At 42.5% G+C, this 288,358-nt stretch overlaps 3 protein-coding genes across 7 annotated transcripts; 2 read left to right on the forward strand and 1 right to left on the reverse strand.

The window, feature by feature from the left end:
* The first annotated feature begins 7,006 nt into the window (after positions 1–7,006).
* FOXJ3 (forkhead box J3) lies at positions 7,007–134,585 on the forward strand. Of its 5 annotated transcripts, none has more exons than XM_036255771.1 (13): positions 7,145–7,162; positions 30,787–30,847; positions 56,351–56,675; positions 70,137–70,211; positions 91,041–91,124; positions 103,684–103,785; positions 115,168–115,296; positions 119,064–119,238; positions 123,022–123,438; positions 126,833–126,934; positions 127,331–127,522; positions 130,814–130,921; positions 133,109–133,570. In XM_036255771.1, the coding sequence occupies exons 2-13, from the start codon at positions 30,804–30,806 to the stop codon at positions 133,222–133,224; spliced, it is 1,869 nt and encodes a 622-aa protein (XP_036111664.1). In that variant the 5' UTR covers positions 7,145–7,162; positions 30,787–30,803; the 3' UTR covers positions 133,225–133,570. The 5 variants fall into 5 exon arrangements, with proteins under 5 accessions (XP_036111667.1, XP_036111664.1, XP_036111662.1 ...); XM_036255769.1 differs by lacking the exon at positions 7,145–7,162 and adding an exon at positions 50,868–50,967 and having other exon boundaries at positions 30,782–30,847; positions 133,109–134,580; XM_036255774.1 differs by lacking the exon at positions 103,684–103,785 and having other exon boundaries at positions 7,007–7,162; positions 133,109–134,582.
* An 11,750-nt stretch (positions 134,586–146,335) lies between these two features.
* Positions 146,336–149,058, forward strand: GUCA2A (guanylate cyclase activator 2A). Its single transcript, XM_036257508.1, has 3 exons — positions 146,336–146,410; positions 148,329–148,524; positions 148,994–149,058. The coding sequence occupies exons 1-3, from the start codon at positions 146,336–146,338 to the stop codon at positions 149,056–149,058; spliced, it is 336 nt and encodes a 111-aa protein (XP_036113401.1).
* A 4,235-nt stretch (positions 149,059–153,293) lies between these two features.
* Positions 153,294–155,741, reverse strand: GUCA2B (guanylate cyclase activator 2B). The gene is made up of 3 exons (XM_036257568.1): positions 155,622–155,741; positions 154,113–154,299; positions 153,294–153,355 (listed from the first exon to the last, which is right to left on the reverse strand). The coding sequence occupies exons 1-3, from the start codon at positions 155,739–155,741 to the stop codon at positions 153,294–153,296; spliced, it is 369 nt and encodes a 122-aa protein (XP_036113461.1).
* Positions 155,742–288,358: the final 132,617 nt, after the last annotated feature.

Here is a 288,358-nt window from a genome sequence, read left to right on the forward strand (position 1 = left end):
CGTCGTCTTCACCCTGGGACTGAAGTAGATGGATTGACTTCTCTCTCGAATGTTGCTGGTCATCAGGGCAGCAGGAAAGGAAAACATTGTGAAGCACATTGGCTCTTAAGGCTTCCACCACCTGGAAGCGGTTCCTAGGGCCACTCACATTTCATCTGTAAGTCACATAACCAAGCCTGCTGTTGATGGAGTGGAGAAGTACAATCTGCCCCTGAGAGGCATAGTAAACGTTTGGAAATAATAGTATGGTCTACCACAGGGTTTCTCCCCGCTCCGTTTTTTTTTTGTTTTGTTTTTGTGGCAAAACAAAAAGATTTTCTGCCTCCTTCCCCCTCACACAGCAAAGACTATTTGGACTGTTTGTGTCGATAGAAACAATGAAGAGAATTCTTTGGGACTTTGTGTGTAGGTCCCATCCTCAGCTGTGTCTCTAACAAGGTTTGAAAGGTCTCCTGAAGTGGTACTTGGATGTAAATACATCCACTTGCCGTGACTAGCACCCAGTAAGTTGCAATTCTTGTATCAATGTAAACTGATGGTGGTAGGTCTTTGAAGGTGAGCTTAGAGCCACATAGTTCTGGGTTCAAATACTGCCTCAACCATGCTCAAACTACCGAGCCTATTTCCTCTTCTTTAAAATGGGGATGATCACCTCAAAGTTTGGCTCTAAGGATTAAATTAAAATGCATGTGAAGGGTCTATTATGTGTCCGTTCACACAAGGAACACTCAATAAATATTAGCCATTCCCCACCATTCTCCCCACAGCACTGGGGCGACTCGGTCATTTTTATTCAGCTCATTAGGCTTGAAGTAGGTCAATAACTTCACAACTTTAAATCAAACAACCAACTGAGCCACACTTGCCAGGGGTATGGGTGAAACTTTCTTTGGTGCCCCATCCCTATCCAATCTGACAGAATATAGCTTTGCTTTTTCTCTGTTCCCAAGGCACAAGTATAAACAAGTTTCTTAACTGCCATGTTTGGCCCAGAGTTTCAGGCTCCTTTGGGCTACAAACCTTAGTTGCTCTTTTCCTGGTTTTTTTCATTCTATCATTGCAAAAGATACTAACTGGAAGACAGATTTCCTCTGATACCACTCTATTTGAACATCCTTTGACTCACTCTTCCTAGCACCACTCAAGTTTCAGCTACACCATCGCTTGCACATAATGTAAATATTTTATTTAATCTGCACATTTGTTAATGTTTGTTCAGCTGTCTTGGTGCCCTTGTGTCTTTCATTACGCTTTTAATGAGCTCAATTGATTCTGAGAGTGGAGGTAAGCCAAAGTGTGAGCCAGGTGGTTACAGGAAAGATGGATGGGGGTTGGGGATGGGGAAGGTAGGTGGTACAACTGTACTAGTGCAAATTCATTGCCAGAACTAGGGGGAAACATTTTAGTCTACTGCCTTCCATGGGAAATATTCTAAGTTACTCCTTTTTACTGAAAATGATTAAGCAGTAGGGTGTTTGGGAAGGATCACACTTTGCCTTAGTGATAAAATCTGAAGATAACACCAAGCTCCTAGAGAGCAGGAACTAAATTTGTGGATGGTTTATATAGAGAGATATGGTCTAGCTTCATGAGTTAGTTATTCCCACCAGCCACTCGTGTTTATAGATCACTTATAAGACTGTAATTTCCATGGCTTCTACTTTTTTAAAAAATCACTTCACTTTGCACAAGCTGTCCTCCTCTATTCCAGATTTTCTTTCTCTAATTCCAGCCTTGCTTGTCTTTACATGGCAGCTCCTACTCATATATTCAGACTTAGCCTTTATCTTAAAGGGTGAAACTAACTTTCTTTTTTGAGAGAGAGAGATATCCATCGACTGCCTTCCATCCAGACCCTGGATGGAACCTGCAACCTGAGTATATGCCCTGACTGGAATCAAACCTGTGACCCTTCAGTGTACAGAACGATGCTCCAACCAATTGAGCCACACTTGCCAGGGCTAAGGGTGAAACTTTCTCTGGTGCCCCATCCCTATCCAATCTGACAGAATACAGCTTTGCTTTTTCTCTGTTCCCAAGGCACAAGTATAAATCTCTATAAATTGCATTGAGATTGTCTTCCTCTCTAGAAGACTACGAGCCCATTGAAGGTAGAGAATTTATTTATTCCCTTTTGACTCCCTAGTATTTAGCCCAATGTCTGGTATAGAGTGGGTATCTGATAGATGCTTATTGAATGCTGTTTAAGTATACCCAAGTATTTTTATTAAATAGTAATTAGTGGTCCTGAGAGCATCCCAGTAGCCTCTGTATAGCTTCCTCTCAACTAATGGATGAAATATAAAGTATTATATAAAGATATCCAGGGAATCTGGAAGGCTTCTCCAGGGCTGGGAATAATAGGAGGTGCCCTCTCATGTGTTTCTCTCTCCCTCTTGCAAGCCTTGGCTTATTTAAAATTCATTTTTTAAAAAATAAATATTTAAAAAATGTTTTTATTGTTTTTTATTTTGTTGTTTGTTTGTTTGTTTTAGTGAGAGAGATAGAAACATTGATGTGAGCCCTGCCGGTTTGTCTCAGTGGTTAGAGCATTAGCCTGCAGTCCGGAGAGACCCGGGTTCCTTTCCCGCTAAATGCACGTATCTCGGTTGCGGTTTGTCCCCAGCCCTGGTTGGGTTGTGCGGGTGGCAGCCACTCGGTGTGTACCTTTCGTTTCGATATTTCTCTCTCTCTCTCTCTTCCTCTCTCTCCCTGCAACTCTATCTGAACAAAAAATGGAAAAGTGTCCTCGGGTGAGGATTAAAAAAAAGAAAGAAACTTTGATGTGAGAGAGAAACATCAATCAGTTGCCTCCTGCACTCCCCCCACTGGAGATCAAGCATGTGCCCTGACCGGGAATCAAACAAGGACCTCTCAGTCTATGGGACAACGCTCAATTCACTGAGCCACACTGGCTGTGCTTAAAATTCATTTCTTTTTCTGCTTTCCCCTTACAATAAAGGATCAGGTAAGGCCTCGTTTGTCTAAGTGGCTGTGGGTCATGTGAAAATTTGAACACCGTGCTGCTGATGCTCCACCAGTGCCGAATCAAGAGTTTTGTAGGATTGTTGCAGCCCAGCTCAGGGCAGTGTTTCTTTCAGGGAATTTATAATTCAGATGAGGCTGGTAAAAGATTGCAAACAACACAAAACAATAAAACCTCTATCTCATTGCTTTGAGCAAGCAATTTCCCTTAAGGAGCTGTCCCCTGAGTTAGATACCATCTTCTCTTTGAAGGCTCTCCTGCCCCTACACTATCCCTCCCAGCCTACTCCCATCTCCCAAGACTGTGAACTACTCTTTTCTGAACTACTCTTATCTACACTCGAACTTGTGCAAAATAATAACTGTCTTTAAGGGCCTTTATTTTATGACAGCTTGTGTATGATTTCTTTTGCCAGGTAGCTATGATTATTGTTCCCATTTAATAGGCAAGGAAACAAAGACTAAGAGAAACTACGTCTCTTGATGTAGATACATACACAGGAAGTAAGCTATGGAATATCAGATTGAACTCAGCTCTGCCTTCCTAATCTGGGCTTTAAACTCTCCCTCTCACCCCTTCTCAGAACCCTCTCTACTGCTATTGCCATTACAACTACTTTTGGGGGTGATAGGAGGTGTGTTCCTCTACTCTTTGACATGCTGGAGCCCTTGCTTCTTTCCTTCCCAAGGGCTTCTGATCCCCAACCCCATTCTGGCAGCTATGTAATCTTGTTCTCTACTCAACCCTATCCCCCAGATAGGAAAAAGCACTTTAGAAAAAGCACCTCAGAATTCCAAACAGGTGAGAGGTAAGGAGCTGCCCAACATTTGTAAGAGGTTATGGTGAATGGGAACCAAAAATCTCCAAACTTGGAACGAAGTCCAAACATGAGTCTTCCTACTCTTTTACTCCATCATCCGGCTGACTCCATCCACTCAAGTGGCTCAGAGGGATTCCTGGTTTGAGACTTTGAGGACCTTGACCCCAATCTGAGGTTAAAGCCTAGTGACTATTGGCCTCTTTTTCCTCTGACAAATATGGATAATCTCAGCTTTGCCCATGTCCTTAGATACATGATGCAGACTGTTTTTGTTATTGTTTTTTAAGTACCCTTCTGCCTATAGCCCCACTCAGATCATGATGGATTTTGAGAACTGAAGGGTTGGGAAGAGAATGAGTATTAACTGTTATCAAGAATACCCAATGGCCCAACAAAAACCCAGCAACTTCTAATTCCTTTGGCAACTTGGAAGTGGGAGCTTCTGCCCTCTCTCAGAGAAGCTGGCAAAGATGGCCTCTTTTTTCGGGACACTATATTCCTTATCACAGTGTATTGTAATTATTTAATCTATTTGCCTCCCATTAGAATGTGAGTCCTTAAAGTATAGAGATTGTATCTTATTTATCCAACTCACTGTTACCAGCTGGTCTGAGCCATCATCCTGCACCTGGATACTGGAGTCTTTGGCTTCTACCATTGTCCACTCACTGTCTACTCTTGGCACAGAAGCCAGAGTGATTTTTTTGAAAGCATGACTCAGATCATATTACTCCTCTGTTAAAAGCTCTGTAGTGGCTCCATTTTAGCCAAGATCCTTAAAATGGCCCCACTTTGACCTTCTCTCTCCATTCCTTTCTCATTTACTCACCCTGCTCTAGTTGTCCTGGCCTTCTCACTATTTCTAATACTCCCAGGAATGCATTTGCCTCAGGGTCTTTCCACTAGCTGTTCCTTCTGCCTGGGACACTTTCCCAGACAATGGCATGGCTCACTCCCTCACCTCTTTCAAGTTTTTCATTAAAGTCACCTTATGAATTGGGCGCTCTCTCATGGCTCTATTTAAACTCCATTCTGTAAAATTGGAATTGGAATAAGGTGTTATGAATCGACCTTAATTTCTCTTCCACTAAATTTTCTCTGCTACCCCTATTACTTTGCTCCACATACTCCCCTCTCCACTACATATTTTCCCCTCACCCTTCCTTTTGCCCCAGTACAGGCCTAAGGCCATTCACCTAGATTAATGCATCAAGAAACAAAAATATGACATCTCCACTAAGGTAAAGCTGGAAAGGGAGTTGGATTTGGAAAACACTGGGTTTGAATCCTAGCTCAAAATTTTGACTCTTCTGAGCCTCACTTTCATCAGCTGTAAAGATGAGCATAGGAAGTCCTATCTCAGGGACTTGGTGAAGGCACTTTGTTTTTTTTTTTTTGCCCCTAGCAGGAACTGAACCTGAGACTCTCTGGTCCGCAGGCCGAGGCTCCAACCGCTGAGGCAAACCGGCCAGGGCTGAAGGTACTTTATGAGAAGACTCGTGAAAACACCAGGCAGGTCCTCTCCCCTAGCTGGTGAGTCCACCAGATCAGAACTTTAGCACCTAACACATGGTCTAGGCTGAAGTATTTGTTGAACAAATATACTTATTATTGATGAATAAATGGTAGATGTTAAAAAATATCTGTGTCCCCTCCAGTTTTCTTCATACTCCCTTACCCTGTCAGGTCTCCTTTTTTCGATATTTTTCCATTGATTTCTTTCTTCTTCTTCTTTTTTTTTTTTTTTGAGAGAGTGGGAGAGAGGGAGGGAGATACAGAGAGACATGGATTGGTTGCCTCCCCCAGGAAGGACCCTGACCTGGTGGATGGAACCTGCAACCCAGTTAAGTGCCCTTGACCAGAACTGAACCTGTGATCCCTTGGTCTGCAGGCAGGTGCTCTAACCGCTGAGACAACCCCGCCAGGGTACAATTTTCTTGTCATGTTTATTATCTTTCTCTCCATACTAGATGATCGCTCCCAAACACTAAAGTAGTGTCTGACAACCTTAGCAGTGATTGGCAAATGTCTGTTGGATGAATGAGTGAATGAATGTTTTTATCGTCAGAATCTTGCTAGTCTTATACAGAAAGGAACACAGCAGTACTTGGAATCCCCAGGGCCTAGAAATGCTTGGTGAGTAGCAGGTGTTCAATGTTTGCCGAAGCAGTTGGTTTAGTCAGCTCTTTAACCACCCGAGACTACGTCAAAAAGGTTACCAGGGCGAATTCACTCAGGTTTCTCCTTTTCCTATCCTCCGATCAACCTACTATTCAAAATCTACTAACAAAATCTGAGAATCCAAACACTGAGCCCCTCCTGTGAGTTCAAAAGTATGCGTGGTGCTGCACACGCGACAACACGAACAAAGCAACAGCAAACACGTCTGAATGTAATTACGTGTGAAATTACAGGGCAGATGACCAGCGCTAATAGCTCAGAGAAAGGATCAGTGGAGACTGACGTAGAAGTAAATTCCAAAGTCCACAAGCCGCCCGCACTACCCTTCTGAACACTCCGCCTATAGATAGCAAGGGCCATAAGCGGGGCAGCTGCTTTAGAATCAGAAGGCCTTGCGAGTCCCACCCCTTGGGAGAAGGACACGAAGGCTAGGCATGGAAAAGGCCTCGGCAGAGATGGGTCTGGAACCCCGGACTTGCTAAATTCTGAAAGGGTGTCCCGAAGCTCCAAGGTGCCTTTGGAATCCGCGGTGAGCCAAGCTGGAAAAGGGGTCCGGTTTCCCGGAGAGGCTAAGGTGCCTGCCGTTACGGTGAGGTGGCAAAACTGGAGGTGGGGTGGGGGCGGGGGCAAGGTCATGAGGCGCCATTCCCTGGGATCCTGGGGCCCTTGGACTCCAGGGGCAGGGTGCAAGGCCGCAAGTCCTTGCTGTCCTCAGCTACAGAGCCGCCTCGGCCGCTCCCACTTCCCAGTCGCCGCTCTGAGGAGCAAAGCCCCGAGTGGCTCGGAGATGGTGACCCCTCCACGACACTGGCGGTGCAAAGACAGAGCTCCTGGAGGCTCAGGGCACTACTTGTCCCCGCGGAGGGATCCCGCGCGCGTCACCTCCACCACGACCGCGGAGGAGCCGCGACGCCGCCGACGCCGGACCGGTGGCGCAGCGACGTCGCGGGAGGCGGAGGCGGGGGTAGGAGCGGGGGCGGGAGGGGGAGCGGGTCGGGAAGTAGTTCCGGGTGCGCGGCCCCGGATGTTGGCTGCTCCCGCTGCCGCCACCGCTCTGGGCGCTGCTTGGGGCCTCGGCCACTCGCACCAGGCGCCGTAGGGACCTTTCCCGGGGGGCGGAGACGCACGCAGCGGCCGGGGGCTCGGCCGGGCCGTCCCGGCCTGCGCAGCCTGAGGTGAGCGCCCACCGCCGAGACGGCCGGGCCGGGGCGGCGGGCGAGGAGGCGGGGCTGGGGCATCTCCCGGGAGGGAGGCAGGGGCTACCCTCCGCGAGACCCACTCTCCCTTCTCTCAGCCTCGGACGCGCAGCGGGGTGGGCGGCGGGCGGAGCAGGGCGCCCGGGCCGGAGCTGGGGCCTTGGCGGTCGGCGAGGGCCGGGTTCCTCCCTCCCCCGCGGCGCTTCTCAGCTGCTGCTGCCCCTCAGCCGGGAAGCGGCGGCTCTGCGCCTCCCGCCCCTCCCCCAGGCGGGGCTCGGGGGAGCCCGACGGGGTTCCCGGGGGCGCCGAGTTCGAGGACAGCGGCCGGCTCCGTGTCTTCGTGACCTGCCCCTGGCCTGGGCTGGCTCCCTACCCCGGCACGATGCAGCCTCTTCCCTTCTACCTTGGGGGTGCTTTTCGGCGGGCGAGGCGAGCCTCGGGGGTGCCCTTTGGGGTGGGGAGGCCCATGCGAGGGGCCTGCGTTCCCACCCATCCTGTCGCCGAGTCCTTTGCCGGCCAGAGGACAGAGGCAGCCGTTCCATGCGGACGTGTTGCTGTCCTGTGTGTGTTGCATCCTGCCCACGTGGTAGGGTGTCCCCCCACCCCCTCCATTTTTGCAGCTGGTGAGGGAGGTTAACAGGGTGGTTTTTCCTCTGTGATTTCCTCCTGGTGGCGTGGAAGGTGTTAGGGTCAGTTTTCTTTGCCGAGGCCTACAGTTGGTTAGCTGGAAAAAGCAGGAGCTGTACTCTGGAATTGAGACCAGCAGGGGACAACGGGGCTGAGTTTCGTTGACATCTTTCCTCGTTCCCTTTAGCTGCTCTTGTTCGTTTGTCTATTGCTTAAAACTAAGGAGAGAATAAACTCTAGCTCTTAATGCATTGAGGTGTATAGTTTTCACTTCTCCGATCTACTTTTTGTGTTTATGGTTGGCGAAGGATTTTCTTTTCTCTGTTGTGCAATTTACGTCTCTTGGTCCTTGTTGGATTCCTGGATGAGCTGTGTTGGTCTGGCCAGGGAGTTAGTGGGCATCTTTTTTGCCTCCTGACATTTACTTAATTTTTTCCTTCAACTTTGTTTCCCAATGAGACAAGCGTGTGTGTCAGTCATGGAAGCTGTGTGTATAGCTCTTTGCTTGCAAGGCAGCGCTAGATAGTTTCACTGAGTTACTTATTTCTTGGGAGCTCTTTTATTTAACTTTTTTCCTGTCTACTGAGTATCATTGTGGTTTGTTTTTGGAAACTTTTTTTTTTTTTTTTGGTAGAGAGAGAGGAAGGGAGAGGGGGAGAGACATAGAGACATGGATGAGAGAGAACATGCCTCCAGCATGCCCCTCACTGGGGATCTGGCCCACAACTTGGGATGTGCCCTGACCAGGAATGGACCTCTTGGTGCATGGGTTGATTTCAGCCAGGCTGAAATGTGTTTTGAGTAGTTTCTTTCCTTAATGTCTCTTCCAGGTTAAGGTTTCCACCCTTCTGTATTTTGCTCTTTTGTGACCACACATTGCCCTCTTAACGGAACAGGCCACAGTAGCAGTGAGAAGAGCTTTTTATTCCACCCAGGCCTTAGCAGGTATTTGTAGAAAACTAGTAACTCCTTTCCATTTTTCTGTTTGGATGGCATATAGAGATGTGATTGCATTTTTAAAGTTGTTGTTTTTTTTTAAGATAAACCTGAGGATTTCTGTTTTCTTTTTGTGTCTCTTGGAGTTGAGGTGAATCGTGTTCTTGGTTTTGTGCTGCTGAAGATACTGGGACTTTGTCATGCCTTTATTAGGTATTTTTGGATGGGGTCAGGACATGTTTATTTTGCTCTTTTTGGTTCATTAGTTTGGATGAAATATAAAGTCTTAATACTTTTAAGTCATTTTTTAGATTCCAAAATGCCAGCATTCTCACTTTTCTTGGCTTGTTTTTTGTGTTGTGGCTTATCTTTGAGTATATTATTTTTTCCTTTTATCTGGTACAGATGTTAGTATATTCTCCTATGTAAATAAAAACATTTAAATATAGATTCTATCTGCTTTCATCACGCTAAGTATGGGTGGGGCAGTGGAAAATAGAGAATGATGTTGTGATCCATTCTGAGGCATATTTTTTTAGTAAGTCAGTCGGCATTTGTGTACTGCGAAATACTGTGCTGTGTGTGAAGTAGTCTCTGTGAAGGAGACACAAGAGATAAAATATGTGGTGTCTTCAAATGCTTCAACTTCTGTTGGGAAAACAAGACATAATGTCCATTATTCATAATTACCAAGTAACACCAAACTTGTAGGATAACAATGCAACCAAAGTCAAAGACATAAGTGATATTTGAAAAAATGTTCATAGGGGAAGAGATACATTCCAGGAGAGTGAACTGGTATTTTCAAAGACAGAACTAACTGGCAATATACAAAGATACCAAGCAGTTTGGCACAGAGAATGTATATTGGTGAATAATAATAAATGAGTTTAGGGTTGGTATTGGTGGAGAATCTATCAAGGATATAGGGTTTAGTTTGATGGGGTATCACAATGGGTTCTAAAGAATGGGAGTAAGATGATGCATATTGTTTTTGAGGGAGGTATTTGTATTAGCTGAGTGTCCTGAGGGGAGACTACCTAGAATGCTCTTGGAGAATTTTTGGAGTAAGATCATGAGGGTTTGACATAAGATATTAATTATGGGTATAAAACAGTAGCTAACATTTATTGAGTACTTATAGTATGCCAGGCATTATTCTATGTTCTTTACATGTATTCAGCTCATTAAATCTTCATCATAAGATCTTATGGAGAAACATAGTTACAGAGAGGTTAAGTGACTTGCCAGAACTCCAACAGAGTAAGCAGTAGAGCCTGTTAGCATTTGAACCCAGGCAATCTGGCCTTTGAGTTTATGCATTTAATTATAAATTATACTGTCCTAAGAAAGTGTATAGAATATATAAGAAGGTGTATGTGTGAGTAAAAATTAATTTGAACCCAGTGATGATTGAATGTGGGCAAAGGGAAGAGAGCAAATAAAATATTAAAAGATTAAAGCCTAGAATCCTGAGAGGATGGCTGATTATAGTGAGGAAATTAGGGAAGTATCACTGTTCAGGAAAATGAGCTAAGATTGGTTATGGGCAACACTAGATTGTGTTCGGTCAAAATTTTTTTTTTTTTAATCCTCACCCGAGGACATTTTTCCATTTTTTGTTCAGATAGAGTGGGAGGGAGAGAGAGGAAGAGAGAGAGAGAAACATAGACGTGAAAGGGACACATCGAGTGACTGCCACCCGCACGACCCAACCAGGGCCAGGGACAAACAGCAACCAAGATACGTTCCCTTAGCGGGAACCGAACCCGGGTCTCTCCAGACTGCAGGCTGAGCCAAACCGGCCAGGGTATGTTTGGTCAATTTTTTAATAGCAGTCTAATATCCTACCACTCTTGATAGCCTTCTCTTCTTGCTGGTTTGGCTCTGGAAATGCAGACTTAATTTAGTATTAACCTAAGGAAAAATAATTAGGAAAAAAGATCTATTCAAAAGAAGGATGGATAGATATATATATATATATATATATATATATATATATATATACCACATTGTGAAGTCACACAGAAATAGCGTAGGAATTACTATTTTGGTTGAGCCACACCATTGCTTCCTACTCTTAGTGAAGATCATCAAGAACTGACTAGAGTAGAAGTATCTGTACTACATTGCTGTAGAGATGCAGTGTAGATTGTGCACTGACCAGGGCTATAGATAGTAGTAAAAAACATCTGAGTAGATGAGTGTTGGGAGGTCAGTAGTATGATGGTGAAAGAGCTTTGAGGTTTGGAACTTCGGAAGACATTATAGGCTAATAGGTAAAGCATTCTGAGAAGAGCCAGGAAGTACATCAGTACTACAGAAGCCAAGGAAAGGAAGGGTAGTATGGTTGACATTATCAAATATAGTCTTAAAGTTCTAAAACAATGATCATGATGAAAAGCCTATTGAAGTAGGACCAGGAGGTAATTTGTAACCTTAGAGAGAATTTTGAAAGGAAGGATAAGAATAGATGCCAGATTTGTTTTCCATAAAAGGATTTATAGAGACATTATGGTCTGGTGTGGTAAATTGTAGAATTTTCTCCTATTGCTTCCTCCGGTCTCATTCTTGTCCACTTATCAGAGCTAATCAAATATCAGAAAACTTGTCTTTTTTCCCCTTTAAAAAAGAAAACTTGTGTTCTAAAGCCAGTGATTTTTATACTTTAACTGTTCTCTCAAACATTTATTTTTTTAGACCAGTTTTACTGATATATAGTTCACATACTATACAATTCACTTATTTAAAGTATGCAGTTTAATGGTGTTTAGTATATTTAGTACCGCCATTACCAAATAATCTTTAGATATTTCATTATCCCCAGAAAGAATGTTTGTACCCATTAGCAGTCACTCTTCATTCCAGGTCCTAGGCAACCACTAATGTACTTAACAATCTCTATAGTTTTGCCTGTTCTGGACATTTCATATAAATGGATCATACAATATATGGCCTTGTGTCTGGCTTCTTTCACAGAGCATAATGTTTTAGGGGTTATCCATCTTGTATATATCAGTATCTCATATATTTATTTATTTTTTTGGTGAGTAGTAGTCCAACATATGGCTATACCACCTTTCTTTCTTTCTTTCATTCATTCATTCATTCATTCATTCATTCATCCCTTGATGGACATTTGAGTTTTTTACTCTTTTAAAAAACCCTTTCCTGCCCTGGCCGGTTTGGTTCAGCAGTTAGAGTGTCGGCCTGCGGTCCAGAGAGACCTGGGTTCAGTTCCTGCTAAGGGCGCATACCTCGTACCTTGGCTGTGGTTTGTCCCCAGCCCTGGTTGGTTGTGCGGGTGGCAGCCACTCTGTGTGTCCCTTTCACGTCAATGTTTCTCTCTCTCTTCCTCTCTCTCCCTCCCACTCTATCTGAACAAAAAATGGAAAAATGTCCTTGGGTGAGGATTAAAAACAACAACACAACAAAAACCTTTTCTATATTTTAATCCTCCTACCAACTTCACCCCTTCTATGGCATTTCTTTTAGATCATAACCTCTGCTATGCATTTTGCTAGGTATTGGAAATACAAAGATGAGTAAAACATGGCCCTTGATACATTTAATTAGTGTGTTTATGGTTTACATATTTTGTTTTCATACATTATCTCATTTGATTCCACAACACTGATGTAGGCAAAGCATTTGTGTGTGTGTGTGTTAATCCTCACCCTAGGATATTTTTCTATAGATTCTTTTTTTTTAAATCCTCACCCGAGGACATTTTTCTATTTTTTTGTTCAGGTAGAGTGGAAGGGAGAGAGAGGAAGAGAGAGAGAGAGAGAAACATCAACGTGAAAGGGACACATCGAGTGGCTGCCACCCGCACGACCAACCAGGGCCGGGGACAAACTGCAACCGAGGTATGTGCCCTTAGCGGGAACCGAACCCCGGTCTCTCGGGACTGCAGGCCGACGCTCTAACCGCTGAGCCAAACCGGCCAGGGCAATTCTTTAGATAGAGTGGGAGGGAGGGAGGGAGGGAGGGAGGGAGGGAGGGAGGGAAGGAGGGAGGGAGGGAGGGAAGGAGGGAAGGAGACAGAGAAAGAAAGAGAAAGAGAGAAACATGGATGTGAGAGAGACACCAGTAGGCCACTTCCTGCACTACCCTGACCAGGGCTGGGGATCGAACCTGCAACCCAGGTCCGTGTCCTTGACTGAATCGAACCTGAGACCCTTTGGTCCTCGGCTGACACACTAACCTCTGAGCCAAACTGGCCAGGGCAGGCAAAGCACTTTTTTCAAAGATATTTTTTTATTGTGAGAGAAAGAGAGGAAGGGGGAAGAGAGCGAACGAGCATTGATGAGAGAAACATCAAACCCAGCGTTTGAGCCCACAAGATTGGGGATTGAACCAGCAACCTCTCAGTGCACAGGACAACAACAAACTGAGCCACACCAGCCAGGGCTAGGCAAAGCATTTTTTACTTTTATTTTATTTTTGTTTAATTCTCACCCGAGGACATTTTTGCATTTATCTTCAGATAGAGCAGGAGGGAGAGAGGGAGGAAGAGAGAGAGAGAAACATCGACGTGAGAGAGACACATTGACTAGTTGCCACCCGCACGACCCCAACCGGGATAGGACACACTGCAACTGAGGTACGTGCTCTTAGCGGGAACCGAACCCGGTACTCTCTTGTCCGCAAGCCGACGCTCTAACTGCTGAGCCAAACTGGCCAGGGTGGCAGAGAATTTTTTAAGATGAGCAATTTGAAGTTTAGATTTGGTGACTTACCCAAGATTGCACACTTAAGTCAGTGATGGAGCAATTAGATCATCTTAGTCCATGTCCATTGATATTTCCACTGTGTGCTATTTTAACTTAAAGGATCCCCATATGAATTCCTGGAGAATTAGAGGGGCTGGGAAATCACTTACTTAGGCAATCAGTAATTTTTAATGTTTAATTTTCAGGACTTGAGAGGTTTTTTGTATTTTGTTTTTACCAGATTCTATCACTTGTTTGCTATCACTATTTGACTAATAGTAGATAAGTCATTTACTATCCCCCCCCAAATTTAGTAGGGATTAGTGTGATGATAGTGGTAGTGGTAATAATAATAGCTAACTTTTTTGAGGCTTATTCTATTTATTTCTCATATAATCTTCATAACAACTCCAAAAAGTAGATTTTATTATCAAAATTTTACAGAGGAGGAAACAGGCATAGAGTGATTAAGTAACTTGCTAGTCTGTTTTCAGAACTCAATGGCTGTTAATCATACACTGTACTGTTTACTGTGTTCTAAATTAATAGAGGGTAATATTTCAAGTAAAGCTATGGCTAGAATAGGTTTTGAATATAGTTGGGGAAGCAAACAGCAAATTTTAGTTGTCATTGCATACACATTTTTTTTAAATAGGAACCTAACACTATAGTGTACATGTTTAGGCATTCTGGTACATTTTTTCTATGTTCCTGTTAATAGCCTCTCAGCTCAGAAATTGTATTATTTTCAGTGCACTTTCTTCACTGTTGGCTTTGTTAGTCACTTAGCTTTCCACATTGCTACTATTCAGAAACCTTGGCTTGAGACAGCTAACTCTCACTTTACCTCTCCTCAGCCTTCCTTTCACTGTGAATTTTTGTTTTCCATTTTGAACAGTTAGCCTTTCAGTCTTAGATGGAGGTACTCTTTATTTCCTCTATCCCAAAACTCAGTAAACACCACAGTGGCATTTTATAACAACTGTCAAAAACTTCGACCATTTAAATCGGCATAACTGGATTTTAGTGCACAAATAACAAGAACCAAAGCACAATGTTTTGGTTAAAGAGATTGACTTATACTGAAATTGAAAAAGGCATCTGCTATACAGGATTTTGGATTTAATAGAATTTGTTATAACCAGATCAGCAAAGCATTATTACTGTGGGCCATCTGTTGGGATATGGAAATAGCTTTGTTATATGTAACCAGATGTTGTATTTATATTTATAACAATGGCATTGTACTTATTTTAAGTAACCTTTTTGTAGTTAGGTACCTTCAGCTCCTATACTACTTGACATATCATTTGATAACCTGAGAATGCAGTGTCTTTCAGAGTGGATATTACTTTCCTATAGAGACAAAACAACTGAAACAGTGTCAAACTTCGGTACTATAACAGTAAAATATAAGATAATTATGAATATAAGATAATTAGGACCATATTCAATAAGAACTCTTACTTTGACATCATTAATTAGCTTAGTTTCTAATAATTACTAAACCATTCTGGTTGCTCTAAGAATTTTACCAGAGATCTAAAGCGATTTCATTTGGTATAATCAGACCTAAATTAATTACACTGTGCTGTTTGATGTATTTTCCATCATCAGTGGGTGAAGTAGTCTCTAATGGACTCAAACTTTTGGAATGCAGTAAGTGGAACTGATGTTAGAAGAGACTTAGAGAACTCTCTTCCGAGTTCAATGCTATCAGTTTGGGGGCGAGGAACATTCTTGGGTGAGAGATTTTAGACAGTCTCTCTAGAATTTCAGCATGCTGGCTGTCTTAGTCCCTTTGGGCTGCTATAACAAAATACCATAGACTGGGTAGTTTATAAACAACAGAAATTTATTATTCACAGTTCTGGAGGCTGGAAAGTCAAACAAGATGCCAGCATGATTTTTTGGGTACGGCCCTCTTCTTGGTTCATAGCTGGCACTTTTTCACTGTGTCCTCACATGATGAAAGGGATAAGGGATCCCTCTGGAGCCTCTTTTTTATAAGACACTAATTCCATTCATGAAGCTTCTACCCAGATGACCTACCTCTACCCAGATGACCTAAGCCCTTTCCAAAGACCTCACCTAATACCATCATCTTTGGGGGTTAGCATTTCAACACATGAATGTTTTTTTGGAGGGCCTACAATCATTGAAATCATAGTATTGGCTATTTTTTCATTGTCTTCAAATCATATGTAGGGAGGGTCATGGATTCCATTTATGAGTTGACCGGTTATTCCAAGATGACCCTGTGTTGGAAGGATACTTTACCTAATAAACTGACTTTTACTTAAGATTTCACCTGGAATACATAACTGAAAGCTGTGACTGAAATCTACTTAGAGTTCTGCCCAGTGGTATAGTGCTATCAAGGAAATAAGATTGATCTTCTGATTGATTGTTAGGGTACAGTGCTGATGTGACCTTATTAAAGATCATCTTGGAAGTTGGAATCAACTTTTCCCCTAAGGTTGAGACCTGACCTTACCTGTATGTTGAAACAGATTTGTGAGAGGAATAGATGATAGGGAAGACTGCTAGAACTTAATAATTTCAAGTTCTTTTTGCTTACAGAAAGATGGGATTGGGAAGTGAGTCCACTATGGTAGAAATATGTTGTTATTAAGATCCTAGATTTTGGCTGGTGGTTACATGCGTGCTTATTAAATTATAAAACAGCTAAAAAGTTTCTGTGGTTTGGCTGTAGAACTTAGGGAAATCTGTTACTGACACAACAGCCAAATAATGTAGTCAGGAGCAGATTTAATCTTCTGAATGAAGATAGAGCAGACTGTCATGACTGAAGATAAACAATATGTGGCATCAGTTTTTGCTGCTGTGGCTGTGTGCGTCTGTGACATGCTTTATCTGTCTACTCTGTATAAGGAGGTATTGATGGTATTGTTCTACCATGTGTATACATAGTAGTCACCATCAGAAATGGCATCTTTGCCAATCAGGGGAAATCATATTTTATATTGCTTATTATTGGGCATGTGTGTTTTATAAAGATTTTCACCTTAAATTTGAATAATACTTTTTGAAAAGCATTTTCTCTGATCTGTTGTATTTTGGAGCCTCACAACAACCCTGTATTATAGGTAGGACAAGTAATATTCCTGTTGACAAATGGAGAAAATAAGATACAAGTTAAGACTTAGTGTCACAATCATTTAGTAATAGAGCAGAGACAGGAACCCAGATCCTGCATTCTCTAGTCTTGTACTCTTTAGTAGAAAACTGATAAAGTTTTTATGAAGAACATACTTTGGATTTTTGAGGTAGAAATGAAAGGTTATGGACCTCAAAGGACCTCAGTTCCTTAGAACAGCCCTTATCTTGTGATAATATCAGACTTGGGGACATACAACTATTGGGAGCAACTTCTTCCCTTGTTAAATTTGGGTCCATTTCCAGTTGTTGAATGTATTTTTACTTGAGCCTGCGTTTTTTGTAGAATTCTAGAGGTAAAGAGAAGATGGAACCAGTACACCTATAAAATTTAGACACTGAGAAATTGTACCTGGAACATGATTCTACTGAGGGTGCTTGGGTTACTGCCATAGGGTATTGTCTCTTGCTCTGTGGGTAGGAAGAATGACAGTATATAAAGAAGTCGTAACTACAAAGAAGAAAAGACTGGGAAAGAAAGCATCACAATGGATAGTCTTTATTGTCTCCCTTGAACCTGTTTATATATTCTAAGTTCTCTACAATGAGCATACATTGTTTTTATAGTCAGAAAAAATAAATGTGTATGATATTTTCTTTTTTTTTTAATCCTCACCTGAGGACATTTTCCCATTTATCTTCAGATAGAGTGGGAGGGAAAGAGAAACATCGACGTGAAAGGGACACATCGAGTGGTTGCCACCTGCACGACCCAACCAGGGCCGGGGACAAACTGCAACTGAGGTACGTGCCCTTAGTGGGAACCAAACCCGGCTCTTTCTGGACCGCAGGCCGATGCTCTAACTGCTGAGCCAAACCGGCTGGGGCTAAACATGTATGATTTTTATGGTTCGTATGAGAATTTGGGAAAGTATAAATGATAGCACTTTTGAAGAGCAGTTTAACACTAGGTGCTAGGTCAAAGTATTTTGCTTTCTAGGCAGTTATGTTAATAAGCTTGATACATTATTTGATTATAATCATATGGGTTGAATTGTGGGTGTATTAAGTGATTTGGGTTTTTCTTTGTATTATAAGTTAGTCATTTAGCTCAGCTGATTCAAGAAATTAATTTTAGTCCCCCAGAGGCAACCAAGACCTTGAGTTTACATACGTAATTACTTATCAGTAAATAACTTAAAAATAGCATACTGCTTTATAATGAAAATTAGGCTTGTGATCTACTCATGTTTCCATTTTTTTGTCAGGTTTTTCTAATAAGAAAAACCAAATTGTTAGTGCTTTTTTTTTTTTAATTCACACCTGAGGATGTTTTCTCATTTATATTAAGATAGAGTGGGAGGGAGAAATAGAGAGAGAGACAGAGAGACAGAGAGAGAGAGAAACATCGACACCAGAGGGACACATGGACTGGTTGCCTCCTGCATGACCCCGACCAGGACTGGGGACCAAACCGCAACCGAGGTATGTGCCCTTGACTGGAATGAAACCTGTGACTCTTTGGTTCACAGGCCGATGCTCTAACCCCTGAGCCAAACTGGCCAGGGCTGTTAGTGCTTTTTTTGAGATACTGTTTTCACCCAGTGACATAGGACTTAGTAATTTCTCTCACTCATGTATTCATTTGTTCATCATTTGCTATGTCCTGGGCAATGTAGTAAATGCTGGGGATCGAGTCCTTGCCAGCAAAGACACTATCTTTTAGTTTGGGAGAGACATCACGAAGGTATTCTTGGCATATGGAGGTATCCTGGGGTATCTTTTGTTTTCTAGTTTTTATTTTATTTATTTATTTATTTATTTATTTATTTTTTTATCCTCACCTGAGGACATTTTTCTACTTTTTTGTTCAGATAGAGCGGGAGGGAGAGAGAGGAAGAGAGAGAGAAACATTGACGTGAAAGGGACACATTGAGTGGCTGCCACCCGCACGACCAACCAGGGCCGGGGACAAAGTGCAACTGAGGTACATGCCCTTAGTGGGAACTGAACCTGGGTCTCTCTGGACCGCAGGCTGACGCTCTAACCGCTGAGCCAAACCGGCCAGGGCTGTTTTCTAGTTTTTAACTAGAAAGGCAGAATGATTAGTTTGCTTGTTTGAAGAACAATGCATTTAGTGGTGTGGCTAGATGGTTTTAAGAGGAGCTGATGGCTTCATAGTTATTTCTCTGACTGCAACATATTAAAAATCATTGACCTAAAAAATTTCCTTATCTAAGGAGCATTTCTTCCTGAGGCAGATAACGCATTTAGATTTATATCAGATTTACTTTGGGAGCATTGTTAAGAAACCTTGTATTGAATCTTCTAGGATGGAGACTGTCTTTTTTGTCTTTATCCTCTATACTTATCATTGTACATGATGCGTAATAGGCATCATTAAATACTGTACCAAAAGTTAATTTATGTCTAATATAATGAGATATATAGTAGTAGTTCCCAGACTCTTAAGAGTTAATCATTTACTCAGGCTAGTGAGATATCCCACTAAAACATTTGACATATAATAATTTGGCTGCTCCTAAAACAATTGTAGTGACTAATAGCCGTAAGTAGTCTGCTGAGGCAAAATTTGCTTCAAACTTCATGTCTTTTTCCTAATCCTTCTCTATAGAATAGTAGAGATCTAGTTTGCCTTTAACAAGATCACCCTTCAAGTATTTGAATGTTATTACTCATTCAGCAAAATTTCTTGCACCTACACAAGCAAGACACTGTCCTGGGCATTGTGAAAGATCCAAAGGTAATTAAGAGGCATAGGATGTTCGCAAAGAACTGATACAAAGAAAGAGCCATGGTTTGTTGAAAAGAGAGTCTACTTGCTTATGATAATCAGGAAAGCTTCATGGAGGAGTAATGTTTGAATTAAGTTTACTGATGGGGCATTCTAGGCTGAGAGCATAATAAAAAACCTAGAGATGAGGAAGCCCAATCTATGTTAGAGGAGTAGCAAGAGCTCCAGGTTGGCTGTTTCACAAACTATCCTCCAGGATATCAAAAATGTTCATTGTTGTATCCTCAGCCCCTGGAGGAGTATATAGCAGATAATTGGGACTCAGTAACTATTTGTTGAAGGAATGAATAAATGATCACATTTGGGAAATACTGAATATCCTTTTCTTGAAGAATCACAAAGCACTTTAGGATATTGAACACTTTGGTAAGTCCTTTAGAGAAAAATACTGGCTTACCTCAAACTTATTTGACTGTGGAATGCCTATTAATTTTTGAAATCCTCTGGAAAATGTTATACTGAGGTCTTTATGGTAGAGGTAGCAGGAAGGCTGCAAAATGTTTTCTTCTCCAAACTGAACACACATAGTTTCTTCAGTCATTCTACACTTGACATTTGCCTTCTAAACTTACTAGTCTGATATCCCTCCCTGCAATCATTCTAGCTTGTAAGTGTTCTTAAAATGAGGTACTCCATACAGAACACAGTAGTTCATTTGTGAACTAAGCAGTGAAGAGTGCATGGGACTGTTACCTTCCTTGGATCTGGATACTATTCTTCTAATGAAGCCTAAGATTGTATTTTGTTTCTTATTAGCAGCTGAGTCACTTTCTTGGCTCATAATTCAGTTCTCATATTAATTTACAAGAAGTTCTTTGAGTAGATTCAGAGAAATTTTCTATTAGTAGAACAATAAATGAATGCCCGTTTTCTTCTGATTGAGTGTAGGCTGTTTTCTGAGAAGTACTAGTCGTTCTTAAACTTCCTGAAATCTGAAAAAGAAAAGAAAAAGAGTTAATTGTACAATACTGGATTTGACCAAGTAACATGAAAGTCCAACTGCTTTGCTGGGTATACTCAAAAGTAGATAAAATACAGTGATTCGCGATATATCCACCATAGATTCAACCATTATTAAACTGTTTGCCACATATGTCTCACCTGTCTGCTGCTTAAGTATGTATGTATGTATTTATTTATGTTTATCCTCACCCAAGGTCATTTTTGCATTTATCTTCAGATAGAGCGGGAAGGGGGGGAAGGAGACATCGATGTTGAGAGAGATACATCGACTGATTGCCACCCACACAACCCCAACCGGGGCTGGGGACAAAGTGGAAATCGAACCTGGGACTCTCTGGTCCGCAGGCTGACGCTCTAACCGCTGAGCCAAACCAGCCAGGGCATGTTGCTTAAGTATTTTAAAGAAAATCATAGACATTGTCTTTTCACCCTTACAAATTTCAGTATGCATCTCCAACAAATACAGACATATTTGTACATAACCACATGCCATCATTGTATCTAACAAAATTGACATAGTCTTTCCCTACGTGTCATCTAATATAGTTTTATAATAAAATGCCTTCAGTTGTTTAAGCATGTCTTTTTACAGTTCGCTTTTTATTTAATCAATATCCAGACAAGGCATACACATTATATTTGGTAATATTTCTTGTCTCTTTTAACCTAACACAGTTTACCCTTACTTTTTGGCATAATTTTACTCCATCCACTTCTTTGACTCTTCATGTCTCTGTACCAAGTTCTTTTACTGTTCCTTTTGACCATATATTTATATTCCTTCCACAGTAATTCAGCAAACATTTTGAAATATTTATTATATACAAAATGTGGTAGGTGCCCTGGCTGGTTTGGCTCAGCGGTTGGAGCGTCGGCCTGCGCCCCAGAGAATCCCAGGTTTAGTTCCTGCTAGGGGCACGTACCAAAAAACAAAACCAAAAAAAACAAATGTGCTAGGCATTGTGGGAGATAGAAAGGTTAATTTGATATGTACCTGGCACACTAGGAGCAAGCGATCCAATGGTAGAGACAAATGCATACAAAAACAACATGAAGCAGATTATTTACCTTCCCATGGGTCAGGCTTTATTATATAGCCTCCATCTCTCCCCCACCCCATAAATGTTGTCAGTGGATTCTTCTTCTTTTTTTTTTTTTTGTTAATCTTCACCTGAGGATATTTTTCTATTGATTTTTAGATAGAGTGGGAAGGGGGGGGAGAGCGAGCGAGAGTGAGAGAGACACATCAATTGGTTGTCTCCCACACTTCTACCAGGGCCACGGAATGCACCTGCAGCCCCGGGTACATGCCCTAGACCGGCAATAGAAACCAAGACCCTTTGGTCAGTGGGCCCATGCTCTGATTGCTGAGCCAAACTGGCCATGGCTGGATTCTTCTTCATGCATTACTTTAATCGTGTCCTTATCAGGAACCCTCTTGAATCAATCCAAACTACAGTATACAGTTTTTGGCCTGTTACTCAATGCTTCCATTAAGCTTCCACCTTTACTTAAAGTGGAACTCCTCAAAGTGCAAACATCCTCTTTATTTATTTTTAAAACCAAGTTTATATTATTGTGTAGAATTTTTATTTCTCAATATTATGGACATTTTGGGCACAGAAATCTTGTTTTATTTTTCTGTACAGTACTAGGAAGCGTAATACGTGCTCTTGGAGAGTCCTGGTACATATGCCAATTGGCTGTTCTTGCTGCCTAGTACCCTCCCAGTGTCAGCAAGAGCTTCTGCCAGTTAAACGTGAATAATCCAGGTCTGGGTCTGTTCTCTTACTTAAAAGTCTCCTTTTAAAAAGCTCATTCAATAGCCTGAAATACAGATGATAGATACATGGTTCACATGTTGCCACTTCCCCATCACCTACTAATGCAGCAAACTACTAATTGCTGGTTGTATTTAGACATGGCCTTCTCAGTGTAGCACTTTAGGCAGCCGCTACCTATCAAGCATGATTGGCAAAATGATATGAAACCTTTTTGCTATTCTTGTTCTAAGCCAATAGTTCCCAAATAAGTTGTGCATCAGCATCACCTGAGATGCTTTTAATTAATAGATTCCGTAGGTTTCATCCTAGAATCTTGAATCAGGATTTCTAGGAATAGGATAAAAATCGATTCTTATGAAGTTGACAGTGGTTTGTAGACTGGCTCTGGGCATCAGAGCCAGTAATTTTATTTTAATAACGTAATTTTATTTTGTTAAATAGCACTAGCAGTGAAGACTACAGCCTTCCATCTTTCAGTTGCAGTACAATATGTCATTTCTCTGACAATCAGTATGTTCTGATATGTTCAATTTACTTTTCAGGGATGTAGTAGGATCTCTTGCTTTGAATTACACCAGGCAAACCATATGAATCAAATGCCCAAGATAAGGATACAGGATACAGAGAGGTGGTTTTCTAAATATAACTGAGCTTAAATTTAAAGCCTCAAAACCCTTCAGCCCTTTGAAAGCTTCTTCTCCCTGTTGTGTGAATACTTTTAAAAGTTTAAAATAGAAGAGCTGAGCATTTTTGTACCGAAAAATTATTTTGAAATATTCACATTTTATGTATATTTAATAAAGGTGATTTAAACATATAATGTGATTTCATTTCATATACCTTTGTCAGATTTTCCATGAAAATAAATCTACAGATTGGAAAAAAGTTCTTTATTAGTTCACATGATTTGATTTTGGGACCAGAAATTATGGTTAAGTTATTGAGCAAAGTACAGAGACTGAAGCTTCAGGATTATCCAGTGAGTTAATGAGAGACCCAGAAATAGAATCCAGTGTTATTTGCTTGGGTTATGATTTGGTTTGAAAAGGATGGCCTGTGATCTGTTTACATAAATTGCAGGAAGTAAGGTTTGGGGTTTGGAAGAAGTTACAGTTCGGTGATGTTTGGGCCAAGAATCTCCCCTCCCCCACATTTACCACCTGTTTTATTGACACCAGCTCTAAACTGTGGAGGGTAAAGAGGCAGTAGTTCAGAGTTTTACTTCTGATTCATAAAACAATCTGAAAAGCTCAATTAGACTGTTGGTCGGCATGCTTTTGTTCCCCCCCCCCCCCCCATCTTTTGTTATTAGAGAGGAAGTGCTGGCCCTGGTCTTATTTTGAAGGTATAGCCTAAGTAGTTGATTTGTAGGCAGTAGTAGAGGGGTTTCCTGTAGAATTTTTTCAAGGTGTATAAAACGTTCTTTTTTGTGAACCATAAGTGTATCTTCATTAAACATGTTTAAGTAATACACAGTAGGTCTGGAAATGGTGGAGCCCACCAGAAAACAAACTTTCCTGAACCACTAATGGTTCAAGGGGTTATAGATTTGAAAACAGTAGCTACAGTAGAGTTGCTTACTGGTGAAGTCATTACTTTTACTCTCTGCTCCCTGTTCCATTTTGGAAGATGGGTTGGTTCCTCTGTGAATAGTGAGGGAAGAAGCAGGAACTTAACAGAACGAGAACATTTGTGTGTTATGGTTCTAAACTTGCTCTTAAATAAACAAAACATTTTTGAGATATTCATATACCTTATAATTCACCTAGTTAAAGTGTAAAATTCAGTTTTTTAGTATATTCATAGGGTTGTATAACCATTACTGGACTCTAATTTTAGAACATTTTCTCTCCCTTTGAAAAAGACTCTACACCTATTAGCAGTCAGTCCCCTTTACCACTCTCTCCTTCCCAGGCCCCAAGAAACTGCTGACCTAATTTAACCTAACTACAATCCACAGTCTAACTACTTATATAAATTTGCCTATTGTGGACATTTAATATAAATGGAATCATAATTTGTACTCTTGTGGCTGGCTTCTTTAACTTAGCAAGTTTCAGGTGTCATACATGTTGTAGCATATATCATTCCTTTTTATTGCAAAATATTCCATTTATCCCCCATTTATCCCTTCATCAGTTAATGGGCATTTGGACTGTTTCCACTTTTTTGCTCTTACGATTTAATGCTGCTATGAACATTTGTGTACATATTTTTCTGTGGATGTATGTTTTTATTTTTTTGGGTATATATCCTAGGAGTAGAATGGCTGTGTCATATGGTAACTGTTGAACTTTTTGACAAACTGCTAAATTGTTTTCCCAAGTGGCAGCACTATTTTACATTTTCACTGGCAATGTATGAGAGTTTCAATTTCTCTACATCTTTGTAACACTTGTTATCTGTCTTTTTGATTATGGCCATCCTAGTGGATGTGAAGTAGTACCTCATTGTGGTTTTGATTTGTATTTGCCTAATGACTAATGATGTTGAACATCTTTTCATGTGCTTATTGGACATTTGCATATCTTTGGAAAAATATCTGTTGGAATCTTTGCCCATTTTTTTCCTATTCAAATGCTTTACCCTTGAGCTGTATTTCCAGATCTTTACTTGTTTCTTTTTTTTAATGGTGTTGTCTTTTTAATATTATTGTGTTATACAAGTTCTTTATATATTCTGGATATCTAAACTGCCTTTTTAACTGCTGGTTGGTCCTAAATTACTTGCTTGGAGGCAGAGAGAAGTAACGGAGACAAAGACCATATTAAAAAGACCTGATCAGTTTTTAGACCTTAGTTTTTATTTATTTTTTTATCCTCACCCAAGGACATTTTCCCATTTTTTTGTTCAGATAGAGTGGGAGGGAGAGAGAGAGAGAGAGAGAAACATTGACGTGAAAGGGACACATCAAGTGGTTGCCACCCGCACGACCCAACCAGGGCTGGGGACAAACTGCAACCGAGGTATGTGCCCTTAGCGGGGAACCGAACCCGGGTCTCTTCGGACCACAGGCTGATGCTCCAACCACTGAGCAAAACCGGCAATTTTAAGTTTACTCTCTTTTCCTAACTCTTGAGATACCTGGTTTATTCACTCATTGAACAAAAATGACTGCTGACTATATACCAGGTTTGGGGGATGTAACAGAGAACAAAACAGACAAAAATTCCCGCTCAAATGGAGCTTGCATTCTAGTGGGAGAGAAACAGGCAGTTAAAAAGTCATATCAGATGGTGACAAAAGCTATGAAGCGTAAAAAGGAATATAGTGTGATGAAGGTTCTAACATATACTTCACCTTTTCTGATTACTTAACTGTTCTCTCTGCTCTGTTTGACCTTATTGCCCTTTCCATTTATTTTCATCCTATACATTTTTTAGCTAAACTTTTATTTCCTCTCATTCTTAATTTTTAACCCTCCCTGAAGTCTAATTTTTGATCTCACTGGTCCACAAAAAACCACCTTCTATAGTATTGATCTTCTTTTAAAGGCCAATATTTTCTTCCCAGTTTATGATCTACATGTAACACTATTACATTTCTTCCCATTAAATCTCTTATTTCCAGTATAATTTTATCAAGTTCTTTAAAAACTAGTTCCTTTTCTCTTAATTATGTGTTAGAATTTCCAAAGTTAAGGCTCTTGTCTCTCTTTGACTCCTGTGGTGAATTTTGATCATTCTCACATGATTTTAATTGCTTTCTGAGAGCACATGACTCCCAAGTTCTCACTTAGCTCAAGCAGTACCACAGCTCTCAGGCTTAGCTAGTGGAGCTGAGGTAACAGTGGATTGCTACTCATATAGCAGGATTCTTTTTTCTTTTCTCCTTCCTCTGGTGGATTTCTCCTGTTCAGGCTGATTAAGACACAGGTTATTTCCATGACTGCTTTAATGTTTACCTGTGACTGACAGTTCACAAATGCTTAGTCAAGTAACCTGAATCAAAGGGGTTAGTCCTTCATGGATGCTAGTGAATTTTATACTTTTAAGTCTTTTGAAAGATAAGGCTGAGTTCAGAACTTGAAAAAGAACAAATAGTCTTTTGACCTCTAATGCTATAGCATTTACTTTCAACAAACTTTTTAAAAAAATATTTTTTTATTGATTTCAGAGAGAGGAAGGGAGAGGAAGAGAGTTAGAAACATTGATGAGATAGACAGACATCATTGGTTACCTCCTGCACACCACCACCTGGGAATTGAGCCCAAAACCTGGGCATGTGCCCTGACCAGGAATCGAACCTGCAAACTCCTAGTGCATGGGATGACGCTCAACCAACTGAACCATACCTGCTGGGCTCAACAAACTTTTTTTTTTTTTTAATCGTCACCTGAGGATATTTTTCCATTTATCTTCGGATAGAGTGGGAGGGAGGCAGGGGGAGGGGTGGAGAGAGAGAGAAACAAACATTGATGTGAGAGAGAGACATCAACTGGTTGCCTCCTGCATGACCCTGACCAGGGCCAGGAACAGAACAGTAACTGAGGTGTGTGCCCTTGACTGGAATTGAACCTGAGACTCTTCGGTCCACGGGCCGATGTTCTAACCGCTGAGCAAGACTGGCCAGGGCAACAAACTTTTAATTCTTACTTTGGTCTGGTGTTATGCTGGTGCTTTCATTCAAGCTACTGTCACAGTGAGGCATAAATTTTTCCATTTGAATAGAGGGCGAAATTAAACCTTGGATAAATTAACAATATATAGTCATGGTCACAATCTAGGTCTCGACTCAAACTCATGAATGCTCTAAGTTCTTTGTAAACTGTAAAGCATTATGTCTCTGTGGGTGGGAGAGAGAGAAGGGTTCATAAGGATTACTTGGGAGCTTTTTCAAAATACTCAGTCCCATTTCACCACCTGCTCCCAAATAATGCATTATTTTACAACTGTTTGTTAAATATCTGCTTCCTAAATGTGATAGTGTGTAACTCAGTTTAATATACACTTGGAGACTGCTTATATTAAAAGGGATATATGTTGATGGGATATAATACATTAGCTTCTATTAGAGCATACCCATCAGTGAGTGACTAGTGTTACTACTCATATTCTGGTTGTGTCATTCAACATAAACTTTCTTGCATGTTGATATTCAGAGGATTTGGAGAAAAAGGTAGTAGGTGCTGTTGGCATCAACTTAAACTGGATACATTATGTATGTAATTGAATGAGTTAATATAATTGTTCAACTGTAGTTGGCTCCAGATATGTGAGTTTGTAATTTGGAGGACACTGAGGTTTTCCTGACTTCACTGAACCTTAGCCTTCTCTTGTGAGATTTTCATGTTGCTGGTCATTTGCCTGGTCAGGAGAAGATTGGCATATGTTTGTTCTTTTAGTTAACCAACCTGGGGTTCAGGACACCATTTAGGAGCAGCAATGTAGCTTAAAATGAAGAAAGTGGAAACTAAGGCATTGAGACTACAGCATATTGGAAAAATATTTAGAAACTAAAGCTGGTAGTGAATGGTAGTTAATTGGGGGTCCTAAAGGTATTGCTGTTTGGAGGACTCACTGTATAAGCTCCTTTTCCCTTGCCTGAATTCTGAATTAACTGAGGAATAAAACAACCAACAGATGAAAAATGAAATATTACTGTTTGTAAAATAGTTTCTTTATTGAAATAAAATTCATGTACCATAAAGTTTACCATTTTAAAGTGTATAGTTTGGTTATTTTATGCTAAAAGTTTTTATTCGCAAGTTTGTGCAGCTGTCACCACTATCTTAATTACAGAACATTTTCATCATGCTCAAAAGAAACCTATTAGCACACACACCCCCATCCCACATCCCCCTTCCCTCATCTCCTGGCAACCACTAATCTACTTTCTATCTCTAGGATTTTCCTACTGTGAATACTTTTTATAAATGGAATCATACAATATGTAGCCTTTTGTGTATGACTTCTTTTACTTAGCATAAGGTTCTCTAGGTTCATCAATGTTGTAGCATGTAACAGTATTTCATTCCTTCTTATGGCTGAATAATATTCCATTGTATATTATGGATATTGTGTACATATACCACAGTCTGTTTATCCATTTATCAGTTGATGGATATTTGGTTTATTTCCACCTTTTAGCTATTATGAATAATGGTGTTATGAACATTGTGTGCAAGTTTTTTTGTGAACATATGTTTAAATTCTCTTGGGGATACACACACACACACACGCACGCACGCACGCACGCACACACGCCTGGGAATAGAATTGCTGGGTCATATGGTAACTTTTAGAAGAATTACCTTTGTTTCTGATAAGGGTGATAGAGAATATTATAGAATGTGGCTTAGGTTTAAAAGCCAAATAGGTTAATTCTCCACATTCTTTATTCTCACCCAACAACCCAGTTTAGACCATGGAACAGTCCACTTGATGTCTACATTGTTAGGCTCAGCAGAGAAGACACACCCAGATTACTGCTGTATGGAGCTCTAGATATAGAGTTCTGGAGTTATCTCTACTTGCTAACCAAGTTACTTCTTTGGTGAGGAGTGGGCTAAGAGCCCAGGAGTGTTTAGAGAAGTCATTCCTCATAGAAACCAAGAGTTGGAAAGAAGTGTGCTACTCTAACAGAGGAAATGAAAGGAGTTTGGCTAGAAACTTGAAAGTCATTTTATCAAGTTAGGAAATATATTAAAGAAAGATAGTGAATTCATTTTTGGACAGGGTATATTTTGGATTTCTAGGAGGGAATGTTAGATACTTATGTTTGGAGATCATTTAATTGATACCAGCTACAGATACAGATTTGGGTTCATCTGCATTCAATTGAAATAACAGGAGTGACTAAATCACACATAAAGTATAACAGTACAGAAAAGTGTCTGGTAATTCCCATATCTGAAGTCTTTGAGGTTTTAATTCTTCCAACTGATGTTTCAGCTGTATCTTTCTCTGAGTTACTTGTTTCTGAGTTTTGTGATTTTTGATTGTGAATTTATTAATTTTGGAACCTTATCTGTAGAATTCTTCCAGGCCGAGATCAAAGGCAGATTCCTCAGAGAGGATTTGCATTTGCTTCTATCAAGATTGGGTTGGGGACACTACCAATCTAGAACTACCCTAAACAAAATTATAATATAAAGCTTTTAAAACCATAATCTAGGTGAGGGTGAGCTTATTGTAAATATCTGGGGAGATACTACTGCATGCTATCATGTCCCCTCATCCCTTCACCAGCACTCAGTGCCAAGGGTGAGAAGCACTTTTCCTTGTGAACTTTGCTTCTGTACCTTGGGCCCCAATAGGCTTTAGAATTGCAAGCTGATATTCATAGGGTTTGGCAAAATGCCCTGAAGGTGAATGAAAGTTGTTTTTCTTTTCCCCTCTGCATACTTTTCTAATTTCCCTTTTTACTTAGATTTTGGTCTTGATCATGCCTTATTTTCTTTTATGCTATTATAAAGATTTAAAAATATTTTATCCAGTATTTGTTATTTTCAGTGGCATGTTGATCAAGCTCTCTAGTCTGTCATTCTGGCAGAAATAGAAATATCTGTTTCCCTTCAGGGCATGCAGGGACAGTTGGATGTAGGGAATTCAGTAAGCCTCTAAATCAAAGGTTATAAACTTGGGACACAATGCAATGTTTTGTTTGGCCCTTATAGCATTTAGAAAATAAAAATCAGGAGATTTAATATAAAAATGTGGATATCATGTTTCTCTTGGGGAAAAAAAAAAAGAGAAGATCTTGGAATACTGGGCCTGCAATCCTGTTGAGCAACAATTGGCTAGAATTAGGAATAGCAGCTGATTTCTTCAGAGTGAACATGTTTTCTTAAGTTGCTCACAATCTTCATCACTTGTGTAACGTGTGTGTGTGTGTGTGTGTGTATACATATACATATACATATATATACATACCTATTCCAACTTCTTTCATTCATGTTACCTGTAGACATTTGTAGATCATCCTTGTGCCAGGTGGTAGTGTTAACAAAGACAATTTCACATTTGTTCGTTGATTTATTTAATTATTACATCAAACTTGCAATTTATTCCTGATGAATAAAGTTATATAGGTGGTATTATTGTTAAGTTAAAGATGAAGAAATTGAAGTTCAATGAGGTTTTTTATAAATTCTTCAAGGTCTTATAGTACCACAGCCAAAATTTTACCCTAGAACTGCCTTATTCAAAGCTCCTCTTGTTTCAGTGCTATTCTTACCTTTTTTTTTTTAAGCAGTGGAATTGTTTCAGATTAAGTCTTCGTGAAGTCCAGGATATAAAACCAATAAGGATAGCACTGCTTAGGTTGAAGAGTAGATGGGGTAGGTGACAATTATGTGGGAATGAGAACCTGCATTCTCAATTCTTTGGTAGCCTTTAGGCATCTCTTGGAATCCCTAGGATTCTACTAAACAGTTTGGACACACTCTCTGTCTAGCATAAGCATAACAATTTGTTAAATTTTAAGTTTTTAGCTCCTTTGCATGTTATAGTATGCCTGTTTCTCTTATGTTGTATGCCTGTCTTCCTTAGTATAATCCCTCATTGCATTTTTGATTCATGTGGGTATGTGTTCAGAAAATATGAATCTTTTAGCCTTCTATTTTTTTCTTTTTAGTGTTTTAATTAGAATTGCAGTATTTTCTTCTGAGCATCTGATAAATAACTCTTCTCTATTTTTCAGATTCTCTTTGTGGCCAGATGGGTTTGTATGGACAGGCTTGTCCATCTGTAACTTCATTAAGGTGAGTGCTCATTTTTCTTTATTGGAACATACAACGTTTTAAAAATTATGTTGGTCAAGTCACATTAGAATGAATTTCAAGGTGAGGTTCAGAATAAACTGTTGTAGTTTATTTTGTCAAACTACAAAATAGTGTGGGTTGGGAGGTATTTGTGCTTACAGAGATATTTCTGGTAATGGGATTTGGATCATTAATCTCTACTTGTTGAGTTTACATATGTTCTTATACATGAAATAACATAATTATAATAGAATTATATACTTTTTTGTCATTTCATTTTTTAAAAAACTAATCTCTACTTGTTTTTGTTAGAAAATACTGATTGCCTTTGTAGCAGATTATTAAATAAGATTAGATGCTAATTTTAATTTTAACCTCTTTTTAAGGATGATGTAAACATGATACCTAGGTTATCCTCATTAATAATAAGTAAAATGTAAAATATAACTTAGGAAATAAGTTATATACAACACAGTGGTTTTAGATTTTTTAAAGTTGCTAAATCCTTTACAAATTAAATTTTATGTGAAATCCAATGAATAAAACAGATAAATGTGGGACTTTTCTGCTAGCTTAGGCTTTCATTTTCTACACTCACACAGATTTATCTCTGAGGGATTGCTGCAGTTCCCAGAACACAGTTTGATAAAATAATCTAAATTTAGTCTGTTTATTGGAATCTTTCAAACTAGAATATGAAGTGTTGATGGCAGCACCTACCAGTTATATGTGGTGTTGCAGGTAGCTGTATCATTTATGCACTCATCATATTGAGCACCAAATATGTTGTCAGGCTCTATTCTAAATGCTGGGTCTACAGCAGCAAATGTAGCAGATAAAAATCCAGTAATCATGGAGCTTACATTCTGGTGAAGGGACAATTAGCGAACAAGATAAGAAGTATCTGTTAGTAACTAAGGGCAAAGGCGAAAAATAAAATAGAGAAAGGGACTAGGACATATAGGTTTTTTTTTTTAAAGACAGGATAGCCATGGAAAGCTTTACTGAAAATGTGACATTTGAAAGAAGACTTGAAAGAGTGATGGAATGAGCCATACTTGGATATATGGAATATGTGCATTCCAGGTAGAGGGAATCCAGAAGTGCCAAGGCAGGAGACTTACTTGTCTTGTATGTTGGAGGAATGATGAGGTCAGTGTGGCTGGAACAGTGATAAAGAGAGTTGGAATTCCCTAGCTCTGGACGGCAAAAGGAAAGAGAGGAGGAAATGGTTAGAGCTATGAATATGAAGCCAAGGAATCTTTAGACTGGAAAGAAATTCTGGTTGTATAGAAGGCCACAAAAGAAAAATGAAGTTGCCTTTTTAGTGTTTATACACTTGAGTTTTCAGCAGACCAAGGCTGACTATTCTTTTTCCTCAATAGAAAACTTTGCTCCATGCCATAATGGCATTTCTTTCCCTAAAAATGCATCTTCAAGCTTATAATGGAAATAGATGGAGAGATTGCTTTCTACTTTGTTAGAGTTTGTGACCCCTGCCACACGCATACCCCCCCCCCCAATACCACCAAACAAGGAACACCTGTGTAGTTCTGAAAAGAGCTTTTTAAAAAGCGTATCATCTTTTATTTTATTTATTTTTGTATTTTTATTTTTTTTTGGTATGTGCCCCTAGTGGGAACTGAACCCAGGACTCTCTGGTCCACAGGCCGACGCTCCAACCTCTGAGCCAAACCGGTCGGGGCAAGAGTATCATCTTTTAAAAAAATTTCCAAAGTTGCTGTAGAACTAATTTGACTTAACAATGATATCTAATTAGTATGATGGGAGGAGTAATTTTACCCTTTTTTGGGGACTGTTTAAAATTTGGATATGGTCATATCAGGATATTTTGCAGACTTTGATCTTCCACTGATTAGACTTCCTTAAAAATATTTTAGTTGTGGGATATGCTGAAACAATCATGTGTTAAAGTCACTGACTGACATTGTAAAGTCTTTTATTTGAATATTTAGATTAAGCTATATGACATTGGATATATGCTTAACTTTTTTTTTGCTTGATAGAATTATAGAATTGGAAGGGATGATGAAAAAGAAGAGTTATTTTATAATTTACTCACTGCAATAATTCTTTTGACAATATTCTAGAATTAATTTTTTTTGGTGGATTTAGCTACAAAATTAGTATTTAATAAACTGAGAAGCTCTGTGGCATCTGAGTTGGGTTATTTAAGATTCTTATATATACCTTTCATTTCTCTAATATTCTATATGGTCCATTTATGAAGCAGAGAAAACCATTGTTTGTCATTGATTTTTCTAACTGGAAGCCAGCTTTGGTTTAATGTATGGAAAAGAAGAAAAGAATGACAATTTTTTGGTAGTGGTGTGGGGGAAACTGGATTACTTAAAACCACAATCAGTTTTAGTCTACCTTCCCATATAGTCTTCCTCAAATCAGAAACATCTTCCTAGGAACTCTTAAAGTAGTTAAATCCATTGACAAACACTGCTTGTTTGCCACACCTCTCTCACATATACTACCAGTATATCTAGAAAGTGGCTAACCTGAAGAAGAAAAGCATTTGAGTTGGTGGAGAAGAACTGGACATGTGGCTGAGAAAAAGAAAATGGGAAGACAGGAGTTTGTAGGCATAGATAAGAATGGGAGTGGACAATTTATGCGTAGTGAAGGTAGGGGGTGGAATGAACATATGTGACATTTAAAAAATTTGTTGGGTAGGAAAATATAGTAAATGGATTAAACTCTTCCTCTACCCTCTTTAAACATTTAGGGTAAACAAGTTAAATATTTCCTGTGAATGATATTGGACCCTTGTTTAATTTTAATGTTAGCATTATTTTTAAAGTTGTGCTTATTTTGCTTTTATGATGAAACGATGTATAATGGAATATTACACAACTGTAAAAAAGAACAAAATGTTACCATTTGTGACAGAATGGATAGACCTAGAGGGTATTAGGCTAAGTGAAATAGTAAGTCAGTCAGAGAAAGACAAAGAGAGATTTCACTTACATGTGAAATCTAAAGAACAATATAAATGAACAAATAAAACAGAAACAATCTCATAGATACAGAGAACAGACTGATGGTTGCCAGAGGGGAGGGTGATTGGGGGACTGGGTGAAAAAGGTGAAGGGATTGAGAAGTACATATTAATAGTTACAGAATAGTCATAGAGATGTAAAGTATGGCATAGGAAATATAGTCAGTAATACTGTAATAACTATGTATGGTGTCAGGTGGGATACGGGAAATATTGGGGGGAACATTTTATAAAGTATGTGATTGTCTAACTATGCTCTCTATACCTGAAACTAATACAAAATATTATTGAATGTAAACTGTAATTGAAACATTTTTTTTAATTAAAAAAAAAGAGAAAGGGATCAATGAGATACTCTTGGCACAGAGCCTGACACACATAAAAAAAAAAAAAGATGTAATATATGTTTATTGTAGATAATTTAGCTCTCCACAGATACTTCTTGTTAATATCTTCTTATCATGTAATTTCTACTAATAGATATAATGTGTGAATTAGAAAAAGGCCCACTAAATTTCTTTTAGAAGAATGATTGCAAAAGATTTTGTACCAATAGCTAAGTATATACTTTAATTTAAACCAAATTCCTGTGCCCAGAGGGGCCACTAATGATGGACTGCAAGCCTGGAAAAGGAAAGAGATATTTGTGCCTTCTTGTCTATTCTTTGGGTTTCATAAGAACAACTTGTAAAGTAACAATTATATTAAAGTAATAACTCCAGCAAAGGCTTCTCATCCCTCCAACAGAGCCTTATGGGAACCAGAGGCAAATCATAGACATGTGGTGTACAGATTCCCAGTTCCAGCATCATTAAAGCAGATTGGGAAGAAGGGATGGGGGTTTGGACCTGAGAGCCAATAACTTAATAACTTGTTCCAGCAAACTACTAAGAAATATGGTATAAAAAGATATTTTTCTCACATTTATTTTGCTGCCAGTGTTTATGTAGAATATTTGCATATTGCTTAAAAAACCCTAATTTTATAAATCATGTGAAATTATATTAAAAATTTATATAGGATTCACAGGTAAGCAATATGAATTACTACATTCATATCCTGAGTTTGAATAAAGTCTGGATAGTGAATATTGGGTCATCTATATCTATTCATTTCTTGAGTTTTGGATACAAGGGTGAGAGTCCAGATAATGATGGATACAGTTTTTATCAAACAATAGAATCTTAAAAAATTTAGCAGAATCTGTTTGGTTCCTGAGTTTGCATAAGAATCCTGAGGCATAGTTGTATTTTATCTCCAAGTACAGATTCAGTAAGAGCAAAAGCTTACTAAAAAAGCAAAGGCTTCCCTTGAACATTTGCTTTATTTAGACAAGTAAACATATATCTATATAATACTTCTTTCACATGTAGCAATGGACTCTTTTTTGTAATTTGGTTTGATCAGAGCAAAATAAAATTTGATTTTTTTTTGGACTTGTTAAAATGGGGCCTTTCCTGCATTTGTAAATCAGCTAACTGTATTAGAGAATTTATGTTATTGTTTATATGTGTATACAGCCTCCAGTAGCACTTTAAGTCGTTTCTGGTGACATATACTACCTTCTACATAAGATCTCTTCCTTTTTTTCTCTTTTTCTATTTTCACCCCTTTTTCGCTCTCATTTTTTCTTTTTTGTTATGCTTCTTCCTTAAAGATGCCTTTTATTACTGATCCAGTGTATCTGTTTAGCATATGCTAGGGAACACAGGGATATTTTAGCACCAGCGCAGCTCACGTTCTAGTGTCCCACATGAATTTCCTGTTCATCTGTTTCCTCATTTTCCTCCTTTGATGACCCTGCTATTTAGAATGGCCAGAGGAGGGTAGATTTATTTTAAAACTTCTTGCTGCTTTGTTACTAGTAGCAGGCTTGGTATTGATAAGGCAGCTTTGGTATATAGCCTTACAATCAGGTAGATGCAGGTTCATATCTCTGCCACATATTACCCATATGATCTACAAGTTATTTCACTTTTACTAATTTTGCTGTAATAGGATTGTAATGCTTATTACCAAACGGGTCTGTTGGGATTTATGGGATTAAATAGATAATAAGGCATCTAGCATATTTTTTTTGTTTTCCATTTTCAATAGTAGAAAGTAAAAAGAATAATCATTATTAGAATAAAAGAGGACAGATTTTGTATTCTTTGCTGTCAACTCAAGAACATGGGGGCAGAAGAAGATTTCTTTTCCCCCTTTTTTCTATTTTTCTTTTACCCTAAATTCTTAGATTCTGGAGTAGTTATTAGTAATGTTCAGGTTTGTAACTGGCCTTCAGGCTAAGGATGATGCTGACATTTAATATTGTGTATTTATTTTTATAATATAATTTTATGCGTTTGGGTCTGCCCCACACAGTGGCAGAGATAGCTTTTGCATTATTGTTGTAATAGTTTATCTTTATCAAACTTTTTTGGAATTGATACATATTTAGTTATGGCATGTTCCAGTGAAATAAAGGATAATGAGAAACCCTCTTAATTTTGACCACTATAGAAACTTTTTCTAAAGTATATTTCTAATTTTTTTGGCTTATCTTCTAAGCTTTAAGCTTTACTATCTAACGTGGTAGCCACTAGCCTCATGTGGCTATTTAAATATGAATTAATTTAAAAAAATAAAATTTTAAGTCAGTTCCTCAGTCACACTAGCTACATTTTAAGTGCTTGGTAGCCACACCTGCTAGTGACTATCAGATTGAATTGCACACAAACATTTCAGTTATCGCAGAAGGTTCTGTTGGATAGTGCTGGTCTAGATCATACTAAATGTAATATAATCTTTGATCTAAGATGACCTAATGCCTGAGCACTTCCATTTCTGAATATCAGGTAATGAAGAGTACCATTAAAAAAAATTTTTTTTTTCTTTATTGATTTGAGAGAGAGAGAGAGAGAGAGAGAGAGAGAGAGAAGCATCGATGAGAGGAGAACATCGATTGGCTGCCTCCTGCATGCCCCCCACTGGGGATTTGGCCCACAACCTGGGCATGTACCCTGACCGGGAATTAAACTGGCGACCTCTTGGTACATGGGTTGACACTCAACCACTGAGCAACACTGGCTGGGCTGAAGAGTACTATGAACTATTCTTTGACAGGAGGTCATTATAAAAGTTACTTTTGTGACTAAATACTGGCTTTGATACCTAGTATTTTTTTTTAAATTTTTTATTTATTTTTTTGTTACAGAAATTTCTCTTTTTTTACCCCATTGGCACCCCCCTCCCTACCCCACCCCCGCCCCGTCCCCGGCTTAGTTGTCCATGTCCATTGGTCATGCATACATGCATATAAGTTCTGTGGTTTATCTCTTCCCACCCCACCCCCCACCCCCTCTTCTGAGGGATGTCAGTCTGTGCCCTACTTCCGTGTTTCTGGGTCTACCCTATTCCTCAGACTGTTAAGTTCATTATATTCCCTATATAAGTGAGATCATGTGGTATTTGTCTTTTTCTGCTTGGCTTCTTTCACTTAGGATAATACTTTCCAGGTCCCTCCATGTCATCTCAAAGGATACGATATATGTACCACAGCTTTTTTATCCATTTGTCTACTGATGGACACTTGGGCTGTTTCCAGATCTTAGCTATTGTAAATAGTGCTGCTATGAACATGGGGGTACATATATTCTTCCTGATTGGTATTTCAGGCTTCTTAGGGTATATTCCTAGAAGTGGGATCACTGGGTCAAATGGAAGTTCAATTTTTAATTTTTTGAGGTAACACCATATTGTTTTCCATAGTGGCTGCACCAGTCTGCATTCCCACCAGCAGTGTATTAGAGTTCCCTTTTCTCCACACCCTCACCAACAGTTGTTGTTTGATGATTTGTTGATGGCGGCCATTCTGACAGGTGTGAGGTGATACCTCATTGTTGTTTTAATTTGCATCTCTCTGATGATTAGTGATGTTGAGCATTTCTTCATATGTCTCTTGGCCATTTGTATGTCCTGTTTGGAGAGGTGTCTATTTAGCTCCTCTGCCCATTTTTTAATTGGGTTCTTTGTCTTCCTTTTCGTTGAGTTGTATGAGCACTCTATATATATTAGAAATTAACCCCTTATCTGATACATCATTGGCAATGATGTTCTCCCATACAGTGGTTGCCTTTCCATTTTGATGATTGTTTCTTTTGCTGTGCAGAAGCTTTTTAGTTTGATGTAGTCCCATGTGATCATTTTTTCCTTTGTTTCTGTTGCCTTAGGTGATGTGATACCTAGCATTTATGGTACACTTATTACTAGACCAAGAATTACTTATTTATTTATTTTTGGTACGTGCCCCTAGCGGGAACCAAACCCAGGACTCTGGTCTGCAGGCAGACGCTCCAACTGCTGAGCCATACCGGCCAGGACTAGACCAGGAATTATTTAAACATTATAAAGTATATTAATTAAATTCCACCAGCAACTCTTTGAGGTCAGTACAATTACTATTCTCATTTCACAAAGTAGGAAACTGAGGTCAAGTTAAGCAATTCAAGGCCATGCAGTATATAAGGGACAGAACTAGGATTTATACATATATCTTATTCTAATGCCCATGCTTTTAATCACTAAATTCTGCCTCTTGGTTGTTGTCAGTACTTATCATAATTTGAGGCTTTTTCTTAAATGAGGGATACCAAAAAACATTCCATTTAATTGAGGATACTATAAAAAAAAAGTGCAAAAGGAAAGATGAATGCAGGAGACTGGGAAAAAAATGATATAAAACTAGTGATTTAATTTTGAAATACACTGTGTAAAATTGAAAAAATACCTTGTTATGAAAGGCAGGTTTTTTTCTTGTTTTTGTTTTTCTTTAACTCCTCACTGAGGATATTTTTTGTCCATTTATCTTCAGATAGAGTGGGAGGTAGAGAGAGAGAAAGAGAAACAACGATGTGAGAGATACATGTCGACTGGTTGCCTGCTGTAAGACCTTGACCAGGGTACGTGCCCTTGACTGGAATCAAACCCATGACTCTGGTCCTCTGGCCGACGTGCTAACTGCTGAGCCAAACCGACCAGGACTTTTTTTTTTTTTTTTTTAATGGGATATAGTGGAGAAATTTGAGTTGTTATGAATTCATATATGTGGGGGAAAATAATATCAGTTAATAGGCCATAAAAGCATCATTGAATATACTGGCAAAGTAAGAGAGGAATTAAGTATAAAATCTGTGCTTACTGATAGTGCACATGGTATAAAATAATAATACTGAAAAATAAGAAGGAAGAAGTTATATGATTTGATTTAGTAAGTTTATTTTAGTTAAGCTTTGGTTGCAAGTAAAGGAAAATAGCACTAAAAACAATATATCAAATGAAAAAGAAGTATGAACAATTTATTTGGTAAATATTGGGGTTTCATAGAACTCAGTGATAGCTGGATCTCTTGAGGGAACAGAACTTAGATTCTTAGGAATCTAGGTAGTGTACTCTCTTCTGTGTTGCTTTTTGCTGAATGTAATTTATTTCTTCGTTTCTACAAACCAGCTTTCTTAGCCTTTCTGGCCCATGGCCATCCTGTACCTCTCAATTTCATAGCTTCTTCATTCAGACAAGACCAGTTTCAGTCCTAATTCTAAATTGCTGATTGAGGAAATTCAGCTGAACAACTTGGGTCAAGTATCAGCCCTGGTTCAGATCCCCTAATTTGTTATAGTAATGGTGCAGAGATGATGGATGCACATTTCAGGACCCTAGGGACGGAGACAACTCTGAGAAAGGGCATGAAACTAGGCGAAATACTACAAAAAGTGTCTGATATAAGGTAGCATGTGTCTAGTGTTGGGTAAGAAGAGTTAGGATTTTAAGAGAGGATATTTTTAGAGTTTAAACCCTTTCCTTATAGTCATGTGGATAGTGAATGGGAGACTTGATTCTCACCTTCAAAACAAAACAGTATGCTTAGAATTGTGGATTTGAAATTGTTCTCCTGCTTTAATTTTATTCAGTTTGACCAATTCATATTGAATACTTATATGCTTACTAGTATTCAAGAGTCTCATAAAAGCAACAAAAGAAAAGGAAAATCAAAAGATTATTCTGCCCTATACTATCTTAAGTGCATACCTGAGACCTGAAGGATAGGTGCTATGGACAGGTCTTTGTTGAAGATCTGTGGTGCTGGATAGAGATTTAAGCATAGAAACACACTTTCTCACGGTTATGTTAATGTTATTGCTCCCCACCCTGCCACATATTTATGGAGCTTGCAAAGTGATGTATGTTAGCAATTTTAAAAAGTACAACTCAAGGAGGTTATGGAAAAGATGAGACTATTTGAGTAAATAGAAGCTGAAAAAAAAGATAATGCTTCTTAATATATTTTAGGTAGGTCTGTAGATCAAAAAATAGAAAACCAAAGAGAAGCCCACATAGGTTAGATAATGAGGAGCACTGGATTGGAAGCCATATAAAATGGGGATAATTATTCATGCTTTAACTTGACAGCACAAATGTAGTTATTATTTATTTAATTTTTGTTACAGATGTTTCTCCTTTTCCCCCCATTGACATCTTTGGCTTATCTCTTCTCTTCCTCCCATTCCCCTCTTCTGTGGTTTGTCAGTCTGTACCCTACTACTATGTCTCTGGTTCTATTTTATTCATCAGCTTATTTTGTTCATTATATTCCACAAATAAGTGAGATCATGTGATAAATGTTCTTCTCTGATTGGCTTATTTCACTTAGCATAATACTTTCCAGGTCCCTCCATGTCATCTCAAAGGATAAGAGATCTTTCTTTCTTACAGTTGCGTAGTATTCCATTATGTACATGCACCACAGCTTTTTTATCTATTGTTGGACACTTGGGCTGTTTCCAGATCTTAGCCATTGTAATTAGTGCTGCTATGAACACGGGGGTACATATATTCTTTCTGATTGGTGTTTCAGGTTTCTTAGGATATATTCCTAGAAGTGGTATCGCTGGGTCAAATGGCAGTTCAATTTTTAATTTCTTGAGGAAACACCATATTGTTTTCCATAGTGGCCGCACAAGTCTGCATTCCCATCAGCAATGTACTAGAGTCCCCTTTTCTCCACACCCTCACCAGCACTTATTGTTTGATGATTTGTTGATGGCAGCCATACTGGCAGGTGTGAGGTGATACATCATAGTCGTTTTAATTTTTATCTCTCTGATAATTAGTGATGAGCATTTTTTCATATGTCTCTTGGCCATTTGTATGTCCTGTTTGGAGAAGTGTCAGTTCAGGTTCTCTGTCCATTTTATTTGGATTATTTGTCTTTCTTTTGCTGGGTTCAGTCTTACTTTCCTGGGTAGATTTGCAAGCCATGCAAAAGTTCAGTTATCCTCTGGGTTTTTGCCTGGAGCCTATTAGTCTGTTACTTGATGAGTCTCTATTTGTAGTCCTCAGCTGAATGAAAAATCCCTCAGGTGTAAGAGGATTTCCAGCAAGTGAGGCACTTGTTTGCTATCAGACTGATGTTAAATGAGCCTCAAATTGCATTTCCCTGGCCTGGCCTGGCCTGGCCTGGCCTGGCAGTGTTGAATTCCTGCAGGAGGGGCCGTTGCTTCTCCTGGGGGCTCTGGGAAGGGGTTCTTTGAGTAAGGTGGCTACTGTTCTGTTAGGGAGTGATTCAGCACAAAAGTCCCTGTGTCCTCTTGTCCAGCTCTCTCCTGAGCCAGGAGCCCCGGTCTCTCCACACAATGCCAGTCTAGTCTGCCTTCCCTCTGCCAGAGCCCAAGGTGAGTGGCTCTAGCTGATTTGGTGCTTTTTAAAATCCCTGCTTTCTCACTGGGAAGCACACTGCGCTAATATAGCTCTCTGCTGCTGTCCGCGGGCTCCCAGCCCACCCTCATGCACCTCTGTGGTTCCTACCAGGCTTGATTTGGCGTCCTGTTTCTATCCCTGGTTGTACGGGTTCTTTCCAGTTGTTTTTTTCCCCGATAATTTGTCTTTATTTTAGTTGTAATTCCAGTTTGGTCCTGGGAGACAGTCTGTGTCTCCCATTCACTCTGCCACCATTTTCTACTCTCTCCAAATGTAGTTAGTTATTTTTGTTATTGATATTAAGAAACAGCCTGTGTAGCTTAAACCAAATTCATGAAGAAAGATATTACTGCTTTTCAAATTGATTTTTAGACATTCTAATGGGTATGGAGTGATATTCTTATTATGATTTTAATTTGCATTTCCCTGATGACCAGTGATGTTGAACATCTTTTCATTTGCTTATTGGGTATACGGCCATACCACCCCGAATGCACCCGATCTCATCATTTGCTTATTGGCTACTTGTATGTCTCTTCATATCTTTTGCACATTTTAAAACTGGGTACTTTGTTTTCTTACTATTGCATTGTAAGAGTTTTTTAGATATTTTGGATGCAGGTTTTTTGTTAGAGCAAAATAGTTTTCAGTTTTGATAATATCTAACTTACCAGTTTTTTCTTTTAGGGCTTTTTCTTTTTATGTCTTAGCTGACTAATACTTACCAAACCTCAAGTATTTTTTTCTTTTTTCTTTTAGAAACACTTTATTGAGATATAATTGACATAGTATAATTTGAGAAGTCTGACACATATATACACTAATGAAATCATTACCACAACATATCTATCACTTCCCAAAGTTTTCTAGTGTTATGGGTGACTCTTCTCGTCCCTCTCTCTGCAAGATATCAGTGGATCTCCTTTTTTGTTTGTATGTTTGTTTGCATTTTTTACTGTTTTATAGAATACAGTATATATTCTTTTGGTCTGCTTCTTTCATTCCGCATAATTATTTTGAGAGTCATCTATGTTGCTGCATACATCAGTAGTTCATTTTTTTTGTTCTGTTGGATGTATGTACAACAGTGTGTGTATTCATTTACCTGGTGGATATTTGGATTATTTCCAGTTTTGACCATTACAAATAAAAATGATATAAACATTTGTGTACGTATCTTTGTGTGGACATGTGGTTTATTTTGGGTAAACACCTAGGAGTGAAACGACTGGATCATATGGTATGTGTGTGTTTAACTTTTTAAGATACTGTCAAACTCTTTTTGAAAGTGGTAGTACCATTTTACATTCCCACCAGCAATGTATGAGAATTCCAGTTGCTCCATATCTTTGTTTACACTTGATATGCTCACTCTTAATTTTAGCCATTCTAGTAGGTGTGTAGTGATACCTCATTGTAGTTTTAATTTGCAGTTCCTTAATGATGAATGATGTTGAGCATCATTTCATGTGCTGCTTTGCCATCACATATGTTCTTTGTTGGAGTGTCTGTTCAAATCTTTTGTCCATTTTTTAAAATTTGGTTTATTATTGAATTTTGAGAGTTCTTAATATATCGTGGAGAAAAGTTTTTAAGCTCTATGCTTGGAAAATATTTTCTTTTAATCTGTGGCCTTTTATTCTCCTAACAGTGTCTTTCGAAGAACAGACATTTTTAATTTAGAAAAAGTCCAACTTATCTGTTGTTTTCTTTTATAAACAGTGATTTTTCACGTCACATCTCAGAAATATTTTTTTTTTTTATCCTCACCCGAGGACATTTTTCCATTTTTTGTTCAGGGAGAGTGGGAGGGAGAGAGAGGAACAGAGAGAGAGAGAGAAACATCGATGTGAAAGGGGCACATCGAGTGGCTGCCACCCGCACAACCGACCAGGGCCGGGGACAAACTGCAACCGAGGTACGCGCCCTTAGCGGGAACCGAACCCGGGTCTCTCAGGACCGCAGGCCGATGCTCTAACCGCTGAGCCAAACCGGCCAGGGCACATCTCAGAAATATTTGCCTAACCAAATTTATAAAGATTTTTCTCTTGTGATTTCTTCTAAAGTTTTATAGTTTTAGTTTTCACATTTAATTCTGTGATTCATTTTTCAAGTTTTTGTGTGTGATGTGAAATGTAATGGTCATTGTTAACTTTTTTTCATACAGATATCAATTGTTTCAGCATGATTTTTGGAAAAGTATTTCTTCTCACTAACTTGTCACCTTTATAAAAAAGCAATTGACCATATGTGTGTAGGTCTATTTTTTTCATTCTTTTGGTTCATAGGTCTATTCCTTCACTGAAACCACTTGTCTTTATTGTTGTAGTTTTATAGTTAATCTTGAAATCTGGTAGCTTTAAGTACTCCATGTTTTTCTAATTGAGAAAAGAACCTGCTAATCTCATATTTCTGATAAAAATGAAAGTCTATTGTATAATAGACTCAGTTCAGTTTCATTTTTCTTTTAACTTAGCCATACTTGAAATTATGACAAAGAATATAAAAGTAGCTATAAGTATGCATCTATGATACTCTGAAAACAACTCTAACTCAAGTAATCTATGTATACTGTAGCTATTCTGTAATGTTAAACAGCTGTATGTCAGATTGCCAATCTAAGAAGATTTATAAGTAATTTAGAGATTGGTTTTTGGCCTTTTCAGGTTCTCTGCATCTTGTGAAAAGCCGGATATTATCTGCTTGTCGTGGACAGGAAAGCTTGTTATGATGCCAAATATTTTTTTTTTTTTTATCCTCACCCGAGGACATTTTTTCCATTTTTTTGTTCAGGTAGAGTGGGAGGGAGAGAGAGTAAGAGAGAGAGAGAGAGAAACATCGATGTGAAAGGGACACATCGAGTGGCTGCCACCCGCACGACCAACCAGGGCCAGGAACAAACTGCAACCGAGGTACATGCCCTTAGTGGGAACCGAACCCAGGTCTCTTGGGACCTCAGGCCGATGCTCTAACCGCTGAGCCAAACCGGCCAGGGCTGATGCCAAATATTTTTGTAGAATGTAGAACTGGATTCAACTATATTTGTTGTATGCTATGTACTGTGGAGACTTTATTGACAATGGAGAAAACAAGCATTCATGTCTCTTTTTTTAAAGGGTTTCGAATAGTTGTCAATTGTTGAATACTTCCAATGTGCCAAGCATTAACTGTGTACTAAGTTGTTCCACATACATTTTGTCATTTACTCCTCAGAGCAATTCTGTGAGGCTTAGAGGTTTGACTTGTCCAAGGGTGCAGTTAATAAGTGGAAGAGTAAGAATTCAAGCTCTTTTGAGCAACTGCAAAACCCTTATTCTTTCCATTACATTATGCTACATAAGAAACAGTGATTTTCAGTCTTTGAGATGATGACTTAGTATAACATGATTCTTAAACTTTTATGGTCTCACAAACATTATTTAATACTCAGAGAGCTTTGGTTTATGTGTTATATCTATAATATTTTTTTTGTATTAGAACTTAAAACTAAAAAAAAGTTGAAATATTGATAGCATATTTTATGAGAAATAATTATTTTCCCAAAAAAATTTAGCGAGAAGATTGGTATTGTTCACATTTTTGCAAAAATTTAAAATATCTGGATTAATAGAGACAGCTGCATTCTCATCTCAGCCTCTGCATTCAATCTGTGTGATATCACCCATCACACAGCATCTGAAACGCTCCACTGTACACTTATGAGAGGATGAGGGTGAAAAAGGCAACTAACATCTCATTATGAAAATTATTTTGACCCTTCAGGTCCCCTGAAACGGTCTTTGGGTCATACTTTGAAAACTGCTGAACTATAGACATCACATGTAACAGTGATGTCTATAAGTAGTTTCTTTAGCTTTTTTTGGTGACTCATACTTAACACTAAAAGATAAGAAGGGATCACCTTCCACAGTGTTATTTCTTTGCTAGCATTGATGCCATACTACTGGTATAACGCTATGGTCGCAGAGTATGGAGATGTACGATATCCAGTAAATGTAGGGTGCGTTGAAGCAGTATGGTTGCAAACATAGAGGTCAGGATAAATACTTTAATGGGATAGAATGAACCAGTAGACACATGTTACTCAGAGGACTTTTATTTTGTGTGTGTGTGTGTGTGTGTGTGTGTGTGTATGTATGTATTTTTTTTAACTAAGTATAAGTAGTATTAATAGCAGATTCTGTCTGGGTTTTTAAATAGCAGCAGCAAAGATGGCTTTGAGTGTTCTTGTGTCAAAGGGACTGGTGTTCATCCGTCTTTTCAACCACTCAGAAATAGAGATTTCAGTACCTAAAGTGAGCTTTAAATGCAAAATATACTATTTATTTAATGATAGAATGTAACTTAGTGGTTAATGCCTCCACATATTTATTTTCTCTCCCTAAATTGTTGAGTAAAATATTTTTAAGCTGAGAATTACACCTATAATATAAAAATATCTTTTAACCATATGATTCCCTAAGTTTGTACCCTGAATGGAGTTCTAACTATGAATATAGCTTGTATGAATTTAGAATACAGTTTTATGAATCTAAGATTACATATTTGTGGAATAATTTGGAGAAAATCTAGAGAAGAGCAATAGGTATATTGTAATTCTTGAATTATATCCAGTTGAAGAAATTCTGGACTTTAAACTTAGAGAAGAAAGAACCCAAATGGTATTAGTACTGTAAAACATATGAAGCATCATTATGGCAAGAACTCTGACCAATCCTTATTGTCTATGATGGAATTTAAAGAAATTCTCTTCTCTGTAGCAAGGGAGATATAGATTAGCCTGTTGAAATCTTTTTTTTTTTTTTTTAACCATAGTGAATTATAGACCTTACAGTAGATTTGAATAAGTTGTAAATTTTCCTCTCTTGGGGATCTTAAAGAATATTGTTGGGCCCTGGCCGGTTTGGCTCAGTGGTTAGAGCGTCGGCCTGCGGTCCGGAGAGACCCGGGTTCGGTTCCCGCTAAGGGCATGTACCTCCGTTGCAGTTTGTCCCCGGCCCTGGTTGGTCGTGCGGGTGGCAGCCACTCGATGTGTCCCTTTCACATCGATGTTTCTCTCTCTCTCTCTCTCCCTCCTGCTCTATCTGAACAAAGAACGAAAAAATGTCCTCGGGTGAGGATAAAAAAAAAAAAAAAGAATATTGTTTGTCTCCAAAATAAGTAATAACAGGAATTTTAAAAATGAGCTAATGAGGTTCTTTTTTTATCTCTGATTTTATGATAAATAGCTCTGAAGTCACAATTGTGTTTACAAATGAAGTTGTGTCCCTAGGTCCCCTAATTTTTGTGTAAGTTGTATTGTGAATATTTTTGAAACTTTTGGGGTGAAAGGAAAGTTGAGTTTTAAAGAATGACCTTCTACTATATGTGTATTGTATTTCTTATTTTAAATTGTGATTTTTTCATCTGTATTTTCATTGCATTGAGGATTTTTTTCAGTTTATCTTTAAAAAAGATCATTGCTCATAGGAAATTTAAAGGCTCAGTCAGTTATTCATACCTTAGTAGAGATTAGTTTGATGCTGTCTACTTCTAAATGGAGCAGAGATCAACTGCTTTGAAAAAGTGGGAGTTTTTACTAGAGAAGAGCAAGTAATTAATTTTAGAGTTTATAACAACATTGGGGGCCAGTATTAGAGTCTTAGGGCACTATGAGATGGCAGATGCAAGGATAAAAGGTAGTTAGAAGTATGGCAAATATACACTATATTTAATTTTGTCAGGAATAAGCTGTCCTGCACCAGGAAAATGAAAAAAAAATTACACTTTTGTCTTTCTGCTATAAGATATCCAACTGGGGGCGTTTATACTCTTAAAATAGTAGAATTAGAACTGCATTATAGAATAAATACGTTTTTGTGGGCTGCTTCAGGAATTATCATCATGTAATCTTATTTCTGTAGGAAAAGTATGTTCTCAATTCTCATGTAATCTGAAGACAAAATTTTAAAACATCTTTTCTGGATCACTTCTTTAGAGTAAATAATTGAATGAGGGGCTCAGTTCCATTAAAGTTGCTAAATGATTATTGAGGGACTTAGGGCATGTTAATCTAAACCCACTAAGTAAGAGTGACAACCATTTAAAACTTACAAAATTCTGAAGAGTATGAATTTGATAATATTAATAGCTAACATTTATTGAGTGCTTATTTACTGTGTACTAGAAACTATTCTTAGGGTTCTGTATGTATTAACTCATTTAATCTCACAACAGTTTTTGGGAGGTGGGTACTGTTTTTATCCTCATTTTATAAATGAGGAAACTAAAGCATAAAGAAGTTAATTTACTTAAGGTCACATAGCTAAAAGTGGAAGAGCTTAGATTCCAATCCAGGCAGTCTTGCTTTGGAGCCTATGTTCTTAATTGCTAAATCATATCTTTTCCAATGTAGGACATTCACTGTGTTATTTGTTGAAATTAAAAGGTGAATATATACTTTGATTTGGCTGGTATATGATAACTAATTTTGAAAAAAGTAATATCAGCTACTTTTTCTTGAAAATAGCTTCATTTATTACTGTGTAAATTTTTAAAATTGTCTTTTTTACATCATATGGTTACAAAATGTAAAGTCAGTCTGTTAATAGATAATTTTATTTATCTTTAAGTTTCTACCACTATTTGCCCCATTGGGTACCCAAATATCCACATGTACTCTTCTTCTTTTTTTGTTACTTGTCACCAAGGATGTTTTTCCATTGATTTTTTTTTTTTTTAAGATGGGGGGGGTGGGGATGACACATCGATTGATTGCCTCCCACATGACTCTGACCAGGGCCAGGAATTGAACCTGCAACCCAGGTATGTGCCGTAGACCTGAAATTGAACCCACTACCCTTCGGTCTGCGGGCTGGTGCTCTAACTGTTGTACCAAACCTGCCAGGCCACGTGTATACTCTTCGTACATATAGAACTCATTTGCTCTTTTCCCAAGGAAGACAACCCAGAGTTTCATCCAGTTATTATATCTAACTGAAAAGCCTGGCTCTCTGGATGTAGTCCCTTTAATCAGATCCCAGAGTGGCTTCTTCTTGTTCAAAGACCCACAAACCAAATCTGTACTTTACATACCTAATGTATAGTGGTGGAGAAGGAATAGCTAACAGCAGTAAAAGTAGAAAAGGGGATAATGGGAAACACTCAGTAAGTCACTAGTCCATATCCATTATAAAATCCTGCTGGGTAGGAGTGGCAGAAACTCCTTGACAGTATTAAAAAATGCCTTGATTCTGCTCTTTGGTGGGGCCTCCATTGTTCCTGCTGCCTTTTAAAAGGTTTTACTTTGTATAGTATCCTCCATGGCCACACCTGAGATGGATATTTGCGAAGATGCCCTTTCTGGGAAATGCACAGCTTTTATAGCCCAGTTTTGTTTTTTGTTTGCCTTTATTGATTTTTAGGGAGAGAGGAAGGGAGAGAGAGATAGAAACATCTATGAGAGAGAACATCGATGGGCTGCCTCCTGCATGCCCCCCACTGGGGATTTGTCCCACAACCTGGGCATGTGCCCTGACCGGGAATCAAATCAGCGACCTCTTGGTGCATAGGTCGATGCTCAACCACAGAGCCACACTGGCTGGGCCACAGTCCAGTTCTTGTTGATGAGCTTGTTGATGGGTTTTTTTTTTTTTTAGAAACTTAAGAGGCTTTTGCAGTCTAGACACTTTGTTTCCCATCCTCTATACAATTATCTTTAAAAACTTAGTCTGTAGACTTTTTGCTGCTTTGAGCCAAAGGACCTACTCAAACAGAATGTGAAGAAGGTACCTTTTGTGCTCTGCTTATCCCAGGGATTTCTAACCTTGTTTTGCTACCCCTTCAGTAGTCTGGTGAAACCTGTGGACCCGTCTCAGAATAATGCCTCAAAATTCATAAAACAAAATATTTAAGATTACAAAGGAAACCAGTTATTTATATTGAAATACGGTTAGCAAAATATTAACTTTGTAACATAGAAATAGATGTGCCTTTAAAGTAACATGTTAAATAAAAAGATCTAGGGACAAGTCTAATACACTCATAAGTCTGAAGTAGTTGGTGAGTTTGAATACAAATTTGAGCTTCTGTGACGTTTGCCATTTGATATAAATGTTTTTGTGATTTTTTTAAATCCTCACCTGAGGCTATTTTTCCATTTATTTTCGTGCATAGTAGGAGAAAGAAAGGGAGGGTGGGAGGGGAGAGGGAGAGGGAGAGAGAAACATGGATGTGAGAGAGACACACTGACTGGTTGGTTGCCTTCTGCAACCCCGACCAGGGCCAGGGATGGAACCACAACCGAGGTATGTGCCCTTGACTGGAATTGAACCCACGACCCTTTGATCTGAGGGCTGATGCTCTGACCACTGAGCCAAACAGGCTAGGGCTGTTTCTGTGATTTTTATTGATAGCAAAGTCAGGTACTTTTAAGGCTACCGTTAATGATTTGGTGTCTACTTTCATAATGAAAGGAAATACTAAATTTCAGTTATACATTAGTGGAAATAAAGAATATATTTTCTCCATCCAAGTTCATTGACCTTTCAGTTCCTGAGAGAATGATGGCTCTGGTGAGGCCATTTGAAACAACAGTTTTTGGGTAGAAAGTCAACACCCTTATAATTGCTTTTGTGTGGCAAACCACCAGTCTTCTTTACTGCTAAGTCTGCAGTTTTGCAGCTAGTACTCAATTACTTCATTTTGCTACTTCAGAAGCAATTGGTCTTTCTTCAACCACGCAAGGCTTTAAATTATAGGACTCTTAGCCTAAATTGCAGACCATAGGTAGGGAGTACCTTACTTGGCAAATCTGCATTTTATTCATCTCTGCTTGCAACTCTAATTGAAGTTTATTTCTCTGTTAGGACTTTAAGTGGCAAGAAGGAGCCAACACATGCCAACATTCTAGATTTTCCCTTACACTTCTCTTGTTGTAGCCTCACTTGGCATGTGGTTTGCTTGCCAACTTCTGTAGATGACAGTTTGACCAAATTTTTTCATGACTGTTTAGTAAGTGTCTTCAGTTTTCCAACCTGTGATATCAGAAGTTTTAATGTTTGCCTCATCAACTCTTTTAAGAGAGTGTCTTTATATTAGGTTCTATTGTATCACTCGTGTCCCAAATCTAGTGTTTGTTAGGAATTGCATTTATCCACCTGTAGAGATTTATAGTAGCTCCACATATAAAAGGTCTGGAAGGCAGGCAGTTCAGGGCTAGGATGATGGTTTCGTAACTGCTTCAGGGATAAAGATTCCTTCTCTCTGCTTCCATAGCTTCCACATCCTCCATGTGTGGCTTCCATTCTCAAAGCCAAGATAACTGCTGGAGCAACAGCTATTGTGTCCACATTCCACAGAGCAGGAAGGGCAAAAGGTACAGTGTCATTTAGAATAAAATTGGGGTTGTGTTCCTAAGGAAGAGGTAAAAACACATATTGGGTGTTTTAAAAACAGATTAGGCAATTAGTGGTCTCTACCACAGACCTTACTTCTGGTTGCCTTGAGTGCTGAGATGCTGTAATAAAAGTAATATTATATATATATATCTCCCCTGAGATACATGTGACCAGAATTCCTGCTGTGGTAATTACAAGGGTTTCCTTTGAGTTCTCCTTTGCTCAATTTCTCACATGCTGCCAAGTCTTAAGATGAAATGCCAAGTGCCTGGAATTGAGTGGGAGGATTCAGGAATATCTAGGTCAATAACATCATTACTCTCATTATTCTTATTTCTTTTATTTTCCTTGATGCCTTCCTCTTAACTCCATCTAGGGAGCTAATCATATTTTTACCCATTTCTGCACTTGGGAAAACTTTCTTAATAAGTAATAAGCTTTGGCTACTCCTTGGGAGTCAGGGAAGTTGCAGGGGAGGCCAAGCAATGTGCTAAATCAGCTAAAAATTGTATTTGGGGTCATATCAGTGGCATTGTTTCATATAGTAGAATTAGAACCTTCTTCTCCCTGTGTCTTGACTTAATGTTGAGTTTTAACTTTAGATGCTCTTTACCTTTTCATTTTATGCAGAAAAGTAATCCTCATGGAGCTTCTTTTAAGCAGCAGATACCATCATAGATTTAAGAACTTCAGATATAAGTTCTCCATGTTTGCTTTCTCCCACAAGTAATGTTATCTCTTTATCTTTGCTTCCATCTTCCCGTTTTTCTCTGCTATTTAAGTAGAATTGTCTCCGCTCCTATGTAGTGCTATTTATCACTCTGTGCCCTGAGTCATACTTTTTTTCCAATTCATAAAGGATTTTGATCCTGTGCTTATCCTTATTTCATGCTAATGAGTTCTCCTATCTTTCACCTCTTTCTTTTTGCTTTTATGTGCATGGTGTCACTTGTTTGGGGAGGAGCATACCCACACATTAATTGGATAGTCACTGTTTTAATCATTGAACCACCATTTATTGACCCTTTACCGTCTATGTTACTAGGCATTGGGGAGGCAGAAAATAATAAGAAAGTATCTTCCCAGGAGCTCATGTTCTCATGGGAGAAAGATAGGTAAAGATAAATATAATTCTTTTTAAGTCCTGTGATAGAGGTATTTATATTTTACTATGGGAGCAGGATCTAGTTCAGTTTAGGAGATAGAAGATGGGAAGAGTGGATTGACCAGTTTTCTGGATGGGGAGATGTTTGGGCTGAGTTTTGAAGGAAAAACAGAAGCCAGCCAGGCAGAGTAAGAGGAAAATGGCATTTTAGAAAGGAAGAATCTTATTCCTCATCAAATGTTTTTTTAGATAATGTGTACCTGCTGTGGTGTTAGGTAGTACCTGAAGTACTAGTGTATATGGTCACTATCCTTAATGGGGAAGATGTGGGAAGGGGGAACGAAAGTAGAAAGCTTAAGCATATAATGCAATTATACATGTAAAACAGTATGGTAAATGCCAAATTGAGGTTATAGTGCTCTAGGAATTTAGAGAAGGATTAATAAAATCTAAGGTAATTGAAAATGAAGAGGTTAGACCACCCAATTTGGAATGTATAATAGGAGAAAGAGAACCATTGAAAGTTTTTGGACACAATGACATGAAAAACAGTGCTGACAGATTCTCTTGGAGTGTATGCGTGGACTCTGGAGATGACTAGTAGGGAGGAGGGGTGAGAAATCATTGTCCAGGAGGCTAGCTAGGAAGCTTTTGGAATGAGGTGAAGTAATGGGGACATTTCTTAACCAGATTTTCATAACCAGATTCTTCAGAACTCCCTATGCTCTTTTAAAATTTACTACCATCTGTTCTTTTATACAAATGGACTTCTGCATCCCCATTTCACTGAAAGGTTTCTTTCTAAAGTTACTGATCTAGCCAAATCTCATGATTGTTTTTTGTTCTCAGCACTTAACGGAGAACCACTGCAGCGACTACCTAAGCACCAACAGTGGAGGCATTTTTTTAACTTTTCTACCAAAAATATATAAAGTTTAATGAATTGCAAACAAAACAGAAGCCCTACTTTTTCAGAGTTTAAGTTAAGAGATTTTAGTGTACTTTGGATCTGTTCTAGTAGAACTGATGAAAATAAGCACAACAATGGAATAATTCTTACTCATGATATCTTAACTTTAAGTTTTAGCTGAACTTCCTTCTATACCGTTTTCTCTACCTCTTAAGGCTTCAGTCCATATTCTCTCCCTTTTCTGAACCATTATAACACAAAATGCTCAGACTTGTACTTTTATTTTTTATTTTTTAAGCTCTTGTGTTTGACCTTCCTGAATGGACTATGGGTTCCTGGAGGGCAGGAATTTTACCATAGTGTGTGTGTGTGTGTGTGTGTGTGTGTGTGTGTGTGTGTATAAAAAATCTTACTGTAGCATAACCCTGTACATGTGTAAATATAAATTCTTGTTAAATGTTATAACACGTATTAATTACCTGTTATATTGTATGTTTCATTATAATTGACTCATAAAGTCTCAATTAGTGGTGTTGGAGGAAGGAAACAAATTAAAGATGGTTCTCAATAGGGGACATCTGTAATATCAATTATATTCCAATTTGGAATGTACTTTTATATTAATTTTGAAAATGTATGTGACTGGCTGCTTTGGGAATTTGAACAAAATAAAGCTACTCAGTGGACACTTAATTGAGGCAAATAGGATGACAGCATGGTATAATAATAGCCAATGTTTATAGAATGACATGTGAATAATAACAGTAGTAACTACCCTGGCCAGTTCGGCTCAGCGGTTAGAGCGTTGGCCTGTGGACCAGAGAGTCCCAGGTTCGGTTCCCGCTAAGGGCATGTACCTCGGTTGTAGTTTGTCTTTGCCCGGGTTGGCGTCATGTGGGTGGCAGCTGGTCGATGTCTCTCTCTCACATCGATGTTTCTCTCTCACTCTTCCTCCCTCTCTCCCTCCTCTATCTGAAGATAAACGCAAAAAAATAAAAAATAAAAAAAAATTATAGCAGTAACTACTATTATCACCAGCACCACTAGTAGCTAACATTTACTATTTGCCATTCACTGTTTCGAGTGCTTTGTATCAGTGAGGTTATAATTATGCTCATTTTACAAATGAGATATGGTAGAAAAACTACTAGATTGGGCATCAGGGGATCTGGGCTGTTTTTAGTTGTACTGTTAACTACTATGTGAATTTGGGTAAGTCTTTAAACTTAAGTAGATCTTAGTTTTTCATTTTTAGATCAAAGGGATTCATTTCTAATCTCTAGGTTATTTTGCCCACTCTCTTGACATTCTGTGATCTCTAAATTATCTTGTCTTGCTGTTCCACAATTTCTTTTAACTTATTTTATGCTGGGAGCAAGCATTTCTGGCTGAGATGATAGAGCAGGTTGGGTTAAAAAAAATTTTTTTTTAGGTCTCTGCAGGTGCTGTATAGAGAAATTTAAAGTTTAGATTCCAGAGGCATGCATATAATAAAAATGAAGGCAATTTGCGAAAATGAGAAAGGCAAAACTGGATTTAAATATCTGAAAAACAGTACATAACAGTACTCTACTGACAGTGCAGATAGAATCCTCATGGTTGTTTCTTGATATATAATAGCTAGTGCTTAATCTGGTTTACTTTTATAGTGCGTTAGTATCCTCCCAAGGTACACCTAGAGTAACTAACACATATTAAATGTTTCTTCTGTACATATCAAAAAGTAATATGTGATTATTCTCAATGTAAGTACTTTTTTCATTTTATAGACGAGAAAGCTGGAGTTTAGAAATACTAATATTTTCACGGTCCCACAGTGAGTAGCTGGTTGAGTAACTGGTAGAAGCAGTACTTGAATTCTGGTCTGCCTGATTCAAGAGCCTGTGTTCTTTATCAATTCTGTATGTTTCCCAGAAATTCATATCCTAAGCATATACCCCAAGTTGCTTTTTATCTCCACCATTTGGGATGAGGGACCCATATGGGATTTTCTTAGCCACACATTTTTTTTTTCTTTTGACTGAGGTACTTTAAGTTTCTTATTTTGTTCTCTTTTTTTCTTTTTTTAAATATCATTTAGAAGCCTTTTACTCTTTTATACTTTATAGTCAGGTCACTATTCCTGCTTCTTTGATCCCAGGATAGAAAGGTTTGTACCTTCTGCTGAAAGTTAGCAATTCCATTGTGAAGTGCCATGCTTTGTTTCTGTATTTTTAATTCTTAGAAGAGCTTCCTCCCTTCTATAGAATGTGTTAACCTGGCAGAATTTGTTTTTCTTTTTTCTTTCTTTGGTTAGTAATGATCTGAATTTTTCAGCCTTGGAATGAAATACATTACAGAATCCAGATCATTGGATGTTTGCATTAAGCCTGTCCTCGAGCTTTTAGTGCTTCCATTCTTTCTTCTGTCCGTGTATGTGATTCAGTGTTTTATATCCAACGCTCTCAGATCTTTAGTTAGTTTTCTTAAACTTGTTCCTTTGAAAAGAAACTGCCTGATCCTGCCTATCCTCCTTTTCTCTTGTTCATCAGTGTACTTGAGTTTTCATTCTTTACTCTCAACTCCCCCAGCTAGTTTGTTTCCTTGATATTCCTGTCTACCCTTTACTCTTCTTAACCTTTTACCTGCTTGGCTCTACCTTATTTTCTCTGTGCAAATTCCAGTGTATATTTCTCAAGTACTTTTCTGATCTCTTGCCTCCACTTTTGGTATTCTTTTGTTTGTATGACTCCCCTAAAATTTGTGTAAAAGAAATACTAGAGCCCTGGCCGGTTTGGCTCAGCGGTTAGAGCGTCCGCCTGCGGTCCGGAGAGGCCTGGGTTCGGTTCCCGCTAAGGGCATGTACCTCGGTTGCAGTTTGCCCCCGGCCCTGGTTGGTCGTGCGGGTGGCAGCCACTCGATGTGTCCCTTTCACATCGATGTTTCCCTCTCTCTCTCTTCCTCTCTCTCCCTCCCACTCTGTCTGTACAAAAAATGGAAAAATGTCCTCGGATGAGGATTAAAAAAAAAAGAAATGCTAGATGTACAGTGTTACGTTTTTAATGAGCCCTTGGTGTTGGTGAGTAAAGGTCGTCATCAGAATTACTTTGTGTGTATGTATTGTACTGTATCTTAAACATTTTAAAACCAAATTTGCTATGTTTTAGAGAGGATTAAAATAAGAAAAAAGATTGGAAATGTTGATCTCTTAAATATTTGGTTTGGTCATTAACATACTCAATCTTTTTCCTCCAGATTTAACTCAGGCTTTCCCTCACTTTGGAACGCCTAGATTTGTGAATATTGGATATTTTGAGAAGCAGGGGTTCTTTCCTTGATACTGACTAAGGAGTCTATTTACCTTCAGGATGACATCTGAATTGGAGAGCAGCCTAACATCTATGGACTGGTTACCACAGCTCACCATGAGAGCAGCCATCCAAAAATCTGATGCTACACAAAATGCACATGGAACAGGAATTTCCAAGAAGAATGCACTTCTTGACCCAAATACAACCCTGGACCAGGAAGAAGTCCAACAGCACAAAGATGGGAAGCCTCCATACAGTTATGCCAGCCTCATTACATTTGCAATTAATAGCTCACCCAAAAAGAAAATGACACTAAGTGAGATTTACCAGTGGATTTGTGATAACTTCCCATATTATAGAGAGGCTGGCAGTGGTTGGAAGGTAAGGAGTTTCTTTAAATTACTATATTTATGCTGTAAGCAATGAAAATATTAGCTTCGATTGAAGATAAAGCTCTGTGGAGATTTATATTTATGATTGAAGGTGAAATTCTAACTACTAGTCATTTTTAGGGTGTCAAAGGAAATTAAGTGTTTTTAATTAGGTGAATAACTTTTTGGTAGAATATTGGTTTGTTAGAGCTTTATTATATGACTGACCCAGCATAAAGTAAGAACAGAGGTAATGTAGTGTTCATTGGAAAACAACACCTACATTTCAGGTAAGTTGGTAATGTGCCTATGGTAACAAAAAAAAACAATGTAGTATTGCAATTAGTGCTGTTTTTATTATCCAAGATTTGTCAGAAGCTTTCTATTTTGAAAGAATTTTAGCTTTATAGAGAAGTTACATAATTGTTACAAAGGGATCTGGATTTCCTTCATCCTCTTTCTCTATACTAACATCTTATACCACTATAATACAGTGATCAAAATTAGAAATGTTGGTACATTACTTTTGACTGAAAGAGTACTGTTAACTACTAAATAAAATACAGACTTTATTCAGATTTCATTAGTTTTTCCACTAATGTCCTTTTATGTTCCAGGATCCAATCCAGAATCCCACATTGCATTTAGTTGTTATGTCTCGTTTGTCTTCTCTAATCTGTAACGATTCACCAATCTTTTCTTGTCTTTATGACTACGACACTTTTGAAGAGTACTTATCAGGTACTTTGGAGAATGATCCTCAGTTTGGAAATGTCTGATGTTTTCTCATGATTAGAGTGAGATAATGTATGTTTTGAGAGAATAATGCAGAGGTGATGTGCCCTTTTCTGTATATCTTATCAGGGGGTACTTGATGTCACCGTGTCTTATTAACCTTGGTTCTTTGGTTAATGTGGTATGTGCCAGTTTCTCCACTATAAAATTACTACTTGTCATTCTGTAAATTTTAAAATGTTTTGGGGAGATATTTTGAGGGTATTCAAGTACTCTGTTTCTTCTTAAACCTTTGCTCATTAATTTTAGCATTTATTGGTGATCATAACAATAGCAGTTTTTACTGTTTTCTAGTGGTGATTTTTTCTTTTTTCTTCATTCCTTATACATTTATTAATTGGATTCTAAGACTATCCCTTCTTCTCATTTTGTTTATTCAATCACTTATTTCTGTGTTTGTTTTTTGTTTTTGGTACGTGCCCCTAGTGGGAACCGAACCTGGGACTCTGGTCCGCAGGCCGATGCTCCTAACTGTCCACTTATTTCTAATACTATGCACTGATAGATATTTTATTCGTTGTGCTGTCGTCGTTTGTTGCTCAAATTGTTACAGTTTTGGCCATTAGTAGCTCTTATAGTTTGGCTCCTGTGCCCTTTTGACATGACCCCATTTTTGTGTTGGTTTAGCACCTTTTAACTTTCTGGCATCACAAGATGTTCCAGGCCCATCTTATACCTTCCCTTCTGCAGCCCTAGAATCAACTACTACTTTTTAAGAATCTCAAATTCCTTACCTAGGCTTTTTGATGTTCCATCAAATTAGTTTATGTCATACAACAAAAAATTAAACTTTCCTTTGTATCTGCACATGTTATGTTTACATTCTTATATAAGAATTAGCCAGTTGTGTGCTTGGGGGTGTGAGTGTGCGTACGTGTGCACGTGCACATGGAAGAAGGGGTTTATAGAGCTTTACGTCTGCCATCAGATGATAGTTGTGTTTCTCTTACGCCTTCCTATCTCAACAGCGTTGTCCTTTTTATTTGACTATATTTATTAAAGACATTTACTGATGTATTGTGCACCAATGATGTGCTGTGCACCATGCCAGAAAATCAGTTATTTTAAGGGAAGGGATTTTTTTATATCTCTTACTTTATTCCATGCCCTAGCACAGTGCTTCCATTTAGTAAGCCTCAGTAAATGGGGTTTGAATGAAAGCCTTAATTCTGGTCCCAGACTTTTTCCCAAGCTTTATTTTTTCACTAGTTCCCTCTTAATGTATTCTGCCTTCTTCTGTCTATTCCAGCTTTCTAACTGTCCCTGGAAATAAATACTTTAATTTCTTTCTTTTGTTTTTCTCTTATTTGTCCTTAGACTTTCTCTCTTTGGGCCCTTTTTCAGTTGGCATTATCCTGTTTATTCTTTCAGCGCAGATGTTACCTTTCTTCTCTCTATATAATGATCTCTTTTGTATTTCAGTATGCTTTATTGATAATATTATTGTAGAACTTAACAGAGTTTGTTCAGAGATCTTGTTTAATTAGTTTTGGTTTTTGTACTCATACTCAATGATAGCTGGTCTTATTACTTTCCATGTGCCAGACACTATATACTAAAGTACCTTGTATCGTTGTCTGCTTAAGCCACACAACAGTCTTTTGAAGCAAGACTGTCCAAATTTTAAAGGTAAGGAAACTGAGGCTTAGAGAAGTAACGTTCCAGAGTTTCTCAACTAGAGAATGGAGAGACAAGATTTGGTGCTATACATGGTAGATTTGGAATTTCAAAGCTCAATTTTTAAAATATTTATTTATTTTTCAGTAACAGTGACACAATATTATATTAGTTTTAGATGTACAACACAGTGATTAGACATTTATATACCTTATGAAGTGATCACCCAATACATCTAGTACCCATCTGACACCATACATAGTTGTTACAATATTATTGACTTTATTCCTCATGTCAAAGCTCATTTCTTAACCATTACATAGGTCCCATAATTTTTCAAACACTATATAAATATTTATTGAATTTGATTTTCCAAGATAAACGCTTAACTAACTCAGTATAATCATTAACAGTATACTTTGAATAAAAGTCTGCTCTAACAATATTTCAGTGGAGGAAATATATAATAAAATTTGACCCATAAATCAAAAAACATCATTCTAGCCCTGGCCGGTTTGGCTCAGCGGTTAAAGCATTGGCCTGCGGTCCAGAGAGACTAGGTTCGGTTCCCGCTAAGGGCACATACCTCGGTTGCAGTTTGTCCCCGGCCCTGGATGAGTCGTGTGGGTGGCAGCCACTCGATGTGTCCCTTTCACGTTGATGTTTCTCTCTCTCTCTCCCTCCCACTCTATCTGAACAAAAAATGAAAACGTCCTCTGGTGAGGATAAAAAAACAAAAACAACATCATTCTAAGCAAGTAGTAGTGATCCATCTAAGCTGTGTTTTTTGGCTTTACCACTAGGCACTAATATTCAGAAGACTTCTTTTGTCAAGATTTGGGTTGAGGAAAGGCTAGGAGATTTTGATAAACCTGTTTGGGAGTATAAATACTTTGAACTTTTTCACACATTCCCCCAACCCCCCTCCCATCTGGCAACCAACAAAATGTTCTCTGTATCTATGAGAATGTTTCTGTTCTGCCTGTTCATTTTGTTTGTAGATTCAATTGTCGATAGATATGTATTCATTGCCATTTTGTTTGTTCATATATTTTATCTTTTTCTTCAAAAAGACCCTTCAACATTTCATATAACGGTTTGGTGGTGATGAACTCCTTTAACTTTTTCTTGTCTGGGAAACTCTTTATATGGCCATTGATTCTAAATGACAGCTTTGCAGGATAGAGTAATCTTGGTTGTAGGTCCTTGCTTTTCATCACTCTGAATATTTCTTTTCACTCCCTTCTGGCCTGCAAAATTTCTTTTGCGAAATCAGCTGACAGCCTTATGGGAACTCCCTTGTAGGTAACTAACTGCTTTTCTCTTGCTGCTTTTAAGATTCTCTCTTTATCTTGAACCTTTTGCATTTTGATGATGTGTCTTGGTGTGGGCCTCTTGGGGTTCATCTTGTTTGGGACTCTCTGTGCTTCTTGGACTTGTATGTCTGTTTCCTTCACCAAGTTAGGAAAGTTTTCTGCCATTATTGTTTCAAACAGGTTTTCAATTTCTTGTTCTGTCTCTTCTCCTTCTGGCACCCCCAAGATGCGCATGTTGGCATGCTTGAAGATGTCCCAGAGGCTCCTTACACTCTCCTCATTTTTTTGGATTCTTTTTCTTTTTGCTGTTCTGATTGGGTTTTTTTTGCTCCCTTATATCCCAAATCAATGGTTTGCTTCTTGGATTTACATACTCTACTATTGAATCTGTGTAAATTATTCTTTATTTTAGTTAATGCCTCCTTCATTTCTGACTGTGCCTCCATCATTTCTGACTGGTCCTTTTTTATGCTCTTGAGGCCCTCACTAGGTTCACTGAGGTTCTTACTTAAGTTCATTGAGCATCCTTATAAGCAGTATTTTGAACTCAGTATCTGTTAGGTTGCTTATCTCTATTTCACTTAGTTCTTTTCTTGGGGTTTTGTTCTGTTCTTTCATTTGGGACCTGTTTCTTTGTCTCCTCATTTTGGCTGCCTCCCTGGGTTTGTTTCTGTGTATTACATAACGAGAGGTATGGGGCTATCTGAGACCAGATGCTGATTGAAAGAATTTAGGAAAAACGTGAAGCAGGATCCAAGACAGGTCAATCCTATGGTTAAGCAACTGGCAACAGCTTGGGTGGGCCTGAAAGTTGGGTGGGGCGGGGCCTCAGGGAATTACCAGTGTGGGCCAGGTTGCTGGAGTCCCAGATATGCCTGCTGTCTGCCGCCCCAGGGAAGGGTTCAACAAAGGAACAATGGCCTCTGATGTGCTGTCTGTCCAGGAGAAAGCTGCCTCTCCAGCCCTCCAAACATATTCCCTGTATATCTCTGGTGCCTTTCAAGCTGCCTCCCCCACGCTGGAGCCTGGAGGGAGCAAGTTCGATAGATAAGTTCGTGTGGGGCCCTTTACGAATAGCTGCCTGGGGCTCCAGACGCCTCAGCCTTCCTGAGCCTCAGTTCCCTCTAGTTTATCCAGCCAGAAGTTATGGGGACTTCTCTTCCTGGCACTGGAACTCTGAGCGGGGCATCAGGTGTGGGACGGGACCCCTCAGTCCTCAGGGAGGACCTTCCCAGCCGAGGTGTCCTCCTGATTTTTATCCGCCACGCATGGGTGTTGGACTAGCCTGTCTCGCCTCCGCCCCTCCTACCAGTCTCGATGTGGCTGCTGCTTTAATTACATAGTTGTAGGACTCCATTCAGCTTGATTTCAGGCGGTTTTGAATGATGGTTGTTCTGTAGTTTAGTTGTAACTTTGATGTGGTTGTGGGTGGACGCGATACCGCGTTTACCTACCCTCCATCTTGACCGGAAGTCCCTACTTTTAATTTTTTGAGGAACCTCCATACTGTTTTCCATTGTGGCTACACAAATCTGCGTTTTTACCAGCAGTGCACGAGAATCCCCTTTTCACTACATCCTTGCCAACACTTGTTTGTTGAGGAAGTTTGTAGTTTTTATTAGATGAGGGGGATACTTATAAACAAGTAATTATAATGCTATGTAAAAGCTCTGTAATAGAGAAATATAGAATGAAGAGTTGAATAATTGAGCACACCTACTGTGTGTAAGCCATAAAAATTTTATTTATAAACATGCCTCGTAAAAAGTATTAAATGAAGGGTGTAGTTAATAATTGCTGTGAGAGTTTAGAAGAGCTTATGGAAAGTGTAATGAGGTTATCGAGTGGAACAAAGACTAAGTGCTACAAGAATACAAGGAAGGGAGAGGCATTAGAAAACCATTGAGAAAGTAGAATTTAGTTGTATTTTGAAGAAGAGTAAAGTTCGGGGACGTCTTTTTAATAGCTTACAGAAAACGGTTATAGGTGTTCTTAGTAGAGAACAGAAGAGTTGGTGTGGAGCCAGAATGTCTAGATCCCATGAATATATGAATGATATATTCATAGAGCTTGGTCCATATTTGGTAGGGAATAGTACATAGAGTTCAATTATATATCTCATTTACCTGTGTGACCTTATCTTCTGCTGAAGTGTAAGTCTACCTGAGAGTGTCAGATCCAGTTTGCTGAATTTTTTTGCTGCTAGCCAGCTCAAGTCATGGTTTGAAGAAGTAGTGATACAATTTTAACTGGAAGATACATGATAGATACAATGAAGGAAGACAGGTTAAAGAGGAGAAATGGGAGTAGGCGGAGAAGGATGATGTTGCTTTTAGAACTGAAAGCCACACTGAGGAGATTATCTGGTCTATTCTGTTGCTTTAGGCAGACCTTTAATATATTTCAGAGATAGCTGCTTCATAATTCTTCTTACTCTTGCTCTCGCTCTCGCTCTCGCTCTCGCTCTCGCTCTCACTCTCCTGAGGATATTTTTCAGGGCCGGGGACCAAGCTTCAACCAGTATATGTGCCCTTGCCCGGAATTGAACTCGAGACTCCTTGTTCTGCAGGCCGATGCTCTAACCACTGAGCTAACATGGTCAGGCCCATAATTATTCTTTCAAAAAAGTTTCTTCCACCCAGTTTTAGGTACCTAGAACTTGCCATGATCAGTTTTAATTTTATTTTTGTAAACAATTTTTTTGAGCCTTTCAAATGTGGACAAATGGAAACTGGCTTTTCTCCTTTTTCAGGTCCTGTCTCACTTTTTAGGTTTTGCATTCACTGTCCTTAGATTGTTTAGCACACTTCTGCAACCTGCTACTCACTGTATCTTTAGCTATGAAGGAGATGGATAATGGAAAATGGAAGATCAAATAGAGCTTGTGAAGTTAGTTTGTATTGGTTGAAGTAGAGTGGAAGAAAGATCCTAAAGCAGTTGTCAGCCACCTTTCCAGAAAGGTAGAGCCAACTGAAGTCACCCAGAGGAGGAAATGTAACCATGGTCACTCAAAAGGATTCAAATAGAATTTTAATATTTAGGTAAAACTTCTTTTCATTTCGTGCCAGGGCATTGAATGGAGATTATGTATTTAAAATAACTCTGAATTTTTCATAAGAGTTTAAAAAATACTCTGAATTTTCCATAATTGAATGATTTTGTGTTCACCACTAAAGAAAATTAACATATGTTATTGGAGTATAGGGTAATAAAAGAAAAACAAAAGAGTGTTATGTGTATTTGGAGTATATTCTACTTTTTATGTGGGAGAAAAAGAAATAAAATTTATTATATATTTGCTTATTGTTGCAAAAATAAACTTAAGAATAATAAAGTAGAAACATAATAAACATGGTTACCTATAGGGGATGGATGGAACTGAGATAGAAGGGATATAGAAGAGAATAATATTTTGAGCATACCTTTTTATATAGTTTTGAACCACGTGTTTTACATATTAAAAATAACTCAAAAGTATATAGGGAGAAAAAAGGAGGATGGGAAAAGGAAACCTTAAAACTGAATATAAGCAGAAACAAGCCTTGCATCATATCAAATGGGTAATGTAATCACAGGGGAAAAAAATTTGAGACACTTTTGAAAAGCACTTTCTAACTACATAATTTCATAGGATTTATACTAAGGTTGAAAAGAATCACAAAGAAATCATAAAATTTACATAGTAGATTTGTCTTTGGTAATGATACTGTGCTAGAGTTAGTTTTTACCTCCAATAATTCCAAGAAAAGTTGGGAAGTTGGAAAAAGTTCTGAAGCTGTTTTATGTGCTTGGTAGGGTAGAACAAATGAGTACACGTCTTGAGGTTTTGGGGAACCAGGACTCTCACAATACAAAAACAGAAATACAGGAAGGAATATGGTTGTTGATGTGAATTGGAGGTGCCAGTTTCAACTCAAGTTTAAAATAAAAGTCACTTAAGAGTGCCTTTAAAATTTAGATTCCTGGGTTACAACTCCAGAGATTTTGAATTAGTCATTTTGGATGGAGTCTAAGAATCTGCATTAAAATACATCTCAAGTGATTCTAGTGAAAGTAGACTGTGCTTTTGAGAAATTAATTTTGGGCTGCAATATGCCTTGATCAGTTATTTAACCCAGGACATTTTTCTCCAGGTTATTCTGGACCATCCTAAATATTTCTCTCTCTCTGTTCTCCCAACTTCTTTTCTTGGGGTTGTTAGAGGTAGTGTCTGCCCAAGTTGTGAGATCCGAAGTAATCTCTTTTCTTCATTGTGTGTATGTATATACATGTCTTGGCTTTCGTATCTCTCTGGGTATTTTTACTTTCTAAATATAGTTTTGCTGTTTTTAAAAACAGATTTGTGATTACCATATGAAAAGCATTATAAAAAAAGGTCCTTATCCTCATGGAACCTACTTACATTGCAGTATACAATGCAATACAGAGGAAGAAGACCATTACACAAATCATTGCAAGTGTAATGAGAAATCCAGGGTGATAAAGAAGTTTATTAGAGTGAGACCTAACATAATAGTATCTGAAAGTCAGAAAGGATTTCTGTAAAGAACTGGTGTTTAAGTCATAAACAAATTGAAAGTTGAGTAGACTCCATCAGATGAAGGGATGGAGTAAGACTGAGGGCAGTCTTTGCAGAGGGAGCAACAAAGGAAAGCCTAGAGATGAGAGAGAACATGGGAGGGGATGAGTATAGACAGTAAGGTAGAGTCAGATCATGAAGAGCCTTTGTTAAGGATTTTGGATTTTATCCTAAGTGCAATGGGAAGTCACTGAAAGATTTTTTTTTTAAATCTATTTTATTGATATTTTTAGAGAGAGAGGAAGGGAGAGAGAGAGAAACATTGATGTGAGAGAGAAACATCGATGGGGCTGCCTCCTGCACACACTGCACTGGGAATAGAGCCTGCAACCCGGGCATGTGCCCTGACTGGGAATTGAACCTCTCAGTCCATGGGACAATGCTCAATCCACTGAGCTACACAGGCTGGGCATGAAAGTCATTGAAAGGTTTTAAGTGAAAGGGGTAGCATCAAATTTGTCTTGTGAAGAGATAACTGCCTGCACGCAAGGTGGAAAATGGTAGAGGGGCACCAGTTAGGTAGCTATTGTGCTACTTTTGGTGAGACTGATGTCCTGGACTGGGATAGTAACAGAAGAGATGGAATAAAATAGGTAGATCAAAGGTCGGTTTAATAAGATTTGGTGACAGATTTGTTTTAGATGGTGAGAAGGAAGGAGGATGTTAAGGATATCTTAGAGGTTTCTGATTGGAACCATTATGTGAATAATTGTCTATAAACTGAGAAGTGAAAACTGGAAGAGGCTCACACTGGAAATAAAGATTGGTTTAGTTTTAAACATACTGAGTTTGAGGTGTTTCTGTAGATGTATAGTTTGTGGTTGAAAATACATTAGGAACTTGGGAGAAAGGTCTACTTTGGAGATTTAGATAGATTTAAGTGCCATAGGTGGTCATTGAGGCCATGGCTGTAGATGAGATTGCCTAGGCAGTAAATGTAGAGATGAAAAACGGGCATAGGGCACAGCCTTGAAGAGTTACAATATTTCAGTTTTTAGAGATGTGTTCTTCCCCAGAAACCACTTAGACAATAGGACTGTCTTGATTTCTTCTGACCATCTCAATTTTTACCCCCATCTTTAACTTTTAAGATGAGTGGATGAGCTTCAGTTTGTCTGATTAGTTTTTTTTTTCCTTGTCTCCTTTTCAGCCTACACTATTTTTTATGATTCCATTTTATCTCCACTATTATTTTATTAGTTATACCTCTTCCTAAATTTTGTAATAGTGATTACTGTAGGGTTTTCCACACATACCTTTAACTTATCACATGCTACCTTCAACTATAGCATTTTGTGTATAGTGGAATAACTTTATAAACCTTATCATTTTAATTCTTCTGACCCATCCTTTGTATTACAATGTCATACATTTTACTTCTACATGTTGTAAACCCCATAATAAATTATGTTTCTGTAGACAGTTATCTTTTAAAGGCATTATAAATAAGAAAAACTTTTTAAAAATATACCTCCATTTTTATAATTTCTGGAGCTCTTTATTTTTATTTTTTGTAAATCCAAGTTTTCATTTGGTATCATACTTCACCTGAAGAACTTTCTTTATAACATTGCCTGCTAACTGGTACTACGAGAAATGAATTCTTTTCAGCTTTTGTCTGTGTTTTGCTTTCATTTTGGGGAAGTATTTTCACTGGGTGTAAAATTGACAGTATTTTTTTAAATTTTAGTATTTTTAAAATGTCATTCTGTTCTATCTTGCATAGTTTTTGAGATGTCTGCTATAATCCTTATCTTTATTTCTCTGTACGTAATCTTTCTTTTTTGTCTCTTGTTGCCTTTAAGATACTTTCTTCAGTTTGATTTTCAGCATTTTGACTAATGAATATAGGTGTGTGGCTTTTTTATCTATTTTGCTTGGTGTTCTCAAATTCTTGCATCTGTGATTTGATATCTTCCATTATTTTTGGAAGATTCTTGGTTGTTACTTCAAAAATGTTTCTGCTTCATTGCTTTCTTTTCTCTCATTTTGGGACTCAAATTACTTGTATTGTTCCATAGTCTTGGATGATGATGTTGATGATGATGATGTGTATGTATGTGTCAATTTGGATGATTTCTATGGATCCTCAAGATATCTGAACCTTTCCATAGTTGTGTCCAGTCTGCTGATGAACCCAGTTTATCTAGGGAGTTCTTTATTTTTGATCATGTGTTCTATTTCTGTCATTCACATTTGACTGTTTCTTAAGTTTCTACTTCTCTGTTGAAATTCCTCATCTCTTCATGCTAGTTGCTACTTTTTTCTACTTGGTATTTTAACATATTGGTCATAGTTACTTTAAAATTCTTGTCTGATAGTTCTAAATCCTGAATCATCTCTCAGTTGGGTTTCGTTGATTATTTCTTGACAATGCTTTTTTCCTCTTGCAATTTTTGATTGAGTGCCAGATAGATGTGTAGGAGAATGGTAGAGACTGAGGTGAATAGTATTTATACCATTTACAGGTCTCTTGTGGGAAGTTGAATCAGGCTATCAATACTTGAACTGGATTTGGGTTTTGTTGTTGATATTTTTGTTTTCAGTATATTGCAGATTTACATTTCTCTAGTAATAAGCCCGTTACCTTGTGCTTGGAATGGAGGGTTTGGGTGCTTGTAGGGTTTTCTCAGTTTTCCTGCTTTCTTTTTAGATTTTAGTTGTCTCTGTCCACTTTGCTACAGATGAGGGTCTCTCTCCATGTTTCTACCCTCTCTCTTTCAGACTGTTACTGCTTGTTCACTCTTAGGCTTTTTGGTGGGGGCTGAGGGTTTTATCTATTTTCATAATTCAGCCTTAGTCTTATTTGGGCCCTTGGACTTGGGGGTGGGGCTTTTTCACTGTTTCTTTAGCCAGACTAGCCTTACATCTGTAGTTGCTTTTGTAGGGGTAATTTCCTGCCCCTCCCTCAGCTAAGGTAGTTAGTTATCTGTCCCAGAGGTAGAAGGATTTTTCTTCTGCCCTTCCTCCATCAGCAGTAGAGCCTTGCCTGTGTCCTAGGCAGGGGTTTCCTATTCCTCCCTACAGGCAGCTTTCTTTTTCCTGTTCTTTCTCAGAAGCAGTCTTTGCCAGAGTCTTATGAGTGAGAGATTTTGCTGCCCCTACCTCAGATTTAAGTTTTTTTGTTTTGTAATATTTATAGAATGTGGTGGGGCTTTGTCTCCCTCTTTGTGGTTGTCAGTTACCTCTTTCTTGCCTGTGCTACAAAGGAAACTTTCTCCTTCACCCCCCTCTATCCCCATCTTTCTTGTAAGCATATGGTAAAGGTCCATGGAGAAGATTTTGAGAGTGAGTGGAAACTTCTGTGTCTGCTCTAAACTGACAGACTAGCCCATGCTCGGCCTTTCACATTTTAGCTAATTTCTTGGATGGTGGCCACTTCTTTCTCTCATACTCTGCCACAGAAGAGACAGTTTGTCCCCTTTCTCATTGAATGGGCTTATCTCTCTCAGAAATTTCATTTTTTGGGCTGTCTTGCAACCTCAACTCTGTGATGCAGCTCAGATAGGTGTGATTTGAAGGGAGTGGGCTAACCTATTGTTTTCTCATTGTTTGGGAGAGATTGTCATTCTTTGTAGCTGTCTACATCCCAAGCAGAAGTGGAACTCCCATTCATAAGTTTTAAATTGATGTTTTGGTGATTAGATAGGCTTGATTTATAGTCATCTTTAAAAAAACTTCTTCAATACCAATATTGTCCCATGAGGGAATTTTAATATAGGCATTGTTAAGAGTTTTGAATTTTGTATTAAAAAATAAACATTATACCAAAAAAGACCTCCCAAAATTCTAACTAAGGCTAAATATAGTTGGAGCCCCTCTCCATCTGGTCATTTAAAATAAACACAATTAAAAAATAAAATAAAATAAAAATAAACACAATTATGGAATGGATCTTGGAGAATTTCATTAAGACGTAATGGCCTTTGGTATTTTCTATAAAAATTGTGGCACAGTTCTACTTATTAGTGAAAGATTTGTTTAACAGATTTTTCCAGGTCTTCAAGTGCATAATCCTGCTATCTAAGTTGGGTTATATTTTCCTGCTACATTGAGGAACCTAGATGTTCTTGCTAGCCCTCTCTAGCTAGTGTCTTTTTTCTGGTTTTCTTTCTTATAATTGCAGTGAGAACCTGATTGGTGTCTATATGCTCTTGTAATGAAACAGTGGAATTTTTTTATTGAGAATTTTTAACTAATTAAAAAGTGATAATACATGTGCTTTATAGATCATTTGAACTGCAGAAAAATAAAAAGAGGAAAGTAATCATCACCTATAGTTTCATGTAAAAAAAACTCTTAGCATTTTGGCTTATTTCTGAGAATAAAGGAATGAACCAGTCAATCAAGCAATCACAATCACCCTGCATCATTAAAAGGTTTTTTTTTTTTTGCATTTATTTTCAGATAGAGCAGGAGAGAGAGAGAGAGAGAGGGAGGGAGGGAGGGAGGGAGAGAGACATCTACGTGAGATAGACACATCAACTGGTTGCCACCTACACGACCCCAACCGGGGCCTGGGACAAACTGCAACCGAGGTACATGCCCCTAGCGGGAACCGAACCCGGGTCTCTCTGGTCTGCGGGCCAGTGCTCTAATCGCTGAGCCAAACAGGCCAGGGCCATTAAAAGGTTTTAATAAACATTTAAAATGGGATGTATATTTCATTATTTGGAATTTTGTAACATTCACCAGAAACTTTCAGTAACTGCTTCCCTTTGTAGCATTCATAATTTGAAAATCAAAAGGTTTAAATTTGAAGCTCATTTAAAAACTTATTCCACATGATGAACAAAATAAGCTGACAAACAAAATATATCCAAAGACATGGAAGTAGGGAACAGGCTGACAAACCTCAGAGGGAAGTTGAGGGGGTGGGTGGGGAGAGATAAACCAATGAATTTACATGCATATGTGCATAACCAGTGGTCACAGACAACAGTGTAGTGAAGGCAGGGGAGGACTGGAGCAGGGAGGAGGGTTTTAGTGGGGGTGAAAAGGAGGAAATCTGTAATACTCAAAACAATAAAGATGAAAATAATAAAAGCTTATTTCATTTGTAATTGTATTTCAGTGCATAGGATATTTAGATTTCTGGTTCTGTTTTTAAAGGTGGATTTTATTTATAGATTCCATTGACTGTATGCCTTTTCTTCAATTTCAGAATTCCATACGACATAATCTGTCTCTGAACAAGTGTTTCCTTAAAGTGCCTCGATCCAAGGATGACCCCGGAAAGGTAGGATTTATTTTCTTAAAATAATTGGATTCTTCGTTATATCTGTTGTCATATTTGTACCTAAGCTATATCTATTTTATAAAGAAAAATAATTGGACAGAGCATTCAGGTTCATTGATCAGGAATATATGTGAAAATAGCAAGTCCTTCTTCAGCCCACTGGGCCCTACCCTGCCCCTCCTCACCCCCCATTTTAGTTGGTATGCGTCAAGGACCAGCCAGGCAGGGAGAGCTTCCTTTTTAAGCATTGGGAAGCTAGCTAGTATAAAGCTGGTCCTCCGTTATAGTTTGCTGTTTCTAATCTAGTTTTTGTTTGGTTATTTTCTTAAGTGTGTATTAAATTAAATTTGGTTTTTGAACTGCTTGTTAGGAACCACACTTTATTAATTATTACATATAAGAGATGGATTTGTGTTTACTTGGCAAGTGGAAGTAATTCTTACCTTGAAATAAAATTGTTTTGTTATTTTCTTTTTTTCTTAGTTGCTGTTTTATCCTCTTCATTCCATTTATCTCCTGCCACCATTATTACATTTTTGGTATTTTTTTCACAGAGACTTTTTTTGTTTGTTTCAACAGCTATGTCAACTGCAGTGCGGCCTGAATTTGGTTCTAGTTGCTTGGTTTCTAAGCTCAGAGTATTTCCTTGGACCATATTTGGTTGTTATGAAAAATTATTAGATTAGGACTTTGAGACAGTTTATCTGTTGGCAAGCATGCATTCTTGTTTGGATATTTACACTTCTTGTATTCTTTAGGCTAAATGTCTCTGGAAAAATTTTTCTAAAATGTAAGCCTGGTCATGTTATCACCCTGCTTAAAAATACTCCCCAGTGTTCTGGAGATGTTTCTTTTATAAAATGTACTTTATTATATTTTTCTTGATCTGTGTTTCTAGCTATGCTTCACCCCATTCAAGACCCACTGTGAGGAACTACTTGAAGTTTCCAAACATGCTCTTCATATGGTCTTCTCTTAATGCACAAGCTCCCTTCCTCTATTTGTCTGGCCTACTCGTTGTCTTTAAGATTGAGCTGTAACATTACTTCTCTGAGCCGCACCCCCACACACACACACCCCACACACACACACCCCAAATGAGTTTGTTGTTCCCTCTTTTGAGTTCCTGTTTACTTTGTCATCATTGTAGTAGCTCCTAACAGGTCTCTCTCTATCCATGGTCTTACTATTCCTAATTTATAGTAACTTAAACATAGTTGCCAGAGATCTTTAAAAAATGTTAACCTAATCATGTGTACTCTGTGTTTAAAATTTTGATTGATTATCTACTATCCTTAGATTAAAGTCTCAGTTATGAGGGTAGGGATCATGTGTATATTGTTTACTTGTTAGTACCAATTACTTGCGCAGTGGCTGATAGCACTGAGGAGAAACTTGTTGAATGAATGCATATATTGTGTCCTCTGCTAGCTGGTTAACTTCTTAAGGTTAGAAATGGAGAGTTATGCATTTCCTTTTTTTTTTTTTTTTTTATCCTCACCCGAGGATATTTTTCCATTTTTTTGTACAGATAGAGTGGGAGGGAGAGAGAGGAAGGAGAGAGAGAGGGAAACATCGACGTGAAGGGACACATCGAGTGGCTGCCACCCGCACGACCAACCAGGGCCGGGGACAAACTGCAACCGAAGTACGTGCCCTTAGCGGGAATTGAACCCGGGTCTCTCCGGACCGCAGGCCGACGCTCTAACCGCTGAGCCAAACTGGCCAGGGCGAGAGTTATGCATTTCTATTGTAAAAGCAGGCACTCCTAAAAAATGAATTTGTATAGCATATACTATGATCTGCCCCATGAAGTTGGTTCTTAATAAGATTGAATAGATTATTATAATAGTTTTCTTATTCTACCCAATGTATTATTTGCTTATGTTCATAACTCTCCAAATCTGTGACTAGGAATTGGTGAAATTTTTCTTTCCTTTAAAGCAGGATTATTATAAAAAAGGAATTATAAATTTTTATATTTGCTTAATTGCAATTTCCTATTGGCAGTGAGTGTATATGAATCTGACTGAAAGGGTTCTTAAAAGTTTAGCAATTATATATTTTATTAGAGTTTATGAAGCAACTAATTGGATTCTGTAAACATGCGGTTCAGATTTAATTTTTAAATGAGGTTTAAGTCATTAAAAAAACCCCACACATGAATGTATAACTATATTATGTACTAAATTTTTTTATTGTTTAAAATTTTATTTATTTATTTTTATTTTTTTGTTAATCCTCACCTGGGGATATTTTTCCATTAATTTTTGATAGAGTGGAAGGGAGAGGTTTGGGGAAGGGGGAGAAAAACACATCGATTGGTTGCCTCCTGCATGACCCCAACCAGGGCCATGGATTGAACCTGAAACCCAGGTACATGCTCTTGACGAGGAATCGAACCCATGACCTTTCAGTTCGCAGGTCAACACTAACTGCTGAGCCAAACTGGCCAGGGCTAAAGATTTTTTAAATTGATTTTTTAGAGAGAGAAAGGGAGAAGGGAGGGAGAGAGAAAAACATCGATGTGAGAGGAAAACATTGGTGGGCTGCCTCCTGCGTGCCCCCTACCTGGTATCGAGCCCACAACTGGGGTATGTGCCCTGACTGAGAATTGAACCCTGCACTCTTTTGGTGCACGGTTTGGTGCTCAACCAGCTGATCCACACCAGCTAGGACTATATATTGTTGACAGTATTATAGATGTTCCTCCCTCTCCCTCTTCCTTCCACCCAGATCCACCCCACCACAAGCCTTTCCCAAACTATTGTCTGTTTCCATAGGTTATGTATATTATGCATATATGTTCTTTGGTTAATCTCTTTCTGTCCCCTCCATTATGTACTAACTTTTAACCAATTGGAGACCTGTTTTAGAAAAACTTCTGTCAGGTTATCTTTTGTGCAGAACTTAGAACTTTTTCCACCTTAGTTAACTAGTATCATGGTGTAAGGGAGATGTAGAAAACATATTACTCTTTAAAAGTATTCTTTTTGAATTGGGATTGTCTCACTAATATGCAACCAAAACAAAATACAGAAATAAATAGGATCCTGTGAGGTAGATGAAAGCTTTCAGTTTGTACCATTAGTCTTCCATTTTAAACTTGTTTTTATCAGAACATGTCATTGTTCTCATTGATTTTGGTCATAAAAGGAAATATTGTATATTTGATCTTATAAAGTACCTTTATACTGAGTCATTTTTATTTTCACTCTTCAAGATGAGGTTTAAATATCCATTGCCCTTAAGATTTTGGTTGGAAGTAAATGTAAATCTGATCTTATAAAATGAATAAAATCATTTTAATTTTTGATATCAAAGTAAAATTTTTGTTTTAAAAAGTTCCATTGCTTAAAAAAAGTTTTGAAAGCCCCAGATTTAGCCCATTTTATAGAAGAGGAAACAAAAGCCAATAAATGAGGAATGACTTGGGTTCAGTGTAGAATTAGAACCCAAGTGCATTGGCCAGACCTATTTGCAAGTCACAGAAACCCATTACCAACCAACTTAAGAAAGAAAATATCTGCAGTAAAAACTGGAGCCTGGTTCTTGAATTTTTTCACCAGGAATGTCTCTACATCCCTTAGCTTTTCTAATGGCTGCATTTCAGCCCATTTACTGGCAGAGATGGCCATCAGAAGCTTCTGGCTTATATTGTGCTAGTTTAGTAATAACCCTTAGCTGAAAGAGTATTTGGTGTCCTCTCCCCAAGTCACCTGGAGAATAGCAAATGTCTTAAAATGAATGCTGACCAAACGGAAAACACTTGATTTCTTGGTTCCTAGACTAGTGCTTTTTCCACTATACCAATCTTCCTTGAGAGGGAGGCCAAAATGTTAGTTAAATTTTGGTACTTATGAATTGTTCTTTCTTTTTGTATTACAGTGTTTCCTGGCATTTGAGGAGCTTTTCCAAAACCACCCTCACCACAGTGGGAGAAAACCATTGAGCCAAGGTGGGGTGGGAGTAGTTTTGGTCTTTGGGTATGGGGTGGACTTTTACCCCTTAGGATTTTGCTAGCTAGCTGCTGCCATGACCCAGACGTGTCCAAGAGGTAGTGGTAGAAGTAGCTTATGCAACATCTTCTTTCTGTATTTTTGTGGTATAGCTTCCTGTTCAGTGTATTACCAGAGATGTATAAAGGCCAGCCTAAGCTTGAAGAGTATTGTTGAATTACAGATATTTTTATATGGCTGTTTATTTTTGACTCAATCCTTCATTTCCTAGAAGCTGTTGTCATACAAGCCCTTAATATTTGATACACTCCCATGTACACTGATGTTCTGAAATCCATTTTCCTCTGTTCCCTGAAACTAGTTTCAAACAGCATGTTACTGTTTTCTTTAAAAAAGAAACACAGCCCTGGCCGGTTTGGCTCAGCGGTTAGAGCGTCGACCTGCGGTCCTGAGAGACCCGGGTTCGGTTCCCGCTAAGGGCATGTACCTCGGTTGCAGTTTGTCCCCGGCCCTGGTCGGTCGTGCGGGTGGCAGCCACTCGATGTGTTCCTTTCACATCGATGTTTCTCTCTCTCTCTCTGTTCCTCTCTCTCCCTACCACTCTACCTGAACAAAAAAATGGGAAAATGTCTTCGGGTGAGGATTAAAAAAAATAAAAAATAAATAAAAATAAAAAAGAAACACAAAATGAAGTTTGCATCGATAATTGCTGCTTTTTGGGGGGACAGATTTCTATTTTCTTTTCTTAATTACAATCCTGTTTCTTCATACTGCAGTCTGTCCATTTTTTTTTTTTTTACTATGATTTTTGTCTCCTTTTTTCCTCATTAGCTTTACTTCCTGTATTTTTATCTGTTTTTTTTTTTTAATCTAATGTTTTTGTAAAAGTCTTCGTCTACAACTCACACGTCTGTTACTTTAATCTTAAAGAAATGTAAATATTTTACTCACATGGAAAAACAACTTCTACCAGCTAAATTTAGTTTTAAAATTAGAGTTCTTTTTTTTTTGCTTTCCACTTAATCTTTTCTCAGCCTTGTTCCCTCTTCCTCAGCTCAGAAAAATTATACTTTGACTTTAAAGGACATAAAAGATCATAGGAAATGGTTTCGACAATTAATTAGCAGCAATGGGCTCTAATAAAAGTGATCCCTAATAAGTTTGAGACACTATGAAGGCCACCTGCCTGTCCTAGGAGAGAGAACTACAGTGAATTCATAGTAAAAAGAGCTTTTTTGGGGAGGGGGGTAACTTTTTCTTGCCTGGAGATGGGAAGATTGTAAAGACTCAGTGGCCGTGAAGATTGAGGTCTCCCATATGTGAGGAAACAACAAAGTCACTGCTTGAGAATTAACTTTTGGAGGTCCTGAGATCGTGATTTTTTTTCTATTCCTGTCCTCTCTCACAATAAAGGGATCATAACAATAGTTGACTGATATCTTTTTCAAAGGGTGTTTTAGTATTGTGTTGTATTTATTTGTAAATTGACTATAATTTGTTGCTTTTCTGTTTTGTTCACTTTATTTGTGAAAAGATTTAGAAAAACTGGAGAGGTTTGAGAAAACATAAGATGTAACATTAAATGATAAATAGTGTGGCAGGAATCATAAGTATGTACCCAGAAGAAGGAAGAGTGCAACTCTAATACTAATCCAATGAAAAGCATGGTTTTTGTGAGGAAGAAGTTGGCTTTTTTTTTTTTTTTTGGTGGTATGTGCCCCTAGTGGGAACTAAACCCCAGACTCTCTGGTCCGCAGACAGACGCTCAAATGCTGAGCCAAACTGGCCAGGGCAGAAGTTGGCTTCTTATATGTGTCTTTATATAAGATCAAACATGAAGTAGAAGTTAAAGATAAGAGTTTGGTTGGACAGAAATAAGGGCATTATATTTATTGAAGTGAAGAAAAACACTGTTTGGGTTCCTAAGGGAGGCTTCAGAGTTTGCCATTTCTGAAGCACTTCAAGGACAGTTGAAATTACTAACTTTTATGGTTTTTAACTTAAAGTAGGTAAGAACCCCAATTGAAGGCCGAGAAGAGGACATGATCAAGTTTAGCTGAGGGACCAGTGAGAATAAAATTGAGATAGAATGAGGAATTAAGGGAATAATGTAAATACTAACATGAGATCCAAGAGTGAAGAAAGGATTGGTGCCAGTGAGTGCATATTAAGGCAAAGGTGGATTACGAGTGTGAGACAGTCCATTAGAGTCTTGTGGTTCTCAACCTTCCTAATGCCGCAACCCTTTAATACAGTTCCTCATGTTGTATGTGGGCGTATCTGCCTGGAGACAGACAGAGGAGCGGTGTCTTGGTTCCTAAGACCATCGGAAATATGGGTTTTCCAGTGGTCTTAGGTGACCTCTGTGAAAGGGTCGTTGGACACCCAAAGGGGCCGCGACCCACAGGTTGAGAATCTCTGCATTAGACAAACCAAGGTTAGAAAGCCCAGAGTAAGCTAAGCATTCAGAGAGGGTTTGAAAGATTGAGTTCCATAGAGATGAGGGTCTAATTCAGAGAGAACACTGCAGAAACAGAAAGAAGTGCTAACCTAGAGTCCTGACAATACACACTGTTAGGCAAAGAAGTTTAGTTAGAGCTGCCTTTTATTCCCACATGCTGTATGCTTTGTTTTCTTCCTAACAGTGGGAGATAACATTTTGTGATTGGCCACTTTTTTCTTTTCCTGATCTAAACTACCTTTAAAAAATAATATTTTACTCCAAAATTAATTTTTAAAACATACATATGGTAAAATTCACTCTTTGGTGTATAATTCTAGTAATTTTTACAAATCCATACGATATAACCAACACTATGATCAGGATATAGGACAGTATTGTCCCTTGGTAATCAGCCCCTTTCCCTGCCCCCAGGCCCTGGCAACTAGTACTGGTATGTTTTTTGTCCCTATAATTTTGCCTTTTTCAAAAATTCATATAAGTGGGACTCATACGGTAGGTGGCCTTTTGAGTCTGGCTTCTTTTACTTAGCATAATGCATTTGAGATCCATCCATGTTGTGAGTATAAGCAGTTCCATTTTATTTTATATATTCCATTATATGGATTTACCACAACAATAACCATTTAAAGAATACCTGGGTTGTTGAAGTCAAAAGTTCATTTGACCAACACATCCTTTTCTTTTAAGCGTAGACTGAGTAATTAATTTGACATATACTGAGTTACAAGACAGTGCTGAATTAGCCGAAACTAATAACATAATGGTCATACTAAATTGTTTTGTGAGTTATGTTAAATATAGGTGAGCTCTTGGAAATCAGTTATGATATCATAAAACATTTTTTATCTCCAGCTTAAAAAGTAATTTCTGAAAGGATTCAGTTAAGGCAGTGATGATTTAAAAACAAGATAGGCCAACTGTTAATCACTTATTAGAGCATACTGTTTTTAACATTTAAAGGAAACATTTACTATACTATAATCAATATGCTGATTATATAGTTTTAATCGATTAAGAATAAATTCCTTATCCCTCTGGCCATACTTAGTTTCATTTGATAATCAATATATTTAGAAGTAATAAAAACCAGTAATGTTCTGGGGACCTTGAGCTAGCATTGGAATAGTTTTTGTCCATACAGTTAGCCAGCTAGCCAGCCAGCTATTTGACTATTCATAGACTATTTTTGTGGTCTCAGTAGAGCTATGACTATTTAACTTTCTGTCCCAACCAGAAACTTCTGGGAATAAAAAATGGTGTTATTCTTAATTAAGCTTAGGCAACAGGTATAAACCAAGACTGAAACTGGAAAGTATGTTTACTCTATCTGTGGTGCATGCAAATGCTGTGTCTTGGACCTATGGGCATTTACCAGGAACAGCATCCTAAGATGTTGGAGGGTAAAACAAAACAAAACACACACACACAAAACTTTAAAACTGGATTGCCAAATCTAAACTGGGGAAGTAAAAAAACATTGAGACATGGCCTGAAACCAAAGGAATCGGGACAAAAGGGATCCAGCACTATGTCTGAGGCTTCTGAAATGGTATGTATTGAGAGCTAAGGAAGAGCAGAGAATAGTCTGATGATTCACTTTACCAGTGAACGCACATACTTGGCAGTAGGGTTAGTTAAAATATAAAATGTATGGATTTAGCCATTTGGAATGGTAAGCTACTTATGATAGGGACTGCTTTCCTTAGGAATATGAAGTTAATATTAGCTTCTTGGGTTTACTTATATTTAATCAGATAATGACATTTTTACTAGGCAATTTTTAATCTGGGGGCTGTTAAAAATCACAGTGTGTGATAGAGCAGAATATTTTGTGTTCACAAAATTTCTATCAAATAAATTATTTGAATAATTAAAATACTTTATTTGAAATAATAAATATTTTGTAATAATGAAAACAAAGGCATTTAAGACCATTGGTGGTTTTTGACACACCTGTAATTTTGATGCATTTTCTGTGTTTTGATTACCTTAATTTTCTTGAAGCTTTTGAATTATCTATATTATGTAATCACTTCTATTTAAGAATGCTGTCTAGTTTTCAGTTGGGTGCCACCCTTTTTCTTCTCTAGAACTAATCTTTGTTTTAGAATATCTTTAAGTTGGCAGTTGATTTGTTTTGGAATATGTGTTCAAAGCTGTACTATTCTAGTTGTGATTTTTCTTTGTGATTTTACAGACTTAAGACATTGTAGTTGTTTTCCTCAGGAGGACATTAGCTGGCTGTACCAGAATTGTTGATATGAATTAATAATAATATCTACAGTTGTATATAGCTTTATAGATTAGTTATTTTACATGCATTGTCTCGATCCTTCAAACAAATATATAGTTGGGCCCCAGTTTTAGATAGTGATCTTTATTTAAGTCCATAGTCAATTGTTTCCATAGTAGATTAATTCATATAAACCCCACATTATTGAACTTTTCACCTTAGTGGGAATCATTTGGTATATGATTTATTTATATCTGGCTTGTTTCACTCAGTATAATGTCTGTGATGCTATTATTACATATGTCAGTTATTTGTTTCTTGTTATTGCTAAGTAGTATTCCATTGTATGAATATACTACAATTTTTTTATTCATGTGTTTGTTGGTAGACATTTGGATTATTTTTGGTTTGGGGCTATTATGAACAAGCTACCGGGAAATTCTTGTACAAGTTTTCTATGGACATGTGCTTTCATTTCTCTTCAATAATATAATAATTGCTTTGTCAAGGATAGACAGAAGATTAAAAGGAACTGCCAAACCTTTTTCCAATGTGGCTGTGCATTTTACATTCCCAGTAGCAGTGCATGAGAGTTTCATTTGTTCCACATTCTCACCAACAGTTGGTATTACCTGTCTTTTTCATTTCAGGCATTTTAGTGGGTATGAAGTAGTTATTTTGTTATGGTTTTATTTTGAATTTTCCTGATGACCATTGATGTTGGGCATTTTTCTTATGCTTACTGGTCATTTGTATATCGTCTCTTCTGAAGGTTCTTTAAAGTCTTTGCTTTTCTTTTTCTTTTTCCTTTTTACTGAGTTGTAAGGTTTTTAAAAATTAATTATTTTTCTATAAAGACAGTGCTTAGTCTGGGCCAGCCACTGAGATTTTAAATATGTTTTTATTGATTTTTTTTTTTTTAGAGAGGAAGGGAGAGAGAGATAGAAACATCGATGTGAGAGAGAGACATCAGTCGGCTGCCTCCTGCGTGCCCCCAACTACCCAGGTATGTACCCTGACCAGAAATCCAATTGGTACCTCTCAGTCCATGGGACGACGCTCAATCCACTAAGCCACACCGGCTGGGCCTGAGTTCTAAGGTTTTTAAAATAATATTCCGGATATGTCTTTTTTTGAATTTATATTGTGTAAATATTTTTCAGACTTCTTTGTTTTCATAATAGTATCTTAAAAAGAGTAGACCTTTTGAAGTTTAATTATTGATGAGTGATTTTTGTGTCCTGTCTGGGAAATCAACCAAAGTCAAAGATTTTTCTCCTCTGTTCTCTTCTCTAGGTTTTTATGATTTTATTTTACATTTAGATTGGTGATCCATTTCAAATTAATGTTAATGGATAGTGTTTAATCTTTCTGTTGAATTGTTCTTTTACCTTTATAGAATGTTCTTAATTTCTTAAGATACTCTTTGTTTTGAAGCTTTCTTTGGTGTTAATATAGCCACCACAGCTTTCTTATGCAACTTCATGATACTTTTTTTTCTAGTATTTTGCTTTTAGTTTATAAAAGTCTTTGTATTTAAAGTGTGTCTCTTATAAACAACAGATAGCCATTGGCTCATGTTTTTTAAATTCAGTCTAACAATCTTTGCAATCTAATTGGAGTTCTTAGGCTATATTTAATTTGATAATTGGTATATCTCTAATTTTCTTTTGTTTCTTGTGTTGCTTCATTTCTGCAACCTTTGGGGTTAATCAAATAGTATATAGTTTTCTATTTTATTTCATCTAGTGACTTCTTGCTATGCTCCTTTTATTAATTTTTTAGTAGTCATTCTATAGCTTAACAATATGTACTACTAACTTATTAAAGTCTATTTAGAGGTAATATTATACCACCTTTCACTTCACAACCACATACTTCCTTCCACTTACTACTTATTTCTTCCATCCATTTCCATGCACTGACCTTACAACAGTATAATTCCACTTATCTACCCATCCCTTTCTTTGTGCTATTGTCATATCTGTACTACTTACACCATAAATCCCACTTTAGGATTTATTTGCTTTAAACAGTAGTGTTTTAAGGAAATTTTGTTGAAGAAAATATTTTCCTAATTATTTACCTTTCTGATGTTTTTTTCTGTAAATCCAGGTTTCAGTCTGATATCTTGTAGACTTTAATTTATCTGGAAAGGTCTTTACTTCATCCTCACAATACATTTTTTTGGATGAGGAATCTTGAGTTTGCAGGGTTTCCTCCACTTCTCAGAACTTTGAAGATTTTCCTTGGCCTCCACTATTTCTGGTGAAAAGTCACCTGTCATATTTTTATTTCCCTCTATATAATGTTCCCTCCCCAGATCCCGTCCCTTCTTTGGCAACTATCAAGAATTTTCTCTTTATCTTTAGATTTAAGCAGTTTGACTATGCTATGATATGCCTCAGTGTAGTTTTCTTGTATATTTTCTGTTTGGGTCTTCTTTTAGGATCAATAAGAGGAGGTTTTCATCCAAACTTGGAATATTTTTAGTCATCGATTTATTTATTTATTTATTATTTTTCAATCCTCACTCGAGAACATTTTTGCATGTTTCTTCAGATAGAGCAGGAGGGAGAGAAGGAAGAAGAGAGAGAGAGAGAAACGTCAATGTGAGAGAGACACATCGAGTGGTTGCCACCCACACAACCTCAAACGGGTCCCGGGACAAACTGCAACCGAGGTACGTGCCCTTATCGGGAACTGAACCTGGGACTCTCCAGTCCATAGGCAGATGCTCTAACCTCTGAGCCAAACCGGCCAGGGCTAGTCATTGTTAGTTTTAAAAATTAGGGTCCCATTTTGTCCTCTTTCCTTTTAGTACCCAATTAAAATATGATAGACTCCGACATTGTTTTGTAGATCATTGAGGCTTTCTTTATTCATTTTCCCTTTTTTCTTTTTTTCCTTAAATTGGATGTTTTTACTGATCTATCTTCAAGGTCTCTGGCTCTTTGTCCTATCTGGTGAACTTTTATTTCAATCATTGGACTTTTTAAATTCTGGAGTTTCCATTTCATCTTTTTTTGTGTGTGTTCAGAGATAATTGGTTAAATGTGTTCAACCAATTGCTTTGATGCTGGAACATTAGGGCTTCTGTGTTGTCCCCAGATAGTTCCTGGACATAAGATATGCAACAGTAAGCCACTGCTTCACTGTGGGTTTTTATAATAAGAAGGTACTGTCCTGATCTATATAGGGTTTAGGAACCCCATGAAGCGAATTGTCTTTCATCTAATTCCTTACATTATTGCTGATGTTTTGAGATCCTGAGTTTTTATGTGAAAACAAAGTAATTAGAAAAAATGAGATTTTTAAAATTAAAATTATTTTATGATAAATAACTTGGATTACTTTGTCCCCTCCAACTGGTCTCCTTTCTCTAATCTCTGCTTCCCTTTGCTCCATTTTCTACATTGTTGTCTGATACACAAGTAAAAACTGCATTTTCAACTCCAGCCCTAAACTTCGTGCCCCTAAACTTTATATTCAAGCTATATTGTACTGTTTGTCTTGCATTTCTTTACCTTACCCAAGGATATTTTTTCATTGATTTTTAGACAGATTGGAAGGGTGGTGGGAAGGGGCAGGGGCAGACATCGACATCTATGTGGGAGAGACACATAGACTGGTTGCTTCCCACACCACCCTGACCAGGTCCAGGGATGGAACCTGCAACCTAGGTAGGTGCCCTTGACTGGGAATCGAACCTGCGACCCTTCGGTCCACAGGCTGATGTTCTAACTGGTGAGCCAAACTGGCCAGGGTTATGTTGCCTTTATGATGCAGTTTTTGTTTTTTATTCTCACCTGAGGACATTTTTCCATTTTTTGTTCAGATAGAGTGGGAGGGAGAGAGAGGAAGAGAGAGAGTGAAACATTGACATGAAAGGGACACATCAAGTGGCTGCCACCTGCACGACCAACCAGGGCCGGGGACAAACTGCAACTGAGGTACGTGCCCTTAGCAGGAACTGTACCCAGGTCTCTCTGGACCGCAGGCTGACGCTCTAATCTCTGAGCCAAACCGGCCAGGGCTATGATGCAGTTTTATGTCTTCATATTTTTGCCCATACTCTTCATTGTGTCTAACAGAGTCTAACTTTCCATCTTACTCATCCTTTAATGCCTAGCTCAAAGGTCAGCATTAATCTGAAAGGAGATAGCCTTCCTTTTTTTTCTCCTCTTATCCTTTTCTTTCTCTCTATTTTTACCTCTCTTCTTTTTATTACCATAGTTCTTTGAACATACCACCGTTAATGCCCCTGAATGATTTACTATCTGTATTTCGATCTATTTCACTCAATCCTGAGTTTTTTGGGTTTTTGACTTTTTTTTTTTGTTTTGTTTTGTTTTTTAATCCTCAACCGAGGACATTTTTCCATTTTTTGTACAGATAGAGTGGGAGGGAGAGAGAGGAAGGGAGAGAGAGCGAGAAACATCGGCGTGAAGGGACACATCGAGTGGCTGCCACCCCCACGACCAACCAGGGCCGGGGACAAACTGCAACCGAAGTACGTGCCCTTAGCGGGAACCGAACCCGGGTCTCTCCGGACCGCAGGCTGACGCTCTAACCGCTGAGCCAAACTGGCCAGGGCTGACTTTTTTTTTAATAGTATCTAAGACACACAGTAGATGATTCATGTTTATCACAAAAATGATATTTCCTAGTTAACTAAGTAGTTGTTCAGTTCTTAAAGAAACATTTCTAATTGTACATTAATTCTCACACTGTTTTAAATTTTGTACATTAATTCTCACACTATTTTAAATTAAAGCTGGTCTTAGGTGTACTAGAAATTGTCACTTTGCTTCTTTTTACTCATACCTTTTCTTTTGATTTTTAAGGCAGGGATCAAGAATTTATTTTACTTCTTAATATTAACTCACTTTAAATCTGAGAGAATCTTTGGAATTCTTATTCTTCAATTAGGTGAATTGCTTAAATTTCTGTGACATTAATGACTATTTAGAACTTTGATTCAAGACTGATATGGTCCAAAATTAAGCCAGGAAACAACTAGGAATCAAGAGGCTTGAGTTCTTTCTGGACATTACCGCTGATTTTGCTTTGTGACAAGTGACTTTTGACTGTGTTGGGCCTATCACTGCATTAGGGTAGAGCTCCTGGATTCCTTTTTTTCTTAATGAAGACAGTATTTTTATTGAGATATAATTCACATACTGTAACATTTAATAATTCAGTGGTTTTTATTATATTTTCAGAGTTGTGTAGTCATAACTACAGTATCTAATTCCAGGACATTTCATTTTATTACCTCAGAAAGAACTCTGTGCTTAACAGTCACCCTCCACCCCTCAAGCTTCTGGCAACTACTAATTGACTTTCCATCTCTATGGATTTGCTTATTTTGGACATTTTATATTCATTGAACCATATGATATATGGCCTTTTGTGTCTGGCTTCTTTCATTTAGTTTAAGGTTTTCAGAGTCATCTGTGTTGTAGCATGTAGCAGTATGACTGGATGATATTCCATTGTATGAATATATCACAACTATATCTGTTCATGAGTTGATGGCCATTTGGGTTGCTTTCACTTTTGGCTATTATGAAAAATGCTACTTATTATCATTTGTGTACAAGTTTTGTGTGAACATAAATTTTTTTATTTCTCTTAGATATGTTTTCATTTCTCTGAGTGGAATTGCTGGGTCATATGTTTAGTATTTTGAGTAACTGCAGACTGTTTTCCAAAGTGGCAGCACCATTTTACATTCTCATAATTGCGAGGCTTCCAGTTTTTCACATTCTTGCCAACACTTTTTAGTCTTTTTGATTATAGCCATCCTAGTGGATGGGAAGTGTTATCTTATTGTATTATGATTTTGATTTGCATTGCCCTGATGTACTTATTGGCCATTCATGGATCTCCTATGGAGAAATGTCTATTCAGATCCTTTGTGTATTTTTTAACCAGGTTGTCTTTTTATTAATGAGTTTTATACCAGTTCCTTAATCATATATATGACTTGCAAATTTTTCTTTAATTGTATGAGTTTTCACTTTTTTGACAGTGTCTGTTGACAAAATGAAAGTTTTAAGAGTTGATGAATTTATCAGTTTTCTTTTGATTGCTTGTGTTTTTGGTGTCATATTTAAGAAACCATTGCCTAATCCAAGTTCACTAAGATTTATACTTATTTTTCTTCGTCTAAGAGTTTTAGTCCTTACAGTTAGGGCTTTGATCCCTTTTCAGTTAATTTTGATGTTTATATGTAGTACGAGGGGGCCCAGTTTCATTCTTTTGCATGTGGTTATTCAGTTTTCCCAGCACCATTTCCTGAAAAGACTATTCTTTCCTCGTTTGTATTATCTTGGTAACCTGTAGAAAATCAGTTAACCCCAAATATACAGTTTTATTTTTATACTCTTAATTCAAATTACTATTACTTTGTAGTAAGTTTTAAAATCAGGAACTGTGAATCTTCTAAGTTTGTTCTTTTTAAAGATTGTTTTGACTATTCTAGGTCAAATACATGTGTATTTTAGAATCAGTTTGTCAGTTCCTACAAATAAGCTGACTGGGATTTTGATAGGAAGTGTCATTGGATCTATAGATTAATTTGGGGCATACTGCTAGCTTAAATCTTCTAAGCCAGGAACCAAGGTTGTCTTTCCATCCTTTATTCCTTTTAACATAAGGAATAAAATATGGTGTTTATATAAAAAGACATAGAGCTATAGTATCTGTAGGCCCATGTAGCTCAGGATGTTCTGAATATTTTAAATTATTTTAATAATTTCACTGTGTCTTCAAATAAGAAATTCATTAGAATTAAGTTTAGCAAACATTTATTGTTATAACTTTATATAGTAGGTACTAAGCTTGGCTGTGGAGATGGAAGGATGAATAAGATATCACTGCCATTAAAACTTCTGGTCTAGTAAGGACATCTATATATAAATAAATTTCATATGATATACTAGATTCAGAGATCATGATTTCTTGAAAGTTGTTGGCCCACTCTTCATTTTGTAAAGCTTCTACATAAAAAAATGATTATAAATTGTGTATTAACACAACTGCTTTCACTGTTGCCTAGATGTGATAGCTTGTAGAGAAGTTAAAAAATAAGTGCTGTGCCCTGACTGGTTTGGCTCAGCAGTTAAGAGTGTCGGCCCGCAGACCAAAGGGGTGCGGGTTTTATTCCTGGTCAAGGGCACATACCCGGGTTGCAAATTTGATCCCCAGCCCAGTCAGAGTCATGTGGGAGGCAACCAAATGTATCCCTCTCACATCAATGTTTCTCTCTCTCTCCCTCCATTCCACTCTATCTAAAAATCAATAGAAAAATATCCTTAAGTGAGGATTAACCAAATACATAAATAAATAAATGCTGGCTCTTAAGATTTGAATTTTGGATTGTTTGGTATCAGTAATACATTTTTATCGAAATTACAGGATTTATGAATTAATTACAAAAAACTTAGACTCAGCATGCCACCTAAAGTATTGAAGAAAATAAATAATATTTATCTAAAGAAGAAAAAGAATTTTTTTTTTATCCTCACTGAGGACTTTTTTTTTTTTTGATATTTTGTTCAGATAGAGTGGGGGGGGGGAGAGAGAAACATCAATGTGAAGGGGACACATCGAGTGGCTGCCACCCACACACCAACCAGGGCCGGGGACAAACTGCAACCGAGGTACGTGCCCTTAGCGGGAACCGAACCCGGGTGTCTCGGGACCGCAGGCCGACGCTCTAACCGCTGAGCCAAACTGGCCAGGGCAAGAAAAAAAATTTTTTTTTTAATTTTCTCTCTCTTTTTTTAATCTAGTCAGATAAATAGTTTTCTTACTGTCTTACTCTCTTTCATACGTCTGTGACTTTAGCAACAGAATCTTAATACTTGTTTATGTCATGGCTTCATTTGACAGTTCTGTTGATGCCTGTGAACCCCTTCTAAGAATAATAATATTTTTAAAGGCATAAACCAGAATATATAGGTTAAAAAGTTAAGCAGTTACATTAAAATAGATATAAAAATACTATAACAAGTTTGTGATACAGTAATTTATGCTTCCTTGGTAACATTAAATCATAAAATTGAACAAAATTTAATATAACATATTAAATAACATAAGTAGAAATAAGTAATAAGTGACATTTTGAAACAAAAACTATTAATGTGATAGGAAAGAAAGTGGTTTTTAGGTAATGCTAAACTGTGGTTTGCTCTTACATTCATAATGGAAGGAAATGCTGAATTTCATCATTTTCTTCTTACCAGAGTTTATGGAGCCCCTGAATCCTGTCCACAGACACCCTGGGAGTCCATGAATGCCATATTAAAAATGCTTATTGAGTACAAACTATTTTCCTCTGCCTAAAAATCCTTTTTCTTCTACCACATCTGGCATGATCATCCTCGAAGATTCAGCTTACTTGTCTTAGCACTTTATGGTGATAACTTGCTTGCCTCTTAGGTGCTAGTCACTATTCTAGGCATTTGGAATGCATCAGCAAACAGAACAGAAAAAAAATTGTGCCTTCAGGAAATTACAGTCAAATGGGAGAATGATAAATAGAATAGGATAAAGTGGATTGAGGTGTAGATTGCAATTTTCAAAAGATAAGGTAAATTTATTGAGAAAATGAATTTTGAGCAAAGACATGAAGGTGGTGAGACTTAACCACGCAGATATCTTTTCTGTCTCTCTCACCACACTTCAGACTGAGGCTTCCTTTTTATTTCTGTTCCTAGTGCTAGCATTGTGACTAGCATATACATGCTCAACCCTTGATGAATTGTCCCTTAAGAGAAGGTTTGTTACCTTTCTGGTATCTGCGCAAAGTTTGAGAAGTTTAGCCAGTTTGGATGATTCAGCATGTCATTTTTTCAGTTGTTGGGTTAGATAATTAGGTTATGTTCTGCTATAGCTTGTTTTTGCATTTTATTTTAATAATAAGTTTTATTTAAAATATTTTAGCTGCCTGGCCTTGTGTAGCTCAGTGGTTGAGTGTTGACCCATGCAGTAAGAGGTCACCAGTTCGATTCCTGGTCAGGGTGCATGCCCAGGTTGTGGGCCAAATCCCAGGGGGGGAGGGGGACATGCAAGAGGTGGCCAGTTGATGTTCTCTCGCAATGATGTTTCTCTCCTCTCTCCCTCTCCCTTCCTTTCTCAAATCAATAAAGAAAAAATTTATTTTAGCTATTGTTATTTAATTTTTATTTGCCTTGTGCAGAGTAGAAATCCAACAAATGTTAAGTGAAAGCATACATCTTTAGAGTTACCCAAATTATTTATCTTTTATAGACACAACTCTTCAATAATTAAATAAAAGCTGTGCTAGATTTAAATTTTTCAGCCCTTAAAATTTCAGATTTGCCAAAGATTTGTGTTTGCACTTTGATAGATATTGTAGGAGGTGAGAAAGAATAAGATTATTACAAAACAGTATGTGATCAAATTTTGGAGGAAGGAAAACTTATAAAAATGATTATTTTATGACACTAACCACTGAGCAAAACCAGCCAGGGCAAAAATCATCACTTTTTTTCTAGAAAATTATATGAACAATATTTTTCATCTTTTATGTTTGTGTACCAAAAGTCACTTGATAAAATTCATAAGTGGACAAATCTTGAAGTCTTGTGTGTATATACATGTGCTTGCAAGGAAATAGATGCTATAGAAATGAAAAAGTTAATTAAATTAATCGTTCTATTTGGTGTTTATGAACCAGATATAAAAATGCTTTTTGCAATTATGTAGCAGTGATGGCCATACTTCAAGAAAATAGACTCCAAAAATTTCAAAAGTATTGCATTTTGAAAATGGAAGTACAAGAACCAGGAGTATTAAAATGCTAGAATCTATTAGATATATACTTGAAATCTGGAATCAGTATTGCCTTTTGATAGTAATATGTAAGAAAAGAACCAGAAGTAGTAATAAAGTAGAACATTTTGGAAATTGGAAACCCAGGATCAGTCATTTGTTTTAGTTTCATGCATGACAGTTGATAAGAAATTAGTTGCATTAAAAAATTGTTGACCATTTTGGTATATGTACCTTCAAAATCAGAAAAATTTGAATATACTAAATATATGTATTATATCTAAGATATAGCAAATTTAGGTTTGCTATCATTTTTGTGAATAGTGGTTTTTAAACTATTGTCAGTTGAGTTTTGGTATTTCTCTTTATGCTTTATTTTCAACTTTTTTGAAAACCAAGTATAAAACTTATCCCTACTTTATTTTAAAATTGCCAGCTGAATCTACTCCAGATCATTGTTTTCATTTTTAGTGCTTAATTTCTGTAGTGCTTAATTACATTGTTCTTGGCAAGTTTGCATCCAACTGGTAGACTCATCAGCTGACATGCAGTGACTACTTTGAAAAGATAACATGGAAGAATGCCTCAGTAGTGGCTGGGTGCTAAAGTTCAAGTACCTGAATAGACTAGGATCTGGGAAGGCTGGGCATCATACTCTGATACTCTTGGCACAATTTGTTCAACAATTTTTTCCTTTCCATTTCAACAAATATTTATTGATTACTTACTTGGTATGTGTCTGACATTGTGCCTGTCACAATGAACATAGAAATGAGTTTCTATCCTTAAGGTAAGGAAGTCATAGCCTAGAAGAGATACAGATATCTATAAATAAAGTTAAGTGAAATCCGTGGTCTAAAATAAATGTATAAGAACCAGAGAGATCTTGCAGGAGAGAGTGATGGATTCCTTTAGATAACATCTGAGCTAAATTTTGAAGGTAGAATGACTTTGTCAGGGTGGATATTATAGGCCATGAGATTAGCGTGTAGGGCAGGCACAGATGCATAAAAGAGCATGGTATATTCAAGGAATAATAATAAGCAGATAAATCACATTAGGCACAAAGTGTGAGGATTGGTAGATGAGAGTTGTATTTTCCCTCATTGACAAATATTGCCTGAAAGAGTAGCCTAGGAAGATTAATGAAATAATATAGGCAAAGAATAAACTTTAATACTGTCACTGAGATTTTTGTAAAACCAGGGCATGCACTGTATTTCTGTTTCTGAAATGCCTGTCTCCCTCACCACCTTCTTTCATTCCTTACTCTCTCCTTCCCTTTTTAGTGTGTGTGTGTGTGTGTGTGTGTGTGTGTGTGTGTGTGTGTAGACAGGATAACTGAGGAAGAAAGAAACTAAGACCTTGATTCAGGTCCTGGCTCTCATGTCCTTGGACGAGCAAACCACTTTTATCTCTCTGAGCTTTGGTTTTCTCATCTGTATATGTGTAATCTTTATGATCTATGCTTTTCAAATTATATTTTTAAGGGAGTCACAATTTCTGAGTGCCTAGAACATAGTAGGTGCTCATATTTACTTTTGAGTGAGTGATTTGAGAACTTGTATCAAAAAGTAAGGCTAGATGGTTACAATAAATTGTGACAGAATAAGCAATAAGATTTATGTACAGACCATTGCTTCCCAGGATGCACTTATTTCATAAAATGTGTTTAAGCAGTTTGTCTTTATAAATTGTTTTACTTACCATTTAGATAGATTTATGAGGTCCCAAGGTGTAGAAACTATAGTATCTTTTTTTTATATATATATATTTTGTTCAGATAGAGTGGGAGGGGGAGAGAGAGAGAGAGAGAAACATCGATGTGAAAGGGACACATTGAGTGGTTGCCACCCACTCAACCGAACCAGGGCCAGGGACACACTGCAACCGAGGCACGTGCCCTTAGCGGGAACCGAACCCCAGTCTCTCCAGACTGCAGGCCAATGCTCTAACCGCTGAGCAAACTGGCCAGGGCGAAACTACAGTATCTTTATACATAAAATTCTTTTAGATTTGAATGTCATATGCTGTTGTAATTATCATATGTGTTCAATTAAGAATTAGCATATATTTTTAAATGTGTTCAGTTGATCATTTCTCTTTTCAATTTTGCTGTGGCAGAAGTTCTTGGATTTGGCTTCTTCAGATTGTGATTTTTTTTTTCCTCATTAATACTTTAGTTATAAATGGACTCTTTTCCATAAATTTGACTTTTCTCAGTTCAAAATTAGTTGCTCCTCTCATGCTACTTTTGTTGTATCTGCAAAATGTTTGCTTTTGGAGCATAGGATTGTAACAATTCATTTTAATGTTATAGAGTTGCTGTGACGTACTGTTGATATAATTTCTTTCTTTACTTTTAGGGGTCCTATTGGGCAATAGACACCAATCCGAAGGAAGATGCGCTGCCTACTCGGCCAAAGAAGAGAGCACGATCTGTAGAACGGGTAAACGCCCTTTTTTAGTTTGTGACAGCATTATTATGTGAGAAATACAGATTTTAAGAGTTAATTTTCAATACAGCAAGTATAACCAAATGAAGGTAATATTTTACCTGTATAATTTTTCTATTTTTTCATAGCACTTTCAGAGTCATTATTTTATTTGATCTTTACAACTCTTTGAGTGAGGTGGATAGTTTAGGAATTAAGTAAAAGATATTTTTTGTAATTAGGGCACAGCTGTTAAATAGTCTGAGATTTGAATCCAGGTGTCTTGAGTATTAATTTTGGACTGTTTCCTCCGGCATCTGCAACATTGAGGACTGGTTTTAGTTAACAAAACTATGCCTTTTCACCTCATACAATCTAATACATTGTATTTTTTTGATTGTCTTCAAAATGCTTTTTCCTTCTTCCCACAATGTAATAATTATTTTATACACAAAATCTCTTAAATGCGTGTGTTATTTGTAAAATAATTCTTTTTTTTTTTTTTATCCTCACCCGAGGATATTTTCCTTTTTTTTTTGTACAGATAGAGTGGGAGGGAGAGAGAGAGGAAGGGAGAGAGAGAGAGAAACATTGATGTGAAGGGACACATCGAGTGGCTGCCACCCGCACGACCAACCAGGGCCGGGGACAAACTGCAACCGAAGTACGTGCCCTTAGCGGGAACCGAACCCGGGTCTCTCCGGACCGCAGGCCGACGCTCTAACCGCTGAGCCAAACCGGCCAGGGCTGTAAAATAATTCTTATAAATTAATGGTTAAACATTATTTTGCAAGAATGAAGGAGAAAAAGGAGCTCTAATTGGTATCCTAAGTTGTTTATTGTAACATAATTTTAGTAAACACTTCAGTTGTCACCAGACATCAACTTTACCTTTCACCTTTCTCACTATACATTTCCAGCATCTCAGCAAACACACACACACACACACACACACACACACACTCACTCACTCACTCACTCTACCCTACTGTTCTTCAAGACCCATTTCAAATGTTAACTACATTGTGAAGTTTTTCCTCATTTATTTATTTGCATTCTTGTAGAATTCTTACTATATTTTTTTATAGGATTTCTCACACTTTGTAGAAATTGTTTCTGTATTTGTCTCCTTTGCTGGGTTGTGATCCTCTAACAACAGAGAAAATATGTATCTCCAGTGTTAGTGATTTTAGGTATCAGTAAATGTAGAATAAATCAGGTCAGAGAGAATAAGATAAGATGAAGGAAACAGTAAACATTTGGTCAAATAAATTTATTCTAGACCCATTGTAATAAAAGACAGTTAATAGGAGGAAACAAATTTAATTAGGTGTGTACATATGGGAGCACCACAAAAATGTGAGACTTACAGAAAGCCAGGCAGTTGATACTAAGGAGAGGGATAGGGGTCTGGGGTTCCAAAAGGGAGGAAGACAATTCACAGGAAGGCAAGAAGAGCAAATGTTCGGTAAACAAATGTTTTTGCTCTGCCATACAGATCATTCTCTCAGATATAAAGTTGTCTCTGATTATAATTATCTTACTGGTACAGGCCACCTTTCTAATTTCCTTTATAGACAGTTATGAGGAGGTAAAAAGCTTTTTCTGACTCTGCTGGGTCTTTACTGCCTTCAGCTCAAAATAATACATAAACCAATTTGGCACATTCTACAGTGACTTGTTCTGAACCTCCTCAATGCTGAGTAGATGGAGTTGCAGTAGTCTAATTTGTGAAATGGTAATGGCTTGGGCTAGGGATGTATACATAAATGAGAAAGTTCTGTAGAAAATTAGCATGGTATCAGGTTTCTAAATATACACCTGTAATTGTAATACTGCCATTTTACCAGTTTAATTTGACAGATATTTGTTCTTGTAGATATTGTGTCAGGCATTATGCTTGGATGTTGTTGGGTATACTAAAAAAATGAGACATGATCAAAGACACAGTTCTAGCAAAAGGGCAAAGTATGTGTAGAAAGTATTATAAGAAAGATATAAAATATCATTGTGTGCAGAGGAAGGAGAGATTGTGTTTTACTGGAACTGTTTGGGAAAGTTTCATGGGTTATGTGGCTTGGCTTTCCGATATTGACAGGCAGGACAAGGTAGAACTGCATTCATTGAACACATACTATTTATTTAGTATTGAGTGCCTACCATGAGCAGGCACAATTCTGGGTGCTGGGGAAATAGCAAACAGACATTCTCTGCTCTCGTGAAGTTTATATTCTGATGAGGGGTGGGCGTGGGTAGTGAGACATGAGATAAGAAGCCTTGGTCAAAAATATGATATAGAGCCCTGGCCGGTTTTGTTCAGTAGTTAGAGTGTTGGCCCGCGGACCAGTGAGTCGTGGGTTCGATTCCATTTAAGGGCATGTACCTTGGTTGCAGTTCGTCCCCAGCCCTGATTGGGGTTGAGTGGGAGGCAACCAGTCGATGTATTCTCTTTCTCTCTCTCTTCCCCTCCCCCCCTTCCTCTCGCTCTCTTCCTCTCTCCCTTCCTCACTATCTGAACAAAAATGGAAAAGTATTCTCAGGTGAGGATTAAAAAAAATAATATAGAAGTGGAAAAGTATCAGGATTGGGTAGTTCATTTTGTCTACTTTGAGTTTTCCCTTTTTCACATTAATTTGCATTATTCATGCCATTCATTGAGAGAGAGTAAGAGCACACCTCTTACTTTGCAAGCATAGAGCTAAGTGTTGGAGGAATAGAGACAGACCCATAGTCTCTCCTTATGAAGCTCTTACTTAAGCAAGAAAGATAAACTGTTAAGGTAGGGTGACTATAATGTTGCTTGTTGTCTCAGTGTAATTAGTAGTTCCCCATTCATTCTCAAAATAGCATTTGGATGATAAATTATGTGGTTATCCTAACGATAAGGGTCTATTAGTTTCTGTTTTTATATTAATTAATGAATAAATGCTCTGTTTGACCTTTTGGACTTTTAAATTTATATTTTAAATAATTTTTTATTTTTCAGTTACAGTTAACATACAACATTATATTAGTTCTCAGGTATATAACCCAGCGATTAGACATTTATATAGTAACTTATGAAATGATCACCCTGATAAATCTATTATCTATCTATCTGACACCATACATGGTTATTACAGTATTATTGACTATATTCCCTATGCTGTACTTTACATCCCCATGACTGTTCTGTAACTACCAATTTGTACTTCTTTAAAAAAAAAATTTATTGTTGAAAGGACTACAGATGTTCCCCCACTTTTTCCCCATTGATCCCCCTCCTCCTTGCTCCCACCCTCCTCCTGCCTTTCCCCCACTATTGTATGTGTCCATTGGTTATGCATATATGCATATAGGTTGTTTGGTTTATCTCTTCCCACTCTTCCTCCCTTCCCTTTGAGGTTCCTCACTCTAACAACCAATTTGTACTTCTTAATCCCTTCACCTTTTTTCACCCATCTTCCCAGTCCCCCTCTCATCTGGCAACCATCAAAATGTTCTCCATGTCTATGAATGTGTTTCTGTTCTGCTTATTTTGTTTTGTTTTTTAGATTCCACATATAAGTGAAATCACATGGCATTTGTATTTCTCTGACGTGTTTCACTCAGTACTATACCCTCTAGGTTAATCCATGTTGTAGAAGGCAAGATTTCATTCCTTTTTGTGGCTGAGTCATATTCCATTGTATATATGCACTACTACTACTTTATCCACCCATCTATTGATAGACACTTATGTTGCTTTCATATATTGGGTATTGTAAATAATGCTGCATTGAACATATGGATGTATATGTCTTTTCAATTTAGTGTTTTGGGTTTTTTGGATAAATACCCCAAAGTGGAATTGCTGGTTTCTTTTTTAACTTTGTTTTAAAGTTTATTTTGTCCGGTATAAGTATTGCTACCACAGCTTTTTTTTTTTTTTTTTTTTTTTTTACTTTAATTTTTATGAAATAATTTTTTTTTAATCCCTTTATTTTCAGTTTGTGTGTCTTTTCATCTGAAATGAGTCTTTTGTCGATAGCATATGTAAGGGTCTTATTTTGTTATCCATTCAGCCACTGTATGTCTTTTGATTGGAACATTTAATTCATTTGCATTTAAAGTAATTTTTGATAAAAATACATTTGTTTCCATTTTATTATTTATTTTCGCCTTTTATTTTTCTTCTTAAAGAAGACCCTCTAACATTTTTTTTTTTTTTTTTTATCATACTGATTTGGTAGTAATGAACTCCTTTAGCTTTTTCTTGTCAGAGAAACTCTTTATCTGTCATTCAATTCTAAATGATAGCTTTCCTAGTTAGAGCATTCTTGGTTGTAGGTCCTTGCTTTTCATCACTTTGAATTTTTTTTTCTTTTCCTTTTTCACTTTGAAATTTCTTGATATTTCCTTCTGAAGTTTCTGTTGAAAAATCACCTGAGATTCTTATGGGAGGGCCTTTGTAGGTAACTAACTGCTTTTCTCTTGCTGCTTTTACAATTCTTTATCTTTAACTCTTGGCACTTTAATTATGATGTGTCGTCGTGTGGGCCTCTTTGGGTTTATCTTGTTTGAAGCTCACTGCCCTTCCTGAACTTATATGTCTGTTTCCTTCACCAGGTTAGGGGAGTTTTTATGTCATTTTTTCAAATAGGTTTTCAATTCCTTGCTCTCCCTCTTCTCCTTCTGGCACCCCTATGATCCGAATATTGGTACACTTGAAGTTGATCCAGAGGCTCCTTAAACTACCCTCATTTTTTTGTATCCTTTTTCTAGTTCTGATTGGGTGTTTTTTGTTTCTGTGTCTTTTCATTTCACTGATTTGATCATCTGCTTCCTCTACTCTACTGTTGATTCCCAGTAAAGTATTCATTTCAAGTTATTTTATTCTTCATTTCTGACTGGTTCTTTTTTATCCTTTTTTTTTTTTATCTTCATTTTTATGTTTTTTATCTCTTTGTTGAAATTTTTACTAAGTTCATCTACTCTTCCCCTAATTTCATTGAGCATCCTTAAATCAATGTTTTGAACTCTGAATCTGGTAGGTTGCTTGTCTCCCAGTCTTGTGTAGTAGGTGTCCTGTAGGGCCCAGTGGTGCAGCCTCTCCAGTCACTCGAGCTGGGCATGCCAGGTGTGCCTTCCGTGTGGGCTGTGTGCACACTCCTGTTGTCGTTGAGCCTTGATTGTTGTTTGCACATCAGTGGGAGGGATTTACCCTCAGGTTGATCTGCTGTGCAGGGGCCTAGACCACAGAACTGGACTTGATTCAGTAGGGCTCTATGCCTGATAAGTCCTCCCCTTGAGTGTGTCGCTAGTAGAGATGGTTGGCTGGTGCTCTGGTGTGGCCTGAAGCTGTCTACCAGGTGTGCTAGCTCTGGGGCCTCCTGGGAAGTGCAGACCAAGATTAGCTGCCTCCTGTGCCCTGTCTGGGGCCACCCATCATGAGCTACAGAGCAAGTCTGCAGATGGCTGCAACTTTTGCTGGGCTTGGAGGTACCCAGGAGAGACCAACCTGTAGATAGACTGGTACTGCTAGTGCCAGGCCTAGGGCTACTTAGCAAGAGGTATAGGGCACGCTGTGGCCAGATGCTGCTTGTTGAAGGTTTGAGAGATTTTAGGAAAATCTGCAGCATGAGCCAAGACAGGCTGTTTGTATGGATAAGCCCTGGAAAGGGCTTGGGAGGACCTGCAAGTTGGGTGGGGGTGGGGGGGTCTCAGAATCACCATGGTGGGGTAAACAATTTGAGCCAGGTTCATGGAGACTCAGATATGGGGCTCACCTACTGTCTAGGGGTGGGGGTGGGGTTCAGCAAAGGAACAGTGGCCTCTGCCAGCACTTTGTCTGGGAGGAAGGTGCCCCTCCAGCCTTTGCCCTGATGCTAGACAATTCAGTTCCTCCCTGTATGTGCCTGGTGCCTTTCATGCTGCTGCCCCAGCTCTGGAGCACAGTGAGTAGGTGAGTTTGAAGAGTAAGTTCATGTATGGGCCCTTTAAGAGGAACACCTGGGACTCCAGCAGCCTTTATCTGACTCAACCTCAATTCCTACTGGTTTTTACAGCCATAACTTATGGGGACTTCTCAGCACTGAAATCCTGGTTGCTGGGGGTGGCTCGTATGGGGCTGGAACCCTTTGCTCCACAGGGCGGACCTCTGTAGACACGTGTGGGTGTGGGTCCAACCTGTTTCAGGTCTCCATGCCTCCTATAAATCTTTTTTTATTTTTTTATTTTATTAATTTGTTGTTCCACTTATTTCTGCATTCACTGGTTGAATCTTCTATGTGCCCTAACCAGGGTATTGAACCCACAACCTTGACATATCAGGACAATGCTCTAACCAACTGATCTACCTGACCAGGGCCCCTCCTACCAGTCTTTATATAGCTTCTTTATATCCTTAGTTATAAGACTTCTGCTCAGCTAGGTTTGAGGTAGTTAAGAATGATACTTGTTCTGTAGTTTAATTGTAATTTTAATGTGGTTGTGAGAAGATGCGAGTACCATATTTACCTGGTTGACCATCTTGACTCAAAGCTCCATCAGTTTAAAAAAAAAAAAAATTTTTAAGCTCTACCTTTTGTATTTTGCTTTTTAATTTGGCTTTGTCTGTTTAGTTCAACCAGAGGATATATGGACTATTTTTTAATGAAGAGTATGCTATCTACTGGAAGCTACTTAGGATAGAAAAAAGCAAAATTAGCTCCATATTGCCTATGGTGGTTTTTTTTTTTTAAGATTGGCAAGCATTTATGCTATTCCAAGGGAACTAGTATCAAGGTATAGAAGAGGGAACTTGGGTCTTAGGCAATTCTTAGTTAAATATTTTGAGAGAATGAGTGCTCCAAATTAGTGCAGTTTATCTCTTTTATCATGTTGATAATCACAAAAACATATTCTTTGTTCATTCTTCTATTACCCTTACCCCCTTTTTAAAACTTAAATCATGTGTCTTGGTTATTTTGTAATGTTATTCATTGCTTGGAGGAACCTGTTATGCTAGAGTAGCGATTCTCAGTGTGTGAGGCCATTTTGGTCAAAACTATGTTCATAATAATACCATCATATCCCTTGCCTTTTTTACTCATTAGTTTTCCAGAGATTACCTGACCTATGATTTTGTTACAGATTGAATGCAGAGTAAGATATGAGAATCTAATGGTTTTCTATTAAACCAAGTATTCAAGCAATTTTTTTAAAACTGTAAAATAATCCCATTCTTCTCACTAAGATTTTTGTTTTGGAGACTGTATTTTTCATACAGAACAATATTTATATTAACATGCAGTTTATTTGTTATTGTAAATTTAAGATGAGCTAATAAATTTTGTGTCTTGGTTTTAATTTCTAATAGGTAAATATTAATAGGTTTATCTCACACAAACAAAAGCTATTTGGGATCCTCAATTACTTTTTAGGGTAAAGGGTCCTGCAACCAAAAAGTTTGAGAGCTATTATGTTAAAGGAAGATTTCATGTCTATCCCAGGAGATATTTCTTTTGAGAAAGGAAAAGATAACTGTCATGATTTGAGTTCCCCCAGAGGTAGATAAGGATTGATCACAGGTAGTTTGAGGGGTGATCCTAGGAAAGGGGAACAATTATCAAGTGAATTACCACTGTGAGCACTGGAGCTCAGCCCCACTGGAAACTCTCGGAGGCAGTTTAGAACTGTGGGGCAATGAGCTGGTATATTTATCAACTCTTACTTATTATTAAGCGAGTGATGCTGCTAGGGACATTAGCTTTTCTGTACTTTTGGCCTGCCCTGCACAGAGCCAATGCAAAGACACCTTTTGTCTTTTCAAGGTGTGTATGGGCATTGCTGTTCTTAAATTAGTAGACTGAAGGTACATTTTTTGGAGTATATCATTTCTTGTAATTCAAAGACCTCTTTTTGGTCACTGCTTAGTGTTTGCCTAAGTGCCTCATTTAAAGTGTGCCCCCCCCCCCTTTTTGCCTCATTAAAGTTTTAAAATAACAATTGGACAAATTTATTACTGTTAAGGAAGTAGTTGAAAAGGCTGTATGTAACTGCTGCTTATGGGTTTCAAAGTCTCATATTTACTGTTTCTGTTGTATGTTCATCACAGGTAAAGTGCTTTGAAAGAATTGTAAATAGAAAATAATGCCCCTGCTAGAAATGTAAAATTTCTGAACAGTGGTGAGGATGGGGTGGTAGGAAAAGAAAATTCTAAAAAAAAACACCCCAAAACAAAAACCCAACTCTTTAGATAGTATTATATTTTACCAGCATTTAATGATCTGAAGTTCCTCTGTTAGTTTAAGAACATAGTCAAATTATGAGGAAAACCAAGTCATGTTACAAAGTCATAAGGTATCACTTTTAAGTACAAGATTTAGAGGAACTACTAATAGCCTGGAAGTTAGGAGACCTAGTTTTAAAGTTATTTGTTATAACTTAGATGTTTAATTTTTCTGGCCATAGTTCTATTATGAGGTCATAGTTTATATATAAATATAAGTGGATTGTCAGCTGTATAGGCCTGGGAGAGGATCTCCCTTCTGAAATCCCACAAGTACAAAGACCCTGAGGTAGAAACTTACTTGGCATGAGGAATAGCAGGAGGCCACTATGGATAGACTAGTGTGTGTGAGGAGGGAAGAGTAGTAGGACTTGATGTTAGAGAAGTAAGTGGTAAGAGCAGGAAGATTGTGTAGGGTCTTGTATGCCTTTGTAAAGACTTGGGTTTTATTTTGAGGGAGGTGGAAAGCCATTGGAGGGATATAAACAAAGCAGTGACATAATGTGATTTATGTATATATATACACACACACACACATTTATATATATATATATATATATATGTATGTATATATATATTTAATCTTCACTCGAGGATATTTTTCTATCTTCAGGTAGAGAGAGAGGGAAAGACAGGGAGAGAGAGAGAAACATCGACATGAGAGGGACACACTGACTGGTTGACTCCTGCATGACCTTGACCAGGGCCGGGGACAAACCACAACTGAAGTCCATGCCCTTGGCTAGAATCGAACCCGGTACTCATTGGTCCACAGGCCGATGCTCTACTGCTGAGCAAAACCAGCCAGGGCATGACTTACATTTTAACAAGATTACTTTAGCTGCTGTGTGGAGTGTAAGCTGTAAAAAGGCAGAAGCAGGGAGATGAAGAGGAAATTGCTGTGGATAGTTTTGCTTAAATCTTCTAATGAATTGTGCAGAAATTATTTGATGGAGTAAAGGCCAGATAGCTCTATAAACTCATTATCCTAAATATACTGGCCTCTGCAAAAAACACATATTCTGCAATTATCCAGCTTTTATTTGGAACAAAGATGGCAGAATACACATTATTTTTTCTTTTAGTTAAGAGCTAAATTGTGCATTATAGTTCAGAGATGATTACAAGTTTAATCAGGAAGATAACTGGAGGGTGAATGGGTAAATAGAAAAGAAGACATTCTTCTAGGAAGGATACTCTGCAGATTGTTGTCTTTGTGCTATTTGTGTCTCAGTTTCTTCCACTGTTACACAGAGTGGTTTTGTGGAGTAAGTGATGGCCCCACTATGTGCCTTCCTTCTCTGAGGCTGAGTGATAAAGGTGTGAGTGAGCAAAGGAAGGAATGCAGTCTACATTCCTACTCTTAGAACTCAGAGTTGAAAAAGCATTTACTTCAGTTTGGCAAACATATACTGGGTGTACATTATGTGGGAAGCACTACATGTTGCCTCTGAGAGATATGTGTAAATAGAATTTTCTGGGAATTTTAAAGTTGAACAAATCCTATTTAATTAGAGAGGTAGATCAGGAAGTATTTCATGAGGGGTGAATGGGTAGGATATAGTTTTTTTTCTTTTGTAACAGTACTTGAGAGATAGTTTATGTACAGTTAATTGAATATTTAAAGTTTATAATTTGAAGAGTTTTTGACATGTGAAATTATCACCAGTGTCACATAAACATCTCCATCACTCCCTTATGTTTCCTCACGTCCCTTTGTAATTCATGCTTCCTTCCATTCTCATCCCCAGGCAACCCTCATCTGAGGAGAACTGGTATCTTAACAATATTGATTATTCCAAGCTATGAAAACATACTCTTTCTCTATTCATTAAGTCTTTGATTCCTCTTGGGAATATATATTTTTTAAGTTTTCAGTGTAGAGGACTTGGATGTTTCCAGTTAAATTTAATCCTGAATATTTTGTTTTTGGATGCTATATACTCTTTCTAAAATCCATTTTCCAGTTGTTTGCTGCTAGTATATAAAAATATAATTAATGTTTGTTTATTAACCTTGTATCCTATAATCTTGTTAGTTCTAAATTGTTTTGAAGATACCTTGGGATTTTTTTGTATAAACAATGATGTCATCTGCAAATAGACAGTTTTCCTGTTCCTTCCCCTCCTCTGCCCTGGCCTCCTACTTTATTGCAGTGACTAGAATCTCCAGTACAGGGTTGAATAGGAGTGGTGAAGTAGGCATCTTTGTCTGTTTTCATTCTTTTGTTTTTGTTTTTGTTTTTCTCACCCGAGGATATTTTTCCATTTTTTGTACAGATAGAGTGGGAGGGAGAGAGAGGAAGGGAGAGAGAGAGAGAAACATCGATGTGAAGGGACACATCGAGTGGCTGCCACCCGCACGACCAACCAGGGCCGGGGACAAACTGCAACCAAAGTACGTGCCCTTAGCGGGAACCGAACCCGGGTCTCTCCGGACCGCAGGCCGACGCTCTAACCGCTGAGCCAAACTGGCCAGGGCTCTTTTTTCATTCTTAAGGAGAAAGTGTTTAGTCTTTCACCCCTAAGTATGACATAAGCTGTAGAGCTTTTGTAGATGCCTTTTTTCAGATTGAGCACATTCTCAAGTAAACCTAGTTTGTGGTATACCTAAAAAGCCAATAGGTAATTTAGAATACTAAAATATATCTAATCTAAAAGAGTGGAATAAAGGAACTAAAAAAATAGAGGTAAAACAAAACAATTTAGATCTAAATCTAACAGTACCAACAGTTGAACTAATATTATGGTCTAAACACGCCAATAAAAAGGCAGAGATTGTCAGAGACACAGAAAAAGCAAGATTTAGCTAAATGTGGTCTAAAAGAGTCATGGCTTCAAATACACAGACACAGATGAGTTGAAAGTAATGCATGGAAATATATATGCCATGCTAACAGTAAGCGTAAGGGTGCAATGACTATATTAATATAAGATAAAACAGACTTTTAAGACAGTATATCAGAAATTTTAAAAACATTTGATAAAGGAATAATTGAAGAAATACCAAATATAAATGTGAATGTGACTAACAGAGCTTCAAATACATGAAGCAAAAGCTGATAAAAATCAGTAAAGAACATTGGAATACATTATGAAATGCCTTGATCTAATTGATATTAGAGAACACTACTAAAAAACTATAGAATGCCTATTCTTTTCAAGTGCACACAGTCACCAAGATATAGCACATGTTGAGCTACAAAACGAGTCTCAGTAAATACTAAAGGTTGAGTAATTTGCATGAAATCACACAACACAGGTTGGCCTCTTCTTACCAGTAGGAATTAGTGAGAATGAAATAGTGAAACAGTAGTCTGTACTGCGATGACTGAGTTGAAGTAGAGGAACATGAGATTTGTAGCTTTCTAAAGTAATCTTGTGTTACTTTAGCTATACCAAATTGAAGCACAGACTCTGTAGTTCTTCCACTTGTATTTCTGAAGTCCTTTTGTATTTTCACCTCATTCTCAATGTGTACCCAGCACCCAAGTGCTAGATTCTACCTTCTAGGGATGACCCTTGTCTTTTCCGTTTTTTATTTCAATCAAGATGCCTGTTCCCTATCCTTGTAGATTACCAGATTAAAAAAAAAACTTAGGTTGAAGAATTAAGTGATAAATAGATTAATCTTAGAAATGTGTCTCAGTGAAATTGCTCTTTCTCATTCAATATGATCCTTAAAAATAAATGTTCAGTTGGGATCATGTGTGGGACAAATATTTTTTGCCAGAGAGGGAATGTACACAGCTAACATCATAGCCATATATTGTTTATATCTGCCCATCTTTAACTTTCAGCATTGAAGTTAAACTTTCTTGAAGACTCACCAAAGCAGTAAAAATGGTCTCTTATGAGAGAGAGAGAGAGGGAGGGAGGGAGGGAGGGAGGGAGAGAGAGAGAGAGAGAGAGAAATTGTCACAATATCCAAATTCTAAATGTACAAAACCATCTATATTGATTTTCACATCTATGCTGGCTTTATAAATAGTGCATTATTACACTGTTTATAACGTTGCATTATTTAGTATATCGTTCAGTTGCACTAATAGACAGAGGAAGAAAAAAACAACTGAGAGGCCTAAACTAGAGAGATTTATTTTTCTCAGATAAAAGTTCGAGCTCATAATGGATGGGATGGATAACCAGCTCTGTTCCACAAGGTCATTCAGATGTCCATGTTCCTTCTAATGTTGTCTTTCCAGTGTTCCCAGTGATTTAAGTTCATTTTCAGAAACAAAGTGCAAAATTAAATGATGGGGAATTTGATGAAATACCTTCAAATTGTGTTAAAAGTTGCTGGATATATGAGCTAATAATTATTTATTTTGTTCTTATATTTTAGGCCTCAACTCCATATAGCATAGATTCAGATTCTTTGGGAATGGAGTGTATTATTTCGGGAAGTGCCTCTCCAACTCTGGCAATCAACACTGTGACTAACAAAGTAATTACATTTTTTAAAACACTTGAAATGTCATTGAGTAATACATTTAATTTGCCTTTATAATAACAATAGAGTTCTATATGGTTGAATTTAAAGATTATATAAATTTGGCTAGCCCATATATGGCAGCTTGAAAGCTAAATCTACAGTGTTCTGAGGTATACACAAACTAGAAAAAAATACTTCTCTGGAGAAATTGAAGAAGCTTATTGGGAAGTTCTATATTAAATTCTTGACCCACCAGTTCTCATTGATAGACTTTTGGAGTCAGCATTTTATTGTATCAATTTGTTTCAAAATCATTCCTCTAAATATATGGGAAAAAAATTATCAAATTTCCAGAGAGTCAACAGAATCAAACTCAATAATTTGGGAAAACTCATAGAGTTCATTGAACAGTAGTCAACTTGTTTTAAGATGTTCAAGTCTAGTGACATACCCAGAAATAGTATGTGGCAGTTTGCTGCATTTTTCTTTTTTTGAAACAAGTCAAAACTTTGTGCCAACTATTTAGCTGCCTAGTGGGATACATACGTCTCTTCTTTTCTTTACAAGGTAATTTTTTTTTTTTTTTTTGCATTTATCTTCAGATAGAGTGGGAGGGAGAGAAGGAGGAAGTGAGAGAGAGAGAGACATATCGATGTGAGAGAGACACATCGAGTGGTTGCCACCCACACGATCCCAACCGGGGCCGGAGACAAACTGCAACCGAGGTATGTGCCCTTAGTGGAAACCGAACCCGGGATTCTCCGGTCCACAGGCTGAATCTCTAACCGCCGAGTCAAACCGGCCAGGGCACAAGGTAATTTCTTAAATCTTGTGTCTCAAAACCCTAAAAAGGCTCCGGGAGGTTCATAAAATCACTCAGTCCTATGTATACAACTATTTCCTCCCTTACTAGACCATAAGCACCTTGCAGCTATACATTTCTCACACTCATGCTCATACTCTCTTTTTTCCTTGCTTTTACCCTCTCCTTCTGTCTTTGTTGCTTTCACTTGCTCTTGCTTTATCTTTGTCTCTCACTGTTCTACTTGCTTATGACACACACAAACGCAAACATATACACAATTGCACTAATATAGTATACATAGGAATTTTTGTTTACAGGAAGATAATGAATAAACAGAAGATATTATAATCAGAGTGACTAATCAGATTTCCAATTTAGAAAGGAAACTGGTAGCTGACATGTAATGATTTTTTTCCAAATACAATCTGTGGAATGATTTAATCAGAATCGTGTGTGTGTGTGTGTAAGGGATGTAATTCCCAGATTCCATTATAGACCTATCAAATAAGTTACTTTATCCTTGGGGATAAGGCCCAGGAATCTGTACTTTAAAACATCATCACTAATGATGCCCAGCTAGACTTGAGAATGTCTGGTAAAGCAAGTGGGTTGGAATCAGAAATATCCAATACTAGTCTTTGCAGTAGTCCAAGTAGGGCATAGTGAGGCCTGTCAATAGATGGGTTTAACAGATTAGACACATTAGATGAGAGATTAGTGAACTGCAAGATAGATCAATGGAAAATACACAGATCGAAACACAAATATAGAAAAAAGAACAATGGAAAATTCAGAAAAGCTTAAGAGAGAAATGGGATGTGGGGGAAGGTCTAACAAATTTGGCAGTAAAAAGGAATAGAGGAGAAGCAATGCTTTAATTTTGGTGTTGTTGTTAATCCTTACCTGAGGATATTCTTCCATTGATTTTTAGATAGAGTGGAAGGGAGAAAGAGAGAAACATCGATTGGCTGCCTCCCACATGACCCCTACCAGGACTGGGGATCATACTTAACCCAGGCATGTGCCCTTGACCGGAAATTGAACCCATGACCCTTTGGTCTGTGGGCTGATGCTCTAAGTGCAGAGCTAAACCGGCCAGGGCACAATGTTTAAAAAAATTATTTGTATCCTCACCTGAGGATATGTTTCCACTTATCTTTAGACAGATTAGGAGGGAGGGGGAGAGAGACAGAGAGACAGAGAGATAGAGAGACAGAGAGAAACATTAATGTGAGAGAGAGACATCGACTGGTTGCCTTCCGCATGACCCCAACCAGGGCCGGGGAAGAACCGCAACTGAGGTACATGCCCTTGGCCAGAATCAAACCCAGGTCTCATTGGTCCGTGGGCCAACATTGTAACTGCTGAGCCAAACTGGCCAGGGCACAATGTTGTTCTTTTTTTTTACATGAGGAATTTTATTTTTTTTTATTTTACCAGGGCACAATGTTTTAATTTTTTTAAACTGAAATACAGATTCAAGAAAGTTCTGAGAACCCCAAGCAGGATTAATGAAAAGAAAACCTTATTAGGCAAATCAAAATCAAACTGCTATAAAACAAAGATAAAGAAAAAATTTTTAAATCAGAGGATAAAAACACAACTTCAAAGGAGCAACAGTAAATCAGACACCAGAATGAAAATTTTGAAGTGCTGAAAGGAAATACCTGCCAATCCAGAATTCTACAGTTAAAATATCTGTGAAAAATGGTCAATTAAGTAATTTTTTTTTTAATCCTCACCCAAAGATATTTTTCTATTTATCTTCAGATGGGGGCCGGGGGGAAAGAAACATCGACATGAGAGAAACACATCGATTGGTTGCCTCCCACACAACCCCAACCAGGGTCAGGGACCAAACGGCAACTGAGGTATGTGCCTTTGTCCAGAATTGAATCCGAGACTCTTTGGTCCACGGGCCAACGCTCTAACCTCTGAGCCAAACCAGTCAGAGCTCAACAAAGTAGGTTTTTACAAAAACAAAATCTGAGAGAATATGTTACTAGTACACCAGTATTAAAAGATTAAAGGGAGGTTAATTTTTCAGACAGAAGGAAAATTATCTTGTGCAGGAAAGAATGAAGAACACAAAAAGAGTATATATATATCAGTAAATCTAATGTCTTGAGTGTTTCAAACCGTAACAGTGCCGTTATATAAACACAATCCCTTCAAGTCTAAAATGCTGTAGAAGGTAAAATACATGACAGTACTAGTATAAGGCAGGAGAAAATATATGTAGTTAATGTTTGTATTGCATGGGAAGTGGTAAAACTGCTAAGTTTAGGACATGTTGTTAAATCTAGAGAAGTTGTTCTTAATGCTGCAGCATACATCAGAATTATTAATAGGGCTGTTAAAACCCATATGGTTGCCCTGGCTGGTTTGGCTCAGTGGTTAGAGTGTCCGCCTGAGGACCAAAGAGTCTCGGGTTCCATTCCGGTCAAGGGCACTTAACTCGGTTGCGGTTCGGTCCCTGTCCTTGGAGTCATGCGGGAGGCAACCAATCGATGTCTCTCTCACATTGATATTTCTCTTTCTCTTTCCCTCCCTCCCTCCCTGTCTGAAAATAAAAGGAAAAAATCCTCGGGTGAGGATTTTAAAAACCAAAACTAAAAGCCTATATTGTTGCCTGACCCAGTCACCCCACCCCTGCTCTAAGAATTTCTGATTTAGTAGGTCTGGATTGGGTTCTTAAAATTTACATTTCTAACAAGCTTTTAGATACTGGTTATGTTTCTGGTCTGAGTTCCATACCTTATGAACCACTGCTCTAATTTACTATAGGAAAAGTAAAAGAATATATAGCAAGTAAGGAAAAATAATAAATTCTTGGTTAATTCAAAAACAGGCAAGAAAGGTAAAAAAAAAAATTAACAAAGACATGGAAACACAGGAAAACAAATAATATTTAAATCTAATTATGTTAATAAATACATTAAATGCAAATGCACTAAATATTTCATTTAAAAGCCAAAGATTATAAGACTGGACGAGAAAAAATCCAATTATGTGCTGCTTATAAGAGATATATTTTAAATGAAAGGGCAATACATTGCAAAAAACATGTATTATGAAAAAGGATCATTTCAATAAGAAATTTTAACAATGCTAGTAATAGCCTCAAAAGTTGACAGAACTAAAAGGAGAAATGGACAAATTCTTCACCAAAGAGGTAGATTTGAATATATCTCTCTAAATTCATAGAAGAAGCGGATCAAAATCAAAACACAGCAAATCAAATATGATTTAAGGTACATAATATTTGAACCACAAAATTAGAGAATTTGACCCACTTGATACATAGAGAATGTTATACCTGACAGTTGCAGAATGTAAATACACACACACACATATATTTTTTTAATCCTCACCTGAGGATATTTTTTCTATTTATCTTCAGATAGAGTGGGGGAGAGAGAGGAACACTGACGTGAGAGGGACACATCAACTGGTTGCCTCCTGCACAACCCTGACCAGGGCCGAGGACGAACCACAACTGAGATACATGCCCTTGGCCAGAATCGAACCCGGGACTCATTGGTCCACGGGCTGACACTCTACCTCTGAGCCAGACCGGCCAGGGCCAGAATATACATATTTTAAGTACATGTAGAATATTTACCAAAATTGATCATGTAATACAGTTAATGCTAGACCATAAAGGAAGTCTCAGTAAATTTTGGAAGACCAACATCCTACAGTATATATTTCCCAAAAAAGTAGAATTAAGGTAGAAATAGTAGCAAATCGATAATCAGAAAAATTCACCAAGTTTGCCAATTTACCAATATAGTTATAAATAACCCAGGGGTCAAGGAAGAATTATAATAGAAGTTAGATAATACTATGAATTGATACAAAGCAAAAATATGAAATATCAGGACTTGTAGAATGCAATTAAAGTATTAGCCTTAAATGCATGAACTAGAATAGATCAAAGATGGAATATTAACAATTTAAGTATCTAGAAAAAGAAGAACTAAATCTGAAAAAGGAGGTAATAAAACTAAGAGAATTCAGCAAAGTAGCCACATATATAGTAGCAAAATTCAACAAGTGAGGTTGGTTCTTTATAAAGATTCATAAAGTTGATAAGGGACTTTCATTTCCACCAAGGTAGAATAACAAGGTCTAGATTTACTTTGCTACCAGAATCAACTTAAAATATATACATACATACACACACACATGACATGATGGTTTTTAAGAAATTAGACCATTTCTCAGTGACCCCTGAGAAATGGTAAACAAATAAAGCGAGCCCTGCGATTGTTGTAGCTTATTGCCTGGATAAAGTTTTCAGGGTACAGTGGTCTCCTTGAGTTGAGGAGGTGGAGGTGGAAGATCATGGAATCCAAGGTGGCTAGAATTCTTAGGGCAGCATACCACAGAGGAGAGAGCAGCAACAGACAGAATTCTAGAGATACACAGAGAATGCCCCTTGCAACTGGGTATTTCTTGGTGCATGATAAGTAAGCTACCAGAGTCTAGGAAAAGAACCACCTAAAAGATTATTGTAGACAATTGTTGAGACTCATATAGGACCAGGCATGGTTACTGTTTTCCACCAGAGTGACATATTTCATAATTCACAGGCTATTAGGTTTTTGCCTCAGTGGAACAAAATTAGCCCTAGATGAAAATAAAATGCTGCTTATCTTACCTAAATACCTTAAAAGCCAAACCCCAAAGGATCTAACTTTTTAAGTAATTTGATTTTTAAAATTGAACTTTTTTTTCAGATATAATTCAGAGACCATAAAATTCACCCTTTTTAAGTTTACAGTTGAGTGGTTTTTGGTGTATTCATAAGGTTGTGCAACCATTAACTACCATCTAATTTCAAAATGTCATTACCACCCAAAAAACCCAGTACCTATTAAAATTCATTCTCTATTTCATCCATTCCTTGATAATTATTAATTTACTTTCTAACTCAATGGATTTGCCTATTTTGGACATTTTATATAAATGGAATCATATATATGTGATCTTTTTATGCCTAGCTTCTTTCATGAAACACATTTTCAAGGTTCATCCATGTTATAGCATGTATCAGTACTTCATTTCTGTTGTCAAATAATTTAACTGTGTCCCAGAGTGAAGTTCTAGAACATTTATAGGAACACAAAGATATTCAGCACTTAAGGTAAAATTCACAAATTTTACTGGATGGTCTGGCATCCAGTAAAAAAAATTACCAGGCAAATAAGTAGTAAAAAGCAACCCCTAATGAGAAGAAAATTAATCAGAATTCACCCAGAAATGACAGGGATGATAAAAAAATTAGTAGAAAAAGACGTTAAAACAATTATAAGCCAGAATATGGGAACAATTCAAGTGTCCATTAGTGGATAAATAGGTGTGTGTGTGTGTGTGTGTGTGTGTGTGTGTGTGTGTGTGTAAGTAATGCATATACAATAGAATATTAGCCATGAGAAAGAGGGAAATCCTGCTATTTGTGGCAACTTGGATGGATCTTGAGGGCATTGCACTAAGTGAAATAAGTCAGGCAGAGAAAGACAAGTACTGTATGATACCACTTATATGTGGAATCTCAAAAGGCCTAACTCATAGAAACAGAGTAAAGGTAGTTACAGGAGGGGGGGGGGGGGGCGGTATAGGGAGATGTTGGTCAAAGGGTACAACTTTCAGTTATAAGATGATTAAGTTTTTGGGATCTAATGTATAGCATAATGATTATAGTTAGTAATACTGTATTATATACATGAAAGTTGCTAGGAGAGTAGATCTTAAATGCTCTCACCACAAAAAAGAAATGGTAATTATGTGAAGTGATGAAGGTATTAGCTAATGCTACAGTTGTAATTATTTTGCGATATGTAAGTATACCGAATGAACACATTGTACATTTTAAACTTACACAGTTTTATATGGCAATTATATCTCAATAAAGCTGGGAATAAAAAGTTACAACTATTCCATGGAGAAGCTAAAAGACAGGTTGAACATGTGTGTAGATTCATGTAATACATGAAAAACCAAAATTAAACTCCGGGGAAATAAAAGTCATGTCTGAGCCCTGGTCTATGTGGCTCAGTTGGTGGGATGTCATCCCATTCACTGAGAGAGGTTGCCAGTTTGATTCTTGGTCTGAGCACGCCTGGGTTGCAGGCTCGATTCCCAATAGGGGGACGTGCAGGAAGCAGCCCTTCTATGTTTCTCTCTCTTTTTCTACCCTACTTTCTCTAAAGTCAATTAAAAAAAATTTTTTTAACACATTCTTTAAAAAAATTATGTCTGGCCCTGGCTGGTTTGGCTCAGCGGTTAGAGCGTTGGCCTGCAGTCAGAGAGACCCAGATTTGGTTCCCGCCAAGGGCATGTACATTGGTTGCAGTTTGTCCCCGGCCCTGGTTGAGTTGTGTGGGAGGCAGCCACTCGATGTGTCACTTTTTTTTTTTTATCCTCACCCGAGGACATTTTCCCATTTTTTTTCAGGTAGAGTGGGAGGGAGAGAGAGGAACAGAGAGAGAGAGAGAAACATCGATGTGAAAGGAACACATCGAGTGGCCACCACCCGCACGACCGACCAGGGCCGGGGACAAACTGCAACCGAGGTACATGCCCTTAGCGGGAACCGAACCCGGGTCTCTCCGGACCGCAGGTCAATGCTCTAACCGCTGAGCCAAACTGGCCAGGGCTCGATGTGTCACTTTTACGTCGATGTTTCTCTCTCCCCCTCTCCCCCTCTCCCCCTCCCCCCTCTCCCCCTCTCCCCTTCTCTCTCCCTCCCACTCTATCTGAACAAAAAATGGAAAAATGCCCTCAGGTGAGGATTAAAAAAATGTATGAGTTGAAAAATAAGCTTAACAGGATTAATAGATTAGACATTGTGGAAGGAAAAGTTAGTGAGTTTGAAGATAGAGCAATTAAATGATCCAAAATGAAACACACAGAAAAGATGAAAAAAAGTAAATAGAGCATTAGTGAGCTGTGGGACAACTTCAGGTAGCCTTATGTTTTTGTAATTGAAGTTCCTAATGGAAATTTGTCCTTACACAAATGAATAACTACATGGGTTTATATAAAAAAAAAATTTTAACTTAAATCTCTTTAAACTATTGTTTTAAAGCAAGAATATGGGTTTATAACATAGAAGTAAAATACAGGGTGGGGCAAAAGTAGGTTTACAGTTGTGAGTACACAAAACAGAATTTATTCTTATATTCTTATTTATTCATTGTATTTTGCATGTGAACAACTGTAAACCTACTTTTGCCCTACCTTGTACATGACAACAGTAGTGTTCAGGCAAGGAGAGGAGAAATGGAAGTATTATGAAGGAGAAAGCATTAAGTTTGGGAAGGTGGAAGTGAAACTATCATTATTCACAGATGACATGTTTGTTTATAGGAAAATTTTAAAGAATCTGCAGATAAACTTTTAGAATTAATAAGTGAATTTAGCAAGGTTTTAATATAAGATTAATGTTTGATTTTAGAAATTAAGGGTATTTCTGTATACTAGTCATAGATAATTAGAAAATAAAGTAAAAAAGGTAATACTTATATTAGCATTCAAAAATACCACATACCTAGGATTAAATGAAAGATGAACTCTCTCCAGTGAAAACTCTAAAAAAAATTACTGAGGTAAAACAAAGGAGATATAAATTAATGGCTGTGTACTTTCTATTTCTCCTGAATTGATCTACAGATTTAATATGGTCCCTAATATATAAATAGGAATCCAAATGCCAAACAGTAGTTGAAGAAAATATTGTAAAAGATAAGAGGGTTTATGCTTCTAAATATCGAGAGAGACTTATGGACCAGAATTCAGTGATATCTTTCAACAACTGTTGCTGGGTTAATGGAAAATCAGATTTTTCATTTACAAAAGTCAATTTCAGATATAAGTATAAATGATAAAACAGTTAAGTTCTCAATTGCTTGAAAAAATGATTTTAAAAAACAGAATGAAGGAAGTAATAAAGATTAAGAACTGATATTAATGCAATAGAAAACAAAGGTATGTGTAATCCTTTAGCTAAATATACTGCAGGACAGAAAAGGATATACATTGTATGATAACATTTATACTTAGTTAAAAAATAGGAAAATCATTCAGTAGTGTTAGGAGTCGGGATAGTAGTTACCTGTGATAGAAGAATGAGGATAGATAATGACTGGTTGATGAATGATGATAAGAGTGTGTGAGTGGGTCTTATGGAGTGCTAGTAATGGTTTATATCATTGGTTCTGTAGTGTGTGAACTACCCTTTTAGGGATTCTTTGAGGTCAAAATTATTTTTATGATAATATTTAAATATTATTTACCTTCTCCTTTCGTATTTTCTCTGATGCAGCAAAAGCAATAATTTGCAAACATAAGCGCAAATCAAGGCAGTGTGCCTTTTAACTACTGGGTATTCTTCACTGCCACACACTTTGGATTTTTTATTGAAAAAATAATAGTTTTACTTAATATCTGTAAAGCAGGAAACATTATTAAGTTGTGACCTTTAAGTATACATCTTTTAAATATTCTGTGTGATGACATGGGAAGTATGCATAAAGCACTTATACTACATATTGAAGTACAAAGGTTGCTTCAAGGAAGAGCATTTGTGTGATTTTTTGAGTTGGAGGTTGAACTAACTGCTTTGTTCATGGATCATTGTTTTTACTTGAAAGAACAATGGAAACTATTTAAATTTGTGAATTTGGCAGAAGTTTTCTTGAAAATGTACAGTGAGTCTGTCACTTCAGGGAAAATGATTGACAATATCTCTTGCCAATGATAAAATAGGAGCTATTTAGCAAAAAATAGAAGTTTGGAAAACTTATATCCACCATGGCAAGTCTCTACGGTCTTTATAGACTTAACAGACTATTCTAATGAAATTATTGGTAATGTTAGTTAATGTGATGTTTTGATGTTCCATAATGAAATGTGTCAATATTTGGAAGATCTGCATAACTTAGTGAACCATTATTTCCATATAACGAATGCATAATGTTACAAAATCATGTATTGCTAAATGATTCATTCAAAGTACAATGTAGAACAGTGGATTTTAATGTAACAGTATGAAAAATTTATTGATATGGTTTCAAATTCCACATTGTAACTACTCTTTTTTTTTTAATCCTCGCCCCAGGACATTTTTCCATTTTTTTTTTCTTCTTCTTTATCTTCACCTGAGGACATTTTCCTGCGTTTATCTTCAGATAGAGCAGGAAGGAGAGAGGAAGGGAGAGAAACATCGGTGTGAGACAGACACACCTAGTGGTTGCGACCTGCACGACCCAACCAGGGCCGGGGACAAACTACAACCGAGGCACAAACTACAACCGAGGCACGTACCCTTAGTGGGAACTGAACTCAGGTCTCTCTGGACCACAGGCCAACGCTCTAACCTCTGAGCCAAACTGGCCCATAGGTTAATTTTTTTTTTCTTTTAAATGAAATTTACACTGGAAGTATGTACCAGAAAAAAAAAGCCTTTGCCAGTTTTCTTTTTTCCTTCCCATTTATTTTTATACACAAGTTCCACCCCTTATCCAACCCGTTCAGTGGATGCCTGAAATCACTGATAGTACCGAACTCTATATGTACTGTTTTTTCCTATGCATATATACTAATAAAGTTTAACTGATAAATTAGGTACAGTACGAGATTAATAATAATAAAATAGAACAATAATAACAATATACTTGAATAAAGTTAACAGTGTGCTATATAGCCCTTCATGTCTAATGCATAAATAGGGTGGGGCAAAAGTAGGTTTACAGATGTGAGTATGTGGAACCCAGAGTTTATTCTTTATTATTTATTAGTTATTGTATTATTTTCTATATGAACAATTGTACACTTTTCCAATTCTGTATTAGCATATTATTGTTACTTTATTTTAAAAAAATGTTTTCCCCTTTATTGGTTTTAGAGAGGAAGGGAGAGGGGGAGAGAAAGAGAAACATCAATGAGAGAGAACATTGATTGGCCTCCTCCTACATGCCCCCCACTGGGGATTTGGCCCACAACCTGGGCATGTGCCCTGACTGGGAATCGAACTGGTGACCTCTTGGTGCATGGGTTGATGCTCAACCACTGAGCCACACCAGCCGAGCATATTATTGTTATTTTTAAAAATTAGATCACGTATCTGTGATTTTTGCAAATATGTTGGATAGTTGAATTTCTAATTTTCAGTGTTATAAACATTGATATTTATGAATTTAAAATTTTTTTGTGTGTTCTTTTTTTGATACCTAAGATTTTGATAGAGAACAGCAGTTTTTCTTAAAGCTTGAATAAAAATAAATTTGAAGTTTACTGTAATCCTCTTACCAAATGTTGATGACCTAATTATATCTGGAAGTAAAGTGGATTTATATATCTCTGGATAGGACATGCCCTGTAGTTTGAGAGCAGATTATTTTATAGTGAACATGGAGGTAGCAGTGAAGGGCATGGAATTGGGGTAGGTAGGCACCAAAGGAAAGATCACTAACATTTTGTTTTGCCATATCCCAGCTAGTTATACTTTTGTAGAGTTGCTTTAAAAGTACTCTTTGTACTAGGAACTGCTTATTCAAATGTTGTTTCTCTTTTCAATCTAGGTAACATTGTACAACACTGATCAGGATGGTAGTGATAGCCCACGCAGTAGCCTTAACAACAGTCTCTCAGACCAGAGTTTGGCATCTGTTAATTTGAACAGTGTTGGAAGCGTGCATAGTTATACACCGGTAAGTTTTGATGAAGTTAATTTTTTTGTGAGTACTCATTTAATGCTTAAAACGAAACCAAACGTAATCGAAATGCCAATAAAAAGTGAAAATGTGTATTTTTCACTGATCAGTTAGCTTAGATAAGTAGAGCAGATTTCTACCTTGATAATGTTTTAATTGGGTACTTATATTTTACCAAGTTAGATAGAAATATGTAGTTGTGTACTATGTTATTATATATTTTGGTTTACTTTACTCCATGTGTTCTATGTCCAAGTGATGGGCAGTTGGAATAGGAGAGAGATTATACCTCAGGTTAGCAAAGCTACATTTGATGATATTTTAGAGTCCTTGGTAAAAGACCCTAGAGGATGTATGTGTAAATCACCTTATTTTTCATTTGTACCTTTGAGAAGGGGCTTCTACAAACTGCAAAGGTCAGGATGACCTAGTACCAAATTTGTTAGCCTGTCTTGTATTTTCAACTTTTGTCTGGAAAACAAAGCTGTGTGATAAAGGGACCTGTGTGAGTATTCTTGCTCCTGTGCTGATTTGGTTACCTATTATACGAACATGGCCCTTGGGTTGTATGATACTTCTTTTCAAGTCATCTGTTAACTATCCTCCCCAGTAGACAGAACAGAACCCAAGAGCCATACACTACACTGTTATTGGTATAAATATGATGTCACCAGATCACTCATGAGGATGAGTAAATACACAAAAACTTATACAGGACAAATATATGAAGTGGGGAACTGAAATAAGAAAATAACACAAGGGAAACAAAACACTCAGCAGAAGTAAAATTTCTATTGAATGTAGATAAAAAGAAATGTGATTCTATAAAGCTGTTATCAGTGCTCTGGGGGAAAGGGAATTAAAATGTTCTCCCAGAATACAGAAGAAATAGATAAAGAAATAACAGTTATATAAAAGAAGAGAATAGATATGGAGAACTGAGAATTCTTGGTGTCCCTGAAGAAGAATAGTGGCTACAGAAACAGTCTTCAGAAGAAATAGAGATTAAAAGGACTACCGAGGGGCCCTGCTGGTATGGCTCAGTGGTTGAGCATCAACCCATGCATCAAGAGGTCGCCAGTTCGATTCCCGGTCAGGGCATATACCCAGGTTGTGGGCCAAATCCCCAGTGGGGGGCATGCAGGAGGAGACCAGTCGATGTTTTCTCTCATTGATGTTTCTATCTTTCTCCCTCTCCTTTTTTTTCCTCTCTCAAAAAATCAATGAAGAAAAAAAAATTTTTTTTAAATAAAAATAAAAGGGCTACTGAGTTCTTGAGAAAGTTAATGGGGAAAAAAAACCTGTATCTAAACACATCATAAAATAAAAAATGCTCTGGCCAGTTTGGCTCATCAGTTAGAGTGTCAGCCCACAGACCAAAGAGTCATGGGTTCTATTCCAGTCAAGGGCACATACCTTGGATGCGGTTCGGTCCCCAGCCCTGGTTGAGGTCATGCGGGAGGCAGCCAGTCGATGTTTCTCTCTCTCTCCCTCTTCCCCTCCCTTCCACTCTATCTGAAGATAAATAGAAAAATATCCTTGGGTGAGGGTTTAAATAAATAAATAAACAAACAAACACACACATTATGACAGATTTTGAAATTTCAGAAGTATTCATAAATACTCTTGGAGAAGAAATAAGATGCATTCAAAGAAACACAAATCATACTTCTCTTTCATAATACCAAATGCCAGAAGATAATGAAACACTTGTTGCAGAATTTTAGGGGATAGATTTGGAATTATAAATATTATGCTTAGCCAAATTCTCAATCATATGTGATGCAAGAAGAAAGACATTATAGAGAGCTTAGAAAGCATTCTACCTTTGTTTTTATGTGGCCTTATGAACAAAATTTTGTAGCTGGTCAAGAGGTGAATAAAATTAAAGTGCTAGGTAATGAGAAAGTCATAATATTAAAGGACTAGTTGGAACATTGAAGCAAACTGTGCAAAGATTTAATGATTTTATGTAGCTTTCAAAATAGCTTGAATGTAGAAAATCTTGAAACCAAAAGAAATTAAAGAGCAGAGTCCCTATACCCCAAAATATAATAAGAGGAAAAATTTAAAAACATTTATTGAACTAGATGACAGAAGTAAAAACAAACATGTCTGTTATGCCAGTACACGTAAGAGGGTTAAACTCCTCTGCTATAAACTAGACATTGCAGACTGCTTTTTTTAATTTAACAACAAGATATCAAACACTCCTTAAACAGAAGTACAGTGTCAGCTGCTGGTTGAGCTTATCACATATCCATAGATTGAGCCTTTAAGACCACAGTGAGCCCAGATGCATTGAGATAGTTTTATTACTTATACAGAGAGTATAAGCCACATCACTATGGTGTCAGATCCCACAGGACAAACCCAAATCAGAGGAGCTTGATGACAGACTACATATGTGGTGGGTCAAGTTCCATACTGCAGCTAAGCAATTGTATTACTTGTAGCTGTACCCTATAGGAATAAAGTAGAAAGTCCCCTGCCTCACTGGAAACAGGGAGACAGATGAGAAACTGCCTCTGAGTGACTTGCTGCAAGATGGAGAGGTTGACAAGAAACTGCCCATGGCTGCCTCCTGCAGGATAGGATGATGGATGAGAATTTGCTCCTCATAAGACTAGTCATCATCCCATCTTTCAGGATAATCACAGGATTCTACCAAGGCTGAGGTCATCCTGCTATTGTGTTTTGTCTACATGGCCCGTGCGAGGTTACCAGAGTGCCTAGTGGCAAATTCTTTCTCCTACACAAAATTCATGTTTTTTTCAAGTTATTGCAAACTCCTTGTGAGCATTGTTTTGAGTAGCTGCATAAATTTACAGTGAGTATATCTTAATTTTTCACAACATTAAACAAATGGTAGTTTATCACCCCTTGATATAATCTGTAAGATATACAGCTGATCTTTTTTTTTAACGTTTTATTCTAGTTGTGTGTGCTACCTTCAAAGATAATTCTTATTTTATAGATGTTTCTGATGTTTTTTCCCCCTGCATAACTCAAGCCCTTGATGTACAAGGTGGGGCAAAAGTGGGTTTACAGTTGTGAATATATGAAATAGTTTATTCTTGTATTATTATTCTTTAATTATTGCATTATTTTCCAAAGGAATAACTGTAAACCCACTTTTGCTACATCCTGTATTTTGTTTTTATCAGAATCTCCTTTGTCTTTTAGCTTTTATTTTTCATGTTCCTTCAGTTTCATTTTATTTAATAAAAAAAATTTTCTCTAGAAATGATGAGTTTAGGTGTACTGAAGTTTCTTGCTGCTTTGGGCTGTGCCACAAAAACTGATCACAGTGCTCAAAGTATTTGAATTTAAGTATTTAAAGGTTAATTGACTAAATGAATGAGAAATGTTAGTAGTTTCATAATATAGTGGCATTTGAGATGAAATTGCTTCTATAGAAACAAGATGAAGATTCTACAGAAACAGGCCAGGCTTTAGCTCATCACTTATTTTTATGATCTTGGAAAGGTCATTTACCTTCTTTGAACTCTTTCTCCTCTTCTGTAAAATATAGGGATTGGATTAGATTTCTGTGGTTCTTTAAGATTCAAGTTAACAGTTTTGTGATCTCTATTTTATGCACACCCCCAGTTTAAACAGAGGATGGGAAAACCACAGGCAGGGAAGTAAATATTTCTTTTGGATTCTAGAAACTGTTTTAATATTTTCAGTTATATATTTTATGTAACAAATCAATTCTGATATAGAGCAACTAAATTAGTAGTATTTTCTTTTAATATTAGGTGACAAACCATCCAGAACCAGTCTCTCAATCATTAACTCCTCAACAGCAGCCACAGTACAACCTTCCAGAACGAGACAAGCAACTGCTTTTCTCAGAATATAATTTTGAAGATCTCAGTGCCTCATTTCGGAGCCTTTATAAGTCAGTTTTTGAGCAGTCACTTAGTCAACAAGGTGAGGTGTTCTGCAAAATACTTTCTGTAAAGTAAATTTGTAAAATGTTCTCTTAAAAATTTTTTTCACATAGCAACTGTTATATTTCTTTGATCTTAGAACATTATCATCATGATCAGGATTGAATGCTCTTTGTGTCTTTACTATGCTCTGTGTATATTTATATCGTAGCACAAGAATAACAGATAAATTTCATCTTGCCTGCTTGCTTCACTTGATCCAGTGGTGTCCTGGAGTTGTGTTGAAGAATTCTGGTACTGCATCTGTGCCATGTGGGAAAGACTACCATGGTTAATTAGAGATGCCTGCCATGTGAAGCATTTTAGTGGTGAATGTTGCACACAAGAATAGATGTGCTTTGCCTTTTTGTTCTGACTGGTATTAGTAAAGAGATGACTATTAGAATATGGTAGCACTGCCCTGGCTGGTTTGGCTCAGCGGTTAGAGTGTCAGCCTGCGGTCCAGAGAGACCTGGGTTCGGTTCCTGCTAAGGGCACGTACCTCGGTTGCAGTTTGTCCCCGGCCCTGGTTGGATCGTGCGGTTGGCAACTACTCGATTCGTCCCTTTCATGTTGATGTTTTTCTCTCTTTCTCCCTCCCACTCTATCTGAACAAAAAATGGAAAAATGTCCTCAAGTGAGGATAAAAAATTAAAAAAAGAATATGGTAGCACCAAATATGTAACTTTATGTAGGGTACTTCCAGGTGAACACATTGGTTAGTGGTATGCTCTGGGTCCTTGTTTTATACAACATATTTAAGTCAGATTTTAATGCTGAAAGTGATTTTGTTTGAGATACAGTATTATATCAACCAAATGCTAGTTAACCTGCTACATTATGTGTTACTGTGCCATTGGCTGCATTTAATTTTAGTCAGAGGCATGTGATAGGATCAAAATGTCACATTGTCTTTCCCCAAAGAACAAGAGTCACACATTGTTGGGAACACTACTGTTGAAGCAGTTCCTAGTTTCTTTGACAGATTATACTATTTATACTTCAACTCAGAGTTTTTACCTGTTCATAGCAGTGAGCAAAATATTTTAGTCAAAAATCCCAGTCTTGTCCAGCTGGTGTAGCTCACTGGTTGAGCATTGACCCACGCACCAAGAGATTGCTAGTTTGATTCCCAGTCAGGACACATTCCCAGGTTGTGGGCCCAATCTCCAGTGTGGGGCATGCAGGAGGTGGCTAATTGATGTTTCTATCTCTCCCTCTCTCTTCCTCTCTCTCTAAAAATTAATAAAGGAAAAAAAAATTTTTTTAATTTTCTGTCTTTATAGAGTTTACATTTTAATACTTGTGATTGTCAGATATCATGGTGAAAAGTTAATGTTATAGCCAAGTGTTACATATATCAGTGAATATCAATAGCTTGTATAGGAAGTTGGTTTTTCTGGTTAAAGGAATATTCATGCATTCTTTCAAATTTTATCTCAAATTTTCTATCTGTAAAAGTACAAAAAGAACTAATATAAGACTTTGTTAAGCGGATCCAACCTTGGTGATCATAACAGAAAATTACTGGTTTTGAAATAATAATGGTTATGATTTCTGAAGCCCATAATGATGTTTCGTCAAACAAACAAAAGAGCATTGACAGGAATTCTGGGTTCTAGTCCTGGTTCTGCCATAAAGTCATCTGAGTTAACACCACTTCTCTATAACTCAGCATCCTCATTTGTTCAACAAAGAAGATTAGATAAGATTATGGTTTTCAAATCCTTGTCTTTGGAATCCTTTGCTTTTGTGAAGGTCTTGGGGAGCTGAAGTATGCAGATGAAGAGGGAGACCTAGCAGGCTTCATTCCCTGACTTCAAAAAAAGAAACTTTACATTTATCAGTTTTACATATTGGGCTTCTGAAAGATACTTTATTTCATTTTATTTAAAAATAATTTGGGATTAAAAATGTTGGTATGTATCGTATCTGGATTCCCACTTAAAATGCTAGGACTTCATTGGAAATAGATAATGAAATAACTTTATTTCATGTTACTGTAATAACTCTACAGATTCCCTATAAATGACAGTTTTCCAGGGCCAGGGCAAGAACTTTTATTAACACTTGTACCTATAAAATGTTAATGTACTAAGTTTTAAGATTATTTTACAATGTACTCTAATACATTTTTACTGTTAATACTATTTACTAGTAAATGAGTATAATTTTATTTTGTTTAAAAAGTTTGATTTTTGCCCTGGCCAGTTTGGCTCAGCGGTTAAAGCGTCGGCCTGTGGTCCGGAGAGACCCGGGTTCGGTTCCCGCTAAGGGCACGTACTTCGGTTGCAGTTTGTCCCTGGCCCTGGTTGGTCGTGTGGGTGGCAGCCACTCGATGTGTCCCTTCACATCGATGTTTCTCTCTCTCTCTCTCCCTCCCACTCTATCTGTACAAAAAATGGAAAAATATCCTCCGGTGAGGATAAAAAAAAAAAAGTTTGATTCTTTATTGACTGACACTATGCCATGGGATTTTACATAGTAATATAGATTTTTTTTGGGGGGGGGGGTATGTGCCCCTAGCAGGAACCGAACCCAGGACTCTCTGGTTCGCAGGCCAATGCTCCAACTGCTGAGCCAAACCAGCCAGGGCCGTAGTGATATTTTTTGTGTTTGGCTCAGCAAAACATGGTATGAGCCATACTTTAAGATATGAAAATAACCTAGTTATAGAATCAAATATTGCAATAGATTTATTAAAATGAGCGCCTGCAAACCAAACATACATTATGTTTGATATTAGGCATTTCTGGCCTAATCATCATCATCGTTGTCATCATAACAGCTAGCCTTCACTGTGCTCATCCTGCAGCCTGCACTTGCATCATGGCATTTTATCTGCACAACTCTATGAAGTAGATACTATTATCATACCCATTTACACTTGAAGTAATTGTGGCTTGGAAAGGTAATATCTTTCCAGAGTTTCCAAGTGCAGTGCAGAGACTTTAATCCCTACTTTCTGATGCTGTAAAATATGCAGTCTTAACCCCTAAGCTGTTCTCAGGAATGTTCCATAAGAGTAATAAAAAAGAACAGTGGAAATGGCTGTTTTGTTTTGCTTAGTCTTTACTCGTCTTGTAAGACTCAACTCATACACTGCCTTTTCAGGGAAGGCTTCTCTATATCTCCAGTCCCTTCCTACCTGAACAAGCAAGAAATCAAGTTCTTATATCCCCAATGTATACTTTTTTGCCTTAGTACTTAATGTTGTTGGACATAATCTCTTTAAGCATCTCTCTTCCACTAGAGCATAGGCTACTCAAGGGCAGGGAATGATGTTTCTTAACTCTTCTCGGTTACAGAATTCAGTGTATAGTGGATGTTCCATCAATACTTGTTTTCTTTTTCCCCCTCCCATGGGTCTTTTATTTTTATTTATTTATTTATTTTTATCCTCACCCGAGAACATTTTTTTGCATTTATCTTCAGATAGAGTTGGGGGGTGGGGGAACATCGATGTGAGAGGGGCACATTGAGTGGTTGCCACCCACACAACTCTGACCAGGACCGGGGACAAACTGCAACGAAGGTACGTGCCCTTAGCGGGAACCAAACCCGAGACTCTCTAGTCTGCGGGCCGACACTCTAACCGCTGAACCAAACCCAGGGCCCCATGGGTTTTTTTTATTGGCTTCCAAAGCCATCAACACTTGTTAAACTGTATCAAAGTTGCCTTTTGATAGCATGTACCTTTACTCTCTAAATAATGTTGCAAACCTTTGTCATAAAATGTAACTGCAATCTAACCATAAATCTTGCTTTTTCTGGCTGTTTTTAGGTTTGATGAACATCCCTTCTGAATCTTCCCAGCAGTCCCATACTTCGTGTTCCTATCAGCACTCTCCTAGCAGTACAGTGAGCTCTCACCCACACGGCAACCAAAGCACCCTGTCCAACAGTCATGGCAGTGGCCTCAACGCCACAGGCAGTAATTCGGTTGCACAAGTCTCAATGTCCCACCCCCAGATACACACACAACCGTCTCCACATCCGTCCCATCGACCACATGGTTTACCACAGCATCCACAGCGTCCCCAGCATCCAACACCGCACCCACAGCAACACAGCCAGCTCCAGTCCCCTCATCCTCAGCACCCCTCTCCACATCAACACATGCAGCATCATTCGAACCATCAGCATCAGACGTTAACACATCAGGCAGCCCCACCCCCACAACAGGTATCCTGTAATTCTGGTAAGTTTTTGTCTCTTGACTGTGTTCGGCTAACTGTAAATTAGGATCTGTCTTTGTTATCTGTGGGGCTTATCTGTATTTACTACTACTCTCTTTTCATCTGTCACTCAGAGATTTTCTTAATTAAAATGTATTGTGCCAAAATAGGCAAACAGCAATCCTTGTAGGTTTTATGGTTTTATCTCTTATGTTGTCCTTTGGAAAATAAGTGTTTTTGTGAGTATAATTGACCCTTGAACAATGCACGGGCTAGGAGCTCCAATCAGTTGAAAATCTGTGTATGACTTTTGACTTTCCAGTCATCCCTTCGTATCCAGGAGGGATTGGTACCAGGACTTCCTTCGGATACTAAAATCCATAGATGTTTAATTCCCTCACATAAAATGGTAAAGAACAATGCATGCAGTTGGCCCTCCACATCTGAATTCCCAATTAGGGATTGAAAATACCATCCAGCTGTATATTTATTGAAAATACTATCAACTATATATTTATTGAAAATGATCTACATGTGAGTAGACCCACACAGTGTAAACCTGTATTGTCCAAGGGTCAGCTATATTTGAAAGAAGTATGGAATGCAGTCTATCTGCACCCTGTTATGATTCAGTGGTATAGAAGAAAGCATAGATTTGAATCCTTATATGGCTCTTAGAACTTTTGGTGCATTTCTTAACTTCTTTTAGTCTTGTTTTCTCATCTATAAAAATGAAAGTAAAATATACTGGTATACAGTGTTGTTATAAAGGTCATATTGAGAATACTAATATGAAATGCCTAGTCTAGTCCCTTGTATTTAAGCATTTAGTGAATGTCTCCACTCCTCCTTTCTTTGCTTAATTCCTGCCAGGCATATTATTTTAGAATGATATATTGCAAAGGAAGAAAGCATGTTTCATATCCTGATGTTTTGAAAATCTGTTGCTCTTCAGTTAGGTCTTGATGGTTTCTGGTGAGGTGCTTAACTGACATGACCTTGCTTACAGACCAAGCAGTCTTTGTACTGCAGAACTCCAAGGGGTGCCACAGACATAGACTACAAGGTGAATGGGGCCCCTGGGAGTTGTACAGAATTCAGCTCCTTCTCTTACCTTGCCTGGTTGTCCACTTACCAACAATATATCACTGATGAGACTTTTATCCTGGAGGGACAATTTCTAAGTGCTAGACAGTGCTAGTTCTTATTCATCAATTTAAAATTGACCATTGTTTTAGGCAGTTAAAATATTGTCAGGGAATGAATTTTAGGTAGTGCATATTCTGATTTTACTTTAAATCTTATTATTTTCTAAAACTGTCTCCTTATTTGCATTGTGGAAAAAATGATACAAGTTTGGGGGGGAGTGTATTTAATGAGATAAGGTACAAAAATGCATAGCAGAGTACTTAGAAATTAGTTTCTTTTAACAGTTTATTTTGTTTTGTATTACCAATTCTAAGTAGAATACAATTTAGAATAAAATAGAAAATTGGGTGTAGTTTCTGCCTTGATGGGCTCTCTCTCCTAAAACATCTTGAAGTTATTTTTAGATCTATGCCTAGAGGAAAAGGTATATAACATAGCCCCCTTTTATAACTTGTAGTTCAGTCACTATTGCCTACCTTTTAATGTCTATACATTCTTCAGAAATTTAAGCTTCTTTTTAATATGATTTTAAGGATTTACTAATGATTGTAGAGAATGGGAATCTATCAGAAGGCTGTGATGCTTTGTTCATACCTTTCTTTTTAAGTGTAATGATTACGAAGGGGGAGAAAAGTACAATTACAGCTGACAACAACCCATGATGTGCCCTAACTGGTCTGTTATCCCAGTGGTAGCTTGCCAGAGGATGAAAATAGACTTCTACCTTGGGAGTTAGGGAAAATTGTGGCTGTGATAATTAGTCTCTTTGAATGATGAAATTTTTATTTATAAGATGGAACTAATAAACAGGTTGTCTTTAACAGTGAAGGAGTGGAGGGAACTCGCAGTTGTTGAGTGCCTATTATGTGCAAGGCAAGTTAGATACAGTATCTCATATTCTCTTAAATCATGTATAGATTACCACATTCAATAGGAAAAGTGTAAGTCAAAGAAATCAAGCGATTTGCTCAAGATCATATTGCTAATAAGTAGTGGAACTGAAATTTATATTCTGGCCTATCAGTTCAGAGCCTGTTAACACCAGTTATTATAAAAGAACTAAGATCAGCAAACATTTACTGAGTGGGTAGGGGTTTGCTCAGCCACTCTCTGCAGAGATTGCTTTATTTTGTGTTGCCAAGTTAGCGTTTATTGTAGATTTGAAAGACTGATAGACTTGAATGATTGTGGCTCACTTGAGACATTGATTTAAAATCTCCCTGCCCCCCACCCCCTAAAAAATTTATTTCTAAATTATGAGTTGCCTGAGGGTAGGGTCATGTTGTCTCTGATTCATTGTTGTTGTTTTTTCAATCCATAATTGGCAGAATTTTGTAAATTAAGTAGCTAGTAGTTGATATACAGAATTACCTGTGATATAGCAAAAAATTCTTTTTATTCTTACTTTCATCCATCCAAGGGTTATCCTGTAAACAGTTATTTGGACAGCAGTCACCTGAATGAAGAGTATTCTTTTTTATTTTTTATTCTTTATCTATTTGGTGCTCTCTCATTGAGTGCAGCTCTTGCCCCATGCCTCTGAGTGGTGACCACATTGTTGACATAGACAGTGGAGTCTTAACTCTTCGGATGATGTCACATCAGAGGATACTATTCCTGACTAGAAAAGCCCTGGTTTGGATTCATCAGGATTTCTTACAGAATTTGCTACCTTGACAGGAGAACTGTGTTGAGGCATTATACTGTTAAGGTTGCTTTGTAAGAAACATCTCTTGCTATACAATCTAATTTACCTGCCTTAAGTTAGTGCTTTGAGTTAGACTGCACATTGCTTCTAAATGTGTACCTGCCCCTAAGTTATTAAGAACTATCTTGGAATGTCACAACAAGACGGGAAAATTAACTTTAAAATACTGATTTATATGACTTGTCCTGCCTGGTCATCATTTGTACTATACAAATGTAAAGAGCAGTTATCAAGTTTGACAACTTTCAAGTGCCCAACTAGAGCTTAGAAGCCCTGGGTTCAAGTCTTAGATTCATTCTAGTGACCTTGCTAAATTATTCCATCGCTCTGGGGTTTGTTTTTTCCTTCCAATTTGTAAAATGGAGAGAAATAATAACCTTCCTACCTGTTTCACAGAGCAGATTGTCCCAGCACATGATGTAATGGGTGTGAGTCCGTTTGTAAAAATTGATAGGGATCTACCAATGTCGGGAATAAGGTCAGCTCATTGTCTCCAGTTGTCATATACTTCAAACTTTCACTACCCCAAATTTATAGTATCGTCAATGTTATTTTTATAGGTGTTTCAAATGATTGGTATGCAACACTTGATATGCTAAAAGAAAGCTGTCGAATTGCTAGCAGTGTTAATTGGTCAGATGTAGACCTTTCACAGTTCCAAGGTGAGTATTGGTTCATTTTTACATATAACCAAATACACATCCTGTTTTCTCTGGTAGATTATAAGTTTCTTTGTAGTAGAAATAAACATCTCCTTATACAGTGTTTTATTTGCTGTTGGTAGTATGCTTAAAAACAACATATGCTTTAAAATAACACTGCAAAATTTATAATTAAGTCTTTTTAACAGTTGAAGCAGAGGGTCACAGACAACAGTTCTGAAAACAATTTAGCCACATTTAAAAGAGTCAGACTTGGAATAATTTTATAATGTCATTCCTCATTGCATAGGCAAATCACTACCAGTGGAAATTTTGAGGGCTGAAAAAAATTGTCTTGCTGTTTTCCTTGCAATATTTACAGAACTGTGCTTAACTGTATTTCTGTTTTCCTCATAGGTTTGATGGAGAGTATGAGACAGGCAGATCTCAAGAACTGGTCTTTAGATCAGGTTCAGTTTGCTGATCTCTGTTCTTCTCTTAATCAATTCTTTACACAAACTGGCCTTATCCACTCACAGAGTAATGTTCAGCAAAATGTCTGTCATGGTGCCATGCATCCAACAAAATCTTCCCAACACATTGGAACAGGTATGAATTTAATTATCTTCTCGATTTTCTCTTTTCCTCATTAATATGCAACTTTGTACATTGTTAGTGGTGACGGTGACCCATTTACATCTTTTAATTTCTAAGAAATGAGTGTAATCAAATTACGTATTTAAGATATATCTTAGTGCCCTGGCCAGTTTGGCTCAGTGGTTGGAGCATTGTCCTCTGGACCAGAGTCTCGGGTTCGGTTCCCGCTAGGGGCACATACCAAAAAAAAGATATATCTTAGAAAAATTAAGATAAAGAAATTTTTTGGTCATAATTTATATGATTGTTTATATTACTATTGACTTTGTGACCTTTTAAGTTGTCAAACAAGAATTAAATGTCTTAAAGATACATACATTTTTATAAGAACATAGTTATAGATGAATTTAAATTTGTATATACTTGCAATGAAAATCTTGTATCTTCTAAGAATGTTAAAGAAAATTGAAGCTGTGCCTGGCCAGTGTGGCGTAGTGGTTGAGCATCAACCATGCACCAGGAGGTTGCCAGGTCAATTCCTGGTCAGGGCACATGGCCAGGTTGTGGGCCCCCATCCCCAGTGTGGGGCATGCAGGAGGCGGCCAATCGATGTTCTCTGTCATTGGTGTTTCTGTCTCTCTCCTTCTCCCTTCCTCTCTCTCTCAAATCAATAAAGAATACAAGTTAAAAAAATATTGAAGCTGAAAGTTTACTTGAAGGATAGACATAATGGTATGTAGTCTCACTGATGTTTTACTCTGGATTCAAAACTTGTACTCTGTATTTTTCGTCTCACTTTCTTCCTTTACTCTTTATTCTGTAGCCATCTCTGTTACTCTGGTTATAGTGCCTACATTGTCTCAAGTTTCCATTCTGTAGGCATTTAATATACATGTTCTTTCTCTATGCATTTTAATTTCTTGCTTCCTTTTATCTTCACGTTGACTTCTTTTCTGTATGTTACCTTGGTTTTGCATTTGATGCTTAAACAAAAAACAAAACAAAACCTCTTTTTTCTGTCTTGAGTGACTTCCTTCCATCATTATCCTAGCTTATATCATATATTTGGTCTTCCTATGTTCTCAAGGTTCCCAGTCAGGCTGCATCTTTCTTTTTGTGAAATCTATATTTTTGTGTCTTTTTAAAAAAAATGTGTTTTTAAGAAATTGATTTTAGAGAGCTCTGGAGGAAGGGAGAGGGAGAGATAGATAGAAACATTGATGAGAGAGAAACATGGACCAGCTGCCTCCTGTATGCCCCTGCTGGGGATTGAGCCTGCAACCTGGGCATGTGCCCTGCTGGGGATTGAGCATGCAACCTGGGCATGGACTAGGACCTCTTAGTCCATGGGACGATGCTTACAGTCCACTGAGCCACACTGGCTGGGCTAACTTCAATTTTTGATAACTCTTTAGCTCCCCCCTCCTTTTGTCATTTCTCTTTTGATATCTTTCTAATATATATTCTTCTCTAATTCCCACCCCTTCTCCCCTTTTAAGTTAAGAATTAGTCAAAAATGAGAAATGAGCCGTGGCTGGGTTGCTCAGTGGTTAGAGCATCAGCTCATGGACCAAAGAGTGTCGGGTTCAGTTCCAGCCAAGGGCATGTACCTCGGCTGTGGTTCATCCCTGGCCCCGTCAGAGTCATGCGGGAGGCAATTAATCGATGGGTCTCTCTCACATTGATGCCCCCCATCCCCATCCCCCACTCTTCCTGAAGATAAATGGGAAAATATCCTCAGATGAGGATTTAAAAAGAGAAATATAAAAACAGATTGATATTCAGAATAAAAATCAGATTGTCTCTTGATTGTGACTTTAGCTCCTAAGGATGAGTCAAAGAGCTAAGATTTTTCAAGTCAGAGGCTGAGAAGTCATTGGTGCACTAGTGACCATGTTACTCAGAGTGGTGTGGCCCCTCCAGCCTGGCAGCCTGGTGCACCCTTTAGGAGGCGTACCAGCCATGCATGTGAAGTCTGATCATCTCCCTCCGCAAGAATTTACTAGAGCTGTAACATAACATAACTTTCTCTTTTTTCTTCCTAAATCTTCAGTATGGTAAATTGGTAAAAGAGCTCAGTTCTGACTCTAAACTTCACTATAAAAAACATGCCTATTAGGAGGCAGTGGCTGTAAGTCAAGTCTCATGTTCTGTTCCTGGTTCTGTCTCATTTTTCTCTCGTCTCATTTCCTCATCCACATGAACAGAGTTAGGGTTGGATTAGATTATCTCAAACTTGGACAGTCTGACTTTCCAGTGGTAGGCAAAACCTTGGGAGCAGCCAAATAGTATGTGTGCCTTACCGTGATCACAAAAGGAAGATATTCCTTCCCCTTTAAGTTTCCTCTGGGAAAGTGGTTGCTCTTTTCTAGTTGAGTACAGCATTGCTAGATGCACGTATGATTTGTGTGAAACCCCGGAACACGTTAGGGAAACGGCTTTCCTGGGATTCCAGATGCTCTGCACAAAGTGAGCCAGTGTGATGGTTTTTCTTCTCCAAGATTTACTGGGGAGGGCACATGAGGTTTGTTCCTCTCCCTTTCTGTTTTGCATTAGGATGCAGCATAATTGACATTTTAGAGCTATTACATTTGATGGCTCCTGTCAGGAAAAATACATTAAGAACCGTCTGAAATGCCACTTAAATGAAAACTGTGTTTCCCATCTCCATACTTCTAAATAATACATTTTTAATCACGTTTGCCTGGTGTAGCCATTTTTCCTTTTCGAGTCTTTCCTGTGACTTTGTGCCTGTCATCACTTTGTGAAGTAGCTCGGGCACACATAGGTCTGCTTTGAAGGTGAGAAAAATCTAGGCACTATAAAGACAACTGTTAGTAGAAAGAGCCCATCAGTTAGGAGAACTGGATTCTAGCCCTAGCCCTGTCAAACTGATGTGTCTTTGGTCAAGTCAGCTTAGCCTTTCTGAGCCTCAGTTGCCTCATCCATAAAATGGGGACAATCCCTGTTTTGCCCTCAAAACAGTGGGAGGCTTGGATGAAGTAATGAAAATGCTTTTGAACTGGAATGGGGCATGTAACAACAATAATAGACATAACTTGCATGCAAGCTTATAGAAAATTAGAGGCAGTGTCAGAATTAGTACCAGTAGACTGACCCAGCCTGGCTTGTGTTAAATAAGCCAGCACCACCTTGGCAGTTTTAGCATCTGAAAGGAATACGTTTTCCTTCCCTTACCTGCTTAATTTAGTTTTAGGTAACAATTCTATTAAGATTTTAATGCTTGATTGGTTTTACTTATGGTAATATGTTTTTCTTCTTTCTGTTTTTTAATCGTATTAGGAAATTTGTACATAGACTCCAGGCAAAATCTCCCTCCTTCAGTGATGCCACCTCCTGGTTACCCTCACATCCCACAGGCTCTCAGCACTCCAGGAACAACGATTACAGGTACCTTGGGGTGTGGTGTGTTGCAATTAGTACTCAGAGTTTAATACTGAAAAGCTTTAGCTGTCCTAACAATGAATGAGGTTGCCTCAGGAGGGAGGAAACTCTGTTAAGGCAGGTGGGGTGCAAAAGTCTGGAGAGCTGCTTGGCTCCAGTACTCCTGAAGGGACTACCTGAGGTCTCTTTTAGCCCACGGTGCTGTCAGTGGTTTTAATTGTCCTGTCTCTGTAAGAGGTTGGGGACAAAGAATGTGTCCTAGGACCTTAGGTGTCATTGAGGCTGTTTGACTTTGATAGACTTCAGGTTTTAAGAACCTACTTTGATTAGCTGTTCTGTATTCATTCTGATGAAGTTTCGCCAGCTATAGTTTCCAGGGAATTACTTTAGAGAGAACATAAGTTTTAGGAGTTTCTAGTTCATACATTTTTTTCCCCTAGGTTCCTGAATATTGGATATTATGTTTAGCAGGGTTAGTGGAGGCGCAATGTTAGAGATGGAAGGGGTTTTAGGGATAATCTAGATGAGGAAATGGAGACCCAGAAAGGGAGACAGCTTACCCAGAGCCACCAGTTTGGTAAATGGCCAAACCCAGACTCAAGCTTTGATGCCTGGAGTCAGAGCTCATGGTTTTCTCATATAGCACACCACACCACCCTTTACTTAGGCTGCGTGAGGAAAAGACAAACAGTGATGTGGAGGAGAGGATTTAAAACCCCAGAGGACTGTGTGCCAGGCAGCAGTGAGGAAGGAGTTGGGACCAAGTGACATGTATTCCGTGCCCTCATTTCACACCAAGAACTTGTAGGTGGTAAGACAAGGTAGTTACGACTCTAGAACTAGATTCCCAGTTCTGAGTCCTGGTGCTTTGATGCCTGGTAGCTCCCTGACTCTCCTAGCTCAGCTTCCCTATCTGTAAGAGAGGGCTGGTGACTCCTAACTCCTAGTGTTATTAAGAGAATTAAATGAGGATTATATGTAAATCACTTACATTGGTGCCTGGCACATAGTGAGGAATTTATACATTAAATAAATAAGTACAGGCATTTCTGCTATACTGAAAACCGTAGCATTTTGTAAAATTGTACATTAAAGATTATATGGCTTATGAGAAAAATAAGATTAGCAGCAGATTTCTTGAAACTTTGTATTCAGAGTACTAACAAAAACTACAACCAGTAAAAATTCCACAGCAGTTAAAAGAATATATTTAATTCCTAATAGATGAAAATTCTACAAGTAGATAAAGATCATTTAAAAAAAAAAGAATCTGGCCCTGGCCGATTTGGCTCAGCTGTTAGAGCGTAAGCCTGCGGTCCAGAGAGACTCTGGTTCGGTTCCCCCTAAGGGCACGTACCTCGGTTGCAGTTTGTCCCCGGCCCTGGTTGGGTTGTGTGGGTGGCAGCCACTCGATGTGTCCCTTCACGTCGATGTTTCTCTCTCTCTCTCTCCCTTCCACTCTATCTGAACAAAATATGGAAAAATGTCCTCAGGTGAGGATTAAAAAAAAAAGAATCTGGTTTGGAAGGGTTTGTCAAAGCTATGGAGATGAGGGCAGAACACACTAAAATTGGGGGACACAATTAGTGTGCAGCCACACTGACCCGAGGAGAGGAGTCTGGGGAGAGGAGGCATTGTGTACTCTGCTGGGCTCCTCCATGGCTTGCTGCACTTAGCTTCAGGCAGGTCCTCTGTGTCCACCAGCTCTTACTTGGTGGCACAATAATGAACTTGCTGAGGAAATTCACCATGGTGCAACGTGACTTCAATGGTATACTAACATTCTGCTATTTACCATTCTTATGTGAGCCAGCTCACGTTGCTGAAACAGAATGGACTGAGAGACATGGTTGTGTCAGCACTCAGGCACTCCACAATTCTTCATGCCTTTCTTGCTGCAGCCTGATGTACTGGAAAGAGTGTTGGTTTTGGAGTTAAGAGAACTGAGTTCAAATCCTATTTTTTCCCTTTATTAATTGTATTACTTTGGGTGACCTGCTCATTCTCTTAATCTGGTCATCTCACTTATCTGTGAAATGACGATATAAGAGACTCCTTGTTGAAGGCTTCCAGGAGTGTTGGTGAGATAATGTGTGCTGAGTACCTGCACATGGGAAGTGCTCGGTAGGCTTCCGTTTACTTCTTCCTTTCTTCTGTACTGCATCACTACTAACACTGCCTGCTTCCTTCCAGGCCATCACGGAGCCATGAACCAGCAGCACATGATGCCTTCCCAAGCCTTCCAGATGCGGCGCTCTCTGCCTCCAGATGACATCCAGGATGACTTCGATTGGGATTCAATTGTGTAGGCTTGTTTCTGCACGGCACCAGACCCCGGTCACCTTTCTGTGCAATGGAGGGAAAGGCTTAAGAGAATCCAGTTGAGAAACAAAAAGTGGCTGATCACTTTACCAATGTTATCAAAATTTCTTTTGAAGACAATCAGAAAGATGTTCGCTGGATGACTTAACAAGTACTACATGTTTGTCTCCCCGCCAGCTGCCCTGTGTAGCTCCTGACTGTTGTGTGACTTAGATGCTTTTGCATATTTGTGTCAATTTGATGTTGACCACAAGTGCCAGACTGATTTTTCAGACAGAGCCTATTTTGCTGCAAGCAGTTTATAGATACATATGTGTAAATATATGTACAAAATTTACTGAAAGGCTTCAATTTTCTAATTGGATTATTAGATCTTGAAAGGAAAGTTACTGTGAGTTTTTAATCCTTTTAGGCTATTTTCTGCAGGATGCTTTTAGCTGATGTGGGCAACTGAAAGAATCGATTTTTTTTCAAAGCCCAGATTCCCTTATTTAATCTTTTCAGAAATGTGGATGTTGAGTTCTACCCAGTAAGTCAAAGAACCCAGAGTTTGATACTCTCCAGTCCAAAGCGGCACGTTGTTCCTGAGCAGCATAAAGAACTGACCAAATTTGTTTTGATGCTTGGGGGTTAGAGAATTTATGTTGTACCTTGTCAGTGTCTGTTTTCCTACGTCTGCATTATGATAGCTCTAAAATTTGATTGATTAGAAGCTGGGCATTGCTTGGCTCTTTAAAAGGATTGATGTCTCAACTTATTTATTATTCAAAAGTGTTATTTTAATATTTATTGCTACCTTCTGTGAATGCTCAGCTCTAATTGGGTTCAGTAAGGAGAAATGGGGTGTCTGAAAGCACAGAATTATTTTTCTTGATAAGAGTTTACAGACAGGACAATCAGAGAGATTGTGTTAGTCTCGTTATCATTACTTCTCATACCATGTGAGTATATTTCTCTATCTCAGCATTCCTGCTGATTGAGACTTATTAGCTAAATAGGATATTTTCTGGAATTTGAATCAGTTCATTTGGGTAACAAATGGCAGGGCGTTATTTAAAAAGCAAGTTTCCCCACACAGGCTCTTTCCATTTAGGAAGCACTGAAGGAGGATAGAGCCACACATAGATTTCATTGTTTTGGTCTTCAGAGCAGTTACTGTATGTGGCCTGCTGTTTCTGCTGTCCTGTGTTTCTGTGACTGCATGGCACTCAGTTACTTTCTTTGAAATGCAGCCTGCCTCTTAGGGTTTTTATTAGTTGTTTGTTGTTTTGTTTCATATCGTATCAAAGTTACTTTGCATGGGTTGTCTTAGTTTTATAATAAAACTAAAAGGAATGAAATTTTAAAAAATGAATAGATTTTGATTAGTTCTTTAGACAAAAAAAAACAAAACAACAGAATTTCTTTCCATCTTAATGGGGAAATATGTTCCATCAAATCAAGGAGTAATAACTGCTCACTGGTTGCTTTTTAGCATCTCTAGTCTCTATCAGCCATGTTCAAATCACTTTAATTAGCTTAGTGGTTCTGTGGTTGAGTAATCTCTACTTGAAGTAAACAAGCATCCTTGTTTCTGTATGTGTGTATGTGAGAATCTGAACATGAGCGGAGTGTTGCCTGGAGTGAATCACTGGGAAGCCAGCCATGGTAAAGGCTGGTGAGGTTGGGGAGAAAGGAAAGGCTTTATGTTCCTGTTGTTTGGACCCTGCTTGGCATGAAAAAGGAAGCTCAGTTCCAGCCCCGTGGATCAGTGAAAGTCAGCGGATTCTGGAAAGGGGGCCAACAGGCCCCTCTTAGATGGATCCAGGTAAGATGAGATAGCAGCCTGCAGAGTAAAAGCTTGAAAAAGGCGGGGTGGAGGTGGGGTGGTTTTCAATAGTCTGCTCAAGTCACTGTTTTCTAGATACCAAAATGACTGTCTTGAAATCTCTAATTGCTTGGGAGCAATGTGCACTTTAAACATTTTGGGTATTGGAATGTGTCTCTTATATTGAATGACTTGAGTAGAAATCGCTGATGAAGATTCTTCAAATTGTGTGAAGCTAATGTCCTATTTGGCAATCATTTGCTGATTTGCAGTGATCAATATTTTTATAAGAATTTAAACTTACCAAGAATGGCCCTGGAGGCAGAGCCTCCATCCAGACCCATCCCACTCTTGTGATTCAGTGACCTGGGAGCCCAGGACAGGCCTTCTCAGTGGGCTCCAGCCAGACAGGGCTGCCTGGTGAGGTGCAGAGCATCCCTCTAGTGGCCATGTCAGTTGGTAGTTGTTAATTCAGAGTAAGTTCTGTCTTGGGCTTAAATTGACTGAAGACTTTTGGGGAAAATAATAATAAATGCATATAATCAAATGGGGGTACTCTGTCCAGGAGAATAATCCGACTGGCATTTGTGGCAGTTTTTGAAATGTAAATGTATTCATGTGTGTACTTGTAAATACGTGTCTCTCAGATGTCCTTTGAAGTGGGAGGGAATCAATCTGGGGATTATTTCAAATCGAATAGAGTATTTTGATATTGTTCATTCAGAGGGTGATGTGTACATATCTATATTGTATATATGTGATGAAAATGCATTGGCTTTCTGTGCAAACACAATCTGCTCTCTGTACTGCTGTTGGACAGTCAGTGTTTTAATGTTTCTACAGTTTTGCTATTGCACGATTTCATATTTCGCCCCTATGATGAACGGCACCCATTCTTTGTAACTGTTTAGTGCTGTAAAGAAATATTCCAAGTGTCATTAGGATTGTTGCTGCCAGAATTGATATGCATGAATGGCACTTAAAATAAATATATTATGTTAACTGTATTTATAACACTGATTCGTCTGTCATTTGCTACAATTAAGGGAATAAGATTGGAGCTAGTCCAGATGCAGAAACCCCCCGTCAGTCCTTGGGGTCTTGGAGACTGCCCCATGTATTGCTGCCTCAGAACAGTTACTGCTGCCATTTACCGAACAGCTCACCAGTTCTGTGAACTTGAGGAAGTTATTTAATTTCTCTGAGCCTCACATGCTTCATTTTCCTCATTTACAGTGCCTATAAATGAGGGGATGGGGCGGGGGAGCTGGGAGGAGGGGGAAATGGGGGAAAAGGAGAAACATCTGTAACAAAATATAATTTTAAATTAAAAATAAGTACATGAGGATAATAATACCTCCTGCAGTTGTAGTGAGATTAAATTAATTTAGTGCATTGAAACATTTAGAACAGCACCTGGGACATACAAATACTAGGGTATGCCAGGTGTGGCGCTGAGCAGACATTGTTATCTTCATCCCACAGTGTGGGGAGAACTCTGGTCTAGTGGCTTACCCAGATTCTTTTTTGGAAAGTGGCTGAGCTGAGGTTTTAATCCAGGTCATTTGACTCCCTTGTCGTTTTCTTTTGTCCCACCCTCTGTTACTGCCAAGGGAACTCCCACCCCAGCCTACCCTTGTCCTCAGTCTTGCCCACAGCACTGCCTTTCTGGAGAGCTACTTCCAAAGGGTGAAGGTGGAGCACACTATACCAGACCTTCCCATGAGAAATCCCCAGATGAGAAAAACAGTTCCTGTCTTTCGGAGATAGACTTCCCCAGTACAGGTAGCAAATGCCAACCCAGGGAAACTCCCCAGGGAGCCTGCTCTGACGGTATGCCCTGGCGAGGCAAGGGTTTGGTGGTGAGGACCTAGGCCATGTGGGGGCTGGGGCAGGGGTTTGGAAAGCCTCTGGGTGGGCATGGGCAATTTAAATGGAGTCTTCAAAGGGTCCCAGACAGAAGGGAGAAGGTGTTTCCATTAATACCACTGCTCTGAGCCAGGCATGGAAGCTAGATGGGCATGGGGGTGGGGACTGAAGCATGAGAAGTGATGGGTTGCTGGTAAACACCAAGGACAGAAATCCTGTAAGTGGCGGTCTTCCGACTTGACTGATGTGGAGTACGCTACGCTTGGGGAGACCAACAGCCCTGTGGAAGTGGACTTGGAGCAGCAGTCTGTCTCACTCATGGAGAATGCTTCCCACCAATCCATAACCCTGCCCCTGGCCTCATGTTACTTCTAACTTAACCCATACGGTGCTGCCAGGAAAATGATCTACTGCAATTTTACAGATGGGGAAATGGGCTCAGTTGGGGCCTGATTCCAAAGTTCATTTCGATTTACCCTACTGCCCTCCAGAAAGGAATTTTCCCAAAGCCAGGGAGAGTGCCTACCTGCCCAGAATGTGTGTTGCTTGCAGGGGGCTTCTCCCATGGAAGGTAAATCTTGGTCATCGGCAGTGCCTCTGAAGGACTGTAGCAGGGGCACCTAAAATGTGGTCGCTATGTGCTGATTCAGGCACAGGTGAAGTACACCTTTGTGCTGATCAAATGAAAATTAAGATCATTAAGGTGCATGTTTAGTTCTCAAGACTTTGTGTGAAGGGCTGTATAGATGAACCCTTAGCAGTTGGATAAAGCAGTGCTGGAAAAACCATGTAAGACAGCATTCACAGAAGAATTGACTGCCATCTACATGTCTTAGAATTGCAGAACTATCTTGGAAGTTTCAAGCTAGAAGAGGTTTTTGAAATTATCTAATACAACCCCCACATTTTGCTGTTGAGACCCTTGAGACCCAGAGAGGGAAATAACTTGCTCAAAGTCATACAACTAGTTAGGGGGTAATGGGGTGGGGAGGAGTGGAGAATGCCATTTACCTAACACTTAAAATTCCTACACACTTTGTTTTACTTGCTGTACACAAGAACCTGATGCTGTATACTGTTATTCCCCATTGTACAGAAGAAAAAAGCACTTCAGGGAGGTCTCAATGCATTTGCGTCCTGAATGCATCCACTCAAGGCGTACAAATTCAGTTCTACACACTAGGCCAGAAAGAGAGGATAGAAATCTTAAGTAATACAGTGAGTATCTATCTGCCTGTAATGAACACGTGTCCCTCCAGGGTTTGTGAGATGGAGGATTCGAACCTGAGACCCCAGTAGGTATCTGCTTCCATGTACCTCTCTGTGTGAGCATCTCACCACTGACTGTGATTGCAGAGGATGAAGGTGCACGTGATCTGTGCATCACTGCCCTTGCATGAAGTCAGCTACTTGAAAGACGATAACTAAGAATTAGGAAAACGGGCCACATCGGGCTTTGAGACATGGCATGTTTATCCCCAACGTGGTGCCTTCCTAAAGGATGTTCAAGAGTGATTTTGAACTACCTCCTGGTGACTCTCCCTCCATATGTCATGTAACTAGTCAACATGCAAAGCACGAGCTTGGTGAGTGGCCACAGCAGTGCCAGAATTCAGTTCAACCCCAGATCAAGGTATCGCTGATTCCCAACTCTCAAGCAATGTCCCTAAGCCACACTGACCCCAGAAATACAGAATAGGGCAGCTAGCTACCGTTTATTGTTACTTAATTTACTTATTCCAAGCACTTGATGTAGATAATCCTATTTACTCTTCAAACCACCTTTGTGGTAGATACTCTTATCAACCTTGTTTTGCAAATGAAGAGTCTGAGCCACAGAGAGATGAAGTCACTTGCCGGGCCACCCTGCTCATAAGTGGTAGAAGTAGTCGTAGCAGCAGCAATAGAGCTGGGATTTCAAACCTTGGCCTTCCAGTCCCAAAGTCTACCCTGTTCGCCACGCTATGTTGTTAGCTCCTTGGTGCTGAGCGACTGGGCCAAATGAAGGCCTTAGACCAGTGAGTTTTTTCAACTGGTGTGCTGCATGAATTTTTAAAACCTAATACCCGGCCAAAGTCTTTTCCTTAGGTTGTCAAATAAAAAAATGACAACAGCCAACACAATAGTCCAGTGTGAATGAATCAACATTCATACCTGTATTTCTGTAATATCGGCAAAAAAAAACAAAACATTTTTTGGTGTGTTGCAGAGTTCTAGTAATTACTTTATGTGCCATGAGATGAAAAAGGCTGGAAATCTCTGCCTTAGACCAAAGCAATGAGACTGCAGTGAGCACTGGAGGCCACCAGAGGGCAGAGGGCTGCCAGCTGTGTGCCTTTCCTCTGTTGAAAGGCTTCTTATCACTGGAGCTAAGCTCCCTTTCTCATAAAGTCTGGCAGGGACCCCGGTGGCCAGCCCTCAGAATCTTCTTATGAATCAGGCTGCTGGACAGCCAAGGAGCCCCTCTAGGTCTCAGCAACAAGAGCTGCCTCAGCCCAGCCCTCCTGACGCCCTTGCCCTCCTACAGCCAGAGGAGTGTGGGGGAGGTCACTCCACCATCAGCCCCAAACTCTGAGCTTCGGAGGCGCTGCTCCTCTGGGCCCAGTTGATGCTGGGACTGGCGCTGTTTAGCCCAGCCCTCCCAGCCCTGCCTCTGAGCCTCAGCCCGCCTCAGCGGGACCGCACACACCGACTCCGGGGGCCCTCGCCAACATGATTGTTGCCACCGTTTGCCAGGCCCTCTGCCCACTACCTGACAGTCATCACGTCAGCACCCCTAACTATCTTGTGAGATTGGTGTTATCTTCCTTTTACTGCTGGACATTGCCGCTCAGAGAGGTAAAGTCACTTGCCCAAGGTCACAGCCAGTGAGAGGTTGCCAAGAGGACAGGCACCCAGGTCTGCTCTTCCCACGGAGGCCTATCGCTGCTTCCACCACACTCCCCAGGTGCCCTCGCTGCCAGTTACACAGCCCCGCCCACCCCACCCTGCCCCAGCCCCGGCCTGAGCCTGAGCGGACGTCACTGTGGGTGAATGATGCCCCTCACAACGCAGCCCCCAGGAGGTCGGAGAGGCAACTTCCTCTCCCAGACGATGACAATAAAGCCATCTGAGGGCACTTCCCACCTTCCCCGCCCTGAGTGACATTCCCAGGCAGAGGCCGTCCTGGGAACAGTCGCTGGCTCCCTGTGAGAGAGTGTGAGCATATCAGCTGTGGTGTGTGTGTTTGTAAGTCAGGGTCACTGCAGGTGGCTTTTTGTCTGATTGTGCCCATGAGGCCTGGTGTATGTGTGAGACTCTGTGAGTGGGTCCCTGAATGTGTGTGCTTGCGTGGTCGTGTGTCAGTGGCTGAGTATGTGATTGTGTAGCCTGAGTGATTGTGACTGTGTGCTTGGTGTATCTGTGTGTGTTCACAAGCTACAGACAGGAGGAAGCACGCTGCCCGAAGAGGGGGAGGCGGCTCTTCACTCAGCTCGGTTCCATCTTCCCTTCTGCTCCTGATTAGCCATTCCGCTCTGCCCCCCCGAGGGCCCAGGTCCCCAGAGACACTTGCTGGGTTTCCAGGCACTGTCAGGGGTAGGCCCTGTGAGTGAGAACCATACAAATGAATTCTCCCCCTTTTCCATCACATCCCTGCCTTGCCCCGTCACTGCTGTTGTAGCCTTTGAGCTGATCCCTGATCTCTCTGCAACTGCTCCTCACCCCCAGGCAGCTCCTACTCTGTGTCCCCAGAACTCCTCTGCCAGGCGGGCAGCTGGTCCATGGCGAGCTGCCGCCGGCCTGCGGGTGAGTATGTGCCCGGCAGGCCCCGAAGGCCAGAATAATACATGAGGTGAAGGAAAGACCGCAGACTGCAGTCAGAAGAATTTCATGTGGGCAAGACATGGCCCTCTCCAGCCTCAGTCTCCTCGTCTGTCAATAGGATGAAATGCCTGACGTCAGAGTGTTGATGAGACCACCCACGAGATGGTCAGAACGCAGCCAGTGTGGGCCCTGCACTTCCTGGGTCCCAAGGACTGAGTCTCCGTCCGCTCCCCTCCCTCCCTTCTCTTCCACAGGCCTTCTGTTGCCAAAACCAGTTGACTCGCCTGTGCACCGTCCTTCCAAGCACCCCTCCCTTCCTCTGGACAGCAGCCCCGCGCACAGTCCGCTCTCCGCCCCAGCTGCCGGTGCTCTCTCTGAATTACAGCCGCTCATGATCTGCTCTGAGAGCCCCCGTGATGCCCCCTCCCACCAGGTTCAGGGCAAACACCTGAGTCTGGCATTCGAAGCCGCTGTCTCTGTCTGCTCACCCCAGCGCCCCTTGAACCTGCTTCAGCCTCGGCCCGCCTCCCCTCCTGCCTGTGCTTCTTGCAGCCAGGCCTTTGCCCGCCCATCTCTGTGGATCCAAATCTTCCCATCGTTCAAGGCCCAGTTCAAACACCGCCCCAGCTCCTCTATCAGGCATTCCTGAACCTGGCCGCAGACGGGCCCTCATCATGGCTCCCAGTAAACTCCCCCCGGAGCCCCACGTTCTGCCCTCCTCCTTCTAGCCTACGGGCTCGGCCGTGGCAGGAGCTCCAGCTGTGTGCTTCTTTCCTTCCCTGACAGCCCTCAGGTCCTCAGGTGGGGGAGGTTGTCTCTGTGGCCAGTGCCCAGAGCAGGCTGGGGTGGGGGAGGAGACAGCCGCTGCCCCAATCTGCGGGGAGCAGATGGTGAATGGAGCTCCCCCCAGCTTCATCCTGGCCAGGCTGCGGGGACGTGAGATGACACTGCTGGGCAAACAACCAGACACGCCCTCCGTCCAGTCCCCAGCTGCCCCCGGCAGCATCAAGGGAAAGAGCCTGCTCACCCCAGGGCCCCAGCACCCCAGCCTGGCTCAAGCCCAGCACCCCAGCCTGGCTCAAGCCAATAGGCTTCAAATTCTAACTCAGCCATCCGCTTTCTGCGTGACTCTGGCTCTCTTCTGTGGGTCTGGGCTCCCTCTTCTGCACGAGGGCATCGCTGTCACGGGGTCCGACTCAGTGGCTGCCCCCTTCTTCTTCCCTGTCCCTAACGGTGGGAGCCTGGGCCAGGAAGACAGCGGGCTGGGGGGAGGACTGAGAGATGCTTTTCTTCGGCATTGGGAGAACTGGCTTCGGTTCTGGAATTTACAGCAACCACCACCGAGTACCCCTGGAAAGAGTCTGGAAGGTGTGCCTGCCTCTCGGCGAAGCCAGCCCTGCGCTCCTGTCCATGTTCACCCTCCTGCTGGCTGGGTGCCCCTGGGCAGCGTACACCAATATGACTGCAGGGCACCTCTGTGTGCGCCCTCTCTCTGGGCCTCCAAGCTTCGGTTTGCCCATCTATAAGTTCTACAGTTTTTTCTTGGGTGTTCCCAGAGCTGTTAGGAGATTCACAAACACTATGACGTCTCTGGCAGACAGTTCAGGGCTCTCGGAGGAACCAGAGATCGTTACAGCCTCCAGGACATGTGTACAAGGATGGGGAGCCTGTGAAATGTGGGCCACACCCTCCTCCAGGCCACACGGATCAGCACGGCTCCCACCTGGGCTCTGTCCCAGGCCGAGGTGCCAATCTGCAGGGAAGCAGAGCCAGGCCTGGGAGTCCTGGGCCTCCGTGGACACGCACCACGTCGCCATCACCCTGACCTAAGAGTCAGCCTCCGGGCCGTCTGCCTCTTCACCAAGATCAGAGGGCAGCCGGCAGCTGGGGGCCCTGGGCAGCTGCTGGGCATGGGCTGAGGGGTGGCGGCACTGAGGGGTGGCGGCACTGAGGGCTGGGTCTGGTTCCACACCTGCAAGCACTCAGTCCAGTGAGGACCGTTCACTGCCCTTGTCAATGTTGCCACTGTCACAAATACCGCCCCCTCCCGATCCCCCGGGGGCTCCGGTCAGCCTCCAAGTGCAGGCCTTGTGTGAGTTCTGGGGCCACGCAGGAGCAAGACGGAGTTCTGCTTTCAGAGCCGGAGGCCAGCGGGCCGAACAGATACTTGCCAAGTTTTATACTGGAGCGTGTAGGAGGCCAGCGGAGCTCAGAGGAGGCGGAGGTGGTCCTAACCGGGCCTGCTGGGGCTGGGCAGCAGCCAGGAATGTTTCCTAGACAATCTGAAATTCACACTGTAGTTGTTACTGTCTCCACTCTCCAGGTGCGGGCGCCAAGGCTTGGAAAGATCACACCGCCGATCACTGAGGACGGATCTGGACTCTCACCCAGGGCTGCCGGGCTCCAAAGCCGGGGCTTCTCCCCACAGCACCCCAGATCAGGGCCCCTTCTTCCTGGTTCCGACTGGGAATCCTGGTCATGAAGGGCCTTGAATCCAGGTTTCTTCTGAAGGTTTTGGCAGCTGTGATGGGTTTTCAGGTGGGGAGGCGGGGAGCAGGGTAGCACAGCCCCGAAGCCTCTGGAGGAATGTGTTTGCTGGGGGAGGGGGCCATGGGCAGGGGACACCCAAAGGACCCCAGACCCACCTGCTACCAATAAGGAATGATGAAGGGTGGGGTCTCTGGGGACCAACACTTCAGAACTCAGGTGTGGGCCTGGGGCCAGGAAGCCTGGGGTACTGGGAGGACTCCAAGATTCACTGCAGGAGGGAGGGGGGCCCACATCCACACCTGGGCTCAGGCGGGGCTGGGGAGGGGGGTCAGGGAAGGCGAGTTGTCTCCCTTTCCCAGGGTGGGTGTCAGAGCTGGGGCTGGTAGGGCAGGGCCCCGAGGGCTGAGGCCCAGGACCCACTTCCCCTTTCCCACAGTGTGGATTTCCGTGGCGCCCTCTGCACCCCGGCCTCGCACCCGGTGAGCCCTGGCCAGGGCACGCAAGAAGAAAGGCCTCAGGAGCCAAAGCCCCCTGCCGCTGCATCTCAGGAGAGGAAAGACTGAAAAATCAAAGCCAGCCAGAAACAGGGCTCCTGCAGCCCACAGTGGCCCCCACCCAAACCCCACCCTCAATGCAAAACCAAACCCAACCCAGCTTGCGCCTCACACTTTAGCCCCGATCCAATCCCATTATACGGTCACTGGATCACACCTCCAGCTTCCTCCGAAGACTCAGCTCAGCCTCAACCCTAACAAGAAACCCTAACCTAACCCAAACCTCCACGTCAGTTACAGTCCCCACAGCACCCCAATCCTAGCTGCACCCCGGATTCTAAGCTTAGCCCTGACTTGGCCACCCCCAACCTCAGCTGCACTCTAAACCTGACCCTAACCCGCACGTCAGCCCGAATCCTACCGCGAACTCTGATCACTCACAGCGACATCTTCCCTAATTTAACCCCAATCCCAACCCGGAACCGAAGGCTGATCTCAACCCAGCTTTCACCCAGCTCAACTCCACTCACCCGATCCCAGCCAGCAGCACCCTCAGCTGCACTCCAGACCTGTGCCTGGTGCTCACGTCCATCCCAACTGAAATCAGTTCTACCCGTAGGTGTATCTTGAGCCTCATCTTTAGCCTAAACTCCATCCATAACCCTAATGTTCTCTACCTCACCCCTGGCCCCTGCCCCCCGTGCTCGCTCCCACCCAGCTCTGAGCTAGCACTGGCCACCACGTGGCTGGATTGGATATGTAGACCTCGGTGTAAACACACACACACATTCATCAGCACACGCCCACCTCAGTGTCCATACACACAGCTCAGTGTACACACAAACCTCAGCATGTACACGCACACATACACACACACACACACCTCAATGTATACACACATCTCAGCACACACACCCCTCAGTGTCCATACACACACCTCAGCACAAACACATCTCAGCACACACACACCTCAGTGTACACACACACATCTCAGCACACACATACACACACACCTTGTGTACACACACACACTCTCACACACACACACCAGAAAGGGGAAGAAGTCCAGTCTAGCGCTGAGGGGGACCTGGGAAGGCAGATAGAACAGGTGTTTCCTGCCCCTCCCTTGGGCCAGACCCCTTTGTAGCTCTGCTCCCTCCAATTCCTCCTTCAATATTGACTCTCTCCACCCAGGGATTTCCGCCCCTGGCCCCTTCCTGGCTTCCAGCCAGGTTTGTTTGTAGATTAGAGCCCTGGAGCTCCCAGGACCTCCCTTCCTCCCTGTCCTGGGGCCCTGCTCATAACAGAACACACACTATGGCAGTCCTCGTGGGGGTCAGAGTCTAGAGGGGAAGAGACACACAGCCAGGTAATCTCACTCAACAAGATCTCTGGTCGGGGAATGGACTTGGTTCTATGGGGACTAAAAGAAGTTACTTAGCTGAGGATGCAGTGGGGGTCATTTGACCTGGGCCTTAAAGTTTGAGTAGGAGTTCACCTAGAGACAAGAAAGGAAGTCTTCCAGGCAGATGGAACAGCATGTTCAAAGGTAGGCAAGCATGTCCAGGAAGAGTTGGGGGGTGAGCCTGGCAGGACAGCCCAGGGTGGGGAGATGAGACTGGGCAGTTGGGGGAGGCAGAGCAGAAGGGGAGGGCACACATGGGAGGATGGTCAGCAGGTAGAAACAGCAGGACTCAGGAGGAGGAGGTTGGGGGCCGGGGGAAAGGACATTGGGAGGGAGAGCAAAGGAGCTCATTTAAGGACAATCTGAGGCTGAAGGACAGGCAGGGCAGTGCCACCAGCCCAGAATGTGGCTCAGACGGGCAGGTCACTAGAGAGGCCAGCAGGGACCAGGAGTGGATGCTGCTGTTGACAGCAATAACCTGTGAGGCAGGTGTTATCAGCCCCACAGAGGACACAGGGACATTGAGGCTCAGAGAGGGCAAACCATTTGCCCAAGTTCACCGACACTGAAACTGGGCAGTAGGTAAGACTTGAACCTACTGAGAGATGGCAGAGCGGTCCTTCCTCAAAGTCACAATGGCCACACCTAGAACCTGCCTCGGCCTACAGCCTCATCTCTCATCATCTGAAGCCCTCTCCAAACCCCTCATCCTCGCAGCGGAATGGTTCCCATTTCTCCGAGTATTCCAGGCCTGTCTCACCTCCTGGCTGTCATAAATGTAGCCTCTTCTGGAATAAATGGCCTCTCCCCCCATCCCCTTCTCTAAGAAAATGTCCACCCATCCTCCAGAACTGGGCACTGGCAAGACCTCCTTTGGGAAACCTTCCTGAACTGTCTGCCCCTGGGCTGGATGGGGTGTCCCTCCATTCCCCTGATCACCCTGCATTGCCACTGCCTGGACCCCTCCTCACGGCCGGTCTGCAGACCAGAGCAGTGTCAGGGAGTGTGTGTGGTGAGTGATCGCAGGACCCAGAGGCTGTGGGGCAAAGTGAGTGCCAGGGGAGGGGGCTGATCTCTTATCTGCCAGGGCTATCTTGAGCCTTCACTGATTAGGCCTTAATTTACAGCTGAACAGATGAGACTCTGGGTTACTCAGTAACCCTGCCTTCTTTAAAAGTCCCCGCTTCCCTTTGGCATCCAGAACCAGCCACTCCTCAGGCTCTGCTGCCATGAACACCTCCCTGCTCGCCGCACTGTGCCTCCTGGGAGCCTGGGCCGCCCTGGCAAGGGGAGTCACCGTGCAGGTAAGTCCTGTCCCTACCTTGGTCCAGCCGGCTCTCTGCCCCCAGTGCACAGGGCCTATGCCCTGGTAGAGCACCCCCTCTTTGGAGCTGGAGTGAGGGTGTGTGTGTCTGTCTTGACTCTTCCTCAGGGACCCCCTTCTCAGTCCTGCCTCATATGCCTTCCCCTTCAAACTTGGAAGAGAAAGAACACCAGGTAGGGAGAAGAGAAGTAGCTATTTGGGAAAGACAGGTGATTAGCCAATTTACTGAAGACTAGCCATGAGCCAGGCCCCGCTTGTACCTCGCCGCAGCCCCCGATGGCCCTGGGAAGAATGTATTATTAGTACATTTCTCAGAGGAGGGAAACCGCCCCAGAGAGGCTCTGGAACTGGCTGTGGGCACAGGGCTGGGCAGGGGAAGAGCTGATTTGTTACTGGAAAGGGGACCAGGCCCAGAGCGGGTCGGCCTTGGGCTGGCCTGCAGTGTGTGGGCTCTTGACTTTGTGCAGGAAAGATTTCACAGGACGAGTCCAGGCGATCTTGAGAATGCATTTATCAAAGCGGGGGACAGCGAAACAAAGGAAGGACTTAGGATAGAAGCAACAGCAGAGGAGCCCAGGCGGGCTGTTGTCAGCTCTCTGGAGAGTCAGAGAAAAGGGGGACAGGTGTGGGGTTAGCCCAGGATGAGCTACTGCTGCCCATCACTCCTCTGGTTGCAAGTCTCATGGGGTCCCTTAGAGTTTAGGAGATGTGCACCTGTGGGGGAAGAAGAGGAGGAAGGGAAAGGTCGGGGACCTTTGTTTTGAGAGTTTTTAAAGGCTGGGAGTGTCGGGGAGGACCTCAATAAAATATTCATCAGCTTTTCCAGGTGTGTCCTTTCAGGGCCTCGGTCTCCACTGATTGGTTGGCACCAGGGCAGGGGGTCATTAGTCATTGCAGCTGGTCCTGGTGTCACCTGCCTGGTTTTGCTGCTTTTCGGGGCCTGGAGCTGAAATACAACTGAGGCCTAGATGTTATGTCTAGGGAGAAAGGTCAGGGGGGTGGTCTAAACCACATGACCAATGATATGAAAGGTCAAGGGACCTAAACCAAATGACCAGTGATGTGCCAGGGGGGAGGTCCGGTGCCAGTTTTGCCCATTGCTAGGGCACCTGGGGCTTTCCCCCGGGGACCTTCTGTCTCTGGCTGTAACGTGCTCGGCCAGTTTGTTCAGCTGTCTGTCTCAACTTCCCAACCCCACTTGCCAAGGGATTTTCCTAGCTTCTTACTGTCCTGCCTCAGATTCAACTCCAGATCTTACTCCTCAGTCCTGTACTCAGCCGGAGCACAGGACTGGATCTCAGGACTCGTGTGGTCATCCTGGAGGTCCTGAAGGAAGTGTGCGCAGCACGGATGCCAGCCACAAGCAGTCTGGCACCCAGCAGGGGGCCCCACTCCATCACAGCCAGGCTCTGCAAGGCCTTATGTTGCTTCTCAAACACCAGCCAGGCTGCGGGCTGGAGCTGGGGGTGGAGTGATTAGCCCTCATGCCTGTCAGGCAGGGGTGACTAGAGCCTGGGCATGGCCAAGTGAAACCTGGTCCTGGTTCCAGCTCTGTACCTCTCCCTAAAAATCAGCACAATGGCTCCCACATATTGGGCACCTAATGTGTCCCCAACACATCACATCCATTTTCTCCGTTCCTCATAACATGCGGAACCCAAGGCTCTCAGAGTGTAATGACCTACCCATGGCCACAGAGCAAAACCAGGATTCAAGCCCAGTGTCTAGCCATAAGGCCTGAGCTCTAACCACTCATACTGCCCTGCAGTGGCGCGCCTGGTTCCCATATGCCACAAACACTGCTTGAGCCACTGGGACTAGAGAGGGGCCCGCCCAGGAGGAGGCAGTCAGGGAGCAGGCTGCAGCTTGGCCTCATGCTCTGGACGTGTCTCTCTCAGGATGGGAAATTCTCCTTTCCTCTGGAGTCAGTGAAGAAGCTCAAGGGCCTCCAGGAGCTCCAGGAGTCCAGCGTTGGGAGCCACAGGCAGTTCGATGGACCCGTGGCTCCCGCCCTCTGCGGCTATTCTAAGTTTCCCGAAGAACTGAAGCCTGTCTGCAAGGAGCCCAATGCCCACGAGATCCTCGGGAGGCTGGGTGAGTAGCCTCCGCTCTGATGAGTGGGGCTTGGGGATCCCCTAATTGGTGGCACTTGAGGGAGAGATGTGCTCTGATTGGTGGGATTCAGAAGAGGGGCTCTTTTCTGATTGGTGAGACCGAAGAGCCGTGCTCTGATTGGCGGGTGTTATGGCGTCCTCTGCTGTAACTGGTTCTCAGTTGTAATCAGTGAGGCTTACTTTAGGAAAGTCCTGGCTTTGACTGATGCATAGGTAGCACTGCTCATAGTTCATCCAGTCTTGGCTGTAGTTCTTTTCTGAGTAGAATCTCTGCTCTAATTGGCTGGCTTGAGTGGTACTTGTGCCCTGGTTTGGGGTGGAAAGCCCAACTGGTCAGAGGACAGGCCTGGGTTTCACCTGGGGGCTGGGTGGCAGCTGTTCTAGCTCTGGAGGGCGGGGCTTTGGGAAAGAGAAGCTGGCTCTCACGCGGCCCCATCTCTCCTGAGCAGAGGCCATCGCTGAGGATCCGAGCACGTGTGAGCTCTGTGCCTATGCTGCCTGTGCTGGATGCTAGGCCAGTAGGGGTTCGCTGTCTTCCATCCCTCCCCCGCGGAGTGCTCCCACTCCCAGCAGCTGAATCTACCCTGCCCCCGGTGGAGGATTGAGGAAAGAGCAGTCTGGGGAGACCCAGCCCCGACCCCATCTGAGCTGCCAAGCTGCCGGCTGTTTCTCCAACCTGCCTCTAATAAACCAGATTCCAGAGTATCCCTGGTGTTGCTTTCATTCATTCCTTCATCTCTCAGTCTGCGCATCACCCAGCTCCATGAGTGCCGCCCTGACCTCGCAAATTCAGGGCGTGGTGTGCTAAGTGCAAGGACCCACTCTCCCTGCCTGCATGGAGGGGGCTGAATCTGCAGACCGCCCACGGAGGAGGTGGAACCTCTGCTTTTCTTTCACATCTCTGGGAGCCACCACAGTCACTGAGGCACATATGAGCACACAAGTCACAAGGGTCTATGACGTGGGCCCCGAACTCTCTAGAGTATTCAAGGTGCATTAGGATCTGGCCCCCACTGACCACTTCAGCGCTGCTTCCTGCACGCCCCCCCCCACACACACACCCAAAGCCACAGCTCTCAGCGTTTCCGCTGCCCCCTGACCTCTGCACTCCTCTTCCCGCAGCCCTGGCCAGATCAGCTCCCACTCAGGCACGGATGCTCTGCTCCCGCGGCCTGTCCTCAGAGCCTTTCCCCACCCTCCAAGAAAGAATCTTCATGCTCCCACTCTGCCCTGGGTGCTCCTGGGGCACTTCGATCACCTGCACCCCTGGCACAGCTCTGGCCACCCTGAGGCAAAATGGCTTCCGTGCCTGGGGAAGTCTCTCTGCCCCCGAGTGGGTGAGGCCCACCCCGTGGGTGACTGCATGAGAATGTAACAGAGCAGGGGAGGCAAGAGCTACACAGTTCCAGCCCCAGGTCTTCCATGTGCTGTGTGATGTTAGGAAAGTTGCTTTTCCTCTCTGTGTCTTAGTCTCCTGCTCTGTAGAACTGGGGTAGTAACAGCACCTGTCTCCCAGGCTACGGGAAATGCTGCATGCAAATGTGTGTGTGTCATGTACGTAAAGTTCAGGCTAACTGCAAACATAACAGAATTCAGTAAATGGTATAAACATATAAACCAAAGAAAGGGAACCGGGTGGAGCTGAGAATGATTCAGACAGGGGTGAGGGGTGGAGGCGTGCAGGGAGGCAGAGGGAAGGAGCAAAGATGAGGCGACCTTCTTGGAAGTGGGGCGGAGGGAAGTGCCACAGGGTGACTCAGGCAGAATTTCCTGGGCTGCAGAATTCAGAGGGTGAGGTGAACTAGAAGTCAGGGAAGGCTTTGTGGGGGGAGGGAGAACCCTTTGGAATCTCTGGGCTTTCACCATTGGGATGGATGGCATTTCAAGACCCATGTGGAGAGAGGGGGCAGAGGGCATTCCAGAAAGTGGGTTTGGTGGGACACACACAGAAGCAAGAAGGTCCAAGGCACTGCCATGGTTCAGCTGGGTGACACCGAGGGTCCTGATTTAACGTACGACTTCTGTTTAATACGCAGCCCCAGCACTCCAGTCAGTTTCTTCACAGCTGCCCTGTAAGCCTTACCCTTTTCCGTACCAGTCACTAACCCTCGGCCAGAAGCAATGGCCGAGCTTCACTATAGGTTTCTGTTAAGTGAAAGATAATATTTTGACCTAAGTTATGTTTCAGCTCCTGAACCCTGAGGTGGAATGACCCCTCGGCTACTTTTCCATGACACTGGGCAAAGGGATGCCAGAGCAGACCTCAGGGCTGACCGCACGACCCTGAACCCCTGACCCACGGTGCCTTGTGATTTTGCCCCATATAATCTAACTCACATGTCATTGGGGGGTTGGGGCTTTTGAGCATCAGTTTCCCAATCTCTGGGGCGGCACCATTCATAATAAATTAGTCAATATTTCTCCAGTGCATCTCTTGGTCTTCTGTGTTCGGCTCTGCTAGTGCCGGGTGGGCGAACTCTTTCTGTTCAATAGCACAGACAGGGCCGGGGCTGAGTTCGAGCCTGCCCATGCCATTTACAAGCCATGCACCCCGCCCCGAGACCTGGTTTCCTCGACCGAAATGGGGATGGGATGGTAACAGAGCCTGCGTCCCAGGGCTGCCAGGGGACCCGATGAGATGTGCGGGGGAGCAGTCACTGAATGCTCCCCCTCAGCCCCGCTCTCTGAGTGCTGACCCTGCCTGCTCCCAGCTGCGAGGCTTTGGCAGGTCACTGAGCCTGTTTCCTCAGTCTCTGCGTCTGTAAACTGGAAATGACAATGGGGAGAGGGAGAGGGGGAGATTCCACTTTTAGAACTTTAAGAAAGAAGTTGTTTTAAAGCGCTTATTTTTACTCCTAAATAAAATGTGGTTGAGTGAAGATTAAGTGAGGTACTGTAACCCAGGAAAAGCTGTTAAAGTTCTACCAGCCTGACCCATAGTGAGCACTTTATTGATGCTGCCATTGTTGTTGTTGTTGATAATATCATTGTTATTATCTGGGTGGAAGGCTGTCTTATGCCTGACGTAGGAGATGCCTGGTCAGTGGCCATTTCCCTCACTGTCTCCTCCCCAGGGGCCCAGAGTAGCTGAAGGGGCTGGTGGAGATGAGACCACGTGGCCTATGAGCTCAGTTTAGACTTGAGAGGCGGCCCCGGGGAGCCATGGAAGGCTGCGGGCGCGGGCAGAGCAGCTCTGTGGTGTTCCTCTGGTGTGTGGGTATGGGAAGCAGGGCAGGGAGCAAGCTCTGGCCTGGGCTGCCGACATGTGCTAAGGGCCCTCGAGTGATGGTAAAGGGATAAGAGGGGCCCAGAGGGACCAGTCCGGCCCGTGGGGGGAGAAAGAGAGGGGCGGAGCCCAGGGGTTATGGCCTGGTGGACTGGGAGACTGCAGGACTCACGAGCAGAACGAGGCAGGCAGGAGGGGTAGCTGGTGTGGGGAACATCCTGGCCTTGGCCCTGGTGAGCTGAGCTCGGAGGGCCCAGCCTCTTGTAACCGGCTCCCCTCTCTGACTGCCCCAGGCAGCGGCTGGGCAGCTCCGGGCCTTGAGTCAGTTACTGAGGCCACTGCCTGGCGAGAATGTGGTGGCACAGGGCCTGGTGGCCCGGTGTCACAGGGAGACATGACCTGGTGTTTCAGAGCATGGATTCTCGCAGGCTTTGCAGAAAGAGTCCTGCTTTGCCACTTTGCCAAGCCTGGACTGGTCAGCCCTGTACCTGTGTGTCCCTCTTTTTTTTTTTTAATCCTACCTGAGGACATTTTTCCATTTTTTTGTTCAGATAGAGTGGGAGGGAGAGAGAGGAAGAGAGAGAGAGAAACATTGACGTGAAAGGGACACATCGAGTGGCTGCCACCCGCACAACCCAACCAGGGCCGGGGACAAACTGCAACTGAGGTACATGCCCTTAGCAGGGACCGAACCCGGGTCTCTCTGGACCGCAGGCTGACGCTCTAACCGCTGAGCCAAACCGGCCAGGGCTGCGTGTCCTTCTTTGTACAGTGGAGACGGTAACCATGACAGTACCTGCTTCCTTAGACTGTTGGGAGCTTAGTGAGTTAATACGTGCAGAGGGTTTAGCATAGCGCCTAGAGTATAGCAAATGCTCCATAAACAAACGATGGCAATTATCGTTGTTAATATTCTTCAGGGCTATCAGGATGGAAGGAGGGAGGAAAGACCTTTATCTGGAGCTGGCCAGAGGGTCCCTGAGGAGGGTGGGTGCTCAGGGCCCATCTTCTCAGGCACCCTGAGTGAGCGGTCAGCCTGATGATAGGCCTGAGAAGCGGGCACCTTCCCTCCACCCACTCCCGTCTCAACTACCAGAGGAAGCTCCCCCATCCCCTCCCCCCACCCTCGGTCAGGAGCACAGACACTGGCTCTGCACCTAGGCCAGGCCTTGGCTCAGCTTGGGGGTAAGTGGGTGTGGGTGCTTCGTGGACCTCGGGCACCTCATTCCCTCCCGAGCCTCAGTACCGCCGGTACCAAACAGGGCTTAGTGAACCGACTCCTTCGGCCCTGGAAACCTGGGATGAACAGCCGGGCACTGATGGCGTGTGGGGTGGAGAACCTTTATTCAGCAGCAGGGCTGCCCAAGGGGCCAAACTCTCCTCCAACTGTGAGTCTGACTCCTTTGTGCCAGATTCAGCACCGCTGGGAGGGTGGCAGTGACCCAGGTGGCCAGGACTCCGCCAGAGCTTGGCTGGGGGAGGGGTGGGCTGTCCAGGGTGGGTTCAGCGTGTCTAGGGTCATCTCAGAGGCAGCCGGTACAGGCGACATTCACACACAGCTCACAGTTGTCGTTAGCGATGGTCTCTGGGCAGGAGGAAAAAGCCGGTCAGCTGAAACTGAACCTGAGCCGTCTGTGGTCCAGGAGCTGCTGGCCAGGCGGCCAGAGAAGGCCTGCTTAGGAGACGGCCCGAGGTTGGGCCAGCACCTTTCTCCCAGGTGAAGAGCATGACATTCTGGCAACAGAGCGAGCATCTGGGGCTTAAGTCCAGGCCCTCTCCTCCAGCAGTGCCCGGGCACGCCACTTCCTCTCTGCCTGTGCTCCAGCCTCCCGAATGGGCGGTCTCGCCCACAGGGTGGCCGTGAGAACCGACTGCAGGCGAGGCACTGCCGTGGACCTGGCACTGGGAGGGCTCCACAGGCACTAGCTGGGCACTACACTCTCCTGGCCAGCTCTGCTCGCCCTTACGTTTCAGCTTAGACGGCACCTCTTGGAAGCCTTTCGGGCTCTTTATGCCACCCCAGACGTGAGTCATTCTCCGCTGGGTGCCCACTGTGTGCCCCATCATCACGCTGCGTGGAGTCATTGCTTATGGGTTCCTTTCCCAGGGCCCCTTCCCTCCCGACTGTGAAGTCTTTGACGTGGGAGGAAACTGGTCTGGGTTGTCGAAGCTGAGGGGCTTTCTCCAAAACTGGGAGGGGACGGGCTGAGTGTCTTGATCTCCCCATCCTCAGCCACTGGGTTCTTAATAGAAGTGACACGAGGGGGAGGGACCCGAGACTGACCTGGGGCGTGGGGAGGAAGAGAACAGGGCAGACAGCTCGACAGGGGTGAGGCACTCACTCAAGGCCTCGAAGATGCTGGAGGCTGCCCTGGAGGTGCAGATGGGCTGCAGGTCCCGAGGCAGGGCCAGGTGGTAGCAGGGGCCGGGCCGGGGGCTCTGGGCCTGCAGGCGGGGGCTGAACTCCCACTGCCCCTCCAGGTCACTCAGCTTCTTCACAGAATCCAGCTGGACCTGGAAGCCCTGGTACTGGGGGGGAGGGGGAGGAGATGGGAGGGGGTTAAAACCTAGACGGGGAGGCCAGGGCTCCTCAGACCCCAGAAGCCTTTCCTGTCCTCAGGGAAAGTTCAGGCCTCACCTGAAAGACTGCCTGGGAGGTGAGGTGGTGTCTGACACTTCACACCCCGAGCCACAGGCCCCCAGCAACTGCCAGAGGGCACAGCAAAGCTGCGGAGCACAGTCGTTCAAGGCATGGGCTTTGGAGACCAGCGGACCTGGACCCCGTTCAAATCCCAGCTCCTCCGGACAGGTGCCCGACTCTTCCCCACTCTGAGCCTCATCTGACAAATGGAGGTAATCATGTCCCCTCCTCCCTGGGCCCTGGTACCCAGGGCACACTCCATACCTGGGCGACCTCCCCTGAACCGACATGGCAAAGTGATGGCCAGCCCAGGCTGCCAGGCTCCAAGGCCCGGCTGCAAGGGGCGGTGGAGGCTCTCTGCACCTCTGCAGGACCCCCTTTGTCTCTTCTCAAGGAGGCCCTGCCCAGTCAGGAGTGTGACACCCAGAGCTACAGAGTCCCTGGCCACGCTGGAGAGGCCAGTGGCACCCAGTCATGCCGCAGACGGGCCCTCCCATGACCCCTTGCAGCCTCACAGGTACCCTGGAAGGGGCCGCTGAGCCCCTGCTGCCTGCTCTCCGGGCTCCTCCTATGCGGTGCCCTCGGCCTGGGCAGTCCGTGTCCCGTGTCTGGCTACCTCCTGCTCATCCTGCCAGGGAAACGTTTTCTGGTGATTACCCACCCTGAACCCACACACGGGTGAATCTGAAGAGCTGTGGGAACATCTGGGGTTCTCCCCTCCCCCGTCTGGGCTTCTCAAGAACAGGCACTACATCTTGTTCCACCCTCTGACCTCTGCCCAGGATGGGCCTTCGAGGAGAGCAATGCTGAATGACAGCAGGTTATTATTATTGCCACGGTCACCATCACCATAGCCATCGGCAAGCCGGCTGCCCACACCCACCAGTGTCTTAGTCCCTGGGCTGTGACAGACCCTGTGCCTCCCTGTGGCCCATGAATTCCCAGTGTCCCCTCTCCATCCCAACCTCCCACCATGGGAACCTATAGGGATGGGGAACCTTTTTGCTGCCAAGGGCCATTTGAATATTTATAACATCATTTGTGGGCCATACAAAATTATCAACTTAAAAATTAGCCTGCTACAGTTGGTCAGGCTAATTTGGTGAGGTCTGCGACATTGGCTGATATTGACTTCTCAGCCCTTGTATGGCCTGCGGGCTGGACGTTCCCCACCCCTGCGGGGGAAGGCATTCTGGCTGGAAGGACTCACCTGGATGTAGACTGACTGTGTGCTCTGCAGGAGCACCAGGAAGACCACAGCCACTCCAGACAGAAGCCCTGACATGGTCCTGCCACCAATCTTGCTCCCTCCGAGCCCCACCACAGCCATCCACTCAGATGCACCTGCTTCCCTGCTTGGCAGCTTTTATAAGCCAGGCTCCCGCTCCCTGGCCACTCATTAACTGAGCAGCTGGGGGTGGGGTGACACCTGGGCAGGGCATGTGTGTCAGACGCCTGCAGTTCGTGGGGCTCCGTGGGTGCGCCTGGGACTGCACCCCTTCCCTTTGCTCCTCCAGGCACCTGAGCGAGCGAAACGAGAGTGAGGCCATTTTAGAAACAGAAAAAGTGAGGCTCCAGAGTTAAAGTGCCCAGGTCACGGCACTAGTCGTTGGCAAAGCAGGGACTCGGGTATCTTTGCCCCAGGTCGGCCCATGGTCCTCCTCTGGGCAAAATCTGCAGACAGACAGGCTGGCCCAGTGCAGGGGGGCAGATGCAGAACGCTTGTGCCCTTAGATCCACCCCACCTTTCCAGCTCTATTTCAGGACCATCCTTCTGATCAGTCTGGGCCCAGGCCCTCACCTGCCTCTGCCTGCATCTCCCACGAGGGCCTGGCTGTCCTCCGGCCATGTGTGACTCCTCTCACCTGTCCGTGCCTTTCAGAAGCAACAGCCTCACCCAGCATGGAGGAACGAGCCTGGCCTTGGAGACAGAGTGACCGGTTCAAAGCCTGCAGCTGTGTGATCCTGGACAAGTGACGTAAACTCTGAGCCTTAGTTTCCTCTCCCATCAAATGGGCGGGATGGTGACCCACCGCACGACAGGGATGGGCCCCCCATCTCACCTTCTTCTCCTAGGTAACACATGCCGCAGGGGGGCCGTAAGCTCAAAGCTGCTCTCTAGGCAGTGCATAACCCATGCCCCCGTAGTTGAAGGTTGGGTAAGGGACGAGAGAGTAAAGTCCACAGGCGTTACTGCTACTGCCTGCTCAGGCAGCTGTAAATGGTGCCCGTGCCAGGCCTCAGCTCTGCGGGACGTCGAGCCTGGTATGTGGAGGCATCCGGGCCTGACGTTGATTGAAGCCCAGACCGCCCAGCGAGGTCGGGAAGGCCCACTCCAGCCCGTGCCCGGGTCTCATGCTCCCTGAGGCTCTGCTGGCGCTGCCCTGCCGGCTCCGCCTGCCCTGCTCACGCCTTTCTCGTCGGGGTGACCACGGGGAAGTGGACTTAACTCGGTATTTCCTGTCTTGCTTTGAATCCTGACTTCAGCCGTTACTCTTTAGAGGATGAGAAAGATGAATGGGATGCGTCCGCATCTGGGAGCTGGAAGCAGTCGTCGGTGACGACAGCTCTCGTTTCCTGAGCCTGCAGGGTGTGCCAGGTGCTGTTTTATGGGCGTGATCTTGTTCGATTCCGTAGGATGGCGTAAGGGTCGTCTCCACGTCACAGGAGTGACCCTGGGCCCAACGAGGGCAAGCACCATATTTAAGGTCACGTTAACCCAAAAGAAAAGGCCTTTCAGAGTGAGAGGCAGCAAGGGTTTATTTGAGATGGAAGAATAGTTACCTGGGAAGCCCCGGTTCAGGCAGAAGCCCAGACAGTGTTCTGGGCCGGGGACAAAGGCGAGGGGTATTTCTGGGGAAAGGAAGGGGCCGATCACATCAACACAAGGAAGGCGTGTCTATCAGTGCAGATCACGTAGCACCGCGCTGTGGGTTCTGCAGGGTTTTCAATGTTCAGCCTGGCAGCCGTCGGTCTGGTAGTCGTAATACCCGCTTTCGTGTTACCCCTGCAAACAGTTCTTTGTGGTACAGTGTTGCTCTAGGCCCAGTCCGCGGGTGGCGTGGCTCTGTTTGAACATCCACAGGTTTGAGGCGTGAGATGGGCAAGGAGGGTCCTCTGTCATGGCAGCTCCGGCTCCATTTCATTATTTTTTATTTTTATTAGACCCAAGTTCATATTTAATTTTAAAAGTTTTTTTTTTTTTTCCTATTACAGTTTACATTCAGTAGTATTTTGTATTAGTTTCGGGTGTGCAGCGTAGTGGTCAGACAATCATATATTCTACACAGTGGTCCCCTGATATTTTCAGTACCCACCTGGCACCTACATAGTTCTTACAATATTTCTTTTAAAGTTTTGTTAGAGTTTATTATTCTTTTTTCTAATTTTATTTTTAATTTAATTTTTGTTACAGATATTTCTCCTTTTTTACCCCATTGACACCCTCCTCCCCATCCCCCCGCCCTGCCCCTGGCTTTGTTGTCCATGTCCATTGGTTATGCGTACATGCATATAAGTTCTCTTCTCTCCCCCAACCACCCCCTCTTCTGAGGGTTGTCAGTCTGTACCCTACTTCCATGTTTCTGGGTCTACCCTATTCCTCAGACAGTTATGTTCATTATATTCCATAAATAAGTGAGATCATGTGGTATTTGTCTTTTTCTGCTTGGCTTGTTTCACTTAGGATAATACTTTCCAGGTTCCTCCACATCGTCTCAAAGGATAAGAGATCTTTCTTTCTTACAGCTGCATAGTCCTCCATTGTGTATATGTACCACTGCTTTTTTATCCATTCGTCTACTGATGGACACTTGGGCTGTTTCCAGATCTTAGCTATTGTAAATAGTGCTGCTATGAACATGGGGGTACATATATTCTTTCTGATTGGTGTTTCAGGCTTCTTAGGGTATATTCCTAGAAGTGGATCACTGGGTCAAATGGCAGTTCAATTTTTAATTTTTTGAGGTAACACCATATTGTTTTCCATAGTGGCTGCACCAGTCTGCATTCCCACCAGCAGTGTACTAGAGTCCCCTTTTCTCCACACCCTCGCCAACACTTGTTGTTTGATGATTTGTTGATGGCAGCCATTCTGACAGGTGTGAGGTGATACCTCATTGTTGTTTTAATTTGCATCTCTCTGATGATTAGTGATGTTGAGCATTTCTTCATATGTCTCTTGGCCATTTGTATGTCCTGTTTGGAGAGGTGTCTGTTCAGCTCCTCTGCCCATTTTTTTAATTGGGTTCTTTGTCTTCCTTTTGTTGAGTTGTATGAGTACTCAATATATTTTGGAAATTAACCCCTTATCTGATGCATCATAGGCGATTATGGTCTCCCATATAGTGGGATCCCTTTCCGTTTTGATGGTTGTTTCTTTTGCTGTGCAGAAGCTTTTTAGTTTGATGTAGTCCCATGTGTTCATTTTTTCCTTTGTTTCTCTTGCCTTAGGTGATGTATCAGTGAAAATTCTCCGTGTGATGTCCGAAATTTTGTTGCCTACATTTTCTTCTAGAATTTTTATGGATTCCCGGGTCACATTTAAGTCTTTTATCCATTTTGAGTTAATTCTCATGTATGGTGTAAGTTGATGGTCTAGTTTCATTTTTTTGCATGTAGCTGTCCAATTTTCCCAACACCATTTAATTAAGAGGTTGTCTTTACTCCACTGTATGCTCTTGCCACCTTTGTCAAATATTAATTGAGCATATTGTCTTGGGTCAATTTCTGGGTTCTCTATTCTGTTCCACTGGTCTATGTACCTGTTCTTGTTCTGGCTCCATTTTAAAATGTCTCCGTTTAGATTTTTTTTTACAGTCCCTGGGAGAGAAAGAGGGGCGAGCAGGTTTTATGTTTGAAATTCTTGCCTCTGCGTTGAAACGACTTATCAGCTCAGATATGTCATTTAGCTTCTCCGAGCCTCTGTTTCTTCATCACTAAGGAGAAGAAACCACGATAAACCTTGTAGTGGCCATTGTGAGGGCTGACGAATCCTGTCCCAGCGGAGCCCGGGACCGGGGGCTGGCCCGTGCGGTGGGGGGTTTCCTGCCTCCCCGTCTCCATGGCGTCCTCCCCGACAAACCCCGTCCCTGAACCCACAGCTGGGACAGTACTGGTCTCAGTCCCCTGCAGAGCGGGGTTTGACCAGCTGTATGACCTTGGGCAAGTGCATCACCTCTGCGATTTCAGTTTCTCATTTGTAAAAAGATGATCAGTCTTCAGCTTTCAAGTTTGTTATGAGGTCACCTGTCTCCCCACATCTTTGCTCTTTCCACCAGAGCAAGTGCAGCCCCACTGGCCCCACACCAGGGGACAGGGAACAAACCTGTAGGGTTTGGGGACTCCTGTGGCCATGGTCTCTGTCTGCCCCCCACCTTCCAGCCCCTGCAGCCAGGGCCCATCATGTGCCACTCTTTCCCTGGGAACAGGTGTGACTCCCTTATCTACCTAACATGACTCAAATTCATATTTCAATCCACGGCCTTTTAATCGCTTCATGAATGACCCATCATCCATCAAAACCACAGACGCAAATGCTTTGCTGCTGCGCCCACCGAGCCATCGTAAACTGACGCGTCTCAGGACACTTCCTTCTTTAGGGTCGTGGGAAGTGACTGTGACTCTGGTTTCTGTGTGGAAGCCTCAATCAGAGGGAGTGACAGGTGGCCTGTGCACGTGTGTTTAGGCTGCTCCTTTCCCCACCCTGGATGTCCCGGTAGCTGCTGTGCTGCCTCAGAGCCTGGGATGCTCCCAGACTCCAAGCCGAGCATTTCCCAGGAGTGTTTGTCACGGCGGACCCCTCTGTCTTTCTCCACTTGGCGTCTGGGATGCACGCTCTCCAGATTTCCTGCCAATCTCACTGGCCTATCTTCTCCATTTTCTTATTTGGATTTTCTTCCTCTGTTTGACCGCTAGACCTTAGAACGCCCCAGGGGCTCCAGGGCTCAGTCCTCGGGCCGCTTTGCTTCGTCTACAGCCACCCAGACTGGTGGGCTTATCCAGGCTCAAGGACTTGAGTGCCATCCGACAGTGCCCTGTTCACTCCCTAGCCTGACTTCTCAGCAATGGACTCGTTCAGCTAGCTTCTCAGTTTCCCTCAGCTTCTCGTAACAGTTGAGGGCACCACCATTCACCCAGTTACTCAGGCTAAAAATATGGGAGTCATTCTCGATGCCTCTCTTTCTTTCACTCGCCGCATTTAATTCACAGGCAAATCCAGTAGCTCTACCTTCATGATATCCCTAGACTCTACCCATATCTTACCATCTCCACTGCTATTAAGTCCAAGCCGTCATCACTGATCATTGTTCTCGTGGGCTATTGCAGAAGTCAGGAGTCTCCTGAGAAACAGAACCCAAAGGGGAGAAAGATATATATCCTATCCTATTCTTTCTATAATCTGTCTATCCATCCAAATCTATTTTAAGGAATTGGCTCATTCGATTGTTGGGGCTGGCAAGTCTGAAATCTGTAGGGCAGGTTGGCAGGTTTGAAATTCAGATGAGCGTTGATGTTGCAGTCTTGAGCCTGAAACTGCAGGAGGAGCCAGCAAGTGGGGAGATCAGGCAGGATTTCTGAATTGCAGTCTTCAGGGGGAATTCCTTTTTTCTTTTTCCAGAAATCTCAGTCTTTGCTCTTAAGGCCGTCAGTTGATTGGATGAAGCCTGCCCCCGTGAATCCCTTAAAGTCTACTGATTTAAAATGTCAATCGCATCTAAAATAATATTGTTACAGCAACATCTAGACTAGTATTTGACCAAACAACTGGGCACCATAGCTTGGCCAAGAGAGATCTCCAAGCAAATCTCTCTCTGTCCACTCTTCCTCCTCGACAGGCCTTTCTGCACCCATCAGCCAGAGGGCTTCCGTTGAGCTAAGTCAGATCCTTTCTCTCCTCTGCTCATACCTACTCATGGCTTCTCACTTTATTCAGGGACAAATCCGAAGGCTTCCACTGGCCTCCAAGGTCTCTGTGGTGTCCTCCACATCTCTGCCCTGCACGCTCTGGGTTCCAGCCACACTAGCCTCCTTGCTGTCACCCAAATATGCCAAAGGTTGTTTATCTTGGGGTCTTAGCTCTTTACCTACATATTTTTATGGCTCACCTCCTGGCTTTATCCAGGTCTCTGCTCAGTGCCTCTTCCTCATAGAGACATCTTTCCTGACCATCCTCCCTCGAGAGCTTTCCCTTATTTCCACCCATTTCTTTAGCTTGCTTTCTTGTAGCACCTGTCTTATATGTACATTTCCCTTCTTGCATTTCTCTCCCTACTAGGATGTACGCTCTGTTAGAGTAAGGAATCTTTCTACTTTGTTTTCCCTCAAAACAATATCTGTTACATAGCTGGTGCTCAACAAATACTTTATAAATTCAATAAATGACTATGACTCAAATATCTACTCTACCAACTACCAGATGTTGACCTTGGACAACTTCCTGCTTCTCTGAGCCTCATTCAACTCATTCAGCATCTTCCTGTCATATGGAAGGGGCCTGGCACATGCCGACTGTTCAAAAATGTTGGTTCGTATTATTTTCATAGCTGTGAAATCACTTATTTATCAAGATACAGATGCCTTTTTGTATCCTATATGCACAGCAAACTCTAGGGTATCAGAAAATTTCATCAATGAAATAATTACTTATGGCCTACTATGTACCGAGAACAATTCTAGACACAAGGGTTACACCAACCAAGAAAACAGACAAAGCCACGACCCACAGAACAGAGCCAGTGGCTGGGATGACAGCTCAAAGTGAAGGTGGTGAGAAGGGCTAGAGTCTAGAGGTTTATTCAAGTCAGAGCCCACAGGATTTTCTCTTCCCTTGGATGGACGGGGCAAATGAAGAGAGGCGTTGAGGACAACTTTAAAGTTGTTCCAGCCCTGGCCGGTTTGGCTCAGCGGTTAGAGTGTCGGCCTGCGGTCCTGAGAGACCCAGGTTCGGTTCCCGTGAAGGGCGTGTACCTTGGTTGCAGTTTGTCCCCGGCCCTGGTCGGTTGTGCGGGTGGCAGCCACTCGATGTGTCCCTTCACGTCGGTGTTTCTCTCTCTCTCTCAGTTCCTCTCTCTCCCTCCCACTCTACCTGAACAAAAAATGGAAAAATGTCCTCGGGTGAGGATAAAAAAATAAAAAATAAAGTTGTTCCAAGTCAGATGGTGCCGCCATCTAGTGAGATGGGAAATAAGTCAGGTGAGGGGACCAAACGTTTGGACATGTTACGTTTGCGATGCCTGCTTGATATGTGAGTAGAGATGTGGACCACAGACCCACATGTTGTGGTCCTCAGGGAGTATCTGATACTTCAAAGTCCTGAAACTGGATTGAGAGGAGAAGAAGAGAGGTCCCAGGATTGAGTCGTAACAGGGCTCTGCAAGATCTGAAGGTAAGACAGAGCGGAGGGACCAGCAAAGCCGATGGAGAAGGAGAAGTAGAGGGAGACCAAGAAGAGACTTGAGTCTTTGGAGCCAAGTGACGACAGTGGTTCCGGGACAAGGGCATGCTCACCGGGGTTAGCTCGGCTAAGATGGAGACTGGGAACTGCCCCTGGGTCTGGCAACATAGAAGTAGCTGTTGACTTTGATAAGATCAATTTTAGGAAAGTAGTGTATGAAAATCTGATTGCAGTGGGATCACGAGGAGGTGGGGAAAGGAAGTAGACCCAGTGAGAATGGAGGTCTAAACTCTTACTTTGAATTTAGGGGTAAATTGGAGAAACTACAAATTTAAAGAAGGATCCATATATTGGGCCCAGCGCAGGAGCAGTCAATCTGGAAGACCCTCTATGGGGAGTTGTATAAACCAAGGTGTGGTGGATTCCTTAGCAGCCTCTTATGTGCGGTTTTGACCTTTCCCTGGAGAAGTGGGTGACACAATAAATGGTTCTATTCTTGGTTCTTCTATTCTTGCTATGACCAAAGAGAAACTCAGAACCAAATCCAATATTAATATCTGAATTTCATCCAATCTAGGTCTTCTCTTTGGACCATTTTCTCAGTCAACTCATTGTACTGATTTACACACATACACACACCTTTCAGGTCTGTTTATGTTCTCGCCAGCCTATGGACTGGGGTACTGTGTTTAAACACAAATAAGTGAATCAGGGCTGCCCCCTAGTGAGAGACAGGGAACACTGCAGGCAGAGAGATGAATTGCCCTTGTTCCTTAATGAATCCATCTCTGAGAGTTATTGGTTGAGTAGACATTTATGCTGTCTGTTTTGAGGGGCAATGCAAAACCTCTCTGTCCCCATGTCTACACCTAGGGGAACCTACCAACATGACCATGACAGCTCCTTGGAGCTGCCAGGAGGGACAACACCTGAGGTCATTGGGAAGGCCCCTGCTTGCTGGCAGATGCCTGAGTCTTTGGCACATAGTGGATGCTGAGGTGAGCCAGAAGGCTGAAGTGGGGAGCAGAGGAAGGAAGACATTCAGGCCACAGGTGGGCCCTGGTACTGAAATGAGGTCTTGGGCAGCCTGAGGCAGCGGAGAACCGGAGCAAGGATGAGACCTCCAGAGATGTGCTGCCTGAGTTGGGCTGCTGTTTTGGGAGGAGGTGGTGTGTGCCTCTGCCCCTGGCTCCTGCGGTGTTTCTGCCCTCTTCCCACAGCGGTCAAAGGCAGGTGTGGCAAGGATGTGTGTGTGTGTGTACCTGTGTGTGAACATGTGTGTACATGCCTACAGGCTTGTGAACATGTGTATAGGAACATGTGTATATATGTATGCTTTTTGTGTCTGTGTGTGTCTATAAGCGAGGGTGTGTGTGTGAATATGAGCATGTGTATATCTGAGTGCACACATGTGTGATCATGTTTGTGTGTACACACGTGAAGATGGTGTGTGGGAGGATGTGTATATGGCCATGCTTTTGTGTCTGTGTGTATCTGTACATGTGAGAGTGTGGGTACGCGTGAATAGGAGTGTGTATGAGCGAGTGTGTGCAGGCCTGTGCATGTGAACACGTGAGTGAGCAGGGTATGGGAGCATGTGTCTGTGTGGATGTGAATATGTGAGGGTGTGTGCGTGTGGGCTGGCAGGAAGGCTGCACATCTGGGCTGTGAAGAGTAGCTGGTGGCGGCAGGGGTCATGGCTGAGGCTGAGGCGGTGTGGGACCAGGGTGTGAGGGGCGCGCCCGTGTGGACAGTGGAGGCTGGGAGCTGGGGGGTGGGCAGGCCTTAGTGCAGCTGCCTGGAAGCTGGGAACTCAGGGAGGACGGGCCAGCGCCCAGCCCACAGCAGCCAGATTGGAGAGTTCTTCCTTCCTCAGCCCCTCCCGCGGCAGCACTGCCTGGATGCCAGGGCTCTGAGGTCAGGCAGAGCAGAGGCCCTGCTGTTGTGTGAACTAGAGCTAGTCATTCACTTCGCAGAGGGAGCAGCAGGACTCTGGGTGTGAGATGAAATAACAATGGCTGCAAAATGGGGACAAGGAGATGGAGTGAGGGCACAGGAAGGCCAGCTGGCGTTCACTGGGAGCTGATGATGGGCCAGGCCCTGACCTAAGGGCTCTACACGTCCGAACACACGGATTCCCCACACAGCCCTGGGCTGTAGAAAACTCCTTTTACAGAGAACATCGGGGCACAGACAGGCTTACTAACCTGCCTGAGAACACACAGCTCATACATGGCAGAGCTCCCGACTGGTGTCGTAAGCAGCATACGCCTGGCCTGCATGAGCAGTAAGAGGGTGTAGGGCGCCCCTCACAATACTGGGCACATTGTAGACCCTCGGCAGGTGTGCCCTCATGCCCTCTCCCCTCTGAGGGTCCCTTCTAGAGGTTAAAGGGAACAACTGAGGTGACAATGAGCCTTTTCTGCTTCCCTCTTAAACACTGCCCCACTGAGGTCCCTGGGTTCTTGGAATCCTGATCTCTCGAAGTGACACAGGTGCTAATTCATGCGACTACACCATTAGCAACAGGAACAATAACAACAACATGCTGAGAGCATAGAACAGGGTTAGGACAGTGCTTCATCTGGCCAACGAACATGACTGGGCACCAGGGCTCAGATGTGGGTAAGACAGGCCTAGCTCTCCGAGGGCCTGTGGCACGTAAGGACAGATGAGGACAGTGTTGTGTGGCAGGGATCCCCAGGAGGCACCTGCCTCCAGCAAGGAAGTGGGGGAGCTCTCTGGCGCCTCCAGCCCTTTGCTCATATCTCATGCCCAGGACACCTCCTCAACCTCCCCTGCGTCCCGCTCAAGCCCCTTCTTCCAGGAAGCCAGCCCTGATTGTGGTCCTTCTATCCTCTTCTTGGGAATGCCTGCAGCCCCTGTGTTCTCACAATGGAACCAACCATCTGTCACCTGTATCATTTCTGTACGGTTAGACTGCATCTCATCCAGGGTGTGGCCTCCGTCTCAGATTCCTCCAGCCCTCCATGGTCCCACGCAAGATGGGGACACACTCATCTTTATGAGCTCCGGTCCAGCATTGGCTAGTTTGGCTCAGCAGTTAGAGTGTCAGCCCATGGACCAATTCCAATCAAGGGCACGTTCCTCTGTTGGTATGATGCTCCGGTCTGGGGGTTCTTTGTGTAGCACCCAGGCTGAACTGTGGAGGAAATCCTAACTGCTGAGTCAGGGGCCCCACTTTGCCAGGCAGGACTGAGGTTCAGTAAGTGGGGGTGAAACACATTCCCCCATAGCGTGCACGGAACTGAGGTCCAAGGCGCAGCTGCCATTATGGTTTTAAATTTGCAGTTGGGGATCATTGTGAAACCTGATTGCTCTGTCTTGGGGACTTCTCAAAGTCCAACTCCACAATAAAGCCAATCAGACGCAACCATCAGATGTCAAATAGGAGCTAATGAACTATTCACAGGCTTGGGAGAGAAATCAGGCAATCTCTTATTTCAGGATTATCCCTTCCAAATATTAAATCTGAACTGTAAGCAGAATTTGCTCTAATTGCGTCCCCCTCCTCACCGCTGTGGGGGCTCGTTGGCATTCACTTCCTGTCTTGGCTTTCTGGAGAGAGGCTTGACAAGCCGACCCACTGCTTCCCAGAGGCACATGCTCCTGGGCCATCATTCAGAGAGGGAGCAGGCAGAGGGTGCCGGGATTCCTCCTGCCCTGGTGGCTGAGCCCTTGAGCTCGAAGCTGGCTGGGTGTCCCCAGTGCTTACGTGGCAGTCTCTTCGTGGGGGAGGGTAGTGGCAGCGAGGGAGGCTGATGGCCTCACATGAGCCCCCCTCCCCCTCCTGGGAGCTTGGACCATGTAATGTGTCCAGCCTCTGTTTCTCTGTTGCACCAGGACCTGCAGAGACTAGCATCATTGCAGCGCCGGTAGGTCCATGTCTGAGGGCAGAGGCTGCTCTCTGGTGCCCCTCTGAAACATCTGGCTGGTGACTCGGGCTGTCCTGGAGGGAGCGCCACCACTTCTACCTGGGCAGTGCTATGAGGCAGGAAGTTTTTATTCACGCTCATTCCCTTAGGAATTTAGAGTAACGCAGCGGTGGGTCACATAATGTGGCGGGGAAGGCTGGTTGTTCAAAGCTCCCGCTCCCTCCCATGCTATACAGCTGTGGCTGGGGAGCAGCCCTCTGCTGGGGACCTGCAGCGGGGCTGGGCCAGCAACTGGCTGCCGTCACCGGACCGTGAGAGGAAGTGATGGGGACCACTTGCGCTCAAGGCTCGTCAGAGGCAGTGTGCCGCCGCCATCCTTGCGTCCCCTTTTCCTACTGGTTTCAGATGATGACAAAGCCTCGGGTGTTGGCTCCATCACAAGGTGGAAAGAGCCAAGATCCCGGAATCAACACGTTCAGGAGACGGGCCGCAGTAGACAGCGTGGACCAAGTGGTTCCACTTCCTGTCCCTCCAGGCGTCATGTCCACTCTGGTTCCTCCTATACAGGTGGAGCGTATGTCCCATTGCTCTGGCCAATAAAACGAGGCAGAAGCGCTGGTGTGCCAGTGCCAAGCCATCCATCACACTTCTCACATATGGAGAGGCCCCCCCTTATCAACACCACTCACCGGAATGCTGCATTTGTCGCCGAGGATGAACCTACCCGGAGACACAGTATCACCCACAGCCCATCGGTAGGGTTCACTCCTGGTATTATGTCTGCTACGGGTTTGGACAAATGTATAATGACGTTATTCATCATTGTAAGGTCATAAAGAGCCTGTTCACTGCTCCCCACCCCTCTTCTTTGCACCTTGGTGCGGTGAATCCATAGGGAAGGTTCCGGCAGCGCAGGCTTCTTTCCGTTGGGTCCCCGGGCGGGCGCCTCCTCCCGCTTCTGCTCGTCCCCCTGCTCTCACTTCAGGAGGCCACCTGGGCTCTCAGACAGCTCACCTGCCCCACAGGTGCGCCAGTCCTGCTGGCGAGGGTCTTCCCGCGGCTGTCAGCGGTGCCAGCGGCATGCTGGGTCACGCGGTGACATTTCCAGGTCTGCCACGGTGACCTCACGGGGCCTCCGTTTTGATGTCTGCAGTTTCATCTCCTTTATGGACTCGCGTGTAACAGATCCACGCACGGAACAACTCCATGTTTTCTAAAGGCCTGGGGAACACAATGCGGGGTCTCTTCTCGTTCTCTTTGTGTTTGGCGTGTTAGAGGACACATGCTTTTTGAGCGAGTGCATCAGAAAAGCCATGGAAATAGTATTGAGAAGAGATGAGTGAATATGTTGAAATAGCTGTCCAACTTCAAAGGAGTGGCCACACACCCCACGATGCTTCCTCTGCTCACGGTAGTCAAAGAAAATTAGTTTTGTGGAGTTTCTTTTACATCATTAAAAAATATATGTTTTTATTGATATTTTTAGAGAGAGAGGAAGGGAGAGAGAGAGAAACAGTGATTGGCTGCCTCCTGCACGCCCCCTATTGGGGATCGAGCCGGGCACGTGCCCTAACTAGGAATCGAACCAGTACCTCTCAGTCCATGAGAGGACACTCAGTCCACTGAGCCACACTGGCCAGGCTCTTTCACATCTCATTGGACCCCAAATAGTACCTGAGCTTAGTGCCAACTTCCTCCTGTGAAGGGTGGCCACCCCGGGGCTCCTGGAGGGGCACCGGATTCCAGGGTCCACACAGTGTCCAGCATGGGGTACCCCAAGGCGGGACATTTGGAGGGATGTCATTTATGGATATGTGTCCTGGCCTGTTTATTTTAAAATCCACTGTGTCGTCGATACATACATCCCCAGCTGTCCCAGTTCTTCCACATGAAAGCCTGGTGGGATGTTGTGAACTTTCTGGAAGTTGTCACCATCGTATCAGCTCTTGGAAGTGACTGAGCACATACTCTGTGGGCAGTTCCACACGCATTCATTCATTTCACCCCACCAGGCCTCCGTGAGGTGGGTCATCCCCCCTTCAGGGATAAAGAACCCGAGGCTCTGAGGGGTCATGTGTCCAAGGTGGCACCCCCAGGACTGGTGAAGCCAGGGTCCCTGATTCCAGAGCACAGTGTGGGGCCGGTGTGGTAGCCCTGGGTGGAACACAGGTGTCGTGTGGAAAGGCTTGGCAACACTGCCCTGGAAAACCTCCGCTGTGACACCCTTTATTCTCAAAAGCACTCGTTGTGAGCCTTCGCTGTCTCGGGAGGCTGTGCGCAGCGGGGTGGCATCTGACGGGCGGCGTCTGACAGTCAGTGATAGAGAAGCAGAAAGGCTGCCTGGGTGAGGCAGGGGCACCCCTGGTCGGCGGGGGAGTTTTGTGTTAGCAGAAGGCTGAACTGGGTGACCCTGAAAGTTCCTTCCCATTCCTGAGAGCCCAGGGGTCTATGTGTAACTCGTACCCAAGTGGCCCTTGAAGCTGTGTCATTTCTGCTCTAGGGAAGAGCCGCGTCTGGGCAGGGGCATCCACGTGGGGCAGGGCCCCTCACCTGAAACAAGGTCGGTAGTGGGTCTGAGTCCCTCACCAGGACAAGTGGATAAGCAGGGCCAGAGGCCGAAGACACGGTTTTAAGAATGACCCAGTCTATTTGTTGGCAAGGCGTCCTTCGGTTAAGAGCACAGGTTCGGGGCCAGACAGACCTAAGTTTGAGCCTAGCTCAGCCACTCCCTAACCACACTGGGTCTCAGTGTCCTCCTATGTACAACGGGATAATGATTGTACCTCCTTCTCTTTGGGTTGTTTCAATGGGTACATGTGATAAAGCATTTAGCCCAGGACTGGCACAGAGGAAAATGTTTGTTAAAAACAAAACAAAACATCTAGAGTTGTCCAGGTATTTTCCCCCTCGAGATGGTGTATCTGGCCTGCATGGAAATAGTTAGTACAGAGTAATGATACTGCCCAACACTTAGGGAGTGCTAAGGGCCAGACACTGTTGTAAGAGCTTTAGATGTATTAACTTATTTAATTCTACCCCAATTTATTTTCCTTTATTGATTTTTAGAGAGAGAGGAAGGGAGAGGGAGAGAGCGGGAGAGAGAGATGGAAACATCCATGAGAGAGAACATCGATTGGCTGCCTCCTGCATGCCCCCCACTGGGGATCAGGCCCACAACCTGGGCATGTGCCCTGACCGGGAATCAAACCGGCGACCTCTTGGTCCATGGGTCGACGCTCCACCATTGAGCCACACTGGCCGGGCTACACCAATCTTATGAAGTGGGTATTATTAGTACCTTTATTTCACAGGTGAGGAAGCCAAGGCACAGATAGGTTTCTCCTGGGGGGTCCCTGGGGAGGGACTGTTGGCTGCAGGCTGCTCAGGAAGGGGCACTTTGGTTTGGAATGACAAGCCATTCTTTACATTTTAATGGATCCCCAACATCTGGGAAACCACCTCACAATAAAGTGAGTCTTTTTCAAATTAAAATGCAGGACACTTGTCCTTCAAAACACACTGTTAAGAGAATAAAAAGACAAACAACAGAGTGGGAGAAAATATTTGCAAACCAAATTATCAGTAAAAGATTTGAATCCAGATTATATAAACTCTCAAAAGAAAATAATAATAAAAAAAATAACTCAATTCTTTAAAATGAGCAGAAGCCCAGCCAGTGTGGCTCAGTGGATTGAATGTCCTCCCATGGCCTGAGAGGTCCCGGTTTGACTCCCGGTCAGGGCACATGCTGGGGTTTTGGGCTTGATCCCCAGTAGGGGACATGCAGGAGGCAGCCGATTAATATTTCTCTCTTACATTGATGTTTCTCTCTCTCTCTCCCTTCCTTTCTCCCTCAAAAATCAATAAAAACACTTTTTTTTTTTTTTTATCCTCACCAGAGGATATTTTTCCATTTTTTGTACAGATAGAGCGGGAGGGAGAGAAAGGAAGGGAGAGAGAGAAACATCGACATGAAGGGACACATCGAGTGGCTGCCACCCGCACGACCAACCAGGGCCGGGGACAAATTGCAACCGAAGTACATGCCCTTAGCGGGAACCGAACCCGGGTCTCTCCAGACAGCAGGCCGACGCTCTAACCGCTGAGCCAAACTGGCCAAGGCAAATAAAAACACATTTAAGAAAATAAATTAAAAAAAATTAACAGAAGACTTAAAGAAGATCAATGGGTGGCAAATGTGCACGATTAAATGCTCAGCATCAATTGTCATGGTTTTAATGCAAATTAAAAACCATACTGAGATACCACCTTACACCCACTAAAATAGCTAAAATGAAAAGGACTGACTACACCAAGCATTGGTGAGGATGTGGCTCAAACACTGCTGGTCAGACATAAAAGGGTGCGATCACTTTGGAAAACAGTTTGGCAATTTCTTCAAAAGTTAAACTTACACCTACCTTATGATCCCAGCCATTGGATCATAAATACTCCTAGCTATTTATCCAAGACAAACAAAAGCACATGTCCATGGGAAGACTGGTACATGAATGTTCACAGCAGCTTTATTTATTTTTATTTTTTTAATCCCCACCTGAGGATATTTTTCCATTTATGTTCAGATAGAGTGGGAAGGAGAGAGAGAGAAAAACATTGATGTGAGAGAGACACATTGATTGGTTGCCTCCCGTACAACCCCAACCAGGGCCGGGAACCAAACTGCAACTGAGATACGTGCCCTCAACTGGAATCAAACCTGTGACTCTTTGGTCTGCTGGCCAATGCTCTAACCACTGAGAAAACTGGCCAAGGCTACAGCAGCTTTATTTTTAATAGCCCACCCAATAAATGGATAAAGAACTCTTGGTATAGCCATGCAATGGAATACTACTCAGCAATGTAAAGGAACACACCACAACGTGGATGAATCTCAAGTTAGCTAGGCTGAGTGAAAGAGGCCAGGTTAAAAAAAAAAAAAAAGAGTGGATCTCTATGATCCCATTTATATAAAACTATGGGAAATGCCAACAAATCCATAACGACAGAAAGCAGATTAGTGGTTGCCTGGGGGTGGGGCAAGTGGGGGGAAATTTTAAAGGGGCATAAGAAAACTTTAGGAGAGATGAACATGTTTAGAATGTGGCAATGGTTTCACAGGTGCGTACATTTGTCAAAATTTACCAAATTGTAGCCTTTAGATACCTTCAGATTTTGTATGTCAATTATACCTCAATAAAACTCGGAAACAATTCACGTGTGAAGATTGAGGGCTTTGGGAACTATTAGAGGCCCTGAGTGGTTCAACTCAGGCTCTCTCTAGGTTGCTGCCTATTAAAAAATTATTAATATTATTATTATTTTTGGTACGTGCCCCTAGCGGGAATTGAACCCGGGACTCTCTGGTCCACAGGCCAACACTCCAACCACTGAGCCAAGCCGGCCAGGGCTAAAGAATTATTTTTAAAAATTAGATCTCCAGCCCTGGCCAGTTTGGCTCAGCGGTTAGAGCATCGGCCCACGGACCAGAGAGTCCCAGGTTCGGTTCCTGCTAAGGGCACATACCTTGGTTGCAGTTCATTCCCGGCCCCAGTTGAGGTCGTGTGGGTGGTGGCCGCTTGATGTGTCTCTCTCACGTTGATGTTTCTCTCTCTCTCTCCCTCCCTCCCTCCCTCCAGCTCTATCTGAAGATAAATGCAAAAATGTCCTGGGGTGAGAATTAAAAAAAAAAAAAATTTCCAACAAAGGCCAGGCCCCGTGCTAGGTACCTTCACTTTGTTTCCCAGGGACCCGGGTAGTCTGTGCAAGCTCGTGTTCCTCCCCAGAGGTGGGGTGGGGGGCTGCTCAGAAGACACGGTAGAGAGGCTTGGAGAATCCCTTTAAATCTCAATTCGGTTTTTCCTGCTTTCCGGCTGTGCTGTCCTGGCCCTTGTAGGAAGTGAGCTCTGTGGAGCTGTGTTGCCTTCTCACACACCGGGCGTGGGGAGGGAGCTGAAGGATCGAAGTGTTTCAGCGATGCCGTCAGTCAGTTGGCACAAACTCAAGTGAAGATTTTAAAAGATGCTCGGAAATGGTTTGCAATGGAAATCACCCCTGGATCCCACCTTCCAGCCTCTTGGTGCGCATGTGTGGGGTGGGGGTGGGGAGGCCACAAACCCAAGGCAAAGGCCGCTTGGCTCCCTCCCCTTCCCAAGAGGCAGGTGTGGGAGTCCCCTCTCCTGGTTGGCAGTTCCTCAGGAAGGACCCTCTGGACGATGGGTAAGGGCAGGCTCAGCACGATCCCAGTTGGTAAGTCTCAAACTGACCCAGCTGACAGGGTAGACTACAGAAGGCACAGGCTCTGGAACTGAAGGGATGAGAAATGACTCAGTGAACTCGTGCGTGAACCCCCAAGTCCTTTGTCTAACCCTGGACACTGACATCTTTGGCCGAATCATTCTTTATTGTGAGGGGCTGTCCTGTGCTTTGCAGGACTGTTAGCAGCATCCCTAGCCTCCACCCAGTAGATGCTAGGGGCATTTACCACCCTTCCCCCGTCAAAATCCTGACAACCCAACTGTCTCCAGACGTTGCCATGTCCCTGGAGGTAGAAAGCACCCCTGATTGAGAGCCTCCGGACTGACCACTTTGAATCTTAGTAGCACCTCCTGCGAACTGGCCACACCTGACCTCCCTGAGGCAGGGACTGGACGAGACCCGCACTGTCCAGTTCGGTAGCCACGAGTCACCTGTGGCCACTGAACATTTGCCACGTGGCTGGTCTGAGCTGCAATGCGCTGCCGTGTAATACGGAAGACTTAGTAGGATGGAAGCCATGTAAACATGTCATTAATAATTGTCAGAGTGCTGACATGTTGAAATGAGAATATTCTAGATAGGTTGGGCTAAAAAAATACAGTATTAAAATTAATTTCACTTCTTTAAATACGGCTACTAGGAAATCTAAATGACTTCTATGCCTCGTGCTGTATTTCTGTTAGTGTCGGTGCAGGATCACCCAATCAGCGTGCTGATACACTGAGAAGGAAAGTGGTATGCCGGTGGGGGGGGGGGACTGGGGGGACTCGGGGGACTCAGGGGCCAGGGTCAGGGGTCAGAGAGGCTCACCTGAGGAAGCAGTGCCAAAGGGAAGGTTTGAGGGAGGAAGAGGAGGAAAAGCAGCTAGTGCAGAGAAGCAGCTAATGCCAAATTGCCGTGGTGGGAGCGAACAGGGAACCTGAGAGACCACAGCAGGCCCCAGGGCGGGTGCAGGGTCCCGACCACACAAGCTCTGTGCCCTGGAGAGGTCCTAGAGACCCTGGAATGGCACTGCTGGGTCCAAATCAGAGCGCTGTCACTTAGTCTGTAGTCTTTGGACAAGTAACTTAAACTCTCAGTGCCTCAGTTTCCACATCTGTACAATAGGGATGATGATAATAATAGCCTTTACTTCATAGGTTTGTTGCTAAATTAAACATGTTACTGAGTGGAGAACACACAGAGCAGGTTGGACACATAGTAACTGCTGAGTGTTTTCAGGACCAACTTGGCTTTGCTCATTCTGGGTGCAGAAACAAACAAGACTTGTATGTACGTTTCTCTTTCCCATTAGGCTCTTTCCTGGGAAATCTCAGCCCAGTTAGGATCCCTGCCTTCTGTTCCGCGGGAGCCTGGAGAACAAAGGAAGGAGCTGAGAGGTCAAGGAAGGAGCTGAGAGGTCGTCAAGGGGCCCAGAGAAAGAACTCCCTGAGGGCCTTGGGTCCAACTTCTCTCTAACGGTAGGATTCCTTATAGTTTCTCCCAAAGTTGCTTCCATTTTATTTATTTATTTATTTATCCATCCTTACCCGAGGACGTTTTCCACAGATACAGTGGGAGGGGGAGAGAGAGAGAGAGAAACATCAACGTGAAAGGGACACATCGAGTGGCTGCCACCCACATGACCAACCAGGGCTGGAGACAAACTGCAACCGAGGTACATGCCCTTAGCGGGAACCGAACCCGGGTCTCTGTGGACCACAGGCCGATGCTCTAACCGCAGAGCCAAACCGGCCAGGGCCAAAGTTCCTTCCTTTTAAAGGCAGTCTGAAAAAGAGGTGGTATCCTAGCAGAAAGGAAAAGAAAAATGAGCTTCCTTTGGCTTTTGCCCAGTGGAGCGCCCCGGGCTGCTGGGCCAAGGCGGGGAGAAGGCAGTTTTCACAACCTCATGTACATATTTGGAAAACTCCTTGATTGTTGAGCTTCTTGACCACATTCCAAGGACCTGGCAGTGCCTGCTTGGAGGGTGACCCCTGAGAACCAAGACCGGTCTAGGATATGTTGCAAAGTGCCCAGAGGTTTATAGCAACTTTGGCGGCATGATTTGTATACCTAAGAGCTCAACATCTTGAAAATCCATCTGGGGACTGAGCTGGGTAAATAAAACCAAGTACTCCTGCAGCTCTGCATGGGAACGCCCCCAGAAAGTTCCTAACAGAGTTAGCCATGAGCCTGACCGCCATCGGTGGACAGCTTCAGGTGACGATCGACTGAGGTTGTCTCCCGGGAGGGAAATGAGCATGTGGGCACCTTGGCCCAGGGAGCCCTGGACTCATCCATTCAGTTTCCTGCTTCCTACACAATCAAGAGCGGAATTTGGTCCTGGCTTTTTTAGGAGGTGCTCACCCTAGGATAGGGTTTGGGCATTTGATCCTTCAGAGGTTCCAAGGGATTCTGGATCTACTCCATTCTCTCTAAAGTGGAGCCTGGGGCTGCTACGATCCAGTGCGTTGCTGCAGCTCTGGGCATCTCATCCGTGTACGACAGTGTCCCAAGCAGAAAGCAAGGCGCTAGACAAGCCTCTTCCTCGCGTGCTGTGGCGGAATGAGAAGGGTATTTGTCTTTGTCTCTGGTTCCTGGCACAGAGCTCCCGAAGCCCTTGTAACTTTCTGAGCGATAGGGGTGCTAGGAGCACGCTGTATTCTAATATCTGGTCTTTGATTATGGTCCCTAACTCAAGAGGTTCTAACAGCCTTGTGATCTCTGAGCGATGAGTGTCTTTTGCATGCTAAGGAGATGGCTGTGACAGAGCTTCAGGAGTCAAGGAAGGACCAAGCCACGATTAGAAGCTTGGACCTCTCAGCCTCACTGCTCATCCTCCCGGGAGGGGAAAGGGGCTGGAGACCGAGGTAGTAACTGATTATATCTATGTGGCAAAGCCTCCTTAAAAGTGCCTAAACTGGAGTTCGGAGAACGTCCAGGGTGGATACGGGGAGGCCCATAGAGAGGGTGTGGGTGCCCCCACGCCCTTCCCCATACCTTTTCTGTGTCCCTCTTTATCCGGCTGCTCAGCTGTATTCGTTGTAACATCCTTCATAATAAACCAGTGAGATAAGTAAACGTTTCCCTGAGTTCTGTGAGCAGTTCTAGCAAATTATCGAACCTGAGGAGGGGGTTGTGGGAACTCCTGATTTATAGCTGGTTGATCAGAAGCACAGGTGACCACCTGGGACTTGGATGGAATCTGGAGTGGGGGACAGTTTTGTGGGATTGAGCCCTTACCCTGTGGGGCCTGCATGAACTCTGGGCCATTCGTATCCGAATTGAGTTAAATTGCAGGACATCTATTCAGTGTCTGTCGAGACCTGGAGAGTTGTTTGGTGTGGAAAAACCCACGCATTTGGTGTGCAAAGTGTTCTGAGAGTAGAAAAACATAGTTTTCTTTTACATGCTTTCTCTTATCAAAGAATTTTCCCCAAAGTCCACAGCAGATCTCTTCTTGTGTCTTGTTGGCCAGAACTGTGCCACAGTCGACCCCAGACCAATCGCTGGCCCAGGATTGGCAATATTGGCACAGACCAGCCACGATCCATTGTCCCCTGGGGCCAGGCACCCTGGGCTTGGGTGGAGAGGAGGGAGTGGGGAATGGCTGGTGTGTAGGAACGCCATTGTCCCGGAGCCTTTATCCCAAGAGCAGTGGGACTCACCTGTATCCTTTGCAGGGCTATAAGCAGGGGAGCGAAGTGATCAGATTTGTGTTTTCAAAAAACACTCTGGTAGGAGAGTGGCAGATGGGTTGGAGGCAGGAACAGAAGTGGGGAAATCAGTTCTAAGCTCCAAGCTTTTATAACAACCAGTGAAGTCAGCTAGAATTTCACTCTGTGTGCTATATGTCAATGTAAGAAATGTCCAATCTTGTAGAGAGTTTTTATAAGAGTTTATTTGAGCCAAACTGACAACGTATGCCAGGGAGCAAGATCTCAAAAGCTCCAGAGAAGAAGAGCTTTGCAGCTTGTTTCATGCATTTGCAGTTAGGGAGGGGAGTAAGGAAGATGACGTGAAGGTGGGGGAAATCGAGCGGGACTGGATTACAGGATAGTTTAGAGTCTGTGCTCCCAGCTTCAGAAGGCGGGGTCAGGTATCAGAAGGAAGCATCTGAAAGAGGCCATTTCAAAGGTGTGTTAACCTAGATGCACAGAAAGATGGACAGGGATTGCTTAAGACAAAGATAAACCTTTTACTTAAGAAGTTATATGACGGGACCTGACTGCTTACCATGACCATGACCTGCCCAGTTAGGATTTTATGATCAGATCACCCTGTGAAGTTACTTTCCATAGAAACCCCTTCTTGTCCACATATAAATCCTTTTTTTTTTTTAAAAAAAAAGCTTTAATATATGGCAGGATAAGCTTTGAAGAACCTCTTGATATACATTCCCTTCTTAGTAATTTACTTTTTGCTCCCTTGATTCCTTAAAGCTGGGCCAGGAGACCGAGCTCATGGCCCAGGAAAGAGAGGCGAGAAGACAACCTAGAACAAAGCGATCATTGCTAGCCTTCAGTTTCCCGCCAGACTTTCTAAATCCACAGAGAGACAACAGCCTAGAACAGGAGTCAGCAAACTAGGCCTGTAGGGCAAATCTGGAGTTTGCTTTACTAAATAAAGTTTTATTGGAGCCAGCTGTGCTCATTTGCGCATGCACTGTCTGTGGCTGCTTTGGTGCTGCAGCAGGATTAACCGAGGAGTTGTGAGCGGGACTGCATGGCCCACGGAGCCTAAAATACCATCTGGCCCTTTATAAACAAAACTTTGTCAACTCTAGTCTTGAAAGGCAGTCTTTGGAGAGAGGAGGCATTTTCTTGGAACATCTGAAGCTGAACTTTTACACATCAAGACCCAAAGCTTGGAAGACTTACCACAGAGTAGAAGGAGGACCGCTCATGACGGGAGTTTTGGCCACACAGGACTGGGGAGCATCATTCTAGTGCTGAGGCAGGTAAGGCAGGCCTGGCGTTGGATGTCAATGGCCTGGCTTCTTTTTCAGAGTCGGAACCCTAACTGCCCACCCTTGGGTGTGTACTTGGGGACCTTCAAGGTGCTCGGGGGAGTCTTGCATTTTCATGGTGCAGCTCTGTGGGTCAGTGACAAGAGTCACAGTGACTGATGAAGACTTATTACAGGGAGTGGAGGGGAGGGGGGTTTCCAAGAGCAGCCTCACCTGCCCTGTACACTCTAGCCTCTGCTTGGACAACTGTGACACTTCAGGACGACCTTGTCCAATTCCCCCATCCTCATCCTATGAAATTAGCTGCTCCTTTATATATCTACGAAGAACTCCAGACTTCCCCTTTTACGACACTCATTATACTTGTCATTATTCATTCAGTGTCTATTTAGCCTATTAAACCATTAATTCTACAAGGCAGGTACCATAACATATTTATGGTTTGTTTTTTTTAAGTGAATGAATTTTTTCTTTTCTTTTTTTTCTTTATTGATTTTAGAGAGAGAGGAAGGGAGAGGGAGAGAGAGATAGAAACATCAATGAGAGAGAACATGGACTGGCTGCCTCCTACATGCTCCCCCCCTCTGGGGATTTGGCCCACAACCTGGACATGTGCCCTAACCAGGAATCAGACCAGCGATCTCTTGGTGCATGGCTCTATGCTCAACCACTGGGCCATCCCGGCTGGACTTGTTTACGGTTTTATCCTTATTATGTAACTCAGTGATAACACTGAGTGAAGTGGATGCCGAATGAATGAATGAATACCTCAGAAGACCACTCCCTAGTTTTTCCCTATCTGTTTGGTAGTGTATTGTCTAATAGCTCTTGGCACCATCCTTATGAAAGGCAGGATCCCACTGAAGAGAGGAGATGAGAACACCATGAACTCCGTGGCTGCACTTGTGGTCAGCACTCAGAAACCACAGAGGGCCAGAGCTAGGAGGTGTCCTTGACATCACCGTCTACATGGACACATGCTCATTGCCAGGCTCTCCAGAAGGCTTGCTTTGTTTCAAGGACACAAAGACTTTCCCACATCGGTTTCTAAGCTGGAGCAGTGCAGCCAACTGGCCACCATCTCACTGACCCCATTAGGTGTGCCGGCTGTGCTGATGGACAGGAGCAACACGTGGGGGGAGGGATGATCTAGCAGAAGAGACTTGAACGGAGTGGGCTGGGGGTGTGGCCGAATATTGAAATAACTTTGTGCTTTTATGTAGGTATGCCGTACCTCATTAACAAGTTAAAAAATGGAAAAGAAAATAATCTTGACAAGTTGTTATCCAAATCAAGCAGGACGGTAAAAGGCCAGATTTGTTTCGTGTTCAACAAGAGCCGAGGCTGTGCTAACCTGACATGCGTTTTCTTGTTTGACCCCGACAAGAGCCCTGTGAGGTAGTCAGCACTCGCCATCCTTTTAAAAACGATGTAATGAGCTCCTGCCTGTGCCAGGCGCTGCCCAGGCCCTGAGAGGCAGCAGGGACCAACAGGGACAGGCCCCTGCCCTCATGGTGCCTACACTCCAGCGGCAGTACCATTATTAGCCCCAGCGTGTAAGGAACAATCCGAGGTTCTGGAAAGTCCAGTAATTTGCCCAATCCCGTGTCTGGGAATTGATCAGACCAGGATTCGGTTCTAAATGTCCCTGATTTCCGACCTCACCACTCTGCCACGCTGATTTCTTCCCACTGACTGTCCCCCAGCTTGTGCGGACAGCCCTCCGCGTTGACGCAGGGGTTTCGGTCCGCACGCTGCAGTGCAGATGGACTGTGTCTGTTGATTTGTAACGCAGGAAAGGCTCGTGTACCTGCAAAGGAGGCTAGACTGAGGCCCCAGCGTTGCCGTGGGGACTCGCTCGGCGTGAGTGTCCCGCTCCAGCAGGCACGCTCCCGGGCCCAGGCCGCGCAGCCCGCGGCTGGCATCCGGAGACAGTCGGCCCGCCCTCCAGGGCGCCAGGAAACACTGGGGCAGTGCCCAGCGTGCGGCGCGTGCCTTCCCCACAACTGCTCACAAGGCGGAGGTATGGGTATTCTTGTTCTAACTGTACTTATTCTTTGAATATATTGTATAGTCCCAGGGCACAAAATTCAAGAAGTTCAAAAAAGTTTTCAGTAGAAAGATGTCCCTTTTACCCTGTCCCCCAGGCACCTCACAGCTCTTCCTGGAGTCCCTTGTTCCTGTGGATGCGGTGGGGACATTGTAAGAGGAAGGGAGCGAAGACTTCCCTGGGAGGCCCTGCTTAACCGTTTAGGAGGGTGGAGGAGCATGCCCCCGAGGCTGCTACGGTTGCCGACCGGGAGGCCAAATTGTGAGGAGTTCCTACAATATCTCCCCAGCTCAGGTGAGCTACCTGCATTCCAGAACCTCTGAGCGTCCACGGGAAATAAGGCCGCTGGGGTCTTGTGACTTGTGCTTACTGAAAGCCCACTTTGGGACCAGCGCTCAGACAAGAGTGTCCCCGCAGAGGAACAGACTCAGAATGGGTCTGACCCCGCTAAAGCACCTGGGAGCATCCAGCTCTCCCGTCTCCCAGCCTCTCTGTGTGCCTGTGTCTCTTCAGTGAATAACTTCAAAGTGCCCCACTTCTTCCCTGTCCCGTTTCTGTGCAGGTAAGAGAAGCGTGAAACACTGAGCTATTGGTTTTAAGGAAAGCCAGGGTCATTAGTCCCCTGAACTGCAGGTGGTAGGAAACACAGGTCGATTTCGGTCAGCAGCAGGAAGTCATCTTATGGGAGTGGGGGCACCGTGCCCTCCACAGACTCGCTGGTGGGTGGACTTAGTGGCACATCAGGCCATCTGGCAGGACAAAGCAGTTACTGTCTGTAATGTCTGCTGAACTTCTCTCTCTTCTCAGTTTCAATAGGACCGAGAATATGTATTAAATATGGATATTCTTAACCATCCTTTTGAGATCATACATAGTACTCAAATGCCAATGCATAACGAAATAAAAAATTCTCAAGGTCATAAAGTTGGCATACTGATTGGTTTCATCTTTTATTTAAGTGGATGTTTTCCTTTGCAATGAAGCATTATGCTGCCAAAGACCATTTGGCGCTGTTTCCATGCCCCCATCAAATTCTCCAGACTCTTGCTAACCCAGACCCTATTTGAATAAATCCTATGCATATAGGCATTCTGTGGGAACTGGGGTCACAACAGAAGCTGTCCATTTTCTCCTGTGTCAACCCTCCAAACACTCTGAATTCTCTGCCTATGGCTGCAGGCTAATGGCACATAGCAAGAGTGGATGACAGGTCAAACACTGACTTGTTCTGACAGGCACCTGGCAACGAGCATTGTCTAAAATGATGACTATTCAGAGACTGGCTGGAGATCTGGGGCTCTCACGGGGCTGACTGGAGAGTGTTGGCAGTGCATGGAAGATTAATTTCGTGTGTTGGGTTAAGAACTGAGGAACACAAAGATCACTGAGACATGGTCCCATTTTGAGCATTCTACAATGTAGGATGGAGGTGGATATTAATTTGAGAAATATTTATTGCACATCTACTATGTGCCAGGCAGTAGGGAAAGAGAGAATACGATTGGGGAACATGTTCACCTGTAGCCCACAACCTGATGGGGAGACAGGTGAACAGAGAGCTGTGATGTCAGCGTGCTCTTAGGAGAGTGGAGAGGGGTATAAAGGACCAGAAATAGCTTCGTGGAGGAGGTGACAGAGCCTTGGAAGGTGAATAGGAATTTGCCAGGCACATGAGATGGGAGGGACATGGGGGTGGAGGTGGCTGAGAGGAAAAAGCCCAGAGCAGTAGTAAGTAGGGATGTTTGGGAATAATAGTAATGATGATCAGCCCTGGCTGGTTTGGCTCAGTGGTTAGAGCATCAGCCTGTGGACCAGAGAGACCTGGGTTCAGTTCCTGCTAAGGGCACGTACCTCAATTGCAGTTAGTCCCTGGCCCCGGTTGGGGTTGTGTGGGTGGCAAACACTCCATGTGTCTCTCTCACATCGATATTTTTCTCTCTCTATCCCTTCCACTCTCCCTCCTGCTCTAACTGGAAAAAAAAAAAGTAATGATGATCACACGAGCAAACAGTATTATGTAGCACCATCATCAGGCACTGCTCTTAGATTTGAGATGTGCTGGCTCACTTCATCCTCACGATAGCCTCGTGCACAGATGAGGTGGGGTCACTGATCCATGACTACAGTGTTAATTAGTGATGGCTAGGACTCCAGTCTTCACAGGCTGGCTCTGGAGTTGGTGCCCTTCCCAGTACGCTCTGTCACCATGTGCCCTGAGCACATGACGTCGGAGTGAAGGGAAGCTGTGTACATGTACGTTAGGGCTGAATGGTGGAGAGCGTTGCCGGCCCTCTGCTGGAGCTGCGAGTTTGCCCAGTAGTGGAGAGTCTGCATGGGGAGCTTGCAACCAGATCTAGTCTTTGGAAAATCACCTCGGCAGCTGAGATGGTGAACTAGAGCAGAAGGACCTGGAAGCCGGCCATTGACCAGGTCAGACCTGGTGAGGCCTGAGGGCAGGAAAGGAGGGAAGATTTAAGAGTCACTACGGAGTAAAATGACCAGGACAGAGGGCGCAGTTGGATGTAGAGGGAGTGACAGGAGTTGTCAATGACTGAGGTCGGTGGCTCGGGCGCCATTTAGAGCGGCAGCCCAGGCTGCTGCAATGTGGGGAGCAGTCCCCCACCGTCATGCTGCGCCAGGCGCGGACCAGCCCAGTACAGAGACAGTGGGCTGCAGAAACCACACAGCAGAGCCTTGGGTGTAACTGGAATCAGAGCACAGGATTGCCTGTGCCCTCTCACAGGGCCCCGGAAGCTCTTCCATGGCAGAGTCTGCTCAACTCAGAAGCCTCTTTCCCCCAAGAAAGCAACAATTTCTGTTGCATCGTTATACCAGGTACATTTGACATTTTCTCTCAGTGCAGTTCATTGTCTCCCCCTCTCCCTCCAGACTCATTTCTCAGCCTCACCTTTGCATACTCAAGAGGCTCATTAAGCATTTTCCCAAACAAAAGAACAGTCTTCTCCCAAAGATGAATTTTGCTGCCACCCCTAGAATGTAGAAACAGCTGCAGGCATCTTCGAAAATTGCAACGTTTTCATTTCTCCCATAGTATTACATATTGCAAAAAAGGCCAGGAATGAAGACCATTAGGTTTATCCAGTGTCTTGTTGAACAAATATTTATTGAGGGAGCATTTTCACCTCTAGTAATAGGGGGTCAATCCTCTGGCTAAAGACAGTGAGAAAAGCTGGGCTTATTAAAAGTAGCCTGTTGTATCTGAGAGCCCAGCCAGCTGCGGCCCAGGTGCAGCCCAGCTCCCAGCCCAGCTCCCACTCATCTTCATGGCTCAGAATCAGCTCCTGCAACTGGATTTTCAGTGCTGCCCCTTCCCAACCTCCCCCGCCCCCTAATATCAAGCAGAAGCAAACGTCAATCTCTAGTGGGAGTTATCATCATCTGAGACCTCGGGTTATGCCTTTAAACATTCTTTCTAATACAATATCCAACATCAAGTTAAAATATAACAGGCATATGAGTAAACGTGATAATATGATAGATATCCATAAAAAACAACACCAGATACACAGGAGCTCAGATATGAAAGTTATCAGACATGGATTTAACATAGTTATTGAGTAACTACTATACGCCAAGCATTTGTGTTAGCCATTGAGGATAAAATAGTGAACAAATAAAACATAATTCCTGCCCTCACAGTGCTTTACAGTCTCCTGGGAGAAGCTGGCATTAATGAAATAAATCACCCTGTAGTAGACAGATTGCAAAAACGGTACAGCTGCTGTGGAAACAGTGTGGAGGTTCTTCAAATAATTAAAAATAGAATTACCATATGACCCAGCAATTCCACTTCTGGGTATAGACCCAAAAGATTTGAAAGTGAGGTCGTAAAGAGATATTGGTACACACATGTTTGTAGCAGCATTATTCACAATAGTCAAAAGTGGAAGCAGCCCAAGTGTCCACCCACAGATGAATGGATAAGCAAATTGTGTCATATACATACAATGGAATATTATTCAGCCTTAGAAAGGAAGGAAATTCTGACAAATGCTACAATGTGGACTAAACTTGAAGACATTAAGCTAAGTAGAGTAAGCTAGTCACAAAAAGACAAACACTGTATGATACCAATTACATGAGGTATTTAGAGTGGTCTAAATCATAAGGACAGAAAGTATAATTGTGGTTGCCAGGGATAGGGGAGGAGAAGGGGAGTCATTGTTTAATAGGAATAGAGTTTCAGTTTTATAAGCTAAAAAGAATTATGGGGACGGATGGTGGTGATGGCTACACAACAATGTGAATGTATTTAATACCATTGAACTGTACACTTAAAATTGTTAAGATGGTAACATTTATATTATATGTATTTTAACACAATAAAGAAAGAAAAACAAATGGGTGGAGTTCCCACCCTCCCAACAGGAGGTAAAGTCTGTTTCTCACTCCTCGAATCTGAGCTAGCCTTGCATTTGCTTTGGCCAATAGCATGAGGCCAACGTGCTGGTGTGCCAGTTCTGAGTCCAGATTTCCAAAGGCCTTGTGCCTGTCTACTCATTCTCTTGGAATGCTGGTGCTGAGAGCAATTCGGGGCTATCCTGTTGGAGAAAGACTATCCCAGCCAAGGCCCCAGACTTGAGGAAGAGTCCAGCCAAAGTCAGCAAACCTGCCTACCCAAACTGCAGCTGACCACATATGCATGAGTGAGTCCCACCAAGCCCAGCTCACATCAGTTGAACTTCCCTAAAGGCCCATGGACTTTTGAGAACAAATATTTATTGTTGCATACTACTTTGATGATGGTTATTATGCAGCATTATTGTGGCCAACTTGACTGATACACATACATGAGTTACTATGATCAGAGCAATGAAAAAGAAGGTGCAGTGCACTGTAGGAGTATTTAATAGTACCCTAATCTAATGCAGAGAGTAAGGGAAGGCTTCCCTGAGGAAGTGATGCTTGAAGTGAGGTCTGGAGGATGAGATATAAAATGAGCAAAACAGAGCACAGAGCTTTCCGGTTGTCAATGGCTCATGCTTGAGCAGCCAGTGAGGACATCCCAGGCACTGAAGAAAGTCAACAGAGTCAACAGGAGGCCATGTGAGAGGGTTTAAGACTAGATTAAGAAGGTGGACAGAGAAGACTACAGAGGGCCATTCCATTATTTCTTGTTTTATCAAATAGAGGCAGTATCTTTTGATTACCTCTTTGTATGATGAGGATATTACTGTCTGTATTCTTCCCTTCACTCCCTCCCTCTCCTTCTTCCACACCCCAGGTTCTGTCATTTAAATGCTTTCACTTTATATTGTCAAAGTCAGTGATGTTTATGCTTTTGCTCTAGGTTAATTCTAGAAATAAAAGATGAATAAAGTGTTTCAATTATCAAGACTGTTTATATAATTATGACAAAGACCTTTTATTCCTGGCACAGGCAAGGGATGTACTATGATACTAATTTTCTCACATCAATTTAAGTTTTAAAAGTTGCTTTTCTTTTTATTTTACTTTATTTTTCTAAACTATTTATAATATCAGAACTTCTAGTGAAGAAAATATTACCCTGGAGAATTTTCTTCTGGGACCTGAGCCCCCCTACTCCAGTTTAGACTGTTCTGATGTCCTTCTGCAACTTCTCTTCACTGTATTTATGGATTACATAGCTATTTCTAGAAACCAGTGTTTCTTCTGTTGATCCCAAGAAGGAATAACCTGCTAAGAAGTGCTCCTTGTGATTAATTGGGCTCAAATACATAACCAGAGTCTAGCAGCCATTGCTGGCAGAGTCCTCTTGTGCACATTGCATTTCAGGGAAAAAGTCTGACTGAGCTGCCAGCCTCTCACGTGGTGGTCCTGCCACCTGAGCCAACCCTTATATGGGAATTTCTGAAATGGTCTTTCAATCAATAGGCTGAGATCTGCTTTGTCCAGTCAGAACTGCACATCTATATTCCATTTGCACCTTTACTGACCAATTAGAGCAGCTCTATATTGGTCATTTAGAACATGCAAGTCTTTCCAGTCAGGACAGTGCCATGTGGACCAATCAGACGGTGTAGATTGGATTCTTCATTTGCATAGAAATGGACCAATCAGGGATGAGGTGGGACCTTTATAAAAGGGACCCTCTCTTTGTCAAGGATGAGTGCACTTTCATTTTCTACTGGAGGCTGCTTTGCAAACTGTTTATCTGAATAAAGTTTCTCCTTTTATTACATCCTAGATTAGGAACTTCTATTGGCATTAGATTGGTGGCAGTGAACATTTGTTGACACTTCTTTTATTTTATATTATTTATTTATTTTCCTCACCCAAGGACATATTTATTGAATTGAGAGAGAGAGAGGAAGGGGTGGGGGAGAAACATCGATGTGAGAGAGAAACATTGATCAGTTGCCTCCCAGACATGTGCTGACCAGGGATGGAACCTGCAATCTGGGCATGTGCCCTGACTTGGAATTGAATTTCCAACTTTTTGGTGTACAGGATAACACTCCAACCAACTCAACCACTGAGCCAGGGCTTGTTAGCACTTCTTTCTTGGTTTACTACTCCTGTCTTGCTAAGTGTATCGTCAAGAAACTTTCTTATAAAAAGCTGTGGAATACTACCCAAAGCAATCTATAGGTTCAATGCAATCCCCATCAAAATACCAACGACATACTTCACAGAACTAGAACAAATACTTCAAAAGTTCATATGGAACCAAAAAAACCCTGAATAGCCACAGCAATCTTGAAAAATAACAAAGTAGGAGGGATCACATGACCAGATTTCAGGTTATACTACAAAGCCAAAGCCACTGTAATCAAAACAGCCTGGTACTGGCACAAGAACAGGCAGATAGATTAATGGAACAGAACAGAGAACCCAGAAATTGACCCAAGACAATATGCTCAATTAATATTTGACAAAGGTGGCAAGAGCATACAGTGGAGTCAAGAGAGTCTCTTCAATAAATGGTGTTGGGAAAATTGGACAGCTACTTGCAAAAAATAAATAAATAATGAAGCTAGACCAGCAACTTACACCATACATGAGAATAAACTCAAAATGGATAAAAGACTTAAATGTAACTCATGAATCCATAAAAATTCTAGAAGAAAATGTAGGCAACAAAATCTCAGACATCACATGCAGCAGAATTTTCACCGACACAACACTTAAAGCAAGAGAAACAAAGGAAAAAATGAACACATGGGACTACATCAAACTAAAAAGCTTCTGCACAGCAAAAGAAACAACCATCAAAATGGAAAGGCAACCCACTGTATTGGAGACCATAATTGCCAATGATGCATCAGATAAGGGGTTAATTTCCAAAATATATAGAGTGCTCATACAACTCAACAAAAGGAAGACAAAGAACCCAATTAAAAAATGGGCAGAGGACCTAAATAGGCACCTCTTCAAAAAGGACATACAAATGGCCAAGAGACATATGAAGAAATTCTCAACATCACTAATTATCAGAGAGATGTAAATAAAAATGCTGAGGTATCACCTCACACCTGTCAGAATGGCCGCCATCAACAGATCATCAAACAACAAGTGTTGGCGAGGGTGTGGAGAAAAGGGGTCCCTAGTACACTGCTGGTGGGAATGCAGACTAGTGCAGCCACTGTGGAAAACGCTATGGTGTAACCTCAAAAAGTTAAAAATTGAACTGCCATTTGACCCAGTGATCCCACTTCTAGGAATATACCCTAAGAATCCTGAAACACCAATCAGAAAGAATATATGTACCCCCATGTTCATAGCAGCACTATTTACAATAGCTAAGATTTGGAAACAACCAAAGTGTCCATCAGTAGATGAGTGGATTAAAAAACTATGGTACATATACGCAATGGAACACTATGCAGCTGTAAGAAAGATCTCTTATCCTTTGAGATGACATGGAGGGGGAGAGTATTATGCTAAGCCAAGCAAGCCAAGCAGAGAAAGACAAATATCACATGATCTCACTTATTTGTGGAATATAATGAACTAAACAAACTGCTGAGTAAAATTAACCCAGAGACATAGAGGTGGGGTACAGACTGACAAGCCTTGGGGGGGGGGGCGGTTATGGAGGAAGAGATAAGCCACAGAATTTACATGCATGTATACATGACCAATGAACATAGACAACAATTTGGGGATGGGGAGGGGTGAAGGGGAGGAGGGAGTAGATGAGGGAAAAATGAGAAACATCTGTAACAAAAACAAATTAATAAATAAAAAATTTAAAAATATATATATTATTACACTAAAGAAAGCTGTGGAAGGTAAATTGATTTTTGTTCATATATATCTGAAAATATTTTTATACAACTCATATATTTGATAAATAACTTGTCTGTAAGAATGTAATAATCTATGTTGAAATTAATGATCTTTTAAAATTTTGAAGGCATTGTTCTATTATATTGCATCACCCAGACTTGCTGGTGGAAATTCTGTCTCTTTTTTATTTTACTTAACATAGTTTATTATGGACTATAATCCATGTGCAGTAAAGTACATATAAATATAGAACTCAGTAATTTATCACAAAGCAAACACTATGTAGCTATTGGCCTCATCAAGAAAATAAAACATTCCTAGCTTCCCCCCTACCTCAAGCCCCCTGCTGTACCTCCTCCAAATTACCACTCCTTCCCTTCCCCCAATGGTAACTATTATCCTGACTTTACTGGTAATCATGTCTTTGCTTTTCCTTATAACTTTACCACTTAAACTCATATCCCCGAATACTCTAGTTTAGTTTTGTCTATTTTTAAAACTTACAGGTATGGAAGAAAATAATTTTTCTTTTGGCCATGACTTCTTTAACTCTATGTTTGTGAGATTATCTATCTTGTAAGTAGGTGTAATTTTTCATCTTCCATTCTTGTGTAAGATTTTCTTGTTTGAATACACTCCAGTGCATTTATGCATTCTATTTTCGATGGATATTTAGGTTATTTCCAGTTTGTCATTACAGGTAGAGCTGCCAGGAACACTAGTGTACCAACATATACTTTCTGTTGGGTGTATATTGAGGAGTAGGATTGTTGGGTTATAGGGCATGTGGTGGCATCTCATAATTTGAATTTGTATTTTCCTGGTTACCAATGATGTTGAGCTGTTGCCCATTTCTTTTCTCCCTTTTGTGATGTGTTTGTTCAAATTTTTGCCCATTTTTCTGTTGTCTTTTCCTTATTGATTTGTAGATGGTCTGAATACAAGAACTTTGTCAGTTATATTGTTGCAAATATTTTCTCTCATCCTGTGGTTTGCCTTTTCCACTCTTGAACAGACGCTCTGAAATTCCTATAGTCAAATTGTAAATCCTTTCTTTATGGTTAGTACCTTTCATGTCCTGTTTATGAAGCTTTTCTTCACCCTGATATTGTGAACATCTTTTCCTATATTATCTTCTAAAGTGCTATTGTTTCTCTGCATTTAGATCCACAATCCACCTGGAATTCATGGTGGTGTATGTTATAAGGTAGAGATCAAGTTTAATTTTTTTCTATGTGAATATCCAATTAACTGAGTACCATTTAAAACTATTCTTTCTGTAGTTCTCTTTAATATCATTGTCTCTGCAATTGTCATCAATCATTTGTGTGTGTGTGTGTGTGTGTTTCTGGGCTCTCTAATCTTTTCCATTGGTTTATCTAATCTTGTACCAATAACACACTCTCTTCATTAGTGTAGGGTTATAATAAACCCTGATATCTCATTGAGTAAGTTCTCACACTTTGTTCTTTACAAGTGACATATTTTGGGCCCTTGACATTTTCAGATTATTTTTTAGAATTAACTTGCCACAAAATTAACCCATTGGTATTTTTACTGAAGTTGTACTGACTCCATAGATAATTTGGTGATAATTGATGTCTTTCAAATATCTAGTCTTCAATCTATGCATATAGTATATCACTTCTATTGTTATCTATTTCTGTGTGACAAACTACCCTAAAAGTCAGTGGCTTGAAACAGCAATAACTTATTATTGTTCATGCTTCTGTGGGTTGGTTGGGCTGGGAGGTCTGACAGTTGATGACAGCTGTCAGCGGAGATGCCTTGGTTCTCCCCCATGTGGCCTCTTACCCTCCAGCAGCTGTGTGTGTGTGTGTGTGTGTGTGTGTGTGTGTGTGTGTTTATCCTCACCGGAGGACATTTTTCCATTTTTTTCAGGCAGAGTGGGAGGGAAAGAGAGGGGGGGAGACAGAGAGAAACATTGACGTGAAAAGGGACACATCGAGTGGCTGCCACCCGCACAACCCAACCAGGGCCAGGGACAAACTGCAACCAAGGTACATGCTCTTAGCGGGAACCGAACCTGGGTCTCTCTAGACCGCAGGCCAACGCTCGAATAACTGCTGAGCCAAACCGGCCAGGGCCGCTTGTGTGTTTACATGGCAGTCTGGAGAGAGTGCTGTAGGAGGCCAACTCACAGGGCAGCTTTTCCACCCCATCATTTCCATCATGGCTCCGTTGGTCAGAGACAATCACAAGGGCACCCAGACCCGGGAAGTAGGGAACTAGAATCTACTTCCTAATGGGAAGAGCTATGAAATATTTGAGTAATATTTAATACTCCACATTATTCTTTTATTTAAGTAAAGACTTAAATTATTCTTATTTATACTTTGTAGTGTAGAGGAATGTATTTGTTAGATATATTTCTAGATATCTGATTTTTTTAAAAATCCTCACCCATAGATACATTTTTATTGATGAGAGAGAGAGAGAGAAACATTGATGGATTGCCTCTCGTTCATGCCCGACCAGGGTGGGACCCGAAACCTGGGTATGTGCCCTGACTGGGAACTGAACATACACGCAAACTTTTGGCATGTGGGACGACAGTCCAGCAGCTGAGCCACCTGGCAGGGCTCATTGCTATTTTTTAACATGATGTTTTTTTCATTATGTAATTTTATTCATGCAGGATATAAAACAAAAAACAAATGAACAAACAAAACAAACAAACAAAAAGAAGACACAGACTCGCAGATACAGACAGCAGAACAGTGGTTAACAGAAGGGGAGGGGGAGGGGAGGAGGGCAGCTGGAATAGAGGGGGTTCACTATATGGTGACTGGAGTTCATTACATTGTATTGCTCAGTAGTATTGTATGGATATGCCCATTCGCTTATCCAGTCTCCAAACGATGGACATTTGCGTTGGATTGCGTTTCCAGTTTATGGCTATTATGAATAGAGCTGTTAGAACACTTGGCTATAAATATTATATATTTGCATTGATATAGACTAAATAATGAGGAACAGAATTACTGGATTGTATGGTGAGTATATATTCAATACAGTGATACCTCCGTTCTCGAACATAATTCGTTCCAGGAGGACGGTCGAGAACCGAATTGTTCGAGAACCGAAGCAATGAAACCAATAGGAAAGCGTGACTCCACAAAGCTGACTCTCTCTCTGCACTCACACTGATGACGCAAGCAAGGCGCGCTGGGCCGAATGAACGCCATTCGGCTCAACTCGGCTCATCTCGGAAGTTCGAGTTCCAAATATTTGTTCGGATTCCGAGACAAAAGTTTCTCGAATCTCTGGTCGAATACCGATTAGGTCGAAAACCGAGGCGTTCGAGAACCGAGGTATCACTGTATTATAATATTTAATGGTATACTGTTGTTTATCTATGTTTATGTGATGCTCAGCGTCCTAAGGTGAGGCATGGGCAGAGATGGTCAAGTTTTTCTGGAGAGAACTATATAAGAGGAAGTGTTTTAGGCTTTGCTGGCCACAACCCATCTCTGTCACCCTTTCTTCCCTCCTCCCCCTCCTTCTTCTAACAGCCTTGAAACATATGACAACTGCTTTTATGTTGTGGGTCTTACAAAAACAGGCTGTGGCCTGGATTTGGCCTGTGGGCTATAGTTTGTTAACTTCGGGCCTAGGATGTCTTTCTCTAAAGTTGTTTTTTTTTTTTTGTTTTTTTTTTTAATTTTAGGTGTCTAGGGGCAGTATTAGCCTGGGACTATTTTAATTAAATATTTGGTTTTAAAAAATTGGACCGCTTAGGTGATGTGATTAGGGCTTCCAGTACACGAAGGCAGTTTACTTTGGTTTGCCCTTATGCTGAGAGTGCTGCGGGGTGGACAGAGGTTCTCCCACGATGCCCCGCCTTGCGAATGTTTGGTTTCTGAGCTCTGGCCGGCAGAGCTGTCCAAACCGAAGTCCAAGTCCGCCAGGATGGAAAATGCCTCCGGGCAGCGGCAGCTCCCGGGCCTCCACCTGGGATTCCTGCCTGAGGAGTCCTTACTTTTCTTGGTGGCTCTACAATGCTTTAAAGAAGTTTTTAGAAATATCTTATTCATTACTTTTGGTTGTTTATAGCAAGAAGGGTAGTCCAAATAACCTAGCCTGCTATAATAAAAACAGAAGTGTTGGGGGAAAGAATTTTGTTTTCTTTTAAAAATGTTATCAAATGGCCTTTATGGGGGAAAATGACCTTCTCAGAGACCATTTAAGTGTGTTTTGTTCAGTTGTGTTAGTAAGTTTTAGTGGTAAATGAAACATCCTATTATTAAGAGCGTTGAGCATAGCAAATGAGTGCTCAGTGTGAATTTATGACCTTAATAAGACATATATTTCAATCTCTGTTAATAAAAGTGGCCCAACAGTAGCAAAAACACTTTTGCCATTAAGAAATCTCCATCTAGTACCTAGATTTCGGTTTCTAGTATCACTCTTTATTTAAAGAAGGAGGAGAAATCAGAAGGATTCTGGAAAATTTTATTATTTTCCAGAAGCAAGGATGATTCCAAATATGTTTGGGTTGAAAGGACTATTCATTAGGTGGTGACAATTTGAGCATAAAGAATACAAATAATTATGATTGTAACTATTTGGAATTAATTAAGTACACGGAGGTTCATAAGTTCCTAATGATACTCAAAAGAGAAAAGTTAATATAAAATGTAAAAAAAGTAGTTGTAAGAGAAAGAAAGTATGGCTGTAACTGAAGCTATCTAATTTTTATGACTTTATATAAGCGGAAGATTCTTAATGTAGAGAGTGTTTGGTGCTTTTAGAACACATGATGGACTATTAAATGCATTTGGTGTTTTATTTATTTTTTTTAAATTCTCACCTGCAGACATGCTTATTGATTTGAGAGAGAGGGGAAGGGGAGAGAGGAGGAGAGAGAAACATTAATCAGTTGCCTCCGGTATGTACCCCAACTGGGGAAAGAACCCAAACCTAGGTATGTGCCCTGACCGGGACTTGAACCCACAACATTTTGGTGTATGGGATGACACTCCAACCAACTGAGCCACACGGGTTAGGGCTGCATTTAGTGTTTTAATCTTTGTAAGCAAGAAACAACAAACACAAACACAAACATTCAAATGAGCCATGAATCCTGGAAAAAATCAGAGAAGTACCAAGAATAAGGACCATTTGAAACCACGGGTCAATCAAGAGGACCAGGTTGACAAGGGGTCAGCAATCGTTCTGCTTTGGCGGTCATCTCTGATGGTAGGACCAAGTGCGTTCTAAGACCATAAATTAGCCAAGTCTCCCAAAGAGAAGTGACTGCACACTCTAGCTCTCATTCTCAGCTAATAATACTGAGATTCTGTTCAAGCAGGTAAGCGCACACAGTCCTGTGCTGAATTTTCTGAAAGCAAGACATAATGATAATCAATTCATTAGGTAATTCTGAGCTTGTGGAATAAAGAGTGCATTATATCTGGGAAAAAGATTAAACGTCAAAAATCTAAATTTTACATGAAATCAATCCCACTGATGTAATGAGGAAATTTTCTTCTAAAAGAAGCTCAGGCCAATGCCTGGGGGCTCAGGTTTGATTCTTCTTGGACGGTGCGACCTGGTCTTGTGTCTCAACCAAGTGCAAATAAGTTGACTCCCCAGATCTGGCAAATTTAGCATCTCAGAGGCAACTATTGTTTCTTTTTTTGAGTCCAATAAGATGACTACAACCTAAGAAAGGCATAGACCAGTTCTACTCAAAAGAAACATCCGCATCCGCAGTGGTGGAAATCTCTGTATCTGTTCTGTCCTTATAGTAGCTGCCAGCTACATGTGGCTGGTGGGAACTGAATTTTAAATTAAATTTAATTAACTTAAATTTAAATGGCCATATATGACTACTGGATACCCTATTGGACAAAGCAGGTATAGAGATCCTATCTGGTAAAATTTCTACAATCTTAGGAGTTAACTCAGAAAAGGATAAATTTATTTGAATCTAAACAAATTAGTATTTTAAATGGTTTTTAAATAGAACAGTAACAATCAGATTTTAAACACTGTGATTTTTTTGGGTCTTTAAAGTATTTAAGGAAATCTGATATGATTATGAGAGCTATGATCTTAAACACTCAGAAGAATGATGAAATACTTTAGTAATCAGTTTTTCCATGTTAGTGGAAACCTAATTTGATAAATCCGTCAAGTGTGATTTGTGTTTTGTGAGTCATCTGTGACTGAGAGGAATGCTAATATCTATCTATCTATCTATCTATCTATCTATCTATTTTTTACATATTAATTTAATTTTAAAAAGTAACATGATACATTTAAGTATAGTTGTATACAATATTATATTAGTTATATTAGTTTCAGATGTGCAATATAGTGATTTAACATTTTCTCTGTATATTTTAAATTAAATTTATTGGGGTGATATTGTTTAATAACATTATATAAGTTTCAGGTATATAACTCTATGACACAGCATCTGTATATTGTCACCACCCAAAGTCCAGTTTCCTTCTGTCACCATATATTTGACCCCCTTTACCCTCATCATCCTCCCCCACCCCCTTTTCCTCTGATAACCACCATACTGTTATCTGTGTCTATGAGTTTGTTTGTTTTGTTTGTTCATTTCTTTCTGTTTTATATCCCACATATGAATGAAATCGGTTCTTGTCCTTTTCCATCTGACTGATTTTGCTTAGCATGACACTCAAGATCCGCCCATGCTGTAGTGAATGGCAGCATTTCATCCTTTCTTATGGCTGAGTAGTGGAATGCTAATGGTTTTGATGTTTTAAAAGATGCTAAGTGCTTAGTAGAATTATAAGATTAATTCTTATAATTAAGTACCTCCTTGAACAGTTCATGCATTTTTTTCAGGAAGGTGCAATGTTTCTAAGCAGACAGTACCTTTATTCTCTCCACTCAGCCTTCATAAGTATCCCCAGTGGGTCACCAGCTTTGTCCACATTTTGCTCATCCTACCAGAAAGTTCTGCTGAATACTCAGTTCCTGGCATCAAGACTGCAGCTTCAAATGCAGTTTCCAACCAACAGGTTGGAGGAGAGCTCAGGAGAGGGGGCTCGGAAGCCAGGAGGATGTGGGTTTGAATCCCAGCTCTACCACTTAAATCTGTGACCTAAGGCAAATGATTCCGCACTTGCTAACGATGATAAAATCAGCTGCTTCTTTGCGGGTTTGGTTAGGGTTAAATGACCTTGGCATTAATATAGATTTTTCAATAAATAACCAAATTCTATGTACTCAGCAAGTCAGCTTAAATTCCAACTCCAGCCCTGGCCAAGTAGCTCAGCTGGTTAGAGCATCGACCCAGTATGCTAAGGTTGCAGGTTTGATCTCCAATCAGGGCACATACGAGGATCAACTAATGAATGCATAAATAAGTAGAACAACAAATCACTGTTTCTCTCTTTTCCTTCTTCTCTCTCTCTCAAATCAATAAATAATAATTAAAAAAAAAAAATCCCAACTCCAACCACAAGGATTATTCTGGTGGCCCTTGTTGTCTATTAAACATCTCAAATGTAAAATGTCCCACGTGAACTCTTGCTCTCGCCCCTGAAACCTGCCCTTTTTCACCTCAGTAATGCTCACTTCATCCTTTTGATTGCTCAGGCCCCAACTCTTGGAGTCACCTTGCCCCTCTTCCTGTCACATCCCACATCCATTCCTTTGAGAGTCCTGTGGTCTCTACCTTCCAGCCACGCCCAGACGTGACCACTCCTCACCACCCCTCAGCTCCCACTCTGATCTCACCCCCCCGTCTCTTGGGAGTATTCTTGTGTGAACCTCTCATGTGCTCTCACTGTCCCCCGTGCAGAGCCAGGGTGACCTAGTTAAACCCTAACTCAGACCTCCCACTCCTCTGTCCAGCCCCCAGCACTCCTGTCTCACGCAGAGAGAGCCAGAGTCTCTCCAGTGACCTGTGCAGCCCGACACAAGCTGGTCCGGTCATTCTGACCTCAGCTACTGCTTGTGCCCTCCTGGTTCTGCCTTTTTAAACATTTAAATGAAGAAAAAAAAAAAAAGAGACGAATGTGGTGGCATTATTCTTCTTGCTACTTAAAAAAAGATGGTGTGATGATCATCAACATTATAGAGGGAAGACAAGTCCACACTTTGTCCTGGATCGACTGCTACTCATGGTCTTCTTGGTTAAGTCACTGGAACCCAGTGACAGACTAGGTCCCAGGATACACTTCTGTGTGGGGTCTTAGAGATGCTCTCACAGGCTGGGCTGCCTCTGGAGCACACTCTGGCGTTGATAGGTGCCCCCCAAGACCCGGGATGTATCTTTTCTCTGACCATTTCCTAGGTCTGAGCACAAGCTCCAACTGCCCCCTGTGACAGTAGTAGGTGTGGGTTGCTCCTTCCTCTGACACACATGAATAACATTTTCCTCCTAAGAGAAAACTCTAGGGGGAGGTTGCCAGCCATCTTTCTTAGTAGGGCTGTTCCCAGGAAAGGGCCCTCATGCTGTCTCTAGCCTCCCTGTTCTTTGACCTTGCTGGGCACATTCTTTGTTGCCGCTCTGACTCGTCTCTTCATCTGCATTGGTGTGCTTCCTGGATAGTTTTTTTTTTTTAATCCTCACCCAAGGACTTTTTTCCATTTTTTGTTCAGATAGAGTGGGAGGGAGAGAGAGGAAGAGAGAGAGAGAAACATCAACGTGAAAGGGACACATCGAGTGGCTGCCACCCGCATGACCAACCAGGGCCGGGGACAAACTGCAACTGAGGTATGTGCCCCTAGCGAGAACCAAACCGGGTCTCTCTGGACCGCAGGCCGATGCTCTAACCACTGAGCCAAACTGGTTTCTGGCTAGTTTTTCAATATGCCAGGCTCTCTCTCACCTCAGGGCCTTTGCACTTGCCACTCAAACATGACTTGCTCCTGTACATTTTCAGGTTTTTTTGGCCTCAGTGAGGCTTTACCCAACCCCTGTATTTAAAATTAGAGCCCTCACCTCCTGATATTTTCTGTTTTTCTTTACTGCATTATCTGTTTACTGTCCATTTCCCATCCCTGCCATAAGTAAGTTTCACAAGGGTCAAGGCTCTTAAAATCTCTCTGTTTAAAGAATAATAATCTCTCACACCAAGGACATAGTTGGCACTCAAAATAAAATATCACTGAATAAATGAGTGAATGAATGAAGTTAATTTGGCTCGATTAGCCTGTGTGAAATGTAAGGATTCTTTGAAATACAATTATTTTCCATTAGTTTGCCAAAATTCAGTTTTCAAAGCGATTCTTAGTGTTTGCTCTAATTAATGTTCTTTTCTGACAAGATCTTGTGCAATGAGAAAAGATCACATTTTTGTGAGATAAAAAAGGCTGAAAAGAAACATTCTTTTCATTTTAAGTGGATGAAATAAAAATTCTTCTTCTCTTCTCCAAGTCCTGCATTAGATTGCAAATTGTTTTAAGGGAAGAATCATGAATGAATTTTTCACTTGCATTCCTGAAGCTGGATAGAGTGGCGGAGAGAATGTTTGTGGCGTGAGTACCCCGGGTTGTTAAGCTTCCCCACCGCAGGAGGTGTGACGGTTTCCTGCAAGGCCATGTAGGTGTGGGATCACCGAACCCCAGAGGTGGAAAAGCCCCAACGACCCTCAGGGATGAGGAGACCAAGGTTGCAGAAGTGCCCACCATGCTCCAGGATGGAGCAAGGCCTCTGTTCTTCATGACCACCTTTGACAGGGGTGAGGTGGCCCCCTTTCACACACAGGAACACTGAGGTTCAAGGACGGTCATGCCCCAAATCATTCATCCAGCAAATGGAAGAATCAGGATTTGGATGCAGGGCTGAGCTTTCCCCAGGAGAATTACTATTGCCTCCAGCTTTTTACTTTTTGTTTTTTTTAAAATCCTTACTGGAGGATAGTTTTACATTTATCTTCAGATAGAGTGGGTGGGGGAGAAAGAGAGAAAAACATCGAGGTGAAAAAGACACATTGATTGGTTGCCACCCGCATGACCCCACCCGGGGCTAGGGACAAACTGCAATCGAGGTCTGCGCCCTTGACCGGAATCAAACCCACGACTCTTTGGTCCTCAGGCTGACGCTCTAACCACTGAGCAAAGCGACCAGGGTGCCTCCAGCTGTTTACAAAGAAACTGAGGCTCAGAGAGGAGGGGAGACTTGACCAGGTAAAAGGAAAGCCTGAGCCCAGTGGCCTGGTGCTTGAGGTCACCCTCCTCAGCCATTAGTCAGAACTTCCTTTCCATCTACCTTCCGAACTTTAACTTAAACTTTTGATTACATCTCAGGTCCTCAAATGAAACAATACATTTTCATTCAAATATTATGGAAATGCATTTCATAAAGAGCAAAAGTGTGGGAGACTTTGCATGGCATCCATTTTGCTAAAATCTGCTCTGCCATCTCCTGCCCCAAGGCAGGATACCTCTGTATACAATGTTTCTGCATTCCTTTAAGTAACCATTTACTCAGCCAGTTATGCTCTGTTTATCTTTTTGTTCCACCCGGGATATTTACATGATATTTACCTGAAATTGCTTCAGGGTGGTTACCACAAACTTAACGCTTGGCAACAAATGTTCTTGTTTTTCTGCTTCTTGCCCTATATATACACTGTGGATCTCCCCAGAATAAATGAGACTTGATCAGAGCCCTGTCTTGTCTCCATTTCTCTGTCTCTTGTCCCTCCTCATCCTCACCCCCCCCTCTAGAGTCCTCGTTGCTTGACCTGCTGGACGGGTCACAAAAGTTCCCCGTAATTCCTTCTAAACGAAGCCACTGTCATCAGCTCGAAATCAGCCTCCACACGTTTGTGTTCTGGACTCACAGACACACCCGCTCAGCAGTCACGCTACGTGTATAACTTTGTAACGTGCGGTTCGCCCTTCGCAGTCTCTTTAGGAAACCTTTTCATGTCAATTAATGGTACAGCTGCATTATAACTGTTGCATAACATTTTCCATATGAAGGTACATTGTACCACGCTCTGACTAATCCCCTACTAACAGACACTTAGGCTGCTTCTTCCGATACATTTCTGTATACTGCCCTGGGAAGCATGTGCCGGGGAGGATCTTCCTCACACTCTCACCAGCAATGTGGATTAACGGGTTTTCTCTCCAGTGGGAAGAGCATCAGCGCCCCAGGATCAGCCCGGTCAGGAGAGCCAGGGGCTCACGAGGCTCAGCAGGAGGGCTGGCACCTGGTGGGCAGAGTGTTTGAGAGAAAGGGAGAGAGTGTGGGGACAATGGATGTACCCCCAACCTGGCCCATCACCTGGCCCTGGAGAAAGTACTCCAGTTCTAGATTCTTCTCACACAGCAACTCGCGCTCTCTTCTGCGTAAAACTTCCATGTGGCCTGTTGTTTTATCGAAAGAGAATCCTTAGTAGGGTTTGCAAGGATGTGGTCACTACCCCTCTATCCTTAACCTGCGTCCTACTCCAGCCACACGGTCCACCGTTGTTTCTCAAACGGTTGCCCAGGGGCAGGGTTACACTTCCCAGTCGCATCCCAGTGTGGTTAAGGGCTCTGCCTTCTATACCTCTCCCAGCACCTATGGGTGTCAGGAGCACCAACCTATGTTTGAGGGTTTGAGTGTCCTGGGTTGTTGACCAAACGGAAGCTCCGAAGACACTCAGCACAACTTTGGGGTCCAAGAAAGTGCCACCGTTTTGGTTCATCATGGGTGACCTGCAGGCAAATGTCAATAAAAGGTCCTCTCCAGAGAGTGCTGATGGTGCCGCCTATTTGGCTTCTCAGCCAGGAAATGACCTGGGGCTCAGTGACGGTCTGTGAGCACTGGCTTGGTGTCCACACCGCCTCCTAGTGCTGGAGGGGCGGTGCTCCGTGTCTCCTCCCCCTGCGGCCCTTGGCCAGGACCCAGCAGGTTCCCAGGGAGGACCCTCCTCGTCCAGTTCCCTTCACCCAGTGCCCGGGGAAGGGGACGACTGACCTTGTCTATTCTCTCTTCATGCTGCAGCTAAGGCTTAACTTCTATATGCTCTTTAGAGTCTCAAGAGATACTTTTTTTCTCCCAATAAAACCTAATTTCTTGTAAATTAAAAACTATTTATGATATAAGGTTCAACATGGAAGCCTATTTTAAGAAGTTAAAAAGTAGAGCATTAAATATTTATTTGTCTTTGCATTCATGATATAAAATATTAATTATATCTGCAGCAACCAGATGCTTTTGACTGATTTATGATACCTTTACAGGAAGGAAATATGGAAAAGAAAAGGTAATTATGTCTGGATATTATCATGTGATAGGCAACTTCCTTTTTACCCCAGGACCTTCGCACATGCCCTAGCCTCTGGCTTGATCACCCTCTTCCCCCTCTGCATGGTGGTGCTCCAGAGCTTCCTTCAGATCTCAGGCCAGTGATCTCTCCCCAGACTAGCTGACCCTGCCCATCCTGGTCCATGACCTCTGGGCACCATATACTCCCCTTCCTTAATGTTGATCACAGTTACGAGTTTACCTTTTTTTATGCCTTTATGATTAAATGCCTATCTCACCACTAGACTGTGAGCTTGAAGAGAAATGAGGACCAACTTTCCTGTTCTTCCTATTTAGCCCCAGTGTCTAGCACAGTGCCTGTCTCACAGAGGCACTTGCTATAGGGAAAGGAATGAGGAAATGATAGGGCAGCATCAGCCCGGCTGGGGGCATGCGCGGCGTGCGGGAGCTCCCTCACACCCACTTGTGGAGCTGGTCGTGCACAGCTGTTCCCAACTCTGCATTCAGTGATGTCACAGTAGCTTGAAATCAGCCCTGATGGCAGTATTTACACAACAGTAATCAGCAAATGCTACAAATCAGACCCTCTGTGCCCCAACTCCTGCCCCCATTTCATCTGCTGTTAAACATTTACCAGCTCACCAGTGGGTACATCTGATTTCTGAGAGCTTTTCTCCTTAACCTGTACATCTTCACTTACACATTTTTGATGCAATGTTATGTAATCTCAGCATATCCATGGTCAGCTCTTGGCCAGGGTTTCGTCTAATTAGCATGCATTCTTTAATCTATGGAGGCATGTGCTGTAAACGCAACAGAAACTGAGATGCATGATATTTCAGTGACTGTCATAACAGACCCTGAGGACTTCGAAGCAGATCATTTCGCCGAAGGTTTCTGGAAGCAAGAAGGCAGGAGGCAGTGTTTGCTAAGAAACTACAGGTGCCCCAGAGAAAATGCACTTATCTGGTGGCACAGTGACATGAGAGGCGGCGAACAGGGAGCAGGAGAGCTCACCTCCATGCCTCATTCCGCCGCAGGAGGACTGCAGCTCTGGAAAACCTGCTAGCCTCTCTGGTTCTGTCCCCTCAAGTGAAACATGATAGGCAACGTCTGATGATTCAACTAGAGGTTTCACTGAAGGGGTTGACCTTTCTCTAGAGAGAAGGGGAAAGCGGATGGATTGGGGCTAGGGTCCAGCGTAGGTGTGTGTGATTCGTTTTTATGACCTACTGGTATTCTAGTGAGTTCAAAGTCTAAGTTAAGGTATAGTTATAATTGAGAAAAGGGTCTTGGGCATGTGGGTAAGGTGAAGGAGATTTCAAACCACAAACTTTTTAAAAATTTATTTTTTATCCTCACCCGAGGACATTTTTGCATTTATCTTCAGATAGAGCTGGAGGGAGAGAGGGAGGAAGAAGAGAGAGAGAGAAACATCGACCTGAGAGAGACACACCGAGTGGTTGCCACCCACACGACCCCAACCAGGGCGAGGGACAAACTGCAACCGAGGTATGTGCCTTTAGCAGGAACCGAACCTAGGACTCTCTGGTCCGCGGGCCAACGCTCCAACCACTGAGCCAAACCAGCCAGGGCCCAAACCACAAGCTTAACTACAGTTAGCTCTTGAAGAGATGTGCTCATTCTATGAAAATCACAATCACCTGCCACACGTGGCCGCTGCCACATCCTGGATTTCTCCCCAAATCTGCCTTTATCCTAAATTGTGTGTGGGATGCACTGACTCCATTTGAAGCTATAATTAGCCACAAAGCAACACAGCATACAACTCTGCCCATGGGAGATCAGGGTAGATTCTGTAACACTGGCAAAGTATTTACCTTGATAAATTCAGAGGAGAAGATTCTAGGTTGCTTAGGGAAGAAAGAGCTAAAAGGCATCATTGACGTTATTAATATTAGCAACTGGCACGCGGGGGAGAGAGAAAGAAGTACACAAGCTGCCCTGGGGCTTTCCACCTGCACCTGTTGTGCGCCCAGCAGAAGGGGAGTGAGGAGCTGGCTGCTGAATGGATTGGGATTCGATGCCCACCTGAGACTGGACACCCTAAAATCTAAATGGGAGACCCTTGTATTGCCCCAAAGTGACCAGAACTTGCAGGAACTTGCTTTGGACCACCAGGCCTGCTTGTTCAACACAATGTTGCGTCCAGACCTTCCCCACAGTGAGAGCTCTACCTGACTGGGGCCTGCGCGCCAAGAAGACAGGGTTGGCATCTGTCTGCTCATCACTGCATCTTCAACACCTGGCCCAGTGTCTGGTACGTGCTATATATTCCATAAATATTTGTTGAATTAATTAGTAACTGTTAATAAAACTGAACAGGTTGCACTGTAAAGGGGTGAGTGTCTTGTGATGGGGAGAATGGAGGCAGGTGGTCCTTGAGGTGGACTTGCAGAGGGGTCCTGCTTTGTTTGGAAGATTGGCCAGGTGGCGCCTCCATTTCCTTCCTGCCCTCTGTTTCCATGGTCTGAGCTCTGGCACATCCTCCTACTTTGCCAACAAGGAGTTGTTAACACCTGAACCCAGGATAAGCCGGGGGGTTCTGAAAGGGTGTGTGTGTACGTGTATGTGTATGTGTTTCTGCTGTTGCTTTGTAGCAAAAATAAAAGTAGTGAGCAAAGTGCAAATCTCTGTGCTTGGTGTTTACACATATTATCTCTTATCCTTGGAACAAACCTGAAAAGCAGGTATTATCTTAACGCTTAACCTCAGAGAGGTTAAGTGATTTACCCAAGGCCACTACCCTCGTGGTAAGTTGCCAAGATGGGATTTAAATATAGGATCTTTCTTCTTAGGAAGATGGGTGTGGATTCTGTGATAATCTCTCCTTATGCATGAGGCAGAAAGGTTTTTCAGGTACATGGACCAAAAAATTTATATGGCTTTGGGGAACATCCTGTGTAAATTTAGGATTGGAGGAGGCAGGCTTTTGTCTGTCTGTCTGTTTTTAATTTATTGATTGATGAGAGAGAGATCGATGTGTTGCTCCAGTTATTTATGCACTCATTGTATGTGCCCTGACCAGGGATTGAACCCACAGCCTTGGCAAAGCAGGACAGTGCTCCAACCAACTGAGCCACCTGGCCAGGGCCTGGAGGAGGTAGGTTTTGAAAGGCAAGAGGCCTATGGTCAGAGTGCTTTGGGGCCAAGGAAAGGAATCATGTGGCAGGGTGGAAACAGCACGCCCCTCTCCTGCCTTTGCAGGCCGGCACCCCGACCCGCTGGGCGGCCGCAGACTTAGGACCATGAGCCAGAGCCCCCAGTGCGCTCTCAGATCTCTGTGGGTTCTGAGGAGCTGGTTGATGGTTCCTCTGGACCCGAGAACGCACATCAGGGGTACCAGGGCCACACCACTGGGATGGACCGAGGATGAAAATATTGTAGTCAAATCCATCTACTTTTCTCAAGCTTCTTAAAAAACTGAAATATAATATACCACATGAAAACACAAGTCATAAGTGTACACTTCAGTGACTTGTCCCAAAGTAAGTGCTCCTGTGTGGCTACCACAAAGGCCAGAAAAGAACACAAAGAGCATCCCACTCCCCACCTGTCTCTCCCGGCAGTCACTAATCCCTCACCCCAAAGGCAGCCGCTGTTCTGCTTTCCAACACCGTAGGTAGCTTTGATTGGCTTTGAAATTCAAATAAATGGAATCGCACAGTATGTATTTTTTGTGTCTAGCTTGTTTTGTTCAGCACGTGTCTGTGAGATTCATCTATACAGTTTAGGAGTCCTTTATATATTCTGGATATTAATCTCTTAACAGATACTTGATTTGCAAATACTTCCTCTCATTCTATAGGTTGTCTAGTTTCTCACTTTCTTTAAAAATATCCTTTGAAGCCCTGGCCAGTTTGGCTCAGGGGTTAGAGCGTCGGCCTGCGGTCCGGAGAGACCCGGGTTCGGTTCCCGCTAAGGGCATGTACCTTGGTTGCGGTTTGTCCCCGGCCCTGGTTGGTCGTGCGGGTGGCAGCCAATCGATGTGTCCCTTCACGTCAATGTTTCTCACTCTCTCTCCCTTCCTCTCTCTCCCTCCCACTCTATCTGTACAAAAAATGGAAAAATATCCTCGGGTGAGGATAAAAAAATATATATATATCCTTTGAGCCAGGGCAGTGTGGTTCAGTGGTTGAGCGTCGACCCATGCACCAAGAGGTTGCTGGTTCAGTTCCCAGTCAGGCACATGCCTGGGTTGTGGGCCCATCCCAAGTGGGGGGCGTGCAGGAGATGGCCAATCGATGTTCTTTTTCATTGATATTTCTATCTTTTTCCCTTTTCCTTCCTCTCTCTAAAAATCAATAAAGAAAAAAAAAGTATCCTTTGAGGCACAAAAGTTCTTCATTTTGATAAAGTCCCATTTATCTATTTTTACTTTTATTGCCTGTGCTTTGGTATCATATTTATGAAATCATTGCCCAATCCAATGTCATGAAGACTTTTTTTTTTTTTGGCTTTTACATTTAAATCTTTGATCTATTTTAGTTAATTTTTATTTATTTATTTTTGAAGAAGGCATTTTTTTTTCTTTATTAATTTCAGAGAGAGAGGAAAGGAGAGGGAGAGAGAGACAGAAACATTGATGAGAGAGAACATCGACTGGCCACCTTCTGCATGCTCCCCCCTGGGGATTTGGCCCACAACCTGGGCATGTGCCCTGACTGGGAATTGAACCGGTGACCTCTTGGTGCATGGGTCGACACTCAACCACTGAGCCACATTGACCGGGTTTTTTAGTTAGTTTTTATGTATGTTGTAAGGTAAGGGTCCATCTTCATTCTTTTGCATATGGATATTGAGTTTGCCAGAATATTTGATGAAAAGATTATCCTTGTCCCACCAGATGATCTTAGCACCCTTGTCAAAACTCCACTGACCAGTGTCTTCACATCCTGAGATTTAATTTCTGGGTTCTCTGTTCCATTCTATTGGTATATATTTATGTCAGTTCTTATGCCAGTACCATACTGTTTAAAAAAAACAAAACTTATTTTTTCTATGCTGATTTTGGAGAAAGAGGAAAGGAGAGGGAGAGATAGAAACATCGATGAGAGAGAACATCAATTGGCCGCCTCTTGCATGCCTCCCACTGGGGTTCGGGCCCTCAACCTGGGCATGTGCCCTGACTGGGAATCGAACCGGCAACCTTGTGGTGCATGGGTCGACACTCAACCACTGAGCCACACCAGCCGGGCAACTTTATTCTTTTTCAAGATTGTTTTGGTAACTTAGGGCCCTTTATAATTTCATATGAATTTGAGGATTGCTTTTTTCCATTTCTGTGAAAAAGGCTGTTGGAATTTTGTTAGGGATTGTTTGAACCTGCAGATCACTTTGCACAGTATTGGCATCTTAACAATGTTAAGTCTTCCTAGCCATAAATAAGGGTTACCTTTCTCTTTCTTTAGGTATTCTTTAGTTTTTAAGCAATGATCTATAGTTTCCAACATTCAAGATTTTTACCTCCTTGTTAGATTAATTCTTAAGATGCTTTTAGATCTAATATAATTTAATTCTTTCCAATCCTATTTAATTTTAATTTTTATTTATTTATTTTTTATGTAAGAAGGGTTTTATCTGCAGGGAAATGAGACTCTAATCAATAAGCCAAACCTCATGTCATCATCCTCTGACTCCTTCTTTTCGTCTGCTACACCTGGAGCAGAACCAGCAGCAGGAGCCAGAGCCCGGCTGGTGCAGGTGGCCACTGCCTGCCGGCAGGAGTGCTGGCCAGCTTGCTAATAGCCTGGGCGTTGACCTCTTCCATGTGTTGTTCCGGTTAGCTCACTGATGACCTTGTTGAGCCAGTGGTTGTCCACCTCAACACCCTCGCGGTCCAAGATCTTCTTGATGTCTTTGGCACTGGGGGAGGCACTCGACGGTGGCGAGCAGGAAGGAGGAAACGTAGTGGGTCTCAGGGGTTCTCAGGGTGGAGAGGACTTATGCATCAGGCCTCGGTGGTGGCAGGCAGGGAAAGCCAGATGCTTTTTTTTTTTTTTTTTTTTTAATTTTTCTTTTTTATCCTCACCTGAGGACACTTTCCACTTATCTTTAGACAGATTAGGAGGGAGGAAGAGAGGGAGAGAGAGAAACATCTATGTGAGAGAGACACATCGGCTGGTTGCCTCCCGCGCAACCCTAACCAGGGCCGGGGAAAAAACCGCAACCGAGGTATGTGCCCTTGGCTGGAACCAAACCCAAGTCTCATCAGTTTTCGGGCCGATGCTCTAACCGCTGAGCAAAACTGGCCAGGGCTCTAGATGTTACTTTAAATGGAATTACTTTCTCAATTTCTTATGTGGTTGTTTATTGTTGGTGTACAGAAACACAGCTAACTTTGAGTGTTGGTGTTTTACCCAGCAACTTTGCTGAATTTATTAACCCTAGTAATTTTCTGGTGTATTCTTTGGGATTTTCTATATATATGGGATCATGTCATCTGCGAATGAAGAGAGTTTTACCTCTGACTGTCCAATCTGAATGCCTTTCATTTCTTTATCTTGTCCAATAGCTCTGGCTGGAACTTCTAGTACAGTGTTGAGTAGAAACAGTGAAAGTGGGCATCCCTGTCTTGTTCCTCATCCTAGGTGGAAAGTTTTCAGTCTTTCACCATTGACTGTGATGTAGCTTGTGGATTTTTCATAAACACCCTTTATCATGTTGAGGAATTTTCCCTCTCTTTCTAGTGTTCTGAGAGTTTTCATTATGAAAGGGTGTTGGATTTTGTCAAATGCCTTTACTGTGTCAACTAAGATGATCATTGCTCCCCCTACTACTTTGTTCTATCAATGTATGTTGCATTAATTTTCTTATGTTGAACCACCTTTGCATTCCTGGGATAAATCCCACATAATCATAGTGAATAATCCTTTTAATATGTCATAGAATTGGATTTGCTAATTTTTGTTGAATATTTTGCATTTATAATAATAAGTGGTATCAGTAATGTTCTTTTTTTGTAATATCTTTATCTGGCTTTGGTATCAGGGTAATGCTGGTTTCACAGAATGAGTTAGGAAGTGTTCCCCCCTCTTCAGGTTTTTTGAAAAGTTTCAGAAGAATTGGTATTAAGTCTCCTTTAAATATTTGGTAGATTTAGCCAGAGAAGTCATTTGGGCCTGTGCTTTTTTTTGTGGAAAGTTGTCTTTAAAAAATTATTATTACTAATTTAATGTCTTATTATATTCCAGGCTGTTAGCACCTCGGTAGAGCTCTAGTCTATTCGAAAACTAATTGTCACCTTGGAAACATGTAAGTGGGGCAGTGTGGTCTAAGAGAACTAGATAGGACAGGTTGGTTTGGATGGGGAGAAATGAAAGATTGCAGGGTGTGACTGTAGAGACAGGACGGAGATTGGCCTTGGCAAGGTCTGAAAAGTTAGAAATCAGGATAATGGACCAGAAAGGGGGGAGCTGGGAGGGTGAAAAGGAGAACTTGACAGTTTGGTTTGCGGCAAGTACTAATCATGGGTGCACATCCAGAATTCGTGGGGCCTGAAATTATACAACATAGGTTATCTCTTTAGGAAAAGTAACTTACAAATACAAAATTAAGTACTAACATATTTTCTGAGATGGAAAAAAGAAACCTTGAGAAATTGCTTGGTCCGGGAGCTCTAGGGACCGCCCTTCTGAGATTACCACCTGGCTTCCCCTCCCTCTACGGCTTGCAACACCTCCCAGCTTCCACAGTGCTACACCCATGGAGGGGTCCTGAAATTTAGGTCTCATTAGCTTCATGGTAACTCAGCTTTGGCCGATTGTTTTTTCTCATTGCCAATCTCTTCAAGCTTTCTCTTGGTGAATTTTTAGATTCGTAGGTATTGAAACTTTAGGACTGTGATTACTCTGAATTCCTGTAGGCTTATTTTGCTTGTGGGCTACTGGTATCCCAAGCTTTTCCACAGTCTTAAAGCAGAAGCTTTTATTCCTTTCCTGTTTTCCCTGGAAGAAGAAGGAAACTAGCATTTGATAGAGAGAGGTCAATAGTTTTGTCGAGACAAAAACTCTAGAAAATACGTAAATTGTGCTAATTCATTTCCCCCCTCCCTGATAGTATTGTGGGCGAGTCAGAATTTATGGCAAATGTGAAATGTTGCTTTCGCAAGTGGAGAAAGTGTAGGTCAAGGGGCCACACAGGCCCAGAGTTTTAGTTTATATTTAGGTAAAATATGTAGCTGAGCTTTCCAAGTGCTCAGGGAAGGTGTCACTGGAAAATATGTTTCACCGAATGGTAAATTTCCAAGTAATACTGAGGACCATTTGTCTTTTTTTTTTTTTTAATCTGAGAAATTCAACATGCATAGCAAACATTTATTACTTCGGCCTCATATCACTTAGGCGGAGAAGGTTCAGCAAAGATCATCTGCATTGTGCAGGTGGGGAAAATGGAGGCACAGTAAGGCTGCAGGGGTATGTGCCAGGTTTGTCCAGCAAAGCTAAGGATCAGGGAGACTCCCACCAGCCGTTCCCTCCTCTCCCTTCCCTGTCCAGTTGCTCAGGGGAGAAAGCTTGAGCACGGTTGGGCACCCATCTCTGTTGCCCGGCCTGGAGAGCTCCTGCTCTTGCTCTTCATGGGTTGGAAAATCCAGTAGCACCCTTTGCATTGTGAGGAACAGAAATCCAGCTGAATGAGCGTAACCAGGAAAGTATTAAAGTATTAAAATATAGGGCTGTCTTATGGAACTCCACAACCTCCAGAGGAAGAAACCAGGAACTGGAGAGATCCGGGTGTTTTGGTTCTCCATCCCTCATCTCTGTTTCAGTCTTTATCACTGGAGACAAACTTTCTCTATTCTTCCCTTCCATTCACCAGGGAGAATTATGGCTCCCGACTTGCCGTGACAGACAGAGACTTATTGGCTGGGTTTCCCTGTGCCAGTCAGAGAGAATCTGATTGCCCCTGGGACAGGTGCTCACCCCGGTTCAATCTTACACGGTCACATGGTACAAATGTGGCAGCCAACAGCCTATTCTGGGGGATCAGAGGCAGTTCCAAGAGGAAGGGGAGGGGAAGTTGGAGCTGGGCCAATCACTCTGAAAGTGTTTATTTTAGGTGGAAAATGATAACAGCACTGAAGGCTGCCTTGGGGATATCAATTTTAAATGTAATCAAGATAACACAGCAGGCTCCTCCCTCAGAAAACTGCCCAGTCCTTACACTACTTTATAAACATCCCCAAATGTGTGAATAGCTGCAGTGGTGACTATGCCTTTAAGATGCCTGGACATCCTTTAAAGGAGATGGTTCTGATCCCTCAAAGCACAAGGGGAACGGGCCTTCAGCAACAGTGGCCTGGAGGGGCTGAGCAAGATTCTTTGAAAAACTTCATACAGAATGCAGAATTTAATTATTAATTCTTCAAATGAATAGGGCCAAGGTACCTGGAGTAGTATAAAGGATAAAATATCATCCCTGCCACCAAGGAGCTCACAATCTATTGGGGAGGGGAGGGGCACATGCATAAACAGGAAATTAAAATACAGTGTGGCAGGTGTTAGGATGGAGGGGTGCAGGGGGTGGGGGATGGGAGGGGAACACCAAAGAGGAGCATCTCACCATACTTGGGGTGGGGGCAGGAATAGGAGAGAGGGGAGAAGGTAGTAGTTAGGAGAAACTTTCTAGGAAGAAAAAATATCTAAGCTGAGTGTTGAAGGCCACAGAATTTCTGAGGCAGCAAGGAGAGAGAGAATGGCTGCAACAGTAAGTCACAAAATATGACTAATCTCATGGAAAGGCGCACGCAGAAAGCTTTTAACATCGGTAAATCCATGTAATATATGCAGGGAATGTGCTGAGCTACACACCGTCCAGTTCTTATATATATGCACGTAACACTTACTCAACCAAGTTGGAGAAGGACATTAAGATCAAGGCCAGAGCATCAAGAACCTTGAATATTGTGAGTGTTCTGATTATATTTCCTAATGTAGTTTAAGAGAGAATGCGGTCGTCTCATCCAGCCCATTTTAAAATAGTAAGTAAAATGGGTTTGATATTTTTGAAATGATATTGTTTGGTCAGTGTGCTGGTTCATTTTACGTGTCAACTTGGCCAGGCCAGGTACTTGGTCAAATATCAGACTACATGTTGTTGTGAATATTGTAATGAATTTCTGAGATGAGATGGACATTTAAATCAGTAGACTTTGAGTGAAGTCTGTCTCTATTTACTTATCTATCATCTATCTCTGCTATAGGCTCTCTTTCTCTAGAGAACCCTGACTAATACCTTGTCTTCCTATAAGGTTATATTTATATTTATTTATTTTAAAGAGAATGCTGTGCTGTCTATCATACTGTCTTACATCCACCTAAGTATAAAGGACAGAAGGTGGACTCTGATATCTCCAACACTGGCGACCCGGTAACTTAGGGGGTCTTCTGGGACAGTGTTGAACTGGTCGCCCACCACGTTTGAGTAGCACAGCTTCCTTCTTTTACTGCCCATTCATGGACTTTTACTTAAACTCTTGCCCAAGTTGTTTGTAAAAATGGAGACTATGTTTTCTTTTCTTGCCCCTTCTTCCATCTCTCCTTCACCTCCTCCCCCCCACAGATCACCTATGTTAGTGATATATGATCATGCACAATTTTATATACACATATTACTATTTTTGCCTTTTTTTTTTTTTTTTTATCCTCACCCAAGGACATTTTTGCATGTATCTTCAGATAGAGCGGGAGGGAGAGAGGGAGGAAGAGAGAGAGAGAAACAACGACGTGAGAGAGACACATCGAGTGGTTGCCACCCACACGACCCCAGCTGGGATACGTGCCCTAGTGGGAACCGACCCTGGGACTCTCTGGTCCACGGACCAGTGCTCAACTGCTGAGCCAAACTGCCAGGGCTGCCTTTGTTTTTATTATACAATTTCTGCCTCTTGCTTCCCTGCTTAGCAGGACCTCATAGAAACCCTTCCAGCCAAGCGGGTGGAGACGAAGCCGGTCTCACTGTCTGCGCTGCCTCCCACCGACCGCCCGGGCTGGCCGAGCCCTTTCCAGTGATAGCCCTTCACGCTGGCGTGTTTGCCTCTACGGTGCTGCAAAGAACATCCACATCCATGTGTCCCCGCAAGTCTGACTACCACTCAATTACCTCTAAAATATACCCTAGTTAACCTCTTTGGGTAAAAAACACAAAATGTGATGTGATTTTGAAAATACAATTTTATCTAATTAATCACCCTCAGAACAGATTGGACTTTCATGATCTTTATTTGGATTTCATGTCACATATTTTGCTGTTCTTCAATATGTTCCTCTTATGCTTAGGAAGATACAGAAGCCCAGCACAGCTCAGCTTTCAAGAAGTTTGTTTATAATAATTTAGAATAAAAAATAAATTATTTCCCCTTGCCCCTCCCCCCATGTTCGAACATAGTTTTAATCTAATATGTGCAAATTCAAGGCTATGACCATGAAGTAGAATTTATTTCTAATTATAAATATGGTGCTTACCATTGTCTCCATGTCTTTTACAAAATGTTATAAATAGGCCCAAACAGGAACTTGTCAGCTTATCTTCTTGCAATATGCACAAAGCTTGTAACGAAGGCTGACCTTTTAGAGAAAGTAATTAGTGGGATCTTGTTGCTGCAGAATGCCAACTTGAGTCAGGGCCATAGCAAGCCACTCTGAGCTGTGGACACGCCACGAGGCAATGACAGGAACAAGGTCACTTTGGGAAAGCAGTTCATCCAAATCCCAGTTCTAAAGTCATTCAAAATACATGAAATATAGTTTCACAAAAATGTTTGTCATGGTTTTTTATTTATATAAATATGAAACTGAAGGAAACCTTAGTGTCCAAAATATGAGAAAGGTTAAATAATCCTGGAAGGATTTGATGGACTGTTATGGAAACATAAGGAAAGGTTTGGGAGAGTAGGAAGTCTATGTAGCAATATTGATTTAGAGAATAACACAGGCTACAAAGTTATGTGTGTCAGTTGGTTACAAGTGCATTAAAATATACACAAACATAAGAAGCTAGTGAGAAGTATACTCAAATCCTAGTAGTTGACTATATGGAATTTTGGGCAGAGGAGGATATTCAACAATTAAAAATTCAATTTCCCCAACTTTCTAGAATTGTGTTATATTACTTCTATACCTTTTAAAAATGAGAGGACCCAGTAAGAAAATAGATTTCCGGTGAGACTATGAGTTCATCCTTATGAACTGGGGGGAATTATCCAGATTGAAGTGACGTAAATAAGGTGGCAATACAGGTTTTCATAGCAACAACCTCTTGAAGACAAAGAATATTTGAGCAGTAAGACAAGGAAGATTTTTTTCTTTTGTTTAGCTGTTCCAATTTATTCATTCAAAATTAATTTAACCAAACTACATTACAATCTACAAATATACCGACACAGGAAGAGGACAGAGTTAACTGTGATGATGAAATTAGGATGAACTATAGAAAGTGTGGAGGAGTAACAGTAGACACCTGTATCCAACCCAGCTCTGTCAAACCTAATATTGCCCTTTAATGATTCTGATAAAACAATAAAAATTGACTTGAAACCCCTAAAAACCCCCTCTTTATCCAATTTTTTCTTTTCTTTGCCCAGAGATAATCAATAGTTTGGGTTTTATTCCCATGCATATTTTTACATTACCACCACATTTGTATGTTCATAAATTATAGATAGCATCATTTTCAGTTTTTCAAACTTATTGCCAATATTATCATCCTGAGTATATTATCATACAGTTTGATTTTGCATTCAGCATGACGTCTTAGGATTTGTCCCCATGGACACACGTAGCTTTAGTTTATGTATTTACCTGTTGTAGTCCACTGAGGGAACATGCCGCAGTTTAATTTATCCTTTCTTTTACTCATGGACATTCAGGTTGTTTCCATTTTGTGCTTTTATTATAATGCTGCAGTGAACCTTCTTGTCTGCTTCTGCACATGTGCGAGAGCTTCTCTGTAGTATGGTGTAGGAGTGGAGTTGCTGGGTTGCAAGACAAGGTCAAATTATTCTCCAAAGTGGTTGTGCCTATTTATATTGACATAAAGAGTATGTGGGGGGTTCTTGTAGCCATAAACGGTCCCCGGTACTTGGCTAATGAACATTTAAAAAACATTTTTTTTTTCTTTTTTGATTTTAGAGAGAGAGAGGAAGGGCGAGGGGGAGAGAGAGAGTCATCGAAGAGAAAGAACATTGATTGGCCGCCTCCCTCACAGCCCCCACTGGGGATCAGGCCCACAACGTGGACTTATGCCCTGGTCGGGAATCAAACCTGCAACCTTTGGTGCATGGGTCAATGCTCAATCACTGAGCCACATCAGCTGGGCTTATTTTATTTTATTTTTTTATCCTCACCTGAGGATATTTTCCATTTATCTTCAGACAGAGTGGGAGGGAGAGGAACAGAGACAGAAACATCGATGTGAGAAAGACACATCGACTGGCTGCCTCCCACTCGACCCCTGGGCCCTGGGACGGACCACAACCAAGGTACGTGGCCTTAACCAGAACCGAACCCAAGACTCATTGGTCTACGGGCTGACGCTCTAACTGGTAAGCCAAACCAGTCAGGGCTTATCAACATTTTTAATTTGAACAATATGATATTGTGAAATGTTATATATTTTTCAACTTGCTGATTAACCAGTGTGCTCAAATATTTTTTTCATTGATTTATGGTCCATTGAAGTTTGCTCTTCAGTGAATTGTCTGTTTAGGGCATTTCTTCACTTTTTATTTTGGTATTGTTTGCCATTTTGTTATCAATCTGTAGACATTGGTTTATGCCTTTGACTATCCTATTTTAAAGTTTTTGTAAGACTAGTTCAGAAAATTAATTTTATCTCTAGGCATTTCATGTTTTGTAGGATGTCTTCTTTATTATTAGACTTCTTCATTTTGAGTATGTGTATGTGTGTGTGAGTGTATTTTTCTCATCCTGTTTGTCTGGCAGTTTGGGGATTTGCAGTTGCCTCCATCTGACCCTCCTTCATGCCCCCAGTGCAGCACCAGGTGGAATGTACTCTGCAGTGATGTTGAGCTATCACAGGTCCAGTCCCGGGGCAGCAGGTGGCTGGCTCAGTTCCTGGCCAGGAAGTTGTATCTACAGCCTGCTTTCCTAAGCCAAGAATCCCGTGTGTTTCAGGAAGTGAGCTGATAATTGCTTGTTCTTAATGGACTCCTTTCTGTAGAGGGAGGAACCCTATCCTAGCCTCTGGCTTCAAGCGGTGCTCCTGGTTCCGATCCACTACTGTGTCCGAAGCACTTTTAGTTCCTATTACATAGCAGTAGGAGCCCAAATTCAAACTGCTGCTGTGTGCTTGCAGACTTGGAACATAACGGACCTGTGGCTTCAAACCCACTCGCCACTTTGTAATTCACTGCCATCTCTGGTGGTGGAGATGTTTATCTGTTTTCCTCTCTCTTTCTCTGTGTGATCGATCACTGCAATTTATTTGGAGCAAAGGAGGTGGATCAAAACTTTGGTCTTTGCTGCTTTCGCCTTGACTGGAAGTCCAGTCTACACTGTACAGTTTTACATTTTGTTTTAAAAATCCATTTAATTTTAGTTTCAGAAAGCTACATGTTGTAGCTATAGGACTACATAATTAAAATTATATATTTTATTAAATAATTTTATTTTTATTTATTTTAGAAAAAATGTCCAAAACATAAACACGCACTTTTATTGTTTTAGTGAAAATGAAGCAACTTAAAAGTCTGTTGTCTTTGATGGGGATTTCCATGCTCTTCACACAGCATGGCACCTCTGCCAGCAAAAGCATCTCAAACATTTTGATTCCATGCGGAGCTGGAGGGAGAAGGTGCACAGTCCACTGTTGGTGGAAGTCAGCCTGACGTCATGGTTAGGAGGCATGGGGACACAGCCTTGGCTTTAGGTCCCAGCAACACTAATTCCTAGTTGCATGACTTGGGGCAGGTTACACAAATGCGTAAGCCCCCTCTTCCTCATTGCACTGGTAATAATAAAAACTAACAGCATTGTTTGGGGAGCAGATGACATTATGCATCTGACGTATTTACGCACAGCACCTCTTCCATGGTAATTGCCCCAAGAAGAGTTAACTACTGTTATCGGTATGATTAAATCGTTAAGTGTATGTGTCGATTAGTTTGGATAAATAAAACAACCAAATCATGAGGTTAGGGTATAGATGGAAAGTTCATCTGAAAAAAATGACAGCAAAAAAACCCTACACCCTTCTACCACGTGTCATGCGTGGTTCAAACAACAAAGACCACATCAGTCTCCACCACTCGAACAATCAAGTTATAGTAAACCATCGAGATACATTATATGAAGAAAATTAGACTAAACTGAAATTTCCAGACTAGTAACTTTAATGAAATTTGCCCTCGCCTATATGGGCCAAAACATCACCTTCAAATTTTTCCTTGTTATGAATCACAATTTTGCCAGGAGACAATATGCCTTTCGGTCCCCGGAAAAGTTAGCATCTCAATGTTTTTCTGCTCTTCCGTTTTTGCCAGTAGTTTCTATTAATAAAGAGAGAGTTCATTTCTTCCCTCCTGAGTTAAAAAATTCCAACAAACTGAAGGATGATCTCAGTTTGAGAAGAACAATTCAACTATGAGATGATGCAATGCCTATAAATACTGTCCTATTAGACAAGGGCTCGGTGGTGTAAGTGGCCTAGTTAAACAATTAAAGCAAACCTGCTTGGTCCCTGGGGCTCACAAAACTAAGAACCTAGGGACTCAATGCAATCCCAGGAGACTCAACTTTAAAGGCACCTTATTTAACTTGCCTTTAAAAATAGTGCGCCACATTTTTATGTGATTTACTTGGCAGACACACTGACTAAGGGGGTGGGTTTGTCTGCCTGGGTGAGCATCGGCACACCACCTTTTGTTAATGATGTAGGAAGTAAGTGTGCTACATGGAGGCATGTGGGAGGGCCTGCCACTTGTTCCCGGAGTAATGAGACAGCTGTGGGGGAAAGGAGAGGTCAAGAGCAGGCTTTCTGCCCAAGACAAAAAAAGGGCTGTGTCTGTCGGACTGAAATCACACCGTATTTGGAACAAACGTCAATGTTTGAATGTACGACAACTCTTTATTTTTTTCCAGTTTTACTGAAAAATAATTGACATGTATCACTGTGTAAGTTTGCGGCACACAGCATGATAGTTTGATTTTCATATACTGTGAAATGATTACCACAGTAGGTTCAGCTAACATCCAAATTCTTATATAGACAACATAAAAAGAAATAAAAAAGAAGAAAAAAAGAAAAAAACATTTCTCCTTGTGATGAAAACGCTTAGGATTTACTCTCTTAACAATGAAACGGTACAGCTGCTATTGAAAACAGTATGGAGGTGCCTTAAAGAATTAAAAATGGAACTACGGTATGAGCCAGCAATCCCACTTCTGGGTGTTTATCGAAAAGAAATCAGGGTCTCAAAGAGAAATGAGCACTCCCGTGTTCACTGCAGCACTCTTCATGACAGCCACAATGTGGACACAACCTTATGTCCACCAACAGATGCACAGCTAAAGGACACGTGGTGTACATATACACAGTGGAATACCATGCAGCCTTAAACAAGAAGGAAATTGTGCCATATGCAACAACATGGACACACCTGGAGGACATTGTGCTATGGAAAATAAGCCAGTCACACAAAGACAAATTCTTCACGATTCCACTTAGATGAGGTATCTAAAATAGTCAAATTCATGGATTCAAAGAATGGAATGGTGGGGTCGGGAGGATGGGGAGTTACTACTCAATGGGTATAAAGTTTCAGTTCAGCAAGAGGAGTAAGTTGGAGAGATCTGCTGCACAGCACTGTACCTGAAGTCAACAGTGCTGAGTTGTACACGTACACATTTGAGGAGTGCAGATCTCATGTTCAACATGTTCAATGTGTACAGTACAGAAAATAGAGAAGGGAGCCAAGGAGAGAACCTTGGAGAACTAGGAGAACTACTCAAGTTTGTAAATGTGCAAACGGAGTCTCTCTGTGTCTGACATTCCCAACCTTCACGTCTTTGCTCCGAATCTTTCCTCATCTTTCGATTCTCTTCCACCATCTCTAAAGATCTGAATTCTTCCAGCATCTCAAATGGAAGTAAGCCTTTTCCACGCAATTTCTGCTTCTCTTTCTTGGTGCTGTTCACTCTCTGCTTCATGTTATGGCTGGGTGTGTGTGTATGCGCGTGCGTGTGTGTGTGTGTGTGTATGTGTTTCAGGGTCTGTGTTAGGAAACTCAGCTTTCTGGTCTTGTAGTCCAGATTCTCAGTGAACTTCCTGAAGAAGATGATGATTATGATAGAGAGAAGAAGATGGAGAAGATCGTGATGGTGATGACAGCCCATCAGAGTGGAGCAAATATAACTCTGCAAGTAGACTGCTCTCGGTCTGAACTTAACCCTGCCATTTGCTAATTGTGTGGCATTTGGCAAGTTCCTCAAGATGACCGATTAAAGTTATTTTGAGAATGAAATAAATGAACTGAGATGTAGATGTACTCTATTCTAGGGAACACAATAGATGCTCCAGAAATAGTAAATTCTGTTTTCCTTTTTCTGTCCCCCCCTTGCCCAGTCCACGGGGTTCACAGTTTACAAAGACCTTCCGTCTTCAGTGTACTAGCTAGGATCCTTCCAGTTGCAAGGGTCAGAAGCCCAGCTTAAGTACATAGAAAACGAGAATGTTTGGCTCCTGTAACTGCAGTGGCAAAGCAAAGCTTGATCCAGGTCTCAGATGATGTGTTCAGAACTTAGTTGTTCTTTCTCACTTCTGAGCTCTGCTTCCTCTGCGATTGCTCAGTTAGGCAGGCAGATGGCCACCAAAGCTCCGTTCATGTCCTCTGCAACCTCAGAGAAGACAAGCACCCTGTCCCTAGCTGCTCCAGCCACAGGCCCATGATTGCATGGCACCGGTTTTCATTGCTCTGGCTCACATCACTTGGCCACCCCGGAGCCAATATTGTGGCCTGGGGAACCGATGCCCTGGGTGGTCATCCAGCCAGAGTCTCCTATTCCCTCCGAGCTGAGAGTGAGAAGAGCCCACCCGTCCACATGTGCCAAGAAAAGGGAAGAGACGGCCTCTCAAGGAAAACCAGGGGCTGTGACCAGAAGCAAGGGATCAAGTGACAGGCCATATGACTGCACCTGGAGCAAACTTCCCTTCTGCTTTGTGGAATTTCTAAATACTTTGTGGAGACATATAGATGCCTCCACACCTCAGTAGCTTTGGGCTTCCTTATTACTCTCCCAGTTCTATGAGTGTGTGTGTGTGTGTGTGTGTGTGTGTGTGTGTGTGTGAGGTCCTCGTGAGCGAAGCTGTCTTAGGAATAAGTTGGTTCTCTCGGTGTGGTGGAAGGAAAGAGATGACACACCCCAAGGGTAGAGCGTAGAGACTATTTCCGCAGATGTGGGCAGGGTTAGCAACGTGGGGTAGTGAAGCTCCTAGGGTCTAGCCTGGGGCAGCAAGGAGAAGGAAGGGGGTTACCAGGAAGGGGATTACCAGAGTCCAGGGAGACTTGAACTTGGAAAAGAGAGGCTACTAATGGGCGCCTGGCCTGGAAGGAGCACAAGCAAGGTAAGCAGGGAGGGAGCAGGGGCATGAACAGCCCAGCCTCCCTCTACTCCCACCCTCTGTTCTCATGCTGGTCCCTCCCATCGGCCAAATCCAACCAGAAGCCAGAGGCAAGGCAGCCCAGATGAGACAGTCCACACAGTGGGACAGACAATGGAGACTAGCCAGCAAGACCCTGCTGTTCTGCAAGGGTTATTCTCTGGGAGGAAAGTGTAGTGTGTTAGACGCTTGGCCCTCGATCAGTGCAGTTGGGGGATGGGGGTGTTTAGTCAGCGTCTGGATAAATTCTGATTTATTCTCTTTGCTTTTGGAAATGTAATAATCTCTCCATCAAAGCTCCATCTATCTGCCAAAATAATGCATGTCCTTTTGTACAAATGAAAGAATTACTGCTATTATGCAAACACTGAAAGGGCACCGCATTTGCATGCAAAGGGGGAAAAAAAGAAAAATCCTATTTTCAATAAAATTAATTATACCAATGTGGCAAAAAGACACATGAGTATCCCTTTAACACTTGGGCAGGAGCAGAACTAACTTTTCTTGCCAACCCTGATGAAATAATGGAAGCCAAAAAGAAAATCCTCTGAAAATAGAGGCCTAGATGGAATAAAAAGGAATTGGGAATTTCTGGCATTTTAAGACTCCTCCTCAACCGAAACAAAAGAGTGAAACAAAGGTTTTTACAAATACTAACCATGAATATTAATGTTCTATTGCTGATGCCTGAACCAAGTTCCTCATTAAAATGGCCTTTCCGCGGAGAGGTGTTAGCACGCGGGATTTGGGGCTGGTGTGAGGTGCTGTGGAGAGTGTGCTTTGCATCCGAAACCAGAGGAAGGTAGAAGCATTAGGTTTAGAAAGGGTCAGATGTTTATCATATTGCTTTATTGTTTATTATTATGTTCAACCGTCAGGAATAGGAGCTTTGACGAGAAGGCAAAGGAATCCCTTATTCTGCAAAAGGGAAAGTTGAACCGCCACCTGAGAGAGTCCACAGAATGTTGCCCTGTGTCCCGGGCTCCTTATGTTCTGTGGATGCTGCTGGTTTGCGTGTCTGTCTGCCCAGCTCGTTCGAGAGCTTCCAGGAGGCAGGGCCTGTGTTTACCAAGGTCTTATTCACCCTGTGTCTCTTGCGCTTGGTACAGAGTGGGCACTCAGTAGATGCTGAGTTGAGAAATATGTTAATGAATGAACCGTAGACTTTTAGACAAAGTTGCCTCAGAAATCACCAATTTCAGTGGTTCTGAAGGAAAAGGTACATTTGGAGTGAGGGGTTGGGCCGTGGTGGTAGAAGTGGTAGGAGAATAAGGAAAATGATCTGTATCTGGGAAAGACTTCTTTTTTTTTTTTTATCCTCACCTGAGGACATTTTTCCATTTTTTGTACAGATAGAGTGGGAGGGAGAGAGAGGAAGAGAGAGTGGGAGAAACATTGACGTGAAAGGGACACATCGAGTGGCTGCCACCCACACGACCCAACCAGGGCTGGGGACAAACTGCAACCAAGGTACGTGCCTTTACGGGAACCGAACCCGGGTCTCTCCATACCGCAGGCCGATGCTCTAACCGCTGAGCCAAACCGGCCAGGGCTGGGAAAGACTTATTAAAACATGTGTTCCCCAAATTCACTGGCCACCCAGCCTCTCCATGGATATCAGGATCTGGTGGAGTGAATACTGTATTCTGATAAGCTTCATAAGGTGGCTTCCTGCCCAACAAGGCTGAGAACCACTGGCTCAAATGCACGCCCCACCCACTCAGCGAACCCCCAACCCTCCCTGCTTCCAGGGCTCAGCTCAGCACCTGCCGCGAAACAGTGCCACCAACTGTTGCTGAGTGAATGAAGGTCACAGGGAAGACTACAGGGAAGTAGCAATAACTTGCCCAAGGCTCTGTACTGTCAGGTCTTGTTATTCCAGACACTCAGTGTGAAGGATCATCACAGAAGAAATGTTGACCGTCTTCTTTCTACACCTTCCCTCTTGCCCCCAAAGTTGAAAGCCTTCAAGTGTGAAAGAGGATGCGAGCCAGGATCTGGAGACGAGATGTCACAGTGGGACCGGACCTTGGAGGAGATGTGGGATTCCCTTGTTAGATCCTCCACGGAAGTGTTCAAAGGTGGTGGACACGCACCTTCCAGGATGATTGAGATTAGATGCAGCCTTTGTGGAGGCGCAGTGGACTGGAACTAGAAGCTCTCCAGTACAATGGGTCACACCATACTCTGTAATCTTCACTGGGAAATTACATTCTCCCGTCCAATGCAGGAGAGAGGATGAAAGAAAGGACATTCGCCCTGGCCGGTTTGGCTCGGCGGTTAGAGCATCATCCTGCGGTCCCGAGAGACCGGGGTTCAGATCCTGCTAGGGGCATGTGCCTTAGTTGCAGTTTGTCCCCGGCCCTGGTCGGTCGTGTGGGTGGCGGCCACTCGATGTGTCCTTTTCGCGTCGATGTTTCTCTCTCTCTCTCTCTCTTCCTCTCTCTCCCTCCCACTCTACCTGAACAAAAAATGTCCTTGGGTGAGGATAAAAAAAAAAAAAAAAAAAGAAAGGACACTCAATCTCCCCATCTCTTGGCTGTAAACTGATGGTGAGTAGGTTTATTTATTTAATGATGTCTGTCTATCTATCTATCTATCTATCTATCTATCTATCTATCTATCATTTTGGCAATATAATGTATTATTAAAAGCATGGATTCTGTGAGTGTAAGATATACCACTGAATTGTACACTTTAAAATAGTGAATTTTATGCTATGCGAATTTTAACACACATACGCACACACAAGGCAGTTGGATTCTGGAGCCTTGAGTCTGAATACTGGCTCTGGCACCTATTAGCTGTGTGACCTTGGGCACGTTACATAACCTCTCTTTGCCTCTGTTTCTTCATCTGTAAAGTAGGAGTAATAACAGCACTTACTTCATGGGGATGTTGTAAGGATTAAGTGAGCTAGTATTTGTAAAGCTTCTAGAACAGTGTTTGGCGTGTAATAGGTACCATCAAAGCGTGAGTTGTCATGGGTATTAGTGCAGGTGGCATACCCCACAGGGAATGGAGGCTGCTGTTAACTTTTGTTGCCTGCCTACCAGACTTTGCATCATTTAATAGGTGCTTAGTTGTTGTCTTAGTTGTAGGACACTGAATCAGACAGAGCGTGTTTGTGAGAGAAAGCAGTTTCTTTTCCCAGGCACGGTGCTAATATAGAATACTTCTTTTGCATTTCCCGAATCACAGAACCCTAAGTGCTAGAAGAGGGCTCATGGTTCGTCTCAACCTGGACGGAGAAGAAACCGACTTGCCGAGGTTGCACAGCCCATGTGGCCTGGCCCTCTCACTGCTACAGCGGTGCTCGTTCTGCCCATCACCATAGTTACAGTAACTCGGTGCATGGAAGTGCATTTTGTTCCACGGCTGTAATTAAGGTGGAATACACACAAACACAGGAGCTGTGGGCATTTCATTGGAATGCACCATGGTTTTGATTTGAAGGGAGGTTAACATACTAGGGCTCCTAGTTACAAGCAACAGAATCAAGCTCTGGCAAGCTTGAGAACGGAAGGGAGGCTGGCAAGCCCGGTTGGGAAGTCATCAGAACAAGAGGCTAGGCAGCGGCCACACAGCCAAGGTCACCCGTCAGAGTCAGTGTGGTGAAGCTCCGCAGGCGCAGCTGCCCCTGGACACGCTATGCCAAGCCCCACACTCTCCACTGCAGCCATCAGTGGACTTTCGACCTTGGGCGTGGCTGTCATGAGTGGTCTCTCACCTGCTTCTGGGTCCTTGCATCACTCTCCATGATTCGATGTCCCGGGGGAGTACCCCCTTAGCTGAGCCGGGTCGGATGTCTGAGAGCCAGCATGGTTGGCAGACGGGGTGCGTTGCATGGAGAGGATGTCTCTGGCTTCCTCAGACTGTGGATTGGGAGGAAGGGCTCCACTTATAGCCAAGATTTGAAAGGAAGATTGCCCCCCCCTTCATGGAAGGTGATAGAATGCTGAGTAATTGAAAACGAACAAAAACAACAGAAAACCCATGACATCAGGAAAATCTCGGAAAGGTGTGTTGCCCAGGTGTCTGCCTTCTCCCTTTCTGCAGTCAGCATCCTCTGCTTGGCCTGCTCGCTCCCCGCTTGCCTTCATCCCCGTTCCTTCCCCGTGCTGGAGGGAACAGATGCTCCAAGACGGACTCCAAGGTCAAATGATTCTTACAGTTCTGTTTGCTTCAGTTACTACCAGGTTCACCCTGCAACCCTTGAGCATCTTCTCCCTCCAATTAGAATAAAATCCAACTGCCTATTTTTTTTTATTGTGATAACATTTATGTAACATACAATTCACCATTTTAGCTATTTTTAAAGTGGCCTTTAGTACACACAATGCTGTGCAATCATCACCGCTAGCTAGCTCCAGAACATTCTCGTCACCCCGAAAGGAAACTCCATACCCATTAAGAAGTCACTCCCCACCCTGCAGCCCCAGCCCCTGGAAACCAGCAGTCTGCATTCTGTCTCCATGGATTGGCCTATCTTGGAAATAAGTGGAATCATATACTATGTACCTGCCTATCAATCCTCTGCCTCCTCCTGCTATAGCTTCTCCAGGAGCTGTCTCCTCCCTGCCTCTGACACGGCATCTCAGCACAGGACAGGGACTGGACACTGCTCACTCGACCCCTCCCTGAAAAGACCATAGAAGGGGGGGGGTTGTCTATGGATCTGAGAAACCATCAGAAAGATGGTGAGAATCCCCGGGGGACACAGAACATATTTGGGGTCTTCCTGTGATTAACAACAACACAGAATAGGGCTGCGGAGAAGACGGGGGGAGCCCAGGGAAATGCCTTTGAGCCCAGTGGACTTCTGTCTCTCCCCGGGCAGATCACAGCCCACCTCTTCATCTTGTCACGGCTGAGAAACCGCAGGGCCACACTCATGCTGCCTGGGGATGGCAGCTTACACCAGGGCAGTGATGGCCGGGATGGGGCAGAGTGAGTCAGAGCAGGCTCAAGCAGTCCTACTGACCTGTGAGCGTCCCTCTTTCCCCGGCTCCCCCTTCCACCAGGAGGGAGTGCACCCGAGCAACAGCAGTGCCCGGAACTGAGGCACAGGGGGCGTTTCTGAGGCGCAGGGCTGCCTGGTAGGAGTGTGCAGCACATGGTTGTATTTGAGCCCAGGGTATAGTACCAGAGGCTCTTTTCTCTCTCCACCCTTCACCCCAACCCCCTCCCAGCAACCTGGTGAAAAAGAGCACAAGTTAGGGCTGTGCTAACAGCCAAGATTGCTATCTTAGTTTAATGTTAAAATGATGTCACGAGACTCCAAAAGAGAATGGCTTAAAGAATATAGGCATGCATTTCTCCCATACATACTAATTCCAAGATCTGTGGGTAGCTCTGCTTTATATCATCACTAGGGATTAAGAGTGAAAGCTTCTCTGTCATCTTAACATAGGGCTTCTAAGGTGTCTACAGTGAAGGTTCAGTGGGCCCGCCGGGATGTACCGCCATGCAAGGTTGAGCTCACCTGTAGGGTGTAGTATATGCTTTAAACCAGCAGTCAGTGTTTGGTGTTGTCTCTGTAGTGAGAACACGGGCTAGAAACCAAGAGAAGAGTTAGGAGTGACCCTTCTATTACAATTAATTCTCCACTTAATAGAACTGTTGTTTTCATATCCATGATTGTGGGCTTGACAGGTCTGGGCGTTGATAGCTAAGAGGAATGTTCCTACCAAGGAACATAGCGATGATTCTGATGAACTGGAAGCCGAGCATGTCCCTGGCCGTTTTAGGACTCCTTATGCATGGACTCAATAGGGAGAGAAGGGGATCACTGTCCTTCCTGACTCTCGAAGGGAAATTGGGTTGCTGCTCTGCAACAGGGCTGAGAAAACCATGTTCATACCCCGCAGGCTTAGGGCCGCGTCTTAGGACTTCCATGCCAGTAATAAAGTTCAGAGGAACGCTGGAGTTAAAACAGAGAGGACTAGATAGGGCTCAGCGATTCTGAGACGAAGGTTTGGGTCTCCCCGCCAGCTGAGATGCTAGTAGAGGGGAAGGTGAACACAGAATGGATAAAGAAAGAAGGAAGCCACGACGTCGGCTCTGGCCTCCTGGCAGGATACAGAAGGGGAAACTATAGCAGCCACATTTATTTTATGTTGACTCTTTACCCCTCCTCCATTCTCCTACTACTTTATACGAAGAGTACTTGTGGTGGGTAACCCCAAAATTTAGATTCCAGGTGGGATGACACTTGAAATGACATCCTCATAATAATACGGTGGCTAATGACACTCGTGTCTCCTTGTGTTTGAGATGAGATTTCCATCACTCAAACGAAGGGCGACAATGGAAGCTGGATGGCAGATGGGGTGGAGCGAACAGATTCTTCTGTGTTTATGCTGCGACATCCATTCTCCCCTCTCTCTCTGCTGTATTCTTTCCCTGCGAGGCCGAGCCCTGCCGATTGCGTCATCTGGACTCCGATGCTCGTGGGTTTTGGGTTCAGGTAAGCCGGGGGAGGCACTAGCAGGATTTTGGAGAATGGCGAGAAGGCAGGAGAGGTCAAGGTGCTTTTCCCACCACCTGTGCTCTGGAACCATTCCTCGGGCAGCCGCCACAGTTCCCACTGCCCTGTGTCCTCTGCTTGTCCCTTCAGTCTTAGGGGTGGTAATGGTTGGTAATGGTTTCCTGCGGCGGCGCCAAACCACCCCTACGCACACCTCTGCAAGTAGTCCTCCCATTGAAGTCTCTTCGCTCGGGCCGCGTGGGGCAGGCTGTTTCCTGCGGTGACCTGAGTCTGGTGCCCATTTCCTCCCCATCTCCTGAAGTACTGAAGAATAGGAACATTGTCTTAGTTATTTCTGTGTGCAAAGATTATCTGGCCATAAAATGTTAAGTGAATTAATCAAAACAGTGCTGAAGATCTGTCTTCTTTCATGAATCTTACAAAACCAGAATCAAGGGCAAATTTAATCAGCAGCATGTTCCTAATTTCCATTTCCAAGAAAGCAGCCCAGATTCTTTCCATGTCACCACTTCCTGACGTTCCTGTGCCTTCAGGTGTGGCTCTAGTGTCCCTGTGCAATACCTGGCAGGGAGACCCAGGCGATGCTTTTTCAAATTAGGATGTTGATCACAATTGCATGTCCGAATGCATTATTTTAAATGGGCTACATATCCCCGTATGTGAAACCTTTCACACATAATTGCTAGTACCGTGTAGTAAACAATTTGCTCAACCCTTCAGGCTTCGAAGGTGCTTAATCTCTTTTATTAAGTGACTCTCCACTAAATAAGCATCCCTTTCTCCTTCCTCGAGGCCTGTTGCTACAGATAAACATATCTGCGCTCTGGAGTTGCTGGCTAATATATCATCACTTCCAACTGATTGAAGGTGGTCAGTGCTGGGAATGCAGATGCAAGGGGGTGCTGCCAAGTTAAACATATGATTCAGAGCTCAGACTTGGGGGAGAGAGAAGGCACAGGGGAGTGCTCAGGTCGGCGGGTTTGGGCAGAAGAGGTCAGGATCTGAACAAGGAGTCTAAGGCCATGGGCACGGTCTTCTAAGGCAGAGCCATCTCGTATGCTTCCTTTCAGAGCACCCCGCCCTCACACTCAGAGTATGAGAACACGTGGCTGAAGTATAGGGGGGGAGGGTGGAGATCCTGGTATAGGTCAAAGATTAAGAATTTGTGTTTGCATTTCTAGTCTCAGCTATCTTTTCTTGGGTTAGAGAGTCTTATTTTCCTCGATCTTACTATTAGATGATAATTCACTTACATTTTTATGAGTATACTTCATCTTCAGAGACTCACAGGATTTGAGACCTGGCAGAATTCTTAGAAATTATTCATATTACCTTTATTTTATTTGGGAGAAAGTGGAGGCCCAGAGAGATTGTTAAGTGTTATTGTTAGGACTAGTTATCCTACAGACAATAACTTAAACTTTAACAATGAAGGGAATTTATTGGCTCATATAACTGCGAAGTATGGGGCAATAGCTTCAGGTGTGGCTTGATCTAGCTTCTCACTGCTCAACAATGTAACTGAGGTTCTGTTGATTTTCCATTTTCCTTTCCTCAGGATTTATCCACTGCCTGGCAATCTAGTCTCTATCCTTTTGGTCACATGTGGCTGCATTAATTCTAGACCTTCCATATTGATAGGAGCTATGGTAGGGAAAGGAATCTTCTTTTTGTTAGAAGTCCTTGTAAATGTCTTCTCAAGTCTCATTTCCTTCACTGGGTTTCATGTCTGTCTTTGAATTAATTTCTGTAACCAAATAAATGGGGTGGAATGATTCCTTTAAACCTGTCAGGCCCAGCTCCTGGAGATTGGGGTCAGGTTACAATGTGGGTTAGGATAGAGAAAAAGTGGTTTTACAGAGACTGTTGGGGTTCTAATGGTGGGACAGTGGAGGAATGGATACTGGGGAGACTGACTGCAAGTGTCCAAGGGCAGTGACTTGCCCAAGGTCAAGCATTTCGCTGTGACCAAGTTGGGACTAAAACCCAGCTCTCCTCATTCAGCCTTTGAATGGCTGTCTAGTGGGCGGCCACATAATCCGATTTAAGGTAATATTCAGGCATGGGCAAAAGTAGATTTACAATTGTTCATATGGAAAATAATATAATAATTAATAAGTAATACAAGATAAACTCTGTGTTTCATGTACTCACAACTGTAAACCTACTTTTGCCCACCCCTGTAGGTATTAGATATCAAAATGGAACTATGGATTTGCTTATATTCAGTTTATTCTTCAGCTATGATTATAAATAAGTATAAAAACACACCTTGTGAAAGGTATTGAGAAGTACAAATTGCCAGTTATAAAAATAGTTACAGGGATGTCAAGTACAACATAGGGAACATTGTCAATAATATAACTATGTATAGTGTCAGATGGGTACTAGAGTTATTAGGATGATGACTTCATAAAGTATATAAATGTCTAATCACTATGTTATATTACCTGAAAATAACACAATCTAGCAACTGTAATTAGAAAATTTTTATATATATATATATATATATATATATATATATCACTTCTAAACTCTAAAAACAAATTTTGTTTTGTTTTAACCCTAACCCTAACATGAGGGTATTTGTTTCCATTGATTTTTTTAGAGAAAGCAGAAGGGGGTGGGGGGAAAGAGAGAGAGAGAAACATTGATGTGAGAGAGACACATTGACTGGTCGATTCCTGAATGTGCCCCGACTAGGGCCAGAAATTGAACCTGCAACCCAGGTATATACTCTTGACTGGGAGTCAAACCTGCAACCCTTTGGTCCTTGGGCTGACGATCTAACCACTGAGCGACTCTGGTCAGGGAAAAACATTTTAATATCTTGAAATAACATAAAACTTCCAGGCATATACTGGGGAAAAAAAACCCCAAAATACATCTTGCCATTTAGTCACAATAATGAGTACAATTGTCTGAGTTACTTAATTTTGTATCTCATTAAACCACGAAGATATTCAGGAGAAATTGAATAGATTTTAGAGATGAGAGTTATATAATTTAAATAAGTGCCCTTTACTCTTACTGAGGTTTTAGAAGTCAATCTTCTGGAACATTTTTTTTAGAATTGGGACATTGTTTTTGGACAAACTGTATGAGATATATTAGGTGTAAAGTTTTGTTTTCCATCTCTCTGGGAAAAATGCTTGTTAATGTCCCTCAATGAGATCCCTTTCTGTGCCAGGTGCCAGGCAGTGTGGTAAGCACTAAAGATACAGAAAAGAAGGGTATAGTCCTTGAGAAATTCCAAGTTTAGTGGGAGAGGCAGATAATTGAATGGTTACATAAAATACTATGGCATTAAGCACAATAATAGGTAGAAGAACAGAGAACACAGCGGAAGGTGGAATGTTGAGAACAGGGAAGAGCCAGGAGCCAGGGAAGGCTGTCAGAAGGAGAACTAAAAGGATGGTTGAAGTCAGCTGGGGACAGAGAGGCAAGGATATGCTACACAGAGGGAACTCATAACACTGAGGCATGACATCTTACAGTGAGTTTCCAGGAAACGCCAAGTAATTCAGAAGGGCAGACATGTAAGGGCAGGGAATGAGGAGAGAAGATGCAAGAGAGGCAGGCAGGGCCTGGGTCATAAGGTTTGGAGTCTATCTTGTGGGTGATAGGAAGCTTCTAAACAGTTTTAAGTAGGGAGAGACAGGGCTTGTTCCTCAGATGTATTTCAGTATCAGTTAGGTCATATGGTTTTAGGCACCTCCGGTTAACTTCCAAGAAAGGAATACATTGGAGAGATGGGATCAATCAGTAGACCGAAGGAAAAGTTGCAGAACACAGGCTCTGAAAGGAGCTTCTGGAGCAGAAGTAGCAGGAATTGATTGGCAGTCTCCTTGGTCTGTAAGAATCAGGTCCAACTACCTTCAGTGTTTTGTGTTTTTAAAAACACAAAAAAGGATATTTTTTCTTTCATTTTAGATAGAGGTGAGGGAGGGAAGGAAGGAGGGAGAGAGGGGGGGAGAGAGAGAGAGAGAGAGAGAGAGAGAGAGAGAGAGAGACAGAGAGAGAGAGAGAGGCATTGATGTGAGAGACACATTGACTGGTTGCCTCCTGCACAACCCTGACTGGAACCAGAGATTGAAACTGCAACCAAGGTACATGCTCAATGACTGGGAAACGAACCCGAGACTCTTTAGTCCTTGGGCTGATGCTCTAATCACTGAGTGAAATTGGCCAGGGCACCACTTTCAGTTTTCATGTGGTTCTGCCCAGGATTCACATTCCAGTTGAAGGATGTTGTAATGCCCTGGCTGGAGGGCACACCCAACCTGGCCAGGTAAGGTCAGCATCTTGAATGGCAGTCTCATCAAGCTTAGATCTTATGGAAGAGGTGGATTCGGAAAGCAAAATCAGAGTGTTGTTACCATAAGAAGGAGGAATGCCAGCCATGTCACCAAAAGCAATGTGTGTGCACTTCACCAGCTGTTTGGAGACTAGATTTGAAGGGGACAAAATATGAAGGAGGTGTGGACTACGGCTGTGGTAGAACTAGTGGAAAAGAACTGTGATTTAAGAACATTTATGGGATAAAAATTGGTGGTTGAATCAAGAAGAAAGAAGAGAGGAGAATCCAGGATGACCCCCAGGTCCTCACATACAATAATAGACATCACTACTTGAGACGACGTAGAAGAAGAGGAAGGGAGATGACAAATTGCCTCGGACACGGTGAGTTTGAGAAAACTATGGCATGTCAGGTGGCTGTCAGAATTTGAACCACAATAACAACTCATGGATGTGAACAATATACCTAGGAAGGATTTTGGAAGAAGCCATGAAAAACATCAATATTTAAAATTGGCTTGCCAAGGAAAAGAAGGTGAAAAGACAGAGAAAAATGGAGAGGAGGAGGAGGAAAAGGAATGTTCAGGGTCATAGAAAGACACAGGATTCAAGAGAGAGAAGATTTGAGCTCTGGTGTGGGCAGACCCACACTCTAGGGAACTAGTACATAAATGAGAGATGAAGGAGTAAGGGTAAAAACGTGTAGGCTACCCGTTTAAGAATCTTGAATGAGAAGGGCTGGGAAACTGCATAGAAACTGAAAGGAATTAGGTTTTCCAGTTTTGGTAGTTTGATTTTTTAAAAAGTTGAGAAATAATTCACATATAAAATTCACTCTTTAAAAGTATATTATTCAGCCCTGGCCAGTTTGGCTCAGCGGTTAGAGTGTCGGCCTGCGATCCAGAGAGACCTGGGTTCGGTTCCTGCTAAGGGTGCGTACCTCGGTTCCAGTTTGTCTCTGGCCCTTGTTGGTCGTGCGGGTGGCAGCCACCCGAAGTGTCCCGTTCACATCGATGTTTCTCTCTTTCTCTCTCTCCCTCCCACTCTATCTGAACAAAAAATGGAAAAATGTCCTCAGGTGAGGATAAAAAAAAACGTATATTATTCAGCCCAGCCAGTGTGGCTCAGTGGTTGAGCGTCGACCCATGCACCAAGAGGCTGACGGTTCAATTCCCAGTCAGGGCACATACCCAGGTTGTGGGCCAAATCCCCAGTGGGGGGCATGCAGGAGGTGTCCAATCAGTGTTCTCTCTCACCAATGTTTCTATCTCTCTCCTTCTCCCTTCCTCTCTTTTTAAAATCAATCAATAAAAAAAGTATGTTACACAGTGACTTTTAGTATATTAACAAAATTGTACAATTATCACTCCTATCTAACTCCAGAATATTTTCATCACTTCGTACTCCCCCCACCCCCGCCACCAAGAAATCCCACACCCATTAGCAGCCACTCTCCATCTTCCCGTTTCCCCACTCCTGGCAATCACTGATTTACTTTTTGTCTTTAAATTTGTCTATTCTGGACATTTCACATAAACAGCCTTATACACTGTGGTCTTTTGTGTCTGACTTCTTTAACTTATTTTTCAACGTTCATCGATATTATAGCATGTAGGGAATTCATTCATTTTTATTGCCTGATAGTATTCCATTGTATGGATAAACCATACTTTGTTTATCCATTCATCAAATGATGAACGTTCCAATTGTTTCCATTTTTTGGCCGTTATGAATATGCTATGAACATTTGTGTACACATTCTGGTGTAGATATGTGTTTATAATTCCCTTGAGTGTATACTTGGGAGTGGAATTGCTGGGTCTCAGTTTGGAGAGACTTGATCTTGTTTACAAGCGAGGGTACAGTGGGAATCAGTGAAGAGGAAGAGCAGGGAGATACAGAGAGGGTCAGGGGAGGAAAAAGGGGCTGGAGAAGGGCCACCTTCTTCAGCATCACTCATTTTCTCTGTTGGCACACCCTAACTCCCTAACTTCATTCCACCACTACTAGACCTTTTGCACACACATCACACTTGCTGACCAGGGAGCGAATCCAGAGCGTGGATAAAGCACCCTTTGACTCTTTGCAGATGTGTCCATGCCCGTGACTCGTTTTCTGTTGCAGTTCATAGTTTGGGGGTCTCCTCTGGTTAGAGCCTAGCCCATTCCGGTTTTGTTTTCTCCTGTAGATTCGTTCACAGGTGAATAAGGACAACTCACTATGGACCTTGAGCCTGATACCTGGTTCCTCAGGTCATCCCAGGCTCCCAGCCACCCAGGATAAAGAAAGATGATGGACAGCGGCGGTCGGACACCAAGAACGCCAGCACTCTGCTTCATACGTTCCCCATCTCAGCCACCGCGCACGCGCCGCTCTCCTGCCAAACAGTGGGCGGGGGAGTGGGCGGGGCGAGTGTCTCCAGGGCCAATCGAAAGCGAGAGCCCCCGCCTTCCCGGCCTGTGGACCCAGCTTGACCCCGGCGGTAGGCGGAGGAGGCGGGGCCAGTCGCGCGGCCGCGGAGGGGGCGGGGCCCAGGGCCTGGAGGCGGAGCCTAGGGCTGTCAGTCCCGCGTCCGCTGCTGCCGCTGCCACCGCCGCCGCGGTTCCTTACCTGCTGTGGCCCGGGTGGCTGCCAGCGCTGCCGCTCGCTGCCCGCTGCCCTGGAATCCCAAGCCACCTCCCGTCGTGCTGGCCCGGCGCGCAGGTAAGGCTGGCCGCGCAGCCGAGACCTCGCGTCCTCCTCGGCATCGTTCTGTCGCGCGGGCGCCCCCTCCGGGCTGTGTCAGCCCCGCGGCTCCCCTGGTTGCCCGGGGGCGGTCCCGGGGGGCGGGACGACCGTCTTCCCATCCCCCCTACACCTCCAGGCGCCGCGCCTGTCTCCGGGGTCGCGGGGCCAAGCCTCCGCATCCTTCGCGTCGGGCTGGTCCCAAGCCCCCCCATCCCGGTTCGATTACACAATCCCTGGGTCTGGGGTCGGGGGTCCTTTCCCGAGCCTCGACCCGACACCTGTCCCCGCAACGCGCTCCCAGGCAGAGGGCAGAGACCCAGCGCGACAGCGGGGCCAGGAAAGTTTCACTTTGTGGTCCGGGTTTGTTGACATCCGAGAGATGCGGGGAGATGGAGGCTGAGCAGCGAGGATGCGCCTACGCGAGCAGCGTTGCCTTTGCCCCGGGGTGGCCCTGGTCCAGGTTTCCTTTCCAGAAGTCCTGCCGAGAGCCCTGTTCCGGGCCCGGAGGCTGCTGCGGGGCACGCGGGTCTCGCCGCCCTGGCCCCTGGATTGCAGCAATCTGGGGACAGCTCAGCCTCCCGCTCTTCCTTCTTTCCTAATTTAGCATCGACATTTAGACCAGGTAGGCGAATTTACTTAACGTTTCCCTGACACTTTATATTTGGGAGGTGCTTTGCCATCCCTGATTAGTTAATTAACAAGGTGAGAAAGCTAAATAGATCCTGAAACGCATGGCTAATGCCTTTAGTCTAGCAACTCTTGAAAGAACCACTGAGCTTTAGGCTGTTTGCAGAGAGAGATGCTTTTGGCCAAGGTGCTGCCGGGAGAGCTATTCAGTGTCTTCTCATTCTGTGTCTTCTCGTTGCCTGAGAAGGCTTTGGTCAAGACAAGGTTTTCTCTGCCTCTGCTTATGCTGTTTATTGAGGGTCGCCAGTCTATGGTGGATTATTTGGTTTTCTTTACTTACTCAAAGGAGGAATTAGGAGTGTTTCTGGCGAAGCAGTTAAGGGGAAAAACACAACAACAACCCACAACAACCTGAGGTTCAAATAACTTTGGATACTTGTCTGCTTTACTAGGTTACCCCATCCAGTGCAGAAAACCTCGGCTCTTTCTGTTCTCTCCCCATATTTCCGGTAGGACTATCCAATTGGGTAGGCATTACTGGTTCCTCATGTAGTCCACAGACCTCTTGCTACCTGCGGTTTACAGACCTGCCTAGGGACATCCTCTAAGAGTGGGCTTACTTGGCATTTTTATCTGCCCATTAAGCAATACAGCTTGAACTCTCTTGCAATCTGTTGTAGTGTTGAGTCTTTAATAATATCTAATTCATTTTAATAGTGTTTCTATAATAATCTTTCTATTAGTATGCTAGTTCTGCAACACCAGTACTTTTAGTATAGAAGCAGCAATTTACTAGAAATATTATCATGGTAAAAATAATTCTCCAACAGATTTGCAGCACACTTTCCTTAGATAATTATTACTAGAGGCTTTTAAGGTTTTTTATTCTTTGGTGCAGTAGGTGTTACAATGCTTTTGATCCATGAGGTCATTATGAGGTCATTCCTCCCTGGGAGTGATGTTTCAGTCACTGTGTCACATAAATATTTTTGGACTAATATCGTAAGAGATTTCCCTCCATGCTGATTTTTCTTTCAGAGCTAACAAGATTTAATTTGATTTGCCAGCCTAAGTTTTAAGAAGGATAATATTTATTGTATTGGGGGGGTTAGTGATTTTATTAGCACATGTACCAGAGACTGTTTTTGGTGTTTTACAGATACTGATTTTCCTAACAACCCTTTAAGGAAGGTTGTTATAGTTATTCCACATTTCAGATGATGAAATTGAAGCCCAGTTGCTTGACCCAGGTGACATAGTTAAAGTAAATGACAGCCAGACTCTAGCAGAGGCAGCCTGAGTTGAGTCAAAGTCCTTAACCACTGAACTATCCTACCCCTGTAGATTATTCTTTCAGCACGTATTTTATTTCTGCCTGCTGTCTGTACAGCATTGCATTCTGCACTGTGGGGAGAAGAGCGCTTTACAGTGCAGTAGCAAATACTGGGTTAGGAGCTTTTGTTCTGGTCTTAACTCTGCCACCAGCTAATCTGTGATTTTGAGCAAGATACCTGATCTCCCTGCCTTCCATTTCCTGGTTTGTGGAATAAGAGCAATCGAAGCAGATGAACTAGCTAGACTTCACTTGCTTGGGAGCTGGAGAGATGAGTCAATGCATGTAAGAATTAAATGTCCTTCTTCCTAAGCTGCAGGAGAAGATCAAGTGTCAAATGAGTGGGGGTGGGGTGCGCACATGGCCTTGCGCATGTGTCATGGAGAAGGACAGAAAGCCATGTACCCTGTGCTGCTAGTGGTGGCTACAGGTGTGCAGTGGTTGAGAGACTTCATCTTAAATATTTCAGTATTGTTTTTATTCTGTTGCCCCCAGCATTGTTCCTTTTTGTAATAATAATAATAAAACGATAACTACAAAAGAAATCATCCTATAGAGTGGGTAACCATGTGCAGGACTACATGAGGAGCATTTGTGAGGGACCATTTGGCATCACCTTGCAGAAGCTTAGGAGTCAGGTGGTGGCAGGATCTGAATCCAGGGCAGACCCAGGAGTTCCCAGAATCATGGAAAGTCAGGATTGAAAGGAAATGTTAAGGTCATTGGATTTAGTACCCTCCCCCTCCTTTCTCCCCCCACCATCTCTCCAGTGGATAAATCCTCCAGGTGTGCACACCTGCCCCACTCAGCGCTCATCCTATTCTTGCTGGGACACCTCCTGGACCAAACATTTGGTGTGCTTCATAAATCTGTGCACCAAAGAAGCTGGGATTGTAGCCAGTGATAGGGAATGGGAAATTGCAGGAAAATTCTGGGTCCTTCTGGCTTATGCTCTTGAAAGATCACCATTCACATGAAACCTGGATTGAAGGGGAAACACTAAACCAAGGAGACCAGTTAGGGGGCCTTGGCAGGAATGTAGAATTGAGGTGATCTAGACAGAGACAGGTAGTGGTATGGGATCGCAGAGGAAGGAATGGACCCAAAAGACAGACTGCCCTGCACCCAGTGCCTGCCCATGCGCAAGCACCAGAGAGGAAGACAAGTCAGCATCTCCCTGGGGTAAGGGGGGTGTTGGGAGCACCACTGAGTGGAGCTGAGGGTCTGGAGGGGGAGGGGAGGAGAGACATTTATGTATGTATACCCCCCAAGAGCCGATAATAGATTGTGACTAATGTAAGGCCTCTGTAGACCAGAAGACAGATTTTCTTTCTTCCCAAGAAGAGAGTGAACCATTTAAATATAGTAGGAAACTCCCTTTGCCTGATGAAGAAATATAACAGTGTTTCCCCTAGGGTGTTGCAACCTCTTAACACTGGTTTCTTTAGCCTGCTGTTGAGCTTCTTAGTCACGCTGAGAATCTGGTGTTATTTGAAGTTGTACCAGGAGAACACTTTGGTGATGCTTCTTCCCTGACTTTGTTGGGAAAATCTTCTTTTGGGGATTCTGTTCTCCAGTGACACCTGTTAAATAAGTGGTGGAGAGCCAGCACACGTCCTGAGGAGTCCTGAGGAGTGCTCAGAGTCACTGGAAGTTTCTCCAGTACAGACTGCATGGTGCTATAAGGACACTAGAACTCACACGATTATCCCATCGACAGGGAAACAGAATAATTGGGAGGAAACAAATAAGATTTACACAGGAAGCCACAAGGCAGAAAAAGTAGTTGCAAATGTTGTAAATTTACTTTTCTCTGGTTATTTTATGTGTTTCTGGCTTAGGATACAGCATTTCTTAAATATTTATATTTATAAATGTATAAGTTGAAATATGTTATCTAATAGTGTATGTGGAAATAAACTGTATAATCTCATTTTTTTTGCCAGGACAGTATTGATCTTGGTTTTTCAATATCTCCTAGGCCAGTGCTTCTGAAACGGGCAATGTTTGGAGATATTGTTGGTTGTCACAACTAGGCCTGGGGTATGGGCTACTGGCATCTAGTTGGGTAGAGACTAGGGATGGTTCTGAGTATCCCACACTGCACAGGACAGCCCAAGCCAAGGAACTGTTCAGCCCAAAGTTAATAGTATTGAGGCTGAAAAACTCCATCGCAGATGATAAAACAGTTTGTTATTAGGAACAAATTGAAATTAAAGGGAAGAAGAAGAAGGAAATAGAGAGTGTTCCTTGAGCTCTTGACAGTGATAGCAACATCCTCATTTCTGACACCCAGGAGAGAACCAGCACGCTGCCAGGACACCGACGTTAGACTGCCACCCAGGAGCTATTTCAATAACTGGATTGCTCAACACATAGCTTGGAGCAGGAAGCAGAGGTCCTTGCGTGGGATGAGGCTCTGGGTAATCGGTGGAGGCAGAAGGGTTTATGGGCCAAGAAGGGAAGCTCCATCCTGCCAGAATAATTTTGAAAAGTTCTAGGGAATCTTTCTAAGGTGATTTTTGTTGGGGACACTGAGTGTCGTGCTTAGAAGATACAGTCTCTGCCCTGGGAGTGCATGAACCTTCTAGGCCGTTGATCTGAGCACTTCCCTGATTCTTCTGGGTCCAGGCACAGTGGAGAGAGTGAAGAACACTTGGTTTTATTTTCAGGTTGTATCTGTGTCCTCCCCAACCCTTCTTTAAAAGCTTTTTTAAACACATACAAAAAATATAAACATATACAAGAACTGAGCAGAGAGTTTAATGAATCTTTGTTGACCCAAAGCCCAACTTCCATGATTGTCAATTCCTGGCTTACTTGATCTGTACCCGACTCGTATTAGGTTCCCCCCCTTTAAATTTAGAAATTAGCTTAAATAATTACTGATCACCTGCCTACTAGGAGAGGCTTGGCAGGGAAGGTGATAAGTGATTTTCTGGTGCTTGGGTTTCCCTGGAGGAAAACTGATAATGGACACGCCTGATTATAACAGCCACAATGGCCTGAGAAACAGGAACAGGCCCAGGCAGATCAGGGGTTGGGGGCTCAGCTCTGCTGGGTGGGAAAGTACAGGGGGATTAGAGACAAGTTTCTTTCTTTTTAAACATTTTTTTCAAAATTGATTTTAGAGAGAGAGGAAGGGAGAAGGGGTGAGAGATAGAGACATTGATGAGAAAGAACATTGATTGGCCACCTCTTGCATGTCCCCACTGGGAATTGGGCTCACAACCTGGGCATGTGTCCTGACTGGGAATCAAACTGGTGACCTCTTGGTGCGTGGGTCGATGCTCAACCCCGGAGCCACACAGGCCAGGCAAGTTTCTTTTTTTAAAAGCCTGGTGGGTGGAGAAGCCTGCTGAGAGTTCCCCGCTGGTAGAAGTACGTTTCTGGGTTCTGCAGCTGAGAGTTCTTTCAGTTCCAGGAGGGAGCTTCATTTCCTTTTAGGATGATCCCTTTGCTGTTTCAAGACCCTCCAGGTGTGTGCTGTGTGGTGCGAAGCAAGTGTGTGTCCCCTGGCGCAGGCCTGATGGGTCCTCACTGATTGCCTCCTCCCTGCAAGTGCGGGGCAGGGGAGGGGTGGGAGAGAGAGGCATTGTTTCCAGTGCACATGGATGCTCTTCTGCTCACTGCTTCTGTTAGAGAGGGAGGGCTGTCCTGTCGCAGCCCCTGGCAGCCCACACAAACGGAGATGGCATTCCGTGGACTCTTTGCAAACAGGGCTTTCCTTTCCCACTGTGTCTCCTCCAGCTCCAGGACTTTTTTTTTTTTTTTTTTAAGGCCACTGGAGATTTGGCATGCGTTTTCTTGACTCAGTGTTGTGTTGTAATATGCATACAAAAAGTGGCTTCAAAAGTTGAGCGAGTTCTTAAATAATGAGATAATTGATGTCTGTGAATTTTCATTAGTCAGCTGGTTTCTACAAATGTAGAGATTCTGGATTTAGTTCACAAGCAACCGCATTCGTGTGAAGACCTGGGCCCCTGGATGGCTGTACTTCCCATTTGTGTTTTATTTATTAAATGCATTTGTGCCCTCTCCTTATTCCTCAAAGAGCTTTAGGTGGCATTAGCTTGCCAGGAACATCAGATCACAATCGTAGATGTTCAGGTGCGATGCCTTTCAAAGGGGAGGCAGCTCCCCTCTGTTAATAATCGTTATCTGCTCTGCCTCTGTTATGTGCCTGATGCTTACTTACATTAACTCTATTCCTTTTGGTAGGAATCTGTATAGTAAGTACTTAACGTTACTGAGAGGTTTTTGGAAGTGTTGACTTTAAGAGAAATGATGTATAAGGAAACCACTTTTACCATAGGCTAATTGACATAAACAAGTGTGAAGTTCCTACAGCATATTTCTGGTCAGAATAACATCACCAAACTTCTAAATAAAGACCCCAAACACTTCTAATATTAAACATTAAAGTAGCCCTGGTCGATTTGGCTCAGCGGTTAGAGCATCGGCCCACGGACCAAGGAGTCGTGGGTTCGATTCCGGTCAAGGGCATGTACCTCAGCTGCGGTTTGTCCCCAGCCCTGGTTGGGGCTGTGCAGCAGGCGGCCACACTATGTGTCCCTTTCACATCGATGTTTCTCTCTCTCGCTCTCTTCCCCTCCCACTCTGTCTGAACAAAAATGGAAAAATAAATAAACGTGAGCTATACATACACTTAAGAAAGATTAATAAAAACAAGTAGGATGGTAAGTCTCCAACCTGCTTATTCCAGTTCAAGGTCGCGGGTGACTGGAGCCTCTCCCAGCATTTCAGGGCACGAGGTGGAACCCTACCCTGGGTGCGCTCCATCTCAGGGTGCACTCACACCCACACCCACACCCACACGCGCTCGGACTGGGACCGCAGGCAGGCCCCTTCTCCCACCTGCACGTCTTTGGGCTGCGGGAGGAAACCAGGGCACCCGGAGAAAACCATGCGGGCGTGAGGAGAACGTGCCGGCTCCACACACGGACAGTGGCCCCTGCCCGGAATTGATCCCCACCCCCATCAGTGCTATAGCAGACCAACATTGACTGAAGTGATGCTGTTCGAGAACCTGCTGTATTCCCATTTTGCAGATAAGGAAACTGAGGTTAGGGAGGTTAAGGAGTGCTAGGAGGTACCATTGACTTTAAACCCAGCTTTGTTTGATTGCAAAGCCCAAGTGCTCTCCAGTAAGCCTTGCCTTCCGCGGTTCAAAGTTGGTGGGAGTTTGTACTAGGATAGGTACAGAAGATGGGGACAGGTGGTGTCAAAGGGGACCGCGAGTTCTGGTTGCTCCAGCTAATGAAATCATCACATTGAACCCCCTGGGAAACGTTGCTTCGGAGTGTGATAAATGACCTGTGTCCTATGTTTGAGCTGACTGTATAAAACAGAATCACACACAGGTAGCCCCGAGCCAGATTGGCTCAGCAGATGTGTTATGTTTTATCTGCACGGTGTTTTATTTTTTAAAAATTGTATTAGTTCTCATCATTTGAAAAGTGGCAGATTTCACACTAAAATTTCCAAATTTCTTGGCTTCTCTCTCTCTCTCTTTTTAAAAAAATCTTTGATGTCAAATCATACACACTTTATTTTATTTATTTATTTATTTATTTATTTATTTATTTATTTAGGTACGTGCCCCAGTGGTAACCGAACCGGGACTCTCTGGTCCGCAGGCCGATGCTCCAACCGCTGAGCCAAGCTGGCCAGGGCTCTTGGCTTCTCTTGAACCAAGAGAAGATTGTGCCACGCTGGGTACGCATTCTTGCTTGGCAGTACTTAGTGAGTGGCTGCTCTCTTTGGATATAGGAGAGACTCCCTCGTTTGCTGTCTGTACCACCCTGCCCTCTTCATTCATTTATATGACTTGCCAGGACTCTGAAGTCTTTTGGGTTAGAGGTACCCTCATAGAAGTTAGGCACATTCTCTCTGTCAATGTCAGGGATGTATTAGTGGAGGCTTGTTCTGTATTTAAAGATCTCCAGTATTTCCGCCTTTGTAGAGAGCCCGGAGACTTATCCACATTACCCGCTTCTAGCCCCCAGCAATGGCTACTTGGACTTTGGATGGGTTCTTGGACTAAGGCAGAGCAATCCGATGTTTGGGATTTGGACGCTGAATCAGTGAGCTGAGGAGGAGTCTCAGGTGGGAAGGACTGTAGATAGGCTGAGGGTGGTGATGACGGGAAGAAGCTGGACGACAGGTAGGTGAGGGGCCACGTGGCAGCAGAGAGGGAGGAGCGACCTGGACTCTCTGCCGCACTTCCTGCAGGGGTCCCGCTGCAGCCGCAGCACTCATTTGGTGACGTTTACCGTGCGCTCACTGTAGTGCTAGGTACCGTTTAGGGGCTGTGATACAGCGGTGGACGAAACCAGACAGAGGTTCTTCCCTTGTAGAGCTTATATTTGGGTGGGGGAAAATGACAACTCCAGACAAAAAAGCAAATCAATGCAACATATGTAAAGTGATGATAAACATCAAGCAGAAAAATAAACTAGGGAAGGAAACACAGTGTGGGGTGGTGATGTTAAGCTAGAGAGGTTGTTTAAGAAATGCCTCTTGATGACGTAATAGTTGAGCAGAGATGTGAATGAAGTGAGGAGTGAGCCACGAGGAAACCTCAGGTTGGAGCATTCCCTACAGAGGGGTTAGCAAGTGGAAGGGCCCTGAGGTGAGAATATGCTTCACCTGTTTGAAGAGCAGCAAGAAGGACATTGTGGCTGGGATGCTACAGGTAGTGGAAGAGGGGGAGGTAGAGGAATGTAGGACCTCACAGCCATGTTAAAGACTTTGGATTTTAGTCCAGCTGGTGTGGCTCAGTGGACAGAGCGTCTTCCCATGGACTGAGAGACCCTGGTTCCATTCCTGGTCAGGGCATATGCCTGGGTTGTGGATTCAATCCCCAGTAGGGGGCGTGCAGGAAGCAGCTGATCGATGTCTCTCATCGATGTTTCTCTCTCTCTCCCTTCCTCTCTTTCTAAAAAATCAATAAAAACATATCGAAAAAAGACTGGATTTTATTCTAGTGAGATATGAAACCACTGGGAGATTTTTTTTTCCCTTCATCCGAGGACATTTTTCCATCCTTTGTACAGATAGACTGGGAGGGAGAGAGAGGAAGAGAGAGAGAGAGAGAGAGTGAGAGAGAGAGAGAGAGAGAGAGAGAGAGAGAGAGAAACATCGATGTGAAAGGGACACACCGAGTGGCTGCCACCCGCACGACCAACCAGGGCCGGGGACAAACTGCAGCCAAGGTACATGCCCTTAGCAGGAACCAAACCCGGGTCTCTCCGGACCGCAGGCCGATGCTCTAACCGCTGAGCCAAACCGGCCAGGGCCACTGGGAGATTTTTGAGCACAGGTGACATGATCTGGCTTCTGTTTTAAAACATGTAAAAGCTGAACGGAGAGTAGACTGTAAGGCAGCTAAGGTGTGTATAGGACAAGTAATTCAGAGGCTACGTAATAGTTCATATAATTCAGTGGTGACTTGGGCTGGGGTGGAGGTGGAGGTGTTGAGAAGTGGACAAGTTCTGAATACATTTTAAACGTGGTGTTGCCAGGACTTGAGCAGGTGTTTGGTACCGGATGTGAGAGAAAGAGAAGAATCAAGATGCTTCCAGCCTTGGGTACAAACATTGCTGCAGTAGTTAGCATCTCCCATTCTCTTCCTGGAAGACATTCACAAGCAACAAAGCAGATTTAAAAAATTAAAGAAAGAAAAAGGAAAAGTAAAGAAAACTTTGCAAACTCCTTTTCCAGCAAAATTAAGAGGCAAAGTTAATCCATAGACATCAAGTGTTTGTGAAGACTGTCCCAAATTAACAAGATCAGGTGGAAGCCTCGTGGGAAGGAATGAAGAGAAGCAGCCAGAGGGGGCGAGAGAGCTCAGTAGCAGTAGACTCACAAAGTCCCAGAAGAGTCCTGTTATTTAAGGGGAAAGTACACCCTGATGTGGAAAAGCTGTATCCTTTGCTTGCAGCAATTGTTGTGGGAACTGGATGTACCGATGGTGGAAGAAACCCTCCTGGACGCGGTTTGATTAAAAGAAGCAAAAGAAGAGGGGTTGTATAAAGACCCACATGGGCAGGCGGCCCTGTTTGTAGGAGGGATTTTGTCTCTGTGATAACAGGGAGAAAGAGAGCCTTTGGGTCATGAAAACGGAAAGAGTATGGTAGCCCTTCTCCCCTCTCTGCCAAGAGGAACCTCATACAAGCAGCTGCAAGGAAAACTGATTCATTCAGTGATAAGGAAGAAAGGAAACGGTAGGCAAATTTATTTGGACCGACTTTCCCACTGAAAAATATTAAAATGTTGGATATATATATTTTAAATAATAATAATAATAAAGAAATTTCCTTAAAAGCACTAAACAACTGGGAGGAGATGAAAGAATTATTAGCCCCAAATCTATGGTCAGGAGGAAACCTAGAGAGATGTGCAGGTCACTAGAACACTGAAGTTGCTTTTGCCCCAGGAACACTTGTTGATCCCAATAAACAAGGGCTTTGGTTTTGGCATCCTTGCAGGATAAGGCGGTTAGAAGTCAAAGTTTATGGCTTGCCTAAGTTGGAAAGTCTCATAAGAGCTTCTCTGTATGAAGCTGGAACTATACGGAGTAAAGGTGAACCAGAAGTAAAACCACGTCTCCCGCCCCTAAGGGACAGCAGGGAGAGGTTGCTCAGGTACTGAGCAGAGTGAGAGGAAAAAGAAAAGGTAAGTTGTGCTCACTGGCCAGCTTTTGCATAGATCTTGAGGATGGTTTTATAACACCTTGATCCAGAGGATCTCAAGCCATTAATTGGGTTTAAGGTATTTCCAGGTTGCTACTGCACCCTCCCCTCCCCTCCCCTCCCCTTTCCCAATCCCTAGCAGAATCAAAGAAGAATCTCTCGGGAAGATGGCTTCTTCCTAATTTTCCAGGGCCAATGAGCAGTCAAGTCAGAAAGAGCAGAGCAGAGGAGGAAACAAAACATGATGACAGAATCAGCAGAAATAAGTGAAAGAAAACAACAACAGATTCACAGATTCTTTTTTTTTTTTTTTATCCTCACCCGAGGACATTTTTCCATTTTCTACTCAGATAGAGTGGGAAGGAGAGAAAGGAAGAGAGAGAAACATCGATGTGAAAGGGACACATCGAGCGGCCGCCACCCACACAACCCAACCAGGGCCGGGGACAAACTGCAGCCAAGGTACATGCCCTTAGCGGGAACCGAACCCGGGTCTCTGTGGACCACAGGCTGACGCTCTAAACGCTGAGCCAAACCGGCCAGGGCAACAACAGATTCACAGATTCTTTATGTATTTAATTATCAAAGACAAATAACTATGTTTCTCATATATCCATAGAAATAAAGGCAAGCTTGTAAGTGTCTTCAGGGAGTTGGGTAACAATTGTAGCGTGCCAGATTAGAAAAAGACCAAATAGATATTCTAGAAGTAAAAATACAAAATTGAAATTTAAAAAGTGAATGGTTTACCATTAAACAGCGTATTAGACAAAATCAAAGAGAGACCAGTGAATTGGATGCCACGTTATCAGAGATTATCCAGAATGCTGCACAGGGAAACAGAGAGGAACTATGGAGGGGCAGTGAAAAGGCAGAGAGGACGGAGTGAGGAGTTCCAACGTGCATCTAATTGGACTTCAGAAGGAAAGCAAAGAGGGAAATGGGTCAGAAGCAACGATTTGAGGAGATAATGACTGAGATTTTTTTCCAGAACCGATGAAATCTATCAAGCCAAAAATTCATAACCAGAGCACCAAAGGTAAAGAGAAAATCCTAAAAGCAACCAGAGAAAGACAAATTGCCTTGAAAAGAGTGAATGCAACTCCTGAATACCAGCGACAGAAGCCAGAAGACAGTGGGATGAGTGGTATCTGTACTGAAGTAACCGACAACCTAGAACTGTATGCACAGAATGGCGACATGAAGACGTTTTCATACAAAGAAAGTGTAGAGTTTGCCACCACTTTAGTGAGTTTGCTTCACTAGAGGAAATATTTTTTTCCTTTATTGATTTTAGAGGGAGAGGGTGAGAGATAGAAACATTAATGAGAGAGAACATCGATTGGCCGCCTCCTGCATGCTCCCCAGTGGGGCTCAGACCCACAGCCTGGCCATGTCCCCTGATTGGGAATCAAACCGGCGACCTCTTGGTGTATGGGTTGATGCTCAACCACTGAGTCACACCAGCTGGGCAAGGAAATCTTAACTGATACACTTTAGGCAGAAGGAAAGTGACTCCAGGGGAAAAAAGCTGAGTCACAGTAAGGGACGTGGGTTTTAAAAAGAGGTGAATATGAGGGTGAGTATACATGTAGATGAATAGTGAAGTGCAAAACAAAAATTTTAATATGGGTTAAAATATATAGAATTGAAAATAAGAACAGTAGCATGGACGCTAAGAAAGGAGGTAGAAGGAATGAAGAGGATTCTTAGGTACTTGTACTACCCGGGAGGAGAGCGAGATGAACAGTTATTCTTAGACTAAGTTAACAGGTATATTGTGTTTTCCAGAACAACCATGGAAAGAAGCAGAGTGTTAATATCTCTGCTAGTTGAGAAAGACTCATCTATAACATAAAACTAGAGTAGGAATGAAAGTAAAAGGGTGGAAACACATATACTATCAAACAATAAGCACAATATCAGATAAAGCAGATATTATGGTTAAAAACATCACTAGGGAAAAAAGTTCTTTTCTTACCAGGAAGATTTTGCAGTTTGAAATTTATATGCACCCAACAACATAGCATAATATGTAAAGGAAAAAATGTCAGAACTGTAAGCGAGCCACGATTGTAGCTAAGACATTTTCAAGAAAAACTAGGCCAAAAGACTTTCTCTGTGGCTATCAAGCCTTCCTATAGAGCAATAGTAATAACAACAGAGTGGTATTGATTCGAGGATAAACAATCCAATTGAGCAAAATAGAGAGCCCAGAAACAAACCTCTGCATTTATGGACTCTTGAAATATTGCAAAGGAAGCATTACAGATTAACAGTGAACTTTGCAATAAATGGTCCTGGGACCCTTGGCTATACACATGGAAGAAATGAAATTTGACTATAACTTTGCACAACACATGAAAATCAATTTCAAGGGAGATTTATGACTTAAGCATAAAAGGAAAAACTGTAAATATTTTGAATGATGATATAAGATCATACCTTCATGATTGTTGCATTGGGAAGGCACCTTAAATAAGATGCAAAAAGTGTTAACCTTAAATTAAGAGAGAAAATTGATTACATTAAAATTGCGAATTTATTTTAATTAAAAACCACTATGAAAGGAGTGGAACAATTACTTACAACACTGGAAAAAATGTGTGAGCTTCCTGAAGACAGAGACTGTGTCCATTTAATCCATCCCTGTATCCCAGTGCGTGGCACAGTGCCTAAAACCCCAACTCCAGCATCCAGGCTACTAACATGAAGTACTTACAACTGTTCCCACATCAGGAAGCTTACCTGCAGAGCAGACTCCACAAACAGTATTTCTTTATTGCTTTCTTCTGTTGCTATTCATTCTTTAGGGAAAAAGAAGAGAGAAAATAGGGGTGGTAGTTTAATACGCCAATTGTAAAAAATATCTAGTCAGTGTAGAAACTGTTCAGGATTAGGCAGATTGCTGAGAAAGGTATATAGAAAAAGGAAACAAGGGTCTCTTCCCGAGCGAGTTGCCAGTCTTGTTGGGAGATACAAATCTAGACCATTTTTTAAACCCTATCTATGCTCTAGAAGTACATAGGAGGACAAAGAGAACACTTCCAGATGCTGTAATTGGGAAGGATATCATGGAGGAGGGAAGATTGGATTTATGTATTTAAGGGGGATAAATTTATGGGTAGGAAGAGAGAAAGGGAGGAATAAATTTAAGGGAGGGATGAAGATAAAGCATGCTTTGTAGGCAAGAACAATTTTGGTGCTTTGGGGAAACAGGCCAATATGACCAACGTGGAGGGAAACAGATGAGAAGTGTATAGATTCTTTAAGAATACACATAAATGAATAGCTAGAAAATTTTTGAAAAAGAATTGTAGCAATATAAAAATAATGACCTTACTATTTATGAAAAGTGTACCTATAAGTAAAGTGCTTAAACCAGTGTATGTGGGCAGAGGTATTGTGGGGGAACGTCTGTCGATTTGCTGCCCAGCAGCATCCACTCTTCTGGTTGTGGGACACCGGCCTTGCCGTTCTTACGTGAAGCCAAGGATGAAGCCACTGCGGGAAGAGAGCGTAGCAGAGACATGGAGAGAAACTGCATTCAAGTGACTACTTCTGTTTGTTTGTATTTTTTTTCATTGCTTAAGCCAATTTGAGTTAGGTTGTATGTTATTTGGAGTTGAACGAATCAAAACTGACACATGAGAATAGACAAGAAGATCAAGAGAATAGAGTGGAGAATTCAGAGACAGACTCATCTGCACATGAGAACTCCATCTCACTGAATACTGCTCCCTTCTTGCTATGGATTTTCTCTTCTCAATTCCTAAAGTTAGAGTATCCCAGGGCTCAGGCTTGATTCCTAGGTGGACTTATCCAGCCTCGTGGTATTAAATATTTATATGCACCTGACTCCTAAGTTTCTATCTCTAGTTTTCATCATTCTTCTGAGATTCAGACCCATATATTCACTTGCCCACTTCAGTTCTTTACTTGGGTGTCTAAGAGGATTTGAAATTTAACATGTTCTGTACCAAATTCTGCATTTCCAATCTCCCCTCCCCTAAAACTGCTCCCTTCCCTATATCCTCAGGTTCTAAACTGTCACCTCCAACTACTTACTTATTCAGATCAGAAACCTAGGAGTTATCTTAAGTCTTCTCTCTTCTGTAACTCCTACATCAAGGCCACCAGCAAGTCCTTTTCCCACTCTTTGGACTCTACCTTGACAACACAGCCAGCATCTGACCTTTTCTCCTTACCTCCACAATTCCTACCATAGTCCAAGCCATTACCATCTTTTGCTTGGATTATTGCAATACCCTCCTAACTGACCTCTATACTTCCTCCAACCCCCGCCCCCCACTCTCTATTCTACATACATTAGTTGGAAGAGTCTTTTAAAACATGAATCAAATCATGTTACTTGCTTGCTCAAAATCAGTGTTTCCCCATTACATTTAGAATAACCAAATCATTACCACGGTCTCTAGGACCCTGTGTAATCTGACCCCTGCCTGGATTTCTGAATACATTTCTGCTCCTCTCCCTCTCACTCACGCTACTATAGTCACGGTGGCCTCCTCTTTCTTCCTGGAACATGCCAGGCACATTTCTACCTTAGGGGCCTTTACACTTTTAGTTTCTGATCCTTTTTTATGGCTCATTCTTTCTCAACTCTCAAATGTGTGATCAGATATAATCTCCTCAAAGTGGCGTTCTCTGACTATTGTACAGTATATAAAATAGTCCTTCCTTTCCCACCGTCCGAGACTCTTACCCTGCTATATTCTTCAGAATATTTTTCACTATCTTGTTTATTATCTGTTCTCTTCACTAAATGGAAGCTTCAAAAATCAAGAATGTTGCCCTAGCACTGGAATAGTTCCTGGATCATAGTTTGAGCTAATACATATGTTTGAGTGACAGATGAAGTGAAATTCACATATGTTATAGGTAATACTATATTTTATAAGAGATTTATTAGTCAATAGGTTTTGAGTAAACTGGTTAGACACTCAAGGATAAAATAGATTATTGATAAAAGCATACTACAGTTTTATACCAACATATTTGACAATTTAGATGAAATAAACAAATTCCTTGAAACAGCTGACATGCCGAAACTAACACAAGAAGACACAGAAAATCTGAATGAAGCTATCTCTATTAAAGGATCGAATTCATTATTCAAAACCTTACCACCAAACAAATAAATAAGCAAACAAATTCTCTAGGCCCATACGGTCTCTTCAAGTAAAGTCTTCCAAACATTTAAAAGAAGTAATAACGTCAATCTTACACATTCTTCGAGAGAATAGAAAAAGAAGTAACATGTCCCAGCTCATGCTCAAGAAAACCGTTTATACAAAAACCTGAGAAGGACTTTATAAGAAAACAAAATTAAAGACCAAACTCTCTCACGGACAGATGCAGAAATCCTTATCCAAATATGATGAAAATGAATTCAACAATACATAAAAAGGACAATACATCATAACCAAGTGGGGGTAGTTTTCAGGAATTCACAAGTAAGTTAACATTTGAAAATAAATCAAGGAAATTCCCCACAATAACAGAAAAAGGAAAAAATATACAATCATCTGAGTAGATGCAGAAAAAGGATTTGATAAAGTTTAATATTGATTCATGATTTAAAGAAAGATTTAGCAAAGGAAATTCCTTAATCTGATAATTAGTATCTACAAATAACGTATAGCAAACATACTTAACAGTAAAATGTTGAAAACCTTCTCCTGGGATGTCTGCTACAACCACTTTTGTTTAACATTATATTAGAAGTTCCCGTCATTGCAGGGAGGCCAGAAAAATAAATAAAAGTCATATGCTTTGGAAAGTAAGAAATAAAACTCATTATTAGGAGATGACATATTTATAAAATCCAAAAGAATATATAGACAAACTTTTGGAATTAGTAAGTAAATTTAAAACAAGGCTGCTGGATGCAAGGTCTATATATAAAAATCAACTGGCCCTGGCTGGTTTGGCTCAGCGGTTAAAGCGTCAGCCTGTGGTCCAGAGAGACCCGGGTTCGGTTCCCGCTAAGGGCATGTACCTCGGTTGCAGTTTGTCCCCGGCCCTGGTTGGGTCGTGCGGGTGGCAGCCACTCGATGTGTCCCTTTCACATCGATGTTTCTCTCTCTCTCCTCCTCTCTCTCCCTCCCGCTCTATCTGAACAAAAAATGAAAAAATGTCCTCGAATGAGGATTAAAAAAAAAAAAAAATCAATTGTACTTAAATACATTAGCAACACAAAATAGAAAACAAAGTAAAAAAAATTATACTATTTACGATAGCCAGAACAAACATCAGAATCATAAGAATAAATGCAATCAGGATGTTCGAGATCTCTAAGATGTTCAAGATCTCTACACTGAAAAAAAGAAGACATATTGAGAAAAATTAAGTACAACAAGTAGATGGAGGGATGGCTCAATATTATAAAGATGTCAACTTCCCCCCAATTTATCTGTAAGTTATACAGATCATTCAAAATTCTAACAGGCTTTTTAAATGGACATTAACAAACTGATTATAAAATTTGTATGGGAATAAAAAATTAGCCAAGGCAATCATGAAGAGTGGTAACAAAACTGGGAGAACTTCCATTTCAAGACGTCTAGACCGACTGTAAAGCTATAGTAATGAAGACAGTGTGGTAGTTGTGCCTGATTAAGCAAATGGCCAAATGGAATAAATTAGAGAGATTAGGAAGAGACCCTCATATGATCCCCTGCTTTACAACAAGGGTGGCTCTGAAATGCAGTAGAGAAAGGATGTCTTTTCAATAAAAAGTGCTTGGTTTAATTTAATACCCATATGAAAAAAAAAAATGAGTCTTGACCCCTTCCTCAAACCATGTACAAAAGTCAGTCCCAGCTGATCGTAGATATAAATATGATAGGTAAGACAATAAAGCTCTTAGAAGAAAATACGAGGCTATCTGTGTAATCTCAGAATAGGCAAAATTTTCTTAAACAATATACAAAAGCAGTAACTTTAAAGGAAAATAAACTAGATTATATTAAAATAAAGAAGTTCTGATTGTCAAAAGACACCATTAAGAGAACGAAAGAACAAGCCATAGAGTAGAAGATATTGTGAAGAACGAGAAATCAATGAGAGAAAGCCAAGTAGCCCAATAGAAAAATAGGCAAAAAATTTTAATATATACTTCACAGGGGATGTTCAGATGGTCAATAAATATATTAAAAGGCACTCAACTTCACTGGTTCTCAAGGAAATGAAAATGAAAACTACAGTAAGTATCTTTACAAATCCACCAGAGAGGCTGAAATGAAAAAGCCAGACAATACCAAGTATTAGTAAGAACATGGAACAATTAGGCTTTCATATATCATTGGTAGGAGTGTCAACTTATACATCTACTTTGGAAAAGTGTTTGGTGGTATCTACTAGTAAAGTTGAACACTCTATAAGTTGAAATTCCACTTCTAGGAATATACCAAACAGAAATGTGTATATGTTGCTAGCAAAAATCATATATAAGAATGTTCACAGAATATTATTCATAATAGCCTCAAACCAGAAGAAACCCAAATATCCAAAGACAGTCGAATGGATAAAGAAATTATGGTATATTCATACAGTGGAGTATACCTAGGAATGTGACTGATTAATTCATAACTACATACAAAAATGTGGATGAATCTCACAAGCACGTTGCTGATATAAAAAAGAAGCCAGACACCAAAACAGACAGAATTAATATCTGGTGAAACCAATTGGGAATCGTGGTTACTGGGTAAGGTAATGATTGGGAGGGGAAATTAAGGGACTTCTGGGGTGTGGGTCATGTTCTGTTTCTTACACTGGATGATGTGGTCATAAAGGAGTTTACTTTGTGAAAATTCATCCACTTGTACATTTATGCACTTCTCTGTATCTTATACTTTATTAAAGTTTTTATTAAGAAAACAAGCTCTTTACTTCAGTTCTTAAACCAAAGCAAGTTACAGCAACATTCATTATAAGAAAACAAAATTAAATATAAAATATAAAAAATTAAATATTAAATATAAAATAAAAATTCCACAATATGAGTCAACATTTTTATAATCTTGGAATCATAAATTGAACTGCATAAAATGACAATTTTCTTTGGAAAAAAATATCAAAATTGTAATTCAATCAAAAGGTAAATGTCAACCCAAGGAAAATATTTGTAAAATAGTAATGTATTATGTGTTGCCAATCATAGCATCAAATATTAAAAGATGGAGAATACCAATTCTTGTTAATGTTTGTCAAGAGTTCTCATACCCTGTTGTTGGAACTATTTCTACAACATTTTAGAGGAGTTTGGTAGCATCTTTTAAAATTTAAATGTGCATCCTATTTGACCTAACAATCAATTTCCAGTAATTATATCTCAAGAAATATTTGCATAAGTGTATAAAATTATACATATATTTATATTTTGATGTACATGATAATATTATATGATATGTAATTTTATGTATCTCAATCAGGATCAAATATTCATTATGGAATTTTTTGGTACTAGTTGGAACTGGAGATATTTTATATGTCTATTAATAGGGCACTGACTAAATAAGGTGTGTCTTGTATAGTAAAATAGACAATGTTGGGTAGAAAGAATGCAGTTGATCTGTATCAGCGGAAAAATATCAGATGGCCAGGAGAGATGGATTGCTAAGTGAGAAGAGGAAGGTGATGAACATTTGTGTAATGTGATTATATACATACAATCGTTGGAAAATATACACCAAACTGTCAACTATGATGATATGAGAAATTTCACTTTCTAAGCTACCTGTTTGAGTTTTTCAAGCAGACTTTTTTTTTTTTTTTTAATTTTTAATTTTATTTTTTTTATCCTCACCCGAGGACATTTTTCCATTTTTTGCTCAGGTAGAGTGGGAGGGAGAGAGAGGAACAGAGAGAGAGAAACATCGACGTGAAAGGGACACATCGAGTGGCTGCCACCCGCACGGCCAGGGACATACTGCAACCGAGGTACGCGCCCTTAGCGGGAACCGAACACAGGTCTCTCCGGACCGCAGGCCGACGCTCTAACCGCTGAGCCAAACCGGCCAGGGCTCAAGCAGACTTTTATAAGCAGAAAAACAATGAAAATAAAAATTACACAAAAGCAAAATGAAGTCATTTATGCTGAGTGATCCCACATAAGTAAAATTTTTCATGGTGTGTGTATTAAAATGAGTAGAAAATATACCAAAATGTCAACACTGGCCCTCTCTTTGCGGTGGGATCGCTGCTGATTTTCATGTTTATATTCTTTCTTTTCTAAATTCCCTCCGAGAAGTATGTGTTGATTTAACAATCGAACGATCCTAATTAGGACTGCTAGAGTTTCCGCGTCTCCCAGTGAAGGTGTTTCTCGCCAGCCTTCTTGCCTCTCGTCCGTCTTCATCTGCTGCATCCCCACCCGCACTCTCCTTTCATGTTCTGAAGGGCAGATGCATTCTCGCAGGAAATAACAGCACACACAGAACAATCGAGAAGGCTCCTTCCCAGTTCCACTGCCCTTCCAAGACTTTTTCCCGTACATTTGCTCACATCTCCATGTCCATATACAAATACTGTTTTTAAGAAACATAAATAGGATCCTTGTTTCCTCCTTCTTATCCACATTCTGTTACTTGCTGCTTCTTGCGCTGTTCGTGCTGTTTCACCCCCTGGGTGACTAGCCAAAGCCCCTTTGCCCTCTTCTCCGGTCCCCATGCAGCCAGCAATTACAGCATCTGATTATGTGATGTTTTTCTAAGGATTTTGGATGGAAGAAGTTCAAAAGGGACGAAGCATGAAAGGAAAGCAGACATGGCATGTCGGCAGCTGAAGGACGATGGGGAGCGTGGCAGGGTACTATTTCCAGTTGTTCAGTGAGGTTTTGTCCCTCTGCTTCCTTTTACTTACGGCACATCCCCCTGCCTAGGCAGCTGGGACATTCCACATTCATTGCCTTAGGGGACAAGTGACATAGTGGAATTCAGAAATCAATGCTTGGCTTTTGATTTTCCAAAGCCTGGTCTCATGGGGGCACCAAAGGACTCAGTGCATAGACAAAAGATTTAGGTGCCTGTCTGGTGAGTCAGAGAAGGCTCCTCTAGCTCCGCTTAGCCCCTCCTCCCTCCCCAATGTGGTGCCCTGGGTGGGGGAAGGGAAGAGATACAGGGGAAGGAGGAGAGGCAGATGTTTGTTGCCCCTGGGAGGCAGGCTGTGCCAGGTCTGGGCCGAATCTTGAAGGGCAGTGACTATGCAAACGCCTCACAAGTTGGGGAACAGGAAAGCAGAGGCAACTTACGCCCCTGTGTTTAGGCAAAGCCCAGGGCAGAGGTATGATTTGGTTCCCATCACTAAGGTGGCCCTGGGGCATTCAGGTGGTTATGGCGTCCTGCCCTCTGGAGGCACAGAAGCCCCCCCCTCTCCCCAAGCACTTCTCCCAGCGCTGCTGAGCATGGAGCCAGAAAATGTTCTCGAGTTGGGCAGGGAAGGCTGGAAGTTGGCTCAGAGACTGGCCGAGGAGGCCCTGTGGCCGGGAGAGGAGATTGTCACGGGGTGATCCCAGCCTGGAGGCGGAGAGGAGGTGTGGGAGGCGGGGGATGGAGGGCCAGGGTCTCTGCCTCGGCACTGGCACTCACTGGGGAGGACATGGAATTTAGATGTACCTTTGGGGACATGGGACTGAAGGAGAGACTTTGAATCACATGGAATTACCGAATGGAGGATTTCAATATAAATTAGATGATTAGGGAACAGCATTGTTGTATTCGTTCCATCCCTGAGTTTGAGAACTGAGGATTGACCCCCTTACACATAGAAGAGTTCAGTTTTATTTCTTGGTGCTGCTGGTGGTGTTGCTGGGCTTTGCTGCGATTAGGCAGGAGCTCAGGGCTTTTCTTAAGTGTGATCTTTGGAAGCGATCTCATTTCCCCTCCCCACTTGGCTGCTTTGTGGGACCCCATGGACCTGTGGAGTCACATCTGTAGGTGAGCAGAGAAGGGAAAGCCAAAATCAGTAGGACGGGACCTTTCTGGATAGGACTGCATAGGAGCCCAGCCCGGAGTGCACTCAAAGTCCATGCTGAGTAATTCAAGAGATGCAAATGAAAACCAACCAGGAGCTATTAAACCCACCAAAACAAAAAAACAGGTGTCATTAAATTTGAGGGAAAATGCTTGTCAATGCCTTGTATTAATTCTAGGGTTGGTTAAGTAATTTTCGGACCTACATTTATCATTGACTCATAGAATTTACAGTTCATTACCACCTGGCAATGCCAGCTTCATCAGTGCCCAGAAACTTCACTTCAACAGATGTCACAAGACAATAAGCCAATGGGAATGAGAGGACAGAGTGGCACCACTGGACATGCGGTAGAGGAAGCAGTTTCCTGGGGCAGTTCTAGGTACTCCACGGAGCTCAGGATGTAGGTGTTTTTGGTTGACCCGGCTTTCCTTGTGCCCACCAGCATTTCAGACTTTGCTGACCTTGGCCACAGATGCTGATTTAGTCATTTCTCCCCAGTCTCTGTCTTTGCCTTTATTCTCTGCTTACGCTTTGCATGCTCTGCGAACTTCTCTGCTCTGTGCTGGGATTTTGGTTTCCCTCCTCTTCCCCGAACTTTCACCCGACTTGCCCCGGTCCCTCTCTTTCCTCGGGATGTGCGCATCCTTCTCCAGGGCAGCCCTGCTGTTAATTCCGTGGGTGCCTTTCTCTGCGCCTCGCAGACTGGCCCCCAGTGGGGAAGAACATCTACGTGCTCTTCAGGAAATGCTGTCCTTGGGGTGGAAAAGGACTGGTTTCCTGGCAGTGCCAGAACGAAGATCCTCCCCTGCCGGAAACAAACAAACCCCTTTATCATGGAACTTCCTGTTCCCTCCTCTGAAAGCTGTGCTGCTCACACGTGGGGCGTGATGCCAGGGGCACATGCGATCGTGGGGTACACTGGGCACATCTTCCTGATGGGACTTGAAACTTTGGGGGAAAACTGTTCTGAATTTTTCTTCCTCCTGAAAACTCTTGCCACATGAGGGTAGAGGAATATTGCGGAAGGCAACGTAAGATGCACATGGTATTTAAAGATTAAACAGGAGCTGCAAACATGCCGTGCTTCTGGTAGGCTGCTCTGGGTCATATCTTCAGAATTCCGGGGGAGTCTTCCCCGTGCACCGCTGTTAGAGTGCTGCAGGGGAGCGTCGTGAGCCGCACACAAAGCATTCCCTGCAAGTAGACATTGCTGCAGGTTTGACCCCGTGGGTTTGGCACTGTGGGTGGATTTAATGCAGTTGGAGAAATTCTGAAATATTAATAGAGATTGCTCCTTGCCCCTTAAAGTTTCACTGTGCCCTACCCCCTTATTCTGTTATGAATTCATTGCCTGGGAGCATGTGAATTGTAATAGCGGGGATGTAAAGACAGAGAAACAGTCAGGGTACCTTTGGAGATTTAAAAAATATATATATAGTTGTGTGTGTGTGTGGCCGGGAGAAGAGATTGCCAGAGGAGACACACAGGCACACATAGACACATAGAAGGTGGGGCAAAAGTGGATTTACACTTGTTTATATGGAAAATAATACAATAATAATAATACAAGAATAAACTCTGTTTTGCATACTCAGAACTGTAAGCCTACTTTTGCTCCCACATTGTACACATGTTAAATCCATAGCAAAGACAAGCAAGGCTTTTCATTTGTTAAGAGTTGGGGTTTGACTATCAAAAGCAAATCTTTGAAGGAATCAAGCTGTTATGGGTTGAATTGTGTTTCCTCCCCCTGAAATTCATAACCCCCAATACCTGAGAGTGTGACCTTATTTGGAAATACGGTCTTTACAGAGGTAATCAAGTTAAAATGAAATCTTTCGGACGGGCCCTCGTCCTAAGCCTGGTGTCCTTATGAAAGGGGAAATTTGGACAGAGACACACAGAGGGGGACGATGATGTGAAGAGACACAGGGAGAAGACAGCCATCTATAAGCCAAGGACAAAGGTCTGGGACAAATCCTTTTCTAAGCCCTCAGAAGAAACCAACCTCGCCAACACCTTGATCTCACACTTTAGCTTCCAGAACTGTGGACAATACATTTCTGTTATTAAAGCCACAGACATTGGCAGCCCTGGTAAACTAACACACAAGGCATAAAATCAGGCCATAAAGCAACAATTGAAAATACCGTGTTTCATCAAACCTAAGATGTCATCAGTTGCAAGGGTATCCCGATTTGAGAGCTGTCTACATGTAAAGAAATGTATATCTCAGAAGCAATAAAATATGGCAGTGTAGATGAAGAACAAAAGGACCTTTTTCTATAAAGTAGCTAAACATGGCCTACACTAGAGATGGGGAGGAAGCAGACGAGCCGTGCTAGAGCTTGTATTGCTGTGGGCTTGTGGGAAGAGGTCCAGAGTCCTGTCTATGCCGCAGGCTGAGTCTTGAAGGTGGGGTGAGGTGAGTCCAGGCGCAAGGACATTACCACCTCACTTCCCATTTTCACCGTTTTCCAGGGTGAAGCCCTGCAGAGAAGTTCTTTGTGTCATCATGGTACGACACCAGCAAAAATTCAGAAGGGTAAGGGTGACATGTCAAAGTTCGAGTTTAGAGAGTAGCACATGACAGTGCCCCAAACTCCTTGTCTTCAAGGTAGATTTTAAGTAGCGAAGAGGGAAGAGATTGACAGCAAGGGTGCCAGCGAACCCGGGGGAGCTTGGGGTTGGTTTAAAGGCTGTAGATGACTCCTCTGGACCTGATGCTGGAGGCCAGCGTGAAGACCAAGGATATCAGTGAGGCGTTGGTGGGGACAGAGACCGATGGCAGAGATCCAGTGGGGGAAGGCAGAGTGACAGAGGCCGGGGCAGGCACCCTGTGCCCACATGTCTGAGCCACGCTGACAAGAAGGATGATGGTGGTGTGATAGTTTGCATTGACTAAGTTTAAGCTTGAAATGATTACTTTTATCCAGAAGTGACTGGGTTTACCTGGAAATAAGTTAGATTAAATACCTGACTTTGGAGGGAATGAGGGGGCGGAAGTCAAGAGAAATGAATTCCGGTTAAAATTAATTTGAGAAAAATGTATTTGTCTCTATATACTTGATTCTAGATTTTAAAATGTTTTACTCAGTACATCAATTTTTACTTTTAACCCATTGCCTCCCACATTATATGGATTTCGCTTGCACCTAAAACAGTTTGTCTTATCTGTTCCCCCACAGTTTCCTAATCTGCTTTGGGTTCTAGACCACTTGAGAATCTGATCAAAACTATGACTGCTTTCTTTAGAAAAATACAGATATGCACAAATATATCAAATTTGGCATCTGATTTCAGGGACTTTCAGATACTCTGAAACCCCTCACATTGTAAAAAAAAAAAAAAAGAAAAGAAAATTTGATTTGTGTTAATAAAAATGTTTTAAAAATTCTGGTTCAAGATAACAGAGTTGGGTATATTTATTTACTTCCCTTGCCTTCCTAGAACCCACTGAAATGAACTTAAAGATGTAGAAAGGAAAGAACTGATGAGAGCTCTGCAAATGGGAAGGAGCTGGTAGATGGAAGTCAGGTGCGCCTACATTCTAGTTTTTCCAGAGTTCAGTATGTAATAGGAAACCATGGCCTAGAGCGCAAATGGGGGATTGTATTGGAGGTGGGAGACTTTCTTCAGACAGGCTCTGGGCTTGGAATCGGAACACATAGAGGGTAAGTGTGAGCTCTGAGGCAGCAATCTGGGTGGTTAACTGGAAATATGTCTGCAGGACATTTTGGCTAAATAACTACTACCTTTTTTAGATATGTACAGAGCAGTTTGAATTCTCAGAATTGTTTTCTGAAACTGATGAAAGATTTGCTAAAGGACAACCCAGGGTATGAAGTTAGAGCAAGCGAGCAAGGCAGAGTAATATTTGAAGTAGACCCAGAGGATAAAATGAAAATCCTGGGGTAGAGCCAGAGGGTAAAAGGAAAAGTCATCTCATACTAGGAGGGAAATACATTTAAATGCCCTGCTTTTCTTTGGAAGTGGTGGGGGTTCCAAATTCTTCTGCCTGCTCTCTTCCTGGGTACAGCAAAGAGAAGCGCCTCTCCACCCGAAGGTGCTGCGGTGTGCCCTACATTTAGAGCAAATACACCTTCTCAACTGCAAAGGAAACTCTTATGAGCTACCTATACTGATCTGCAAAGTCCTTCATCAATGAATATAAATGGTTAACTAAGGACCCCTGACACCTGAGGGAAATCAACATCATAAAAGACTAAGACCAAGCCCTGGCCAGTTTGGCTCGTGGACCAGAAAGTCCCAGGTTTGGTCCCGCTAAGGGCATGTACCTCGGTTGCAGTTTGTCCCTGGCCCCGGTTGGGGTCGTGTGGGTGGTGGCCACTCGATGTGTCTCTCTCACATCGATGTTTCTCTCTCTCCCTTCTTCTCTCCCTTCCACTCTATCTGAAGATAAATGCCAAAATGTCCTCTGGTGAGGATAAAAAAAAAAAAAAAGACCAAGATAAACAGCAAGTCACTTGAGAGGATATGGAGATATTAAAAGCAATTCAGAGATTCTCAACATTGATGAAACAATGATATACTGCTATGAAAGAGATGTAATCAGAAGATAAAAAAGAATTCTCAGAAATTAAAATATGATTGTTGAAATTTTAAAAAGGTGGTAAAATGTCTGACCAACAGAAAGAACACTGTAAATTCCAAATGAGTGAACAGGAAGATAAAGTTGAGAAAATCCTTTAGAACTTAGTACAAAAAGATGGCAAGTATAAGAGATATATAAAAAGACAATAGATATAGTTTGAGAAGGTCCAATATCTTTATAATAGATACAAAGGAAATAATAATATTCTTTTTCTGAGTTAAAGAATCAAATTCTTTTATTAAAAGCAGTCTGCTGAATGCTAAATAGAATAAATGAGAAAAGATCCAAACCAAGACACACTCTGATGAAATTCCACTGCTCTGGGAATGAAGACAAATACTATAAAAGCTCTCAGCTAGAGGAAAAATCAGGTTATTCACGAGGAAATGGGAAATAGATTCTCCTATCACTTCAGTAATCAACAGCAGTAGATGCTAGTAGACAATGCATTGATTAATGCTTTTAAAATTCTAAAGGAAAGTAAACCAAGAATTCTATACCCAGCTGTATTAATTAGGGTGCTTTTGATTGCAAGGAAGAGAAAGCCAACACAAGCAACTTAAATAAGAAGGAAATGTATTATTTCGCATTATGTGAAATTTAGAGGTAGGGCATCACCAGTTGGTAAATTCATCAGCTTAATAATGACAACAATCAAGGTTCCCAATTCTTCTGTCATTCTGCTGTGTTGTCCTTTGCTTGTTGGCTTTGCACTCTGGCTAGTTTCTCTCTGGTGACAAGGTGTCCACAGTAGTTCCAGGTCCCACCTCCAGAAACAGCAGTCTCTGGAGGAGGATGAGAATGCCTCTTATTCAGAAGCCCAGACAGCATTTTTCATGGTTTTTGACCAACATTTTATCACATGCTTACTCCTAAGCCAGTCATTGGAAAGGTTATAGGATACTCATCATTTACTTAGATCAGTAAGGAATTACCCACCATGGACACATTAAAAGGGAGACTACCTGTACAAAAGGAGATTTCTGTTATAATAAGTACAGGGCTGGGAAGAGAGGAATGTTGTGACATGTCATAGTGTCTGCTCTCCAGCCATATGAATAATTAAATGCAAAAGTAAAATAAATATATTTTCAGACATGCAGGGATTCAGGCAATTTGCTTCCCACATAGCCTTTCCAAAAAAGAACAATCACTGGAGCACATGTTCTAGCCAGACAATAAATGATCAAGAAATGATGAAAATATTGGACCCAAGAAACCATGGTAATAACCCAGAGGGCAATAAGATAAATCCTTGTGTAACCACTGGGAGAAGATCAAGAAAGCAGCTGGTATCAATCAGGAGAAGTCAAGAGTGCCTTCAGGAAGAAAGTGGACTCCATTACGGAACTGGTGACGGGCTGGCGCTTGGCATGTGCCTTTCCTTTCCTTCCTGGAAATTCTGGGGAAAACATAAAATTATAGTTCAAATATGAAGGAAACAAAGATGTGTCTTGGTTCTCGGCAACTGGTGGTGAGAAGGAACAGAGAATCCACGTGCTCTTTACACATGAAACGTTCTTCACGTGGCGCAGATTTCACGACACGCAGTCACGTTTCCTTCTGTTGGGTCCATTCGCAACTCCTGGTTCTGCCCTCTCAGTCATGTTTTCAATGCTGTTGGCTAGTTTTTATTTTTTCAGAATCAGTTTAAAGACAAAGCGTGGAAAAGAGAATTAGACTAGAAAATAAATTTACTAACCTTGACCATATTTGCAGTGAAGGAAGTAAAGTGGAGGGAAATTGAGGTGAGTCTTCCCTAGTGGGAATTGATACTGTTTAAAAAGGAAAACTCAAGAAAGAAAGGTGTAAGTATATTAGTCTTTTAAAAAATATCTTTTTCTTTATTGATTTTAGAGAGAGAGGGAGGAAGAGAGAGACAAGGATAGAAACATTGACAAGAGAGAACATCGGTCGGCCGCCTTCTGCACGCTCCCTACTGGGGATTGAGCCCACAACCTGGGCATGTGCCCTGATTGGAATCGAACCAGTGACCTTTTGCTGCATGAGAGAGAGAAACATCGACTTGAGACACACTGAGTGGCTGCCACCCACACGACCCCAACCAGGGCCGGGGACAAACTGCAACCGAGGTACCTGCCCATAGCAGGAACCGAACCCAGGACTCTCTGGTCCAGAGGCCGATGCTCTAACCACTGAGCCAAACCGGCCAGGGCTAAGTGTATTAGTCTTAATGGAAGAAACCATCAAAAGAACAAAACAGAAAAAGATAAGTCATTTTGGGGCATGGGACTATAATGGAGGTTGGGGTGGGAGGAAGACTTTTCTGCTTTGCACTTTCTACCCTTCTGCACTATTTATGTATTTATTTAAATTTTGTTTTTTTATCCTCACCCCAGGACATTTTTCCATTCAGATAGAGTGGGGGGCGGGGGGAGAGAGAGAGAAAAACATCGATGTGAAAGGGATACATCACTGGCTGTCACTCGCATGACCCAGCCAGGACCGAGGACAAACAGCTAAGAGGTACGTGCCCTTAACGGGAACCGAACCCCCCCTGAGCCAAACCAGCCAAATATATAAATATATATATTTAAAGCAAGTCCATGTATTACTTTTGTAATAGAAGTGTTCGTGCAGTGTCGGCCTGCGGTCCGGAGAGACCCAGGTTCGGTTCCGGCTAAGGGCATGTACTTCGGTTGCAGTTTGTCCCCGGCCCTGGTTGGTCGTGCGGGTGGCAGCCACTCTATGATGTGTCCCTTCACGCCGATGTTTCTCTCTCTCTCTCTTCCTCTCTCTCCCCCCCACTCTATCTGTACAAAAAAAAAAAAAAAAAAAAAGGAAAAATATCCTCGGGTGAGGATTAAAAAAAAAAAAAAAGAAGTGTTCGTGCAGATGTTGGCTTTTCGAGCGGGGGAATGCTTGCTGGTAGGTGTAGGCCCAGGCAAGTGGAGAGCCCTGAGCCACGGGGGAGTGCGGTGTGGCATCTGGTGAGCAACACCCGGCCCATTGCTGCCTGCCCCGCCACCTCCCGGACCTCTGCTCTCACCCCAAGTCCCGGCGGCTCCCACGTTGCTTCCTGAGCTAGCTGCGCCTCTGTAAGGAGATTTGCACCACGTGCGGTAGAGCTTCGGAGGTGGCGAGACTGGAGCGCCCCCCAGTTGCTCACGTGCAGCTGGCCGCAGGCTGCAGCCTGCTCCACGAGCCCTGTTCCCCACGCCCAGCTGTTCTGAGACTGGGCTCCGCGACAGACACTCGGCTTGTGCTCATCAGCTGCCTCCCACCAGCCAAACAGAAGTATCTTGCTCTCCAGAATCCCACTCAGCGTGAGGAAATGCTCATCCTTGGAGTGAGCTGTAGTGGCTGAGCTGGGAGAAAGAACCGGGATTCACGCCCCCTCGGCCATGCCCCCGCGCGGTCACGTGCTCTTGGAAAGACGTGGGACACGCAGCGGATGGGGCTTTAAAAATTCCTCTCTCTGTTGTGATGGGATGGGAGAGACAGGGTGCCTAGGCTTCTGCCTGTGTACATTGGATGCTCGACCCACTAAACTCCACTGTATTCCATGATTGTGCTCATTACTCAGAAAAACTCAGATTAGGCAGAAACTACTGTACACATGGAAACATACACTCTCATGTGAAGAGCACGCAGCCAGAAGTATGTATATATTAAAAAAACCAACAAATTGGGAAGGAGGATGTCTAGGAGGGAAAAAGGAGAAACATCTGTAACAAAAATAAATTAATAAAAATTGAAAAAAAAACAAACAAACCCAAAAACCAACAAGTTAAGTCCTGCTGCTTTCTTCTTCACTTTCTGTGTGATTTTTGGCAAATTCTACCACCTCCCCTCTCTGAGTATCTCCAAGTAGGGGATAGATTCATAATGTTTGTCTAGTGCAGTCATGCTCAGAGTGTGATCTGGGGCCTCTCGGGGTCTCTGAGGCCCTTTCAGGGAGTCTGTGAAGTCAAAACCACTTCCATATCAGTCCTACAGAGTTATTTGTCTTTTCCACTTGAATTCTTGTTTTAATGAAATCATAAATACTGTAATAATTTTTGTTTAGTTCCTAATATAACAAATAACAACAGATACAACCCACATGAAAAAAAAATCTTTGGAGTCCTCAATAATTTTTAAGAATATGACGTGGCCCTGAGACCAGAGAGTTTCAGAATCGCCAGTCTAGTGATTTGCTGTTATCAGAGTACTTTCTGACAGTTTTCATGGGTCTCTTTCCTCTCCCTCAGCCCTGCCCCCCCCCCCCCCACATTCCAAAAGACAAACCTGCAGTTTTCAGCGTGGTCTTCCACCAGATCTCAGTTTCCTAACTAAAATGCATTTTGCAATATTTATTTCTATGTGGTTTGATCAGTTGCTGGAAACAGGGAATGGGAAGACTGTGTGGAAACATGGAGCAACGATCCAATAATCTCTCCTAGTGGTGAGCATCCACTTTTGCCCTGTGGTGACCTTAGAGCTATCTGTGTAGAACCATTTCGTAGAAAAATATCTACAACTGGAAATTCCCAGGAAAGTCATAAAAAAGCAACTAGTTATGAAATACTGGACACCCCACACCCAAATCATGCATGTTGAACCAGCCAAGAAAAGATCATAGATGTTTGGCACAATTTTACATTTCCCACTTTGAGCTGGAAGCCAAAGTATTGGATTTTTGTTCACTCTGATGGTTGTGCAATTTAATTGATGGTCTTAACTTTTAAACACTGGAGAAGGCTTTGAGAGAAAGTACTGTCGGGTAAATGACACCTTCCATGGATGGCTAAGATTTCTACATCCACTACCTTTATGTTGGTTCGTAGTAGTGTTCTAGCAACTCACTTTTACCTGAATGTTGGTTACAAAACAATATTACTAGCCATCTGGATACTTTCAGAAGAAGACTGTGGTCTCTCTCTCTCTCTCTCTCTCTCTCTCTCTCTTTATTTTTACCAGTTTAGCCCCATTTTTACTAACAGGGCAGTTGAGACCTAGAGTGGTTATGCTTGCCCAAGTCAATACTTACAGTTTTGGAAAGATACTGATGGACAAAAGCAATGGAAATAAATCTCCCCTCTTTTCCTTGTTTCTAGAACCACTGGGCATACAAATCTACTTAAATCTTGCTTTAAACTTTTTTTTTGCTTTGTTTTTCTTTATTGAGAGAGGTTTTGAGAGAGGGGCTGGGAGAGGGAGAGAAAGATAGAAACATCGATGAGAGAATGTAGATTGGCCACCTCCTGCATGCCCCCCACTGGGGATTGGGTCCACAACCTGGGCATGTGCCCCGACTGGGAATTGAACTGCCAATCCCTGGTGCATGGGTTGACGCTTGACCACTGAGACACACCAGCTAGGCTAAATCTTGCTTTTGAATTGGCGAGGACACATTTTGGTGTTAACTGAGATCAGCACTCGCAAGCCCCCACTCGATCTGTGCCATATTTTCAGGCCTGGAATCACCCTGAGCTCTGCCTGTTTTGTCCTTAGCGCTCTGACATCTCCTTAGTTTGCTTTACGTCCTCTGCCTCCTTGGTTAGCCCGGCGCCTGTGCGCTCGCCTGGTGAGTCCTCTTGCCTCACCAGCTGTGGCGGTGTGATAGGGGACTTCACACTGGACGGTTCGCCACTCCGCCCGGATTCCGTGCCTCACCTGGGACATGTGCAGTGATTTGTTCCTTTCTTGGTGGTAAGATTTGTGAGATGAAAACTACACATTTAACAGCAGCTGAATTGAACTGAAACCTTAAGTTTATGTCTCCCTCATGGCACATCTGAGGTTTTTCTCTTTACTGCACTCTTGAGATGATGAGTGACATATTTTGCCCTAAAAAGACATTTGTCCATTGAATTGGTCCCTGTGCCTCCCCACACCTCAGTTTCCTTGTCAGCGAAGCAGGAAACATGATCCTCCTTTTAGAAAGGAGAACTTTGGAGGTGCTGGGGCTCCAGGGCTGGTTCCCTGCCACTCTGGGCAGCCTCATGGGAGGGCACGGTTTCCGGATCCCTGCCAGGAGGGCTGCCTGGAGGACTTGCTGCCGTCACCAGCCTCCCCTGGCCCCAGGGACGCCAGAGTGCGTGGCCAGGACCCCCTGTGCTGAATTAGGGACAGGCTTCTGTGCAGAGGGCCTCAGGAGATTACAAGGACTCATTGATAGTATTATTTTTTCTTTTCTATGATATTATTTTTGAGAAGCCAGCTTTAACATTTTAATTTCTCGATAGGTCACTAATTAAAAAAAAATTAGCAGTTAGAGGAAACCCCAGAGTTCCCTGGAAGGCCGTAATGAATGATACTGTTAGAACGTTCAGTCCCATATTAGGACGGCCACCATGTGTGGGCAACATGCCAGAACCATTTATCCTTGGGACCTTGCTCTGAGCAGAAGGGGGACCCCCTCCCCCCCAGCTCGATCTGCTGTATAAGTGTAGGGGCAGGGCGGATGGGGGAGCCTGCAGCCAGAGTGACATCTGGACCTTCTCCTTCAGGGTCTGGAGGCAGGTCCCCGATCGGGGCCCCTAAGCCAGGGCAGGCCCCACTGGGTCAGTGGTCAGCCCTGATGGTGCCTGGCTGGGGCTTGGCTTCTGTGTTGAAGAGTGCCCCCGGGTGATTCTAAGGGGCAGCCAGGCCTCTGAGTCTGCTTTCCCAGACCTGTCAGGGCCAGTCTTCACCTTTCCTGGCACCTGGGCAGGGACAGGGATTTCCCAGCAAGTGAGGCTGTCATGTGAGCGGGTGGGTGAGACTCCCTGACACAGCCAGCAGGAGTCTGGGCCCAGGAGAGGCCAGAGGAGGTGGTGACAAGGCCCCTCTGGTCCCCGGGGCTGCTGGGTCATCTGGGTCTGTCTCACTGGGGCCTCTGTTCTGAAGGTGACTGTTGATAGGCATGGCGGCGGGTGGAAGGGGAGAGGAGGTAATTTGGTCCCGTCTTGGCAAGATGTCCTCTGCGTCAACGGGCTGTGCTCAGACAGTTGCTGATTGTCACATTGTGTGTCTGATGCTTTTCCTTTTTAAAAAATAAAGACCTACTGTTTCTGAAGAGAACTGGCAGTCGACCAGAAAAGTGTGAGTTTGGAGCTTGTTTAAAGGGGGGAGGCATGTTTTGCCCTTTGGCTACTTTCAGGGCATGTGAGCAGGGGCACGGCCCCCACGGGTCAGGGCCGATGTGGACGGTGTGCTGCAGCGCGGTCGTGGAGGGCCCCTGGCTGGTCCCTCCAGCTGATAGGTTGTGGGGATGTTCTGGGGGTCCTGGGCCAGGGGCCAGGGCCGGTAGGCAGTGGTGGGGCACTCAAGAGGCTTAGGCAGCGGCTACTTACCAAATACCAAAAAAAAAAAAAAAAAAAAAAATCAGTATTTTACCAATCAGAATGCCTGTGGGGATGCATACTGTCCAGATACCAGGTCTGTTTGTAAAAGATGCTAATGTTCTGGTTAATCTCAACTAGAGTGTGAGACAGGCCAGGTGGCTGTGTCTCTCTGGTCATTGTGTGTGTCCTTGGGGCCTAGCCCAGGGCTGGGCACAATACGTACTTGATCCCGGAACCTAGTCTTTTAGTCCTCATGACTCTTCTGAAAACAACGGCCACAGATGCCTCAAAAGTAAAGCAACGTTGAACATGACCATGTGTCAGTACGATAGTGGGTCCTGTGGGGGCAGGTTTCCCCCACACACCAGGGTGCCTTTGTGGGCACAGCATCAGTGGGAGGGAGAGGATGTTTTCCTCCACCATCGTGTTGGTCTTTAACCTGGATTAGTTAAACCGGATCACCCACAGCCTCTCTGGGTCCCGGGTCCTAGCCAGTGCTGGGGCTTCACTGGCAGGTGCAGCCTCTGCTGACAGTTTGGTGTCTAGATGATGCTGTTACATCAGCTCATTTGTCTGGTTGCAGATTACTTTGTTTTGATGTGTTCATCACTGTCATTTTTTCTGTTCCCTTGCTCTCTGTTTTTACTTTATGATCTATCTTGAGGGGAGGCACTGAGTCTAAACTTGGGGTTAGAAGCTCAGACTCTGGAGATGTTCTGCTTGGGTTCAAATCCAGCTGTGTGTGAGTGTGACCTCTCTGTGCTTTGGCTTCTGCATCCATATGGAGATTATAATGGGTGGTGCCTCACAGGGTCGTTGCAAGTGTTTCTATGTGTAATGTACTTAGAACAGTACCGCACATCCTAAGTGCTGTATGAATTATTGCTCCATTTATAATCTGATTTAACGACCACATTTCATATATGCTAACACAAGACACAAGAGCTGAAGCCGGTGGCTCGTCGGGGTGTGGTTGGGAGCAATTGGGTTCTCTGGTTCTCTACTTTGGAATTCAATGGAGTTTTCCATTTGAATATTCAGTAAAAATCTTTGACTATCAGAAAGGTCTTGGATGTGATTTAGCATACTTCTCAGCAGCCCATATTTGGGGAGAATGGTCATTCTTCTGTAGTCCTTCCCAGGTGACTGTCTGGGGGACTATGATGAGGTATCCTCACTGGTGAGATGGAAGAAATCCCCCCAGTATCTGGAAGATGAACTGTGATAGTTAAAGCTGTTATGTGCCAAGCATGCTCTCCATCATCCTCTTCCTCCTTTGGGAACTTGCCTCCCCATGTGGTCCTGGTGGGGCTGTCCATTAGGTGACCTGCATTGCCTCCTGCTTTCACTGTGACCTATGCAGGGCCAGCCCTAGTGCTGCACCCCTTCAGTCACAGTGAGTGGGATGGACATTCGTCTCATCTGGGCCACAAAGATGTCTCCTTGAGCCTCGCCTACTAGATCTAGTGGGAAAGTCTGCTCTCTTCATTTATGTTAGCAAGTTGCAAGGATGTTGGCTGAGGCTATGAGAAGCCCTCCTTCCTGCAATATTGAAAAAGTCTACAGCAAGAAAGAATGGAGTTAATTTGCAAAGACCGACAGGAACAAGCAGAGTAGAGAAAGACCACAGATGGAGACAGAAACATGAAAACATCCTTTGAGAACCTAGATCAAGCTTTACCTGAACAGTCAGAATACAACACTAAGTTTCTCAATTGTTAATAAATTCTCACTTTTTGCTAATTTGAGTTGGGTTTCTGTTAGCTACAGTTAAAACAATCCTACTTGTACAGTCTGGAATGTTACATGATACTAGATTTTTTAGAATGTCCTGATATGGCCTCAAAGGAAAAGCTGATAAAAAGAAGGATCAATTTGCTGTCTGGCTTGACTCCCTTGATGATTTAAGAGCAGGTCACCAGGGCACTTCTTCTGTGACTCGATCACTATCCTTATTGGACTTCACAACTAGGTCCGTGCTATCCTTTGTGTTCCTTCTTTTTGGAATGCTGTTCCCTTTGCCGTCTTAGTTTCTTGAAAGCTTATTCATCGTTTAGTGTTCCACTCAAGTGTTTCTCTTCGGAAGCCATCTCTGGTCTGCTAGTCAGATTCCCTCTCTCCCTTCTCTGGGTTCCCACAGCACTTTCACTTTTCTCTGTTTATCTCAACTTGCCTTGTGTGATAACTGATTGTCCACACGACCCATTGATCCTCTGCAGTTATCCTGGCTTTGAGATTCTGATGGCACTGGCTTGAAAGCCCATTGCTGTGAGGTGCACACCTGGCCTTCTCCTGATTAGGGTCCTGGGTGGACGGTGGATGTGGACATTCACCTGTATCTCCCCCTAGCACATTATAGGTTAATTTTATATTGACCTTCTATAAATTCTTATAGCTTTTGATTTAAAGAGTGAGAATGGGATCCAATCCAGGGGTGTAAAATAAACTATCATGAAGGCTTTTTACTTTTCTGTTTAATTGATTTACATTTTCTAATTACCACAATGAGCATTTGTTGCTTTTGTAATTTACAAAAGTATTAAAAACAAAAATGATTCTCAATTATGGAGATGGGGTCAAAAAAGAGTGGCAAAATAGCATGAGGGAAGTGCTAGTCACGGCTTATTTGGATCTTCCAGCAAGCCTCCCGTATTATAGATGACGCAAGCAAGCCTCCCATATTATAGATGACGCAAGCAAGCCTCCCATATTATAGATGACGCAGGCAAGCCTCCCATATTATAGATGACGCAGGCAAGCCTCCCGTAATATAGATGACGCAAGCAAGCCTCCCATATTATAGATGACGCAGGCAAGCCTCCCGTGTTATAGATGACGCAAGCAAGCCTCCCATATTATAGATGACGCAAGCAAGTTTCCCGTGTTATAGATGACGCAAGCAAGCCAGCCTCCCATATTATAGATGACGCAAGCAAGCCTCCCGTGTTATAGATGACGCAAGCAAGCCAGCCTCCCATATTATAGATGACGCAAGCAAGTTTCCCGTGTTATAGATGACGCAAGCAAGCCAGCCTCCCATATTATAGATGACGCAAGCAAGTTTCCCGTGTTATAGATGACGCAAGCAAGTCTCCCGTATTATAGATGATGCAGGCAAGCCTCTCGTGTTATAGGTGACACAGGCAAGCCCCCCGTGTTATAGATGACGCAAGCAAGCCAGCCTCCCATATTATAGATGACGCAAGCAAGTTTCCCGTGTTATAGATGATGCAAGCAAGCTTCGCATATTATAGATGACGCAAGCAAGCATCCTGTGTAATAGAGGACATAAGCAAGCTATTCATTAACTAATACGTGACCATTTCAAGTTATTTCAGATGGTCAGTCTTGAATGATCAGATCTCAAATGAGGGCTTATGATCTGACTTTTAGCAATTAGCCTTGGCATCCAACATTTACCTAATCTATATGCTTGATTTTACATTTGACAGGACTAAGCCATCCACAAACTACATGCTCTCAGGATATTAAATCTCTGCTGTGTGCTATGCAAACATCCATTTAGGGCAGAGGCAGAGGCCTGTCTGAAATACTCAGGGATATTTAAAAATATATATAAAATTGAGCTAAAATTATGAAGTAATGAGGGTATGCATTTACTTAATTCCCTCTGCCCCTGCAATGACTAAAATGGGCCAAATATCCAGGGTCAGAGGTACAGGGAAGCAGATAGTGATGGTGAGTTCAATGAGGTGAAATTCAATATCCAGCCTTCTGAGTGTATAATAGTAAGACAAAAATTATTTAGTATAGTACTTAATTTAGAGAAAATTAAGATGGTATACAAAGTTTTGGGAAATAAAAAGTGAACTGAATATATTGTCTTTATTTTTACAGTATATTGGCTTTTCTTTTTAAGATAATATTATATTTATCCCCTTGCTAATCCTTATTTTTAATAAAAAGGCTTTTGATACCCTAAGGGGTGTTTTTTTCCATTGATATTAAGCCAGAGTACCTTGGGATATTTTACAAACACATCCCCTGGAATTGCTGACTTTTCCAATTTGGACGATTTACTGAACTGATATAACAGGTAGTTCAGTTCAGCGGCTGTACGGAGAGCGATCATTCAGCACAGTTTGATATTTAACACTGCAGCTTAACCACAGAAAATACAATTTATGCTAATATGTTCCATTCAGGCCTGTTTCCAACAAAGCCTACAATTTAGCCACTTCGCGTTCTCACAACTGCTGTTTACTAATAATGCTTGATTTCAACAAAAAAAGCCTGCCTTCAATTCAAACACCATGGGAAACTCGTATTTTGAGGCAACTTAATCATTTGGTGATTCTTTAATCCTTATGCTAAAATTTGGATGTAATTTTCACATCTCCTCATGTTATATTATGCTTTGGAGCCTTACAGAATTAAAGCAAGTCCAGAGTGCCCGCAGTTTATACCAGGGATGCATTCCTGAAACACTCACATGGTTCAAAACTTGCACAGTTCAAGTCGCATCTTCACTGAGGAATCAACATCAAGTAGGATTTGCTTGACTCAACTGTGCATAAAGAGAAGATGCATGAGTTGTTTTATATGACACTGTCTAAAATTGGCATAAAATGTGACTGCACTGTCTTTTTTGCCTCTTCTCACATCTGTGGAGTCATGAGACTGTCCATGTGTGTTCATGCTGCTGAGTCAAGAATGGGGTTGAAGCTCCTTCCTGAGTGGTGGGCACGGAGCAGCCACGAGAGGAATGGGGGAGGGACGTGGCCACACATTCATTGGCACACCTTCACTGAGAGGTTGGTCAGTGCCCTTTCCTCTTGGATCGGGGCTGTGGTTATTTTGGCCAATAGTGTACAGTGGCAATGATGCTGTGTGACTTCCAAGGTGTAGCAGGCAGAGTAATGTCCTCGCCCCACCCCCTGTAGTTGTCCACATTTTAATCCCTAGAACCTGTGACTGTGTTATCTTACATGGCAAAATGGACTTGCTGTTGTGATTAAGTTAAGGAAGACTGATTGTCTTCTTTGGCCCAGTATAATCACAGGGTCTTTATAGGAGGGAGGCAAGAGTGATAGAGGCAAAGAAAAATCTGAAGATGTTTTTCTGCTGGTTTTGAAGATAGTGGAGGGGCCATGGGCCAAGGAATTCAGGTGGCCTCTAAACATTGGCAAAGGCAAGGGGACACATTCTCCCCTAGAGTGTGGACTTCTGACTGCCAACATTTGTATTGCTTGAAGGCATTAAGTTCGTGGTGATTTGTTGTAGCAGCAATAGGAGACTAATATATAAGACTTGGAAGGCTTGGTTCTGTTAGAACGCCCACTCTCCAGAGGCCCCTCTCAGGACACTCCCTGTTGGAACCCAGCAACCATGCCCTGAGCAACCCAAACCACACGAAGAAGCCAGATGTGGAGCGCTGGTCGTCACCCCCACAGGAGCCTAGACTCTGAGTGGCTGAAAATATAAAGATGTTTTTCATTTATGTGTAATAAGCCAAGAGGGAGAGGAAGCCAAGAGAGGGTGGGTTTAGAGGCTTAACAAGGTCTTTCTACTCTGCCATGCTTAGCATGTTGGTTTGCCCCAGGCTTGTCCCTTCATGGTGATAAACCCAAAAGGGGAAGATGGTTGGAGAAAAACATACAGCTACTTTAGCCTGGCCAGTGTGGCCCAGTGGTTGAACATTGACCCATGCATCAAGAGGTCACCAGTTTGATTCCCAGTCAGGGCACATGCCCAGGTTGTGTACCAATTCCCCAGTGGGGGACATGCAGGGGACGGCCAGTTGATGTTCTCTCTCATCGATGTTTCTGTCTCTCTCTAAAATCAGTAAAGTTTTTGGGGAGTCAAAAGTTATACATGGGTTTTTTTTTGACTGCATGGAGGGTTGTTACCCTCTCTTAACCTCCAAGCTGTTCGAGTCACCTGTATATATATTTATGGTAGGATACATGCCTGATATGTGTATCATACATGCACACATATTCGATATATGTATTACCTTTCTTTTGTTATTTGCATTATGTATCTTTTCCAACTTTATATCTTTGTATTTTGCGTGGGTCTTCTCTGCAAATGGCCTATATACAGCTGGGTTTTGTTTTCTGTTGTCTCACAATCTGACTTTTAGCTGGACTATTTAGTTCCTTCATCTTCAATGCTACCTCTGATCTATTTGGGTTGCCTCTCTTACTTGGGCTTGCTATTTGTTCTGCCCCTTTTTGTGTTGTTTTCTTCCTTTTCTTACGTCCTTTTTGTTTCTTTTCATAGCATTTCATCTTGTTTCCTTTCCTGGTTCTAAATTGATGCACTCTTTTTATCTTCTCTTAGGTGTTACTCTGGATGTTACAACATGCATATTTTACCCACCAAAGTCTATAATTAGGAAATCTTGTTATCCCCTCCTGAATGATACAAAGACCTCAGAACACTTGAACTCATTTATATCTCTCTCCTGATTATAACTGCTATTGTCGTGCATTGTATTCCTTTTCTGTTGAACTCAGAAGACATTTTTGCTGTTTTCGTGTTAGTTTAGATTTATCCACATCCTTGTTACTTTCTCTGCTCTTCTTCCCATATCTCAGACCCTTTCTCTGGGATTACCTTGCTTCTGCCTGAAGGACAGTCTTCAGAATTTCTTTTAGTGAGTGTCTCCTGGTAGTGAATCCTCTTAGTTTTTGTTTAAAAACACCTTTATTTTGCTCCCATTTTAAAAGCTGATTTCACTGAAAGTACAGTTTCAGATTGGCCACTGTTTTCTCTTACTGTGCTGAAGATATTCCAGTGTCTTTGGCGTCCACTGTTGGGAAGATAAGCGCCAGTCTTTCCTCTCTGACTGCTTTTAGGATGTGCTCTATGTCTTAGCTTAATGATGTTTCACTGTGATGTGTCTGGAGGCGTGTTTCTTTTCACTTACTGTGATTGGGTTTCCCTGGGCCTTTTGGATCTGCTTTTGGCATCTTTCATTTGTTTTGGAAAATTCTCAGTGATTATCTCTTAAAATATTGTTTCTACCTCATTCTCTCTCTTTTCTCTTTCTGGAATGCTGACTAAATGTATGTTGGATCATACTCTCTCTGTATCTTAGTATACCTTTTGTATTTTATTGGGCATTGTCTCTCTTTGCAATATTTCGGGTAACTTCTTTGGATTTTTCCATTAATTCTCTCTCAACAATGTCTAATCTGTTATTAAACCCAACCATTGATCCTGTCCTTTTTTATTTTTATTTATTTTTTATTCTGGAAGTTTTCTGGTTATTTTTCAAGTTTTTGATGTCATTTCTAGATTCTTGTTTCCTGTAGATATTGTTAGGCTCGTACTTCATTTCTTTAAACAAAGAAAGTATGATTGTTTTATAATCTGTATTTTATAATTCCAGTAACGCTAGCCTTGGCTTATCTGTTTTTGGTGATGTTTCTGCCTATGATATGTTGATTTTTGGAATGCTTGGCTATTTTTCCTCTGTCAGCTTCTCATTGTCTTTCAAAAATAACTGGGGATTCTTTGAGGCCTAAGAGGAAGGTGCCCTTCCCCAGAGAGGATATTTGTGTGTGTGCTTTTGCCAGGTACCTAGGATCATTCCTGCTCTAATACCAACTTAAAATAAATGTAAAGCTTAAACAAAATAAATTTAAATCTTGATTTTTTTTTTGCCTACACAAGTGAAGTAAATTTGGGCAGCAAATTCTTGCCAGGGCCGTCTTTCCTCGTTCTCCAGTGACCCTTCTCATTCCTAACTCTGCAGGTCCCTGCTCGGGCCTCCCCTCGTGGGGGGCCTTTCCTCCGCGCGATGTGAAATGCTGGACCTCTGTAGCCCTACCTTCTGTGCCGCCTCACTTTGTTTCCAGTACTTTACCCCATATAGAATGCTGGCACATGGTAGGCACGCCATTGGTTGAATGTAAGAATGAATGAATGTTATCTCAGATACTCAGAATCCTTTAGACATGACTCTGTGTAGTGCAGCAGACAGATTTTTGCTGATCAGTGATATGAGAAGTACCCAGCAGCATCTAGGACAATCTGTTGCACTGTAGAGGTCTGTTTAATTAGAGACTAAAACCCCCCTCTCCCCAGCACTAACTCATTTTTAAAAACATCACATTTTAAAAATATTTGGTAAAGAGTGTTCATTTAATACTCGGCCAGAGGGCAGTATCTTAATAAATAGTTTGCTAAATGGATAGTGATTAATACATCCATTTGTGCTAAAAATTTCCTACTCAATATAAAAAATGGTATCCATGTTGGCAAAGCAGTGCCGCTTGTTCAATAGATACTTGCAGAACTTCAGTATTATGTACGGAAACCTTGCTGTTGTGGAAATGAAAGTCATGTTTTTGTTGAAATAATATCCCATATATTATACAAGGAAAACCTCAGCAGATCGCTTCAGTTTGGCATAAAAATTGTCCTTCATGACCTGGCCAGTTTGGCTCAGCGGTTAGAGCGTCGGCCTGCGGTCCGGAGAGACCCGGGTTTGGTTCCCGCTAAGGGCATGTACCTCGGTTGCAGTTTGTCCCCGGCCCTGGTCGGTCGTGTGGTGGCAGCCACTCGATGTGTCCCTTTCACATCGATGTTTCTCTCTCTCTGTCTCTTCCTCTCTCTCCCTCCCACTCTATCTGTACAAAAAATGGAAAAATGTCCTCGGGTGAGGATAAAAAAAATTTAAAAAAAAATTGTCCTTCACATCTGAACATTCAATAACTAAACATTGAGGTGGTAGAGTCTCCTTTCTCAGAGGTTTCTCACATTTTCAGTTCGGGAGGGGCCTTAGAGAGCGGGGTGCTCTCTCCTCTGGGCTCTACAGATGAGGAAACTTAGGCACAGACAGCATGACCTGAGTCGGGGCACATAACAACACTGGGTAAGGGGTCCAGGTCTCGACTCTGCTGACCCCCCCTCCATTGTGGCTGCCTCCTGGTTTATAAAGATCTTAACTTTGAACAACAGAGACAATATCTGTGACACGTTTAGCATGAATGGATTGCCTTCTAAACAGACTTGTATTCACAGAAGAGAGTTTGTACTTGAGCCCTGGGCCAACAGCTTTGCTGATGCATTAGGAGGCCGATCTACCCCATGGCCGACTGGACATGAGCAAACGTATGACACAGGTCTCCTTTGAGCCACTGTCCTGTGTCGCTAAGTGGGATGGCACTGGCATTCCCTCCGAGCTACTTCTGTCTGCCCTGAGGTCCCCCCCGCCCCCTCCGACAAGCAGAGGGAACTCAGTGTTTCTAAGACTTAGAAGAACATTCAGTAGAACATTCAGGTTCTTGACTGTGGCCTGCAAGGTTCTGTGTGACCTGCGCCCTGCCTACTCCTTGGGAATCGTCTTACTACAATCCATCCTCTCCTTGAACTCACCATGCTTTTCATAGTACACGTGTCCCAACCTGGAGCTAGCTTTCCATCCTTCCCAGGGTGGCTCCTTCCCACCTTTCATATATCAGTTTCGTCTTCCTGGAAGGGCTTTCCTGCTACCCTCCCTACAGCAGAACCTCTCTTCATGCAATGGCTCAGCACCTTGCTTATTTCTTACCTAGCACTGGTGACTGTTTGTAATTGGGTCAGTTGTTTGTTTATTCTCTGCTTTTTTACTAGACTGTGTGCCGTAGGAGGGCAGGAAGTGCATCTGTCTGGTGCAGGGGCCTACGGGCACCTTGCATATAGAAGGCCGTCAGTAACCATCTGCTGTCTGATGAGTATATAACGAAATGACCTCACGGTTAGTTACCTCTGAACTCTGTGCCCGGTGGCCTGCAGTGGACCTTCCCACTAATACCTGCTCCTCAGCAAAATGGGATCATTCCCTTAGAGCTGAATGCACGTTTCTGCAATAAACAATACTTCTCTGCCCTGGGTCCTCCTTGGTTCCTCTTTACCTTTGACCTGTTTATTCTTTGCTTTTGCCTTCTGGGTGACTTTCCCCCCTTCCTCTAGGTCAGGACCGCAGATTTCACTTAGTAGATGTGAATTCTGCTTCTGGATATTTCTCATGCGTCTCGAAGCTCTGAACTGGAATTGCTTTTCTCCTCATTCCCCCTTAGCTCGTCATGTTGACTTTGATCAGACAACCTTGATCTTTGTTTTTATTTTTCATACAGGTCATATTACTTTTAAGAGAACAGAACATTGTTTAAATTCTTCCCCACTTTTTTTTTTTAATCCTCACCCAAGGATATGTTTTTATTGATTTTAGAGAGAAAGGGAGAGAGAGAGAAACCTCAACGTGAGAGAGGAACATCAATGGTTGCCTCCCGTACGCGCCCCAACTGGGGATCAAACCCGAAACCGCAGTATGTGCCCTGACCGGGAATGGAACCCGAACCTTTTAGGTGTACAGGATGACACTCCAACCAACTGAGCCAGTGGGTAGGTGCCCCACATTTTTTTCTTCTTGTTGAAGAGCCCTTATTTGTTGTCTGCTTGCTCATTTAAAAAAAACTAAATAGAGTTCTATCCAGGCCTATTGTTTAGTAAGAAAACAGTATGAGATCCTTTTCTTGAGTCCTCCACTTCTTTGTGTGGCTGTGCTGGAGTCCTCCCTGGTGCCCCGAACATCCGCAAGTTTGGTAAGTCCTTTCGCTGCCTGTGGAAGGTGGATCATGGGCTGAGGCGTTATTTCTTTTTTTTCTCTTTCTAAATAAAAACTAAACCTTCAGGAGCCACTGGGTCACTCAGAGGGAGGTGGGTCTGGTGTCCCAGTAAGTCTTTAGTGTTAGTATCCTGCTTGGGGTGAGTCCAGATCATGTGGTTCCAGGGGCTGGCTTAGGTGTGACTGTCTTTTTCTCTACCCAGTTGCACCTTTGTTGTTGTTCGCTAAAACGGTGACTCTCTGGTGGTTATTCTCCTATCTTTTTGTTCTCCTTCACAGTGGGAAGGGGGATATATATATTGGGGAGGGAATGAACACACACACACACACACACACACACACACACACGTTCATGTGCTGCACAATGATGTTTCTGTCAACAATAGACCACATAGATGATGGTCCAGATAGCCTAGGTGTGTAGTAGGCTGTGCCATCCAGGTTTGTGTAAGTTCACTCTGTGATGTTTGCACAATGACGGAATTGCCTAAGGATGCATTTCTCAGAACACATCCCTATTGTTAAGAGGTGCATGACTAATATCTATCTGTCTGTCTGTCTGTCTGTCTGTCTGTCTGTCTGTCTCTATCTATCTATCTATCTATCCTCTATCTATGTATCTATGCACACAAATGTGTGTATGTGTCTATAATTAGGGAAAAGGATGTCAAAGCATATATAACATTTTGAACTATTGAATATGTTCCCTACTTTATAATATTTGCTTTTGTCAGTTAAATTTGATATATGTACATTTTTTATATCTAGATATTGCTTTTGTTGGGTCATATTTGCATTATTATAAGAGATTGCAGATTGGGTATTAAATGCATAGTAGGTATAAATGAGAATTGTTGTTTATGAATACATTTTCCTCCTTTAGAAAATCACTCAAGTGGGTCTTTTGTTTTGTTGGTATTTATTTGGTTCAACCAACATTTTAGAGGTAACCAGTTTTGTGCCAAGCAGAGCCCTGAGAATGTCAAATGGTCCCTCTGCCTTCCGACTTGTTAAAACCTATTTGTATTTTAATTATTTTTTTCTAAACTGGCAGGTTTAATGATTCATCTCCAGTTCTATCACCTGTTGTGTCAGCAGGTAATTAAGGAAAATGTTAACTAGTACTGGGCAAGAACTGACCCTTGTAGAACTACGTTTATTAAATTTCCCCAAGCTGACATTTACATTGACCTGTTAATCAATTGTGTATTCACTGGATACATAAATTATAGTTTCCCAGTTTCATGATGGGTAGGTCATGCAAGATAAAACCTACAGCATTAAATAAATTCCTCACCTTGAATGTGAAGACTCATTAGATTTATTCTCAAAGCCATGTTGATTTTTTTTTTAAATCCTCATCCAAGGACGTGGTTTTATTTTATTTTATTTTATTTATTTATTTATTTATTTATTTATTTATTTATTTATTTATTTTTTAGAGAGAGAAGGGAGTGGGGGAGAGAGAAAGAAAGAGAAGCATTGGTGTGAGAGAGAAGCACAGATCAGTTGCCTCCTGTGTGCACCCTGACTGGGGATTGAACCTGTATGCTAGGTATGTGTTCTGACTCAGAATCGAACCTGCAACCTTTTGGTATATGGGACGATGCTCCAACCAACTGAGCCACCTGGCCAGGGCAAAGCCATGTTGATTTTTAACCTGGTTGTAGCTCTTTATTAAAATAAGCTAGGATTGGCCCTGGCCAGTTTGGCTCAGTGGTTAGAGCGTCGGCCTGTGGTCCAGAGAGACCCGGTTTCGGTTCCCGCTAAGGGCATGTACCTCGGTTGCAATTTGTCCCCGGCCCTGGATGGGTCGTCCAGGAGGCAGCCACTCGATGTGTCCCTTTCACGTCGATGTTTCTCTCTCTCTCTCTTCCTCTCTCTCCCTCCCACTCTATCTGAACAAAAAAATGGAAAAATGTCCTTGGTTGAGAATAAAAAAAAAAAAAGCTAGGACTGGCTTTCATGTTTTTCAAACTTTACGTGCAACAGGGGGTGAGGGACTTAATTCTATTAATGCCTTTAACTTGTCAACTGATGGTCACTGGAGCCAACTAGACACCTCTGGGAAAGCCTAGTTTGGGGTGTAGTGGAGAAGGAAACTTTATTCAGTGCAAACAGCTCAATTATGATACAGTCTGGCTGTGAGGAGGCCGTGGGGTGAGGCGTCTCCAGCCAGACAGCTCTGCTCTGTTCCTGCGAGAAGTGTCTGGTGTGTCCACTCCAGCTGGGGAAACGTAATCTTCAGTTTTCGGTGGAGTCAGAGGGAAGATGACATATGGCCAACAGTCTCCACCCTGGTCCCTGATTGTACTGTCTTCATGCAAATGAGGACTCTAAATCCTTGCAGTCTGATTAGTTCAAAAAGCACTGTCTTGATTGATCAGAATGGAGCTGCTCTGATTGGTTGAGGAAGATGCTGATGCAGATATAGCTACACAGCTCCTATTGGACAGGGAAAGTCTCAGTCCTATAGGTTGAACTAGGATCCCAGGAACTCCTAATGAGGGCTGGCTCAGATGCAGGACACAGAGCAGGAAGGTAGTTCAGTGCAGGCAGCTTAGTGCAGGCTCCTCTCTGAAGTGCAGTTTGTGTGAGAGGCCCCGGTGTACAAATGGCTGCTAGACTCTGTTTTCAATATGTTTTTATTGATTTTTAGAGAGAGGAAGGGAGAGAGGGAGAGAGAGAGAAACATTGATAAGAGAGCTACATTGATTGGCTGCCTCCTGCATGCCCCCCATTGGGAATTGGGCCCACAACCTGGGCATGTGCCCTGACTGGGAATCAAACCAGCGATCTCTTGTTGCATGGGTCAGTGCTCAACCACTGAGCCACACTGGCCGGGCATAGACTTTGTTTTTAAAATGTGAGCCCAGTTAGCCACCAGGTGCCCCTCTAAGTAGGTATCTTATTCCTTAGAGTCCATAAACTGTGTTTTTGTTTTTTTTTGTAAAGAAGAAGAAAAACGTAAGAAGAAGGATTTTATTATCTTTGAGGGTTCTTTTTTTTTTTTGTATTTACACTCTTAAAACTTTAGTAGTAGTTGTCACTCAAGTAGTCCTGACCTTCCCAGCCCCTTAGACAGGAGCGACAGACATGGCTGCAGTTTCAGTGCGGTGTGTTTGCTGCTAATTAAAAACAAGCAAACAAGGGAAGCTTGTAAAATCACGCCACAAAGAAATCCATTTTGGAAGTACATACCTCAAATTTAGTATGTGTGGGGGTACTTACAAGTGGGGTAAAATATTCCCATCCCCTCATCCTTTCATCCCCTCATCTCATGTTTAAGAAATAAATATTTCGTTACTTTTTTTTTTATCCTCACCCGAGGACATTTTTTTATTTTTTGTTCAGATAGAGTGGAAGGAAGAGAGAGAGAGAGAAACATCGACGTGAAAGGGACACATCGAGTGGCTGCCACCCGCACGACCCAACCAGGGCTGGGGACAAACTGCAACCGAGGTACATGCCCTTAGCGGAAACCGAACCCGGGTCTCTCTAAACCGCAGGCCGACGCTCCAACCGCTGAGCCAAACCGGCCAGGGCAATGTTTCGTTACTTTTAATGACCCACCTTAGAAATACCTTCTTCTCCCTCCGGTTGCATCTCAGTGGCGGAAGCCTTTCCGCAGTGTTTCTGGGGCAGCCCCCACGCCCGTGCTCCAGCAGCCTTTTCCTCCGCAGGCCATCCGGGAACGCGATTGAAGCACTTGATCTTCCAGTGGAGACTAAAGATGCTTTTAAGATGAATTTTTATCTTATATCCTATACCCCAAAGTTGCTAATTGCTAGAAAGAGTGTAGGCCCCAAAGGTGGGAGGAAACTTTGTCGATCTTGGTCTGCCATGGATTCCCAGTGCGGAGTTAAGGGCTTGGGTTACAGTAAATGCGTATTTTGGGACTCTGCCAAAATTAACGTGTTAAAGATTAAAAAAACAATTTTTTTCTTTATTGATTTTAGAGAGAGAAGGGGGAAGGGGGAGGGAGAGAGAGAGAGAAGTATCGATGAGAGGGAACATCAATTGGCTGCCTCCTGCGTGCCCCCCACTGGGGATCGGGCCCACAGCCTGGGTATGTGCCCTGACCGGGAATTGAACCGGTGACCTCTTGGTGCTTGGGTCGACGCTCAACCACTGAGCCACACCAGCTGGGCAATGTGTTTAAGATTTTAAAATATAATTCCAACAGGGAATGGCTTATACAGCTATGGGCTGTGCAAAGCCAGCTGTGACATGTCTACTCTCTGAACAAGAAATACAAAACAGTCAACCTGTTTCGTAGCCACATACAATGGGCTTTCCCCTAACCTAAGTATTGGCCTATGAGTGAAACCCTGGCCAAGGACAGTTATTTTTTTTCCTCCAGATTGATCAAGTCTTTTCTGAAAATATCAGGACCACTTTATGGACCACCTAGCCTTCTGTGGCTATGCTCACTTTTCTAACAGTTCCTGGATACCTGTTCACTATCCTGTTGGTATAACGGGCAATAGAATATTTTCTTTCATGATTTCCTTTCCTTCCTCACCTTTGAGTGCATGCAGAAGAGTCCCACAATGATGGATTGAGTGACAGAGCAGTGAGAAATATCTACATGCACAGCAAAATACAATTTCCTTTTTCTTTAGTGCCTCCCCTCTCTAACCCTCACACAACTTTTTGTAGCAGATAAAAATCTCCATTTTACATACACGTGGCACCCAGTGGTCACAGAAGTTGTGAAAGAACTGTTAAGGTGTAAAGTAGGCTCGATGCCAGGCCCTGGAGGCCAGCGCTGTCTTTCCCACACCCAGCCCAGCAGCTATGACACAGCCGTCTCTGCCTTCTCCCTGCTGGTCCAGTGTCCCATAGGTGTGACCCTATAAATGGGTTTGCCATGACCCCTGCCCCCCAGTTCAGTGCGGATGAAGAAGGAGTCCTCCTGGCGTCTTTGACTTGGTTTTCTGATGAGGCTTCTCTGAGGCTTTTCCCAGGTGCTGTTCTTTTGACATCTTACCAGGTTGAAGTGAATGTTGAGGTGAAGCCAAGCTACGTCTGAGAGCTGGCTGCCTTGGGGACAGCGTGCTTTCTGCCACCCACCCTCTGCTTTCCACCCTCCCGGCTGCTCCTGTGTGGGAACGGCTTCCCTTCTCTCTGCTCCTGGGCCCAGTTGCAGGGCCCCCCTACACCTTGTAAAGCGCTCCCTTTCGGGCCAGTGGACTCTGCAGTATGTCTCTGACCCAGGCTTCTCACAGACCTCCTCAGCCCTGGACCCATACCGGCTGGAGCCCCGCTGCCCACAGCTGCCCCGGCCGGAGCCCACACTCTCTGCCCCCGGCTGGGGCACGGCAGGCCCCTCCCTGCCTTGTGTTCCTCGGGGGGTGTTTGCCCAGCACAGAACTTGGCCCCCCTGGAACAGTCCCCGGGGTTGTCTTTCAAGGCATTTACCCGAGAAGAAACCCGTGTGTGCGCTTGCTGTTCTCTCGGTGCCTTACCAGTGTGTCAGGTTTAATCAGCCTCAGTTGTGCCAAATCAAACAGCTCACGCCCGTGGAGTGGTTCCATCCTCAGCAGCTCTTCTCAGTCAGCGTTACTGAGGCATCATTCACATACACCCAGTTCACCCATTTTCAAAGTACAATATAATAGGTTCAGAGCTGAGCAGCTCTAACTGCTTTGAGAATATTTTCATCATCCCGAGAAGGTCTGTTCTGCCCATTTTCAGTTCATCCCAGCCCACCCCAGCCCCGTGCACCACTAACCTACTTTCTGTGTCTCTGGAGCTGCCTGTCTGGACGTTTCACACAAATGGAATCGTACACGATGTACTCTTTGGCAGCTGGCTTCTTTTGCTTAGCATAATGTTTTTGAAATGCATCCATGTTGTAGGCTTGGATCAGCAGTTTGTCTTTTTTTATTGCTCAGTAGTATTCCAGTGAATGGGGTAGCCCACATGTTGTTGCTCCTTCACCAGCTGGGCATTGGGGCTGTTTCCACCTTTGGGCTGTTAGGAATAATGCTTCTGCGAACATTCACGTTCAAGTGTTTATGTGGACAAATGTTTTCATTTCTCTGCAGTAGATACTTAGGAGGGAGAATTGCTGGGTCATATGATAACTTTATGGTTAACTTTTTAAGAAACTGCCTAATGGTTTTACCACGCATTGGCACCGTTTTATGTTACTGTCAACAGCATATGAGGGCTGCTGTTTCTCCACATCCCCGCCGTGTGTTCCTTTGCTTCGCAGGGTTGGCTTGGAACAGACTCGTTCTCAAAGCCCCTTCGCCCTGCCTGTTCTTCTCCTGGTGCCACACCCTGCACAGGACCGCAGGTCCACTCATTCCGGGAGTCGGGCTCCCTAAAAGCAGGTTTAAGTGACTATAGAAAATATAACTTCACAACCTTCCCATCTTTGCTCTCCTAACTAGTAGTGGATATATATTTGGGGGGGGGGGTGGATACTTTTTCTCCTGTACAGAAGGGAAGAGTAGCCTGTTACCCCTCAATGTATATGGTGAATGTGGTGATACGCCGTGCACCAGGGAGGACGTGTCGTGCTCGGTTGTAAACGGGCCTCCTGAGTATGTAGAAGTCCGTAAGTGTTACTTCCGCAGCGCAGACATTGCTGAGCCAGGGAAAGGTGAGCTGGGCCCTGTGAGGCCAGTGGGATCTGATTGTGTGCAGGGCAAGGGCCTAAGAAACAAAGAAGAAGAAAGAGTGACTAATGGAAATAGGCAGAGAGACGGGGATGGTGACGGCCTGAGGAAGAAGTGTGCAGTGTGGCCTTTCGAATCAGGATCCCCTTCCTAGCTGTGTCTCTCTGGGAAGGCATTGAACTTCCCGAAACCTCAGATTCCTCCTCACTTAGCTGGGGATGGCTGCCAACCTCGTGGGCACTGACGACCTTGAGCCAGCGTGTGGACTGCCTCGCACAGGGCCTGGCACTTACCAGGTGGGGATGATGGAGGAGGGTTGGGGAGGAGGCAGCGAGTGAGTGCCATGCCCTGGGGCAGGTAAACGCTGCAAAATGTAGAGCTGTGGTTTGTTTTTTTTTTTTGGTTTTTTTTTTTTATCCTCACCCGAGGATATTTTTCCATTTTTTGTACAGATAAAGTGGGAGGGAGAGAGAGGAAGGGAGAGAGAGAGAGAAACATCGACGTGAAGGGACACATCGAGTGGCTGCCACCCGCACTACCAACCAGGGCCGGGGACAAACTGCAACCGAAGTACGTGCCCTTAGCGGGAACCGAACCCGGGTCTCTCCGGACCGCAGGCCGACGCTCTAACAGCTGAGCTAAACTGGCCAGGGCAAGAGCTATGGTTCTTAGACTGTCCTCTGAGAACTACCTGGAGGCCCCGGGCTGCACCCCCAGTGTTTATGATCCAGGCTGTGGGGGTGGGGCCTGAAAATGTGCATGTCTGACAAGTTCCCAAGTGCTGCTGGTGCAGGTGCCACTTTGAGAGCCACAGGTGTGAAAGGGAGGGAACCAGGTCCGTGTCGCAGGGAAGAGGTGATGCCTTCTTGATGCCTTATGCATGCAGACTCTGTTTAAAAAGGCGACGTCCCTGTCCTCAACCTGTCTGTCTAGTGCAGTGATTCTCAGAGGACTGGGGGAGGACTGGAAAGGTGGCTCAGGATGTCCATGTTAGATCCTGCACAGGCACCTTTTCAAACTCTGCCTGTCGCCAGCAAGAGATTCTAATGTTGCATTTCAGGAGGGCTCCCACATTGCCCCCCACACCCCCCTCGGTGGCTTTGTCTCTTTCGTTTATTGTTACATTCTTGGTAGCAGAAGAATGCCTGGCACTGAGTAGGTGCTCAATAAATATTGGTTAACTAAATGAGTGAAGGTAGAGAGTTAGCATTTGCAAGTATTTGCTAGGGCTGCCATAATGAAATACCACAGACTGGATGGCATAAATAATAGAAATTCATTTTCTCATGGTTCTTGGAGGCTGGAGGTCCAAGATTCAGGTGCCAGCAAGTTTGGCTTCTCCTGACACCTCTCTCCTTGGCTTGCAGATGGCCACCTTGTCCCTGTGTCCTCCCCTGGTCTTTTCTCTGTGTGCCCCTGGTGTGTCCCTGTTCAAATTTCTCTGCTTATAAGGATACTGGTCCTATTGGATTAGAGCCCCTCCCCTATGATTCATTGACCTTCATTATCTCTTTCAAGCCCCTAACTTCAAATATAATTATGTGGGGGAGGGGTTAAGGCTTCATATATAAGTTTGGGGGGGACACAATTTAGTCCATAGCACTACTGGCGAGAACTGCTGCTGCTGACCGGAGGCTCAGATTTCTTGGCCTGGGGCTCTGTACAGGCCTGTGACCCCTACACGGGTGAGTCCTCTGTGTCTGACTGAGAGGCTGAGTACAGACACAGACTTAGGTCTTCATGAAAAAAAACAAAAACTATAGGCACAGTTTTGAGGAGGAACCATTCATGTCTTCTATTCCAGAATGGTTGCCTACCAGTGGTATGATTCAATTTTTCTTGACGATACAACATGAAACTGTGTGAGGTTATTCCTCAGCTACACGTTGTTTCTAAACCTAAGTCTTCCCGTGTTTCTAAAACCTGACTCTGGAGCAGAAGCCTCCACGGGAGGTGTGCTGCCCCGAGTGGGCGGGGCAGTGGGGGTGCTGGAGGGACGGGATGGTGGGGGGCACGGCGGGGCCCTCGAGGTTTTGCCTGGGGTGTGCAGGGGGGAATACGGCATTTGTCCCTTGTGCTCTGAGTCTCACAGCATCTAGTCCCGCCATAGCACAGTCCTCGTGCATTGCAGGTTCTCAGTGAATACATTATGCCCGAGACCTCCACTTTATTTGCACATGTTGTTATTAATGAGTTTGACATCACCTGTGTGACTGCCTGGCCCTCCTGCTCAGGCGGGGGCATCAGTCGGGTTGGGAGCCACTGCAGAGTCTCTGCCCTCCTTCTTGCCTGTGCCTTCTCCCTCCCCCAGCTGGCAGGCCTGGGCCTCCTGCAGCTAGGAGAGGAAGGAAGGACAGCAGCTGGGGGAACTTGGGGTATGATCCTCTTTTGGGGGTCCCTCATTTGGTAGTAGCAGCAGGTGCCAATTCACACAGGAAATAACTGATTGGAGCCTCTGGATTGTGGAGTTGGAGGAACTATGGAAGGTAATAATTTTGTCCCTTCATGCTGTCCCTGCCAAATCCTGTCCTGAAACCCCTGACTGAGTCTTGTGTTAGCCCTCTCTCCCTCTCTCTCTCCCTCCCTCTCTCTCTCCCTCCCTCCCTCTCTCTCCTCTTTCCCTCTCTCCCTCCCTCTCTCTCTCCCCTCCTTCTCTCTCTCCCTCCCTCTCTCTCTCTTCTCTTTCCCTCTCTCCCTCCCTCTCTCTCTCTCCTCTTTCCCTCTCTCCCTCCCTCTCTCTCTCTTCTCTTTCCCTCTCTCCCTCCCCCTCTCTCTCCCTCCCTCTCTCTCTCTTCTCTTTCCCTCTCTCCCTCCCTCCCTCTCTCCCCTCCTTCTCTCTCTCCCTCCCTCTCTCTCTCTTCTCTTTCCCTCTCTCCCTCCCCCTCTCTCTCCCTCCCTCTCTCTCCTCTTTCCCTCTCTCTCTCTCTCTCTCCCCCTCTCTCTCTCCTCTTTCTCTCTCTCTCTCTCTCTCTCTCTCTCTCTCTCCTCTTTCCCTCTCTCCCTCCCTCTCCCTCTCTCCTCTTTCCCTCTCTCCCTCCCTCTCCCTCTCTCCTCTTTCCTCTCTCCCTCTCTCTCCCTCTCTCCTCTTTCCCTCTCTCCCTGTCTCCACCTTGGTCCGCTCACTCTGGTTCAGTGGCTTCATATGCCCAACTCCTTGCCAGTGCTCAGGTCGCCTCACCTACTCCGGTTCTGCTTCGGCTCTAAGCAGGTGGGCTGTGAGCGCTGCAAGGATGTCCAGGCTGCCAGCGTTGGAGACATCCCGAGTGCCGTGGTTGTACTAGTTCGCTAGGGCTGCAGTAACAAAGGGCCCAGACGGGGTGGCTGAGCTTAGAACGCCGGAATTGTGTTGTCTCTCGGTTCTGGAGGCAGAAGCCCTGAGTCACGGTGTTGACGGGGCCGTGCTCTCTCTGAAGCACCAGGGTCTGTTCCAGGCCTCGCTCCAGCTTCTGGTGATTCCCTGGATTCTGGCAGCACAGCCCGTCTTCACGTGGCTTTCTCCCTGTGCATGTGTCTGGATTCAAATTTCCCTTTTATAAGGCACCAGTCCTATTGGGTTAGGGACCCTCTCTGCTTCCATAGAATCTCAGCTTAGCTTAACTATCACATCTTCAGGGACTGTATGTTCATAACAAAAGCTTTGACTTCCTATGAGAAATAGCTTGAGATAGAGTCTGAATTAGGGTTTCTACGAATATACTTCTAAATAAATGCTGTCCCATTAATTTCTATGGCATGCCTACTTTTAAGATAGCAACTGATGGAATTGCATTTTATACAAAGTAGGAAGCAAAGAAAGGGGCAGTAACATTTGCAGGTGCAAATTCTTAGAGGCAGAATTAGAGCAGAGTGGTTTTTGTTGTTTTTTTTTTAAATTTATTGATTGATTTTTGGAGAGAGAGGAAGGGAGAAGGAGAGAGATAGAAACATGGATGAGAGAGAACATCGATTGGCCGCCTCCTGCACACCCCCCAGGAACTGAACCGGCGACCTCCTAGTGCATGGGTCAATGCGCAACCACTGAGCCACACCAGCTGGGCCAGAGTGGAGGTTTATTGAACCTTTAGTTGCCTGATTTGGGCAGCATTCTAGAATAAGGGAGCCCAGTAAGTGAGGCTAAGAACTGGGAGCTTTGAGTTGGGTTTCTGGCTTCAAATGCCTCTGCTCGAGCCAATCACTCATCCCCTCTAAGCCTTAGATTACTCCATCTCGGGAGGCAGAATAATACTGCCTTAGAGGAAGCGATAGGACGGAATGAATTATGCTGTAAATGTGTTTTGGAGATCCTCAGATGAAAGGCACTACGAGATTAGGGGTAAACTTTCAATTACCACTTGGAATACAGACAAAACGTGATCTTCCCATTTCTGTTCCTTTTATTTCTGTGGGTCGGGGCTGCAATCACAGGCTGGAGGTGAGCATGGTTGAGATGGAGGTGAGCATGGTTGACCCAGAAGGCAGATCAGAAAGTAAACCAATCAGGTGGATGGATGCACCAGTCTTGAAAGACATTTCTAAGTGTGGTACACACTGTTCGGATTCTGGCCTGAGGACTGCCTGCTCTCCTGTGAGTGCCGGCTGGTTCTGCTTCTGCTCCTGTACTTTCTGTGCCTTTGCCACTTTGTAAGCTCACAGTAGGGCCCTTGCTCTCTGAACATGACCTTGACCTCTCATCATGCCCTGCTGGCTCAGAGCCATGCCTCTGGATGGACACTTGCCATATGAAATCTTAGTACGCGCCCCTAGCAAGACGAGCAACACCAGGCTCCTGGTCTCCAGTCTCGCTGTTTAGAGAAACCTCTGCCTTCAGTCTTGACTCACTTGGGCTAAAGAAACGTCCTGAGAGCAGCACTGGCATTATGCTTTCATTTCTAGAAATAGCCGGCAGCAGAATTCACCTATGCTGTGTTCAGATAGACGCACTGTAACTGAAACCAACTGAAGGAACTATAAACATTTTATAAATCGATTTTTCTTACTTGCAAAGAAATGTAGTAATTTGAACCAGATTCACCAAATGC

This window comes from Molossus molossus, unplaced genomic scaffold (genome assembly GCF_014108415.1).
Source record: "Molossus molossus isolate mMolMol1 unplaced genomic scaffold, mMolMol1.p scaffold_m16_p_12, whole genome shotgun sequence".
In the NCBI taxonomy this organism is placed as follows: Eukaryota; Metazoa; Chordata; class Mammalia; order Chiroptera; family Molossidae; genus Molossus; species Molossus molossus.

Excerpts from the sequence above, each read along its gene's own strand:
- FOXJ3 (XM_036255769.1), top strand. The coding sequence starts at position 50,882 with ATGTGTGGCTTCCATTCTCAAAGCCAAGATAACTGCTGGAGCAACAGC. Across the intron at positions 50,968-56,350 it reads CAGAGCAGGAAGGGCAAAAG|GATGACATCTGAATTGGAGA; the intron begins GTACAGTGTCAT and ends ATTTACCTTCAG. Across the intron at positions 115,297-119,063 it reads GCGTGCATAGTTATACACCG|GTGACAAACCATCCAGAACC; the intron begins GTAAGTTTTGAT and ends TTTTAATATTAG.
- GUCA2A (XM_036257508.1), top strand. The coding sequence starts at position 146,336 with ATGAACACCTCCCTGCTCGCCGCACTGTGCCTCCTGGGAGCCTGGGCC. Across the intron at positions 146,411-148,328 it reads CAAGGGGAGTCACCGTGCAG|GATGGGAAATTCTCCTTTCC; the intron begins GTAAGTCCTGTC and ends TGTCTCTCTCAG. Across the intron at positions 148,525-148,993 it reads CGAGATCCTCGGGAGGCTGG|AGGCCATCGCTGAGGATCCG; the intron begins GTGAGTAGCCTC and ends TCTCCTGAGCAG.
- GUCA2B (XM_036257568.1), bottom strand. The coding sequence starts at position 155,741 with ATGGCTGTGGTGGGGCTCGGAGGGAGCAAGATTGGTGGCAGGACCATG. Across the intron at positions 154,300-155,621 it reads CACAGTCAGTCTACATCCAG|TACCAGGGCTTCCAGGTCCA; the intron begins GTGAGTCCTTCC and ends CCTCCCCCCCAG. Across the intron at positions 153,356-154,112 it reads CAGCATCTTCGAGGCCTTGA|AGACCATCGCTAACGACAAC; the intron begins GTGAGTGCCTCA and ends CCTCCTGCCCAG.